This window comes from Cricetulus griseus, chromosome 3 (assembly GCF_003668045.3).
Source record: "Cricetulus griseus strain 17A/GY chromosome 3, alternate assembly CriGri-PICRH-1.0, whole genome shotgun sequence".
Lineage (NCBI taxonomy): Eukaryota > Metazoa > Chordata > Mammalia > Rodentia > Cricetidae > Cricetulus > Cricetulus griseus.
Window position 1 is genome coordinate 257,518,424 of NC_048596.1, and position 288,358 is coordinate 257,806,781.

Below are 288,358 nucleotides of genomic sequence, written 5' to 3' on the forward strand. Positions count from 1 at the left end.
GTGAGTTCGAGGCCAGCCTGGTCTCCAGAGCGAGTGCCAGGATAGGCTCCAAAGCTACCCAGAGAAACCCTGTCTCTGAAAAACCAAAAAAAAAAAAAAAAAGAAAAGAAAAAAAAAGAAAAAAGAAAACTATACTATGTCCATCTAGGTCTTCAGAATACAATGCTTACAGAACAGAAAAGTTAGAAAAGTTTGTATCTCATGTTTATGTGATGGAAGGACAATTCTATACAAAATTGCCAAAACTAAAAGCCTGTAGCATCTTATTTTTCTGTTCAATTTTTCTCTTACAGTCTATTTTTTATTTTTATTTGCATTGGTGTTTTGTCTGCATGTATGTCTATGTGAGGATGTCAGATCTTGGAGTTCCAGACAGTTGTTAGCTGCCATGCTGGTCCTCTGGAAGAGCAGTCAGTCAGTGCTCCTAACCACTGATCTATCTCTCCAGCTGGAAAAGCAGTCAGTGCTCCTCCTAACCACTGATCTATCTCTCAAGCTAATGATTAAGTTCTTTTTGTTTTTGTTTTTCGAGACAGGATTTGTCTATGTAACAGCCTTGGCTGTCCTGGAACTCAATCTGTAGTCCAGGCTGGCCTCGAACTCACAGAGGCCTGCTTCTGCCTCCCAAGTTCTGGATTAAAGGCGTTTGCTACCACCACCCGGCTCCCAGTGAATTTCTTGTTAAACACACACAGTAACAACCCTTAAGCAAAACTCCAATTAGTAGTATTTTATTAAGATTATCCAAGACAATCAAATAGGCTTTTAAAAGAATTAGCAATCTATTTAATTCTCATTTGGCTAACAATAGCAGTCGTGAGGAATGTAGGGTCCCTGGGGTCAGATATCTGGTCTGCATCATGGTTCTACTACCAGTTATTGCTATTGGGTAGTCAGTAACTAGGCTTCAGCTGTAGAATGGGCACAGTCATAGCACCTACCTAACCAGAGTGTGGAGAGGCTGAAGCAAGATCGCAGCTAGAAGCTGGCCCTTGGACCAGCGCCTGGCACAGCGAGTCCAGTAAGTGGTAGCTGCTATCTTCATGTTGCTCTTTTCCTTTCTCTTCCTTCTCAGCAGAGCTCACAGCCATCACTTCCTCTTCTTCTTTAACCCCTTACTCCCTAGGTCGTCTTGCCTTCTACACTCATCAGCCTGGTTTCCAAGAGCTTGCCTTTTCCCAGTTACTAGCCTTGATGGCTCTGTTTTAGGGCTGGCCACCTTTTCCCTTAGAAGCTGCCACTTCCTTGACTGATCTGCTTCAGAGAAAAAAATGAGAGGGCCCTCTTGTCACTCCCACTTCCTTCTCCTCCTAATTGCAGGCATTTCCCTGGGTTTAGCCTTCTGGCTTCTTATTGTCCATTGTCTCTCCAGGCCTTTAGGCTCGAGCCAGGTCCCCCTCTTCTCCCATGCATATTCCTTCCCAAAATTCATGGCATCAGTGAGCTGACTCCCCATCTCTGTAACAATCAAGGGACCAAAGCTAACAAATTCTACCTCCTCCCCTCTCTTCCCTCCTGTCCTTGCTATTTCTGCCGCATTCCTGCACTGACATTGGCCACTCTAATGCAGCTTTGTGACCTCCCTTCTTTTTATACCTCACTTCTTGGTTAATGCTCTATAGTTTCTTTCACTTTCTCTCTCTCCCATATTCAATCGGTCAGTTTCTCCTTGTTCCAAGGCCTACTTTTTTCTTTTCTTGAGACAGGGTCTTGCTATATATCCCTCCCTTGAATTCACAATCCTCTTGCTGAGGTCTAGGATTCCAGGCATGTGCCGCCATGCCCAGCTTGTGACCTAATGTCACGAATCAGTTCTCTCCCCTCTACCTCAGCAGCAGCACCTGAGTTTTTGCTCTTTCTGAGGCGGACTCTTCTACTAACTCCTAATGAGTCTTCCTGTCTCTTCTTGTCATCTTCCAGACCATTCTCCACAGTACCATGAAGGAAGCTGGCCGCCCTCCTCTGCAAGCTCTTCCTTGGATGAAGTCCAAGTTTGCTTAGTGGATTGCAGAGCCCCCTGGCTACTGCTCTGGCCCCATCTCTTGCTGCCTCCCCCTCCTGCCTCCCAAGCTGCTGTTACTGAGGGAGGTGTTTGCAGTTCAGGGGACTGACCTTGTGCTGTGCCTCTGTGCCCTTGTGCTGGCTGCTCGCAGACTTCTCTGTCTGGTGTGCACTGCCTCCTCCTCTCTGCCTGGGAGACACCTACATGCCTCGTGAGACTCAGTCGGCTGTGCCACCTCATCCAAGCAGCTTTCTCCAGTGTCCACATCCTTTCCTTCATTATCCACTTTGAAGGCATAGCCCCATTTCCCATTTATGTCTACCTGAATCTCAGTGTCACCTACTCTGTTACCTTCTATCTCAAATAGACTCCCGCCTCCAGACCTTCACATTTTTATTATTCTTTTATTTACCTCAGACATAATCTTGGTCCTTAATTTCTTTGCCTCCACTTCCCAATCCCCCTACCTCTACAAGATGTTTTTCTGACAGCTTTTTCTCTAAGAGATCCCCCCTGCTCCCCACCTTGGTTACTCAAGATTTTTCATGGATGATACAGAAAAATTCTATAATCTCACATATTTAACAGTGTCCCATCACCTATTAATTCTTGTCCATGTTTCAATCCATTTATCCATCCTAGAACCTTTGGGAAAAGGCCCATAATTTGCCAGAATACTGCTTTTTATGTTTACTGGTTTTGTTATATATGTTTTATAATGTATATATATGCCTTCAATTGATTGCCCTTTTGGTGTTAATTTTGGCTTTAGGTGTGTGGTGTGTGTGTGTGTGTGTGTGTGTGTGTGTGTGTGTGTGTGTGTGTATGTGTGTTCTGGACATGCTGGTACCCTCAGAAGCCATAAGAAGATATTATTAGATCCCTGGAGCTAGAGTTATAGACAGTTGTGAGCTACCTGATGTGGGTACTTGGAACTGAAATCTGGTCCTTTGGAAGAGCAAAATGGGCTCTTAAACACTAAGCCATCTCTCAATCCTCATATTTTTGTTGTTTTGAGATAGGGTCTATATAGATAGCCCTGGCTAGCTTAGAATTTGTAGTAATACTTCCATCTTTCTCTGTCTTTCCAGTACTGGGATTAAAAGTATCACCATCATGACTGGCCTAATTTGTCAGTTTTATTCCCAATTTCTATCTCTTAACTTGCTGGCAATCTCTGTAGCTAACTTACATTTAGTGTGTGTGTGTGTGTGTGTGTGTGTGTGTGTGTGTGTGTGTACATATGTGCAAGCGTGCATGCATATACTTTGGTGCACAGATGGAAGCCAGAGGACAATATTGTGGGGTGAGTTCTCTCCTTCCACTTTGGGGGTCTGAGAGATTGAACTTAGGTCACCAGGCTGGGCAGCAAATGACTTTTCCTATTTCAAGAGAGGGTTTCTCTGTAGCTTTGGAGCTTGTCCTGGCACTCACTCTGTAGACCAGGCTGGCCTCAAACTCACAGAGATCTGCCTGTCTCTGCCTCCCAAGTGCTGGGACTAAAGGCATGTGTTACCACTACCCGGCTTTTTAATTTACTTTTTAAGCTATTAAAATGACTAATGCTGCAACAGACAACCGTGTACAACTTTGGCTGGACATATATTTTCATTTTTAGTATAGGATTTAGGAGTAGAATCACTGGGTCATATGGTCACTATGCTTAAGGTTTTGAAGGACTGCCAAGTTTTTTGTTTTTTCCAAAATGGCTATATCATTTTCCATTCCTCTAACATCCTTGCCAATATTTACTTTATTGGTTTTTTTGGTGACTGCCATTTTAGTGGCTGTGAAATAGTGAGGTAGCATCTTATCATGGTTTAACAAGATCCTTTTTTTTTTTTTTTGGGTTTTATGAGACAGGGTTTCTCTGTGGCTTTGGAGGCTGTCCTGGAACTAGCTCTTGTAGACCAAGCTGGTCTGGAACTCACAGAGATCTGCCTGCCTCTGCATCCCGAGTGCTGGTATTAAAGGCATGCGCCACCACCATCTGGTCAACATGATTCTTCTTTACTTATTAGGTATTTGGTAAATATTTGTTGTATGAACGATATCAACATTGGAACAAGCCTTTGAACAGGTGCTTTGACTTTCAAGTATATTAATGAGGATGATACAGGGCCCCAGAAGCATTAGGATCTAATTCTTTTTTTCTTTTCTTTCTTTTTTCTTCCTCCTCCCTCCTCCTCCTCCTCCTCCTCTTCCTCCTCCTCCTCCTCCTCCTCCTCCTCCTCCTCCTCCTCCTCTTCTTCTTCTTCTTCTTCTTCTTCTTCTTCTTCTTCATTGTTTTCAAAACAGGATTTCTCCGTGTAACAGCCCTGGCCACCCTGGAACTCTCTCTGGAGACCAGACTGGTCTTGAACTCAAAGAGATCTACCTGCATCTGCCTTCTGAGTGCTAGGATTAAAGGTGTGTGCCTCCATGCCTGGCTAGAATCTAATTCATTTTAGTACTTCATTGTGTTTTATTTTAGCTTGAGATAGGGTCTTACACTATAGCCCAGGCTGACCTGAACACATGGCAATCCTCTAGAGTGCTGGGATTACTGGCATGAACCACCATGCCTCATTAGAATAAAAAAAAAAAATTCAAGGTGACTTTTTTGTTGCCAGAATTATCTTTCTTTGGGGGTGGGGGTCAAGGCAGGGTTTCTCTGTGGCTTTGGAGCCTGTCCTGAAACTAGCTCTTGTAGACCAGGTTCGTCTCGAACTCACAGAGATCTGCCTGCCTCTGCTTCCTGAGCTGGAGCGCTGGGATCAAAGGCGTGAGCCACTACTGCCCAGCTACAAGACTAATTTCTATGATGACTGTGTGAACTATTCTATTTAAAGACCAGCCCATTTCCTCCTCAGCAGACCAGTCCTCAAAACAAGTTTTGATAACAACACTTAGGAGACAGGATGGAGGTGGCTAGAGGCTTAGAAGAGTTGAGTTAACTTGGGGTGTTGGCACATGCCTTTAATCCCAGCACTTGGGAGGCAGAGACAGGTATTATTCTGTGAGTTTGAGGCCAGCCTGGTCTACATAGTGAATTCCAGGACAGCCAGAGCTACATAGTGAGACTGTCTCAAAAAACCAAAACCAAACCAAACCAAACCAAAAACAAACAAAAAGGTAGCATTGCCAGGGCTGGTAGAGCACTTACTTGGAGCGAGCCCATGCTAGCTTTTCATAAATGGGGCATGATGGCACTAGGACCACAAGTTCAAGATCAGCCTCAGTTAGTAACTTCAAGGCTGGCCTGAAGATCTTGTCCAAAAAAAAAAAAAAAAAAAATGCTACTGCTAAAATTTACCAGATAGTTTTGCTCAGTAAACAGTAGACCCTGGGAAACACAACAGGTTCTGAAAACTTACTTTTAATGACTGGAAGTCAAAGAAACAGCCAGCTGAATCAGTTCCCTCCCAGTCTGTGGTTTAGCCTACTTATCTCAAGTCAGGAGTAATGGTCCAACTGTTTTTCTTTGGTTCTAGAGAATTCTATGTTGGCCAGGCTTCATTTGTTCATTTTATCCCCAGACAGACACTTCTGTCTGCAGCCCCTCCAAACTAGGGTACATTTGAAGGAAGACTTCAAATTAAAGTCCATAATGGGCTTTACAACTGTAGGGTGTTGAAGCAGACTATGGGGTGGAGCCAGGGCAAAGGTCATACTAAATAGTGTCTAGCAAGCTTTCTGCATGTATAACATCAACTAAGTAGTCCCCAATGCATAATTCTATAGCCCTGTTTTCCGTGCTTTCACCTTCAGAATTTTGGTGTGTGTATAAAGGTAACTATCATTCTTATCTGTCTGAAGATGTATCCACATGCCGAGAACAAGCCCCTTTTGGAAGCTAAGTAGAAACTGTTTTACTAGCTGGAAACATGTCAGCTGCTTTATGGAGGAAGCACAGCTGAGGCCTGGTTTCTCTGGGTTCTGTGATAACTCGGGCCAAGGCAGTGTGGTGGCTCCAGGAGCCCCGGGGATGGATTGAGGCTCTCAGAAGGACCCGTGCTTTTTCAGAGTTGAAACAGGAGCCCTCTGAAAGAAAGAGATATTGCATGTGGCTTCCCTGACGCCTTGAAGGGAGACGTGGATGACACAGCACCAGCCATTCCGTCGCGGGGTGGGGACAAGGTGGAGGTAGGCGCCATCCTTAGGCCCCTCTCGGGCAGGCAGCCTCCACCGAAGCATCATTTGTTGGCAAAGTGAGAAGGCAAAGTGACAAATGCGTTGGGCCCTTGCGTTTGTCAGAAGAGAAGCACGCTCCAAAGTCGCTGCGCTGGTGGGAAGGACCAACCTGGGAGAGAAACTGCAAGAGGTTGGGGGCGGGGTGAAGCGCCTGCTCTTTAATCTCCGGCCCCATCCTCTACTAGCCCCACCTGGATGCAGGGCGAGGACCACGTACAGAAGGAACTGTGCGGGTGGGGCACTGTTTTCAGATTCGGGGAACCGGAGCCAGATCCGGGGTCTACCTTCAGCACACTACCCTCTCTTGGGCCTCCCAGACGTCCCCCCAAGCTCCTTTCCGCATCTCTGCCTCTCCCCTGATTCTGTTAAAATAGTGAAACAAACCGTGTTGTAAAGTGATGGAAAGCCGCGGGCTGTGAGCCTCAGGCAGTGAGGGGCTGGAGAGGAGGGGGCGCGGTAGCCGGAGATAGTGGTCACCAGTGAGCGCTGGGTGGGTCGGAAATTCGCTCAGCTGCAGTCGCTAAGACCCTTCCCCTCGGGCGGCAGGGCCCGCCCCTGGCCCCCGGCGCCTAGGGAAGGCTTGGGGCAAATTTGGGTCTGCTGTAGGGGGTTTGGTGGGGACTCCACCTCCATCCATCCTGGGATAGTGGCAACTGCGGTTGCCTAGCTAAAACTGGGGCGGGGGTGACGACAGGGACAGCCGGGTACCGCGGTCCTCCCGACTCCCCCAGCTCAAGCCGCCGCGGCTGCTGCGGCAGCTCTGTAACACGTCCCCAGGAGACTCGCAGGAGCAACACGTGATGTGTCTACTTATCAGGGTGAGAGGGGGAGAGCGAGTCTCCGAGCGTGCGGGCGAGGAAGCGGGGCGGGGGGCCGAGGCGGGGGCCGAGAAGACGGCTGGGGCAACGGGGTCGCCAGCTCCTCGCCCACCTCCCTCCCTATGGGAGAAGAGGAGGAGGGGAAGTGACTGCGGAGTTGATGAACTTTGCACATCCAGAAACGCCATTTTGATTCCTTTTCCGGAACAAGTTTGCATCTCTCCTCGTTCTCTCCCCGAAGCCCACCGGTCCCTACCGCATCATGCCTGGGAGCCCAGCACCCTGCCGGGCCGTAAGTACGCATCCCGGGTCCCCGCTTGCGGCACTCGGGTGGCTGTGAGATGTCCCGGTCACTGCCGGAGCGACCTTTTAAAGAACTTTTTGGGGATGGGGAGGGTGAAATGTGCACAGCGCGGTGTACTTTCTAAACTCAGCGTTTGGCAGAAAGGACCCGCACGCCCCACGCCGCGCAGCATGCGCTCGGTTGGGGGTGCGGGGTAGGGGTGGCCGGGATGAGTTGGGCAGCCCTCTCCCCTCGGGCTGCGCGCCCGGCCGCTCCTCCTCCTCCTCCTCCCCTTCCTCCGCTCCTTTCCCCTTCCCGAGCCGCCGGCTCTGCCAACCAGCTCCCTGCGCGAGCCGCCGCAGCGCCCCGCCAGCAGGACCTGATGCGCATCCATATTAGCCGTCCGAGCGCAGGAATCCGGCCCGACCCGCGCCGCCGAGTTTATTTTTAACCAGTACCGCCGGGACTCGGATGGTGCGCGCACCGCGGGCCAGAAACATCTTCCCAGCGCTGCTCTCCATCTTCCGCCCTCTCTCCCCCGACATCCTCCCCCCCATGTGGGAGGGGAAACTTTTCTCCTACATACTTTCTAGTCTCTCTCCGGTCGGGAAGCACGGAGATGACGGAGCCCGCCCGCCGCCGCAAGGTATCCGGGGGTGCCCACCCGGGGTGCAGGCGCGGGGGGCTGCCCGTTCGGGGCTGCTCAGTGGGAGCATCCGCCGCGCCCTGCTCTGCGGACTTTGATCCTCCCGGGCGGACGGCGCCGTCCGGGAGGGGCGGCAGGCAGCCCCGAGCCCTCTGCGGACTCCCGGCTGGTGGCTGCGGGCGACCACCGTCGCTGGGGAGGAGGGGAGGCGGCCACCCGGGCCGGGCCGACACGTATTGTTGGTGACTCTGAGGTTGACTGGGTACGAGTTTTCGGGGAGCCCCCGGCATGGGGCGAGCCTGCATCGCGGAGGGGGGGCTCTCGCCCGGCGCCGTCACGAGCACAGGAAGGAGGCCGGGAGCATCCGAGGCGGGGCCGGCGCCCGCCCCACCGCCCAGCTGTGGAGCGCGCTAGGAAACTTTTGTCCGCCGCCCTCTGGACCAATTTTTCTGGAGTTCTGGGGCTTCGTTTTCTCCTCACATCCCGGCCCGCACCGCCGAGCGAGAAGGGTGGGGGAAGCCGGTGACCGTGGTTGGTGGAGGGGAACCGACGACGGCGACAGGGAACCCCCCCACATCGGGCCCAGCTCCCCGCTCCCCCACCCGGTTCGCGGTCTCTTAGGAAACTGCGACCTTAATGGTTGCTAAGGAGCAGGGGAGGTCCTTCCCGTCGCCGGCCCCCTCCCTGGGAGGCGGGTGTGTTTTCTGTACAGGGCCAGGGTCGCCTCGAGGATGTGACCCGCTCTCTGGCCCAGGGTGAGTGCGGGGCGCAGCGACGGTGCCCGCGGGCAGCGGGCCGAGGTCTAGGGGTGCGGGGACCCCACTGGGCTCGAGCTCGGCCACTTGACAGGCGCCGCGTGCAGCTTGCGTCCCTCGTCCTCGGTGCATCCGTGATGGGTTATAAAAGAGGAGGAAAGTTATTTCTCCTTGCTCAGCAGATTTGCCCTCCCTCGCTCCTTACTGGTTAAGAGATAGAACGTGAGCCCAGATCCGGACGAGCAGTTCACATTCCATTACGAAATTCTACACGGCTTCAGAGCCAACAGCAGCACACATTCGGGGCACTTTGGAGGGGATTTTCTTCTTTGGGGGGATGCTGGTAATGGTGGTGGTGGAGACCGATACAGGGGTGAATTAAAAAACAACCTTTGGGGGATGTTGAAAACGTTGCCTTCAGGTTTTCAGCCCTCGTTCTTGTTTTGGAGCTAAGCATATCCTTGTTAAAGCTTATGGGAAGAAAGTTTGCCTGTTGGATGTTGGAAGTTGGCAAAGTATTTCAGCAAATGATCTCTGCAAAGGCTGACTTGCTGCTTGTGCATCCCCTGGTTGTGAGATTACTTCTTCAGATAATGTGGTGGTCTGTGTCTGAGTGCGAGTGTATTGTGCAATAGTTAATTGGAGTGGAAGGTGGAGAAATGAGAACAGCCAAGAAAAGAATGTGTTGTTTTTTTTCACATCCTCGAAGTTTGATGCTTTCTTGAGTAGGCAGGTATAGTTTCCAAGATAATTTAACCCGGAAGTCTGAGTTGGAGGCTAAAGGCTTGGTTTAAACTCTAAAGAAAATTCTGTACATGCTTTTTAAAGAAGCCATAGTTTTTGTGGAAAGAGTTCAGTATACTCTTCAAACATTACGTGCAAGGGTGGACTCGGTTTAGAGATTTGGAGTTGTTTTTTGTCTTGTTTTGTTTTACCTTTGCCCATTGGGGTATCTCCTGATGGGTCTTGCTTTGATGTATTTGGTTACACTGATGAATTAAACATTGGAATGGCTCTAATCAAGTTTTAAATGTGTGAAAAAAATGCCCTCCCCAATTTTTATAAAAGAAAGGGAGAGAGGAATACTTTGATTTAATTTAACTTCTCCGTTTCAGGTTGGTTAACTTACACTGTCTCAATCTTAACAGTTAAGTATTTTTAAAGTAAGCTAGTAGTTTTTTTCACAGTGTTTGGTTTTTAAGGAAGACTTTATCCTAAGAAATGCTGCTGATGCTCAGTGGTACATGGAATATTATTCTCTTCGTTTCCCTGGATACCGCTTTATTCCTCATCAGAAGCTCAGACAGTACCCTTACTGGGGACGTGATGGGGAGTGTTTGTTTGACTCAGCTGGTACAGGTGGTGTATCCATTCCTAACCATTTACATCATCGAACAAGTGACCTTTGGATGGAAGGGAACTTTATTTTAGATTTCTTCAGGCAGAACTATCCAAGAGAGCTTATTTGCACCCAGTGCAGGTACTTGAGTGTGGAAGGAGGAAAATAAAGCCTAAGTGTGTTAGTCTCATCGGATCAACAGCTGTTTATTGGTTATCTGCCCTAAGTCAGGCACTGGCTAGCAGCTGTTAGCAAACTTCTGTTTTTTACTTTTCTGTTTTGAATTGCTGCGTTGGTTCACTTCCTAGGTCAATTTGGAAGTCTTTCTTGCTATTGTGTGCTCACTTGCTAACATCACTTAACAGCTTCAGCTAAGTACATTTCCTGGTTAATGAAGTTGAAAAATTCTATCCTCTTAGGGTTTTGCATGGCATAGTTAATATAAACTTTTACAAAAATTGGCTAAACAGGCCCTCTAGAAGCAGTGAGAAGTGGGTCCTTTTGATGTTTCTATTCATTATCCTTCTGAAAAGTAGGTGGTGCTTAGAAGGTCATAGGATAAGGGTTGCTAAGCAGCTAAACAGAAGGATGCTAAAATTAACCGAAGCTTTTTTTGAAAGGGAGTCCTTCCCTGTTTTACATTATTTACTAGGTTTAATTAATTTCTGAATCCTCCGTGTTTTTTGACCTAGGAAGGTAGGATGTTAAAGTTGGTTTTTGTTTTTGTTATTTAAATCATCTTTCTTTTGTAAGTGTCTTTAATTGAAGTTCAGTATTCTCTGACCCAGTGCTGTGGTATCAAATGGCAGCTTGTCTGGGATGACTTTCTTGTCTCCTAAGAGGTTGAGCTTCCCTGTTGTTATGTGTGTAGCTTCACCTGCTTTCGAATTAATAACAGATTTTTATGTTTGTTTTGGAAATTCTACCAAATGATGTTTTACCTTTGTATCTTATTAAACCTATTTGCATTCAAAAGATAGAAGTGCAATATAGTTATCAATAGTAACTGCAATATAGTCCCTCCTGATGAAGACACAGAGGGAGCTTTCTTTCCTCCTAGATTAGATGTGGATATGGCTGTTCCTGGGCCATGTTACCCTACTTCTCTGGCTCTGTTTATTCAATCCAGCACATAGATAACCCTGTTAAAAACAATTATTCCAGGCTTAGAATATATTTGGAAGAACTGAGCAGATGTTAGAAGGCAAAAGGTATTGTGGTTTGCATTTTGCCTTTAGTATGTTTCAAGGTTCTTGAAGTTTTTCATGGAGATGAAAGATGCAAGTTGGGTTGAACTGGTGACTGGAAACTATCACTTCTGTTGAGTGGCAGGCCTGCTGCAAAGCCAGAAACTTCCCTGACTCAAGGTTATACGTGTCTTTCTGACCTATCAGACAGGACTTGTTGAGTCATATTTTTTTTTATATTCAGATATAATTGAGAGATTCGCAGATTTTCTCGTGTCTTGTCTCTCAATTTTCAGATTTAGACTGTAATTCCTGGCTAGAAACAACCAAGTCTGTCTCTCAAATGCAGAGGTCAAAGAATGCTTGCCATGCCCAGGGGTGGAGGATAAATCAGAGAGAGGTAAAAAGGTACACCATCTGAACCCAGAGGGAGGCATGAGATGTGCTTTCTGAAATGCATCGCTTGCTTTTAATTTCCCCCACTCCCACATGGCAAGCCGACCAAGGAGAGGAAACCTGTCTGCTGGTGTTTTCTTTACTGCAGAGGTAGAAGAATGAGGAAGGCGGGGAGGAGCTCTTCCTAGTGAGCAGTTAGTCTTGTTGGGCTGTGTCATCAGCCCAGTTTTTCTCAAGGTCTCTCTTGTCACGTTCCTTGGGTGCCCAACATGGTCTGAAGGGCAGCTGAGTGTGCCTGGAGATTTCACCCTGCTTGTTGGTAGTTGAAGGGGGGGACGGGTGGGTAGGGAGGCGGGGACAGGGAGCTGTGATCTGCACACTTCTTTGATGGGCCTGCAGGCTGCAGGTTAGCCGTCTGCCCATCAGTAGAGGTGACTGCTGGTTGGTGAATTGGTGCTTCAGACAAAGCAGTGGGAGAGGGTGGAGACTGTTTGTTCTGTGTGATTCAGGCAACTAATGCTGAGAGAATTTGAAAACCTCCGTAAAGGCCGGGGCCTGGGGACTGGCTGCTACTGCAGCAATTCACCTGAGGGCTCCTTGAGGGCGGTGCAACTCACAGGGTGGAGAAAGAGAACGAAAACCCCCACTGGTTTTGTCAGACAGCCAGACTGAAGAGAAAAAGTCTCAGTGGGGGTAATTAGATAAAGCTTTTAAATGCTCTATTTGTTTTTCCCCTGAGCTTGCTTGGTATTTCATCCCCTTTACCCCCTTTTCCAAGACTGGGAAAGGATTGTTATAAAAGCGTTTGATGGGCTGGTCATTGAATTACTTTTACATTTCCTTTGGGTTGAGGGTGGGAGGAGGTGTAGCTTCTTAGACTAAGTTTCAGCCTCCTTTTGTGAAGACATTTAGCAAAAATTCTAAGTTTAAACTCAGAACAGCACAGATTTACAGCTGGGCCCATCCTGACCTCTGACCTCTGACTGCTGGTTGAAAGCAGCCTGGCCTCAGAGGACTCAGTATTTCATATATACTGTGGATTTCTCTCTGTGTGGTGGTGTTTGAAAATAAGGCCAGGTCCTTTTGGAAGTAATTCTTTGCTTGAATTTGAAGGTGTAAGGGGATTCAAACAAACAACCCCCCCCCCTCCCGGCAGTATTGCTGCCACCAAATGGGATTATACATATCTTTTCAGTAGCTTTTCTACCTCAGGGCATTGTTGGGAGGGTAAAATTAATGTTCCAGAAAGTCAAAATCTGTATATAGAAGAAAGTGGTATATTTTGAGCTCAAGATGCTTTGTGGGTATCCACTCCAGATTTCCTTTCCGGAATTTTTTCAATTCCTTTACCTCTGACTGAATTAACCTAGAAGTATCTCAATTGGGGGTGGGGGACGGCACTGCACACTGCATTTTTTTTTAAATTTTATTTATTTATTTATTTATTTATCTATTTATTTATTTATTTATTTTTGCTTTCAGGGTGGGGAGCAGACACAACTAGCAGATTCTTCTTAAGGGGGTTTGATTAAGGATGGGCTTTAAGAGAAATCCAGGTGTCAACCTTAGGACTTACTCATCAAAGGAATGGTGTCTGGGTATATTTTACTGTGATTGCTCCCCAACCCCATGGGGGGGGCGGTTCTGTTGGCCTTTAAGGAATCGAGATCAGATGCTACTACATCTCCTGCAATGCACTATCGAAGGGCATCCTCCGTCCACTCTCATGCAGTGGAGACGTGATTATTCAGATGTCCAGGGCCAAGGTGGAAAAAGCCTACTTTCCAGCCGCTGGGCTCAGGGTGCAGCTCTACTCTGCTGAGCTGGCTTTGATCCCTGGTACTCCCAAGGAAAAGAGGGGTACAGCAGTCTTGTCTCGAGCAGACTGAATGTGCCCTCCGTATCGCGTGCATTTTGTTGGGAGATGTAAAATTGTATAAAGTAGGTAAGCTCTTTGTCGCTTGCCTGTAAGGGAGCTTGGTTGGCAGGTTCGAAGTTTCACAGACAGTTAGAGGGTGGGGAAAATGTTGAGTGGTGTTAACATTTTTGAAAACTCTGTTAGTAAATAAGTTCCAGAACTCGTCTGCTTCTAAAACAACCTAGACCACTGACAGGAAGCCGCTCTTGTAGGTGCTTAGCTTTCCCATCCCTCTGTCAGGGTCTCCCTCATTTTGTAAGTTATGTGGAATATACGTTTTTTTTTAAGTGTTTGAACTTGCCCTTACTTGCTCGATGCTTTTGAGCACTCATAGTCTCTCTTCATTTTGTTTCTCAAATTTTTGTAAAATTCTTACATAATTATCTATCTATCTGAGCCTGGTCTTTGATCCAGACATCTCTTCTTGAGAGGGGGTGGGTTATCACGTGGCAAGGTGGGATAGGGCGGTAAGAAGAAGAGGGCACAGGGATGGAGGTGGAGAGACAGTTATTGTATGTTCTTGGGACCCGAGAAGGAAATGTCTAACCCTGTCAGGAGAGGGATACAAATACCACCTGCTTTAACCCTGTGGTTGTGCTCCTCTGCTACCATCCTGTGATTTTTCAAACCGGCAGCTGGTAAGGCCTGGAGCAATGGGAGTAAAGGGGCCAGTGTTTGGGAACAGGAAGGACTGATGCTCCTCTGGGCTCCCAGTCTTGTTGTGTGCCTCTGGACCCTAGCATTTCTCTCTCACACCAGTGGACCAGCTGTGCTGAGGGCACGCAGTGCCATAGCTCAGCAGTCACCTTTCAGCCCCTTACCTAAGAAAGGGAAGGGACTGTTGCCTCCAGTGTTGGGGTGTTTTCCTGCCCTCTAATCTCACCTATGAACGGGCAACTCCCAGTGCTTCTTTTTTACAACTTTGCCCAAGCTGGAACCTTCAGGCACCTCACCCTGCAGGTACTTATAAAAATGAAAGTCATCTATCTCCCTCCCTTCCAGAAAGGGATCTGAAGTATAAGGTGTACCCAGGCAGCCAGGCCAGGCTGTCTACCTCGCTGTCTTCCGTCCCCGCTTTGGGCAGAACCCCTCCGGGTGTTGCAAATGTCTCTTTAAGTTAATTTCCTGTCACCAGTTCCTCTGCTCTGCAGTTCACCCTGCATTGTCCACAGAGTGGTGTGTATTGTCCGTTTCAAAACAGCCCTCGGCTGCTTGTGTCTACAGGAGGAAAGCCAGGGGCCTCCGCAGGGCCCACAGGGCCCTCCATCAGCAGCCTCCACATGCAGGCTCTAGCCTGAGCTCCTGCGCGTTTCCCTGCACCACTGCCATTCTGAGTAATTGTCTATACTTTCAAATGGGCTCTTCTTCCTGCTGCGTCCCCAGCTCTTCTCCAGCTAGTATTCTTTCTTACCTTTCCCCCCCCCCCAAACCCTGTTTTCTAGGGACTGTTTTGTTCTCCTTACAGAACAGCCCTCCCAACAATGTTTTCCCACCTCAGGAGCCTTTTTTTGTTTTTTTCTTTTCCATCCCTAGTATCTAGCCTGATTGCTTAGCTGGTGCTCATGCCTTAGCATGTGCTGGGTTCTGATACAAAAACCAATATGTTTTGGAGAAGAGCCACATGTAATTTGGAGCTGAGGTCTAAATAGTGCTACAAACGCAGCAAAGGAAACAGGCATACACATTTTCCTGCACACCCATCATGCCAAGGTCTGGTTCTAGGTGCACATTGGTGGGAAATTTTGAAGTCCTAAAATAAAAGTTGGCTCAGTTTCATTAAAAAAAAAAAAAAAAAAAAAAGCAGAGAGAGACTTTGAATGCTTGGGTGCTCTAAAAGCTGTCACACTGGGGCCTTTACTAATTATAACCACTTTTCATGGCTCTTGGTTTGAAGTTTACATTAAATAGGAGAGATGGGCACCCAGATCAAAGACCAGATCATTTCAGAGCTCCAACGAGTGGGCCCATTTTCTTTGCTTAGTTAGAGTTTTGCTTCATTAGTGGTATGAGTTAATAGGAGTGTTGGTCTGTGTATAATTCAACTTCTTCCCCCCTCCCATTGCTGCTTGGATTTAAAACAAAACACCAAACCAGAAACATACAGGATGTGGATCTTCCTTTACTCCTCTTTCATTCATTCGTGTGTGGGGGTGTGTGTGTACATGCACATACTTGGTAGATATTAGTTATAGGTCATAGGAATGAAGACTTGTCATTGTTTTAGGGCACCCTCCTTTACGCTGACTGAAACTGCTATGGAACAAAATGCTTCTGAATACACAAAATCATCTCAGTCTTAACCTTCTCAAAAAGATACACACTTTTTATAGCGATGAGATGATTCTGGGGAACTGGAGTAGGGATTTCAAAACACAGCATAACAGCTCAGTTTGTAGAGCACTTGCTTAGCATCCAGGAAGCCCTGGATTCTTACCCAGAACTTAGAAAAGGGAGAGGGTCGGAAGTTCAAGGTCATCCTCAGCTATATAGTTTGTGGCAAGCCTGGAGTGTGTGAGACCCAGTTTCAAGAAAAAACAAATCATAATATAAAACCATGTGCCTAGGTTTCCTTGCTAAATAATCAGAGGGAGAGAGGCGAGAGAACACCACCACCAAAGAGCCAAACATTAAAGAACAGAAATTTACAGCATCCTTTCTAAGGATGAAGTTATTAGTACTGCCCAGTATGTGCAAGGGCATGGTTGTCCCTCTTAAATGCCTACCTGCTAGCTGTAGGTCACACTAAGATTTGGCAGATGCAGTCAGCTGTGCTAACTTTTCATTTTAATTATAACCGAGTTTCTTTTTGATGGAGAAAGTAAAATTTTTGTTTTTTGAGACAGGGTCTCTCTACGTAGCCCTGACTGTCCTGGAACTTTCTGTGTAGACCAGGCTGGCCTCAAACTCACAGAGGTCCGTCTGTTTCTCTGCTTAGGAGTACTGGGATTAGAAAGCAAAATTTATTTATTTATTTTTGATACAGGGTTTCTATCTGTGTATCCTTGACTGTTCTGGAACTCACTCTGTAGACCAGACTGGCCTCAACTCAGGAATCTACTTGCCTCTGCTTCTACTGGGATTAAAGGCATGCACTAGCTGCCCAGGACGTGCAAGGACTTTATGGCTAGAGTGACAAGTAGGAAGCAGCTGGAGCATCTTGCCTGAGGTGAATAAAACCTATTAGGCCCGGGAGTGGCATTTTGAAATTAGCCTTTTGAGGGCCACGCCTACCCACAGTAGAGAGGCAGACAGACAGGAGGAAGCTTCTGGTTTCTCCTTGGGTCTGCAAGATCAGTTAGAAAGCTAGTTTCTGAAAACTCTTGGTGGACTTGGTGTGACATAAAGGTAGGATGGTCACTGAAGCCTATCGAGTTGGGTTGCTTCTGTCATTGGCATTTCTAATTTTTCTAAGGTTGGAAGGTGGGACTAAGCAAAACTTATAAGGTTTTTGTTTTATTAATCTTTTAAAAATCAATTTTTTTTTTTACATTTTCTCTACCTTTACTGTTTATTTTGTTAAAGAATAATGATGAGAGGGAGGATGTTAGGTAGACTCTTAGTTGGAGCAGTTGAGTGACTTTCTTCTTTCTTCTACCTCTCTTTTTAGTTTCCTAATTCTAAAGGGAACAGGAACTTTGTTGTCCATGGTCTGAGCTTTTGAATTGTATTCAGATGAGATGTACACATAAAGTTGTTATCATTAGTATTGGGTTTTTGATTGATTGTTGAGTCAGGGTTTCTCAACGTAGCTTTGGAGCCTGTCCTGGAACTCACTCTGTAGAGCAGGCTGGTCTTAAACTCTGCCTCTGCCTCCCGGAGTGCTGGGATTAAAGGCGTGTGCCACCACCGCCCCGCTGTTACTGTTTTAAATTACATTTATTTGTGAGCATGAGACTTCATGCTACAGTGCAGGTGTGAAGGTCAGAGGACAGTTTGGGAATCTAGTCTCTCTTGAAATGATGTGGAGCCCTAGGATTGAACTCAGCTTGTTAGGCTTGGTGGCAAGCACCTTCGTCTCACCTGCCCTGTGCACTCAAGTCTTCAAAGCTGGTAAGTTTTCATTCATTCTAGTTTTACTATGTTTGGTTTATGAGCAAAGGGCTCATGGGAAGAGGCTTTCAGTAAGGCCCAAGCTAGGACTCTTCAAGATTTCTCAGTTCCAGGCTCTTTTCTTTTTCTTTCTTTTCCTTTTTTTTTTGGGGGGGGGGTTTCGAGATAGGGTTTCTCTGTGGCTTTGGAGACTGGCCTAGAACTAGCTCTTGTAGACCAGGCTGGTCTCGAACTCACAGAGATCCACCTGCCTCTGCCTCCCGAGTGCCTGGGACTAAAGGTGTGTGCCACCACCACCACCTGGCTCCGAGCTCTTTTCATGACCTGATTTTCTAACTTAGTTCTTCATTGGAAGCACATGAAGGCCCCCAGTAGTCACCTGATGCCCTCACTGTCTTCGATAGTTTCATCAATATTTTATTTGACAGTAAACTTGTGTGTCTTCTGTGTGTGTACTGGGCTCTCCCTTAGATCCTTGGGTGCCAAAGACAAAGATTGAACCTCAGAATTCCACAAGGGAGGAGGAAATTGTCCCTGTAGAGTGGTTGTCTGTCTGGTATCAGTACCCTTGGTGATGGCAGACTCACTACCCACTGCCCAGGCATCCTCCAGGACTCTACTGTGCTAACTTTGCTTCCCAGCTGACAGAAATCTTTTTGGAACTAGGCAGAATGTTTTCTGCTGAGTTGCTACACACCGGAGGCTGGCATGCAGGCGTGTTCCCTGTGCTCTTGCCATGAAGAGAATCAGGGCTATTCGACTCTCAGAAAGTTCCATGTCATTCCAGGACTGAGCAAGCAGCAAGTAGCCAGTCATGTCCTAGTGAGTGAGGACTGTTGCTTCCAGGGGAAGAGGGTGTATGTACATCGAAACAAGGCCAGCCTTGTTGGATGATAGCTTAGGAGAAGCCTGGTTGGGGGCTGGGGGGTGGGAGGGTGGTGGTGGTGGTGGTGGTGGTGTAAAACTGGATTTCAAATAATACATTTTGAAATTTAAAATTGGAAAATTTAGATTCTTTTGTGTAAACAGTTGAGGGACCTTCACCTCACTATGACCTTAACATGTGTGGGTTTGGGCATCTAAGTTAGTTGTAGATGTCCCTCACTAAGTGGTTGCTTTTTAATGAATGTCTGCCATTGGTGTCAAAAGTTCATTCAGGATCCAGGTTTTGGTGACAAACATGTGAACCCAATTTTGAACAGTCCACCCCTTGCCACTTATTTTGGTCCTCTAACAGACTGGTGGGGGGTGGGGGCAACTAGCATGTCTGAGGTATTTGTGTATGTCTTGTTTTCTCTTAGGCCATCTGCTGCCTAAGGATGAAATGAAAACTTTTAAAGGAAAACCGCTGAGACTGATGAAATAATGAGGTGAAAGCTTTAAAATTGCAGCAAAATTCAGAAGTTCCTCATGAGGTTGTCTCTGTCCTTTGTGAACCCAAGCTACTCTTATCTTACCTGAATGTGTTACTGAGATATTTGCAAGCCTGGCTGGTATGGTAGGACACGCCTTTTAGCCAAACACTCAGAATGCAGAGGCAGGTGGATCTCTCAAGTTCAAGGCCAGCCTGGTCTACATAGAGAATTCCAGATCAGGCATTGTCTCAAACAAAACAAAACAAATCAAAAACAAAAAACCCCAAACCAAATAAACAAAAAAACTAGGTGGTGGTACACACCTTTAATCCTATCATTCTAGAGGCAGAGGCCGGTGGATCTCTGAGTTCTAGGCTGGCCTGGTCTGAAGGTAAGTTCCAGGACAGGCTCCAAAGCTATAGAGAAACCCTGTCTTAAAAAAAAAAAGGTGCAACAAGAAGACTTGTACTTTTTCCTCAGAAAAGTGATATTGAGGTGCAGTTTGGTACCATGTGACAGGAAGAATTCCCTCTTGCTTCTTGGTTTTGGAGTGCTGAAGAATGGAGCACTGTATGTGCCAGGCAAGCCCTCTGCCACTAAGCCCCATCTCTGGCCCACTTCGCTTTTATTTTAAATGAGTCAAAAACAGATTGATTTTAGAAAAAGCTCATTTGAAATACATGCTTTACTGTGGTTCCATAAGGCAGGAGGCCCATTTCAATGTTAATTCAGCATTGATTTTTTTTTAACATAGCATACCTTAGTATATTCTTCATAGTGTGTTTCAAACATTGGGAATTACAACCAGTTTTCTCTGATAGCTTTGTACAATTTGAGACAGTTTCTCTGTGTAGCTTTGGAGCCTATCCTGGCACTCTGTAGACAAGGCTGCCCTTGAACTCACAGAGATACGCCTGCCTCTGCCTCCAGAGAGCTTAGATTAAAGTGCTGGGATTAAAGGCGTATGCCACCACTGCCCAGCTTTAATTCTTATTTTATTCTCTTAAGTCCTGTCATTTCATTACCATTTTCAATGAAAATTGGCAAGAAAGTATTTTTGGTTTCAAAATAAGTCATAGTATGTTCATTATATAAAACTGTGGGTTTTGAGATGCTAAGTCATTTTCTTTGCAGGAGTAATTTGAATGATTAAAATGATTAATAAATAACAAGGACAGACAATCAGTACACACTTTTTCTTTTTTGAAGTGGTGCAGCTGTGGGTGAATAATGGTGTTAAGCACATTGTGACTGTCACTGTGAGAGTAGATGGTTTGTGATCACATGACTGTCATTTTGTATCCAAGAAGAGGAGGGGATGTTATATGTATGTTGGGGGTGGGGGGGTGAGCATTGGTTAGCACTGGCCAGGTTCTTATATTCAAAAGCAGCTTCAAGGATGATGGGTGATAAAGCAGCATCGAGGATAATGATGAGGTACGGAGGCTCAATGGGTAAAGTTGCTGGCTAAGAAGCCTGATGACCTGAGTTTGATTGCTGGAAGCAACATGGTGGCAGGAGATGACTGACTCCTGCAAGTTGTTCTGGCCTTCACACACAAACTGTGGCCAGCGTGTACCCAGACGTATACACATACCCACATATAATAAGTCAGTAAAATGCAACTTTATAAAGCTAAGGTGCACTTGATTGTTGTGGGAATGCTGTTTGGGCTGGCTTGTCTCAGGAAGGCTGACAGATACCTGCTATAGTATAGTGTGTCTCGTTTTTGATGCAGAAGGATGAATATAGGAGAGCAGTCTTTTGAGGACGTGGGGGGAGTTCTCTACATGTTGGCTGGTCTGTACCTCCTGACCCTTCTGCTTCTGCCTCTGCTTCAGAGTTCTAGGGTAACACCTGTAAACCACCACACCCAACTAGAAATCTACTCTTAAACAGGAGACACTAACACATGGGTTCTACCACGCATGACTCTGTCTGGAGTACCTTAGAGACGCTCTGCTGCAGGGTCTTGAGAAACCAACCCACTGTTTTTGTTGTAATCTCTTGGATTTTTGTTGTTGGTTTTGGTTGAGATAGAGTTTTCCTGTAGCTATCTCTATAGACCCATGCTGGCCTTATATTCAAAGATCCGCCTGTCTCTTCATCCCAAATGCTGGGATTAAAGACTGGGACTAGAAGCATGCACCATGGTGCCATGTTCTATAATCACTGGTTATTTTCTTTCTTTTTCACTTTGGATTTTCAAGACAGGGCTTCTCTGTGTAGTGCTGGTTGTCTTAGGACTCTGTAGACCAGGCTGGCTTCAAACGTAGATTTACCTACCTCTGCCTCCCAAGTGCTGGGACTAAGAGAATTTGATCTGAACTGGTATTTCGGTGATCCTCAGAGCTCAGTAATCTGCAGTGTGAAGTAGGGACAACTGAATTGATATAATAAACCTTCATATAAATATAAATCTTCAGATTTGCCTAGGTCAGATGAGATAGAGTCAGTTTCTTTGTTGATTTTCTTGTTCTTTGATTTTGAATCCTTGTTGTAGCCCAGGCTGACCTGGGATTCTTGATCTTCCAGCCTTAGCCCCCAAGTGCTGGGATGAGAGGCATGAATTGCCTTGTTGAGCTGTTTTGCTTCATAAACAGGAGGCATGTGGGTTGGAGTATAGTCAGAGAACATCCCATCTTCCTCAGTGCTTTGGGGATGGGGCTCACCATAGTGCTTTCTTCTCTACAGGGGGCCTGGACAAGTTGGAGAACTGGGTGGGCCTGGATTGCTGTGAGCCCTCAGAGCTTTGCCCTCTGCATCCGGTTGCATCGTGAAGGAGGACTGTTTTGAAACAACAGAATTTTAGTTTTCCGTGCTCAATTATCACTGGCCTGCCTGTTTTCTCTGTTGTTAGTCATTGTGATTTTGCTCATGGCAGTTTGATAATTTTAGCAGAAGTCCAGTGAGAAGCAAATTGGATTAGGAGAAATTTGTGCTCTTTGTTTCTCAACTGTGGGTTGTCCCAGACAGTATGCCTGTGTTGGTCACCCTGCCTTGACACCTAGCCCAGGTACTAGGCTCTGGGAAGGCAAAGACACCCGTATGGTTCCTGGCTTAAACTTCCTTAGCACTTGGCAACTGACAAGAGATGCAAGTGGGAAGTGGCTGGGGAAAGAGGAAGTGAGGGCTTGGCCATGAAGGGCTTACCATGTGGAGAAAGAGGTGGGGAAGGAAAAACAAGATGTACTTCTCGGCTGAAAGAGCCGTGCACACACTGAAGCAGGAAAATGTGAAACTGATCTGGGGACAGAATGAGACAGTTGGAGATGACTGGAGGGTAGGGTAGATGGAGATGGGAGAGATACTGACTGGTACTTGGTTTTGCAGGCTGCCATAGGCTTCAGTTGACTTTCAGGTAAAGTCCTGGTGGGACCAACTTGTGCTTGGGAGAATGCTGTCAAACCTAGAGCAGTGGTTCTGAACGTGTGGGTCGTGACTCTGGTGGGGGGGCCTGTGTGTCATACAACTCTTTCATGGGGATAACATCAGATACCCTGTGTATCAGATATTTACATTATGATTCGTCACAGTAGCAAAATTTCAAGGAAATAATTTTATGCTTGGGGGTCACCACAACATGAGGAACTGTATAAATTAAAGCATTAGGAAGGTTGAGAACATCTGCCCAAGAGGAAAATTAAGCAAGAGAGATGGCACCATGTTCAGCAAAGTGCAGTGCAAACTGGAAATTTGGTATCCTCTTTTATGTAACCGGGCTGGCTTGCAGCTCACTATGTACTAGACTAGCATGGACCTTGCAGCAAGCCTCCTGCCTCTGTCTCCTGAATACTAGGATTGCAGGTATATACCACCATCTTGCCAAATACTGTTAAGTGATAACTGAGGGGCTTGGATGTATGGCTTATCAGTAGGGTGTTTGCCCTAGGTTTGCTCCCTAGCATTGCAAAGGTGGGAAAAAGATCATTGAAAGGTGGGAAAATTTGTTTGCAGCGAATAGAATCCAATCAGACACTGTTTAAACTTCCTTTATTGTGTTTTGCTAATTGGCACTTGTAAGTTCATTGGAGAGCAGAAGTCTTTAAAAGGACAGAGACTCAAACCACCCCAGTGCTACCAAGGGGTGTGCCGGGGGTTGTGGGTTAGTATTAAGCATTTGCACAAGACTCTGGACATTTGCCAACACACACACACACACACACACACACACACACACACACACACTCACACACACACACAGACACACACACACACACACACACACACACACACACACACACACACACACACACACACACACACGCAAAGGAGGTGACTACTAGGAGTCCAACATGGACCATTTATGTATTGTGATACCTGGTCTGTCAGTCCTCATGGAGGAGTGCCAGCTGTGAATAAGTGAGCAGAAGCTGTAGGGGCTAAAAGCCTCAGGTGGAAAGAATCTGTTTGTGAAACAGGTGCCCCTCAGACGCTCCAGGCCTTCACTGTGTGTAGATGAGGCAGCTAGGGAAGGGGGCTATACCCAGGGCTTTACAGTCTGGGGGTGGGTGTGAAAGATGTCAGATAGCAGTCTCCACAGACAATTAGTGGCTTAATAATTACTGTAGACACAGTGTTCCCTTAGACTCTGGAGTTTTCAGAGCCCTCTGTCCTCTGGGGAGGAAATACTAATTTTTTTTTATAGGCCTGACTTTATACATTTTCTAAGCCTATATGCAACAGACTAAAGGAGTGGCCTGAGAGGATTGGGGAAAATGTGTGTAGGCCTCTCTAAGTTTTGGTGGGTGAGACAGCACACAAAGCTTTTCTTCACTAAAAACTGATTGATATATTTTGATTTTCCGTGTCACTGTCAACCTTTTATTGCTTAGTTTTGTTTTTAACAGTGGAGCTATAAGCGTGCAGGGGGAAGTGAGTTCCTTTTAAGCTGAAGCCGGGTTTTGGGGAACAAGGATAGGGGAAGGCATCTGAAAGTGCCGCTCAAGGTTCCTTTTGTATGTGTGACCAGTGGGGCAAGGTGGTTGGGGGAGGAACCATGGCACCATTTACCACCCATATACAGTGTTCATCACTATCTGGCAGGATGTAGCTGCTTTTCTCTCCCTTTTATTTAACAAAAAACATTGCTTTTATGTTAATGTGTATGACTGTTTTGCCTACATACATGTTTGTATAGTATGTGCTTGCCTGGTACAAATGAAGGTCAGAGGAGGTTATTGCATATTCTGGAACTGGAGTTAGCAAGGACGTGTGTGAGCCACCATGTGGATGTATAGGAACTCTCAGCTCTTAACCACTGAGCCATCTCTCTAGCCCCCTTTCCTTTTACAGGAGGGAAACTGGGGGTTGGAGACATTAGTGTTTCTAACATCATGCAGCTAGTGGTAGATTTTTCAGGAAGCTTTATGGTCCATTTCCATAGTCTTAAGAATAATTCCCCCTCCCCGCCTCTATTCTGTTGTTTTGGAGTTTCACACGTGCTAGGTGTGCCCTCTTTTGATGAGTTACACCCCCAGTCATTTTCTCTGTGGATGATCTCTGTACACCCTTGGTCCCTGCAGCGTCCTACTACTTAACTCAATTCATGTGTCTTGATGATTGCTTGATGAGAGCATTACATACAATTTGATTGCCTTCACCTCTACTTGAAATAGCCTTAATTGAGCAGCTCTAGTGTCTAGGGCATTTGGTTTGGTTTTGGCAGGTGAAACATGGTGGTTTTTGCCTTGGGGGAGTTTATGTTGTGAAAGGAATCCACAATGCTATGGACCCCGAGCCAAGTTCCCATGGGAAGGCCAGGGTTTGGGAAGGCTCTCTGCATTGGGTCTGCACTTCCAGGAAAAGCACAAGCAGGGGCTGAGGTCCCAGCAAGAGAGGGCAGGTTGGTTTGTAAGTCCAGGGTATAATTTGCTGTTGAAGACAATGTACTGGAAGATAACAACAGGGTTTTTGGGTTGCTTAGAGCCCAGGTCAGATAGGGCAGAAGTTGACCTTTCTAGCTCCTGGTCATAGGAACCCTAGGATTTGAGCAGTTTGTCCTACTGGGGCCTTGGCGACATCCTTAAGAGGGAGAATGTGGTTTGAACATTGGTGTTTTGCTGTGACCACTGTGACCTAAAGCAGAGAATACATCCCAGGGCATCTGGTACAGGATGCACTAAACTGAGCGCTTAAGATTTGTTAATTGCTTTGAGACAGCACACTGATGTGCACACACAAGGAAGTCTTTTCTTTCAGTGTAGACTTGCTGAAAAGCTGAATCGCATTGTGGCTTAACACTGGACTTCATAGCTCCCCATTCAGGTGAGCCACCTTTGAGAGGTGTGAGCAAGGTGTGACTGGGTAGCAGGCAGCTAACTGGGTTCAAGTTAGGCCTCTACCTGGCAGGCTTGGGCTCATTCCCCTTTGGTCCGGGAAGCTCTTTTAGGGTACTTTGTGTTTATAATGTTGGCAGTTGAGCATGCCTATCAGGAAAGCTTTCCTGCACATGTAGTTGGTCAGAACACCAGGTCTTGCTACCGTGGACCTGCCCAGCTTCTCAGTTTTGCTCTCAGGGCACCTGAGCCTATCTCCTGACTTTTTCTCCATTCTGGCATTGGGGCTGCTGCCGCCTTGTCTCTATCCACAAGGAGAAAAGGACCCAGGCCTTCCTTACCTGCCCTCAGCGGGGCAAGGCAAGTCTGGATTTATAGCTTTTTACTGATAATAACCCCCAAATCATTTTGATCCTCTACAGCTAACTGGCCTTCCTCTAGAAACCTGCAAAGCAGTGGTAAATCCCTTTGCACTGCATTGCTTTGGGCTCCTCAGCCTCTGGTAAAGCTGGAAGTGCCTGAAAGAAAGGCAGCCAGAGCCAGGGCCCACATAATCCACACGCTCTGGACGTCACCCCGGGTGACTCAGATTCAGTTGCATTTGCCGGTTTCACAACCACCTGCATTTGATCTCCCTCCGGCAAACTCTCTGCCTGGCTCCTGGTACTAGGAGAGCATAGTGCTCTTCCAGGGATGGCTTTTCTTCCCAGCTTTTTTTTTTTTTTTTTTTTTTTTTTTTTTTTTTAAAGAAGCAGATGTTTCAAGTGTTGAACAAGTTCTGTGCGTTTTCCCTGCTGTCCTCCTAACAATGCTGGCAAGTGTGTATACTTACTGTTTCAGAGATTTGGAAGATAGGACCTGAGGAGACCGTCCTAGTCATCATTGTAATGTCCATCTCATTTCATCTTTGCATCCACCTAATGAGGTCATTGTTACTTCCGTCTTACACATAAAGAAGCTGGGCCTAGGGAGATGTGGCTGCTTTGTCTAGGGTTACTCCAGCTAGTAAGTTGAGATTCAAACCCTGGGTTAGGGTCCCACAGCACTCGATCTTAGTCCTTGCTCTTTTGCAGTTTGTTTTATTAAGTAAAATTGTTTTGTCCTTTGGGACTGACATAGCATATTCCATTGGGTTCATTTTTTTATTTGTTTGGATCTTTCTTCCAACTGTAAAAGGCCAAAGAAAACCAGCTAATGTATATCAAGTGTCCAGTAGGTATCAGACAGACACTTACTTATTTTTTCTAAAAGGGAGTGAAATCAGGTTTCTTCATACTGGAGTGTTGAGCTCCGTGAGGCCTTTTGGTCCTTTTTAAACTTTCTTCTTGTTGTTATTGTTGTTGTGTACTAAGTGCCTAGTGCATCACTGAATGCTCTCTCAGTCAATGGTCACTGAACACAGACGGGGATGAATAAGGCAGGGTGACTTGACCTGTTTGACAGGTGTAGGCACGGGACTGATTCAGGTGTGCAGCTCACCGACATGATCAGAAACGGCCTTTGCGTTTCACACTGCAGGTTTTTGTTTTGTTTTTGTTTATAAAAAGCAGATCCTTTTTACACGTGTAAGCTGAGAGTAATCAGATCTATGCTGTGGGATTACAGAGCATGATATAAAACACTATAAATACCCAATTCCAGCACCATATAAACAGTGGATAAACTGAGCTGTATTTGTTGGTTGGCATGTGTCTTCGTTTTGGGCAGGATTATCCCACACATTAGCACAGCTGGAAATGTGCGAGTCAGTGGAATGCTTGGGAGCATGTTTAAATCTAACATCGCTGCTTCTGCTTTTCAAGTCAAGTAAGTAGTAAAATTGGTGAAGTCACTTCAGCTGTACTTGGACGAATAGTTAGGAAGGTCAGGATCTCGTTAATCCCTTTTCTTATCTTTGTTTACAACCATTGTGCTTAAAAACATATCCATGGTTTGCTTATTCCCTTACACCCTAACTAGCCAATGAGGAAAATAAAGCCCGCTGAAGTTGTGCAGCTGTGGACCATTGGTCTTCCATGTTAGATTTCCTTAGACATCCACAGGCCCTGTCTAGCAAGGAGATCCAGCGTTAGTCTTGGCTTTCCAGAGCTCACGGTGGAGCCACAGTTGCTTATGTTATGGTGTTAACAAGCAATTTATATCAAATCTGCCACCAGCTGGTAAATCAGAATCACACTATGATTGTAAAAATGTTTGTATTCATGGTAGACAATGAGGCATTTGAAGAAAAAAGTGATTTGTCACACCTTTCAGAGTTACAAAGAAAATAGCCCTAAGGAGTTAAAATTTCCTTTTTCCTATGATATTTCAAAGCATTTTTTTGTTTTGTTTTGTTTTTTTTCGAGACAGGGTGTCTCTGTGGCATTGGAGGCTGTCCTGGTACTAGCTCTTGTAGACCAGGCTGGTCTCGAACTCACAGAGATCCGCCTGCCTCTGCCTCCTGAGTGCCTGGGATTAAAGGCGTGCACCACCACTGCCCGGCGATGTTATTTATTTTTATTTTATGTATATGACTGTTGTGTTTGCCCATGTCTGTACCACATGCATGCCCAGGGCAAAAGGAGGTCAGAAGAGGTCAGAAGATTCCCTGCAACTGGAGTTATGGATGGTTGTGAGCTACCATGTGGGTACTAGGAACTGAACCTGGGTCCTCTGCAAGAACAAGTGTTAACTGCTGAACCATCTCTCTAACCCCCCTATTAGGTCTTAAAATCATTTTCCCTCATGTAATTCATATTCACCAAGGAAAATGAATCAAAAGAATAATGTGAATTGGAAAGAAAGGAGTAGTATTCCTGCAAATCTGAAAAGATCCTTACTGATACTTTATGTCTTTTTAGATGGCTTGGGGGGGGGAGTGTCTCAGGCCAGACTGGTCTTAGACTCCCAGAATTGCAGACATGCACCACCATGCAGGTGGGCATGCGCTGTGTCCAGGATTGAATTCAGGGCTTCATGCATGCTAGCCGAGCCCTCTAATCAGTGAGCCACTCCTCCAGGTCTGGAAGACTTCTTTCTACCATAAACACAGTATGAAGGTATGATTCATTTGTGGATGAGAAACTTTTTTTTTTCTTTTCAATTTTTTGAGATATGGTTTCTCTGTAGCTTTAGAGCCTGTTCTGGAACTGGCTATGTAGACTAGGCTGGCCTCAGTCACAGGGATCTTCCTGCCTCTGCCTCCAGAATGCTGGGATTAAAGGGGTGCACCACCACTGCCCAGCTGAGATACTCATTTTTATACATTCTTTAAGTTATACTACGTCTTCAAATTTAAGAATTTATGACAAATCCTTTCTGATACAGTCAACATGGCAGAACAGTCACATTGTTTTGAGACAATCTGGAGAATCAGGCCATAGACAAATATTTAAATTAGTTCCCACTCCCTAGGTTCTCATTAAGGGGAGAAAAGATGTTTTCTCATTTATTGTATTTTTTTAACATTTATTTATTTTATGTGATGTTTTGGTTGCATGTATGTCTGTGTGAGGGTGTTGGACTGGAGTTACAGACAGATGTTAGCTGCCTCATGGATCCTGGGAATTGAACCTGGGTCCTCTGGAAGAACAGCCAGTGCTCTTAACCCCTGAGCCGTCTCTCCAGGCCCTGTGTTTTCTCTTTTAAATGAAGCCAGTCTAGGATTAAGTTTTTTAACTTTTTGTGTGTAGCGTGAGATCTGTCATCCTAGCATCCCAAACACGCTGGAGTCAACAGAGCAAAACAAATTGAGCAGTTCAAAAAGTCCCTCCAAAGGGCCAGACTGCAAACTGGAGTTGTAGCAAGGCCCTGGACTTGAGCTTTCAAACAAGACCAAAAAAAAAAAAAACAAAAAAAAAAACAAAAAAAAACAAAAAAAGCAAAACAAAACCCTTTTAAAATTTAGAATAAAGAATGGAGTTAGGGGAGTGAAAAAGAGGGGCTAGGCTCTTTGGGGTCTTAGAAATGGGGTCTCACATTTAGGAGCAAAGTTCTTTTTTGTCAATCTATATAGTACTATGCATATGACATGTCATTTACCAGTGGTTCTGTTTCTGTTGAGATGCATTGTTTTAATCAGTCATGATATTTAGGCAGTCTTTCATAATCTTTTCAAATATACGGACTATTATTACTTACATATATATATATGCATATATATATATATATATATACATATATATATATATATTCACACATATTTATAGGGCTAGGCCTTGAATCTAGGGCCTCACACTTGCTAAACACAGGCTGTCATGAAACCATACTCCCCAACCTTATGGATCACTCTCTCCCTTTTTAATTAACATATAAAACAATGGGGTTCATTGTAAAATTTTCATACATGCTTTGTGCTGATTCCTCTCTCTGAATCTCTTAATGTAAAAAGATAAAATAAGATTCAAGATGGATATGGTGATACACACTTGTAATCCCAAGGCCAAGGAAGAAGGACCTAACTGAGCCTTAGGGTAGGCTGACCTATAAAGGGATAATTTCCTCAAAAAAAAAAAAAAAAAAAAAAAAAAAAAAAAACCCGGGCTGGGTGTGGTAACCTGTGACTTTAATCCTAATATAGAAGGCAGTGGCAGACTATGAGGCCAGCCTAGTCTACTTAGAGAGTTCCAGGCTAGAGATTTATATAATGAGAACCCATCATAAATCTTCAAGACTAAGTATTTATATTTTTAGAATATGTTGGATTCTGTAATGACAAAAAGGTCATAATAGCATGTTAGTGGCATTTATTATCATTAATTATAGCAGAGTCTTCATATACTTGCAAAGTAATAGTACTTACATGTAAGTGTACTTGGCTAGTGGGTAACTTGCTGAAGAGATAATTTAATAGGTTCCGTGAAACAGAGGCTCCTGCTCCAGAGACAGTTCCTGTGTGTGAATCACTCTGAAGGTCTAATGTCAGGAAAATAATACTTAGCTCAGTTTTGAACTGTAAATGGAATCCCTTGCCTCGGTTCAGGAATGGCTGCCGAGTCCTGATGGAGTTAGGACCATTCTTTGACAAGGTAGGAAGATGTGTTCTGTTCCCACTGGTCCAGCAGTAGAGCTTTATTCCCCCAACAGTTTCCAGTGCAGCCCTTTGATTGACATTCATTTTAGAGCAAAGAATTGAGTTTGGGGAGTGAATTCAATCTGCCAGATTGTGTGAGCATCCCTGCCTACCTCTTGCTATGATTCCTTCAAAAGGCCCTTTAATTGTCTACTGTGATCTGTTAGGAGCCCTTAACCCAAACCCAGTCTTAATTATGGTTAGTCTTAGTTTTTTTCATCTCTAAAATGGCAGACTTGTGCCATATTCTTAGGTGACAAAGGATGCCCTTAGGCAGTTTTTTGTTGGGGGGGGGGTTGTTTTGTTTTGTTTTCTTAGCGTGCGTGCAAACAGAGAACCTTTGTGAGGAGAAGGTATTGTCTTTTCACTAAAGGAAAAGTACCATAAATCTAGGGAAATTCTAAACATCTTGGAAGCCGCTTTAAGGTGGAGCAACAGCAAAAGACCATCCAGTGGAAGGAGAACTTCCTCAGAAACCTTATCTCCATTTCCTCTGGTTGTGTTTTCTTCTTTTTAAAACGGGATGCCTCCTGTCATCACCACTGACTTCAGACAACAAAGTTACTGCACTGTTGAACTCGCCAAGATGCAGGCAGAGGTGGCAAGCATCTCACTGAAATGGCCCTTGTTATCTGTAGGAAGACCATTCCACCGCTCCCATTCCGTCATTCCTCATTTTCTAAGAGCCTGGGCCAGCAGCAGGTATTCTGTTTACATTTTAGGCGGGTCTGTATGTGCTCCAAAAAACATTTAATGTGTCTCTATTTCAAGCTTTTATAGCAACTTTCCAAGTTGCTCACGGAACTTTAGGCAGCAGCTTAGCAGAGACTGAGCAGACGGTGAGGGCTTATCGACAGCCTGAGAACGCACAGGGGTCGGGAAGCCAGTAACCCTAACTAGTCTGTAAATGCTCAAACACAAGCAGGGATAATTTGAGGAAGTGGATCTTGGGAGGGAGATTGTAGGTGACCAGACGGTCAGCCAGTCCTCAGTTGAAGAACTTGTGGCTGTCTGTACCGTGTACCTTAGCTTGGTAAACTCAGCTGTGAGGCAGGTTCCTCTGCCTTGACCAGATGCCGTGGTTACTCTTGGTACACGGTGACCTCTTGAAGGTCTCAGGGGGAAACTCTCTAAACTGAGTTTAAGAATTCCAAAGCCTTTTAACCAGCTCGATTCTGTCAGAGGTTGGAGTTGGAGTTGGAAGGTGCCTCCGCCAGCACTTTTCTCCCTTGCCTTTGTAAATGTTAATAATTAGGATTTTTTTTAAAAAAAGATAGAAATGAGTTGTGATTGATAACTTAGCATTTTGGTTTGTATTGCCTCAGAATTTTTCATCTTAGTAGCTTACTTTGGGTCCCAGTGATTAAGCAGTATGGAGATAATTAGAAATAAGCACACTCTTTGTAAAAGAAACTATTTGAGAAAGGAGTTATAAAAGTATGTATATATGTAAAAAACAGCTTAGGAGTACAATCTTTTTTTCCTGAGCAGACCTACCTTCTTGAAAAGAAAGTTGATTTTTTTTTTTTAGGTGTAACAGACCATAAAGTAAATACACCTCTAAAGACATAAATCTACAAACAAAGCACAAATATCTTTATTTAAAATGGATTAAGTTCTAAAGCCTAATGTTTTTCGAGTGTTGTCTTATCAGATGGCTTACAAAAGCCTGTCACTAATCATATGTGCTGCCCTCGGAATTTCATTAAGAAATAGGCACAGTCACAGATTCTTATATGTGGCAGCAGTGAAACAGAAACTAGATACAAATACCGAGGAAGGTGAAAAGATGAGGTTGTCACACACCTGGCTGCTTCCCTTCCCTTCCTTTTCCAACTCTGCCTGGTTTCGATATTCTTCTAGAAGATGGAGGAAGCTCTGCCCTTAGGGTCATCATCCTGGATCCGGGGATGGGAGTGGCCGGGCACTTCCAGTCCTTCCTCAAAAGCCCAAAGCTGACTCTTCACTTTACAAGCTGTCAGGAGGTGGGCAGTTCTGTCCCCAGGCTTTCCCAGAAAGGCCTGGGAGGAGCAGGGAGGAACAGGGAGAATGTTCGGCTCTCTTGGACACTTCCTCCCCACTCCTGAGGTGCTGGGAGGAGGTAGTAGGGAGTTGGAATCCAGGGATCAGGGCTGGAGGGGCTGAAAGCTGTCACTTCCATTGTGTGCACTGGCCAGGCTACTGCGGTCTTGTACTCTTCATATTTGGGTGTCCTGGGGATGCATCTGGTGAGTTTGCTTGCTGTAGGCACACACACACACACACACACACACACACACACACACACACACACACACACACACACACACACACACACACACACACACGTTTAGATGTTGAATACACAAGCAAATAAAACTAAGAAGCCAAATGCTGAGGGGTTTGTTATTTCTCCAAAGAATTGAAACTGGCTTTTCTGGCCCAACGGTGGAGTTGCTTGCTCAAATTACTTCAGGTAGTCATTGTTTAGGTCACTAAAAATGACTTGGAAAGGTGCAGTATTGAAATGAGGCTTGGAAGGCTCCCCTTGTGCTTTGCTTTTTTTGCAATTCTGGAAGGAGGGGATGGGAGAAGTCACTTGGCCCTGACCTGACTCCTCTTCCTCTCTCTGTCCGAAGATGCAGACACTGTGTTCAGAGTAGCTGCCTGGTGCTCATTGCTGTGGCCGCATCTTCAAGCATTTTTCAGTTTTCGGTATCATCACATCCAGGGTTCCTATTTGTTCTCAAGGACACCCGGTCTAACTGTCAACACCCCCCCCCCATTGTGCCTCCTCACTTGTGCCCAGTTCAGGAGGTTGATAATGTTAACTGATATGCTGTCACTGTAAAAAAAAAAAAAAAAAAAAAAAAAAAAAAACTAGACTTTTACACACACACACACACACACACACACACACACACACACACACACACACACACGTCAGATAGCGTTAGAATGCTATTGTACATTTCTATTCAAGGATGTTAAAGACCCAAATCTTTGAGGGGGGAAAAAAATGGAAAGAAAAAAGGCTGGCACTTTATCCAGTTTAAAGCTGCATGTTGGTCCATGTTAGGCATTTGTCCCTTAGTCTTGAGGTGATAGAAAATGCCAGTTACTGTGGTATTTAACTGACACCAAACTGCTGTCCAAATACTTCAGTTAGACCTAGGCTTCTTTCTTAATTGGTGGAAAGGAAAGCACACCCAGAAAAAGAAGGAAACTGTTACTTTCATTGGACACTTAAGTTTTTCATGCTGAAGGATCTAAAGAACACACGTGTGTTTCTTTTTAATTAAGTGCCCCTTTGTGCTTTTTAAAAGCCGAAGCCATCAGAATCTCCCAATTTGAACTGTTCAAAATGATTCATTTATGTAAAGCTTCAGCAAATGAAAGTTTGGTACTTGTCACCCAAGGGTCGAAAAGTAGTTCTTGCTATCTGAAGTCCACATAAATTTGTGAATTCTTTGCTGCTATTTTTAAGAATTGTTTTGGAAATTGAGGGTTTTTGTTGTTGTCATTTTAAGGTTTTTATAATAAGATTTATCAGTACCAGAAATTGCATAAGCTAGTTAAGGCAACAAGCAAAATACACACAACACACACACACACACACACACACACACACACACACACGTATATATTAGAAATGAATATAGCTGCATATTAGAAGACTAATGTGATGCCTTGGTAGGAATAATTAGATGAAACATGCTTCTTTTTTCTTCAAATTTCCTTGCTTTCTAGAGAACAATCATCAATAAAAAGAATGTGCTTTATATTTTTTCATAGATATCTAAAACAATTCGAAAAATATTTTCTTAAAAAAACTTTAAATCTCACTTTGTATGATGTCTAGCCAAAGGCTCTCATGTTAAAACATACCTCAGTGTTAGTAATGAACTGCTTTCTGGTGCGTTGAATGAATTTAATATGTTAATACTCCTGTAAGGCCCAGAATTGCTTGGCTGCCCCTTGCCCTGCCTGCCTGGTACAGGCTGAAAAGGTACCATTGTTTGTTCTGCAAACACTGGGTGATGTTTGTTTCCAAGGTGACTGATTCTATTGGGCACTTTAAGCAAGGGGGATGGGAAAGAGAGAAAGTTAGCTTTAAACACCTGAGAGCATCCTATTAGTGACACAGCCTATATATGTTGGATGTGTGTATGTTGAAAATTTATGTTAATTGAGGTTATTTGAAGAAAAAAGGGATAAATAATGTAGAAATGAGAAATAGTGTCAATTACTAGCAAGTTCTGATTTAATTCAATATATATTAAATGATAGAATTAAATCTACTTAGGCTGAAGTAAACCGTTTACATTGGAAAATTAAAGAGTTAAGGGAAAGATATTTTAGATGATAACTGTTGAGAAATATTAGCCTTTTTTCTTTCAGTTATAATAACTTATTTACAAAAGCTATTCAGATAAATATTTGTCAATATAATTAAAGTTGGCTATTGATTAAAGTATATGGGTCTTCAAAAAATGACAAGATATGAAATATAAATTTGTTTCAGTTTTGAGTTAAGTTGTTTTTCTGACAACTGTGTAAGATCATTGAGGGGTATTTCTTCCAGAAAACTTCCAGAGACAAGAAAATAGATCAAAAAGCATCTTTTCATGGGTGGTATATATTGACATAATTTGTTAAATTTGGAACATTTGCATTTTATCATTGGGAATTTTCAGGTTCAAGCTAGAGAATATCCTCTTTACCCCCCACCCCCCTCCATTACATGGATGCGGTTAACAGAACTTTGCTTTTTCACTCCTATCTGGCTTAGTACAGTTCATGCGCAGGTTTCAGTAAACATTAACTACTTTTATCAGGGCTTGCAGTGTGCTGAATGGTTAGTAAAGAGAGTGTACTGCAAGAGACAGATGAAAATGAGAGTCCAAGGTCAGATGGCTGTTGAATTTTTTTTTTTTAATTATTGAAAATTTAGGGGAAAAACAAGCCTTTATGAGGCCTACTGTCAAGATATTCTGCCTGACATTTTATGTGTTGAGGCTAACTAACACAGGGATGCTGTGAGCGGCAGGGCACGCTGACTTTAGGACTTTCATTTTCCTCTCGTGAAAAAGCATCCTCCAAGGATAAAAGGTTCTCGAGGCCTCAGCGAGAAGAAATGAGTGTAACACTCAATGTCACAGGGATTCCCCTTATTCCTTTCTAAAAGATGATTCGTGTTTGCCTTCTGATCACCATTCGTATTTTCTAGAGTCAGTACAGTAACTCAAAATGCTAGAATTCAATATTGCCAAATATAGAATAAACACCCAAGTTTCACTATCGTGTAATATTCCAGAACTTTGGCTGTCATTTTCGAAAATAAGAACGTGGTTCTTGCGGGGGTTTTGTTTTGTTTTGTTTTTCCGAAAAGGATAAACTTTCAACACGGATAACGAAGCCGTCCGCTTCCAGCCCCTCAGACTCGGGGGATTTAAAGCGCCCACAGCGGTCGCCGGGTCCCCAGTGGCATCGCTGTTTGCCCCGAGGTCGGTCGGGTCTGGGAATGCTCCGACGACGGTGGCGGCAGCCTTGAGTTAAAGTTGTTGAAGAAGCTCGAAGCCCTCGGTGTAAGCTTTATAAGTGCATGGTCTGTCCTTGGCAGGACCTGGTCAGCACGCCGGGTGACCCGCGGGGCATCGTCTCCCGCTGGGTTCGGCTCGCCTTCCCAGAGAAGGGCGTGAGGGGGACGGAGGTGGGCGGCCATTATGAAGGCGGGCGTCGGCGTCGGCGCGGACCGGTGGCGGGCGCGGTGTGAGGTACGAGCCCCTCCCTCCCCTCCCGGAGCCGCCGAGGTCGGCCCTCTAGGGCTTGTGGTGACCTCCTCAGCTGAGGAACTGGCCGTGCTTGTCCAGACTCCGCGGGATCTGCACGACGCCCGCCGCAACTCCGCTGAGTGCTGGGCGCTCCGCGAGGGGGCCGCGGAGCCGTCAGTCAGGCCAGCAGCGCCGCTGATTGGCTGACGCGCCGGTGGGGGGCAGGCCTGGGCGCTGGCATCCCTGACGGGACCTTGAAGCTCTGATCTCACCCTCTCAGGATCTCTTCAGGCTCTCTTCTCTCCCTCACCGCAGCCTCCGACTGGAGCAGCAGCCTAGTGGCAACCAGAGGTCCTCAGAGCCCGATGCGCCACGACGCCTTCAAAAGAATTCTCTCAGGGAGAGCTTAGAAAATGTGGGTGTTCTGAGCAAGACCCTCTTCCTCTTTACGCCTTCTTCCTTCTGGGTAGTTCGAGGGCCTCTAGCTCGTGGCCACGTTTACAGTTTCGGAAGTTTTCAGAGGCCTGCGCTGGTCTGCTCGCATAATGTATTTCCCCCTCAGAACAAGTCCCCTTAAGGATCTGGGGTTTCCCCCTGGATGGCTGTGGCTCTCAGGAGGGTGGCGCTGGGCCTGCCTCTGCAGAAATGGACCCGCAGGAGGCCCCGTGGAGCAGGAAGTCAGGGACTTCCATGTGGGGACAGCCCCAGAGTGGCAGCAGCCAGGTGGCTGAGTCTGCGAACGGAGCCCTAACCCAGCTCAGCGTGGCCTTTCCGAATTCCTGGTCTGAGGGGACAGGGGGCTTCTCCAAAACGACGCTTATTTGGAGACTAGAGGAAGCGGCCCAGAATAGTGTCGAGCCAGGCCTTGGGCTCTGCATCCTTCATGGGGAGTCCACATGCTAGTCACTCTTCCGAAAGTGGGGCGCCCTTGTCTCATCTGAGTGGTGTTTCAAGTTTCTCTTCTGAGGACCAGTTATAAGAAAGAGCCCGTGTAGCTGTGGGGAGGGTTTCTTGATGTTCTGTACTTGTCCATCACTGGAGGGGACACTGTTGCCACTGCTACTGACGGCCAGAGGTCACTTGCTATGGAGCGGGCTTGTTGAGTGTGCTCTATTTTACTATAGGACAGTCTACAGGGTCAGCTTTGAAGCTCCCAGGAAGGTACTCTAGTAACCTTACACTCATGCAGCGCGAGATGTAGCCAGGGGCCCTGATGCAGCCTCAGAGAAGCAGCCCTCTCTTACAATGCACTGTAGTGGCCTAGATCATTTCGTTGCCTTGCAGTGTGATGGTTAGACTTAGGGATTTGTCTCCTTTTTACTTTACTGTTCTTGGTGATCGGCTCCAGAAGATTCTGACTGAGCTAGTTTAGGTCAAGGCTAGAAGCAGGTAATTTGGTGCATTTGTGAAGAGGTGGACGTGGTGGCATACACCTTTATTCTAAAAGCATCTCTGAGTTTAAGCTAGGCAGAGCTGCTACATAGATCCCAACACACACACACACACACACACACACACACACACACACACACACACACACACACACATCCAGTGAGATAAAATGGGATTTCTTTTTTCTTCTTTTTTACATGTGTTGATCATGTGGATCATAGGAGCGCTTCCAAGAGTCGGTTCTCCGTGGATTCTGGGGATCGAACTCAGGTCTTTAAGCCTGTAGCAGACACCTTTACCTCCCAAGCCAATCTCACAAGCCCAGCGACTAGATTAAAATCAAACAAAAACTGATGAAAGTGTTAATTGGTAAGTCCTGAATTGTCCTAGCTGCTGCTTGCTATTAAACAGGGTACTGTGACACCTGTGCTAGAACCACTATGGCCCTCAGCACTGGCAGGTGTAAATGCCACTAATTAATTTTTTAAGAACTCGGAGCTCTGACAGAATTATCAGGGATGCTGAATAGCAGATACCAGATGTTTCTTTTGTTAAATTCGTGGATAAGTAGTGTTTCATGTAATCAGACTATGGGTGTTTAAACTCTTGGTCTGATGTTTTGGGGCTTGGAGTATTGAATTTTTTCTGTAAGGAGGGAAGAAGAGGGGGTACATTCTGGTTCCTAACGTGCCTTCCCCTCTCAGTGTTATCTTAGGTGGAGGTGTTGACTCAATTATCACTAGGCCCAGGTCCTGGTAGAAGAGGGTTAAATGGTACTTGGGAGCCTCTTTATCTGAACCGTTTTGCCACAGCTGAAGTTGACCGCCTGTGCCTCTAACTGAATTCAGTCCTTTTTCACTGGGGGACAACAGTACAGTCAGCAGCTCATCGCGTCGAGCAGACTTTACAAGCCTCTGAACAGCTTGGCTTTTTTGCAGTTCATGAATGCACCATTTGTTGTTTTGAGCACAACTGTTAGATACAACTGGTCTTGCAGCCCACTCTGCTTGTGACCAGTGAGCATCAGCCTAGATGTATTCCTCCCCCAATCCTTGACTTTTTTTTTTTTTTTTCAGGGACCAAGTTTTTGCTTTAAATGCTCCTATTTTGTCCACACTAGAATTTCTTTGACCCAATTTACATTTTTCAAATATGTAATTTTCAGAAATAAGGTTTTAATTTGCTAAAACTGGTCTGAGAATTCTGAATAAATATTACAGTTGATTAAAGAAGGATTTTTGTGGCATTTGCACACATGCCTTTTTGTAAGTCACAAAACTTGTGACTTTGAAATTGAATTTTAAATTGGTTTGAAGTTATCTTTATATGTCATCTCTTCATCAAATATTGCCTCCAATTCATTAGATTTTAACTGCTTTCATAGCAAAAAGTAAATGAGGTGATGTATTATTTAATTTGATTTAACCATTTTATAATGTATACATATATCGAAACAATGTATATATACTATATGTGTATATATACTATATGTGCATATATACTATATGTGTATACTATATGTATACTATATGTGTATATATACTATAAATATAAATATAAATAAATACAGCCACGCCCCCAGTGCTAGTTGGTGCTAGGCAGTGACTACCACTGAGTTGTATGTCTAGCCTGACAATTTTTTTTGTTTGTTTTTTTTTTTGTTTTTTTCCAGACAGGGTTTCTCTGTGTGGCTTTGGAGGCTGTCCTGGCACTCGCTCTGGAGACCAGGCTGGCCTCGAACTCACAGAGATCCACCTGCCTCTGTCTCCAGAGTGCTGGGATTAAAGGCGTGTGCCACCAACGCCCGGCAAACCTGACAAATATTTTCAACCACATCATACTAAACTAAAATTTATTAATTAAAAAATAATTTAAGAGAAGCTGTCAATTAAACTGCAATATGGTATTCTAAAGTATTTCTGGATAACTTGATCGTTCTTTTCTTGAAACAGGACTCCACAATGATAATATTCATATTAGGATTTTCACTTTCTACTCAGATGCACATATTTGGCTCTGATTAGTTGCAGCAGGTGTTTACATTGAAATTATTCCTTCTTTATAGTTTAAGGTATTTTAGCTAGAGAGTATTAACTAACATCCCTTTCTGCTGTGCTTTTAATTGTCCACATTGATTGTTCCAACTGCTGTTGGATCTCGATGAGCCAAGGAGATGGATTTCTGTTAAAAACATCCTGTAACAACTGATTCCACGTGCCTTGATATCCTAGAGCTTCTAAAAATGATGCTGTCAGATTGCTGCAAATGAAGAAGCCTTCTTTGTGTAGTTGAATCTTTGATCTGTTTTGGTTTAGTTTGGTTTTGAGACCAGGGTCTCATTGGATAGCCTTGGCTGGCCTGGGACTTGCTTTATAGACTAGATTGGCCTTAAGCACATACAGGAAATAAGAACAGTGGTGGGAGAGCTTTCTCACTTCACTGTTCTTTTGTGAAGATGTCTCCTAAGCAAGCTCATGTTTAAGGGTTCTCAACAGCAGCTTTCCTGGCCTGCTGTGTGTCTTCAACTTTTAAAGCATGTTTTACATATGCATCATCCCGTGTTTCCATGCTTGGTTTTGATCTGCCCCTTTAAAGTTGAAGTTGCAGATAGTTCTCCCTTTACAATAGTTTGTGTGCTTAATTATGTGTGTTGTTTGAAATGGCAACTAAAACACTGCCAGAATTACCAGCAGGTAGAAACTGCTTTTCCTGTGTCAGAACAGCCAGAGTGGCTTAGTGGATGCTTCTGTTGCTAAGCAGGTAGGTTTCTGGTCTGGAGGCTACCCATTAACCCTGTAAGTGCCTAACGGTAAGCCAAGAAGATAGAGAAAAATAGCCGGTGCTTTCTCCAGCATCCTATCTGAAAGCTTGAAAAGTGGACATAGGAGCTTAAGTCTGATTTACTCATTCGGAGGAGAAGGAGGGGAGCTGGAAAGATGGTGAGGACACCAAATTAGTGTTTACACTGGGATGAAGGCTCCCTCCATCTAGCAGTTGATAGTGAAGATCTCAACAATATGGTCAAAATTACGGTTGGATTCTAGAGAGGAATGGGTTTAGCTCTTCTCTTTGGTATTTTTCTCTGTAAGCCTACCTTTAATTGCCCACATGGCTGTGAGGAGACGAGAAGGAAGAAAGGGTTGCTGTTTGCATCCATTTGCCAGAAAGGAGTTAACAGAACATACCACAAAACAGGTTGGGCAAGACTGTTAAAGTCAGTGATGAAGCCTGCCTCCCCCTCTTCTCTTCTTCCTCTCTCCTCTTCTTCCTTCTCCTTGACTTACCACATTGAAGACTTTCGAACATCTTTCAGTTCTTGCCTACACCCCCACTCCACCACCCCAATTCACTGTCTGGCTTCCCCTCTCCTAGTCAGAACACTTGATGTGAATAAAATACTTTGTGCAGATGAGGAGCTTGTCTGCGACAGGCAGGCTGCCTGGCCAGCTGTTTCTCAAGCAGCAGCCGATAGTGCCCTCTGTCATGTAACATAGGCCCTATTCAGCGGCAGCATTCTTGAGTATGCATTTATGCCTCTGTGGGACTGTGGAGGGTACAGCTTGGGAGGGCGGGGAATGTGGAGGCAGGATGAAGAAGGAAGTGTGAGCATTCGCACGGACTTAGAGCAATGAGCCACACAAATGCCACTAAGTCAGGAGACATTACTGTTTGAAGCATGTGCGGTTAGCTTGGGATCTAGGATGCAGGAGAACTGGGTTCCTTGCAGGCCAGTTTGTGTCTGATATAAGTTCTACGTGGTGTTTGCATCCATTCATCCCATAAACATACCATATATAGTCATGCTTGAGCTCACCATAACATCACAAGGGAAGCACTCCTAACTCACGGTTCCTTTCCTGCTCAGAAGCAGACTCACAGAGGCTATTTCTGGTGTGTTGTGGTCTGCTGTCTTTGGGGAGGGGGAGAAAAGAGGTTATTGCTTTCCATATTTACCCTGTTTCTAATGTTTCTAATTCTTGTTTGCCTGGCACTCTGGAAGTTAAACGAATTTTACTGTCATGGGACTTCTCTGAGTGCATCTTAAAAGAAAAAGGATAAAGAAAAGCCTGTTTTCCTTAGTGTCTTTAACATCACATACGTTTTGTTTTATGGACCCTGATCTCCCACTGTTCTGAGAGCATCTTTTCGTGATGTTAGGGTAAGCCATACCTTGTAACTTGTAGTATTTATTGGTGGCCATGGAGAAGTTTTCCTTCTGTTTACTTTTTCAACCTTCCCTGAACTGACCAGATTATTTACCACGTGTCACCTTAAGGTGTTCAGGGCAGGGCAGGCAGCTTCTGTGGAACTGGTGGCAGCATTCGAACTTGGCAGAGCTGGATCCAGCTGAGTTGAGGAGGTGGCAATGAGAATTTTAAAAATGCAGTCCCTTTGTCCTATACCTGGAATACCATATGTCAGCTTGGAGTGAGCAGCAGGGCATTTGTAGTTCAGATAAGAGGTCCATGTGCACACCGCCCCCACCCCACACACCTTACATTGCCACTCTCTAGAGTGCATTCTTCTCAGGACACATGTAAATAACTTGAGGGAAAAGACAGTTTGCCAGGCTGGGACTTTGAATACTAAGAGAAAAGATGGAAGCTTTTGTTTTCTTTCATTAACCTCATCAGGTTATATCTTAGAATTTTTATCTCACTGTGTGACAGTTAATTGTCCCATCCTTCCTCTTTCCTAGGCTGGTAAGCCCTGTGCATCTTTCAAGCCCCACTAAGAAGTTCTTAATAAGGTAGAACAAAGTTAGCATATTTTATTAACTTCATTTCCTTAACTTACATAATGTGTTTTTCCAAGTAATGCATCTTGACTAGTAAGTTAAAGTTTCTTCAAAAGCATGAATAAGTTCATATTGAGAGAAAAAGAAAAGTGCTGAGCACTTCAGAGGCAGGTAGAGCTCTGTGAGTTCAAAGTCAGGCTGGAGAGACCCTGTTTTAAACAAAAAACCAAACAAATGTCTGAAGAGGTGGCTCAGCAGTCAAGAGCACTGGCCACACTGCAGAGGACGTAGATTCGATTCCCAGCACCAGTGTGGCAGCTGAGAACGGTCTGTACCTCTACCTCCAGGAGATCTTGTGCCCTCTTCTGGCTTCTTTGTATTCTTCATGCCCATGGTACACAGACACACACCAAAGAAAAACAAAACAAATTAAAAAAAATAATCATAACACTTTCACAGGCATTGGTGGCACACGCTTTTAATCCCAGTACTCAGGAGGAAGAGGCAGGCAGATCTCTGTGAGTTTGAGGCCAGCCTGGTCTACAGAAAGAGTTCCAAGACAGGTTCCAAAGCCACAGAGAAACCCTGTCTCAAAAACAAAAACAAACAAACAAAAACCAAAAACAAGACACCAAAAAAAGCAAAACACTTTTAAGTGATATGTACTTGTTTCTAGATTATTAGAATAATTACTAATAACTATTAGCAATTTCCAGCCATTATGTAATGTTTAGAAAAAAAAGACACTTGAGTACTTCCAGATGACCTGGTATCACCATGGAGACAGCCATCTATTGGTTAGTATGCTGTTGACTCACATGTACTGCATCACTTATGTGGAGGTCACTTATTTGGCAATCTCAGGCACAGAATGAATGAGAGCTAATGGGGTGATTTATATAAAATAAAGTTTTCAAAAGCCACACAAGTTGAATCCTGGCAATAACAACCCTAACCTTGATTTGTGTGATGTGCTAGTGTTATTTATTTTATTTTTTTGAGACAAGGTTTCTCTTTATAGTCCTGGCTGACCTGAAACTCACTCTGTAGACCAGGCTGGCCTCAAACTCAGAAATCAACCTGCCTCTACATCACGAGTGATGGGATTAAAGGTGTGTACTACCACCACTTAGCTTTGTGTAGATTTTTAATGTGAATTGTCTTTTTATATATATTAGATGCCATTGATTTTATTATTTTCTAAAAAGAGATGCCTCTACACCAGAAAAGTCTTAGGTACCCTGAAAGACACTCTCTGTAGAAAAGGGATCTTGGACTTGAGCTGTGTGTTGTTTAAGATTTATTTTATTATTATGTAGATTTGTGTGGATATGTGCATGTAAGTGCAGGTGCCTGAAGAGGGTGTCAGAGACCCTGGAGCTGGGGTTACAGGTAGTTGTCAGCTACCCAATGTGGATGCTGAGAGCAAAACTCAAAAGTCCTTTGCAAGAGCAGCAAGCTGTTTCCCTGGGCTATATTTTTTTCATTTTATTATTTCTCTGTTTTCGTGTGTGTGTGTGTGTGTGTGTGTGTGTGTGTGTGTGTGTGTGTGTGTGTGTGTGTTGTGTTTTTGTTGTCACTGTTGTTTGTTTTTTAAGAGATGTGGCCCTACTTTGTAGCCCACGCTGACTTTAAACTAACTCCTGTTATTTTGCTTCAGTCTTCCATGTGTCAGGATAGGTTTGTAGCTGTGTTACCACTCTAATAATCAGACTTGTGGATACATTTGAATACGTTACTTACACGGATATAAGGATGGTATAAACTTGTTAGTCTCCTTTTCAGATAAGCCCTTGATGTTTTTCATAAGCAAAATTGTTTGTTTGAAAATTTAATTAGAGTTAAAATTGGGTCCCTCCAGTATCTAGGGAAACTTTGACTCCAGGTAGAAAGTATTCTCTTACATAATAGTCATTTTTCACACTGTTAGGCAGGGGAAACACATTTGAATTACATATAACAAATAGGAATTAGTTGTTTGTATGTTAGCTGCTCAAAGCAGCTGGAAAAGTAATTAAAAGCTAGGACTTCCCAAGAAGAGCAAGTGGCAGGTTTGGGGGCTGGCCCTTTGAAGTGGGGATAGCACAGAGGGTATGTGCAGAAAGGGTGTTGCTGAGGGGTGGGAATAGTTTGTCTTTGAAATTTGGGGCAACCAGTAGAAGTGACCTGTAGCAGGATGTGATGGCTACTCCATTTGTGATGATGCCTTGTCATATCCGTTGGGTAGGTGGAGCCTCAGGGATGACTGTTAGAGTGGAGTTGTAGAACTGGAGGTGCAGGTCGGGAAGTGTCCAGGCATGGAATGGAGTAGCCTCTGGCTGCCTGGAGAACAGCCCTGTGAATCATAGGCATAGAGAACTTTGTTCCGTTGGAGCTGATGGGTAGAGAGCAGGCAGGAGTGTGCTCCCAGTTCACCCTCTGATGTCCCTGCAGAGTTGTGAAGACACCGCAGAAATCTCTGGGCTGTTAGTAGCCCCTCAGTCTGCCATCCACTGTTTAAAAGCTCTGTCCTCTTTATAAATCTCCCCTCCCCCAATCCAATTTAAGCTAGATGTCACCAATCAGCCTTAAAGCTGGCTAAAATTGCTCTTACAGATATCAAGTTAGTTATCAAGAGGGGGGAGGAGACAGGAAAAAAAATCGATTAATTCATTAAGGTTGTTGGAGGATTAAAATGTTACTTGATTGCTGGTCTTATCCTGGATTTGGAGATTTCAAGGAAAAGTGGACAATGCCAGCTTTTGTCCAAGGATTCCAGCAGTCACATGATCTGTATAGCCAATTCCAGGAGCAAAATGCTGGCATCCTCTGTGCCTTTGTCCACTTAGAGGAGGAACTGTTAAGAGGAAAGGATGTTCTGGCTTGGGAATCATTTAGCTGAGAACCCAGCTTGGTTCTGGCCTTAATTTTATACAAAGATTGACACATCCCAAAGCCATGAGACATGAGTGGGCTACAATATTTGGGTGTAAATTGGAGTTTTAGGAGGAGGCAACAGCAGGGAGACCAGTAGAGGCAGTCATTTCTAGTCCCCTGTTGCACCTAGTAGAAGTGGCTCAGCCAGGTTGGGGCCAGGGCAAAGTGATCATCTTGATAAACTATCTCAAATAATTTATAAATATGGGCAATTTATCCAAGTCTGAATCTGTAAACCTCTAAGCGTAAGTAAGTGAGAATTTGGGTTATATAGAGGGTACCTGATGGGATACCATGTATAAACTTCCAGGAATTTACTTACTGCTAGATGCTCTCATGATGGGCATTCGTGTAGGAGAAATAAAGTGATCAAGTTAGACCAGAAGAACCATGTAATAATGCTTTATATGTTTTTTTTTCTCAATGTTGGAGCCCCATGTCTCTTTCACAAATGAGCACGCAGGGACTCTGGTTGAATAAAACAGTATGAGTGTTATAAAGTCACTTGGCTGAGTAGTAAACTTTGGGAATGGCTAGCAAGATATGATGCTGTTTCCTTTAGTTAATAGCACACAATTCCTGCTTTTTTTTTTTAAGTGGTCTAGGAGAATCTGCCATGTTATTTTCTTATAAAAAGTGAAGAAATGATCCTGCTTCAGGATTCAATGAAGATATATTGATCTTCATAATATAAGAAGAATGTCACTGGCTTTTTTTGGGGGGGATAGGGAAGTGGGGTAGTTAAAAAGCTAGGTTTTCAGGGCTGGGAATATAGTTTAGTGGTAGAGAGCTTGCCTAACAAGTGTGAGAACCTAGTTTTGATCTCCAGCATGGATGGGCATCTGGAGAGGGCATCTTGCTGTGTCACTCGGGCTCCTCCCAAACTCAGTGGCTCAAACTGTCTTCTCAAAAGTGTACACCACTGCACCCAACCTAATTTTCATTATCTCATTAATTAATCAATTAATTAAATGTGTGAGTGTTTTGTCTCTCTGTATGTCTGCATGCCATAAGAGGGCATCAGATCCCATTATAGATGGTTGTGAGCCACATGTGGTTGCTGGGAATTGAACTCCAGAACCACCTAACCACTGAGCCACTTCTCCAGGCCCCACTTTCATTATTTTTTTAAGTGTCTTTTTTTTGTGGCTTACAAAGGACATGGAATAAAAAGTTAAAAAGACTCATAATGAATAATCTATTAAGTTGTTGAAAAACTACAAAAATATTAGGGAAATGCGATATTCAGCCTTTAAATTATTTTTAATTCTGATTTTCCAGCTGAGTTATAATGTGTGACCAAGTGTATTACATGAGTGTTGACCTTTTTTAGGGGGAGCTACATGAATGTACCTAAAAAGATGGAATTTGACACACCTAGACAATGTGTTCAAGGAGCCTTGACACAGCAAGTTTCCTTAATCTTAGATGTTGAGCTTTGGCAGTGCTAAGAGGGGAACAGGGAGCCTGAGCTCCTTAAAAAAAAAAAAAAAAAAAAAAAAAAAAAGCCGTTAAAATGTGTGTGTGTGTGTGTTCTTTTGTTCTATATAGAATGATGGTGTGTCCTAGTAGGAAATCCTGCCTCCTTTGAAATGAGTTTCAGACTAGGCTCCAGGGATAGACTGGAAGGCCATGCATGATTCTGTTGAATATAATTTCTTTATTGTTTCTTTCTAATTATTTTAAGTTTGTGAATTTCATTTTCTAGTTAAACCTGGCATTGTGCCTGTAATCATAGCACTTTGGGAAACTGAGGCAGCAAGATTGAGATTTTTGAGGCCATCCTGGGCAACTTAGTGAGATCCTGTCCTATTCTTCAGAAAGAGATTCCCCCTTCTATTTGGGCAAAATAAGTTGTTGGCTCACACACAAATAAAATGGAAGCTTTGTGCTCTTGGTCTTCCCAGAGAAACAGAATGAAAGTCAAATTCCAGTAAGGAGAGGTAAATAAAGTCACCCTTCTCACCCTTCTCTGTCTATAGGCAGAAGCTTCTGAGATTTCTTGCCAAGGATACTAAAATTTAGTAATCTCTATTTGTAGTATCTAATACAGTTCTTATGTGACTTCACTCATGATTCAGTGTAGCATAGCACTCAGCACACAGCAGATCCCAGTTTTGCTTTAGACACTTCTGAGTTTGGGGATGTGGGAAGATAAAAGACTGTAGGAGACATAGGTAGAGGTCTTCTGTGTATGCTCCGTCTAACCAAACTCTTGTTCCAAATCCTCCAGTGTGTTTACTTTTCACCTTGGAAATACTTGTTAGCATATTTAGTTTTCTCTCTGACAATTGTTTCCTGAGCATCCTGCATCGAGGGATTTTTTATAATTGACTAGAAACAGACCTCAAAAGGGAAGACAAAAAAATATTATTGTAGATAAAAGTTAATGAGGATAGGGCATGTTATAAGGCATTCTGGCTTATTAAGAATAGCCCACTCAACCTCATACACATGTGTGTTTGATAGGATATGATGTGGGTATTTTTGTCACAAAAATGATAAGCATTGTTTGTTTCTGGTTAGTTGGTCAGCCGTGCAGTTGGTTGGTTGGTTGGTTGGTTGGTTGGTTGGTTGGTTGGTTGGTTGGTTGAGACAGGCAGGATATCATGGTTGTAGCCCTGGCTGGTCTGGAACTCACTATTTAAACCAGGCTGGCATGGAACTCAATTCACCTGTCTCTGCATTCTGAGTGTTAGAATTAAAGGTGTATGCAGCCATGCCCAGCACTTATAGACACTGGTTAATTAAAGCTCTATTGAATTGAGGTATCAAATAAGCCTTGAGGTCAAAAACATTTAACTCATGCTTTACTTGTTAACAAGTTAGAACCCATTAGTCTAGCTCCATCCCAAGGATCCAGGCTGAAGTAGTCATATGACCATGTTGGCATTATACATGCTTAAAGGTGGCAGCAAGAAGAAAGAGCTAGCAGGTCATATAGGCAGCTTTTAAAAGCTGCAGTCTGTAATAATATGCATCACTTGTCTTCACAGCCTATTGGCCCTAACTAGCAATGTGACCTGCCTGAACACAAAGGTAGTTATTCTCTAACAAGTGAGTCCCATTCTTTGTTTCCTTTATCATTTCATCTCCTGACTTTGAACATAAATAAATGAAGACTTAGGCCTAAAGCCTAAACATGAGCTAACTGTTCGCTTCACATTGATTCTGGTTCCCCAAATAAGCAGCATTGTGTCACCTAGGAACCTGTTGGCACCAAAGATGAAGTGTCTTTTAGGTTCAGAAACTGGAGGGCTGTGTTCCATGATAGAGGGTTTGCTTTTATGTGCTAGGACCCTAGGTTCTTTGATTGATAATTAGCACCATAAGCAAAAGAAGAAACTGCAGTGGGGCCCTGGAAAGTGTTATACTGAATTTTTGAGCTTTGATAAAGATTAAGAATGACTTAAGTTTTAGTACCAGTTGGATTTATGATTGAGGAATTAAGCCTAAAGTACTGATAAGCTCTTACTAGTGTGAATGTACAGGAAACATACGAATCACAAATATGATAACAGCAAGTGTCAGAGGGATTGTACTGTGTGTCCCAGTCACTAAGCACCTAACAAATACACTTTTGTTGTCCACACCAACCATATCATGTAGCTATTGTTACTGTCTTTTACCTTCGGGAACTGAGGCACAGAGGGTGCTGTCACAAGGCCTAGATGCAAGTGATAAATGCAAGAATTGATTCCAGGCTCAGTGAATGGCATCTGAATCTCCTCCATATCCACAGTGTGTGGGCTTGCTGATCTTTAGGATGACAGTTTACCAGTCCCTATCATAAGTTTTTACTTTTTCTTGAAGACAGTCTGAGAAATAGCAGGAAGTGTGGTGTGACAGCGACAGTTCTCATTTTAAGTTAAGCCCCCTTACCACAAGCTTCATTCGTTGGTGGTTTACATGTGTGGTGGGCTACTGATGGTGTTGGCCAATCATGGAGGTGCATGGCTAGACTGCAGTTGCTCAGGCATTTAAAACTGAACAGTAAACAGAATAAGGTTGTTAGGAGTAGAACCAAAGAATTAGTGGGAAGTGGTTTCTCAGAGTGAGGTAGTTCAGTCATTGTATTACAAGAACATTTTCTTCAGTTAACCTATGTGCAATCTCTTGGCTTAGGAGGGAGAAGGCCCTGTTCTCATCACCTTCCTTTTGATTCTTCTCTGGTCTTTCATCTCTCTGCCCTCTCTGAGATGCCTGTGTGAAGCTGGATTTCATCAGACAGTTTAAAAGGTTTCTCTTGAGTCTTCAGTGTTAATACAGAAAATGTGGTTTCCCTTCCAAGAGAGGGGGTAAAATGGTTCTCAGCCTTCCACGTGAGAAGACTTGAGGAAGGGGTTGTATGGAGGAGGGGATCTAAGTATTTTAGCCAATGAAAATGTTTCCAAATGACATTATGAACTGCTATTTCCTTACATCCTTTAAAATTTATGACAGGGGCTGGAGAGATTGTTCAGAGTTTAAGACCACTGGCTGCTATTCCAGAGGATCTGGGTCCGATTCCCAGTAACCACTGGGTAGTTCATGACCTTCTGAAACTCCAATTCTAGGAGTTTCTAGATCCAGTGCCACCTTCTGGCCTCCTCAGGCACCAGACATGTACATAGTACACAGCATGCATACTCTATATATATATATATATATATATATATATCATATACATTATCATGTGTACCAAATACATATTGTAAAAGTAAATACATTTTTAAAAATAAAATGGATCAAGTCCATTTTCTTCCAGGCAGGTCTGATATCTCTTGCTGTTAGGTGCCCTTTGCTAGCCCATGCATTTTCTTACCTGCTTTGTCTCTTGTACTCAGCAGAGTGCAGTTGAGATGATTCCTTGGCAACGCTGCAGGGGACAGAGTACTGTCTTTGACTCTGGGTGGAGGGTAAAGACAGCATTGCCTTTTGAAGGTTTCATGTTGGCTGGGAACAACTGCTAAATGGTTGGTATGGTCTGAACATAATATTTCATTCCCAAATTGCTGAAGTTTTTCGTTTCTTCAAGCTAGGCCTCAACTGAGGTTTTAACTTTCAGACTTTTAAATCTAGGACTTTTCTTTGAGAAACAGTTGCTAATCTAGTAATTGAATAGAGATGGGAAATAGCAGAGGTAGTGGGAAGGAGGAGATTATTTGCATAAGTTGTTTTAAAGCTCCATTCATCTACTTCCTTTCCCTTCATCAGCTTAAATGGTTTGGTTTGCTTAGGCACAGCAAGGATGGTGTATATAATTAAAGGAAATCTTGAGTCAACTCTAAACAAAAGAAATAACTAACCTAAAAAAGAACAACTGAATTCACACTGATTGACTCACAAATTGGTCCAGGCTTTGCTAACCCTGTGAGAACTGTCCAGATCACGATGCTCTTGGTGAACCTTGTGCTGGGTATAGTGGCCCATGTATTCAATTCCAGCACTCCATGAGGCCTAGACAAGTGGATCTCTTGAGTTTTAGGTCAGCCAGAAGGACATAGTGAGACCCTGTCTTGGGTGAGTGGTCAGCCTGCATTTACACTAAGCCCTGTTTCTGTTGGCGCTGCCAAGTTCAGCCCTGAAAGAAAATGTGAAAGTGATTGGGTTGAGAACTTGGAAGTTGTTTTCTCTTCTCTGGGAGACCTGGTGCCCTTGGTATTTGTAAGTGGAATCTACAAGTTTATATTTAAGAGAACAGCTACATGACTGGATTGGGTATCAGCTGGAAGAAAAGTAACAGGCTTGCCTCTAACTACAGGAGTATAAGGTGCAGTGTTTGAAATAACGCATTTTTTCTTTTTTCTCTGCCATCCATTGGGAGTGGGAATCAGGGTGCCATAGGCTCCCTGAGTAAGGTGAGGGCCTTCCAGAAGTGCCACTTCACTGCCCTTGGGACCATTTGTGTGTATGAGGGGTAGGTAGGTATGCAGGATTTTTTGAGACAGGGTCCTACTTTGTAGCTCTGTCTAACCTGTAACTCAAAATGTAGCCTGAGTGCTGCCAGGATCACAGATTATAGGTGTGCCTGGAAGGTACATGTGTGAAGGTATGTGTTTTGAGGTAGACTTATGTAATCTAGACTGGACTTCCATTCCATGTGGCAGAGAATGACCTTGAAGTTCTCCATCTTACTTCCACCTTGGTAGTACTGAGGTTGTAGACACCTCAGGACCAATGGAGAACACCCTGAGGACATAGACCTGTGAAGACTTAAGCAAAGGGCTCCCCTCTGTTCATCTTCATCCCCCTTGGCTGTTGGGCTGGTGGTAGGCGGTGGAGTGGTCTGTTTATCTCTGACAGCCACTGGGCTGTCTCCTGCCTGCTTTCTGGGTTCCTTTGTTCATTAAACTATCACTTGCCCCATTTTCTTCTTCTGACTCATAGCTAGGACCAACTGCCTGTTTTCTGGAGATTACCATCCAGTCAAATATTTGATTTCCTACTGTGTGCTAAAGAAGATCCTCTCTCCTTGAACCCTCTGGGATTCCACTCCATCACACTCAGAGGAAGGATCCCCTGGTCTTTATGCTTGGGGGTGGGTCTCTTCAGTCCCCTATTTCAAGCTCCCTCCCCTACCACTTCTACACTGTCACCACTATCTGGGCAGGCCTCTTTGCATTGCATCACATCCAGGGTCTCTGGAGTAGAATTTAGCCCAACATTGTCAACCATCTGAAACTTGTTGGTCACCATCCTAATACCTCAGGGCTCTTGCCTGTGGCTGTTCTTGTTTCTCCTGCCTGCCTGCCTGCCTGCCTGCCTGCCTGCCTTCCTGCCTGCCTGCCTTTGAGAGTTGTTCTGGTTTGCCTTCTCTATTCCCTCTATTCCCCATTCTAACCACCTGCCTTCCCCAGTCACCATGTTCAAACAAGTTTCTGAACTCTTACATCATCCTCTCAGACAGAGCCTATACCCTCACTACCCCAAACCCAGCTTTCCCAGTTCCTCATAATTTGCCCCACACATGCTCTGTAATCATCCCTTGCCCTTCAGCTGCACCGGGCGCTTGAGTATCAGCTCCCCCGTAGTTTCTCCACTCCCATACCCTTTCCCGTGTACATACCTGTCTGCTTCTGATAGACTTGAGGACCTGCCTAATTCTGTCACCTGCTTTTTTCTGCCCTCTGGGTGGTAAGGTCATGAGTAGTCCCCCACTCTTGACCTAGTAGTGGATTTTGTGTGTGTAGTTGTGGGTGGATAGGGGGTGACATTTTTATCATAAGAAATATTTACTAGGTATAGTGGTACATTACTTTAATTTCAGTACTAGAGGGGCAGAAGCAAGTGGATCACTATGAGTTCAAGGCTAATCTGGCCTACATAGTAAGTTCCAAGTTAGTCAGGACTATACAGTGGAACCCTATCTCAAAACACATATATCCATATACATAAATACAATATTTGAGGCCTTAGGACTCTTTTATTCCCACATCTTTGGAAGTGAGAGTGCAAGTCCTGTTTGTTGTTCGTAAGGTATTTTCAGGGAGGGGCTGTGAAAAAGATCTCACTGTGTAGCCCTGCCTGGAACTTGGCCCAGTCTGGAACTTATAAACCAGGCTGGCCTTAAACTCGCAGATATCCACCTGCCTCTGCCTCCAAATGTTGGATTAAATGCATGCACCACCATGCCAATTCAAATTTCTTTTTAAAAACCTCTGATAGCTTGAAGCAAGAAAAAAACCCGTTCCTTTTCTTATCTTTAAAGGATGTATGCAAGAAAAAGTACCACGCTAGCTCAGTATTCAGTGCCTACTAATCACAGCCACATTCCCAATCCCACATGATTAGTGTTTGTATAGCTAATATATTCTTTGTCTAGACTGTTTATACATTGCAGTCTAAATGGGACAAGGGACAGCGTTCAGGGCATCTTAGCTTTAATTCATGGCCCCGATGTAAAATGCTTCCTAAAGACCTCCATAACCTTTTGTAGTTACAAAACAATCATGTTTAATAAGGCCACCTTCTAGGCTGCGATGTTAAAGTCTCAGGAGTTGATATGTGGAGGCATATTTAAACATCCGCTGAAGCTCTCTTGCAGCACCTTTAGATGGCCAGTGTATAGACTGACTGTTTTCCTCTAACAATCACCAAACATTCTGGAATCTCAGAATAAATGTGATGTGGACAAACTTGAATAAAGGAAGTGACAGGGCTGGCATTTGCCATTTCCCCCTTCCTTTCCAAGGGGGGGAAAAAGAGCCATATTTGGGAATATCATGCTTCAGGAGATTTTTAGAAATTGATTTGACTAATATGTATTGAGATATTGTCATGTATTCCTATGGTAGTTAATTAAATTCTACACGTCATCTCTTCACAAGAAAAGTGTAGGTTAGAAGTTCTGTTGTTACCACTGTTGTTACTTACTGTCTGGGTTCCTACCCGAAATTTGTGGCAGTAGTTATTAAAAAAAAAAAAAAAAAAAAAAAAAAAAAACCTTAGATGACAGGGGTGTAGATTAGTGGATGGAATCCAGTACCAGTAGATGGAATATAGTTCCAGGTACTGTATTTCATCCCTAGCACAAGGGAGGGGGGAAAAATTAAAAAAAAAAAACCCACAAAACAAAAAGGTGTTGCTATGTCAGCTAGGGTTGACATAGAACTCACTATGTATCCTAGGCTGGATTTGAACTTGGGTTCCTGCTGTCTCAGCATATGCCACCATGTTCCACTGTATATTTTAAATTTTTGTTCTGTTTATTTAATTATTAACTTCTATATTTGTGTATGCATGTCTATGAATATCTCTGTGTATCCTGGGACTTGATCTGCAGACCAGGTTAGCCTTGAACTCAGAGATCTACCTGCCTCTGCCTCCCAAGTGCTAAGATTAAAGTCAAGCACCGCCACACCTGGCATTTTTCCATTTGTTTGTTTAAGAAATTTTAGCTTTGGGCTGGAGAGATTACTCAGAGGTTAAGAGCACAGGCTGTTCTTCCAGAGGTCCTGAGTTCAATTCTCAGCAATCACATGGTGGCTCACAACCTCTCCTGACCTCCAGGGATACATGCAGGCAGAACACGGTATGCATAATAAATATTTTTTTACAAAAAAGGAAGAAAGAAATAAGCTTTATGCGTATGAATGTTTTTGCCTGTATGTGCACCTCATGTATGCCTGTTGTTCTCGGAGGCCAGAAGAGGAGTTGGATCCCTTAGAACTGGAGTTGTCAATGGTTGTGAGACACTATGTGGGTGCTAGGAACTGAACCTCAGTCCTCTACCAGAGCAGCAAGAGATGGTTCTAACAACTGAACCATCTCTTCAGCCCCTAGATAGGGCAACTTTTTTGGTTTTTCAAGACAGGGTTTCTCTGTGGCTTTGGAGGCTGTCCTGGAACTAGCTCTTGTAGACCAGGCTGGTCTCGAACTCACAGAGATCTGCCTGCCTCTGCCTCCCGAGTGCTGGGACTAAAGGCATGTGCCACCACCACCCAGCTTGATAGGACAATTTTTAGAAGTTGCTTCTCAATACCATGTGGGTCCTGGGAATAAAACTAAGGTCTTCTGGCTTGGTAGCAAGTACCTTTACCCACTGAGCCCCATCTCACTAGCCCCCACAATAATTTTAAATACACAGTTAGTAATATGTTATGCTTATTTTAAACTAGCTTCATCAATGCTTAAATTTACCAACTTGCTTTATTGGTTGATTTTTGCTTTTGCGGGCCTGAAGCTTAACTTAAGCCTAGGGCTTCGGGCATGCTTGGCCAACACTCTTAGCACAAAGCTACACCTCCTCTATTCCCAAATTGCATTTAAAAGAGACCTAGATTTAGCAATATTTTCCCAGTGTTTTGGCTGCTTTTTTTGTTTGAGGTAGGACCCAGTTTGAGCATGATCTCTGTCGGTGAGTAGAGTCGTAATGACTCATTTTCCTGCTTAGGAGATGCCCCTATCTTGTTGGTTTCATGGGCTGTTTCTCTCTATACACTGAAACTCATAAATAGTAAGCAAACTAAGTTACTTAGTTTGGACTACCTCCCCCTCCCATACCTTCAGGGAAGGCCATACTAGACTATTTTTATTCCTGCCTCAGGGCTTAAAAACAAAGGGCTATAACATAGTGACCCAAGAATACTAGAGAAAAGTACTATAGACCTGTCCTATCCAGTGCTATTGCCTCTGAGCATAACTAACCATTTAAAGTAGACTCATACAAAACTTTTAAAACTTTAGATAGCTGGCTTAGCAGGCAAAGGAGCCTCTTGCCTGAGGACCCGGGACTTTCTTAATTCTGCTGTTCATAGAAAGTCACATTCCACTGTATGGCCCATACTCCCTCCTGCATGAGGAATCTCCATCTTCTAACTGCTTTGTCATCCACTGTGTTACCTGAAACAGACAGCCCAGGGTCACTTTAAACGTTGCCCTGGCCACTGAGGCCTCTTTTTTTTTTTTTTTTTGAATCCAAAATGTGTTTATTTGGATGGTTCCCACACATCTTGAATCAGGTGCTTTTCAGTGCTGCTTCTTCCTGAAGGAGCATCCTTCTGTCAGCCTTGCTTTTCCACCTATGGGCTGACAGAGGACAGTAGAGCAGCCATCACATAAGACTACCGTTTGTGCATGTCTAAAGACCGTGGTGATTTTATAGCATCCTAGGCACTTCACATCCATAAAGTAGGAATTGGGGCTCTGCACCAGGCACTTTTTCTTGTGTTTCCTCTTTTCCTCTTCTGGAGAGGGATGAAGAAGATCCTTTGTGAGAGGCAGGTTTTCCCTACCAAGGCCTCTTTTCAGTTCTCCCTTTGTGATGCTCCATGCCTCCTCCCAACCAGTACCTCTTCATGTCTGTCCTTTATCATAGTTGCTTTGTAACTGGGGGTATATGTCTCTAGACATCTTTCTTTTTTTTAACTGCTGCCAAAAGTTTTTTAAAATATGGATATGATTAGTTCATCCTAGAGGGAAAAAAAAAGCTAGTCAGTGGGTTTCCACAGTGGCAGGCTAAAGTTCATCCCTTCCCAGATGGAACCTTGACCTCAGAATCATTCTGCCAGCCTCATCTTTGCCATTTCCCCTACTCCACTCTCCCTCTTTTCTCACAATGTGCTGTATGCTCTGGGGACTCCCAGAGGAGGTTTTTTCATAGGTCAGAAACAAAGCAAAAGGTTTGTAGTTAAATGCTGGTGTGGGTGCGGGTGCAGGGGTAGAGGAGTGGTGGTAATTTCTTTTGCCATGTAAGGGCATGAAAAAACAATCACAGTCACCTAATGTCCTTACCTTATATTAAGGAGCTTTTTAACCTTAAAGCAAATGTAATTAAATAAATACAAACAGATCGTGGGCTTCAGCATCTCACCAGAGAAGGCTAAAATGGCAGTGCTTAGGAACTCATGCTTTCTCCACTTGTGTTCTTGTTGCTAACATTTGGCCAAGAGCTGGGTCCTTTCTTCAAGCTGAGGTTTGCCTGTGCCCTACTGCCCTCATGCTCTGTGCCTCTTACCTCTGGTGAGCCCCAGAAAGTGTTTGGCTCATGGTCCACTTTCCCTTGGGTTGGAATTTTACTCTTCGTATCTGCTCTGTCTTCCCATCCTGTGAGCTAGGGGCTTTGTCACTTTGTGGTGCTTCTAGTGTCTGGAGCCTCAGTGGGCTCCAGTGTCTGCACATAGCAGGCTCAGGTTCTCTTCCCACCCAAGGCACAGAAACGGTGCAGTACATCTTCAGCAACGTTTGTTGTCTGATGTGATTGCCAGTACGGTTTGACTGCGAATTTGAGTTAGAACTAGTAATGCATTATTTTTATGATTTCCACATAAGGTAGGTAGAACTAGAATTGCTGGCTTATCTATGTCCCAAATTCTCATTCCATTCAAAATAAGACTTGGCTAGAATTTACAAAAATGTTGTTACCACAGTTAGTAGTCACTTGTATAGGAATCAGAAAGGATTTTTCTTCCCTTAGCCAGATCAGAGAATTATAGATTAACTATAGGGAATTTAAAAAATGGCACATTTAGGATTGTTTTGATTTTATTTTTGCATTTCTTAGTTTACTGTAAATACTGTTTCTGTGAATAGTCAGCCAATTGTGTAGTCAGCCAGACTTAGATTTGGTTTGATTTCCATTAATTGATTAGTTTTATTTTTTTTATTTAAATGTATCATAGTGGTGAGTGAGATCAGAGATTAACCTGAGGGGATCCAGTTCAGGTCAGCAGGCTTGGTGTCTTTGAAGGTTAAGCTGTCTTGACTGCCCTTGGTTTGGTGTTCTGAGAGTGCTAGAATTATAGACATGTGCCACCATACCAGCTATAGTTGTTTTCTTTAAAAAATATTGTCTCATTGGGATAATGCCACAATATGACCAGCTTCTAACATATCGGTGGAAGTGTGCTTACAACTTTAATTCAGTTACGCAACCACTGTTCTCTTGAATTGTATATTGACTTTTGCAGAAGTATGTATAGTTTAGTGGATTGTGGGTTTGCTTTTTTTTTTTTCTCTCTCTCTCTCCAGAATTGTAATGAAGCATCTTTAAGAGCATTGAAGTTTTCTGCAGGTGTACTCAGTGAGTACTGTAGATACCATTGTTTTGTAAGTTTTCTGTTTTCTTTGTCTGTACAGGTTGTTCCTGACTTCATGGCTGGGAGCAAGTTGAGGGTGTTAAAGCTGTTTGCTGGTGGGGTTGAACCAGTTAGCTGGCTCCTGTTCTTTCATGATCTCTGACTGGCCAGGTCCTGTGGCTATGGGATGGAGGCCACATGGATGGCAATTAGGCCATGAATGAAATAGCATAGCTCTCCTGGGGGAGTCTTAAAGAAATACTGTCTGTTCTAGAATGTTGGCATTGAAAGTGGTCCTGGGAACTCAACTTATAATCTAGTTTGTCACTTGTCCCCCTACCCCCTTGTCCCTGGCCTGACTTAACCATCCTTATTGCATGTCTCCTCTCCCACTCAAGTCTCTTGTCTGAAATTATGAGAAGCTAAAGGTATTTAGACAACGAAGTGTCCCTTATTTTTTGATTATGGAGAGAAGAACCTTCATACTCTCAGAAAGGTGACAGCTACCATCTTGGCTTATCATTTTTTAAACCAATTACCATCATGTTCATTTACTGAATGCTAAGAAAAAAGGAACTCTTATCTCATGGTGGTCAGTGGCTGCTGTGCTCTGGGTGAATTCTCTCTGGTGAACCAGTGCATACATAAGTAACAAACACAGCTTTTGATTGGTGCACAAATCTTTGATTGGTGTTACCTAAATCTTGGGCTAAGCAGACAGGAGTGGCTTTGGAGACTAAACCGCAGTAGGCACTCTTTAACAGTTGAGTGGTAGGGCTGGGTGGGCTGATTGACAAGGGATCCAGTGCACTATTGGCCTTTGAGGGTGCACACGAGCATGTGCTTTTGGTTCCAGTGGCTAAAGACTAGTAGCACAGCTCTTCATTTCTGTGCCCATATTGCTCCTGCCAACATGGTGAACGTAACTAAGACCCGCCAGACATTCTGCAAGAAATGTGGTAAGCTCCATCCCCACAAAGTGACACAGTACAAGAAGGGCAGAGATTCTTTGTATGCCCAGGGTAAGTGGCATTATAAAAGGGAACAGAGTGGCTGTGGTGAATGGACTAAGCCTATTTTCTACAAAAAAAAGGCTAAAACTATAAAGATTGTGCTGGGGCTTGAGTGTTTTGAGCCCAACTGCAGATCTAAGAGGATGCTGGCTGTAAGAGATGCAAGCATTTTGAACTGGAAGGTGATAAGAAGAGAAAGGGCCAAGAGATCCAGTTCTAGGCTGATCTTGTTATGAAGACAATAAAACCATGAGCTTTTACTCAACAAACAAGCAAAAAGTAACACATGACCTGTTGTAAGAATAGTATTGTATGTAGGTGGGAATAATGGCTTACACCTGTAATGCCAGTACCCAAAAGGTTGAGACAGGAGGATCATGAATTCAAAGACAACCTGGTTTATACAACAAGATCCTTTCTTTAAAAAAAAAAAAAAAAAAAAAAAAAAAGTAAGCTGTGCTTTATTCTAGCTCTTGTTACAGTTTGTACACCTTGATGGAGATAGCTATTGTGTTTGCTGTAGACACAGAAAATGCATAAGTGACCCAGAAACATGTTCTTTTCTTGGCCATGTCAGGCCTCTCCCACATTGAGGCTCAGGCAGATGAGATAGCTCAGTGGGTAAAGTCACCTGCCACCGAGCCTATTGGCCTGCGTTTTATTCCCAGGACTCACATAGTGGAACCAGAGAATGCAAGATGTCCTCTGACTCCAGACATGTGCCATGGGTAGTATGTGGCATATATGCCCACAAAATAAGTTAAAATGTAAAAACAATTGGAAGTGTGCTAATAGATTGCACTGCAAGTTTGTTGCTGAAGTGGATGTTGGGTAGGTGTTGCTTAGGCATTGCAATAGGCAGGAGAGGCAAGTATTTGAAACAAGTTAAACAGCCCCTCCAGGCTAGTGACAGGAAGTCCAGCCCTTGGCTTTGAGTGGTCAGTAGGAGATAAAAGTATGGACTGTTAGAGGCTTGGTCCCCTCCTATCACTGGATGGTAAACTGTGAAAGGAAGATAAAGAGAGTAGGGATGTTCTTTTTGAACTTCAGGAGAGCACCTTTATCACATGCTTGGTTTATGGTTATATTTCGAACTCTGCTTGAGACGCAGGACTGTGTTCCATAGATGTGAAAGCAATTCCACGTGTTATTGATTGAGAATGTGTAAATCACTTTGTACTTATGTAAATGGACCAAATCTGTGTGCTAGGGAGATTCTGCATGCTCAGTTATCTGTATCTTGGAATTGTCCAGCCACCCAGCCATGTCCCAGATGTCTGGGACCCTCGTGGGTCTGGGGGCAGGGCATGCCTTTCCTTTTAGCTGTGGGTTCAATGTTGGCCAAGTGGTTACTTAGATATGAAAGGGAGTTCAAGGAAGGGACCTGTCTCTCTGGGGTTATCTTCCCCTTCCGTTTTCTTTGTGTGCTTTGTAACACTTGGTGGGAATTCAGTTCTTTGTAAAGGCCCTGTCTGTTTAGGGTGGGGCTTGTAAGATGTGACCCGACATTTGAAAACCTGTGCACGTTCAGGACCTGATAGTGAACCAACCTAAAGCAAATGAACCTATGTACGTTTGTGACAGAGGCTTCTCTCAGAGCTGGTCAGGAGTGGAGAGCAGCCCTTCCCAACAGCAAGACCAAAACCTAATCCTGCCGCCCCACCGCTGGCTGTACAGTTGCCATGAGCTAATCACCCTCCCGGCTGTCAAGGCCAGGGCAGTGAGGACCAGAGCCCCAGACTTCCTTCAGTACTGAAATAATCTCCCCAAGCCTGGATATACACTGGGCTGAACTAGCCTGCTACTACTCAGACTATGCCACGATTTCCTGACACAGGGTCTCTTAGGAAGGACATGTCTTGCACCATAGTAGTCACATTTGACTTAGTTTAAGAAAAGCCATTTGCTTGCCAGTGATTTTTGGTTTGTACTGTGTATAAACACTTATCAGCTACTTATATCTTAGAGTATGTTTGCCTTCACACATGCAGTGGTGAATTCTTTTCTTAGAGGGAAAATTAGGGAGGTGGGGGCAGGAAAGACCATCTGTCCCATTCACTGGGCAGCCCATCAGGTCCCTGGGAGCTGGGGCACGTCACTTCTCCAGCATAGTCATTCTCAGCTGACAGTTGGTAATGTCTGATTGACCACTGTGAAATTCTGACCACAGCTGACCACTTTTCCAGTGGGCAAATGAAAGATGTGAATCTCCCCCTTCCAGTGCCTTCTAGATGCAGCCAGGGGAGGAGCAATTCAAACAGTAGTTTTATCTTCCACAAAATCACTTTGATTTTCCTAGGAGAGTCATCCTGCAACTGCTCTGAATTCTGGGAATGTGCAGCCCCTTCTGCCCCGGGGTTCTTAGCGTGCACTGGGTTCCTCCTTAGGGAAGAGCAGATTCCTGATTCTGTTGTGCCCTTTCCCTAGCATAGCAAAAAAGCCAGCCTGAGACCTCGTGGTTCATGAAAGAGTTGCAGGATATTGCCCAAAACTCTGCAAACTGCTACTGAACTTTACCCCAGCTTTCCCACAAGCTGTAAGTGTAACAGGATACTTAGTTCTATTTCAGAGCGGTGCCCAGAACAGTCAGATCACTGCAGTGCAGTTGCCTGAGTGGACAGGGTAGGTTGCTGGTTGTGAGCAGCACCGAGTTCAGGTGCTGCAGTTGGAAGAGAAGAGATGTGTTGAGGAATACAAGGAAGAAGCAGCCATGGCCCTGTCCTCATGGGTGCCAGGAGTGTGTGCTTCTTTGGTTTAGCAAATGTGGAGCTGAGTTTCAGCAGTGCGCACAGCCAGATGGGTTTTATTTCCTGCTTGCCATGCAGCATGGCGAGAGTAAACAGCTGTTCTGTTCTGCTCTTTTGCTGTCAGTGGGATTGCATTTGTGATAAGCCAACTTACTTATTTTTAATTATCTCATTTATGGACTGAAATGGGATTTTTTTTTTAACTGAAGATCATCAAGTTGGGCTGCTGTCAGAACTTTGCCAATCTAATAAGAGAAGCTGGAAGCAACTCGAGGTAGACTTAGAACCAGGGGGAGAAGGGTGGGGTAACTGGGAATGTTGAGTGAAGAAGCATAGTATCAGCTCAGACTGGGCATGCTGTACTGTTGCTCTGTATTTGATTAAGTCCACTTCACTCTCAAATAGGAGAATGAGCTCAGAAATATGGAACCCGTCAGCCAGAGGAATCATATAATCTAGTCAGACTGATAATTTTTAAAAATTATTTTCTTAATATTTGTGTGTCTAGTTGGTTACCCATTCTATGTGAATATGCCCAGAAGAAGCAGGCTCATGACTGACCTTATTGGGCCTCATTCCATTCAACAGCTATTCTCTTTCAAAGCCCTGGTTTAAGGCTGACAAAATGGCCCAGCAAATAAAGGTGCTTGCCACCAACCATGAAAACCTGAGTTCCATTCCAGGAACTCATTATGAAAGGAGAGCCAACTCCTACAGATTGACCTCTGACCTCCACACAAAATAAATATATGCTTTGTTTGTTTGTTTGTTTTTATTTTGTTTTAAAGCCCAAACCAGAGCAAGCCAGTAAGCAGCATTCCTCCACCTCTCTGCTTCAGTTCCTGCTTTTAGGCTCCTGCCCTGATTTCCCTCTGTGATGAACTGTTAACCAGAACCATAGGGTGAAATAAACACTACCACCCAACAAACAGACAGCCATGTTTTAAAGAACCATGGGTCCCAGCACCATTTCTTTGTGTATTCTTGTCCTGCTGGACCTGTGGGATTTGGAAGAGTATTAAATACATATAAACTGCTTACTGCATTTATGTCTTAGGAAATACCCTTATTTACTGGAAGTATCATACTTGAATACAAGCAGGCTTCTGTTTTCTATGAATTATAGTCTTGTCTTTTCCAGTTAAATTCTACAACCCAGGTATGTTGTAGAAACCCTTCCCTAGGCTTTCCTATACCTGATAAGCTAGAACTGCTCTGGAGGAGGTGGGGTAGAAAGAAGTCAAGCAGAGATAGGTAACAGTGCTTGTCTCTCTCTTGCTCTTCTGTTTACACAGGCATTCCTTGTACCAATGCAGGCCACCTTGCCCTTGTACCCTCTTTCCCTCAGCTATTGGTAAAATAGGAAATGGCACAGGCTTCTGTGAAGCTAGGCAAAAAAGTGATGAAATCCCAGGACCTAGTGGCCAAGCAGAAGAACAGTGTTTAGGAAAAGTCTGACTTGCCTGGGGAGAGGGCCAGGGACAACTTCTTCTCACAGCTTGGTGCCAAGGGCCACCCGTGTTCCCCTCCCAGGGGAGGAGGGTGCTGGGTGACAAATGGCTGCCAGGTGGCAGCTGCATCTTGGCCTTGTGAATTTGGCAGTTGTTAGAGCCTGTCTGTAAGATGTGTTCTCTGGAGAAGAGCTGCCAGGAAAGGAGTCAGCTTCTTCACAGTGCTGTGTGCTTACAGGAAAGTGTGTGATCAGATGGTGCTACCTACCTCCTTCCTCTGAAGAAGAAAGAGATGCAGGGAGAAGAGTGACTATTGGGGTGTCCAGCATCTACTAAACTGCATCTTCCCAGCCATTCACTGTTTGTTTTTAATTTCATCTTTATGGTGCTAGGGTTAGAACCTAGGGGTCTCGTGGATGCTAGACATGCACTGAGGTACCTGAGGAGTGTTATCCAACCGTTCTTCCTCCCATCCTTCCTCTCTCCCCAAGTCCTAAGAAGAGGGGTACCTCAGTAGATCCCGAGCTAATCCTAAGGCTTCACGAGGCCATAGTCACACTCTCTAACTCTGCTCTCTTCTCCTCTCATTTGTTGCACATTTCTTACTGCCCAGGAGGGGAAGAGAAAAAGGCAAAGGGAGGTTGTCCAGGCCCACAGAAATCCTGGCCACAGTCTCAAAGAAACTGAATATTCAAGGAGCAGCAGAGGCTTGAAGAACACCATTTGCTGGCCACCCATGCATTGCAGTCCAGTCCTACACTATCTGAAGTTTATGTCTATTTCTTCTCTAAAAACAAGGCCCTATGTAGATGATTTCCTTTTCCCTTTTCTTATTTTGTTGTGCTGTAGGAAGTAAACTCAAAGTTGGAACTGGGATTCTTAATCTCTGCTTCAGTGCTTTGGTGTTTGTTCAGGGCTTTGATAGGCCAGTGGCTCTCAGAAAGGTTGTTGGTGTAAATCCTTGGGGTTTTGACCTTGTTGTTGACCTTCATGATCTAGTTCTTAGGGTTGAGTAGAGTCCCCTGGAGAACTATGAGGAGATGCTGCTGGGCCTTCCCCAGGGCTGTGAGTTTAAGGTGAAGCGCAGGAATTAAGGAGGTGGCATGCACACTTAGGGGCAAGAAACTGAGTGAAGTGGTAGCCATGGGTACTGGTGGGTGACAAGACCAGAAAGGAAACTTGGGCTCAATATAGAGAGCTTCTGAGTAACAGGTTGAAAAGTGAGCATTTCCTGTAGACCTGAGAGGAAGGAAGTAGAGAAGACAAAGATGAAGGTCGTGCATTTTTCTTTCATCCCTGGATGACCTTTACTTTCACATTTGTCTCTTAAACTCGGTACATTCTCCATCTCTCAGCCACCCATCTTTACTCAGGGGGAAGCAATGCAGAGTTGGCTATAGCACCTCACAGTGCTCAGTCGAGCATGGGCTGGGTGCTGCTCCGTGGTGCTTTAGCCTTCATTTTACTAAAGTCTGTGCCAGTGGGGTGGGGCCTCGTGACTTTCATGGGTTGCCACCCTATCCAAGGCATAGCCTAGCCCCTAAGCCAAGAAACACATCAACTTCCTGGAACTCAGAGAGCCACCATCCCAGCTGTCTCAGCCTTCGGGGCACATACAAGGCCATCCTGGTTAGCTAATACAGGTTTGCCTTGGGCTTGGGGCTGGGCAGGCTTGGACTTGGTGGTTTATCTAGTCAGGTTAGGTTCTGTCCCCAGCTTAGCCCACCCTTTAGATGTTTTTTGTAGTGCTTCAATCATTTTCATATCTGAATTCTACTTTGTATTTTGTTCTGGATTGGCCTGAACTGGTCTTGTCGCCTCTCTCCTCATACATCCCTCACAAACCATCCCAAGTATTTATAGACATTATAGGGTCTCAGACTGTAGCCTTTTCAGTCAAGTATTATAAAGGCCAAGGCCTCTGCCATCATCCTAGGCATCTCACCTTACTCAAACTGGGAGCCTAAGGACAGATTTTAGATTTCATCTTCAAAAGCTGGGGTGCCGCCCTTTGCTTCTAAACCATCCTTTTTATCTTGCATCTCTGGGTTGCTATCTCCCTGGACCTGGAGACAGGTTCCTTAATCTTCTCTTTGTGTCTTTACATAGCATTGTCCCTTATCTGGGGGATGGGAGGTGGGGCTGGCCTTCCCCACCCCTCCTCCCAGAGGCCTCTGCCTTCTCTAAGATATCCTGCCTCTTTGACTTGCACAAGCCTTCTGGGAAGAGAGATCCAGATAGTCAACATCCCCCACCCACCCTCATGCTGTAGCCAGTTCTTGTCACCCTTTCTCTTCTTGGACATAACTAGCTATAACACTCCTTCCACCCTTTTTTTTTTCCTGAAGTGGTAGTGATGGAGGTAAAGGTATATTGAAGTTCCTTTAAAAAGCTGCCTTGTACTTTTCCATCCTCCAAGCTTTATGACTCCCTTAGACCTAGTGGAACTCAAAACAAACAGGGAGGTGGCTCCTGTTATTCAGCTGAATTGTTCTGCATTCTCAGTATCCAAATAGTTTACATCCAAGGTCAGAGGATGCAGTTTTCAGAGTCAAGTCTCAGCTTGACCCTTTGCTTTGAGTGAATCCCTCCCTCCCTCTTCCTGGCAATGGCACAGGAGGAAGAGATGAATCTGAGACCTCAAGAATACTAGGCCAATGCTTTACTGCTAAGCTATGTACTCCAAACATTTTTCTTTTAAAATTTAATGTTTAATTTCTCTGTAGGTAGTGAGAAGTTTAGGTAGATAGGGATGATCTACAAGAATATTTTGTTTGGACATTTCTGAAAACTGAATGGGGTTCTTACTATGCAGCCTAGCTGGGCTGGCCTAGCTCTCTGGACTCACAGAGATCCACCCACGGTTGTGTGTGCTACCAGGTCCAGCCTTTGGTTTGTATTTTTAAAGGATGCTAGGCAAATGCTTTACCAATGAGCTAGGTACTGCAACCCCTTTGCTTTAAGATGGGTCATAAAACAGTAAAACACCCTGATGTCCATGGATAGGCATCTTCTATTATTTATCATATTAATAGTGAACAAAATGTGAAGTGGATGAGTGTTTCTCTAGAAGGATTTGCAATTTTCTTTGCCTTGAGAAGTACTGGGGTTGTGTCTGGTAACTCCAGGCTTGAGGGTCTCCATTGTTCGTTCAGAGAGGTCCCTGAGTTGTTCCTTGTTTTTCAGTACTCTAAACTCCAGACAACATTTTAAAGAGACCAACATTTAAAACAATGTTGAGCGGAATCACTGAAGTGTAAATAGAAAAACTGCTGGGGAATCATGGTGTCAAAACCCCCAGGAAGTGCTTGTGACAGCAAAGGGCGATATAGTGTTCTCATCCACACAGATCAGTCGTGCCCAAGGTGCTTGGGAGCTGTTTGTAGATGACTCCAAGTAAGATGGGAGGTGATAGCTATAGAGATGATAGCTATATGACACACTTATGCAGCTTGTTTCCAGATGCTCTGAAAAAGGATAAAGTAAGAAAATGTGCTGAACAACTGCATCTTGGCCTTCTTGTTTAAACAGGATCTCCCCCAACCCCCCCCCCACACACACACACACTTTGTGGTGCTGGACGTGGAACCTAGAGCCCCTGTGCATGCTAAGCAGATGCTGGCCTACTGAATTATACCCCAGCTTTTATTCTACCTAAGTTTGCACTCTGCTTCAGCTGAGAGATGCTGTGTTGAGAGCAAGAGGCAAGCCAGTTGTAGCTACAGAATGTGCTGCATCCCGTCTTTCTCTGTGTTGAGGAGCAGGCACAATGATCAGATTAGTGCTTTCGGGGCCTCTGGAACCCCAGAGCAGACATTCTTATATTCCTGAAGGGAATGTATAGAAATGTCTTCTGATTTCTGTAGAAAGAGAAAGCCATGCATTTGGCCTTGTTTGAAATATGTTTAAGCATGCATTTTTGCAGTAATCTCTACTTTAAGGTACTGTTAGTTTCATATTTCTTGTTTTCTTCAGATCTCTTTCCTCTCTCTCCTGTTTCCATTAGCACCTAGTGTTGTCTCCCTTTTGTTTTTCATCTACATTGGGGGATCATCGGCATCTATTCAGCCATTTTTGTCTGTCTTTGTGGTGCTGGGATGAAACCCAGGATCTCACACATGCTAAGCAGGTGCTCTACCATTGGGCTGTACTCCTGTCCCAAAACTATTACCATGCCACTAGGATGCTCAAAGCTCCCCCTAAGAGCCAGCAGACTGAGCATTCATTCTCATATCATTGCCTTCAGACTGGAATATATATATAGCATGTACTTTGGTAGAGGTAATGGGGGTCCTGGCTGTTGAAGGCACACTCATGTGCAGCAGCACAAGAGTAGACGGGATCAGCTAACAGTTTGCTTGCAATTGCAGATAGGGGATGGGAATTATCCTCACCATGGTGGCATTGCATAGAGGAAATGATACAGAATTATTCCTTCTTTTAAATCCTTCTAATGTTACCTTCTTGTATTTTTTTTTCAGGTTGTTCCAGCTCTGTGCTCCAGAAGTGGTGGCTTTGAGGTGTGAGCCTGCCCACATTTGGGCCCAGTCTGTGTCAGCTCCTCAGTAGGAAGAAGAAAACAGGTCAGTTACTCTTTAGGCTTCCTTGAGTCAGTAATGGCCAATCTTCTGTTTTCCCCCTCTCCTAGCCTGGCTTTGAATTGTCCTGCTTCTTTTCCAAGTCCGTCTGTCCTGACCTATCCTAGCTTCCTTTCCATACCCGATCTCTTCTCTTCTTCCCAAAGTGTAGAGCAAAATAAGGTTAAAATTGTGACTGCAACTTGCTCGTTCTTCTTGATCTGTTGAGTCTCTGGTGTGGGATGAGGAATCTCAGGATGCCTGGGTTTGCATCACAGGAAGCAAAACTTCAGACACTCCTTCCTCTTTTTTCCTTTTCTCCCCACTCCAAGATACTAGAAGAGGAAAACTGAAACAATCAGCCTGATGCTGCTGGTCAGGCACTTCTGTGACATGGGGTCCCGATCTCTAATTGCAGTTGGAGGTGTTTGTATAAGAAAGGAGCCAGTGATTGTTATTTTAAAGTGTATATGTTGGGGGGTGGGGCCAGAGGACTACCTGTGAGTATCAGTTCACTCCTTTTGTAATGTGGATCTTGAGGGTTAAACTCAGGTTGCCAGGCTTGGCAGCAAGCACCATTACTCATAGAGCCATCATTTTTATTTTTGTTTTAAAATGTAAATGATCTTTGATGCAGCACATAGAAGAAATTGTGTGAGAGGGAGAATTAAAATTATCTAGGTCTGTAACTATGATGTTAAAAAATAAAAACACTGTAAATGGATCTTAAACCACTGAACCATCTTTTAGGCCAGTAGGTAGGAGGATCTTTCCTGATGGCTTAACCTCACGTGGTGGGGGATTTCATCCCCTCAGGTGAAGAAGCACAGGCCTCTCTCTGACCTGGAGCACGTGTTAAGGCATGGGCATTAGCATCCTCTTCGAGGCACAGGGTGTTGGGAGGGGAGGGGGCATATATGGAAAACGCAGTTGTACCTGTGGGTACACACTGGGTGGGAGAATCAAAGAGAAAACTTGATTTTCATAACACGAGTGTCAGCAGGTTTTCATTGGATGGTTATTATTCATTTTTGCTGGGTGGTTACATAGGATCAACTAGAGCTAGCCAACTTGTTTCTGGTTAGATTATCTTGTACCTCTGCTTTATTGTAAAGATAGTTGGGGTTTTTGTTGTTGTTTTATTTGTTTTTTCTCTTAAGGAAGAATAATTAGTGAAATTGTGTTTTGCATCAGTCTTTTCCCTATGCCCTATTCCAGGATCCCATAGGAAAATTCCAGTGTCAGACCCAGTCAAGAATAAACTGGTGTGAAGTTGTACCCTACCTCTGAGGACAGTGTGGTGGAGTTTCTGAATTATCCTCTCAGGAAGGGTTCAGACTCCTTCCCTTTTGCTAACTGCACTCTCATCAGAAATGAGAGGTCCTTTTTAAAGACATACTGCTGTTTACTTAACATTTCAAATACATAAAGGAAGTAAACGAAGGGGCTGTTAGTGCACACATTATACTTGATCCTCAAGGAGGAAATAAATGAAACCAATGTCTTCCTGCCAAGACAGCAGGAAACGTCTGCAAGGGTTTTCATCTTTCCAGGTAGGGAAATGGTGCTAGGTACCATAAGTACTCTTACTGGATGGACAGCCTGTATTTAAATACAGTTTGAAAGAATTTGAGGCCCCCAGTATCTCCCAATATCCAGGACCGTGGCCACACCATCACCATGTGGAGGCGAAAGCTTGATGGAAACAGCAAGAGGCTTTATTGTAGTTGTTTAACAAGCTAACCCCTGTTAGCTTGGGCCTTTCATCTATCCACCATGGCAGGTGGCTAGGAAAGACGGCAAGAAGCCACTGCACAGAGATCTTATAGGGCATCGTAAGGGGAGTATCTAGGGGTACGCACAGGCTCAGGATTGGTGTACCTCCAGGCTTGGAGGGCCTGCCCTGTGTTGATTGGTCAACTGGTGATTATGGCCCATAGGCCCTCCCAGGGTGATTGCTATGCTCTGCATGCCATTGCTGTGCACTTGTCTGTAAAGCATACACAGGTTTTTTGTTTGTTTTGTTTTTTGGTTTTTTTTTTTTTTTTTTTTTTTGTATTTTCGAGACAGGGTTTCTCTGTAGCTTTGGAGCCTCTGTACTCTGGAGACCAGACTGGCCTCAAACTCACAGAGATCTGCCTGCGTTCGCCACCAGCGCCCAGCTCTAGTCATTAATCTTAAACTTTTCTGTACATTAAAAATACAGAGGAGCTGGGATCTCTGAGTTTGAGGCCAGCCTGGTCTACAAGAGCTAGTTACAGGAAAGCCTCCAAAGCCACAGAGAAACCCAGTCTCGATTGGGCGGGTGGGGGGTGGATACTTAAAAGAAAGAAGTGAATTCATTTATGAACCAAATGTACATTTATACATGCTCATTGGTACAGCAGGTACTGATGACATATTTATTAGCAAAGTGTCTGTGTGTGTTATTCTATATATACACTCTTGTCTTCATGTTTTTCCTCAAAAAAATTACCCAAACACTATTTATATTTAATAACTTTAAGTGTCTTCGAGCATGAGGGAAATTTCATGAAAAGGCAGCAGTTTAGGTTTGAGTTTTGATTCTTTCCTTGGTGAGGCAGAGTAGGTCTGCTCACTCCTCCTCTGCCTCCTCTTCCTGCTGCCACTCCTCCTCACTAGATCTCAGTAACCTTCTAAGAGGCCCTGCCTCCAAAGGCCATTAATTACCCTGTAATTTAGAATTAAGTTTCTAATGCAAACTTTTGAGGAGCAGTGCTGGGGATTGAATCCAGAGTCCCACATATGCCAAACAAGTTCCCTTATACTGAGTGGCTCCCATGTTTTAATTTTTTGACATTCAAAGTTCTGTTTCTGAGATACTCTGTTCTTTGGAGCAGGATTTTGAGCTTCATACTACTTTGCTGGTAGAAGCACCACTTTACAAAATTCTGTTCCCAGGCCTTTCCTACTGTGCTGCTATAAAGCTGTACAACTATGCCAGTTGTGGGTAGGGCCTTTGTCATGCACTGTTATAGCCCCTTGAAGTTGAAGGAAGGAATCACAAACTTACTGTTTTTTTTCCAGGCATCTGCTTGGCAACTGAAATGGTTGTCTTGATCTTAGGCTCCTGTTCATTAGGGTACAAACAGTTATCAGAAGCAGGGATTCATCTACTATAGTGGTTTTCAGCCTGTGGGTTGTGATCCCTTTTAGGGTCAGATTACCCATTCACCAGGGTCACATATCCGATACCTTGCTTATCAGTATTTACATTATGATTCATAACAGTAGCAAAATTACAGTTATGAGTAGCAAACAAATAATTTTATGCTTGGGAGTCACCACAACATGAGGAATTATATTAAAGGGTTGAAGCATTAAGAAATCTAGAATATTTTACCAGGTAAAAAATGAGAAGAACCTATCACCCATGTTCTTTTGGTTCAGGAATGAAGTCAATTTTGATGTGGCTTGGGCTATGGATTTCCTTTTGGTCATTCATTTCCTATTACCCAGGTGTCTTCTCCAAGTGGCCTACTATTGTCTAGACTCTGAGCTCTTAGGAAATGAGAAATGAGGTGGATCAAGTGGGAATCTGTGAAGAACTAGGGTACAATATAAAAGAAAAATTTGGAGTGAAAGAGTAGCTGAGAAAGTAAAATATTGGAAAAAGTTCTTGGTTGTTGAGATTGTAGGAGGCAGCATAATAGGGGACATTAGGTTGAAACCCTACATCATACAGTTTTATAAGAAAAAGCTTATTTAGGTCAAGGCATGATGGCACAAACCTTTAATCCCAACACTTGGAGGCAGAGGCAGTAGATCTCCGAGTTCAAGGCCAGCCTGGTCTGCAGAACAAGTTCCAGGACAGCCAGGGCTATTCGGAGAAACCTTGGGGGTGGGGGGCAGGGAGAGAAGAAGAAAGAAAGAAAAAGGAAAAGACTAACAGAGAACTGTCTTTCATTTGTCCTCGTATTTTGTGATCTAAAATCACAGCAAATAAATGTTTCCACATTTTTCTTACTAAGCAAAAAGACTGAATCTGTTTCTTTTTCTTTTTTGAAATAGAGTTTCTTGTGTAGCCAGGCTAGCACTGAATTCAGATTCTCAGACCCTCTGCTTTCTGTGCCTGGAGTCACAGGCATGTACCATTTACTCCCAGCCAGTACTAAGTCATTTTCCTTGATGAATTAACTAATCTAATGCCCCCTGTTTTCCTACCAGTTTAAAGGAGTGGTATCAAGAGAAGAAAAGGACTCAACTGAGTCATTCCCCACTCGGTGGATGACAGCTGTCACAAGGAACCATCACTGGGGACAAAAAATGGAGGTAATTGAGTGGAGGCCCCGCTTTTTCCCATTTTATGAGTTGTAGGTTACTTAATTTTTAAGAAACAGGGTTTTTTTGTTTTTGTTGTTGTTTGTTTTTCGTGACAGGGTTTCTCTGTGGCTTTGGAGGCTGTCCTGGAACTAGATCTTGTAGACCCAGGCTGGTCTCGAACACACAGAGATCCGCCTGCCTCCACCTCCCAAGTGCTGGGATCAAAGGCATGTGGCACCACCGCCCGGCAGAAACAGGTTTTAATCTTAGTTTTAAATTTGTTTATAATTCCAGCAGGATTGGCTTCTAGAATTGACATTCACATACCTTTAAATCACTGTACTGTATTCATGAATTTAGAGGAAACCTTAAGTTTCCTATGGGCTAGTTCTTAAGTCTAGAACATTTAAATAGAAGAAAGCAAGTACAGGGTGGGATGTACTAGCCAAATAGCAGCTCTGTTTTCTCTTGTCAAACTCTGCTCACAAAGATCAGGAAAATTGTGGACTATGGAGATGGCTTACTGATAAACTGCTTGCCCTGATAGTGTGAGGATCAAAGTCTGAATCCCTAACACCCACATTAAAAAGCCAGGTGTGTGTGGTACACCCCCATCCCAGCTCCATCCCCATAATCCCAGTGCTCAGGAGGCAGAAACAGGGTCCCTGGACAAGTGGGATTGATCAGCCAAATCAGCAAATTGTGGGTTCTACAGGAGACACTTCCTCAGTACATAAAGTAGACAGCTATCAAAGAAACCATGCATAGGCATACATGCACCCCCTTTCATTCAAACACAAAACACACCATACAGAAGGAAGGAAGGAAGGAAGGAAGGAAGGAAGGAAGGAAGGAAGGAAAAGAAAGCTGTTTCAGATAACTTGAATTCAGTTGTGGCCACACTAGAAAGGAAGCAGTTTACTATTTTGGAACTGGGTGTGGTAGCTCGTACCTGTAATCTCAGTACTTGAGTTCCTAAAGCAGGAGGATCAGGGAGTTCTGAGTCATCTTGGCTACAGAGAGAGTTTGGATAGCCTGGGCTACATAGCAAGTTCTATCTCAAAAACCAAATAAACAAAAGTCATTTTTCGATCTATTCTGGGTGTCAGCTTGAACTAGGAAGGGATTTGGGGCATCTATATCTACCTCCCTTACTATGATTACCACCATGTGACTGCGACAAGCCTAACGTCTCATGAGAACGTCAGTCATGTCTGTTTTTCAGTTCTATAACAGAGACTTCTTAGAGGTATAAAACCCCATCCCGATGACGTCAAATTCATCCATTGGTTTAGAAGGCTCAGACCTGCCTTCCATCAACACCATGATGTCAGCAGTAATGAGCGTAGCAAATGTCACTGAGAATGGTGGGAGCCCCCAGGGCATCAAGTCCCCCACGAAGCCTCCAGGACCAAATCGGATTGGCAGAAGGAACCAGGTAAGGGTCTGTGGGTTGGGTGGCAGCAACCCATGTTTTCTTCTTGTGAGAATGTAGGGAGAAGTTCCCTAGCTGCCTAAGAGGAAGCACTGGACATATTCTGTATTAAAGATACACCCAAAGACCTCCGTCATTTTTCAGGAGCAGATTTTTTTTTTTAAATGATTTATATCCTTGTATGGAGGAAATTTCTGCCTTTGTGTCTTTCAGAGGAAGCACCATTATTTCTTTCCCTGTGATTTGACTTAAGCACAAGCTTATGTTTAAAGGAATGAACTTGACTGCCTCTGCTATGATGTGGGTTCTTCTCTTTTCACACAGCTGATTAGTTAGTAGCTCCTCTTTTTTTCTTCTTATTCCCAAGTGTTCAGATTAGGTGGTAAATAAGCCTCTGTTTGTTTGTTCAGGGTTCAGCTTTCTAATTTTATAGAGATATGCAATTATGGCTTCAGAGAATCCCGTTTAAGATCCATCGAATGAGAAAAGGTTGTGCTCAGCTCATAGCAGTGCAAGGCCTGAGTTCAATTTGTTTAATCTTCTTGAATTTTCAGTGATCACAGGATCAGGAGAGGTTGGAAAGAGAAATTGCATCAACACAAGTTGGGAGGGATGCTGTTAGAAAAGCCCCAGTCTCCTCTAATAGGAACAAGGTGCTGTCTTTTTCAGCTAATGAACAAATGGCGCACTTTTGAAAAGTTGTTGCTGTATTGTTACCAGCATTTTCCACTCGGTAAATAAGGAGGCAGAGGGCAAATGATTCTCAGTTCATTTCTGAAATCAAATAGTGTTAACTGACTTACTTAGTAGTTTCTTGTCTTATCGTATAGCGTAGTTATACTAACACCTTGTTTGGAGACAAGGCATTCTTAGCTTGTCTGGGAGCCAGGATGGATGAAAAGAGAACAAACCTGTTAGAGCTGTTGTGAATTAATGGCTGTTATTACACAGACTTCTTTCCAAGCACATCCATACTGGATTTTTGACAAATTCTCAGGTAGTGGTAGCAGCCCCGAGTTCCCTGAAGTATGTAAGTCTGCATGCCTCCATTGCTCACCTCAAGCCTGAGGGCTCAGCAGAACTCAGGGATGTTTTAGGTTTGGAGCATTGATAACTCTCTCTCTCTCTTTTCCCTTGCTTTCGTGTGCCTCTCTTCCTGTGGGTGCCTGAGAAAATGCTCAGCCTGAGTACACAAGGAGCGCTAGCCCTGGGAAGAAAAGGTTTAATTTCCACTCATGTGCCTGTCTGTCCATCTCTCCATCTGTCTCTCTGTCAACTCATTTAACAACAGACCCAGCTTCTATTTCTGGCTAGCTACTGTGCCAGGTGTCAAGCATTCAAGGATGACTAAAAAATGAGAGGTCATTGTCTTACTCATCCTACTCTGCTCTACCAAGAATGAATTGACAGGGAAGAGCTTTTCCTTAAATAGCATAGCATGGCATAGCTGCCCCAAGTCCAGGCTCTGGTCCCTTCCCAGTTGTTCAGAGACAGTTAGGATTACTGAAGACACCCACCATTCCTCCCATCTCTGGATACTGAGTAGAGGTGGTTTACCAGGAGTGAGGAAGTCAAATGTGCAGTGTAACTGGGCCACTTGTCATGATTTCTCCTTCAGGGTTTTGATACACTGGCTTTGTTTTTGGAAGGGAGGCTTAAGCCAGAGGTAACACAGCACCCAATTTAAGACAAGAAAATATAGTGGGTGGACAGCTCAGGGAGTGAGGAAGTGCCCTTACCTGACAACTGCATAGGGAGAGTAGAAGAAGGGTGCCTTGGGAAAGGTTGCATCCCTGTGACCCTAGCATTCCAGCAGAGATTAGCCACAGCCGGATGCTGACAAGGGTGCCAGATTGTTTCATTATGGGCTGGTTAGTTATCACATTAGCTGCTAATTTTATCTCTCAGCTCAGGAAGTATGTTTCTTTCACCAGCATGGCTATAATAACTGGGCTCAGACGTCTTTAGTGGGCCTTTTCCACCATCACAGTGCTCTTTCACTATTCTGTTCGCCTTTAAAAATTAGCAAATCTGATTCTATAGACCACCTCCAGTTTTGTGAACTTGCATATGGCCTGCATGGCAGCATTACCAGCTTCAGGCTGGGCAGAGTTTAATGATCAACCCTAGAGTCAATATCAGTCAGCTCTGTGTGCCTCCACACAATGTTCCTGGTGTCTACTTCAAGGTGACCACAAGATGATTTTATTAAAACATGTCTCCTCAAGTGATTGGCCAGTTGGAGGCCTAGGTTTTTTTAAGACAAGGTCTCACTGTGTTGCCCAGACTGGCATGAACATGTGGGCTTAAACAATTCCCCCCCTGTGTCTGGTTGGGTTTAGACTTTTTAAACATGTATTTAGTACACATTAGTACATTTAGTACACAAATGTACACTTTTTGGTGAATCTTTTCAATATAAAAAGTCTACATAGTATTGTCAATCTGATGACTTGACATAAATACCCCAGAGCTTGAATTTCTCTTAAAGTTTTGACCTGGTTGTAAGGCATCTTCTTTGAGAGAACTAGAAGTGTATGGATAACTGGGTGAAGCCACATCTTATTTATTTATCCATCTCTGAGATCTTCAACTTCCTTAGAATTTGAGAGTGAAAAAATGGCCTAGTTCTCCAACCTGCTTTCCCAGGTTTAAAAAAAAAAAAAAAAGCTTAGCTAAGGGAGAAGTTAGCCACAAATAAGACATCATCACACTTTCATTTCACCCATCTGGTTCATGGTACCATTTGTTTTCACAGTCTTTAGGATAACTTTTATGCTCTTCACCTCTCATGAACAACCAAAAGGGTGTTGCTTTTCTGTTTTGTGGGGTCAGAGTTTGTATATTATCATGATTTAGGGTAATGGGCCTCTGAGCAGCTAGTCTGAGTGTTAAGATTGTGTCGATTTCCTAGTTGTCCTTTGTTTGAAGCAAGTTCCTTGTCCCTCTGTACGCTAAAGTTTCCTTTTCCAGAAAATGTGGTCTATAATAAGTATCTATCTCTTAGTGATTGTGGAAGGAATAACCCCAAACCTGATGTTGCCATAAATTCACTGATCTGCCATGTGCTCAATAATTGGTATTAACGGTAAAAAAGCAGAAACTCATTCAAATGTGTGCAAGTGAAAAGAAATCTACACAAAGATATCCAAGACCAGAAAAGGGCGTGGAGGTTGACCAGAGCACCCAGCCACTCTTCTTCTCTTGCCTTTCATTTTATTTAGTGCTAATTTCCACCCAAAATGCTTTCTCCTGGCTGGACTTGCCATAATGTGAACTCTGGATACAACTCTACAGGAATTCCCCATGGACATGCTCATGACCACTTGATTGAGTAATTAGTTGTTCCTAAACCCAAAGTACATTAGAGTCTTCTGAGGAGAATGTAAGATAAACAAATCTCACGTGCCAGGATCCTGAGGAGCTGAGGGTTTTTTTTTTTTTTTTTTTTTTTTGCTTTGTTTTGTTTTGTTTTTTAATCACCTATTGTGGACGTCTTCAGTTTGGGTTGTCATGCTGACTAGTTTTAACAGGGTCAGAATTGTTCTGTTATTTGTGAGCACTACCAAGAGGATGCTATTATTATGGACTGAGCCTTGTTATTCATGTTGAATATTACTGGTGGGCCTCAAAGGACTCCATCCAGGGGTTGGGTGGATTTTTCTGATGAAGATTTCATAACCTCTCTTAAGTTCCTAAGGGGCCTTGAGACCTGGCTGTCTCAGTACATGCAAGGTGGAGGCAAGAGAATCAGGAGTTAAAGAAAGCCTAGGCTATTTTAGGAGTTAGAGGCCAACTTGGGCTACATGAGACAATAACAAACAAGCAAACAACAACAACAACAACAACAAAATAGTACCTTGAGCTTGGGTGTGAGTTGGAGAAATACACCCTGTCCTAGCTGAACTGTAGGTGACATAGTGTTTTTCACTCACTGGGTTAGTGAAGTGATGTGTGATAGACCACTAATAAATTCTGAGAGCCTCCTCTGGGATGAGCACTGTGGCAATGCCTACTCTTTGTCCACCAATTTAACTTTAGCACGGTGTGGCCAATGTTAGTTTTCCCATTTATAAGCAAGGAAACTGAGGACAGATTGGCGAGTGACTTGCACAAACACCTGGACAGGCTCCAGTCTAATGATTGCAGCTGCTTAGACATGGGCTTATTACAAAACAGAAGGTACTAGTTCACCATGATTGGACATTCATGTTCTCTTTTAATCTCTTTAGGAGACGAAAGAGGAGAAGTCTTCTTACAACTGTCCCCTATGTGAAAAGCTTTGCACCACCCAGCACCAGCTGACCATGCATATCCGTCAGGTACTGCTAAGTTTTTGTTTTAAACTATTCTCACTAACAGGACAATTTGATTTATTTTTTTTTTAATAAAGCTTGCCTAAAGATCAGATTTTTTTTTAAGTAGATATTTTTATTGATTTTATTTATTATGTATACAGTCTTCTGCCTGCATGCCAGCAGAGGGCACCAGATCTCATTCAAGGTGGTTGTAAGCCACCATGTGGTTGCCGGGAATTGAACTCATGACCTCTGGAAGAGCAGTCAGTGCTCTTAACCACTGAGCCATCTCTCCAGCCTGACAATTTGATCTTAATTGAATTGTCTAGTAAATTGTAAGCTATGTTTAAAATTTAGTGTTTTAGCAATTTTGGGATCATTGCAAAATAATTTTTTTGTGTAGTTATGTTTCTATCACAGAGTCTAAGGATACATTTTTTCAAAGATAGTGAACATACAGTTTGATTGCTTATAAAACACAGTGTTTTCATTGTTTGTAACAGTATGAGATAAATCTCTTATGATAAAAGATTATAGGTGTCAAGCTGAAGAGGTGGCTCAGCGGTTAAGAGCACTGACTGCTCTTCCAGAGGTCCTGAGTTCAATTCCCGGCAACCACATGATGGCTCACAACCACCTTGAATGAGATCTGGTGCTCTCTGCTGGCATGCAGGCAGAAGACTGTATACATAATAAATAAATAAATCTAAAAAAAAAAAAAAAAAAAAAAAGATTATAAGTGTCACTCAACATCTTCCCTCCCAACCCTCCCTGCCTTTGTTTTGGTTCTCTCTATGTGTGTGGAGGAAGAAGGAAGAACAGATATGGGGATCTTTACATGTAGTCCTAGTCCATGCTGGCTTAAACTCAGTTTGTAGCCCTGGTTATCCTAGAACTCTTAGCAGCCCTCTGCCTTCTTAGTGCTGGGATTACAGGCACCCCCCCATCCCCCACTCCTTAGTATTTCTCACCAGGGTCTTGCTATGTAATTAAGCTGACTGAAGTCCCCAGTCCTCCTGCTCAGCTTGCTTCCCGAGTGCTGGAATACAGATGAGTATCATTGTCCCCATCCCTGCTCTTTGTCGGATACAAATGCACTTCATGCTGCTGAGGATTTCCTAGACTTGGGATCCTTACAATAGGATGTATCCATGTTCCCTTTACGCCATTGCTGACTTATGACAGACTGCTTGTGATAACAGAACAGTGGGAAATGGTGTGTTAAAGTCATAAAAGACTGCTAGATGGTAATGGCACTGAGTTACTAAAGAAACTTGGATCTGGATAGAAATGTTCCTTACCTTATTTCAGAAGACCAGACTACCTCATCCAGGTTCTGTTCTCTGACAACCAGCCTAGGTGGTCAAACTGGAGCAAGGTTTGTGGCTTCCAAGTGTGAAATCCTGTGTATTTCACATATTGGCTGTGTAGTTAAGACTCCTTCCACCCAGAGGAATTAATATATGTGTTCATTTAACCCATAGACCTGCAAAGGCTAGCTCTGTCTCAATTTTTGCAGTAAAACTAGTTTTCAAAACTAGAACATGGGAGTGGAAGATCATACAACAAAATAATTATATGCCTTTGGCCCTTTTAAAACATTTAAGAAGAAACATGGAGTAAAAGTTGAGAAATAGCTGGTTTTTATAGAGCCCCAGATCTGTGTTTCTAATGCCATCTTCTCAAGTGACCATTGCACTGATTGCTTTCTGTAGCACAACACAGACACCGGAGGAACTGACCACTCATGCAGCATCTGTGGGAAGTCTCTGAGCTCTGCCAGCTCCCTGGATCGTCACATGCTGGTGCACTCTGGCGAAAGGCCTTACAAGTGTACAGTGTGTGGTCAGTCTTTCACCACCAATGGCAATATGCACAGGTAGGTGAGATGTCCTTTGCTTTGGTGGCTGACTGCACCATTGAGCCTTTGGTAGACTTGCCTAAAAGCTTCAGAAGTTTTGTTGTTGTTTTGTTATGTTTGTTTTTTTTTCCTGTTTCCCATAGAGAAAAATCTGAGATCATAATAATTTAATTTAATAATTGCCTTTTCAAAGCATCTCAGGGTATCAGTGGTATTAACTAAGCTAAGCCTTTGGCCCTTGGGTTCTTTGTGGTAGAACAGTGTTATTTCTTTGTAAGAGTGTCAGAGATGGGTAGTTTATTGCATACAAAAGCGCCATTTGGAGGAGGATGTGTCATGAATGCAGCCTTCTACTTTAAACAATATCTTCATGTGCCTACCAGATCTCACAAAGGTTTTCCTTAAAACAAACAAAATATGGAGCCTTTGAATAGTTTAGTGGCCTGGTTCTGAGGCTTCAGAAGGAGGATCAAGGGTTGGGGGCATCTGGTAAATGCTAGGAAATGACTTCCTGGAATGATGCTCATTCAGGGGTGAGATAGAGAACAGAGGTGGATATTAAATGCTGAGAGGTAAAGCACTAGGAATATATTTTACGGAGTAGTAGGTAGCATATGCTTCTAAATGTCCTCTCTCTGTCTCTGTCTCTCTCTCTCTCTCTCTCTCTCTCTCTCTCTCTCTCTCTCTCTCTCTCTCTCTCTCTCTCTCTCTCTCAAATGCGAACATTTTAAGAACATTTAGGAATGGAGTTAGGAGAAGAGGCTCACATTCTCATAGAGACATTGACTCACCAGAATCCAGATCTCTTTTGGTGTTTATAAACTTCTGTTCTTTATCTCTCTCTTTGGACATCAGTTTTAAATTGTTGTTTGCTGCTGGGCATTGAATCTAGTCTACTTAATTGGATTACAAGGAGAATTAATTAGAAGGTAGTATGAGTTTAGCAAATAGTTCCAGGCACATGGTAAGCCCTCAATAAATATCTGTTGTTATTATGAGGTATCTAAGTAATTCTGCAACAATTTACAGCTGGTAAATCTCAGTTTAAGTTCCAAGAAGTGAGGTATGCTCCATGTGGCTGTTTTGCCCCTCACTGCTGATGGCTGGTGGTCCTCCATTGTTCATCTCTGATTGATTGTTGTCCCAATCACTTCTGATTTTAAAAATTGAGATCAAGTCTGTGATTAAATTGTAAACATATCAAACATACCTGTTAAAGATACAGCTGCTGTCTTTGACAAGGGCTGTCTCTGGTAGTACATCAGTGAAACTCTGCCTTCCCCAAACACTGTGTTTTATGTCTACCCAAAGAGGGGTGAAACACTATCTTAGGAGTTTCATAGCTTGTTGCACTGGAGTTTACGATCCATTTTGAGTTAATAAGTATGTATAGTATTTTTCTTTTCCTCATTGAATTATCTTGCCACTCTTGTAAAAAATGTATAAATGTAAGGATGTGCTCTTCCTTCTGCTCCATTGGTTGTGTACTTTACCTAAGGCCATTATCACAGTGTGTTGGTTACCCTGACTTTTAGATGAGTCTTCAATAAGGAAGTGCAAGTCCTTCAATTGAAGTCCCTTTCCAAAAAGTATTTTTTTAGGTTGCCTTCTGAGCCCCAGTGTTATAGTCATGCCTGGATTCATTCAAACTTGTTTTGACTAATCTGACTTGTTTCCATTTCAATCTAGATAATTTAGTTTTGTTTGTTTTCTTGTTTTGAGGTATACTTGGGCCCCAGATATGCTAGGCAAGTAGTTTAGGATACATTCAGTCTCTATTCAGTCTCTAAGTCAGTTTTGGTGAATTGCCATTGTTTGGGGGTTTTGGTTTGTTTTAGTTTAGTTAGGTTTTTTTTTTTTTTTCTTTCTACCCTGTACCTAGGGAAGCAATCCACCATTGAGCTAAATTCCAGCCCCATTATTGCCACCTTAACAATATTGAGTGTTTGCATCTAGTGATAGGTTGCTTTCCCATTCGTTTGGTCTATCCGGGTTTCTTTCAGCAGAGTCTCAGGGTTCCCCTCAGATTATTCATTTTTATGCTTTGTTAGATGGCTTTGAGTAGGATTGTTTTCAGTTCAGTAGTTCAGTGCTGGTTTGTAGGTAACAGTTCAAGTTCATGTGATGATCTTGTTTCCTGCAATCTTTCCAAGCTTCTTTCTTTGTTCTTAAGAGTTATTTAGTAGATTACTTATGATTTGCTACTCCCAAAATTATGGCATTTGCAAGAGGTGGCTTTACTCTTCTTTCCATTGTGGATGTCATTGATTTCCTGTCTTATCTCTTGGAATCACCAGACCTTTAGCTAGGACAGTGCTAAATGGGAGTAAAGCATGTGGACATTCTTGTCTTTTTCCTCATTTCAGGAAGAAGGGATTCAGCCCTTCCCCTCTGACTGCAGTGCTTATTGTGGGTTTCTCTTAAATAAAATGCACTAGCTGAAGGATGTTCATCCTATTCCAAGTTTGAGTGTTTTTATAGTGAAAGGGTGTTAGATTTTGTTAATGAATTTTGTCTGCATTTGTGTTTGTTTTCTTTGTTCTTGTTTGTGTTCGTCTATCCTGTCCTGTCCTGTCCTGTCCTAAGGACTACAGATGTGTCTCCCAAATTTCTCCCTTTTGTTGATTTGAGGTCATCACACTACATTTATTTTGTCTTTTCTGCCAAAACTTGTAAAGGGTGGGTTAAAAGAACATTTGATTTTTGCTAATCAATCACAAAGTCATTATCACTGGTTTGTTGGCAAAGCTGTACTTAAAAAAATTATTTAAAAAAATGTGAAAACACTTACAAAAATGTGTCAGAGTGAAGTTAGATTAATTTGCCTGGATGGATCCATTCCAGAATCTGAGACTTCAGTGGTGAGTTGTGAGCTCTCCTAACCTCATACCTGTGCTACATTAATCAGGAGCCAAAACTGTCCTGGGATGTGTGTAGAGGCTCTGATGACCATGGATGGAAAGAAGCAGTCAGTTCTTTCCCTGATTTCCCTGCTGTTGCTTCTGCTTCCTGAGGTCCTTTGGTGTACCTACAAGGGTTGAGTAGCATCCAGGAGCTCCTTTGTGGGGGTCCCAGAGTTGACTGAGGTAGACTGCCAGAGGACCCACACAGTGGCTTCCCTGGACACCCGTGAGCCCCCATCTATGTATCCCAGTTCCATCTTGGTTTTATTTTTTGCTGTAAGACAGGGTCTGGCTATGTCATCAAAGTTAGCCTCAAACTCATTTCTCCTAATGCAGCCTCCCAAGTTATTATGACTGGTCATAACAATGGCCATACGGTCTGATCATCAGTCTCTCTCTTGATAGACACAAATTGCATATAATCTCTGTGGCCTGATTTCCCTTGGAATGGTTTTCTCTATTTCCATTTCTTTCAATCTCAGGTATAGCTTAGCAGACTTAAATGTAGATTTTTATTTCTTTGAGGACTTAATTCCATGAGAAAGCAGGACACAATGTCACTGAGAACCTTCCTTCACTTTCCACTCTGCAGGCTGTCTGTGTGATGTGCCTTCATGTGTACACAGTTCTTAGAGATGAACTCTGGCCTTCCAGTGGTTGCCTTGTGAGACAGGCTTAGGCTCCATTCCAGGATTTTTTTTGTTAACCTTAAGGGGAGAGCATGACAAATCTCAAAACATAAGGTCTAAGGATCCAGGTTCCAGGGTATTCGTAGCTGATACTGAGGTGCCTTTAATGGAATACTTCACTCTTTGGCCACTAGCAGTTTTATGAATGTGTTGGTTATTCTTGTTTTTAAGGCTAGTCAGTCCTTTAACTGTATGATTGTTACATTAGTAAAACAAACACAAGTGAGATAGCATTCTAAACTGTTATGAGTTGACAGTTGCTTCGCAGTATCCATAGAGCATAAAATATAAGAAAATATATTTCTTATATTTTAATTACACTAAGTAAATTTGCATGGTATTTTGTTTTGTGTGTGAATGTGTGTGTGTTCACTCATTCATTCATTCATTCATTCATTCATTCATTCATTCATTCATTCATGTATATTACCCGGGACTCTATACAGTCATCCTCGCTCAGCCTCCAGGTACTAATACATACATGAGCACACCAGGACACCAAGCATAATGTGCTATCTTAAAAGTAAAGTTTGATAGAGTCAAGAAATTTTGAGAAAGTTTAGATAAGAGACATTTTAAAGAATGTACATGGTTCTTGTCCTTCAGTCCTCGTGTTTTTGATATCATATTTTTACATAAGCAAGTAAGTGGAGGCCAGAGATTGTCAGGCATCTTCTTCACTTGCTGTTTACCTCATTTTTTGAAACAGGTCTCATTGAACCTAGACTTCACCAATTAATTCAGCTAGCTGTTTGGCCAGCAGTGAGCTCCAGGGTCTACCTGCCTCTGCTTCCACAGCACTGACACTACAGGTGTCTGCTGCAGGGCCTGACTTTCTCTGTGGCTGCTGGGATCCAAACTCAGGTCCTGATGCTTGTCTAGCAAACTTTATCAACTGAATCTTCTTTCCAGCTCCCTAAAAACTCCTAATCTCAAATCCATAGCTTAATTTATGAGCAGAATGGTAGACGACCATAAAGCACAGAAAATAATTCACAGAAACATCACTGTGGGTCCAGTCACTGACTTTCCCAAACTCTTTGTCAGCTACTCTCATATTGAAAATTTGGATTAAACAGCATGTGCCTTCCAAAACAAACTTAGGAAACCAAGCCAGAACACATCCCCCAGGTTAGGCTAATATAGGAAAAAGGGCGTCAAGCTCTGTAGTTTGCTAGAGTTGTTCCAGAATGCTGTAAGTTGCAGAGTCATGATGAAGTGATACCTTGAAGGAGAAGATGGGGACAGGCCTTATTTGAAATGTCTACAAAAGTGAGTATTCTTTTAAAAAACAAAAACAAAAGCCAGGTGGTGATGGCCATACCTTTAATCCCAGCACTTGTGAGACAGTGGAAGGTGAATCTGTGAGTTCAAGGCCAGCCTGGTCTACAGAGCAAGTTCTAGAGCAGCCAGGGATAATACACAGAGAAACCTTGTCTGGAAAAATAAAAACAAAAAAGCCACCCCCCCAAAAAACAAAACAACAACAACAAAAAAAAAACCTACAGACCATACCTAACTGTCTTTGAAAAAAAAAAAAAAGGAAACTCAATTCCACTTTTTTCATTTCCCAGACTTTAAACTGTAGAGTTGTAGATGCTTATTAGGCTTAAAGACATGCTGAAGACTTTGGCTGGTGCTTTCATGATAGCCTTTCCTCTTTACTCTGTGAGGAGCAGGGATGTGTTCTCATTTTGCCTGTCATAGAAAGGTGAAAAGAGCCGGGTAATAGTGGTGCACACCTTTAATCCCAGCACTCTGGAGGCAGAAGCAGGTGGATCTCTGTGGGTTTGAGGCCAGCCTGGTCTGCAGAGCAAGTTCCAGGACAGGCTCTAAAGCTACACAGAGAAACCCTGTCTCAAAAAAACCAAAACCAAAAATACAAAGAAAGGAAGGCTAAAAAGAAAATCCTGGAGCATTGACTCATTGCTTTCTCATGGACTTTATTGCCTGACCCCAAGGATGCTGCTAGATAGCAGTCTTCAGGAATAGAGGCTTATGTGTGCCTATTATACTCGAAGAAGATCTTAGCTGCGCAGAAATGTGACCTACTCCGTGATAAATGAGACCACAGTGGCTCTGGAGTCAGAATACTATTCTGTGATGTTTGAGCTAAGCCTGCTGCTGGCATGCACAGCTAAACTTGGCTGTCTGGAACAGGTGGTCAGCACTAAACAAGACAAGGAGCAGGGGTGAGGCAGTATCTCCAAGAGGACAGTCATTTCTTTACTCTGTCCCCACAAGTGAAAGAGCCCTGTGAAATTCTCCCATAGTCATACTAAGTTTCTGAGGACTCCTTGTAATGAATCCTGACACTTACTGTTTCTCTAGTGTGGAGGTGACCATGCAAAGGTTCAGACAGTCCCTTCACAAAATCTCTTAATTACCTGACACTCTGCCACCATGTTCCTCTGTGGGAAGGAAGATACCATGCAAGAAATTAGCTCCATGAGAAAAACCTGTGGGGCTTTCCATCAAGGACAAACTGTGAAGTCTTGTTTTTCCTATAAATATCTATCCCCTACCTGTTCTTGTTTACTTGAGATAGGGTCTTACTATGCTACCCAGGCTGGCCCCAAACATCAGTCTGGGCTGTTATCCTCTTGCCTTATCCTCCCATGTAGCTGGAACTATAGACACCTGACCTTGAAATAGTTCTAAAGAAAAGAAAAAGGTTTTAAAAGAAGATACCTATTTTGGGGAAACAAGACAAGTCAAAAGAAGATTTCTTCAGGAACAACTGGAGATCTTAATACCTTTTATTTGGCTTAGAAGACCATATATCATAATTGGGCACAGTGGCATGCACCTCTAATCCTAGCACTGGAGGCTAAGTTGCACACCAGTCTGGGCTATAGAGTAAGACCATGTCTCAAAATAAAACAAAACAGACAAAAAATCATATATAAATATTCTGTTATCTTGCATGTAACACTATAACTGAGATTACCAAAGATTTTGTGTCATTTTAATTATATATGTACCAAAATATTAACAGCACTGAATATATGTTAATGCACACGCACATATGTTGAACATTCAGTGAGTGGTAGTTTTATGGTGATAGTATTAAGTAGGTATCATCAACATATCTAATACTTTATATTAAAGTAAATACACCTGATATAGTTTAGAGGACATGATTCAGTGGCCTGTTGTTTTCTCCTGGACAATGAACATGAACATATATTAACCTGTTCATTACAGGAGAATTCTTAAGTTACAGTTTTTTCCCTAATTACATTATTAAGCTTTCAACAAATAGCTTTCTTACTTGATTAAAACTTTCTTGTTTGATCGTATTTAAGCATTTTTAGCCTTTGTTGACATCTCAGTGGCCAGGTTTAGGACTTGGGTGCTTTCATAAAGGTGACATTGTTCTGGACTGCTTCTGCAGCCTTTGATCAACCTTCCTTCCATTCTGGCTTGCTAGGAAAGGGTTCTCCATGGAATGGCCAGAAGACTCTCCCAGGGTCTGTCTAGGATTTGGAGCTAAGCCTACAGCTTGCATTAGGTGCTTAACAACTGTCCCAATAGACTTTCTCTTAAGATATTGAGCCCAACAGTCTGTTGCATGCCAGATCTGCACACAGATTTACAAACAGGAGAAAACAGACTCTGTGCCCTTTAAAATAGAACAACAGGTTGCATTCTAAGAACCCAAGTCTGATAAGTGTTTTGCAGACAAGTTATGTGTCAGATGCCTGAGTCTCCATTTTTAAAATGTGCAAATCCTCATGGTTATCTGAATACATCTCTTCTGCTTGTTCTGTGATGTTTTTATATTTAGAGTGGGATGTGGATTTGCATTGAGCTATTAGATGATATTCTGTGGCTCTTTTCAATGCTTTTACTTTGCATTTTAGAAATCTGCAAGTAGTAGAACACTACTATTATTCTCTAAGAAAGAGTAGGCGAGAGTGACCTCAATTAATTTTATTATTCAAATAAGATAAAATGCATGAGAAAACATCAAAGCAGAAAGTTAGCTGATGTTGTTTGAATCTCTTGAGTCGCTGTTTAGAAATTGCATTTTTTCCCCTTTCACTTTGGTTTTCTTCTTCTCTAATATACTTTTTAAAGGTTCACTACAGTTTTATTTTTGAGTGAATAATTTAAAAGTGTACTTGTGACTGGTGCTTATTTTTTATTTCTTTCTGAAAGACCAGTTGGCGATCAGGAGGGAAAAAGCTCATAAAACTGTCCATGCACAGGGTGTGGTGAACAGCCGTCAGGCCACCTTCTTGTAGTGTCTTTTCTCAAATTCATGATCTGGTTCACAATCCTTCATCATTTGGCTGTCTAGAAGCTAATATTTTTAACAACCTTTCTTTTCTGGCGGTAGGAATGTTTATTCATCTTCTTTTGGAGATGAAGTAAATAACAAAGTTTTCTCTTGAATGCACACAGTGTGATATTTTTGACATTTTGTTGAAATATTTCAAAAGCTTAGTCATACTAGGTGAAACTAGTGGATGGCATCAAAACCCAGAGCATCATGCTTGCCCATACTTGAACAGATCAGGAGAGCTGAGAACTAGGTCACAGCAAACAAGGGATAGGTATGCTGGGAGCAGGATGAGAAGTGGATGAGAAGTTTATCGTAGTCTCTTCTGCTGTGCCATTGGCCCAATGTTCCAAGGATTTGGCCCAGACCATGGGTGTGTATCCAGTTCAGTTTTATAACAAGAACTTAGCACCATGGAGGAGGATTCTGGCTTCCAACACTAGCTCACAGATGGAGGCCTGCAAGGGTGCTGGCTGCATTTCCAGGACAGCAATTCCTGGGTTTTATACCTCACATTTTTCCACCTTTGTTTAAATATCCAACCTGTTCAACCTGTTTGGGCTGTGCAAGCTGGTGCTAGCAAACACTGAAGCGTGCCCACTCATCAGTGTTTTTCTGATTTGTTAAGAAGGGCAACATCTACTCCCTTCATCCCCTTCGATGAGGAAATGAACAAGAAGCACAGAACCCTTTGCTTGTGTGTTTGTGGCATGGAATCAGCATCTCTCTCTGGTGCCTGTATGCATCAGTGAACTTCTCTTTACCTCTTTCAGTGTGCTGCAAGCCTACATGGGGAACGTATTGGCCTCCAGTGGAGACTTTATATTTTCTCAGATCAGACTGTTTCATAACAGCTCAGAGTATCAGCAGGTCATTCTTACGTTCCTTGCTTATGTAACCCAGCTCACTCAGAGGGCTGTGCCAGCTTTACAGTTGAGAAAACTGAGGGCCAAGATTATAAGCTGCTCTTCTGAGGCTCCCTCCGTCTTCAGGTTGTCGAATTAGAACAGTATGCAGCTCTTCCCTCAGAGCGTGCATTTGATTGTGTCATCTCTGGAAAGCAGAAGCCATCTGTGCCTTACGTCTGTCCCATTTAAGATAAAAGGCAGCTGTGACTGCTGCAGGCCTGGAGAAGGAGCCCCACGGTTTTGGCAGGTGATGATGCTCCAAGCTCATTTGTCATCATCATTCTCCTGATCCAGGTTCCTCCTCCTTTCTCAGTTGGTTCTCACTGGCTCCTAAACAATACAAGATGCCCCCAGGCAGAGAAGGCTTTTCTTTATCACAGTACTGTTTCCCCTCCACCGACAACACTGCTCTCCATTTTTTCTTGTTGGGCATGAGGTGACCATCTTAAAGGGCCCAACCTAAGCATTTCTTGTTCTTGTTGATTCACTGTTGACTTACTATGAAGATGGTTATCTTTTCCTCCTCCACAAAAAGAAGATGAATGAATGATGAGATTCTGCCATCTTCCAGAAACCTAAGAAGAACCTCCTGACAGGATGAAGTGACATGGTCTCAGTGACTTATAGTATTCCATTCTACCCAGCTTGGTTTGACACTCTTATTTTAATCTGCACCGCAGACAGGCTTTATCTGTGGTGAAGCTGGCAATAACTTCCCACAGAGGTAATGACTCTGAGCCAGTGAGGCCACTTTGAGAGTAGTGACTTCACTTGGGGCCCCATCACCTGAGATTGTCATTTTCAAGACAAGATTCCCTATGGGTGTATACTTTGGGTTTGGGGCTATAATGGTAAAGTTAAGGAAAATGAGGCAGTTTAGCTTGGGGAAAGAACTGCCCTGAAATATTTAGGGACTGTTAGCTGTTAGCTTCCTTCTAGTCTGTCTGCATTCATACAGGGAAGATCCCAGCCAGTGATTTCGGTTCTGTGTGAATAAAAGTTCTATTTGACTGGTAGAAAGAGGTCAACACATGCAACCTCTGGCGTCCTTGTTTTTCAAGAATAAGTCATGTTTGTTTGTTTTATTTTTTTGAGGGAAGGTTTATTGTCAGACTTTCTTAGGACCACCAGCCCCCAATAAATGACCCAGGGAATTATTAGTTATGGAAGCTTGACCTTAGCTTAGGCTTGTTCCCAACTAGCTCTTGTAAATTAAATTAACCTGTTTCTATTAATCTTTGTTCTGCCATGTGGCTCTTTACCTTTTCTCTATTCTGTTGTCTGGCTCCCTCCATGTCTTGTTGGCATCTCCTGCAGAGTAACATTCTGTACCTGAGTTCCTCTCTCTCTGCCCGGAAGTCCCGCCTATTCTCTTCTGCCTACCTTTTTGCCATTCAGCTCTTTATTCCATCAATCAGGTACCTTAGGCAAATGAGGCAAAACACAGACACATCTTTATGCATGCAAACAAATATCCCATAACAGTTTATCACCTATACTGGCTATAAAACTCCTGACCTGAGCCTCCCTGGTAGCTAGATAAATAAGCATTGACCCCAACTGAACATGTACTTTTATTAATAAGTATGCACAAATAATCTATATGAAGTATAGTAACTGAGAAATTACTTTAGGAAACAAGTACAGGCAAGGGGAAAAGGGGTATATGGAGCCAGTGGCCTGCCTGTTAGGAAGATGTCTAGAGTAAAGATTAAAGTGATGGGCCTGGGCTGCCTGCCAATCCCCTACCTACTGGATGTGAGTCAAGGAGAGCAAGAGGGAGCTAACTGTAGAAGCCACTAACAGGACCCCTGTTTCTAAGGAGACAGATGATGTCCAGAGGATGCCATCTACTTTTAAAGAAGAAGGGAAAGAAGAAGGATATAAAGGCCTAAGTCCTCTTTCTGTCCCCAAAGGATAGTCCTCATGAGTGTCAAAACTTCAGCTCATTTCATCAGTGAGAACGTATTTATACCAGGACAGGTCTTGTGCAAGACCAAGACAGGAAAGATACAAACTGACTTTTCCAAACTCTGGAAGGTACCTGACACAGGAGACCAGTAATAGTGGTCCAGCCTGCAGGGCTGAGACTCTCAGTTTAGGATTAGAGAGAGGACCTAGATTGACAAAGTAGTACCCGGAAGCATTTGTTAATGAGGAATGTGAAAGTGGTATATGCCTTCTTTGAAGTAAGATTCCCTAACCTAAATGTAAGTGATCTTTATTTTATACTGGCATCATCAGAATGTGCTTTACTTTGGGGACATGTTATCTGAGTATTATGGGGAAAGTGAATCTCAATAAAGTAGTCTGTGATCATGGAGAATGTTTTCTCTACAGGTGCCTCCTGAGCAGGGCAAGTGGGAATAAACTTCAATATTAGGACTAAGGGTTGGGGTTTCATTTTGTTATGGCCTTCCTTGGGCCCCGTTGTCCTGTGAGAGAACATGGGGTCTAACTGGATAGTGGTGGGGTAAGTATACTATGTGTAGGGCATTTGACCCGAGCATCAGAGAAGATTGGGAGCACAGCCAAGACATTCCCACAGAGAGCCTACAGACAAGGTTTTTGCCTCATGGTCTGCTGACTTCTAGACTTTTCTTAAGTGGTTGGGTCAGCACAGTGGCTTACACATCATCAAATATTCCTCCACACCCTGGCATGGCTGGTGTGACCTGTCTTCTGGACCAGCATGACTGAACATGAACAACACCTTCTAGCAAGAAGGTGTCATTGCCCTATCGGGTGGGGCACACCAAGACTGTCTTCCCATTCCTCTTCATCAACTATCTTCTACTGTCTTCATGCTCCATCCCCCTTTTCATTGCACACAACTTGACTGACAATGCAAGCATCACTCATATCATTCTACCCTAAACTCCTTTGCTAGGTATTTGTTACAAAAACAAACACAGATCTTTGTAGAGGCATGCTTTTCTTTGTCAGAAATGTAGGTTGTAAAGCTGTGATGCTTCTTAGATTTATTCACTCCCTCTTGGCTTATCACAAGGCACTGTGTGAAAGGCAAGAAAAGCTAGCACCAAGTAGATGAGGATATATCTATTCCCAGGTTGCCAAAAAACATGTTTGAACCAGTCACCTTCAGTAACGTAGAGCTAGCAATGTAGAGTGTAGTAATGGAGTGACCTTTCTTGTAATGTTATTTGCTCAGAATATCAAACACTTCAACCCCTCCACTAATACATTTATGAGGAAATTACAACTGGAAAGCTAACATACACTGAGAATATCTAGATCTCTCCTGAGCACTACCCTTCCGATATAAATTAGATATGGGAGACTTAATGAATCTTAGTTACCTGGATCAATCCTTAGTTTGGGTCCCATTTAAAAGTATTCAAAAGAATTTCAAGAATGTTACATTCCTAATATACATTAAGAATTTATACCTGGTATATTGAAAGATGGGTCTGAGAGAGGGCTAAGATTTATATTCAGAAACTGTCCACATCCTGGTCTGATGTTCAACCAAAACTGAAGGCAGTGTAAAGAGCTAAGGAATTTGAGTAGGCTCTCATATTATTCACACTTGCATCCTTCATTGTCCCCCCAAGGCCTGGGAAAACCCAGGTGGGTGGACCCTGCCTTAGCCTCCAGTCTGTAGGTCTAGGAGGCAAAGCTTTGTAGTTGTAACAAGTTTCCAGGTGATGCTGATCTGAGGTAAAAGTATTAGAAATCAGTATCTAAGACCCAGATTGCATCACTACTCCAAGGCCACTACAGTCCACAGATTCTTCTTCTTTTTTTTTTTTTTTTTAACTCCTGCTTGCTGCTCAGACCAAGAGAACTAACATTTGATTGCATGCCAAAATCTGATAATTTGCAGGTTACTTAATCTGCTGAAATATCAGCAGAAAGTTCCTGTATTTGAAAATAGAAAAGATGTCAAGAGCTAGTGAAGGGTGCATTTTAGGAATTCAGCTGTGATCCATCTTCCTTGAGTTACTTAAATAAGTTCTTGTACAAACTATAAAAAGTACTGTTTAACATAACAGTGATATCATCATTATTCTTATGGATAGTTCACCTTACTAAATTGATCTTACAATGACCAGAAGGTTTAGCTCATTGACAGTGTTTGCCTAGCATACTCTGGGTTTTATTTTCCTGCATTGTAACCAATCAGTAAAATGAACCTCAAATTTTAGAAAACAAAACAATTACACTTATAGGAGAAAGTCTCGTGTGTGTGTGTGTGTGTGTGTGTGTGTGTGTGTGTGTGTGTGTGTGTGTGTGTGTGTGTGTATTCTACTTACATATTTGTTATATGTACCATATATGTACTTGGTACCCTTGGAAGCCAGAAGACAGCCACAGATCTTCTGAAGTTACTGATGGTTGTGAGTAGCCCTATGGGTGTTGGGAATTGAACCTGGGTCCTCCAAGAGCATTTCTCCAGCCTCCAATAAAGGATGAAGTTTTAAGTTCAAAAATTAGTGATCACCCTTAAATTCAAAATGGCTGTTAAAAAAAAATATTCAGCTAGGGCCCATGAGATGGTTCAGAGGATATAGGTTCTTGTCAACATTTTTGATGGCCTGAGTTCTATTGCCAACACAAACATGGTAGAGAGAGCCGACGCTTGAAAGTTGTCCTCTGAGCTCTACACCAGTGCCAGTGTCACACACATGCCCACACACAATAGATAAATATCTAAAAAAATATCCTTTTAGATACTCATCTAGACTTATCCACAGTTTCTAAAATGCCTGCATTGTCTCTGTTCATCACTGTAAAAGCCCTCCAGGTATTGGAAATGTCGGATGAGTGTGAGAGACCTGGCGCTGTTTTCAAAGCTGTTTGACATCCAAGACAGTTAACCAAACCTGTAGACAGTGCAGAGAGCTAAATAACTTCACTAGGTTTTCGTGGAGAAATTTTCTGATTCTATAAATGCTAACAAAATTGCCAGTTTAGACCACAGTGTGGCAGGATTACTACTGTTAATATATCACATATCCAAAGGAAAATTTTAGAATTTCATGCAATAGCAAAAGTATATATTAACCTTTCTGGAGCAGAAGCACTATTTTGAGCTAGTTAATTAGTTCTCATATCAAATTAACGTACATCTTCAGCATTCATTTGTTGCATGGTTGCCATTAAAATCAACAGCACTATACTCAACCATCAGATGTCAAATGTGTTCACATTACATGTTAGTAATGTCAATTATAGTATTATGAAGCTTGAAGATGGATGCTACAATGATACAATGACTAAATGGTTTCTACATATGCTTTGTTCTTCATTTGTCCATTTGTCCATTCCTTGCTTTGACAGACACTCATTTGTTCCTTCATTCATCCAACTATGTGGTGTGTATTTCTTGTCTGTATGCTATGTGCCTTGGAAACTGTGAAGACCAAGAAAGGACAGGCTCTTAAAGTAGTAGAACTCATTTTTGGTTGTAAGCCAACGGACCAAATTGAGTACATGATATTGTTTTCTGTTGTGTGTTATGAAGGAATCAAAACCCGGTAGTAGGCTTGAATATCTACAGAGGTAGTATGTGGAACCTTAAGGCCTCATAGGAGAATTGCTGAATATCTGAAAACCAGACCTAGGAAGCCCTAGAGTACCACATCCTAGGCAGAAGGTATAGGAAATGCCTGGTACCAAGACAGGAGCTTACTAAGAATTCTGAAGGGAGTATGATACTGTTTGTTTTAGAAACGGCTCTGGTGCTGTGTAGAGAATGAGTAACAGGAAGAGCAAGTGGAAAGATAGTATGGCTAGCACACAATAGTACTGAGACTCTGTAATCTATGATGCAACCATCTCAATTGTAGTGAGACAGCTTGTCCAGGCTCCTTGTGTGTCCGTGTCCATGTCTCTCTATCTCTCTGTGTGTGTGTGTGTGTGTGTGTGTGTGTGTGTGTGTGTAAGAGATGTCAGATGTGGAGGTTAAAGGACAGCTAAGAATGGGTTCTTTCCATCCACTACATGAGTTCCCAGGATCAAACTCCAGTTGTTAGGCTTGGTGACCACATTATTGCCTTTTAAGACATACATCTTCCCAGCATGCTACTACCAGAAGATAGGATGAGACAGAAGAACCTCTAGAAGCTTGCAGGTCAGCTGCTAGCCTGGCAGACACAACAGTGAACAAGAGAGACCTTGTCTTGAGCAAGGTGGAAGGTGAGAACCAATACTCAAGGATGTCTTCTGATTCCATATGCACTGTTAACCCTGCACACGATACTCACATACACACATGTGCAACTATGTACAAGAACTGTAAGTTAGGGTCATGGATATATACTTATTTGAAATTCTGGTTTGTGATACTCAGCTATTTTTTAGAAAGAGGATTATCAGTTTTACTTCTACTAACACTCGATCTGGAAAATGAAAAGATTTCAGTTAAATTGCTCAAGGGAAGATTGGAGAAGGCTTGATGTGTGCTCGGTTGAAGGCATCCTAGTCGTCTTAATTCACAGCAAACTTAGTGGGAATTAGAAATGTGTCAGATAAACTCACTTGCTCAGTAGAACCAAATCAGGCTACTTTTCTTCTGTCATTTTCGAGGGTCAGTGTGTCACAGTCGTGGGCTCTGTACTCCAAGAACATGTTCATTTAAATTTGTATTTGCTGATCCAGTGTGGTGTGGATGTTGGTTAACACATACTCTCAGCTCAGTTAGTGACCTCTATGATTTCTCAGACCTGTATGCAGTGTTGGGGGGCTACAGTGTTTTAATTATGAAGAGAGAACTTGGAAAAATAAGATGCTATAATCCCCCTGAAGAGCTGTCTTGTGGAAAATAGTGGAAACTGTCACTTTGTCACCTCTGAGGACAAGCAGACAAAGGAGAGGAATTTCGGATTGGTGGGGCGAAGACAGTTGTTAGGTCAGCTGCTGAAAAAGAAGCCCTGTGGCTGGGAGCATGCAAGTGAAGGTGGAAGATGTGGCCTCTGCCCTGCTTGGGAGGAGAGAGACTTCATGTGCTGTGTGGGCGGCCGGGTACCATCTCATCTCAGTGAGCTTGGAGATCGTTGGCCCTCACTGATTTGGGGTGCATGGAAATTATATAAAATCGAGGGAGAGAACAGACTCTCATTTTATGGACAGGAATTAAGAGTTCTATCTTATAAAGCAAAAGATACCCAGCCTACAATCCATAACCCAAACAAGCTAGAACCCTCTTCCAGAAACAGATGGAAATAGATGCAGAAATCCACAACTAACCATTGGGCCACGCTCCTGGAGTACAATTGAAATGAGGGGGGAGTGAAAAATATGAACAAAGGAGTCAAGACCACTGACTTAGGTCTGACAAATGGGGAACCTGCATAAGACTAGACTCCCTTAATATAAGTGACAATGGTGTGACTGAGACAATATATGAGGCCACTGGCAGTGCAAGATCTAACTCTAATGCACAAACTGTCCTAGTGGAGTCCATTCTATATGGAGAGATACCTTGCTCAGCCTAGACACAAGGGGGTGGGGGTGGAGAGGTGCCTTGGTCCTGCCTCAACTAGATGATGGGACAGACTTAGACTTTCTAGAGGAGGCCTTACCCTCTCCGTGGAGTAAATGGGAAGAGGGGAGCAGGAGGAGAGGAGGGAAGGGTGAACTAGGATTGGAATGTAAAAAATAAATTAATAAAATTAAAAAATTAAAAAAAATCATTAAAAAAATGTTCTGTCTTCCCCACCCATCCTTGCTACTATGGCCCTACTCTGACAGGAAGAGGCCATTACTGGCTCATTGAGATGGCTCACCTATGAGCCTTTGGGAGGAAGCTAGAGTTGTCATCCCTGCCTCTGAAGGCTAGGGAAGCAGAGCCAGGTTGAGATTTGGCTAGAACTCTCTGGCTGCTGACTGACTTGAGATTGTGAGTCACCCTGATACTATTGTCATCATGGGGCTAGAAAGAAATATTGGGAATTCCCCATACAGTGGCCAGCAACCAGAGGTTTCACTATAGAAGAAAGCTGTACCTGGGTTTTGAATCTGATGTCCCAGCAGGAATATGAGAGAAGTAGAATGTATTGCATTGTTGGTCCAGTGTTAATGTGCCACAAAACTCCTGCTGTGGTCTGCCGCCTCTGCTCCATGTCCTTAGCACTTCTACAGTCCTTGATCAAGACGAGTTAGGGCATATTCTGTGCCTGACCTCTGGGCCCTTCACTCTCCTCGGTCTCCTGTTGTAACTTGCCAAGAGTTTGATATCTGCTATTTTGCTTGTGCCATAAGAAACCAGTAAGGAAGTTCTCAGGTTCAGGTTATCATCCTGAGTTTCCAGCAGGTGATCCAGAACAGAAGGGACTGCCTGGATTGGCCTTTGGAGGCCGTCTTGCTTAGTAGGAAGAGTATGATGTCAGGTTGCTTATACTGTTGCTCATTCTGACTGGAAGGCCATGGCCTCCCTGCATCTGAACTGTTCCCTGTGCTGAGGACAGTCATCTAAATAATGTTTTCACGGGGCCCTCACTAAATGCTGGTTCCAGACCCTCCTTCCTGTCTGCTATGAAAACAGTTGCTCTCTTAAACTCAAGGGGGAAATAGTACAACATTGCCTTATATATACATGTGTGTTTGTACCATGATTGAGAATATGCAGCCTGAAATGGGCCAGTATTTACAGCTATCATTCTCTAAATTTCTAGTATTTTTACCATCTTGGGTATAGGATTAGCTAATTTAAAATTTATCAAAAGACTAGATAGATACTAATTGATATCCCTTAGAATTTAATTTTTTCAAATCTTAGATGTTTTTTCAAAATTTAACATTTGTGGTGAATCATGCAACAGATATCAAAAAGAAATGTACTAGCTTGCCTTTGTTCACCCATGAATGTTGATATTAAAAGAGATGGTTTAGCCAGGCATAATGGTGCAAAAATCCGGCATAGTGTGCATCTCTATGGTTTCAAGGCTAGCCTAGCTTTCTCATACTTAGCCAACTTCCTTTCAAGAAGGCATCTGAGGAGCATGAGCTAAGCTGCTTTTCACAGTGAGGGGAAAGCACATGAGAAATGTTCTTTTCCCACTCTTAAAAACTTCTTGGAACTGGGCCTAATGGTGTCAGCATAAAATCCCAGCTACTTTAGAAACTGAAGCAGAAGGACCACAAGTTAAAGGACTTGTGAACTGTAGAGTGAAAGACCAGCTGGAGACAGTAGTGAGTCATTGACTCAGAAAGAAACAAATTAAAACAGGTGTGGGTAAAGTTCCACTATAGAGTACTTGCCTACCGTGCAAGAGGCCCTAGCTTCAAACCCAGCACTGTGAAGATAAACTACGAAAACAAATGCTTGTTTGTCATCTGGGTAGAGCTCAGTGGTAGAGAGTTCTTGCCTGGTACTCACAAAGCCCTGGTTCTCTCTTCAGCCCTTGGCAGTGGAGACGAGGAAGGATTAGAACATCTCAAGTAAAATTGCCATTTAAACAACTATTTGTAAGAAACTCCATCTATATAATGATGATAATGATGGTGGTAGTGGTCATTAGCAAATTGAAACTTTTTTTTTTCCTTTGGTTTCTCGAGACAGGGTTTCTCTGTAGCTTTGGAGCCTGTTCTGGCACTTGATCTGGAGACCATGCTGGTCTTGAACTCACAGAGATCCGCCTGCCTCGTGCCTCCCGAGTGCTGGGGTTAAAGGCGTGCGCCACCAACACCCAGCTACAAATTGAAACACTTTTACGTAAAATAAGATTTTCTTTTTCTTTTTGAGATCTAATGCCATTCTTGTCTGTATGTCTTAGGACCATTCCTTAGGAGTTTGCTTTGAAACTTGATAACATAAAGCCACATATATAAATAAGACTCACCTTTTGGAACTGGTACATATTTATTATATGTGATGCTTTCTTGTGTTTGTACCCTAGTTCTGTAGATACCAGAATTGCAGCATATAATGCACTCATTGTACTGTCCAGATGGTTTCATGGTCTTAGTCCACATAGGTCTTGAGCACCCCAGTCATCTGCTCTGTCACTACACTTCCAATTTGACAACCCCAGATGCTTCCACAGGAAGAAAATGACAAATACACCTGATAGGTGGAAGGTGGTTTCTAGGGGTTAGTACAGAATTGGGACTTGGTATATGACTTGGAATAATTTAAGAGCCTGCAAGTTCTATATACTATAGAATCATGTATCCTAAAATAGGCTTTGTGTCCAAGTACAGTGGACTACCTGGTAGTTTGTTTCCATCTTTTTAATACCAGTCAAATTTGTGACTGTCTTCCAACAAGATATTGAGCAATATTTCTGGGCTGTACTTGCAAGATCTTGAAGAGAGATTCAATGAGATGATGAAGTTTTACAAGGATTGAAGGCTCTATAGAAATGATGCCCTTAACTGATAAAGTTTAGGGCTGTGATATTGTTCAGTGAGAGTTCACTTGCCTAGTGTGTACAAGGCTGTGGGTTCAACTCCCAAGACTGGAAAATAATAGTGATAACTGATAAGATATCTCAAGTACCCTGCTTACATATGATATTTTCGAAAAGAAAATGCAGTGGGTCTTGTTGCTGTTGTGTTAGTGGTGGTTGTCAAATCACATTTTCTGTGTGTCTTCCTTCTAGACATATGAAGATCCATGAGAAGGACAGCTGCAGTACTACAGCTGCAGCCCCTCCATCCCCTCTCAAGCGTAGGCGGTTGTCCTCCAAAAGGAAACTGAGTCATGATGCCGAGTCAGAGAGAGAAGACCTAGCACCAGCTAAAAAGGTCCTCTGCGCTTAGTTTATAACACAAATGTACCCTATCGTGTGGCTTTTGGCAGAAGTATCTAATCTTTATAATCTTTATTATCACAGTGTAGAGATGTAGAAGACTTTAATTCTGGGCTTGCTTGTTTTTTTGTTTTTTGTTTTTTGTTTTTTTGGGGTTTTTTTTTGCTTGTTTTTGTTTTTTTTGAGACAGGGTTTCTCTGTGTAGCCTTAGATATCTTGACTATGAATGATTGGCCTTGAACTCAGATCTACTTGTCTCTGCCTCCCAAGTGTGGCCACCAGCGCTCACGCTCTCTCTCTCTCTCTCTCTCTCTCTCTCTCTCTCTCTCTCTCTCTCATTTTAATTCTGGGCTTTTTTGATGTGTGTTCCCCACACTGTTTTTATAAAGTATCTGAGAAACGGCACCTATATGTGTTTTCTCTCTAGAGGCCCCAGGTAGTACATGGATGAAATAAATCAAGAATTTCCAAAGTTGTTCCATGCTTTTTACACTGACTGTGTAGTTGAAGTAGAAGCTTCATCAGCATTGGGGGCTCTTTTGTCCTCACTTCTATTCCTAATGCCTTGCAGATATCATGTGTATCATGTGTCCATAAGTATTTGTTGATTAGATAAGGGGACTGAAGAATATATGGGTGAATTGGGTGGGTATATAGTGGTAGTGCTCACTGAGTGGAGTGGATGGATGGATGGATGGGTGGATGGGTGGATGGATGGATAGGTGGGTGGGTGGGTGGGTAGTCAGTCAAACCTTGGTACTGAGTGAAGAATATACTTTTAGAACTTTCTACACTAAGGTTAGCAAACTTGTGTGGGAGACCACCTTGGTGATGCCACTCTGTGCTTTTCCTAAGATGGTAGAAGATGGGCAGTCAGGTGATTTGGAGAAGATGGCTGATGAAGTCTTTCACTGCCCAGTGTGCTTCAAGGAGTTTGTTTGCAAGTATGGACTGGAGACCCACATGGAGACCCATTCAGATAACCCATTAAGGTGAGAGAAGGGTAGAAATAGATGGTGGTCTGGGAAATTACTTGTTACTGTTTCTTCTGGCATATGACATTCTTATTTCTTGTCACTCCAAACTGGACTCCAGCAATTGAGCTTATTTATGGGGACATTGGGAAGGCACTTAAGAAACACATGGTATGGAGAAAAGGTTGGGTTGAAGATTGTGAGCAAGCATGACTGTAGCCATGGGCTGTTACTGTGTTTACTTTGCTCCTTTGTTCTTAGTGACGTCTCTTGAGTAATCACTGAGTCTTTAGGCATTGGAGAATTTCCTGTCACGGGGTATTTTGTGTAACAGACATACTTTCTTGGCAAAAGGTGTTGCAACCCAAATGATTGTCTGCTGTACATGGATAAATGGTCTAGTCAGGGACAGCCCAGGTGTTTCATGTTCCCAGCACAGCACTGACTTATACCAGGTGCTCAGAATTTAAGCACCAGGTGCTTAAATTGAACGGACCCATAGTGCAGAAACCTGAAGCCTTGTAGGTAAGAAAGAGTTCTTGGGCATACAAGTGGGGGAAAGCTCATTACATAATGCAGGTGTTTGCTACTTGTTCTGCTCCTCTAGCCTCTATGTTAGGTCTTAGCAACCATGTTTCTAATCCTCAGCTTCAAGGGGATAAAAGTACTGATGGTGGTATAGTTTCCAGCAGTGTTGGAGAGAGGAGCACTCCTATCTTTTGTGTAACTTCTCTGGTAACTTTTATCAGCCAAAACAACAACAAAAATCCTATATTTTAGGTGAACAAATAGGTTTAGAAAACTTCCCTTCAGAATTGCTACTATTTATATGTTCCACCTATGTGTTCCATCTATTTTAAGCATTAGGAAGGGCAAAAGGCTACATGGGAGCCTTTGCTCAAGCATATATATATAGCTGAAGTTTCATCTAAGGGCACAGGGCAGGCCCCCGTGTTGTCACATCTTTAGAAGGCATGGGTATCTGTATGCCTGAATTCTCTTATCAGTTTTATGTCAGTTTTTCATTGGAGTGGGAAAAAGAACTTTCTCGGAGAGGTTAAAGTGTGAGGCAGTGAAATGCTGTAAAGTACCTAGATGGAACTTCCCAATTTCAAGACAGTGGCTAAGGGGCTGGCCAGTGTCCAGTGCGATTCTGTCTACATTCTCTGTGAGGAGAAAAGGTCCCACTCTAGAAAGATCCCCAAAGTATCCTGACTGTCCTACAGTCAAGCCTGTCCTGCTCATTCTGTGTGGTTCTCATCAGCTGCCTCTGTATCGGTTTCCCCATTCACATTGAAGTAGGGCTAGATCAATAATGTGTGTGTTTTCTTCCGGTCCTCTCTCATTCTATGTCTCTGAACTTTTACCACTGAGAAATAGCTGTTCTTCTTAACCACTGATTCTAAGAATTTCATGAATATTTTGGTTTTCTTTAGACAAAGTCTCTCTACATATCCTTGGTTGTTGTGGAACTCACCATGTAGGCTGGCCCTGAACTCAGAAATGTACCTTCCTTTGCACCCAGAGTGCATGCGCCACCACACCTGGCCAGGAATTTAACTTCATAGTCTCACTACCCACAGCACCTGCCTTATGTGGAGCTATGGTGAAAATTGAGCATTGAAATGACACACAAGCCTCCCCATGAGAGCAGTTTAAAGACAGGAGAATGGCACATGGGACCCTGCTTCCTCTATTTGGGGGTTCCTGCCAGGCAGCCACAAATTTAATGCTCTTGTGTATTTATTTTATCCTACTCCACATTTTATTTTGTGAACAGCTACTATTTTAGGACCAATCTACTTTTACCTTTCTTGGAAATTCCATCACACAGGGAAGTAACCTGGCTTTCATGAGTGATTTCTAGGCAATGTGAGGCTGCATGACATGGTGTAGCCATGATGAGGCAAGACCAAGTGTCCCTTTCTTAAATGCTTGTCTGGAAAGCCTTCTTCCTCAAGCAAATACAGGTGACAATCACATTAGACATGAATCAATCTGTGGCCAGAACCGTCTTCACCATGGTGCATAGATAGATAGGCTTTGAGGCTGCAGCTCTGTAGTCCTGTACTGTTACCAAAGAAGGTCTCCTTATCTACTTAATGAGGACACCATTTGGTGAGGGGTTGATAGAAAAAGCGTCTTAGCCTTAGCCTTAGCATTGGAGGACTTAGCCCCCTTGAGGCAGCCTTTCATGCCACCAACCCCACAGTGGCTAGCCATGGATGGCTCCTAGGAAGGGGTGGCTTAGTGGCTTGTGTGCCTGGTGAGCGGACTGGCCCCAGCTTCATGGCTCTATCTAGTAACTATTGTGAGGCTGGGTGGGGCTAGCTTTTGAAAACCGAAAAGGGTTGATTATAGAACATAGTTAATTCCTCTTTTCTCTTCTCTGCTCGGCTTCCACATAATAGCCTACTATCAGAGGAAGCCTCGGGGCCAGGCATGGGCCAAGAGGGGCCAAGCTGGGGTGATGCATTATGACAGTAGCTGATGGGAGAGACTGCTTGTTAACTCGGAACTAAAATAGACACCAACTCCATTTTCAAATCCCAAAGGCGGTAGAGTCTCAGTGCTACCAGTTTAGAACCAGAGTCTGTAACTTAAAACAGCTGTTGGTTTCTTTCTTCTGCCCTTGCCCCACTCCCTCCCTGCCTACCAAAGTTGGCAAGGTGCCCATGTTCCTTAATAAAGTGTTGGCAATCCAAACTTGTATATATGCTGAGTCTTTTTCTCCTCCACTCTACTGTGTTTCAAAATAATGAAATCCGGGCATCAGACAAAAGGAAGATACAGAGTCACTGGTAAAGATACTTGTTCTTAAGATCAGGTATTGCTTGTGAGGCCTCTTCTAGCTTCCGGGCAAGGGGTAATAGGGCAGAGAAGAACTGAATAGAGCATGCTGGGCCGTGGCGTTCAGGACTGACGGTGAGGGACCATGCAGAGAGCAGGTGGCTACAGAGGGGAGAATGTGCCTAGCGCTGAATGTCTTGCTTTGTTGTTAGCAGAGCAAAGTGACTACAGGCTGCACTGCTGGGAGTGTAGTGAGCTGGGGCGGTGTGCAGACTAGTGCTGCTTACACAAACAACATGACCCATGTGTCATTTGAAATCTTCTAGTTGCCACACTTTGAAGTGAAAAGTGGTATTAGAGGTACATTTTTACCTTCTCACTATCTTATATTTAGTAATTGAAATCTGTCTGTGTTTGTGTTCAGTCCTAGCCCCTCTTAATGAAAGCAGTCCCATGCCAGGTGCTGACCAGCCCACAGAGCAGGTTAAAGACAAGCCAGGAGGCGGTGAGGCCTTCCCCAAGAGTGGGTGGGCTGTGGAGCTGGATAGTCACCATGTTGATGAAGTAACTGCCAAAAGGAAATTTGGCCCAAGTTATTGTATAATCTTAGGTGGCTTCTTGATTAAAGGGAATTGGGTAATAAGTAATTTTTACATTATTTTAGTTAAAATATATCCAACAAATGACTGGAGTCCTCATTGTGACAATGCAAGGCATTTGACCAATCTTGAAAAACAGGGATGTTTGAAGTGGGACCTGGAGGCTGATCAGAAGGAAGGGGGTGGGGAGAGTAGGCAAGTTCAGGGCCAAGAAAGACACAGTGCTTTCTAAGAGCTTTGGATCTGACATTGGATGTTGTGGCACTCCTTTCATTCCTTCCAGGTTATGGCCATCATTATGGTCATATTATTGATCTTGGGGTAATTGAAAGTTTAAGGCAGTACCCTCAGATCAGTCAGGAAATAGAAAGTGGGAAGCTAGAGGGGTCTTTGGCAAGCATCCAAGGCTCTGAGGGAATTTAAGCACTACCCTGGCCAGAGCAAGCTGTAGGCCAGCAGCCCCTTGCTATGCATCCTGGCTATGGGGCCGCCTGGTGAGACAGACCAGTACATGCTTGTCTTTGTTTCTTGATAGAAGGCCTCACAAGCAATACTGGATCTTAAGAACAAGTATCTTTACTCTAGTGACTTTGTATCTTCACTGCACACCTACCACCTCCAGAGACACCCTGAGACTCTTGGTGTGTCGTTGGCCCAGTATTTTCAACATGCTAAACACAGGGGTGAAGTTCGGTAAATAGAGTCTTAGAGTCTTTTATTAAGACTCCAGCCATCCAAGTATCAGCCAAGTGAGGACAGATACCTGTCAGGGTATGATACTCCCCTGGCCTTGCAGTTAGAGGCTCCTTAGTTGTTTTACCTTTCATAGCCTCCTCACCACCCAAGAGCAGAGCAAAGACCAGGTTCACCTGGCCTCAGAGCTTTTTCCTTCTGTGTCCTCTGAGCCCTTAGGCTACTTCCTGCTTTATGTCATGCTAGCTTCATTGAACAGGCCTAGCTGGGTGCTGGTCTGCAGGAGACAGCCTGAATATGGCAAGGGAAGGTAACCCAGCCAGGGGTCTGTTACAGGCCATCATCGCTCTTTACAACAACTGGGAGAGATTACTGCAGCTGTGGATGTCAGTTCTGTGCCCCAGGATGGGCCAGGGGGGGTGGGCTGAGGGAAGAGGAATGTCTGGGTGGGGTGGGATTGTTTGCGCTTATTCCTTTTGGCCTCTGGAGACAGAACAGGAAAAATGAAGCATGAAATCCTTTTTTAAAAGGAATGCCAGTCTCCATCAAAACTCTTTAATGAGCAAGGAATTGGATGTCTCAGGGAATCGGACTTGCCGAGTGTCACCCTCCCAGCAGGTATTTCTTAGGGGTTCTGCTCACTGCTGGGAGTGGGGAGTTATCTATCAGTGGTCAGGAAAAGTGTCCAGGCATTGAGGATGTGACATGAGTCAAGAAGGAGCTGGGACATCTGCAAATGACTGTCCTCTAAGCAAATGGGGTTGCAGTCAGTGTGGTCCCAGTCTGCTGGCTGGCACCTCTGTGACCTCAGGCAAGTAAAGGCTCAGTTTCTCTATCTGGGAAATAGATAGGATGGTTTGTGAGGATGAAGGAGAATGATCTAGGCCTGGAACTGTAACAAATATTAAATTTTTTGTTCTCCTTAGAACGTGTTGTTTCTTAAAGGTTTTTTATTTATTTTGTGTGTGTACGTTTTTGTGTGGCAATGTCCTTTCATATGTGTAAAAATGGGTATCACATCCAGCTTTTATGGGGTGCTTGGTGAGGTGGGGTGTTCTCTTGTCTGAGCTGTCTCCCCAGCCTGCATGTGTTCTTTTTAGTATTTTAAGCCTTCCAGCGTAACAGTTAACGATTCGGTGTGGTCTTTCTTAACTGTCCCATCCCAGTGACACAGAGGAGTCAAAATTTCAGGGCTTCTTCTCTCAAGTACTGTGGACTTGACAGAGCATAAAAGCATTTGTCCTTTGCTTTTTGTTGTCATAAAAAGCCATTTTTTTCTATTTTTGCTTTTGTAAACACCGAGCAGCTACTTAAATGGGGTTTGAGTCCTGCCTTCTGGGAGTATTATAACCATTATAGACTATCAAATAGGCAAATTTAGAAGCTTGAAGGACATTGATGCCTACAAATAAGAGAGGCCTACATCATTTTTTGTAGCATGTTGGGGAAACCTGAAATTGGTTAAATGGTTAATTTAAAAATTTGCCACTGTAGTCTTTTGACATTATCTTTTTGACAGTAAATTCTTCTAAAGTATATATATATATATATATATATATATATATATATATATATATATATATACTTAAGAGGAGGGATGTGTCCGTCTATCCCTCTGCTACCCCAAGTTCCTTTTATGTTTTTGAGTCAGTATCTCTCTGTGTAACCCTAACTGTCCTGGAACTTGCTATGTAGACCAAACTCGCCTGGAACTTACAGAGATCCACCAGCCACTGCCTCAGGAGTGCTGGGGTTAACAGTGTGGGCTACCACACCCTACTTAATTCTTTTTTTCAGGATTTATTTTCTTTTTTAATGTGTATACACATGAATGTGAGTAGGCAGAAGTCAAGGGTGTTGGCTCCCTGGGGCTGGTCTTATAGGTGGTTGTGGGCTGCCTGGCATGGGTGCTAGGAACCAAACTGGATTCCTCTAAGAACATCACCACCTCTTGACCACTGAGACATATCTGCAGCCTTTCCTGTATTTGGAAGGAGGCATTGTTTTTTGTTGTTTGTTTTGGGTGTTACTGTTCTGTTCTAAGACAGGATCTTGCTCTATAGTCCAGACTGAGTGCTACTGTTACAGGCAGGCAGACTAACAGCCCAGGAGGTGTACTTGCTGGGACTATGAAAGAGTGGAGAGGGAAGGAGACCAAGAGTGGCTAACCTCTTCAGGTTAGGTGTCAACTTTTCTGCTGACTTCAGGATTTCCATCTTGCTCTAGAACATTAAGGTCACCATATGAATAAAATATTACTGTAGCAGATACTGGAAGAGATACATCCTGAAATCACTCAGCTATAACGTTTCACAAAGAAAAGACACCTGGTCCATTTATTTTTTCAAACTGTTTTGGGCTGGATGGTTTAGAACCTGTATGGATATGTACACCATAATAACATCACACTATTCCACTACATTTTTCCTTAGCCTCACTGTTTTGTTTTTGTTTTTGTTTTAAAGTAAATGAAAGAAGGATGCCTTCTTCCCCTTTTTATGGGGATGCTTTCCATCAAAGGAATAGATAGCTCAGTTCCCTTCCTAATTAGGCACGTGGCATACAACAGTTAGCAATTTCATTTGAGACGGCTTGGCTTCCAACTTGATATGTAGCTGGAGCTGGCCTTGAACTCCTGATCCTCCTTCCTTCACCTCCCAAGTGCTCACCACACTCAATTTCAATGCTTTTTAAATCTTTACTTGAACTTTTCCTTTAAGACTGAGTGGGTTTGAGTATGAACAACATTGCTTGTCTCATTACGGTCTCTTAAGAAGTGAAAGAACAAAAACCTCAGCTCAGAGTGTTCCCTTGACCTGGTGGAGTTGGCTGGCCCACTCCTTGCCGTGGTGATTTGAGCAGGTTGAGTGCTAGCTGGCCGGGTTGGGTCCTCCATAGCTTGATGGCCTGAGGTTGGAGTAGATACGAGTCACTGTGGAGCCAAGTACAATTGCAATGAAATCTTCCCAACCTGGCAAAAGTCACAGCTGGAGTGTGACGGCCTTCTGCTTGCTGATATGTGAAAGAGGGATATGGATATAGAGGTTCAGAACTTTTTCCCCTATGACTGGGGATTGGTCCCAGGACTAACATTTGGTAAGCAACTGCCCTACATTCAGCTATGCTCCAGGCCGACAGAATCAATTCTGTGACAGTAATGACAGTGCCTCCCCATGTCTTTGACAACTGAAAAACACATCTCTATGCCCATACTGTGGGTCTCTGTGGTCATAGTTTTCCAGCAACAACCCTGTTGTACCTCTACAACTTCACATACCGACAGGTACAATCAAAACTTATCAATTATCCTGGCCTGCTGCTGGGAGGAGTTTCCAGTCCTTAGGACCCCCACCTTCAGACCTTCCTATCTGTGCTTCACACCTACCCAGAACCCATTGGTGATATTGCAAGTGGTACTAAGGGAGGCTGGGAGAGAAGAGATAAGCGTCAGGCATCTCTCTTCTCTGTTGTTCCAACACCACAGCTCTCCCCTCCTCCCACCATCAAGAACTACTATTGGAGTCCCACCCCTCCTCCCCGTTGAGGTAGAACCCCAGATTCAGTGACTGGGAAAAATGTTGGACTCTGTCCTAACATGCCAAATTCAAATTCTCATCTTCTTAGCTATACTGGCTGATGCAGTGCTAATCCGGGTGCTTTCTAAGTGAGTCAGTACCTGTGTTCTGCCTTGGGGTGCAGAAAGCTCTGTCTGTGAGCACCATGCTCTGACAGTCAATATGTTGAGCATGCCTGTAGAAATGTCAGGCAAATATCTGCTTTTGTATTCACCCCTGTGTTCTATGTGCAATCTCTCCTTAAACTGTCCGATGGCAGTTTTTCCTCTGTGAATCCCCCCTCCCCTCAGGGAGTAACCTATTTCAATATGATTTAGAAAAGATGGTTTTGTTTTTTTAAGGAAGTATAAGTTCTTATAGTTTCTTTGAGTTAAAAAAAAAAATCCACTTTCCCCCAAATACATCTATTTTACTGACAGCAAAGTTGGTTTCCATTTGGAAAAGCTGCCCTCTGTTTCCAACATAGGGCCTTTTCCTTTGCCAGAAAATCAAAAACAGCCAGTCTGGTATATAAAAGTTCTGTCTGGCACGTCGTCAGGGTCTGTTGCAAAATGAAATTCTCCTATAGTTCTCCCTTCACTGTGACTCTTGAGTGTGTTTCTGTCTCTTCTAAATATTTTGCAATCATTGTCTTTATGGGTTCCTGGCAGGGCTGAGATACTGCACAAACCCAGGTTGAGGACAACAGAGTCCTAGAGACCACCCAGCAAATGGCTGTAGCCTTAATGAAGAGTGAGTGATAAACCCAAGCTAGGTTTGTCAATGGCCTGAGAATAACACCAGCTGCAGGCTCTGCCTGCTGCCACAGGCTCCCCAGATTTACAGTGACCTCCCTTGTCCTTCAAGCACTTAGAAACAAGGTTGCAAAGCCATGCTTCACAGTCTGGGGAGGGCTGTTAAACCCTTGTCTCTGATAAAGGCCCTCCTGTTCTAGGTGATGGTTTTCCTCCCCTACTTTATTTAAAGTCTATCAACAGGTGCAAAGTGGGACAAGATTTTCTGAGAGTTCCCCATTCACCCAGCCTCACAATACATTTATGGTTCCAAAGCAGATGTGGCTTTTTGGTTTGGCTTGGTTTAAGTAAGGGGATGTGTTTTGTTTCAGGGGTTATGTGGGGGATTTGGTTATTTGCTTTTTTGTTGTTGGTTTTTTTTCTTCCATTTCAAGCAGCTTGCTTGTGACATACTCTAAATTAGTGGTTCTAAACCATCCTAACGCTGAGACCCTTTAATACAGTATCTCATGTTGTAGTGACCACCAAACATAAGATTATTTCATTGCTACTTCATTACTGTAATTTTGCAACTATTATGAATCATAATGTAAATATTTGATATGCAACCCCAAGGGGGTTGAGACCCACAACCACTCTAAGCCTTTTCAGAAGGGAAGTGAAGGTGCCTAATGTCTTAGCTACTTGGTGTTGCAGGGATCCTTTAAAAAACAAAATCCAGTCGGGTAGTGGTGGCACAGGTGGATCTCTGTGAGTTCCTGGCCAGCCTGGTCTACCTCATGAATTCCAGGACAGTTGAGTCTACACAGAAAACCCCATCTTGACGTGGGTAGGGGAATCCAATACTTGGGATACAAAAGAGGCAGATCCCTGAGAGTTTGAGACTTGCCTGGTCTACATAGAAACTTTTAGCCCACCCTGGACTACACACTTGAGAGTCTTAAGAAGGAAGAATTTCAATATGTGAAATAGGGGTGCTTAGGCTGAATTCCTGTGAAAGTGCAAGTGTGAAAAGTAGATCTTAGACTTGATTGGATGGTTCCAAGCATGCATGTTGGAGAGAATGTTCTCTTCTCAGCTGTGGCCCCAGGGCAAGCAGGCAGGGCCTAAGGAAGTAGATGTGTAGAATAGAGGGTGGGCCAGAGAAAGCACTTATTTTTCCATATGAAACTTTCTCCAAATTAAACCTGCATGCCTGCGCATGTGTTTGCACGTGCATATACACTGGAGCTTTGCTATTAGAGGAGCTAGTTCCTTGCTACCTCTTGATCACATTTCCACCAACTAAAATCAATACATAAACTTTATGTTTCCATTTAAAGCCTGTGTGTCAAATATGTGTTATTGACTCGTTAACATTGAACTCAACAACCAATACCACTGTTACCTGTGCCTGAATGAAGCTTCCCCAATGCCCGTACTCTTCTGTAAGGCCCATCACAGCTTCCTATGCTTAAGACACTAGACAATGCTTCAGAACCACATCTAGGAACCCTTATTTACCAAAATCACCAACAGAAAGCATCAGAACACAAGAAACATGGCACGAAATATTAGAAAGGACATTCACCTATTATTTTAAGAGTGGAACAAGAAGGCCACATGTGATTTCCTCCTATCTCAGCAGGGAATATTTATTATGCAAATTCAAATTTGTCATTGCTTTGTACATATTTGTGAATGAACACAAAAGCTTCACAGGTATCAATTTGGGATTTAATTTCATACGTAAATTTAAAAGTGCAGAACTCCTAAGTAATGAGGATCAATTTTTGGTATTATCACTTATTTATATTTATATGTTACATCTCAAACACAATATTAACGTGTGTATAAATTATTTTTGAGACCCTTTTTACCTGTTAACAAGCCCTTTTGCTAAGTATAAGCCTGCTGGCTTCAAACTAGACAAGTGCTGAGAATAAGTGCTAACCACTCTTACTAACTGTATCTACTGTAATTATGATAAAATGAGCCTAGATATATGTTGTAGGATCTTAGTATCTCAGATAGTGCCCTGCACTAGTAATTATTAATTTAAAATTTTACATATACTATAGAAAATGTAGTAAATTACCGTAAGAAGAATGAGTTAATGAGTTTCTGAATATTGCAAGTGGAGATGCCACAGGAGGTACCAGTGACAGGTGTCCTATTATGCTACCTTCCTTTTTTTTTTTTTTTTTTCACCTTTCAGGAAAGGCACAATGTAGCCCTTGAACTAGCTCTGCTTCATAGAGACCAACACAGTGTCATAGGCTTGAGCCAGCAGCTTGATGCGGTGGATGGAGCAGTCTGAGCAATGGACTTAGTACTTCTTTCTGTTCCCTGTGCCCTCTCCACCCCTTGCAGAAGCTCTCATAGTCTCCCGAGTCAGAAAAGCATGAAAATGAGCCTTTTCACATAACAGGTGCCCTGCCCCACACTCAGCAGCTGCTGGAGGTCATCACTCTTTAGATTTGAAGTGGTAAAACCTCACCTCATTCTTACTAGTTTTTTGAGGTAAAGTAGTTCCCCTTCTTATGCACATGTTAAGAGGCATTTAAAGCATATGCAAAAATTTAACAGCAATTTCATAACAACAAATGTGGTCAGAGGTCAGTTTGCCTAATTCTGATATTGCTCTCATCTTTTTAACCAGAGTAGCGTGAGGAGCTGGGCTGGTAACAAGTTCAGTTGACTTGAACCTAGAAGGCCTAAAAGCTGGAGTCCTGTTTCCAGCCGGTTTTCCTCAGCCTCTGAGGTCAGCATCTCAGAACTAGAACCTGTTTCAGCCGAAAGTAGAACCTGGCCTAAAGTGCCAGTGTCTGTGCTGCTGTCCTACTAAGTGTCCCCTAACCTGTGACTTAGCCCTCTTTGTATTCTGGCAAGGGATGTATCTTGAACAAGTCTCCCCCAGACATGTCCCCTTCTCAAGGTGGAAGCCACACCAGTGGAACCCATGGCCAAAGCATTTCCAGTGATCACATGTGCTGTGGGCTGTCTGTGTCCAACACTTCCGTGACCACAGCTATTGGAAGCTCAGTAGAGTCCCCTCAAAAAGAGCATTGTGTTTCCAGTGGCTGATGGGAATATGTTATTCTAAATCTTGTTTAGGGGATGCTCCCAGATTACCAAGGGAGAGGCAAGAGGTGGGTGTCTGACAAGGCTACATTCTGCTGCAGCTGCTCCAGAGTGATAAGCAGGGCTGCACAGACTCTTCTTCAGCAGCATGAGCTCAGTGGCAACATGGGTGATTTCCTTGTCTTTCTAGAAAAGAATGAATAACAAAAAAAGTTTCCATTGACAAGTATGTAGTGTGAGTGGGAGCGAGTTGCTTTGTCTCTGTAAACAGTGCTAACAAGACCCCCCCCCCAGAGGGTTTATAAGAGTGAGATGTGATTCTACAAATGGAACTTTCTGCCACCATGCAGATGTGCACATCTGCCCTGCCCCCACCAATGAGATCTATGTGAATTGATGAGTTTCCATTTACCACATGGTCACATGACTGTAGTGAGTACAGACTGGGGGATGTTTATAATATCATTATTGTAGCACCTGAAATTTCACTCAGTGAAGATCTAGAGATCGTTGGTACCCATGATCCTGTTGGCCTCCTGCCCACTTCCCAAGCAAGACTTTTGCATTTATTATGAGCTCAGTATATGGTTATTTTTCAGATAGTAGTGGTAGTACTACCAATATATTTATTTTATCTCTGTTAAATGCTAGGAGTGCTGTGTGATTTCACCAATGCCATGTAGACATATGGTATTTGTTTTGAAAAGGGGGTTGGCCTTTGTGTCTCTTTAAGTGTCCATGTACCAACATGCCCAGAAGCATAGGCTTTTTTGTTTTGTTGATTGGGGGGGGGGGGCAATGTCTCACTTTGGTGACTTCAGGATCCCAACTTTTGTGCACAGACTTTGGATAATGGTATCATACATACATCTTGTACCACCTGCAAAGATTTGGTAGCCAGAGTTATTAGAATATATCTTTTGGGGTTTTGTTGTTGTTGTTGTTGTTGTTGTTTTTAAAGATTAAATATTTATTATGTATACAACATTCTGCTTCCATGTATATCTGCACAACACAAGAGGGCACCAGATCTCATAACGATGGTTGTGAGCCACCATGTGGTTGCTGGGAATTGATCTCAGGACCTCTGGAAAAGCAGTCGGTGCTCTTAACCTCTGAGCCATCTCTCCAGCCCCGTTGTTGTTCTGAGACAGGGTTTCTCTGTGTAGCTTTGTAACCTATCCTGGAACTTGCTCTGTAGACCAGGATGGCCTCTTTGCCTCCTGAGTGTTGGGATTAAAGGCATGTGCCACCACCCCCCAGGGGAGGGAGGGAGGGAGGGAGGGAGGAAAAGAGAGAGAGAGAGAGAGAGAGAGAGAGAGAGAGAGAGAGAGAGAGAGAGAGAGTTAACCACCAGCAATTATGCTTTATTTTATTTTATTCAACTAAAATGAAGAGAGAAAGCATATGATAAAACTAACAGGCCAATGGAGACTTTGACTGAGCTGCTTCCTCATGGTTGTCACTCCTTCCTCCTAGATGTGATATTTGCTGTGTAACCTTCCGCACTCATCGGGGGCTACTGCGCCACAATGCACTCGTCCACAAGCAGCTTCCCAGAGATGCCATGGGAAGACCTTTCATCCAGAACAACCCTTCAATTCCTGCTGGCTTCCATGATTTAGGGTTTACTGATTTCTCCTGTAGGAAGTTTCCTCGGATTTCTCAGGTATGCTGATGGACCCACTGTACCTACAGCTACCTCTACAGTCTGCAGCTGTGTGGGGTAGGGTAGCAGTGTTTTCTGTAATGTCCTTTCTCTCACTAAAGTCCAGGATGGCCCATTCTGTCCTCTTTGGGGTTCTTGGGCTTACAACAGGGCTCTGATAGGGGTAGTGAATTTGCAACTTTAAACCTCAAAGCCTGAAAAATGGGCAGAAGGCACCAATGAGCTAGATCCACATAAAAACTCACAGAAAATACAACCTAAGATAAAAGATCATCAATCCCTCTCATCCCAATAAACGTAAGGAGGACAGACTGGCCAGCGTGGATTTTAGTGAGATAAAGGATATTAGAGAAAAAAAAATGAAACATTATACACACACACACACACACACACACACACACACACACACACACACACACACCATTGCAATTGGACTTGCTATCTACAGAGTTCACACTTTGTGAACTGTGCAGTTGAGTGACAATTCTGTGTCGGACTGCTTCCATAGCTGTCCATGGCCACATGTGGTCCACAGGCCAGACTTCTGCTCACTGTCCATCATTTACCTACTTCAGTCTCAGAGTCACACTCAGAAAGGTTGGCTCTCTGTATTAATGGAAAGGGCTGCTGTTATACAACAGACACTTCTCATATCTCCCTTTGGGATCATTTTTTAAATCCTCACCTTTTCTCCCTTGCTTTTGCTGGTGGGTTTCACTTAGGCCTGGTGTGAAACAAACCTACGAAGGTGCATCAGCGAGCAGCACCGGTTCGTGTGTGACACCTGCGACAAGGCATTCCCCATGCTGTCTTCACTCATCCTGCACAGGCAGACCCACATCCCTGCTGATCAGGGCCGGGATAAGCTCCAGACCAAGACCCTGGCTGGCGATACCCAGGACCAAAAGGTCTTCCTGACCTTTCTGGGCCTGCAGCACACCAAAGACATCAGGCCTGCACCTCCTGAGGAGTCCCTGCTAGACGACAACCAAGCAATACAGCTCCAAACACTCAAGTGTCAGCTACCTCAGGACCCTGGATGCACCAATGTACTGAGTCTGTCTCCTTTTGAAGCTGCTTCTTTAGGTGGTTCTCTAACGGTCCTCCCAGCTACCAAGGAGGGCTTGAAACATCTGTCCCTGCAGCCCTTCCAAAAGGGCTTCATCATCCAGCCGGACAGTAGTATTGTGGTTAAGCCTATTTCAGGAGAGTCAGCCATTGAGCTAGCAGATATCCAACAGATTCTAAAGATGGCAGCTTCAGCTCCTCCACAAATCAGTCTTCCGCCACTTTCCAAGGCTCCTGCCACCCCTCTTCAGGCAATTTTCAAACACATGCCTCCTTTGAAGCCAAAGCCTTTGGTCGCACCCCGGACAGTGGTAGCCACATCTACACCCCCACCTCTCATCAATGCACAGCAGGCATCCCCAGGTTGTATCAGCCCTAGCCTTCCTCCTCAATCCCTGAAGTTCCTTAAGGGGTCAGTTGAGGCTGCCTCCAACATTCATCTGCTCCAATCCAAGTCTGGGGTCCAGCCAAACACCACCACACAGCTCTTCCTACAGCAGCCTGGAGTGGAGTTGCCAGGCCAGCCTGAGATGAAGACACAGCTAGAACAGGATAGCATCATTGAGGCCCTGCTGCCCCTAAACATGGAGGCAAAGATCAAGCAGGAGATAACAGAGGGTGACCTCAAGGCCATCATGACAGGCCCCAGTGGCAAAAAGACCCCCGCCATGCGCAAGGTTCTCTACCCCTGCCGCTTTTGTAACCAGGTGTTTGCTTTCTCTGGAGTTCTACGTGCCCATGTTCGCTCCCACCTGGGCATCTCACCCTACCAATGCAACATCTGCGACTATATTGCTGCAGACAAAGCCGCTCTTATCCGCCACCTTCGCACACACAGTGGGGAAAGGCCCTATATCTGCAAGATCTGCCACTACCCATTCACAGTCAAAGCCAACTGTGAGCGGCACCTGCGCAAGAAACACCTCAAGGCCACCCGAAAGGATATTGAAAAGAACATAGAATACGTGAGCAGCAGCGCGGCAGAGCTGGTGGATGCCTTCTGCTCCCCAGAGACGGTGTGCAGGCTGTGTGGTGAGGATCTGAAGCACTACCGTGCACTGCGCATTCACATGCGAACACACTGCAACCGAGGCCTGGGTGGCTGCCACAAAGGCCGCAAACCTTTTGAGTGCAAGGAATGCAACGCCACCTTTGCAGCCAAGCGCAACTGTGTCCATCACATCCTCAAGCAGCACCTGCACGTGCCCGAGCGTGACATTGAGAGCTATGTGCTTGCCACAGATGGTGGCCTTGGCCCCACAGACACACCCACAGAGACCTCTGCCAGAGGAGAAGAGGGGAGCTGCATTGCTTTTGGTGAATGCAAACCCCTCGCCACTTTCCTGGAGCCCCAAAATGGCTTTCTTCACACAAGCCCCAACCAGCCCTTGCCTTCCCACATCTCTGTCAAGTTGGAGCCAGCCAGCAGCTTTGCAGTGGACTTCAACGAACCCCTTGACTTTTCACAGAAGGGCCTGGCACTGGTCCAAGTGAAGCAGGAAAATGTGTCCTCCTTGCTGAACTCTTCCTCCTCTGCCCTCTATGACTGCTCCATGGAGCCCATTGACCTGTCCATCCCCAAGAGCATAAAGAAAGGAGACAAGGACACAGTTGTTCCCAGTGACGCCAAGAAACCAGAACCAGAATCTGGGAAAGCTGAGCAGCTCTCTCCCTGTCCACCACCCTGCCCTACCTTGTCAGTGACTGTGGAGCCCAAAGGGAGCCTGGAAAACCCCACAGGCACTATAGTGGCCGTCTCCACCACTGCCAACCTGGAACCCCACACTCAGCCTCTCCAGGGCTCCGTGCAGCTGGCTGTCCCCATCTATTCTTCAGCTCTCATCAGCAGTCCTCCCCTCCTGGGCAACTCTGCCCTCTTGAACAACCCAGCCTTGCTTCGGCCCTTACGGCCAAAGCCTCCCCTTCTCTTGCCAAAGCCCCCCATGACAGAGGAGCTGCCTCCACTGGCTTCCATTGCCCAGATCATCTCGTCTGTGTCCTCAGCCCCTACTCTGCTGAAAACAAAGGTAGCTGACCCTGGGCCGTCGATCACCAGCAGTAACACTGTGGCCACAGACAGCTTAGGAAGCTCTATCCCCAAAGTTATCACCACCCCCACTGACATCACAAGCCCTAAAGAATCCAGTGAACTACCCCCTACAGCCAGCAGCCCAGAGGAAGCCTTGCCTATTGAGCAAGGGCCATCTGGCTCATCCAGGAAGAGGGGTAGGAAAAGGGGAATGAGAAACCGGCCCCTCACCAACAGTGGTGGTGTGGACCTCGACTCCAGTGGAGAATTTGCTAGCATCGAGAAGATGCTGGCCACCACAGATACCAACAAGTTCAGTCCATTTCTGCAGACTGCAGAAGATGACATTCAGGATGATGTGTCTGGAGCCCCTGCAGACCACCATGGGCCCAGTGATGAGGAGCAGGGTAGCCCTGCAGAAGACAGATTGCTGAGAGCAAAGCGGAACTCCTATGCCAACTGCCTGCAGAAGATCAACTGTCCCCACTGTCCCCGGGTCTTCCCTTGGGCCAGCTCCCTCCAGAGGCACATGCTCACACACACTGGTAAGGCCCTCAAGGCTCACCAAGTGGTGAGCCTTGAAAGAAGAGAGTGAGGGGAAGGGATAGGCCTAAAGTCTGGGGCTCTTTTCTTGTGTTCCAGCCACAGGCTGTTACTTTCCATATAATCTGTGCGCTTGGTCTGAGCCACCGAGGGTTACTGGGAAACAAATTGATCAGACACAGGTGACAGTGGTCATAGTTCTCCTCACATCCTTTGCCTGACAAGTGTCAATATATTCTACTAAGTTAAGTATGGAGGCAATTTCAGGGAAGTGGCACTTTGCGTTAAGGTACTGTAGTGGTAATGAGCTTGGTGCTTTGACATGAGAAATTCCTTCCTGGCATCTTCAGGGCCACTTTTTCATTTTGAACATTCTATGGAGTTCTTTGCCTACCATACATGTAAAAGGAAATCCTGCCAAGTGTTACTTGGCCATTTGTTTTCCCTTCTCTGAAGTAGCTGCACCTCCCCCTATATTTTTTTTATTTTATTTTTCTCCTGTTTTGAATATTTATCATAGATGATTGGTAGTGGCAGTGATTTTTAAGTTATATTTATTGTAAAATGTCAACTGCTGAGAGAAACACTGTCATTATAATTTGAATTTCTAAATAACAGAGCTAAATTACCGAAATGATATCCCAGAAATATGTTTCAGATGCCAGTTTGTATAAGGTGAATTTTAGAAGTCTTAAATACAGCATATTTTTTAAATTCTTTTATGATAGGTACCTTGAATATTTCAGTAACCATATACCTCCTGTCATAATTATATATATATTTTAGTATTATCACAGGGTTTGTATCTTTGGTCATTTGGGCTATGTACATTGAGTTGAGGTCCTTAACCCTTTTGGAGTTGACGATTCAAATACTAAGAGATAAGACTGAAAAAGAAAACCAAAATAGTCTTACTAAATGTATAGTATAGAATTGCTAGGTCATCAGCAAAATTTGAATTTTAGGTCAACAAATAATTTTTGTAATATTAGGGGCAGATAAAAGCATTACTTGTTGATTTGAATGATGTTCAAATTTAACTGGACATCTTGTCATTTCGCTTGCAAACTATAGAAACTCAAGGTAGTTAGGCAGTTTATAACAGTGGATATGAGCTGCATTCTCTTCCAGGTAGAAACACTGTAGGTAGGACTAATAGTGCAGCTGTGCCTTTTGAGATGGTCTGGACCTTGTGATTCCCCCAGCCCCTCCCACATTCTCTTCTCAATGACTGAGACCTCTAGGCTTGGTAGACAGACGTAGCACATTTTTCTGCGGATAGCCCATCTCCCAGAAAACTGACAGTCTTCCTGGTTACTGAAGCATCCACACATTTCTTTTCAATTTGTGCCTGCATCTGTAGATACAAGACACATTCCCACTTGCAAGTTCATTTCTTATGATTTCCTGGGTTTTGATTGCCAGAATTTCTGGTTTAGGTGCATCTGAACCTATTCAATCCCAAGGACCTACATGGTAGATGAAAAGAACCAACTCTGAAAAGTTGTTCTCTGACCTCTATACACACACACACACACACACACACACACACAGAGAGAGAGAGAGGAGAGAGAGAGAGAGAGAGAGAGAGAGAGAGAGAGAGAGAGACGGGGTGGGGACTGAGGGAAGGAGGTGGAGGATAAAATTACTTAAATAAATTCCAGCCAACAGCATTGAGCAAAACCCAATTTCAAGTGTAGTTAAGCTTACTGCCTACATCATGAGAGATGCCTCCTTCCTTCCATCCTATCATCTATCCTAGTGTCTATACTTTGTCTCAACACATTTCTCCAGTTTACCCATGACCTACATCGGAGCAATAAGGCCAAATGCTAAATGTTCAAATAGGGGGCCAGCCAGAACAAACATGGCTTTAGCCCTTTACCCTGCTTAGGTTCCAGGAACTGCATCTGAGAAGGAAGCTGTCATCTTTCATGTCCTCTTGTGTGGTTTCTCCATGCTCAGTTTCCTCCCTCCTCCAACTTTCTGCAAGCCTGTGGCTCACCGATCTTTCTCTGAATGTGTTGTACCTCATGAGACAACGATGCACTGTTCCTGCCAGTTCCCATCTCATCCTGTGACTTTAGGCCACAGCAGGACGGAGTGCCAGCAAACAACCAGTCCCTTTGAGCCTCTGCCCTCTCTCTCTCTTCCTCCTTCCCTTTGCTCTGGTTCCTTGTTCCACAGTGACAGATGAGGATGGTGCAATCTCTGAGAATCCCCTCCAGCTGTAACATCTGGGATTCCCTAGCTCACTCACTCACTTTCTCATGGGTACTTTGAGCTCCTTTGCCAGCTCTGGGCTCTCCCTATCACCTCCTACTCATAGCTGATGGTTAACAAGCACTGGAGTTTGAGTTAGGGAGATGTCTTCACAGTGTAGAAAGCAACTGGAACCAGTTGTACTTGGGTGCCTTTTACTGAGGTTTATTTTAATTTATGGTGGTGTATGTGTGTTTATATGTATAACTGTGCATATGTGTGCAGGTAGGTACCTGTGAAGGCTAGAAGAGGGTGTTGGATCCCCTGGAGTCCAAGTTACAGGTGCTTTAGAGCCATCAGATATAGGTGCCAAAAACTGACCCAGGTCTTCAAGAACACTAAACTGTCGCTCCAGTCCAAGTTTTTACTTTACCACTTTTACTTAAGTAGGAGCTTTGACTGCAAAAGAAGAAGAAAAACCCAGAAGAAAGATGTCTTGGCCCTGGGGGTAGAGCTTCTTTTCTGCAGTCTTGTCTCCATCTGAGTTCTAACCTTGATTCTCTTTGGGGAACATTTGCAGCCCATCTGTCCATTTAGGTCTTAACAAACAAGGTCCCGTTGTCCTCAACAAACTCTTGTTCCTCCTGCCTGGCCTTGTTCCCAGTGCCCTTCAGATAATGCCTCTTCCTTTTCTGACTGTTCTGCATGAATGAATATTGGCTGACTGGCTTTAATGTTCACATTGGGGTGGGGGACATACAGGTCCTGGGTGCAAAGGTAATTCCTTATGTTTCCAGCTGTTCTTAGATGCACTCACACTCTCGTGCACACACACACATGCACACAAACACACACACATACACAATGGTCATTTTAAGTCATGAGTCTAGTCCTCTGGTGATTTACAGATCTACTATAAAATACTGAAGAACCTCACCATTTTTGCTTCTCTGCAAGGTGTGCTGCTATTTTAAAGATAAGGGGATTTTTTTCGGTGAACATATGAGCTTTAAATGACTATATTACTTGTCAATTTGAGGCCCTTCCTGTAATTTAAAGTTTGAGTGCCACCAGACTGTCTTTTAACTGTCATGTATCAACATGACTCTTCATCATGGAATACAGCCTGGCTGTCCAAACCACCTGTAAAGGAAAAACATGTGAAAACTAAAAAGTAAATCACTTAAGAGATAGGAACCTACCATTTCCTTTGAAATCAAGATATGAGCATGGTGGAGCCATGTAATACGCTGGGCATCTTACAAACACTTATAACCCCATCCCCGAGAGATGCCATGCCCTCTTTGGTCTCCCATACATGCACAGACACAAATCAAAAACACCAACAAGTCCCAGTACAATAGCTTCTGACCTTTTCCTTTTTTTAAAGTTCTCCCCACCTTTGGTGCTGGTACTTGAACCAGTGCTTCATTGTGCTGCATAGCTCATGCCTGGCCACTAGCCCCGCCCCCTTGATCTTTTACCTCAGTTCTCCCCCATCTGGCCAAACCTAAGGAAGCTGCCATTTTGCTTTTTTACAAATAGCAAAGGGTATTTTTAATTTTAAAATATATCTTAAATATATTTTATTTATAATTTTAAATATATTTTAAACATTATGTTCAATCGTTAATGATAAGCAAAATAGTCACCTGAAAAATACATAGCCAAGATGTTTCTACAGCTGGTCACTTTATGGCCTTTTCTTTTTAAATGAAGGTGTTTTCTATGCTTTTAGCAGAAAACTACTGTAGACCCATCAGGGGCCTCACCAACCAATTGTAGGATTCTCAACTACTGTGCAAGGGTCCCTTGTTGGTACGTGATGGGATTTTGATGTGGCCCTCCCAGGGTCTCTATGTATGGTTGGATTGATGCAAACATTTATGTCTGCGTTGTTGCCCCCAACCCCAGCCCCATACACCTTTTGTGTGCCTTTCTACTCCACAGAGTAGACATTGCTGGGTAGGGGGGGTCTTTATCTGTTTGTTTGGCTGCTTTTGTGGGTGGATGTTGCTGCTTCTGCTACTGCTTTCTTCAGTGCTGTAGTTCAAGCCCGGAGCCTCATTAGTGCCAGGCAAGAGCTGTGCCCTTGAGCTCCAACCCTGGCCTATCTGCACTGCCAGACCATTCCTAAGGAGGTCTGCAAGCTCAGTGCTCTCAGGAGGGAATAAGTGCCCCTTGTCTTCAGTTATTCCTGGTAACAATCCTGGGTGCATTCTCACAGGCATTCTGGGCTTTCCTTCCCCTGGAAGGAAAGAAACCCTTCTGATTCTTCCCAGAAGCAAGCCCTGGGGGCCTCTACAGCACCCACCCATCTTGCACACTGCACTAGTCCAAGTTTTGCCAATATTAAATTATTAATCTAAAGGGAAGGTCCCTGGTTTGTATTTCCAGGGAGCTGTGTCACATGACCTTTCCTGTCAGTTATTGAAGGTTGCCTACAGGTTCAAGGTTCCAAGATAGCAGTACTAGGCAGTAACTCTATGGTTTTAGTCCATGACACCTTGTCCCAGTGGAGTCAGAGACTGGGACCTTGAATCTGGCAACTGGAACAGGGGCAAAGGGGTGGGGACAAGGCAATGACACCGCGCAATCCAACATTGCCCTCTCTCCTAAAGCTCAATGCTGTTCTCTTTCTCTCCTGCTTCCCATTCTCATTTTCCTGTCTCTCCTTTCTCTTCCTCCTCCGTCCTCCCTTCTCTCTTCCTCTTCTGTCCTCCTCTTGTCTCTTGTCCCTTCCTTCCCCCTTTTCTACTTCCTTCCCCTCCTCCTTCCTTCCCTGCCCTTCTTCCTTCTTTCTTGTTTCCCTCTCTGTTCTTTTTCTCCCTCTTTCTTCTTGACCTCAACCTCTTTTCCCATTCTCCTGGCCTACTTGATCATGCATGCATGCTCTGCCCCTGAGCCCTGGCCCGTTCCCTCCACAGTCAGCCCACACAAACCCAGGATAAGCCACAGGGGAGCTTCCAATGCATTCTGAAGCACGATGTTTGCAGTGCAGATGGAATCAAATGAATAAAGGGGATTCTTGGGGAGGGGGGGAGGGGAGAAGGGCCTCTCCTCCCAGCATGTCTCCCTGTTCCTTCCTAGCGCTAGCATGGGGTCTAGGCCAGGCGCTGGCCTGGCCTTCCCTATGCTTCTGTAGAACAGTACATGTAAGCTGATGTAGACTTGGCCATCCCATACTAAGCAAGAGTAAGAAAATGTGGGAGGCGTGGAATGAATCCTCCTGTCACTTGCTAGTAGGGCCTAGGTGGAGGTCACTGCAGAATTTCCTCTGTGGAAGCCACAGCTATCTTGTCAAGAAGGGGAGAGCTGTCACACTGGATCTAAGACTCACTCTGAAAGTTGCCAGGGGTTCATGATCTCCCCTGGGGAGACTTGTACCTGCTACCCTGTCCCAGCTCACCCCTCACCTTCAGTACTTCCCGCCAGGCTGTAAGGGGATGAATGGTTTTTCTCATGTAGGTATTACTTGCTATGGTTTAAAAACCTTGTAGTGGTATTAACATCTCTTACGACCTTACTATCTTGCTTTCATTGTTTATTTTAGCTACTGGAAGACAACCTCTATTACATGAAGGCAAGGGGAAAATGATTATTTTTGTCTTTTTAAGTATGTTTCTGTTATTTTCTTAAAAGGAAGGGTGGAGGGTGAAGAAATGCCAGCAATCCAAGGAGAGTAGATCAAAAGCAACTTTTCTTTTTCATTGCAGTAGAAAGCCAGATAAATACGTATTTTTTTTTCCTGCTTCAGGTCAGAAACCCTTCCCTTGTCAAAAATGCGATGCCTTCTTTTCTACCAAATCTAACTGTGAACGCCACCAGTTGCGCAAACACGGAGTTACCACCTGCTCCCTGAGAAGAAACGGGCTTATTCCCCCAAAAGAGGGTGATGTTGGATCCCATGATAGCACAGGTAGAGCCTCCAGGTGATGGAGAACCAGAGAGAGGAGGGCGCTCCCCAGAGCTCGGTTAAAGCTGTGTGAGCTGGCCTCAACTTAGGGGCTTTGTGGAGGACTGGAAGCCCAACTAAGCATAAACTGATACCAAGGCCTGTGGAGTTGGGGAAATAGTGTAGTGCCTAGGGGACTTGGGAGCTGCTAAGGGGGAGATCCAGTGCCTTCCTTCCAGAAATTGTGGTTGTTCTGATCCTAGAAGGTGGGATGTGCAAATGTTGTTTACTTTCAGCTCCTGGTGTAAATCCCTGAAGGAAATGCAAAGCTCTGAAGTTTGGGGGACCCAGCTTCTGCAGCCTTCTTGAGCAGCACTTGTCCAGTGAACTCGGTGCTGCAGGAGCTGTGACCCCCTAAGCTTTTAGTTGGGGTGGGGATGGGGGGTCGGTGGGAGCAAAGCAGGGTGTTTCTTTTCAATAACTTTCCCAGTACAAACCTGTCCCTGTTTGAAAAAGCACTCTGCATGTCCTTTCTTTAATCACAACTTTGCTTGACCTGGATCCGGGTATTATTTATTCTCCTGTGCTGATGTGTGCTTCCTCCCTCCAACCCCTACAGAGTAATTAACACCGCCCCATTCCTTTTATGCCACCTTCACCCCTTCAGCTTCTGTATTTACTCATGTCCTCTATCTAATATACTCTATAATCCAACTGCTGAAGTATGCTGCCTCCTACCCACACCCCCAAAACACACCATAAGAAAACCAAGCTGCTGCAGGCCGCCTAGCCGAGCCAGGTAGAAGTGAGGGCACTGCAGATGCAGGCCCAGCTCTGTGGGTGGTAAAAGCTGGCATTTGCCCATTGCTTGAATCAAAGCCACCGATGTGTTTATCTAGGGTTACAGTTGTGTCTATGACTGCCCTTCCTCAGACTCAGGTGGGATAGAGTGCTGGGTAGTGTGGGAGACACCCCAACCCCTGACTCCCTTGTCCTTACCTCAGTGGTGACACATCACAGTGGACTGGATTCAGGGAGAGCTGCCCCCAGTGGGGAAGCCACCTCCACCCTTCCCCCACCTTCACTCAGCCTTGTGCAAGCAATGGAATGCCTTAGGCTTGCTGGGTCTTTCTGCCTGGGTCAGACCCTTTAAGGACAAGAGTGGTCCAGCTGGTTTGCTGGCTCCTCTCCCCCACCCCTGGCTTCCATTTCCACATAGTGCTCCAAGATCTTTGAGTAAAGAAAGGTATCCCGCCATGGTTGACTCCCTGTGAGCCAAGCCCGATCTGCTTCTCAAGCTCCAGGAAGCCCGAGGCACTGCAGCAGCTGTCTTTGCTGCAGACTGTCCTGTTAATGATTAACCATCATTGCCAGGGCACCTATTAGACTGGAACGTTTTCTTACAGCCTACTTTACAGAACACTCCTGTGATTCTTCCCAAACCAGTTCAAGGCAGCTGACCTGGGGGTAGCTTTGGGGTAGGAACCCGTGTCCTCGGAAAAGTCTGTCACTGCATCCTGTTCACACCACAGGATGTTCATTCACAGGAGCTCTGCTCCTTACGCACAGCTCAGTCAGAATTCATGATCTGAGCTTAGCGTTGGCACCAAGTGTTAGCCTGTGCATGTATTTACTTTTTAAGTTTACAATTATAGGTGTTCTTTTTCCAAGGCCCTGTCCCAGAAGTTATATAGATTTTCTTAAAGGGACAAAGCCTCTGGGAAAGGAAGTCACTGAAAGTTGTGAAACTATCCAAAGGGTAAGTGTCTGGTGAGAGAGAGAACAAATTTAGGAGGGAAAGAAAGCAGAAGAGGAGACATGGGAGTTGAGGGATTTGAGAAATTTATAAACTGACTGGACATGATACTAGCTGAGGGGTGGAAGAACACACTTTTAAAAATTCTTTTCCCGTTTTGACCTTGGAGACAGGCTAGCCCAGGCTATCCTCAAACCCAAGGATAACCTTAAACTTCTGGTCCTCCTGCTCCTGTGTCCGAGGGGCTCCTCAGAGTATATCAACACACCCAGTTGGTGTAGTGTTTAGAGGCAAAGCCAAGTCCATCAGCAAGGGTAGGCAAGCACTCTATCGCCTGAACCATATCCTCAGTCCCAGAACAGACTTTGTTTTAAAGAGACAGGAAATGACAAGGAAGTTCCTGAAGTTTTTGAGATTTGGTTTATGTGCATAGATGTAATTCTTTTAAATCCCTAAACGTGTTTTATGATGTCATATGATTTCCAACCGCATGAGGTCTTCCATGAAAATGCACCCCAGATTTCCCCCACACCCATTGCTAAAAATACTTTGATGGGAAACAATTTTCCCTTAAAGGGCTATATTAAATACTCAGTTTTAAACTGAAACTCTTCCCTCTGCTAGGCAGATGTGGCCCACTCTGCTCTTGAGGAATATTGGTAGGTACCTAGACAGGACCTGTTACAATAGAAATTTGAATGTTTTAAAACTATTCCTTAATGGAAAGGCACTTTTACCAACACAGAAGTCCTGTCGTTCACACGCACTGGTACCCAAAAGTGCTCCTCATTCTTGAACACATCAGGCGAAATGCAGGCAAAACCGTCCATCAGGTTGTGTAGGTCAGTTGCCTCTGTCACATTAGCTGAGTGACATTTTATTTCTAGGAAGCAAGAGATCTGTAACTGGAGATGACCAACAGAATCTGCTGCCCTTTAGGAGGAACTGGGCACTCATTGACTACTAGGTTTCCTCCAGCAATTTTCTAAAGTGTCAAGGGCACTAAGTGGGCACTGATGGGGACCAATAAGCTGTGCATCCTTTTAAGATTGCATTACCCATAAGAAGTGATGAGCTCAGCTGCCTCCATTTGCAAGTGGGGCTTTGAGGAGAAGCTGTAATTGGATGAGTCCTTTTCAAGTGGTCTACTTGCTCACTCACCATATGTGAGGATGTTAAGTCTATTGTTCCTGGGAATCATACAAAACCAGGTCACAGGCTACCCTGCTAAAACACTCCCCCTAGTGGAACTTTGGAGTGCAACGAAGCCACTTTTGTTCAAAAGCGGGAACCTCATTGGATAGAGAGAATTTATCCACCCTCAAAACTGGATCATGAATGGGATAATTCAGTCTTAGTGCTTGTACTTGGATTTGGTTTCAGAATTTATTTTTGTTTTTTAAAAGTGGGTTGAGGGTTGTTTGTTTATCATTTTAAATATATTCTCCCCAAAGCAAACAGCCTATGAGATGGGTTAGAAGAATTAACCAGAAAATAACCATATTTTTTAACTGGACTAGGGACATGGCTCATTCCCTAGCACTCATTTAAAAAAAAAAATCTGGTAACATTGGCTTATACCTAAAATCCTTGGATTGTGGTAGCAAGAGGACTCCTGGAGCATGCTGGCCAGCCAGTCTAGCCATTCAACAAGCTTCAGGTTAGTGAGAGGCTCTGTCTCAAAAAAGTAAGATAGAAAGTAATGGAGAAAAAAAGCAGACATTGATAGATCTCTGGTTTCCAAACCCATGTGTAAGAAAACACATGCGTGCACACACCGAATTACTCACAAAGCAAGCGATCAAAGCATTATTTGTTTCTGTTGTACAGTTTAAACCAAATCCATTCCATAGATGCTCTCTGTAATTCCAGAAAATGAGCATAGATGTTTCCTTCAAGTATAGCCTAAGCATCAGTATGTGGCTCAGGTTGCTGTTTCTTATCACAAACTATCTTCATACCATGATTGCTTGTCTAATTCTGAAGTCTCTTGAGATAACTCAAACAGTAACCTCTACCAAGCCCAGTAAGAATGAAACCAATGAATTGATGCAGGTGGAAGCACCCTCACTTGACTGCAGAAGAACTCAAAGCCCCAGGCAGGTATGATTTATAAGTCTGAGGCAGCTCCTCTCCCCAGCCCCAAGACCCGCCTTGATGGCACATGATGGAGCATGTGACACTGAAAAGGAATGAGAGGCATGTGGTGGCCTTCTGGCTTATTCCCGACAGCAAGTGAGAATCTCTCTCAGGTTAGGTGCAAGAATTTCTGCAGCCTCAAGCACTGATCAGAGATACGCCTGTCAGAGGGCGCACCTCTGTATCTGCTGTAAGACCCCAGTTTCCTCTGTGGGTTCAGAGGAAGCACTGAGAACCCATAGTGGTAAATTGGACATTAAGTCTGCAGTTAAACAGCAGTTCTCAGCCAGGTTCCATTTTGCTATTAGAACCATCAAGTCCTTGTGTTCAACCCTAGTAGACGAAAGGTAATTTTCCGGATACTGTTAAATGTGGTTAATTTTTATGTGTTTTTGTTTCTCTCTTTTCTCTTTCTCTATTTTGAGATCCTCTCATACCCAGGCTTGCCTTAAACTCAGGTTGGAGCCCAATCTGGCCTCAGACTCCTACCTATTTTAGTCTCTGAAGGGCTGAGATTTGCAGGTGTGCACCAATGTATCTGGCCATGGTGCCCTCGTGTAAGGTCCCTGATAGCTGGCAGACTTTCCACGTCTGGTTTTGCTGTGGGAGGTAGATAAATGGGAGCAAGAAGTCACTGTCTGCAAGAGACTCATCCTCTAGGTCCCTGTCATCATGCTCACCCACACTCTCACAGCCCCTTAGAGCCATCTGCCATCCTTCCCCACATGTTCTTGACCAGGTTGTATTTAAGGTCCTCTGCATGCATTGTTTACAGGTACAAGAGCATCTTCTCTGGCCTCTACCTGGGGATGTGTCTGTGTACCATATATGCAGAATCCACATGTGGGGTCATTTTCTGTGAACTCCTTGAGAACCACATTTGGAAGATGGGGGGTTGATCTTGTGTATGTTGCATGTCTGTAAAAGCTCTTTGCACTGGAAAGATAACCTTTACAACTTGGCTTCCTCAACCTCCCTAGTGCTGTGAGTCTCTGGAATGCACGCCCTCTCTGTCTGCACTGCCTGAGTCACTCACACCTTCCTTGGGGTGGGGACAGCTGAGTGAACATGGGTGTGACAGTTGATGTCAGGAGTCCTGAGGCACAAGAACCCATCTGCCTAACTGTGGGAATGTGAAGGCTGGTTTGGTCCTTCTTACAACTCCAGGTTTAAAAGTCCTCACTAGGTTTAGTATCCAGGCTGCTGGGGTGGGTCCAGCCAAGTTCCAGTGGAGTCCTTGAAAAAGGCATGCTTGGTGTCACCTCATCTGAACCCCTTCCCTGCTCTGCTTGCCTACACAGACAGCCAGTCAGACACAGACGCATTGACCACACCAGGTGAGGTGCTGGATCTTACAGCACAGGATAAAGAGCAGCTGCCATCAGAGGGAGCCGTGGAGCTCAGCCCAGCCACACAGGACCTCACTGTCAAAGAGGCCAAAGCAGAGGCAGCCCCTCCTGAAAACGAGGAAGAAAAGAGTGCAGAAGAGAAGCCAGAGGAAGAGTGCAGCATAGAAGAGAGTGCCGGCAATACAGATGCCCCGGAAGAGGACACCGCCAGCAACCAGAGCCTGGATCTTGACTTTGCCAGCAAGCTGATGGAATTCAAGCTGGCAGAAAGTGAGGCAGGCACTGTGGACAGCCAAGGCACAGCCCAGCAGGACCAGAAGCATACCTGCAATACCTGTGGAAAAAACTTCAAGTTTCTGGGCACCCTAAGCCGCCACAAGAAGGCACACAGCTGCCAGGAGCCCAAGGAGGAGAAGGAGGCACCTTTGCCGGAGAATGAGAGTGCTAGCAGAGCAACGGAGGGACCCTCCCCTTCCCCTGAACCTGAGGAGAAGCCTGCCGAATCCCCAGCAATAGGTCCAACCCTAGGAACCAGGGAGGCCTCAGTGGAGAAACAGAGTGAAGAAACAGAGGGTCCCTCTGATGGGGAAGGCACAGCTGAGAAGAGGGGCAGCAGTGACAAGACACCAAAGACAGACTCCCCCAAAAGCACGGCCACTAAGGCAGACAAAAGGAAGAAGGTGTGCAGCGTATGCAACAAGCGCTTCTGGTCCTTGCAGGACCTCACCCGGCACATGAGGTCACACACAGGTATGAGGGACCAAAGCCAGCCTTCCAGAAGAGGCCGGGGTCACCTAGTGTGGTCATCCAGTGTCTAACTGGAAGTCAGTTCCAGAGACCATTGAGAAAACCAGCTAGGTGGCAGCGTTGACCTTTGATCTGGAGAAACTGGAGCTCTTCAGGAGCTGTCCCCTTGGCCCTGAGCATGGCACAGACCTTCCACAGGGCAGGAGAGTGGTCCCTCTGCAGTAGGACTTTTTGGAAAGCACTGTTTTCCTCAGCTATCCAACCCCAGTCTTGTCCTCTATAAATAAGGAAGACAGCTGCCCTGTCCACAGGCTTCTAGAACATCCAGTGTAGTTCTCAGACCCTAACAAGGACACAGGGAGATACATGCCAGGAAAGTCGGGTGCTGGTCTGGCCTATGTTGTGAAGACCCCACGTGTCATCCATTAATAGGTGGGTGGGGCTGTTCTTGTCCTGACTTTGTAGCAGTCAACCTGCTGGAACTGTAACAAACTCCTTACTGGCTGCCACATGGGCACATCCTTGTCCCTTGTAGAGCTCAGCCTGTCACCTACAGGGTTAGAGCTGCAATGTTCAAATAAGATCTTGTTATTTTAGCTTTAGCAGAGAGGGAGACCTAGATAGAACCATGAAGCCAAAAGATAGAAACATCCTTCCTTCACCATCCCTCCAAAGAGAGCACCCCAACCCCTTGTCCAGATCTCACTGCCATGGCCCCCTACACACAAGTGACCTTGGCATAGTTACACACAAGTGTGCATGCTGGTACCTTGTTCTGGCCAGAGATGTTCTCAGCTGTGGCAACTTGGTATGTAAACTATCAGTAAAAAGCCCAACTGGACCTCCTTGTGCCTTGATTGAGGGGGTTGTTGCTGGCCTTGTAGAGCCTGGGGGAGGATTATTTAGATTATTTAGTTCTGGATGCTGCATTTGTGTAGAGTGGGGAGCTGGAAACCAGTAGCCTTCATGTTAATGGACATCTCCTTTTCCTTTTCCTGTTGCTCAGGAGAAAGGCCATACAAGTGTCAGACCTGTGAGCGAACCTTCACCTTAAAGCACAGCCTAGTGCGACACCAGCGGATCCACCAGAAAGCCAGGCACAGCAAACACCATGGGAAAGACAGCGACAAGGACGAGCGGGCTGAGGAGGACAGTGAGGATGAGTCCACCCATAGTGCTAACAACCCTGTCTCAGAGAATGAGGCCGACTCAGCTCCTAGCACCAGCAACCATGTGGCCATCACCAGGAGCCGGAAAGAAAACTCGGGGAAGGATTGTAACCAAGAAGAGAAGGCTGCAGCAGAGCAGCCATCTGAGCCCAGCCACAGCACCCCCAAGGAGCAGGTGTCTTCAGGGGAAACAGACCCCCAGAGCCCAGCAGCCCTTGTACAAGACTTGCTGGAGCTGTGCACCAAGAGGCCTGCCCCAATCCTGGCAGCCACCGACAGTGCCTCACAGCTCCTGGGGATGGAATGACAGCTTGCCCCGCCCCTGTCACCACAAAGCTAGCAGAGCCTCCTGATTATAGATTTCACAAGGTTGTCTCAATGTCCTTCAGCTGTCTGGAAAGAGGAAAGAGGGCAAGAGAGACAGGCAGTGCAGCCAACCAGCTCGTGCCATAGCCTTACCCAGTGCGCATGCTCCCGGCCCCAGGACGGCCGGCCCCAGTGCCTTAACTACTTATGGTCCTCCCATGTCATTGTGGGTGTATCCCTGCCCTCAATGGCGTTTTAACAAAACAGTGATTTTTAATGAATTGTTGGGAGACCTCTTCATTTAAGCATTAACATTACCTTTTGTATTGATGTGTTGGAGCTCGTTTTTGTAAACCTGTGATAGTACTGTTTGTTCTGTGAGCTGGAAACAGAAGAAGAAAGCCTAGCCCTGGATCCCTGTAGCCAATAACTGGAAGAAAATGATGTGAATTTCCTGTCCATGACCAGAGGGAAGAGGTGGGAGGCTGATTTCTAAGCTAGACGTTTTTTCTCTGGGTCACCTGGTGGAGGAGCCGTGAGCTGGTCTTTGTTGTTAGTGGATGTGGTTGATGCAGAGTTCCAGTGCGGTGTGAGCCAAAGCCAGGAATGATTCTAGCTTCAACCTCACGGGTCTCCACTCTCTCCATGTTAGAAATGGTTACTGTTCAAATTCTTAATTTACAGAGAAGAATGACCTCCTCAACAGCATAATCTATGGAGGACATGCCTGGATGTCATATATTGATTTTTTTCCCCTTCTCCCCATTTGGTATATTTTATTATTATTAATATTATTATTATTATTATTAGTTCATCAGTTTGCTGGGCTCTACATTCAGCAGAAACAAATGGGCAATATTTGTCCTGGGAGACCTGCACTGCCGCCTGGTCCCCGCATAATGTGTGCCTGAAGCTTTTGTTGGCACACCAGTGATGGCTCTTCTACTGTACTCAGACAAGCCTTTCTTCCATGACTGTAGAAGCCAGCAGGGGCCAGGAGTGGTCCTCCAAGCATGGCTAAGGAGTGGTTCAGCGTGGACGAGGATGCACGTGTGATGGGGGAAACAGGCATCCAAGATTCCGGGCGCACCTGGGGCACCTCAGAGACAGCTTGCAAGGCATCCCAGTCTTCCTGCTGAGCTGCGCTACTGTCATTTGAAAAGCAATGAGATACTACTGCTGGTGATGAACTGAGCTGTGTGTGCAAGGTGTAGACTAGAGAGCTGTCTTCCTGCACCTTCCGAGAGAGCAGCGCTTTTAATTTCCTAACTGGCCAATCCCTTGGTGCACAAAGGCGGGGTTCCTTTCATTCTTGAGTGTCCTATACAGGCAGTAGATGTCCCTCATCAGCAGAATGAAACCGCTCCTACTGTAGCTGGCCTCTGTTCAGCACCCTGTCCTTTAGCTGAGACCCGAGGATGCCTGAGCCACACTGCTACTAGAGCTCCTGTGCTTGTCCCTTGCTGCAGAGCCTTGAGTCCTCCCTGGGGGGTGGGGGGTGGGGGTCTTCCTCTGCGTCACTTCTTCCCCTCCCCCAAGACATGCATACCCTTTTGTCCACCAGTTTCTAGTGGCTAAAATCCAACCACCCTGACTTCAATGGAAGACAGCTATTCTAGAGATAATGAAAAGTGATATATTTGCATATTAAAAAAATGTTGAGTTATATATGATTTTTTAAAACTGTACTAGGGATGTATGAACCAGTTTAAAATTGAGATTTTATTTACTGTAGAGAGAAATCAGAACCAGTGACCCCATGGTCTTCTAAGTTAAAGCCAGCTCCTGCATCCCTTAGTTGTTTTTTTATTATTATTACAACTGTTATTTTCATTGTTATTATTGGGGTTTCTTGTGTTTTGTTTTTCTTTGCAACTCTCCACACTAAACTCATGATCTTGTGGGGAGAAGCCATGACTGAACTCTAGGCTGCGGTAAGATGTAGCAGGGATTGGCTCCCAGCAGCAGCCATAGCCGGGGCTGCAGCTCGCAATAATCACTATTGATTTAAAGCTTTATTTAGTCTGATCTATTCTTCATAGTCAATAAGGTCTTGCCACATTTTATTAGTGAGATTGAGAAATGTACTATTTGTTTGTTGTCCTGCCCGCCTTCCTTCCCACATATTAAACTGTGAAATTTGTGATTTGTTTAAACGCTGGGTGAATCATAGTTTAGTTTGCATGTCCAGCTAATTTGTTTCTATACATTTTGTTTGATTCTCTTTCTCCTCAGGGCTTTTACAAATATATATATATTATATATGTATATATATATATATGGATCGTCTGAAAAATTTTTGAGGTGCAAATTTTTTCTTGTTTTTTTTTTGTTGTTGTTTTGTTTTTGTTTTTGTTTTTCTCTTTAATGGACACAATGCTGAGATTCAATCACTACATAAAATACCTGGCTGTGAAAACAAACAAAAAGACCCCGTGGGGCTGTTCTTCAAGCAGCTCTGGGGAAGGCCCGTGAGACAGACGCTGATTTCAGATACATCATCATCCTACATTCGTCTCTTTCCTCTCTTTCCTCAAGAAGTTGATCCTGATGATTTCAGCCCATGCATTAAACAGGAAACAATAATAACTGTAGAATTCATATTTTTCTAAAGGGAACTTAAAAACTGCTGCTACATGTCATGTACAAAACTGGTTTATGCCACATGAACAGAATCACAAGTTTGGTTTTGGTACTTTTTGTTTCTCTTTGTACTCAGTTGTATAGAACTTCCAAATTCAGAATGAAAAGAAAGCTGTTCTGTATCAAACCATCTAAGCAATAAATGTTATATTTAAAAAATGGCACATGACCAGCCTGTGAGTTAGTTCCTCCAGTCCCATCTCCAAACCTGCAGCCCACACAGGCACCAGGGAGCAGCCAACCAATGATGCCCTGAGAAGCCTGGGTACCCAACCAGGTAGCATCTTTGAAAGAGAGCTGGGGCTGGGGAGATGACACAATCAATAAAGTGCCTGACACAAAAGAGTGGGGGACCTGAGTTCAGAACCCCTGTAAAAGCTGTGAGTAGTAGCTCGAGTCTAACTCCAGCATGGGGGTGGGGAGGCGGGCATGCAAACACAAACAGATACCCGGAACTCCCCCTGGGCAGCTAATCCAGCCAGATTGGTGATCTCATGTTCACTGAGAGGTCCTGTTTCAAGAAATAGTAAGGTAGAGAGTGCTGGCAGGATGGTTCAGTGGCTAGAGGCACCCATAAACCTGACAGCCTGAGACTGGTCCTTAGGACCCACCTAAGAAAGACAGGAGGCCAGGCAGTGGTGGCACATGCCTTTGATACCAGCACTCAGGAGGCAGAGGCAGGTGGATCTCTGTGAGTTTGAGACCAGCCTGGTCTATAAGAGCTAGTTCCAGGACAGCCTCCAAAGCCACAGAGAAACCCTGTCTTTAAAAAAAAAAAAAAAAAGCAAGAAAAACAAAGGACTCTCAGACAAAAGAACAACTGCCGAAAATTACTCAACACATAAATAATTTTTTAAAAAATCAGTAAAGCTTTCACTAATAAAAGGCAGTTGGGGGCTGTAGAGAGATCAGAGTTTAAGAGCATTGGCTGCTCTTCCAGAAGTCCTGAGTTCAGTTCCTGGCTACCACATGTTGGCTCACAACCATCTGTATTGAGATCTGGTGCCCTTGTCTATCATGCAGCATACATTCAGGCAGAACACTGTATATAAATCTTTAAAAAAGAAATAAATAAAAGCTGCAGTTAAAGAGTTTCTGTCTTGACAATGTGGATGGGGGATGTCAGCAGCTGTGGTGAAATTTCATAATGAGGCCAGAAAGAGACACTGCAGGAGCAGCAGCAGAGACAGGTGGCCCCATACAGCCAAGTCTGTTTTCTGTGCACTGGTAACTAATGAGAAAGCCTGGCCTTTTTTCCCTAACTCGGTTGTAAAGGACCAAGTTGACATGATGTGGAGCAGTGTTTCTCAACTTATGGGTCTCAACCCTTTGTGCGGGAGTCAAATGACCCTTTCATGGGGGTCACCTAAGACTATCAGTAAACATATTTACATTACGATTTATGACAGTGCCAAAATTATGGTTATGAAATAGCAATGGAATAATTTCCTGGCTGGGGTCACCACAACATGAGCTGTAAGTGGCAGCATTGGGAAGGCTAAGAATTCTGGTAAGCTGAAATCTTAGTGTTGCAGATTTTAGCAAAACTAGCAAATGGAACAGCAGTCCCAGGGCTTGGAGACAGCTCATCAAACCTATGTGTGTGAGCATCTGTCATTGTGCAGGGCCCTGTATATCTTCACTGGGGAGTAGCCCTCAAAAGGCAACCCCAGAAGAAGCTGATTTGTAGGGTGACTGATTACAGGTTATGATACGAAGTCATTGACTGTCCTATCCTAAGTGCCAGATTATAGCATGGCAGGAGGAATGAGATCCCTCAGCCTGCTCAGTTTCCTCTGTTGGCCCCAACAACTGGCTCTGATGAGATACCAATAAGGATCCTAACATGTCCCACAGGGCTAGATAGATGACTCAGCGGTTAAAATTCTGGTGATGGGGGGCTGGGGGGGGGGGTGGCTGGAGAAATGGCTTGGTAGTTAAGAACACTAGCTGTCTTCCAGAGTTCAATTCCTAGCAACCACATGATGGCTCACAACCATCTGTAATGAGATCTAGTGCCCTCTTCTGGCCAGCAGAGATACATGCAGACAGAACACTGTATATAAATCATCAATCTTTAAAAAAAAAATTCTGGTGATGGTCACAAACACACAGCTTCCCGGCACAGCCCCCAGCCCCTCCAGCTGGGTGGAAGGACACTGCCAACCACTGGTGATCTGTGAGTGTGCTCTCGGTGCCCGCATGAACTGGACTGCAGCTGGTATTCTATTTGCTTTCTGTTGTGACAAACACCATGACTAAAAGCAACTTGGGGAGGACAGGGTTTATTTCATCATAGCACTCTTAGGTCACAGTCCATTATGAAAGGACATTGGAGCAGGAAGTGGGGACTGTGGAGGAATGCTCTTTTCTGACTTGCTCTCCCTGGCTTGTTCAGCCTGCTCCTCCCGATCCCCGCCCACCACCACCACAGGGTTTTACTGTATTGCTTTGAAGCCTGTCCTGGAACTCGCTCTGTAGACCAGGCTGGCCTCGAACTCATAGAGATCCACCTGCTTCTGCCTCCCGAGTGCTGGGATTAAAGGCGTGCGCCACCAACACCCAGCATTCAGCCTGCTTCTTTTACACCCAGAACCACCGGCCTGGGGATGGCACCACCCACAGTGGGCTGGACAGTCTCACATTAATCCAGAAAATGCCCTAACATATCTTCAAGCCGTGTGCTCAGGAGGCAAAGGCAGGACTGGTCTACATAATTATAGACCCTGACTCAACACTAACAAGAAAGGAAGGAAGAACCTACTACACTGAGTACCAGGGCGTCTTTGAGTTCATTCCTCCCCCAGAATCCAGTTAACCTTGACTGTGCACTTACTCAAAGTGTCCCCTCTGGCAGTCACTGCCCAGAAGACACTGACTAGGACACTAAGAGAAGAACCACGTAGAAGAAACCTGCTGTCTTGGCAATTTAAGTTCTAACAGGGAAACTGACAGTAAAGGAAGAAGATGAGGAAGATAAAGATGTGAGTTCAAGAGGAAGAAGGAACCAGGATGGGACAGGGATAGCCAGCCCGGAGAAAGCCACCCAAGCAGATGTCTGCAGAGGGAACAGGAAGGCTTTGGGCCACAGGCCCTGCAGGAAGCTGGTGTGAGATGAGTAGAAGGAACAATGTGTGGAGCTTATAGTAGACTGGGGTAGGTCGGTGGGATTCTGGTTTCATGTTGACACTGGGGTGACAAGGGTGGCCACAGGGAAACCACTAAAATGAGGTCACAGTAGTGCCTTCTCATAGAACTTTGAGAAGAGGCAGGTTTTGTTTGTTTTTAAGACGGGTTCTCACTATGTCTCCCTGGCTAGCCTGAAACTCAGTCTGTAGACCAGACTGGCCTCAAACTCACAGAGATCTGCCTGTCTGTGCCTCCTGAGCACTGGGACTAAAGGAGTGCCCAGCCACAACTGGCAGAGACAGGGCTGGGGATTTCAGTATTATCTCCAGAACCAGATGATAAACCAGATCCAGTGTGAGCGCTACAAGGCAGTGGGGGACAGGCACACTTAGCTAGGGCTTGCTCTGGGGACCAGGAGTTAGCTTTGAAGAGAGGTCTCCCTCCTGACAAATGATCTTGGCAGAAAATGCATTGCACCTAAGATCCAGTTTCCAGGAAGTGGCTGAGGGACATGGGAGATTTGTCGCTCTTCTGGGCTGAGCCCCAAAGCTCCCCAGCCTTCTGCCCACAGGGACTCTTGGGTCTAGCCCATACCTGCATGCCCATCCTTTCCCTATATCCAGACTACTGCCAGGTCAGCTGCCCACCTGTCCTGAAGACCACACACTGACATAGGTTCCAGAACCCCCGGACGATGACCAACTAGTGAGACTGTTCCCTGAGGACACAGTGAGACAGGAAGCACAGTAAGACCTTTGGGGACATCCTGAACAGAAGAGAAAGCCTTAGATCTGAGATCCAGACTTCAGCTCTGGGTAGTTCAGCCTGAGCAGGATATCTTTTCTTTCATCTCTGTTGCTGTGCTATAACAGTGACCAAAGCAATAGGGAGGAATCTTATTTGGCTTACACGTCCAAATCACAGTCCATCCCTAGAGGGAAATCAGAACAGAAGAAAACAAGGAGGTACTCAGCTTTCTCATTTGCTCCAAAGGTCATGCTTAGGTAGCTTTCTTGGTCAATCCAGGACCACCTGCCAAAGGAATGGTGCCACCCCCAGTGGGCTGGGTCCTCCTATATCAATTGTCAGTTAAGACAAGTCCCCACACACATGCCTACAAACCAATCCCATCTGGGCAGTCCTTCACTTGAAACGCCATTCCCTTCTCAGGTGACTCTAGACTGTGTAAAGTCAACAGTTAAAGCTAGCTAGTATAGTGACCATCATGATCTGCTAGATGTGTGTGATGACCCAAATGCCCTCCGTTCACTTTGATGGCCATTACCCAGGACATGGATGAGTGCACGACAGGAGCCAGCCATGAGCACCAACTCCAACATAGTAGCCATCTGTGCGGATTGCCCACACTCGGCCCTCAGTACTCTTGAAATTAGAGTGGTGGCGCACACCTTTAATCTCAGCACAAACTGAGTTCCGGGACAGCCAGGGATACAGAGGAAAACCCTGTCTCAAAAACAACAGCAAAAAGTTGCTAATCCCTGGCTTAATGAGAAGAAACTGACTGGAAGGAAGAACTGTGTCTAGTCAATGGTAGGCCAGTGTCCAACCTGGACTTGGTGAGTTTCAAGGATCGTGCTGGTGTTAGTGAGCTTTCTGAGCTTAGCAGCTTTTAAGAAGAGGTTTATGGGCTGGAGAGATGGCTCAGAGGTTAAGAGCACTGCCTGCTCTTCCAAAGGTTCTGAGTTCAATTCCCAGCAGCCACATGTTGACTTACAACCATTTGTAATGGGATCTGGTGCCCTCTCCTGCCTCTTCTGGCCTGCAGGTATACATGCAGGCAGAACACTGTATACATAATAAATAAATCCTTTTTAGAAAATACAAAAAGAAGAAGAGGAGGTTTATTTGGGTGTATGGGTCCAGAGCTATTGGTCCATAGTTGATTAGCCCTGGTCTTGGTTTGCTTTCTGTTGCTGTGATAAACACCATGGCCAAAAAAAAAGTTGGTAACTATGATTAGCCATCACTGCCCTGGTGCTTTTGGTCCCATGATGAAACACCACCACAGCAGAAGCTTACAAAGTCCCCTGTTCAGTGCTAGCAGCTAGGAAGCAAAGAAAGAGCTGGGAAGAGGCTTGGATTTCTTTCACACTCCCCCTGTACAGCACAACTCCAAAAAGTAACTGCCCTCTACCAGGTCCTACCTATTAAAGATTCTGATCGTGCTGTAGGCTGACAACCAAGCTTTCCAGGCATGGACCTATGAGGGACATTTACCCAAGCCATGGCAAGGTGATCATCGAGTCCCTCTATGTTCTGAGAATTTGAACTCAATCTGGGCAGTCCTGATGCATTTGTCACAGCCTCTCTCCTTCCTGGAATTAGCTTTAAGGGGTAATCTGCACTTGCCACTGGTCAAATGATGGACTAGCGATATTGCTCAATGACGGAGCATTTACCCAGCATCCCCCACATGTGTAAAATAGCACATGTTTTGTATGTAATAAAAATGTATCAAACTCTTACAACCTCACTATTTTTTTTTTTTTTTTTTGATTTTGGTTTTTTTGAAACAGGGTTTCTCCGCGTAGCTCTAGCTTTCCTGGAACTCTCTTTGTAGACCAGACTGGTCTTGAATTTAGAGATCCATCTGCCTCTGCCTCCTATGTTCTGGGATTAAAGGTGTGCACCACCGCTGCCTAGCAAACCTCACTATTTTTAGGTGTACAACTCAAGTGGCATCAAGTCCAAGTTGGCAGAATTTTCTGTCCTACCAGCCAGCTCTCAAATAACAACACAGAGACTTATTATTAATTATAAGTGCTCAGCAAATGGCTTAGGCTTCTTACTAACTAACTCTTACAACTTAAATTAACCCATATTTCTTACCTACGCTCCACCATTTGACTTGGTACCTTTTTCCAACACAGTATGTTCATCTTGCTTCTCTCTTCATCTCCTGGCCACTCTGCCCTCTTCATCCCCACGTTTTCTGTCTGTCCACAAGTCCTGCCTAAACTCTTCCTACCTAGCTATTGACCATTTAGCTCTTTATTAAGCCAATGAGAGCAACACATATTCACGGTGTACAAAGAGACTATTTCATAACAAGTCCACCACATTGTTGTGCACCCATCACCACTGTCCATCCTCCTAGGGCAAAACCCTGCATTCATTAACACTACTTCTCCATTCCCCCCTCTCCCATAACCATCTCCATTCTGCTTCCTCTCTCTCTAAATATGGCTCATTAGGTAACTCACATAAGTGGAAACAGTATATTTCAAAGACACTTTTACTGAGGGCTTGATTTGTGGGAGGTCAGGTGAGAGATATGCCTCTCAGAATTTGTGTCCAGGAAATAGGTGTGGATTAAACAGTGTTAGGTACAGGAATGCCAAGGCTTGGGCCTTCCTGGTGAAGGCAGGCCCAGTTGTCTGTCCCTGCTGGTTAAGGTGGTGTGGGGCTTGATATCAAGGGCCAACTTGACAGGATGTAGAGCCACCTCTGCTTTTCTGTGAGAGGGGTTCTAGATTGCATTGAAGGAGCAAGAAGAACCACCCTAGCTGTGGGCAGCGGTCCCTGTCAGGATAAAAGGGAGAGTAGATAAGCACCACCATTCACCTCTCTCTGCGTCCTGACCATGGCTGCAATGTGACCTGCTCACTGCCTCATGCTTTTATGGGCAGGCTGCCCCTTAAAATGTGAACCAAATCCTGCTCTTGTCAGAACAGGGAGAGCTGTAACTTGTTGTGGAATATTAGTTTAAGATGTGTTGCATTCGTTTACTCTGTGGAACATTTGTTTAATAATGCAAAGATGTGTTGAATTCTTTTATGTGCATTTGTTTAACTCTGTAAAGCTGTGTTACTTTGCCCGCCTAAAACACCTGATTGGTCTAATAAAGAGATGAACAGCCAATAGCTAGGCAGGAAAAAGGATAGGCAGGGCTAGCAGGCAGAGAGAACAAATAGGAAGAAAAATCTAGAAAAAGGAAGGAGGAGTAAGAAAAGGAGAAGGAGAGGAGGACACCAGGGGTCAGCCACTCAACCACACAGCCAGCCGTGGAGTAAGAAGGAAAGAAAGACATACAGAATAAAGAAAGGTAAAAACCCCAGAGGAAAAATGTAGTTAAAGAGAAACGGGATAATTTAAGTTAGAAAAGCTTTGTATTAGTTGTTTTCTGTTGCTGCAATAAAACACCATGACCAAGGCAACTTATGGGGGAAATTTTTGATTTGGGTTTATATGGTTCCAGAGGGTTCATCATGTTGGAGGAGCCTGGCAGCACACAGCAGGCTGAGAGCTCACATCCTGACCACAGCTTGAAGCAGAGAGGATAAACTGCAAGAAAGGAGACACCTTAAACTCTAAAAGCTGGGGCTGGAGAGATGGCTCAGAGGTTAAGAGCACCAACTGCTCTTCCAGGGGTCCTGAGTTCAATTCCCAGCAACCACATGGTGGCTCACAACCATCCGTTATGAGCTCTAGTGCCCTCTTCTGGTTGCAGATATACATGGAAGTAGAATGTTGTATACATAATAAATAAATAAAATTAAAAAAAAAAACTCTCAAAGCTGCCCCAGTGATGTACTTCCTCCAGCAAGGCCACACTCCTAAACCTCCCCACACTGCCATGTGTTCAAAGCTAGAGCCTATGGGGGACATTCCCATTCTAACCACTACAGGGTTCCTACATTTGCCATGCCCAGCAGATGCCTGCCAGTCTCATTGGGTACCAAAAACACTGGCCTCAAGCAACTGGGGCCTCTCCCTTTCTGTGACCAACTTCCAAGGAGGCCAGGAAGCAGGGAGAATGATTGGATTTATTTTAAACCTATAATTGAAGGTTGCATGGCTAAAACAACAAACGGTGTCCTCTAAGCCTTGGTGCCAAAGCCAGCGTCCCAAATAAGGAATGAGCAGTCCCTCCTTTCCCGTTTTACTTTCAGTGAAAGAAATCTGAAGCCAAGTGGGGAAGCAGCCTGCCAGGCTTTGGCTGTGGGCTGTCCTGAGACTTGTCTGCCTCCCTAGGAATTGAAAACATGGTGATAGCTGGGGCTCAGGCTCCCAGATGAGCAGGGTGGGGTGTAGACCTGCTCACAAGCCCTGCTTCCCACAAGGACCTCACCCAGCTTTCTCTCATGAATATTAGACCTACTCTGAAAAAGCAAGGAGTTTCAGGGAAATGGAAAGGGGGAAAAATCAATGAAAACCCAATGCAGCCATGTATGGTGGTTCTCGACTTTAATCGAGGTCAGAGACAGGCAGCTCTCCATGAGTTCAGGACTAGCCTGGTCTACATAGAGAGTTCCAGAACAGCCAGTGCTATATAGAGAGACTGTAACACAAGAAACCATACCCAAACAAATAGAAAAGCTGAATGCAGACATCTTACTTTCTCACCAGTTTGTGTGGTGCTATTTTAAGGTGATACAGCCCCCCATCCCACCCTGCTCCGATGCTTCCCCAGGACTTTGTACATGGTGCCTTTGTGTCTTGCCTTCAACCTCATTCCAATGAGCCAAAAAGGAATAATACCCTTTCCTTTCAGAGCAGGGGTGAAGGGTGAGGTGACCAGCCCAAGTCTGCCCTGCTAGGATGAAAGTGCTCACCAGACTCAATGCTCAGCACATGCGTGGTGTGAGGTGTCCATGGCAGGAGGACCTGTGCCCACCAAAAGGGCAGTGGCTGAAAACAAGGAACTCGTGGCTCCTGTGAACTCTGTGACTTTGGAGACAGGTGTGATGTGGCCCCCACCCTCCAGGTACCCAAGGTCACTGGGGAGGTCCCAGTTCTCTCATTGCATCGCAAGTGACACACATGTGCTGTGTGGCAGTGTTCTGTAGTGATGGCTCATGCCTGCAATGTCAGATGAAACATCCAGAAATGTCTTTTCCCTTCTGTCAGGAGACTCGGGGGACAGAACACACATGTCCAGACACTATAAGAGAATTCCCTAGGTTGCTTATTGGAAAACCCATTTTCAGACTTGCTGATCCAAGATTCCAGGCAAGGGAAAGTAGTCATGAGTTTGGTTAAATTCTCATGGTTCTGGAGCTTGGGAAAGTCTACAAGCCACAACTTCAGAAGCTGAAAACTGTCCAGGAACTCTGTTCCCAAGATATCTCTGAATCGATAGGGATTGTCTCCGGAATTCTAGTGGATAACAACATGAGAAGATGATCAGGTTTCTCTATAAAATGGCATTGTGGGGGCTAGAAAGATTGCTCAGTAGTTAAAAGCCCTTACTAGCTGCTCCTTTAGAGGAGCAGGGGTTGATTCCCAGCATCCACATTCAGTTCAGGGAGTAAGATGTCCTTATCTTGAATCCTCATCTATCTTGGGAAAAAAAAAACAGAAATCTTGGTAGCAAGTTGTTACCTTCTGAGAATGAATACAAAGTAACTTCTGTGGGAGTTGTTGCTTAGTACATTGTTTAAGGACTAATGACAAGAAAGAAAAAGAAATCTGCTGTATCTTCAACATAAACAATACTTTAAAGCATTTTCTTTCCTATTTGCCTCTGGTTACATCTGGGGATGTGGACCACAGAGATTCAGGATGGGTACCTATAGTAGCCCCTCAGGCCCTTTCTTAATTTGTTAAGGTAACATCATGCTAAAGAAAATTTGATGTGAACTTTTGACTTTGGGGCATTGCTGTGTCTGGAATAGCTCTCTGAGTTCTGGGGACAATGCCTCTTCCCAAGCCTGTACAGGTATTCTGTGTGTCAGCAGAGTGGGGTCATCCCACTTCTGGATCAGCTCCTGATCCTTCTGGAAAGAACTTCCAGGCAGTTGTGACTGAATTCAACCTTGGTACTCAGGTAGGAGCCTCCAAAATACCACCATGGTTCTCCCACCTGCCTGGACGCCCTGCTCTTGACGCCCACATGTTCCTCAGACAGAGTTGGTCATGTAATATGTGAGACTTTGCTCAAAATAGTGGGGAAAATTTTTTGCCTTTGTCTGTGTTCTCTAGAGTCCTCATTTTCATGAAGGCACAATCTCAGCTACACAGGGATCTGAGGCAGGAGGATGGCTTCAGCCAAGTTTCGGACCTGTGCAACCCAGCAATACTTCCATCTTAAAACAAAACAGAAACCAGAGTCCTGATTTTCTTAATTTGCTAAGATCACATGCCATGGTGATACTTACAGACATGAGTGGCTCACTTCCAGAATCAACATGGAGCCCAGTCCCAACCCTCCATACCTACATTCACATCCAGACCACCCCGTGAAGGCGGGGCTGGTGGTTGGCATGCTAGGTTTGGGTGGGTCATGAGCAGTCCTGAATCTGCTCAGAAAGCTGGGATCACAAGGGTACTGAAGTTGCAAGCCCTCTACACACACTCCATAGTCCTGCAGAATCCACTTACTAACCCAGTTCAGAGAGAAATCCACTGAGGATTTCAAGATGGTACCTCCAAGCACAGACTCCTACCCAGCCCAGGGCTCTTGGGGCAGCTGTGAGGGTCACATTACGGGAAGCTGGCTCTGTCGTCCACCCAGATGTTCTAAACATCTTTAGCCCTTTCTGGCCTCACTGCTGATAAAGTGACACATTGCTGTCTCTGAGGCCCTCACCCACCCACACTCAGAAAGCGTTCTCTTTCTTTCCACACTGATGGATGGCAGTGGTCCTGTGTTCTGTGCCTGGGCATCAATGCCCGTGGGGACGCTTGTCTTCCCACCTGCTGCTCATTTGCTGTCCCTGAGTTCACATAAGGCTGTGTGAAAGGGCTATCTGGTGTCATAAACAGAATGGTGAGGCTCTGTCGGGCTGGCACTCACAGCTGGGTGTGACCTCTTTGAACTTTGCCACACACAGCCTGTGGCACACCTTGTTCTTAAGCTCTCAGTACTCAAGGAGCCAGGCCAGCAAACAGCTCTCCAATCTCTGCCTTGCCTTGCCCTTGCTCCATGGAATGTTCCAGATCCTTCCTGCTTCCCTCCATCTCCTAGCTCCACATCTCACCCATCTCATTCATATCCTGATTCTTCCCAGTGTTCAAAAAAACAGAGGCAGGTGGGTCTCTGTGAGTTCAAGGGCAGCCTGGTTTGTACAGTGAGTTTGGTGAAACCCTGCTAAACTGAAATTAATCATTTTTGTTTTTAAAAAGTCTTGCATCTCAGGGGTTTGCATTCTACTGGAGAAAAGTTGTAGTAAATCAGCAGTAGCAGCAATAAGGTAGATGGACTTGGTGGCAAGAGCGACAGCAAACAGGCAAACACAAAGCTTTCCTTCTGTGTTTGTTTCTCTGGGCTGCCATCAGAAGGGGCTGCCCAAAGTTAGGGTGAGTCTTCCCACTTCAAACCATCGGATCAAGAAAATCTCTCAAGCTCGGCAGTGGTGGCACAAGCCTTTAATCCCAGCACTTGGCAGATCTCTGTGAGTTCGAGGCCAGCCTGGTGTACAGAACTAGTTCCAGGACAGCTAGGGCTGTTACACAGAGCAACCCTGTCTCAAAAACAAACAAACAGAAAACCCCCAAAAAGAAATTAATCATTTTTGTTTTTAAAAAGTCTTGATTCTGGCCGGACATTGGTGGCATAAGCCTTTAATCCCAACACTCAGCAGAGCCCCAGAAGCTTGTCTTCTAGTTGGTCCTAGGTCCAGTCAAAAGGACAACCAAGATTAACCATTAGCTTGGTTTAGGCAAGAGGGAGTCAGGCTGGAATGGAACAGCATTAAAAGGAGCAAGGGCAAGCTCAAACACATCTCTGCTTGGATGAAAAAAATAAAGATGAAGACCAACTCAACACATCAGTGTTGTAATTTGGAGCCTGGAAGAGATGAGGCCATGATAAGCCAAGGAAACCTACAGAGGACCTGAGTTGATGGATGAGATTGCAGGTTCTGTCTTGTTTGTGGCACCTAAGTGAGCCTTGATTAGCAAGGGAGGAAAATCTGAATCAGGCCAGCTCTAATAGAGATGAGAATGTGTGAGCCTCTGTCATGGGAGTCCATGTGTCAGCCTGTGTCATGGGAGTCCATGTGTCAGCCTGTGTCATGGGAGTCCAGACAGTGACCTTATGTGCAGACAGATCCAGATACTCTGGGGCTAACTCTGGAGCAAGCTCCAGAGCCTAGCTGCCACACTCCTATCCTGTCCTTTCATTCTCCATCAGGTCCCTGGAATGGCATCGATGGTGGCCCCACCAGGTCACTTTGATACTAAGCAAACCAAGAAGCTTGTTCTCTGGAGAGACTAGGAGCTCTTCTTTCTACCCAGTCTGAACCAGGGCCCATATCAGGCCATCAGCCATTCATGTAGTAGATGAGCCAGACATTCCTCAATGCCTGGAAAGACCATAAGAAGGGGCAGAATTGTCACCTCTCCCAGTCCCCAAATTATAACATTGGTATGTTAACTGAGCCTTAATCTTAATTATATTTCTTTCCCCAAGAGATGGTTCCCAGGACTTGGTTTTCAGGAGAGTGGGCCCCAGGATATGTTCCTAGGAAGTGGTCCAAAGGAGGTAGACCCCAAGAGGATGGAAGCCAGGAAGTTGGGAATTGGGCCCCAGGAAGGCCATCTCCAGGAAATAATCCTCAAGAGGAAGTGACCACCCAGAAGGTAGTCCCCAGGAAGGTTATCCTTAGGAGGGTTGTCCCAAGAAAACATGGCAGTGTAACCAGGAGGAGGACAACTGTTCCCAGCAAGTCCTCTAGGTGTCCCACCTGAAGCCTAGGGAACTCCTAAGGGTCACAGCCAGGAGTGAGCCATACAGGAGGTGAAGTAGTTAAAAGTCAAGTGGAAAATGATGGGAAAAAGGTCCTTTCAAAGGCCATGGCTCGGGGCCACCATGATGGCTCAGTGGGTGTGCGGGCACCGGCCATCGAGCTTGACAAGATAGATTGCAGGAATCCACACACTGGAAGGAAACAACAGATTCCCACCAAATCATCCTTTGTCTTCCACACACAAGCTCTGGGATGCAAATTCCTCTAAACATAACATTTTTAAATGTAATCATTTTTTTTTTTTAATAAAGAGGTAAATCCTTCCAGATGGGGAAGGAAACGCTCTACTTTTACTTCTGATTATGGGGAAAGGGTATGAAGTCTCCCCAACATAAGCCTGTCTAAGTACTTCTATCCATTTTGCAAAATTATCACTTCTGGCTGGAGAGATGGCTCAGCCAGTAAAGGTGCTTGCCACCAGGCTAACAAGCTGATGTCTTGTGTTCTGCATGGTGGAGAGAACAGCTCCGGCAGGCTGTCTTCTGACTTCCCTCCACTTGTTTCAAGTGGCACATGCATGCATTCAATACATGTAGACAAAAGAAAGTTAATCGCTCACAAGTTAGTTGCGATTGCACGGGTCTGTAAGCTGAACACTCAGGAGGGTGAAGTAGGGTTGCGAATTTCAGGTCATCCCAGACCACAATAGTGAGACCCCGTCTCAAGACAAAACAAAAAAAGATTGATTACATGCAAGAGTGGTGTGTCATTCTTGTGATTTTTTTCCCCCTAAAATGGAAGTGGGCAATGGGGGAGCCAGCATGACCTGCAGCCTGCTGAGGTGATGGTGGGTACTGGCATTTTCTCTCCGCCATTTTTGCACCCCATCAATAGACCGGTGCAGTTCTCCTCCTGTCCATTAGGAGGTGTGAGACTTCATCACAAGTCAGACGCAGGAGACTGAAGGTACCCAGCAGGCATTCAAGGATCACTGACCAATGGGAATCTGTTTTGTGTCCATAATCTTACCATTTGTTGGGTTCTGAGTTCAAATTTTGGTGTGTGTTTGTTTATTTGCGATGAGTCTTGCTGTGTTGCCTACTTTGGCCTCTAACTCCTGAGTCCAAGCATTATCTGGAACTTCAAATGGTACCATCCTGGCTTCTGTGTTTAATATTTTACTAGCATTAGAAAATGACTCCCCAAGAACCAGCTCAGAATCCAAAAAAATCAGAGGGTTTCCCGTGAACTCAAGAGCTTGGAAGGTGTAAACAAGTTCTTTTGCATCTAAGACAAGGTGGGTCATGAAGTTAGGAAAGGCAGCCTGCTGAGATAGATACCCACCTCCCTAGCAGGTCTTTCAGATTTTTTCTGTTTTTTTTTTCCTCTGTTTGTTTTTTGTTTTCTTTTTCTTTTTTCTTTTTTTTTTTTTTTTTTTCTGATGAGGCAGGGTTTCGCTATATCGACCTGTATAAACAGCTCTGGCTGTCTGGGATCCCTGCCTCTGACGGGATCAAAGGCCTATGCCATCACTGCCTTGGCTTTTCATTTTGTTTTCTTAATGCAGACTCTTGAGCCAGCTCTCTGAAATTCCAGAGTTTGGCTTAGACTGGCGGCATAGGGGCAAGGGCTGTTTCCAGGGTTCACTGGTAGGGTTGGTGATCGTTTGTCTCTGTGTGACTTATGTATGAACAAAGGTGAACCCGTGTCATGGATCAGTTGCAAGGCCGCTGCACCCAGCAAGATTCATAAGTATCGGACTTTCATGTCAATTTATTTCCATCTAATTTGATTCAGAGCAATTCAACTCAGTTCATATCAGCACAGTTCAAGCTCATGGTAAGCATCAACACAGAGAAAACAGCCCCTGAGAGCCAACTAGGGGAAGCTACATTCGCATGAAGTGCTAACTCAGCTTGGGTGCCCAGCTCACCCCCACCGGAGAGCCTGTGGAGTGGGGCGGGGACCACTCAACCCTTTATGAGACCTCGTGTCAGCCCAGCCTGAGGACACTCATCGTTGAACATGACGGTCATGGAAGCTGCTGAGGTATGTCTAATGGAGGAGGTATGCTAGGTTGCTTCACACAGAATCCTCTGTCTCCTGCCATGTTTGTCATGATGGTGTGGGGACATGAAAGCCCACTGACCCAAATGGCTCGAGAGCTTGGCCTGAGGTTTCTCCACTCCTGGCAGGGTGGGCCCCTCCTCTCCTATACACTAGCTGTCAGAGACGCTGGGTTTCCTGGGAGAGACAACACACAGCAGCTGTTGTTCATCAGCCACAAAGCCTATGTGACAGCCATTTCCAGCATAGAGGGCTCGGTTGAACCAACTGGTGTTGTCCTAAATTTCACAAGCAGCAAGCTAGTGCGGAGAAGACATCCAGGGCCCACTGGTCTAGGCAACTTCCTGAAGCAGCTGAGGCAGGTGCATCGTGCACCTGAGGCGATGACTGAGCTGCAGGGTTCCCTCAGTGTGCCTCTTTCTTTCTGCGCCTGAAAGAGAAAAGGGAGAGGGTGACCTAAGAGGCCGCTTGATGTGACCCCAGCCACTGTCCCGGTGTCCAAAGCTTGGGGGATGGGGCAATGAAGCCTAGGGCCATCTTAAAGGTATCTCTATGCTGTTGTGTGGATCCGAACACATCACCCGTCAAAGAGTCAGGGAATCTCCCTGCCATGTTCCTCCTCCTAGGAAGAGTCAAAGAGGAAACTCTAAGTAGGAGTTCAGGGTTAGTAAAATTGGCCCAGGGGATGGGTCCCTCCCAGAAAGAAGGCCAAACAAGCATGCTTCTTCACTGAGATGTAGTCTCTTTCATGCTTCAGGAGGGACCTGGTGTGAAAACAACATTCACCACGCTGCGGAGTAGAGCAGACCTCAGAGGAGTCATCTAGAAATGTGTGGATCTTTGCTCTAGAAACCAAATCAGAACCTTGACCATCCTCATCCCTTCACCCACTCAACACATTTTGAGTGCCTACTGTGTCCCAGACTCCAGACTAGGAGCTGTCGCTGTCACTGTCCTAGGGAGCAAGACATGAATGACCCTCACAGTCAGTGGTGGCATACACGCCCAGAGAACTTGGTGTGAATGAAACCCTGCCCCTGGGATTAGGGAATAGACACCTACTCTCAGTATAAGCAGAGAGGTCAAGAAAGCTCAGCTACAAGGACGTGAGAACCCATGTAATAATGGGTGGACTCAGAGGGACAAGAATGGCAGTTAGCAGAGTGGGCCAAGGCTCTGGCAGGGACATAGGCAGGGACCACCACCACCACCACTGGGGGCGCTGGCATCTGGCATGTACTTTCTAAGCATGCAGGAGCCAGGGGTATCCATGCACACTTGCGTAGGTTGGGCAGCAGGCACTGTGGCTGGCTACATGCACAAGCTCACAGATGAGTGAAGTAAGGCAGGATGAGAAGACTAAACCTTTTAAAATTGGTCATGGTTTGGAGAAAAGTCAAAGTGCTTTTAGTGACAGACACATAATCACTGCTTATAGGAGGGAGAAACAAGGAAGTTACTGTGGACCAGGCATTCGGATCAGCTATTTTTTTTTTTTTTTTGTTCATGCTGCATTTCAAAGTGGAGATAAACTAAAAGATTTAGAAGTCTTCATCGGATTAACCAGTAACTCTAGTTATTATTATCTGTATTTGACAGGTGAAGAACCAGGGGGAGATAATACAGGAAGTTTACCCCTGCAGTAACTGGGTGGGTGGATTCATCCCAGTAGCTGAACCAATGTGCTGCCCTGTCCACCAGTGTATGGAAACAAACTGGTCTGTCCTCATGACGTCACACACATATATAAGACCCCTGTGGCAGGCAAAGCAGAGCAGTGGTCTGCTTCCTTTGCTCAGCTTACTTCTCTTGGGGCAGTCAGTGGTTCTCAACCTTCTTCAAGGTGTGATCCTTTTATACAGTTCCTTGCGTTCTGGTGATCCCCAACCATAAAACTATTTTCGTCGCTACTTCATCGCTGTAATTTTGCTACTGTTATGAATCGTAATGTAAATAGCTGACATGCAGGGTGTCTGTACACAACCCACGGTTGAGAATCACTGTCTTGGGGAGAGAGAGGAGTCTAGAGAGCACATGCAGAATGTGGCTGGTCGCTCCATGGATGGCCTATGGGGCAGGCTGTTGGTTACAGCACTCATCTTCCTACTGACAGACCATTCTGTTAACCATCCAAGAGAACTTCACTGATGTCTTGACAAAGCGGTATTTCCCATTCTGCTGTGACGTGTAATTTGGGGTGGGGCACATCACAGGCATGCTGTGCCAAGGGCCAACTGGAGTAAGTAGTGTATTTAGGAGCGAAGTCTTCCCAGACTTCAGCTTTCAGGCTGGGAGGCCCTGGAAATGGATGGTTGGTTCAATCACTGCCATACCCTCCATGGACAGCAGAGGGCAGCAAAAATACATCTGTGCACACTGGCTTCAAGAGAGTCTAGGCTACCTCCCACGTTGTTTTCTTTTAACTTTTTTATTTTTATTATTTGTGTGTGTGTGTGTGCGTGTGCGTGTGCGTGTGTGTGTGTGTGTTCGTGTGTGTGATGGCGTATATATGATCAGAGGACAACTTTGTGGAGTCAATTCTTTCCACCATATGGGTTCTGGGATGCAACTCTGACTTGGTGGCAAATCCCTTTATTTGCTGAGCCATCTTGCCCGCCCTGCAATGTCTTATCATTTGGAAGCTCTCTGTAGTGGAGGATACCATCTCTTTAAAGTTACAAAGAAACACAAACACCCCCCCCCCACATAAGTGAAAGTAATTATCTCCTATAAGAAACTTTCCTGTACTTTTATTAATGTGTGCATTTTCTGTTTGTTTTTTCCAAGACAAGGTCTGTCTGTGTAGCCCTGGCTGTCCTAGAACTCACAGAGATCTGCTTACCTCTGTCTCCTGAGTGCTGGGATCAAAGGTGTGTGCCGCCACTGCCCTGCTTTATTTATTTATATTAAAACTTAAAGTTTATGGTGTGTGTAGCCACATATGTGGAGGTCAAAGGTCAAACGCTAGGGAGTTGGCTCTCTGCTTCTCCTTTGATTCTGGCTTGGACATCAAGCGCTTTTTTTATTGGCTGAGCCATCTCACCGGCCCTAATTAGGTTTTCTGAAAGAAGGACTCCCCCTGTGACCCACGCTATCCTTCACATACCCAGCAAGTCTCCTGCCTCAGCCTTCTGATTTCTAGGATTTTTACTGTGAGCCATCTGTGACCAGGAGTACTTAGTTTTAAATATTAGTGACACCAGTAGTCTTCCGAGGCAAAACAACAGGTAAGGGGCTAAACTTTGACCGTTTTCCTTGTCCCTCTCCTTCCGCTGCTGTCATGGCTAGTGGGCAGCTTGTGCTGTCTGTGATGTGCTCTGCTTGGCATCGTTTGTAATGCCTGGTCATTATGCACGTCAGACAGTATCAGTTTAGGAACAAGTGTTTTTCATATTGAAGCTACGGCTGTCAAGTTTTCAAGCCTTTTCTAGCGCCACCTGATGGAATTCCACGGGAACCATTTACCGGCAATGACGTAATATTGGCTGCCATTTCCTGAAATGAGCAGCAGTCTACACTCCAGATGCCACCAGCTCTTTGCATAGACTTAAAGGTGCCACAGCTTGCCAGGTTCTGCCTGTGGATGCCAAGCATGGCACACAAACGCCTCCTCTCCCCTTGGGCTTTCAGTAGATGGTGACCAGTTTTGGTTTGGAGGGAACACCCTCAGCATTATGTGGGAGGCAGCACAACTCCGTAACTGCTCGGGATACACACACAAACCAGTGTTTGAATCTCAGTTTTGCAGCTTACTAGTGGATTTTTTTTTTTTTTAAATCAAGTTAACTTGTACTTTTAATTTCCTTATTTGCAAATGGATCAGTGTGGCTGTGTAAAGAATTTCTATCATCAAACACCTGCCATTCCGGTACTATTTGAAGACTCCATCTAGTGGCTTTTTTTGGCTGGGCTGGGTGTGCACTGTAGGGCCCTGTGCATCTGAGGCCCTGAGCTATGTATGTTCCTGGTCCTTGAACAGTCCTGGTCCTAAAGCTCACATTTCATAAGGGTCAAACAACGTAAGGACCAGGGAGTAGGAGGACAAGGACAACAAGGCAAGTTGTTTGATGCACAGTTTGGGGAAGCATCCCGAGGAAAGCTCAGAGTAGTGTGTGCAGGTGGGGGCAGGAAGGATGCGCTCATGGAGACCCTGGAGCCCCCTGCAGGAGACAGTGGAGCACTACATCCCCGAGTGCCTGTGGAAATGCAATCTTCAGATGTTCAGCAGGGCAAAGTCAAGGTGCTTGACTTGGGTGGAAGAAGGTTGAGGCACTGAGGGGGGGAGGGCTGGAGCAGAGAAGGAGAGAATGGGACATTCAAGGATGATGTAAAATCCCTGTAGTAGTTATCCTGACCTTCAAACAGGAAGTGTGATAACAAATTTTAGGCATTGGCTCACTTTTTATTTTTTGGCTACACAAAAGCTATCTGCAACTGCTTTGAGGATCACACTCATCTTTGGAGGCCCAGATAAAGTCAACATTCATATTTATTGCTTTCATTATAAAATATAAGCACTTTACAAACATTTTGAAAAGGAAAAGAATTCCCCACCCTAGCACAAAGACTGCATCAGCATTTTGGTATGTCTCTCCCTAGGTTTAGCATTTAAAGGTTAATCTGAACTTTAATACTGTTCCAAGCATTTAGAGGAAAACATTAAAATACTGGTTCGTGCAGTCCTTGCTTTTTCTGATCTTCAGAGCAAGTTTTTCTTTCTCAGGAGACTGAAAACATGAGTTATAAAGTCAGATTCTCCAAGTTGGCAGCCTGTAGTCAAGTGACCTTCCTGTGAGGAACATACAGCGTGACTGTGCCAAGCAGAGCTTGGAGGGACATCTGGGGGCTACTGTGTCTTTGAACCCTCATGTATCTTTTACGACCATGATAGGCAAAGTCAACAGCCTGGCAGCATGCACGAAGTGTGTGCACACATATGCACGCGTGTGTGAATGCACATGCGTACACAGGAGCATGTGTAGGGCTGTGGCTGGAACCCAGGGCCTCATACACCCTAAACACCTCTCTACTGCTGAGCATCACCCCAAATCATACACCCTAAACACCTCTCTACTGCTGAGCATCACCCTCAGCTCTATTCACACAGGGTCTCATTAAGTTGCCCAGGCTGGCCTTGAAATCACCCCACAGCCCAAGCAGGCCTAGAGGTCATGGTCCTCCGCCTCAGCTGGGACTAAAGACCTGTATCATCAAGCTTGGTATGAAATTCATTGGTAGTCCTCTTAATTCTACAATACTACTTTGTTACCTGGAATGGCAACATTTTTGTATGTAGAGAATATATTAACTTTTAAAAAACAATTCTGGGCAAACAAAATCACGATCAAATTTGCTTTTAGACAGAATCTCAGTACATAGAGCAGGCTGGCCTGAACTCTCAAGGGATCCACCTACCTCTTTCTACCTCCCACGTACTGAGATAAAAGGCATGTGCCACCATGCTCAGACCATTGCTTTTCCTTTTTCTTCTGTTTAGTATTTTAGATATCTTTGCGTACCTCATCTCTCAAGATCAACCAGTGACATGGGCTAGTGCTTGAGAAAGTTTTTATATGGCAGCAATACTTTCCTGATCAGCTGTAATCATGGGTGTACCTTGGAGACAGAGGCAAAGCAGTTCCAGAGCTAGACAGGCACCTTTACGTCTTAGGCTCACCAGACTTAGCAGTCATCTCAACACTCAAGAGGAATGTACATGGAAGCTGCATGGGAATTACTGGTTCATTACCCCCGCTTTCACTGATCAAAGAACACTTAAAGTTTCCCAATCATGAGCTTGCCTGAAGCACTTGGTGGGAAACCACAAGGGGGTAAGCACTAAGTTAAAATAGCAGCTCCATCCCCCGAAGGGGACCGGGAAACAGAAAAAGTGTTGTTTTGAATCAGAGGTTATCTCAGAAAGAACTGAAACCTAAAGTTAATTCACAGCAGAGCTAGGGTTAGCTGTCAATCACTCATTAAGGCTAGATAAGAGGGGAGTCGTGATGCTAAAAAGTGACACAGAGCTGGAGAGAGGTCCATGGAGGAGAGTAAACATGTCACTGGCCCAGAAAGAGACTAATGGGCCACAGGCAGTTAGAAAAGCCCTGAAGGACTGAAATAAGCAACCTCAACAACACAAAACATGAAATGGTGGTGAGAGATGCTCAAGTGCTGAAGCTAGCCATCGTCTAACAGCATGGCCCCAGACGGAAAAGTGGACTTGGGATTGGTGGAGACCAGGGAACCGAATGAAGGTGGCTCTGGCCACGTGATGTGCCACAGGATCCTAGAAGAGCAGGCTTTGCCCAGGCAGAGCTAAGTCAGGAGAAAATTGAAGTATTGAAAGGCCAGCAGCACAGGGGACATTCTGACAAAGGAGAAAAAGCAGATAGACAGTGGAAGCCGGAGTATCTGCAGGACTTATTGCCACTAGAACACAGAAGAGCCTACTGTGTGCATGATGGGCACACATTCATCTGGTACACCTTACACCTTCCTTATACCTCCATCAAGTTCTAGGCAGCAACTGAACACAGAAGAGGGTGTCCCAGACTCCCATAGGCTATGTCGCATGGCTGATGACCATCTTCAAATGAACTCGGAGCAAGTGCTTGATAAATCTGACTTGAACACTTTTATTTATTAGTGCTAAGAACAGAACTCAGGGTCACTCAGGGTCATGTGCACACGAAGTAAGCGCTACACTCTATGTACACCAATCTTCAGTATTTCTCATCCTCTTGTCTAAATGCTTCAGACTGCAGGTGTATGGAGACCAGAGGACAACCTTGGGTGTTATCCTTACCCAAGTCCTCATACCTGCAAGGCCCTTGTCAACTGAGCTATGTTCCCAGTCCGTGTTGCCTTTTTTTCTTGAGACAGGGTCTCACTATGTAGTTCTGGCTAGCCTAGAATTCACTAAGTAGATTAGGCTAACCTCAAACTCAGAGATCCACCAGCCTTCACCCTTGTTGCTTCTTTAGGCACTAACAGGTTTCTACCCAACTGAACTAGGGGCTGTCAATGCACAAATCTTGGGGCTCACAATCTAGCAGAGGGAGATGTGACAATAGGAGGAATAACTGTCACAGGCTCCTACAGAAGTCTGTATAAGGGAAAGCAAAGAACAAAATAGGCATAAATTACCTCTGTGCCTTGAAGACTAAAGACCTATCCTTTGGGTTTTCCAGGAACACCAGATTTTCTTTGCAATGTCTTATTGTGCCTAAAGAAAACCCAAAGTAAATAGAAACTAGATCAGAAGTCTTGAAACCCTAGCCCTGTCCCCACCTGCCTGTATAATACAAGCAGCTATTACATCTCTAACACGAATATGGTTATGTCAGCTAAAAAAATTCAAACAATCCAAACAAATTGTTTTTTGAAACAGGCATTTGCTATGTGGCCAGGCTGAACTTTATGATTCTTCTATTTCTGTCTCCCCAGTGCTGGGATTTCAGGTGTGCACCACCACACAGTGCCAGAAGATGCTTTTAAAGAACCAAAGAAATTCTTTACTAAGGAGACACAAGCAAAGATGCATTCTTGCAGTGCCTATGAAAGTGGCAAGAGTGTTCAATGTGTACATGGTACAAGCTCACGCTGGATATTCAGTACAAAGACTATCTCAACTTTCTAGCTGCTGGATTCTGGAAAATGAGTATTTGTAAGCTGCCCAAATGCTTGGTTTCTATAAAATTTCCATGTTGTCTGGAGTATAGGGAAAGAACACTGAGGTTTTTAAAGATGACATCTCTGAAGTCGTACTTAATATACAGCCTCCGAGTCACTTAAATTCAACGACTTTTTCCATGTACTAAGTGAGAGCAATGCAGCTTCCCCAGTGAGCTGTTGTGAAGGTTCACGAACAAGAGGGCACACAGAATACATCCTCATGACTCATGCTCAACAAATAAGCTTCCCTTCCCACTCCCTTACAAAGGCAACTACAGGGTACCAGCTTATACAGAATTGTACACATTTTGACATCTAGAAAAGACCCCGAGAACTTGAGATAGAATGGTAAGCCTAGGTTTCGTGTAAATGAAAAAGGAAAAAAAAAAACATGCAAATATCAACTAATTTAATGCCCTGAAGCAACTATTGCTTAGCTATCTGCAATAATTGCTAAGCCCTGTTCTCCCTTCTTAGGTAGTACTCTGCACAGAAAATTTTCTCTGGAACAGACTAGCGTAACCACGAAACCCAACATCACACATACACACACACTGCTATCAAGAAATGTGACCTTTAGATTGCTATTCGATAAGCTGAGTAAGGAAGGACTAGTTCTATGGCTATAAATGCCACCCAACACTGTGTAAGTATTTCAACTGTATCTAGAAATAGTCTTAATTTAAGCTAACTTAGAATTTTGGAAATCAAAGAAAAACCAAAGGTCTAGCCTATCAACATCTTGATGAGAGCATATATATATATATATATTGCTCTGAGCTAAATTAAAATTATTTCATACCATACTGTAGGATTTCAAGACCATCCTGAGCAAGGCTGTAAGACCCCATCTAAAAACAAAATTCATGACTCAAATGCACTACCAAGCACATTCCCTTTATACCAAGAGTATGAACACCTGTGTACTACAAAAGATGAATGCAATGTCATCTACTATACCTCCAAAATCTTAGCATGACTTTCCAATGTTGTTTCACCCGCCTCTCTCCCTAACAATTCTAGGCTGATGGAACTGGCCATACCACCTATCAAAGCTCTATTTTCTGTTGTCCCTGCTACTTCTCATTTCTACTTGGCTCTTTCCCCTTAGGCTTTTTACAAAGTCTCATTTCTCCTTGCCAAACTCCTCAGGCAACATTTCAGTGGACACTTTATCAGTCCCAAAGTCCCTTACTACAAAACATGATTCAAATGATGAAGCTATACATCCAGAGTGGGATCATGCTTTATGACAAATTATTCTCAAAGGTCTGGGTCACAGGTTTGATAAACATGATCCATAAATTCATTTAACAGATTTCTGAAACCCACTTGCTCAAAAGATAAATTCTGAAACCAAGGTTGATGATGCAAATGACTATATTGAAACAAACAAACAAACAAACAAAAAAAGCGCTTCATCCAAATATTTACATTTTAAAAAGACATTTAAAAGTAGACTACTTATTAAGTGTGCTTGAACAAACCATGTGTGGAATTGAATTCCATTCATTATGGAGTTAGTTTCTGCTAAATACTTACTGATGCTATAGTAGACGCCTGGCACTTGAAGACTCGAGTTATCAGCTGTCCCTAGTCTCCACTAAAAAGTAATACATTCTACACTCCTGAGGCTCTAATCTGGGCCTCAGAAACAAAGAGCTGGTGTATAAGGCAATTTACTCCGGGATAAGAGCGTGGCAGCTGTAAGTGTGGTTTCTGCAACTGCCAATGTTTCTACCAGGTGTTTAGTCAAACTCTACGGGCCATTTAAAGGTTTTAATTACTTATACCTTACTGTAGCATGTTACAGTAGCTAACAAACTTTGATATTCACAGAAGGTTCTGGAAAATGTTTCTTGAGAATGAGAAGGGTCTCCTATATTACATCGAGTCAAAAACCATACAGTTCCTCAGGCCTCAAAGAACCTTTTCAAAATAAACTCATTATACACCTCAATTAAAAACCCACACACATTATATTACAGGCATAAAAAGTTTACAGTCCAGCAATGCAAATACAGGCAATTTGACATTTCAGCCCCCTTTGCAAAGTGATTAACAATTACAGAAAACCTTCTATGGTTATTGCCTTTGGCTCACATGTTAAACAGCTTACAAGTTGTTTATGTATTTTGTTGTTTTCCTTTAGGTGTGTGGGGAAGGGACTGGATGAAAATGGAAAAAGTCAGGAATAAAACACTACTGAAATTAGCACTTTCTTGTAATACACACAGGGAGAATATGGCTTAAAAAGGAGGGAAGCCTCTTGCCCATTCACACTCAATGTTACTTTAATTTCTAGTAAGTCTGACAATAATGCCAAACTTAATTCACTAGTTCAGGCAAGAATGACTAAAGGGATTGTTAGCAAAACCAACTTAATTTTGGTCCTGAAGTCCTAAGTGCTTAAAGTTTTGGAATTTTTCACACCAACAAAGACAAAAAGTAGGTCAACAATAAAAAAACCCCAAAGATCAGGTTAAAAGATAAACCTCGTAACCTTGAAACTTTCCAATTAATGGTCTTGTAGACTAGGATTAACTAAAATGTATCCCTGCCTCTAAAATTGGATCCCCTTGGTCTGTAGACCAGGATAATTTCTCTTAGGCCGATTCCTAAGAACAAACACTCTGTTAGAGCCAACAACAAACAAGCAAAGAAGCAAAGAAAGGAGGTCAGTCCAGAGCTCTCCCAGATCACACACAACGATAGACAACACAACAGCCCAGTTTGCACAGACAGACTATTTTTTGTTAAAAAACAAAAACAAAAACAAAAAACAGGCGTGGAATTAGGATTTATATACCAGCATCAGTAGAATTGTCAGGTTTTACAATTTTGTTGCTAGAGATTCCAAAGTTCCTTGACTCCATTGGTAAGTTCTTGAAGGTGTGCACACAGTAAACAGCAGCAAGCAGCCAACATGCCTCTGCTGCTCAGACAGCAGCCACTCCTGCTCCTGCCTTTAGAATAGAAGCTGCAGCAGACAGCAAGCAAAAGGCCAGTTTGTGCCATCCGTTTGGATTTGATAGATTCCAAGAAATAAACAAATTGTTTCCTCAAAATAATTCATGGCAGAACATCTAAAACCACACTGGGGACAAGCATTAATTGAGCTTGGGGGCAAAAATCAGAAAATATCACAAGGGAAGCGGCAACAGCGTTTTGCTGAGTATTCTAAAGGCGTGTTTCAGGTAGTTTAACAGTGATTCTGGTAAGACAACTGCTCAGACATTCACACCCACACAGTTTAATGGTTTAAAAAAAAAAAGAAAAAACAAAACAACCAAATTTGTTACTTTAGAAAACCAAATGCAGTGCTTTTTCAGCAATAGTATCGCCACAGACTCTGATTGCTCAGTCCACACCTAAGCAGTAGTTGCCTTCTGTGGTGATATGGCTTCTCTGCACTAATTCCCATCAGGCCGAAACACATTAGGGCAGGGGAAGCACAGACTGAACTGTTGCACACAGAACATTTACTCATCAGATCCCACCGATCTCTTCTGTGCCCGCTTCCTGGGCAGCCTTCTTGGAGAAGCTTTATCTGAAAGAAAGAACAAGGAAGATGCTAACTCAAGAGCGTTTTGCCTTCTTAGATAGCAGTAAACTTAATACAGGTACTCACACACGAATGTGAGAGCACCATCTGGCAACAAATGCCTCTTACCTAGCTGTAGGTTTTTAAACCAAGTTTAAAAATATCCTTCAAGGGTAATACCAATTAAAATAAAATTTTCATACCTAATGTAGAAAATAATCTGACAATGGTAGCTGTACTACTGTAGCCATCATGCACATTCTATAACATGCTTATACAAGCAAAAGTAAGAATTTCAAAATACTATAAAAGACCCAGGCAAGGTGGTCCACATCCCAGCACCTGGGAGATGAAAGCAAGATTAGAAGTTCAAAGCTAGCAAGGGCTACTATGAGATTCTGTTTAAAAAACAAGTACAAGCATTTAGAAGATGTGACATATTTGGAGCATATTTATGTTGGGCACTAATACAAGATTTAGTATTTTTGGATACATAGGTTTTGGCAACTATACAAATTTAACTGGAAGAAGCAAGCAAAGGACACTAGTACTAAAACCACTCCAACACACAGCCTCTCTTTAGAATTTAACAGAAGTACATGTGGTGTTGAGTTTCTCCTATTCTATAAACTAATCTGTAAGTTTCTTTAAAAAAAAAAAAAAAAAAAAAAAGAGGCCCAAGATGGGTACAGTGGTACATACTTCAGTACTGGGGAAGTTGAATTTGAGGCCAGCCTGGACTGTATCTAATAAGGCTGTTTCATAACCAAAAAACAAACAAAACCAAAAAGGCTTGACATATCCTCTCCTAATTTTCTAAGAGCACTCTGTGTACCAAGAATAGCTTACTGTAAAATATGCTATTATTTTCCCCCCAAAAAAGTAAAGAAAATGTATATGGTCTGGTGACATGAGCTAACTGTTGAGGCAGGAAGATCATTTGAAGTCAGGTACAAGTCGAGCTGGGTAATATACAAGATCCTGTCATCCCCCCATCACCACCAAATGATTTCTGTAGATTAAAAAAGTAAAAAACTGGAAAAAGATACTTTCACCAAGGTGTGAGGTTTATTTAGAAGTATTTATAAGATGAAAAAGGATATGCCTAACATCCTTTCTCTTAAAAATTTACCAGCTCAGGATACATTTTATAATAAATGTCTATCAAGAGTATCTGAAGACTAGCGGGAAGGTGGTGCACGCCTCTCATCCCAGCACTCGGGAGGCAGAGACAGGTGGATCTGTGAGTTCCAGAACAACCAGGACTGTCACACGGAAAAACTCTGTCTTGAAAAAACAAAATCAAAACAAACAAATAAAAGTCTATTAAAACTGAAATCTACAAGTCCCATAAACAATGCCTGAAGGAGGATTTTTTTTTTTTTTTGGCCTAAAAATCTCACTTTTAACCAAAGACACATTTTCCTAGTGATGAAAACATTTCAGCTTTTTCCCCAAAGATCAGACTAAGTACTACTTTCTTTCTTAGGTGGCCAATTTCCAAATAATTTCTAAAAATAAGTAAAATAATAAAGCTGAATATTTAATCTCTGAAAATTCAAAAGCAACTGCGGATCTAACATTATCACTGTAAGCAGTTAGTGCTAATAAGGGATTATGAAATCCCAATACCTGCAGCATGGTAATGTGTGAAAGAAAAAGAAAAAGTCCAGGTCTTTTGAGGCATGTTTCAATTCTTGAATGAAATTCCATGAAAGACAGCCAATTCAGCTAGCCTTCACCATGATGACCTGCTTAGGTAGGTTAGGAAGCAGACAGGGAAAGATGCCTGGGAGACAGCACTCTGGAGTCATCTGGTTTTGGGTAAAATAGTTTCAAATACCTTAACAGCAGAAAAAGCATTCTGTTTAAACAAAAAGCAATCACAGATGTGGATTATGATCTTTTCAGCTACCAAAGGAAAAAAATTTACCATTACTTCCCATAAAGGCCTGGGAACAAAACAAAACAAGCAAAGCCTAAGGAAAAAATTTAACTCCAAAGTACTTAAAGTTTGTAGTAGTTTCCCCCAAAATACAGTTCCATTATTAAACTTGCTGTATTCATGCACTATGCAAGAGCTCCAAAAACTGTAGCAAAGACCAATGATGAAATTCATCACCTCACCTCTTCTACTCTGCACTGAAGCAACAGGAAGGAAAAAAGACAGGAAACAGATTAGAAAGAACTCAGATATTTACAAACAGGCTGCATGGTTGAAAGCACTTCTAAATTAAATCATAAAAACACTAGAAACAGAACAAATCTTTAAGTGATTCACTAATCATTATACTAAAGTCTAGACAAGTAATAGCAAAGATAAATGTTAACTAGTATTGATCAAGCATTTTTCTGCTGAATCAAAACTATTTAATTTCCAATCGGAGAAACATTTCTCATGAAGTTTGTAAGGCTACTTACTGATCTGATTCAAAGTTTCCTGAGGAATCCAACTCATGTCAACATCATTTTGACTTGACGTACCCATTTCTACTTTCTGTATGGGTCTCTTTCGCTACAAGAACATAAAAGACATATTTTAAAGGCATTTAAAAGCATTTCACAGCATATTCTAGTTTTAAAAACATTAATCAACATATATAATTTGAGTATCTTAGAAGACAAATTACATTCTTTTCTTGTTTTAAAACATCCTAACATATATCCTATCTGCTAGAAGAATAAAAACATGTCTTCTTAGTGAGTAAATACACTTGCCTCCAAGCCTGATGACCTGCATTTGGCCCCAGGGTCCCAAATGATAGAAGAATCAACTTCTACAAGTTGACGTCTGACTGCCTCACATGTGCCAAAGTGCACATGTGTGAATGCACATGTATACTTGCCCAACCAAAAATAGAGGTAATGGGAAAATGCATTAGAAAAATAAAGCTTGGGGGCTGGAGAGATGGCTCAGAGGTTAAGAACACTGACTGCTCTTCAAGAGGACTTGAGTTCAATTCCCAGCAACCACATGGTGGCTCACAACCATCTATAATGTGACCTGGTGCCCCCTTCTGACCAGCAGGCATACATGTAGGCAGAACACTGTATACATAATAAATAAATCTTAAAAAAAAAAAAAAGAAAGAAAGAAAAATAAATCTTGACTATTTCCAGCGTGTAAAGAGCTTAACTTGTTGTTATACCACTGACAGATGACATAAGAACACTAGTTACCCAATAATTTTCTTTCCATTTGGGAATCAAATAATAAAAATACTCCAATCAATGAAATTCAGGATAATTATTGAAATGTTGTAAGCAATCTTTCATTGGGAGCTAAATGCAATAAAAAATTAGGCACACACACACACACACACACACACACACACACACACACACACACACACCCACACACACACAAAACCCCAAAAAACACACAAAAATCTCACATAGGCTGACAATAATGAATTCATTAAGAGCATGAATTTTCAAGGCACAAGTGGGATGTATGTATATATAACAGGGATAATGTGGGGAGAGGCCTGCCTTAGCAACATAGCAAGTTCAAGGTCACAATAGGCTACATGAGACCCTGTCTCAAAAACAATTCAAAAAACCAAAACAAATGAGGGAAAGACTTTCTCTATAGCTTATCTGCTGCAACACTGGAACATAAAACCGATTTAATTCCATTTTTAGTCTTGCTCTGAAACTTAAAAATCAAAAATCTGTGCAGGAAGCTGCTTAGTCCCAGCACCCAAAAGGCAGAGGCAGGTGAATCTCTTTGGGTCTTCTCTACCTGGTTTACATAGTAAACTCCAGGCCAGCCAGATCTGTATCATAAGACTGTATCAAAATTCTGTGGGGAATCCCAGCACTTGAAGGACATAGGAGGATGATGCCAGGACAGACTGAGCGACACTGGACTTTAAGACCAGCCAGAACTACACAGAAAAACCCTGTCTCAAAAACCAAGGGCTATAGTTAAAGTTCAGTGTAGAATGCTTGCCTGGCAGGTAGAAACTCTGATAATCTATTTTAAACAGTTTTTACGTAGTTTATAAATTTTGAACACATTAAAAAGTAGCCTCTCTCACTAAGAATTCTAACCCAAATAAATTGGTTAATTACAGATAATCCAACCCATCCATGAGATGTATGTATTAGGTGGAAGAAAATCTTTTGAACTCAAGGAAAATTACAGTAAAACAGTAAAGATCACTTAGGAGAGGGTAAATAGCACACTAGCTGGATTTGTGCACACATCTCAACAAATTCAAGTCACGTACCCAAAGTCTCATCTCTAGGTACTGTTTTAAAAAGGTACAACAATGTACCAAGTCTACAAAACTACAGTAAGAACTACAGCATAGTTAGTACTATTGTAACAACTTCTGAGTGTAGTTTTCCATCTGTTCATTCATAATTACCTTTCTAGATTCTAGGAGTTGATGAAGGCCAACAACAACTAGAAGCCCAAGACCAGCAAGGAACATATACATAAAAATTCTGGCACAAAAAAAAAAAAAAAGAAAATATAGCTGGAGTTAATTTATACATACCATACCTATTAAAAACAAAATCCCAACATATGCTACAACACTTTCCAAATAACGTGTAGGAAAAAGAAATACAACATTTTAATTAAAACTTCCTTTTATTTATAGTTAAGAATACTTTGCCAATAAAAAATTCTACTATCTAAAAGGTGTTTTATTTCAAACTCACAGTTTAAGACAATTTCAGCAGTTTTATTCACGTCACATTTATATCCTTTTTCACAACTGGCCTTATAGAACCCTTCAAGTGAGTCACATTTAAGTTCACAAATGATTCTTCACTCAGAAAAAATTTTTTCAAGAAAAAAAACCTAATATGTATAATTATCTTAGAGACATGTTAGATAGATTAAGGCTCAACTAGAGCAGAAAGGAACTTGGAAGACAAAAAGTCAATTACTGCCTTTGTAAAAGCATTTTTTTTTTCAGTTTCAACCATCTTTCCTGACTTGTATTAATAGGCACCAGAAGAAGAAGAAGGAAGAAGGAGGAGAAAGAGGAGGAGGAGGAGGAGGAGGAGGAGGAGGAGGAAGAAGAGGAGGAGGAAAGAAAAAAAAGAAGGAAAAGAAGAAGCAGCAGCAGCAGCAGCAGCAGCAGCAGCAGCAGCACCACCACCACCAGAAGCACATAATGTATGGATTCTGTGGTATTTCACCAGATATGGAAGGACCATTACATTCTGTCCATTTCAAGATAGTCTGCGATCTGAGTACACTGCCTTCCAGCTCAATCTGAGAGTTCCAGATCTACAGGTACAGCTTTACTTACGTTTCTCCATCTAACCCGTCCTCTCTTTCAATAACTGTAACTGTCTGATTGAAGACAGCATCTTGGAAAACATTGCCCTGTTCAAGAAACAGATGTTAAAAATCATGTATGAGTTGTGCTGAAAGAATAAAAACTACAAGTGTTCTCAAAACTTTTACCCTACTAAACTTAACTTTCCCATCATTTAGTCATAAGGGATAACAAAGCCATATGTAATTGCCAATGCCAGGTATGAAACCTTATGATGCCATTTCTCCTATAAAATAAAAATGCCTAGAAACTTGCCAAGACCACCTTCTAATTTCTGCAGGGGGCAGAGAGATGGTGGCTTCAGGAGCCAGGACAGCAGTGAAGGTCATAGAGCACTGGCAGGAGTCAGGCCCATGCTCCAAACTAAAACTGGAATGAAACCAATTCCACTCTAAGGATGGACCAGTGACTTATTTCCAGTTCCAAAGTACTTTTTCCATTATCATCTTAAATTTTTTTTTGAAAATTTAACAAAACTTCAGTTTTCCAATACAGGTGGGTACCAGACACACACAGCTGTTCTGCAAACACAGCTATTTGAAACGGAACCTGAACTCAGTTCAGTCCTACTTGAAAACAAGATGAAATGCCAGACATAAAACGAAACAACTCTTTAGGTATTTAAGTGTCACTGAAGACAGAAGAAGCTTTTCCTCTGTACTAATCACAACGTAGGACCTAGCTGAAGACACGGGTGAAGACAATCACAGGGTGAGGGAAGGTGGAACCCACTCCTCAAAGGAAGCTCTTGGGATAGGGAATGGTATAAACCCAGTCTGGTGTAATAGAGAATGTAAGAACTGTCACTTGGGGTCTACTCCCTGCAGTGGTGGATTCCTCTTAGGCTAAGTGAAACTAACATATAAACCCTGCTGCTAAAACTGTATTTAAAAGTGGGTTGTATTTTACCTATGAGTATACAAAAGAGCAAAACAGTAACAAAGTCTTCGGAAGCATTTAAATGGGCAAAAGGTCTACAACAAAATGGGACAGAACAAACATCTTACTATTCAACAGCATATAAGAGGCAGACTCCCCAGCACACTTACGTGCCCTTGTCAAGATCCAGCTCAAGTCACTTTCCCACACACATGGCAGCACCTACTGGCACACAGCTTAGGTATGCACACTTATCACTATGTTACTGCTTATTTTTGGCCATCTCCCTCATTTAATGTAGTTAGAGACAGACAGGCGGTTCCGTTTGTATTCCTGGTGCCTATTATAGTTTGAACCACCAAATAAGCACTTACACAGACAGAAAACTATTCAACAATGGCCACTTTCCCTGTAGTCTCTAACAAAAACAATATACAACTCATAAGGTCTTACGTTCAAATCTTTGTAGTTCAGATTGATGACCAGACCAAAAGGCCTTCCCCCCATTGGCTCTGCAGGAATGAAGGAATACTCAAAAGTTGCCTGTCTCTGCGGTGGTACTATAGTGTTCAGAGGAAGAGCTGTGAAATTCTGGATGTAAAACTGGTAGTCCTGAGGATAACGAAATGAAGCGTCCAGCGATTCAACAATAAAATCTTCTGTTCCCTTGTTTGTAAAGCCTACCAGGAATTTCACAATGTTGTTTGCTGGAAAATCTAAGACACAAAAATAGAAGGGGTGGGGGGTGGGATCAGAACATATTCAGAGTTTAAAATGAAACACAGACAAGGAGTTGGTTTCAGAATTCTCTTCACCAGGGCACTCTAGTGTGACTGCATACTAACTAGCTTTAATAATCAGAGCTATAGCACAAGCTAAAAATCTTCTATCTATTCTCTGGGATCCCAATTTAGGAGATAAACTGGGCATTGTAATTTCAGCCAAATCACATCTAGATTAAAGGGCTAAGAAAACCGTGGCAGCAAGATTACCATTCACGTTTATATAATTCAGTATGCTACTACAACAATAAATGGGGGGTGGGGAGGAATATATCACACACTCAAATTCCCTTTTCTTAAGTGCTGAGAATAGAACAGGAGCTTTGTACATACTAGGTATGCAAAGAACTACTGAGTACATCTCCAGTAATCAAATCACTTTTTGTATGCATAAAATTGGAATATATAGAAAACAGAGCACTCAATACCAAAACATTGGTGGTTTCTGTTAAGTCTTCCATTATACTGGATGACAGTCTAATGTGTTGAACTCCACCTAGTACAACACAGGCCACAGAACAGACAATCTGGGTCTGAACCTTGTCTCTGCAATGTATTTTATGTTCCGAGTACCACAGAACAAGTTTCTTAACCCCTCTAAACCCAAGACCAACAATAACTACATCCTCAGGGTTTGCTGAGATTAGATAAGCACTGCAAAGTATAAAGAACGATGCTATCCACAAAGCCCTCAATAAATAAATGTAGTCAAGAATTTGAGTAGCCCTAACTGGAAGATTGGAAATGCTCCAAAATCTAAACCTTCGTGGGTCAACAAGATGCTACAAGTGGAAAATCCAAGTCTCCGAGTGATGAGGTGTACACGAAACAAACTCCACCATACAAACAGTTCATTATATATATAAAATATTCTTTAAAAAAAAAAACAAAAACAAAATCCCAAACTACTTCTGGTCTTATGCATTTGGAGCAAGAAATACGCACCCTTAATTTTCTTTTATAAAATTAATGCTATGCTGTAACCAGGGCCTAACTGTAGACATTTAGTATTCTACTGATACTTAAATATTCAAAAAATACCACCAAATTCCAGACAGGCCTGATGATATATGCCTGTAATCCCAACACTTGGGAGGCAGGAGGACCTTGAGTTCAATATCAGCAAAAAAATAAACCCCGTGTGAGTTTGGATGCAGACACAGAGCAGAGAACCACTTGTGGCAATCAGCTCTCCCTTCACTAGCTCAGGAAATGGCCCTCTTGTTTCTGCAATGCTGCCTAATCCAGCTAGCTGCCCCACATCCCCAGTGAACCGCCCTACCTAACTGGCCTTTCCATTCGATTGCTGGCTCTTTAACATGGGTTCCAGGGATTAAACTCAAGCCATCAAAACAAAACGGCATTACTGACACAACCTGGAAAAAGTTTCAAGAATGATACTTATGGGGCTGGTAAGATGGCTGTGTGGTAAAAGTGCTGGCGAGTCTGACTTTGATGCGTTTGATGCCGAGAACCTACAAGAGGAGGACAGGCCTCCTGCAAGTCACCCTCAAGCCTCCAATGCTCCCAGAGGCACATCTATACCACATACACACACAGTTTTTTTAACTTCTAGTAAACCAAATACACTTAGTTTTCCATTTAAATACCAGCATTACAACACACACCAGCATTCATATACGTAAGGTTGGAATTAAACAGACAATTACCTTCTCCTTTTACAAATAAGATAGTTGTGTCTGCACTTGGTGAGGCTTCCGGTTCCCCAGACACATCTTCTTCTTCTTTATCTTCTGCCTAGGGGCAACAACATCAAAAACAGATGCTGTGAAAGAGGTGAGAAAAAGTCACTGAAGTACAGACTTCACTAGACTTGGATAAAATACTGATTTGATGGTACTGGTGGTATGAAAATTTCTTTCTTATTTTTAAGAGGAGAGCACAAACACAGTCCCCCACTATCACAATTTATATAGTGGAGTTTCCTGCACTGAGGAAATCATTGGTCAGCATATCCCAAGTGCAATGGAAGAAAGAGCTCCTAACTGGGAAAGCCACCTCCCGGATCACTGCATCTCTCCTGCCAAGTAAGTATAATGGTGTTATTTTGTTCTATTTCATCAATTAAATAGAACTTCTAGAACAGCTCATGAAAAATGTACACAGTAAGTCACTGGGAATTTGGTAGCTCTACCTCAGGTAAAGACTGAAATTCTGTTTCAATTTCTCACAAGCATCCAGGAAATGCCATCATGGATAGGAGTACAGCCACACTTTGAATTGCAAGGTCCCTAGAACAGAGACTGGCAAGCTAGCTGCTTCTCAGGTAGGACCATAATAAGGTTCCTCTCCTTGTCACTACTCACCTGTGCTGCTGCTGTGTGAAAACAGCCAGACAATAAATGGATGAGCAGAGCGGGATTTGGTCAGTAACCACATTTTACCCAGCCCTATTCTCAAGTACCTTATTAACAGCCCAGAAAGATTTCCTTTCCAATTAACTTTCCTCATGACAACCAGTCAAATATCATTGAAATGGTATGGTAATGGTGGACACACACTCCTCTACAGAGACAGAAGAATACACAAGGCACGATATGACTTTTGAAGGCTGAGAGGCAGGACTGCTTGATTGAGCTTAGACAATACAGTGTCTTCAAATACAAGATGCAAGTAGGTAAATATACCTGAGACTGAAAGGCTAACAAATTCTGTAAGAATAAAGTAACAACGAATACTTGAGGGAAAAGAAAAAGAGAGAGAGAGAGAGAGAGAGAGCAATTAAGATTCGATTAATGAACTTCAGAATAATTAAGGAACTTCAGAATAGAAGAGAAGAATAAGGCAACAGTTCAACCTGCTGGAGCTACATAAAAGCAGACAATCACTTATGATGGAAGGATAGACTAGTAAGCACCAGACTCCATAGTGGGCCTATGAAATTGGAAGTGGTGCTATCCTGCAAAGCGGTGGAAATATCTGTGGAACTCAAGGCAAGGGGCTAGAGAGGAGACCTGAACACCATCAGTAGAAGGCTGCAGTGGTTAAAATCAGGTTTTACCAACATTAGGGAGTAAGCAGAAGAAGGTAGCAGAGAGAATCCAGCAGCAAACAGGCAGGAAAGGAAAAGGGGTGCCACAGAGCCCAACACAATGGGATTCAAAGCGCAAACACCAAATGTTAAAAATGGCCTGAACTATACAACCAGGAAAATGGGCCAGGAATTTAGCAATTAGGTTACTGGTGACCTTAGCAACTTTCAGTACACAAATAGGATGGTTCCTGATGGGTAATGAATAGGAAGCTAAAGAAAGAGGGAAAAGTACAGATTACTCTTTCAGAAAGTACCTGGCACCAGCAAAGGTAAAAGCAAGTAGCAACTGAAGATGGGAAGACAGTCAGTAGATCTGCATGTGTGCAGCTCCAGGCCCGGATGCCAATGAGAAAGACCACAGCCCGAAGTTACAAAGCAAAGTATCCTGTAGCATCATTAGAGTGAGAACACCTCATTGTAGGGAAAAGGCACACAAGTAGAACCCCGATAGTTGACTGTTGAAGGCCCTCATTTTCTGACACCAAAGCCAACACTGCTGCCAGAGGACTGACAAAGGAGTTAAAGCAAGCAATGTTTGGAAGCGTAGCTAGAATCAGAAAAAGCATGTGAAAGGAAGGTAACTAAACTTATGATTTACCACATGTTACAAAGAAATAGAAAGCCCAGTGCCTACTACCTGGTGAAACAGCAGACTCGTCTGTGTATCCCAGACCTCCTCCACAAGCAGAGGAGAGAGCAGGTAGCACAGGTGATCTATTCAAGGCTGTTCCTCTAATGAAACAGGGTGAAGATGCAGAGCTTCTGTGTGTAAGGCTTGGCACAGACCGCCAGTAAATGTCTCTTAAAGGCGGTAGGAACCAGCAAAGCATAAAAATTAGGGGTATTCTATTCAGATGAAACACCATGCCTATACAGCAAAACATTAACTCCCTGCCCTCCCAAAAAAGAGCAAAACATCAGCTTAAGAGGCAGGCATATCCATAAAAATGAAAATAAACTTTATGGAGGAGTGATTACAGTATTCCTGGATAGGAGTAAAATTAGCAGGAAGAATGCTGCAGCAATGACACTAATTTGAACTGGGCATTTTGTTTGTTTGTTTGTAACTGTTGTGTGTATGGGTGTTTTGCCTGCATGTATGTGAATCTGTGGAGCATGTGCATACAGTGCCTATGGGGGCCAGAAGAGGGCATCAGATCCCCTAGAATTGGAATTACAGATGCTTGTGAGCAGCTATGTTGGTGAAGGGAAAAGGAACCCAGGTCCTCTGGAAGAGTAGCCAGTATGCATAACTGCAGAGCCATCTCTCTGCCTCTAAGACAGATATTCTTGTTATCATTATTACAGAGTACAAATTTCAGAGCTAACTTCTAAGAGATATTCATAAGGTTTACTTTATCACCCACTCTTCCTTCATCCCCTGCTCCCAAAACACATGCACATGACCCACAAGAACATTTAAGAAAGCAGAGGAAATACTTCACCTGTTTAGTCTAATACCCAAAACGGAGCCTTGCTACATGGAGAGATGTCCCCACGGGAACCATGGCAGGTTTTTGAATGAAAAGGAGCAAGCACAAAAAAAGAAGACAGACCTAGAAAGCTAAGCACCATATGCTCCAAATGTAACAGCTCAGGGTCTGCTAGGAACACCTGAGCTATACTTTTCCCCTCCTTCCCTCATATACAAATGATCTCGACATGTTCAGGACATCTTTTCTCCTCCCCTACTCCAGAAAATTCTTCTGTTCATTCTCAGTGACTTGCCCTTAGGTCAACTTCAACCCAGGGGAGATGGCTCAGAGGCTTAGAGCACATACTACTTTTGCAGAGGACCCATGTCTAAAACCCACAACTGTCTGTAACTCCAGTTCCAGGGGATCCAATACCCCCGGCCTCCTCAGGCATTTGCACTCACATCCGAGTACCCCCCATACATATCATATACATATCACTTAAAAAATAATTACCAAATTATTATAATGCCTATAGAAAGAATATATTCTTGAGCTCACTATCTAGCTCAGTTGGTAGGTACTTACCCACTATACCTGAAGCCCTGGGTTCAATCCCTGACACCACATAAAACATGGCACCATAGTACATGCCTATGACCCTATCATTTCCTGTACTTGGAAGAGGCAGGACGACCAGAAGTTCAAGGTCATCCCTGGCTACCATGGGTTTAGGATCATCCTGGGCTATATTGAGACTACCTCAAAATCCAGGGGGGACCCATCTTCTAGATGTATCATATACATTCTAGATACAGTATATAGCACTAACCAAATCTGTGGGTTCATCTTCTTCTACTTCAGCTTCATCATCTTCATCTTCAATTATCGAATCTTCCACTGTTTCTTCATCTTCTGTAAGATCTTGAGCCACTGCTAATGACCCTGAAAATAAAATAAAAATGAGCACTTAACTTTTATTAGAGTTTTTGGCTGGGCGGTGGTGGCACATGCCTTTAATCTCAGCACTCAGGAGGCAGAGGCAGGTGGATCTCTGTGAGTTCGAAACCAGACTGTTCTACAAGTGCTAGTTCCAGGACAGCCTCCAAAGCCACAGAGAAACCCTGTCTCGAACCAACCCCGAAAAAAACAAAACAAAACAAAAACTTATTAAAGTTTTTAAACATCAGGTCTAGACAAGAAAATGTTCTAGCCAGGCAGTCGTGGTGCACATCTTTAATCCCAGTACTTAGGAGGCAGAGGCAGGCAGATCTCTGTAAGTTTGAGGCCAGCCTGGTTTACAAAGTGAGTTTCAGGACAGCCAAAAGCTATACAGAGAAACTCTGTCTCAGAAAAAAAAAAAAAAATGTTCTGCCTGTAGTAAATCAGTATCCCTAGCTGAACAACGCCACTAGACAAAAAAATTTATATTATTTTACTAGTAGTCTTAAATACTGCATGTTCATTTTAATGGGGAGTGTTTCTAATATCAAAAGGCACAAAATGGGGCAGGCCAAACTCAGTGGTTTAAGGGCTCTTGCTGCCAAGCCTGACCATGTGAATTTGATCTTAGAATTCACTCTGAAAGATGTCCTCTAGTCTCTGCCTATGCACTGTGTGGTACAAGTACAGACAAATATAGACACACACACACACACACACACACACACACACACACACACACACACACACACACACTAAATGTAATTAAAAAATTTAAAATAGAAGCATCTTCATGGTTATAGTGGCAAAGAAAGAAACTTTTTGCACACGACTTCAAGCGTATTTTCAGATGAATATCAAATATCAAAGAATTTAAAAATAAAAATGAATTATAATCACAATGCCAAAATTATAAATCATAGTTTTATAGACAAAGCTTTTTCAACAGGTCATACTACCTCAATTTCAGGCTAAGCCCTCAAAAGCCCTTCCAAGTTCTAGCAGTTCTTTCCACCACTTCTCAGGAACTGATGATGTGGCAATTCGGTAGGGAAGGAAAATGTGGGAAGAGCTACACGTGCAATACCCAAGAGAAGCATTCTGCCTTTAGGCCCATGCGTTTTTAAGTCTTTTCACTTTCCTGCGTTAAAGCAGTTCACTTATAGTTTATACATCAATTTCCAAAGCCAGAGAAAGAAAGAAAGAAAGAAAGAAAGAAAGAAAGAAAGAAAGAAAGAAAGAAAGAAAGAAAATCCAAGGGGCTACTCAGTTGATGCTCAGTTGTTAGCGTGCATACCTTGCGTGCCTGGCATACTGAAAGCCCTGGGTTCGTCCCCACCACCTCTTTCATGGGGTGTGGTGACAGACACCTGAAACTCAGCACTCCAGAGGTACAGGCACAAGGATCAGAAGTTCAAGGTCGTGCTAGGCCACAGAGATTTCGAAGCCAGCCAGGGCTAACTCCGTGAAACTGTCTCAACATCTGTCCCGTTTCCCCGACCCGGCCCCCAACCAAAATCCCTTAACAGTAACTCAGAAGTCATGCTGGCTACTAAGTAGAAGCCAATCACTTCCTGTTTTCTTGGCTAAACAGCTCCTGAACACCGATCATTACCTTTTATGCCCCGGGCCGCTGAAACCCAGAAAAAGGAAAGGAATTCTGGCGACCGCTCAAACTAACTCATTTCACAAATTGGAAAAAAAAAAAAATCAAAGTTCGTGACGGGCGAGCGGGAAAAGTTCCTACGTTTTTACATTCTGTCAAGTTTTTGCCCCGGGTTCATCAATCGTTGGAATGAATAGATAGATGTATATAAAGCTCGAAGTAACTTTTTCCCCAGCACATTTCCAACCAACAGAAACTGGGAAGGGAGAGGGGAGGGACGAAGAGATGAGAAAAGGAGAAGACAGCCATCCCGGGGTGGGGGGAACTCTTCAGTAGCGGCTGATCAGCAGCAAGAGGCAGGGGCGTTTTTGGACACCGGGCCTCGAGGTCCACACAGACCGCGGTGGGCGAGCGAGGAGAGCGGGCCAAGAGGCTCCACCGCGCCGAGGTGGAGAATCGGCTCTGGGCGAATGAATGGAGGCGCGCCCGCGTGGGGCTAGCGACACGTCAGCGCAGAGCCGGGGGCCGGGGGCCGGGCCGGGGCCGGGGGCCGGGGCGCCGCGAGCGCGGGCACTGAGACCAGGCCGGCCGGACCCGGCGCGGGTCCCGCGGGCCGAGGACTACGGGGCCGTGCTCGCGGAGGGCGCTGAGCCGCGGCGGCTCCTGGGGGGCAGCACGGCCCCGGGGAGTCCGGCCGGGGAAGAGGTCCCGGGCGGCTGCCGTGCCGTCCCCATCCCCCGCGCCCCCCTCACCTCCGGGGCCGCCGCGGAGCAGCACGGCGGCGGGGAAGGCCAGCAGGAACAGCAGCAGCAGCCGGGGAAGGAGTCTCATGGTGCGGCCGGTCAGCGTCCACCGCGCGTCCGCTAGGGCTGTCGGTGGCTCCGGCGGTAATGGCGTTACAATTCATCCGGGCTCCGCGGGAGGGGAGGGGCACGCACGCGCCAGCCGTGGTCCCGCCCAGCGGCCATCGACGTGGCCTCTAGGCGCCCAGGGGCGGGGCCTGGGGCGGGGGGAGGTCCGCGAGATCACGTGGCCGGCGGCAAGGCCTCGGGGCTCCCGCGAGAGCCTCGCGGCCCTACCCCACCCCGCACCCAGAGGTTTAACTCCTTCAGTGGTTGCTTTGAGCCGTAGACCCTCGGTAAGTACCAGCGACGCAAGGGACGGAAACTTTCTGCCTGTGTGGCAGTTGGAAGACAGAAAGGAAGGGCTGTGGGTAACGACAAAAAAAATCCAGGAGTGATGCCTCACGCTGTAACCCCAGCTTTTGTGAGATTGAGGCAGGAGGATTGCGGCGAGTCCTTCAGCCCCCTGGGCTATGTTGTGAGTTCTAGGTGAGTCTGGGCTACAGAGTAAACACCTTGTCACAAAAAACAAAGCAGATAGAAAGGGGAACACGCCGACTGGAAAATCAACCCCCATCCTCTGCAGTAAACAATGCGAGTTCTGGAGTTTTCGCGTGTGTGTGTGCGTGTGTGTGTGTGAGAGCGTTGCAATCGGGAGCCAAGAAATATCACAAAGTGAGTGTTAGCACAGAAGCTTGCAGTACTGCGTGTGTGTGTGTGTGTGTGTGTGTGTGTGTGTGTGTGTGTGTGCGCGAGCGTTGCAGCTCCGATGGAAAAGTGCTCTGACAATCGGGAGCCAAGAAATACCACAAAGTGAGTGTGTTAGCACAGCAGCTTGCAGTACTGCCCCGGGAAAGGTTTCCCCAATGTAACAACTCTGCCGAGGGTTTCCCCGGCGAAGTTGTTACGGTTCTGCTCCGGTACAGTTCTGCTCTGATTTCCAGAGTTTAACAACTTTGCCGCACCAGGGGATGGTTTCTCCGGCGAAAGTGTTACCTGCTTTGCTCTGCTCCCCTCCGCCCCGGGTCCGTACCCAAACCTCATTTAAGAGATTTATTGAGAGGGAAGAACCCAGGAGAGTAGCTGTCTCTGCCAGGGTGGAAATAGCAGCAAACTGAACAGGCACGGGGCTTATATAGGGATTCTTGGGAGCAGAGTTTTCCCAAGATTTCCAGGGTGGGAACTGGTCAGATTTTCAATGCCCTTGTGTTTGGACAAGGTCAGATTGGCTAGATTTCATGCATAGGGATTGGTTGGTTTTGTGCTCAGGTGGTCAGGGGCAGATTTGGCTCTGGTTTCAAGACCAAACCGTGTTCCTTTCAGCCTTTTGGCTCTAGTATCAGGCAGGACTTTTTTTTTTTTTTTTTTCCCCACTGACTCTGGTTCCAGGGTCAGGGTGTTTCTTTGGCTCCGGTTTCAGGGTCAAGCTGTGTTTCTTTGATTCTGGTTAGGGTATGTTTCTTTGGCCCTTTTTCCAGTGTGTGTGTGTGTGTGTGTGTGTGTGTGTTAATGTAATTGTGGGTGCACAGATGCGGAGGCCAGTCAGAGGACAACTGGGAATTAATTCCCTCTTTCCATCATTATGTGGGTCTTGGACTTGAACTGTGATCCTTAGGCTTGTATCACAACCATCTCCCAGGCTCAGTTCTGGTTTTTTGTTTGTTTGTTTGTTTTTTATGTAACTTAAAAATCACCTAGCATTTCTGCTGTTTTCATTCCACAAGATCTTACTTCTGATATATTTATGCCAACTTCAGCTTGCCAGTGTGAAACACATTCAGGAGAACCTCCAGACACAATCTTTTATCAGGGGCTTTCTTAGTTATTTTTCTGTTGCTGTCAAGAGACACCATGACCAACATATAAAAGAGAGCATTTAGTTTGTAGCTTGTTTACAATTTCAGAGGTTGTGTTCATGACTGTCACTTCTGGGAGACTGGGAGCAGTCAGGCTTGTTTGCTAATGCAGTGCCTGAGGGCTTATAGTATTGTGCCAAAAAAGGACCAGGCAGAAAGAGAACTCTAGTGGTGTGGGCTTTTGAAGCCTCAAAGCCCACCCCCAATGACACACCTCCTCCAACAAGGCCACACCTATTCCTTACCAAACAGTTGCACCACCTGGGATGAAGCATTCAAACATATGCACCTATGGAGGCCATTCTCATTCAAACCACTACAGAGGCTAAGCAGCCACCAGGATGTTCAGAGCCTCTGAGCCACATAGGGAATAAATAAACTCCCCTAGGAATTGTTGATGACTGGAGTGGAAGTCACAGCTTACATCTAAACTTATTAACTTCAGCAGGTTCAGGTTGGTTGAAACGTGTGTTGAGAAGAGGTGAGAGAGACTGCCTATAAACTCTGTGAACATATCAAAGGACCAGAAGTGCTCATGCCCTGTAGTCAGACCTGAGAAGGGGAGAGAGTCAGTGAGGGTCCCGGTGCAATAACAGTGCATCCATCTTTAACAGCACCTCAGGGTCATCTCTGAAATAGAAGGTTAAATAGAAGGACATGTTTGTCGAAACAACCCCCCAAATAAACAAAAAACGGAAACTGGTGGTCTGAATAAGAACAAGCTCCACAGGCTCCTATATCTGAATGCTTAGTCATCTAAAAGTGGTGCTGTTGGAGGAGGGTTAAGAGGTATGGCCTTGCATGGCAGGCCCAGTGTTCTCGTTCTCTCTCTCTCCCTCTCTCTCTCCCTGTTTCTCTCCCTCTCTCCCCTCCCTCCCTCTCTCCCTCCCTCCCTCCCTGTTGCCCTCAAACCAGGTTGTAGAACTCTCAGCTCTCTCTCCATCACCATTCTGCCTGTGTACAGCCATGGTCCCTGCCATGATGATAATGGACTAAGCCTCTAAAACTAAGCCAGCCCCCAATTAAATGTTTTCTTTTATAAGAGTTACCCTCTTCATGGGGTCTCTTCACAGCAATAGAACAGTGACTAAGACAACAACTTTCCAACATCAGCAGCTCAGAGCAGGTCTGAACAGTCATGGCACAAAAAAGGGGTTTTTAAGTTTGTTTTTGAGACAGTGTTTCTCTCTGTAGTCCCCAAAACAGGTCTTGAAGTGAGTACTCAGAATAGTCTCTGCCACATCCTATGGCTCTGCTTGGTAGTATCAGTGAATGACGGGCGATGGTGGGAGGCAGAGGCAGGCGGATCTCTGTGAGTTCAAGGCCAGCCTAGTCTACAGAGCTAGTAACAGGATAGCTAGGGCTGTTACACAGAGGAAACCCTGTCTCAAACAAACCAAGAAGTATCAGTGAAGTGTAGGGTTGCTTCTGGAGAGACCCTCTGATGTTTCATGGTACCTTGCAGTAGCTGCTGCAATAATGGCAGCACTGGTGGCTTTGTTTGAGCTTTTTCAGGTAATTAGCTGTGAAATGTGCAGCAGAAACCGGTAATGTGTGTGCTCAGAGGTATGAACTCAGATCTGTGATGAATTCGGGGAGCACAAAAGCATGAAAATGGCTGGGGGTTCGGGTGGGGGTGGGGAGACCAGCATGTTAGTTACATAAAAAGCAGAAGTGAGGTCTGGGCGGTGGTGGTGTATGCTTTTAGTCCCAGCACTTGGAAGGTGGATACAGGAGGATCTCTGTGAGCTCAAGACCAGCCTGGTCTACAAGAGCTAGTTCAGGACAGGCTCCAAAGCCACAGAGAAACCCTGTCTCAAAAAACAAAACAAAACAAAAAAGCAGAGGTGTTTCAGGGATCCTTGAGCCAAGTCAGCTTTTCCTCAGTGCCCACCAGGAAAGTCCCCTGAATTGGTTGTAGTATTTATTAAAGTCCCATCTACTAGTTTATCCTCTCTCATGTCTCCCTGTCCCCTCCCAAACTCTGACCTACCTTGTGGAGGGTGTCTGTTTTCTAGGAAGATGGGACATCCAGGACAATCACATCGATGCAGTTCAGACATCTACCAGTGACTCTCTGCGTTTGGTCATTTGATTTCTTTAGACTATGTGGAAGCAGAAAATCACTTCCTTTGATACTTAAGTTTGCCTTAGCATTGTTCAAATCAATCGTGTGAGCCCTGGGTTTGTTCTCTTCATTCTCCAGGTGACTGCATGTCCTTCACTCGTTGGTTACCTCCTTCACGTAACCTGACCTGCCTTAAAAATACAATCCTTGGGCTGGAGAGATAGCTCAGTGGTTAAGAGAGCTGTTCTCCCAGACACCCCAAGTTTGGTTCCTAGCACTTATAATCACAACCTTCCTGCCTCTCGCTCTCAGGCCTCCCCTGTTCACATCATAGCATTTGCTGTCTTCTTAGACAATCCAGAGCTCTTGGGTCTCCTGCCTGTTAATGCACCCTAACTCAGTGTTAGAAAACAGTCTGACACCAGGGAACTTTGTTGTCTTTTGAGCCAGGACTTTTCTGTGGAGCCCAGGTTGGCCTTAAGCTTTGGACCCTCCTGCCTCGGCTTCCCAGGTGCTAGTCCTACAGGTGCGTGCCCCCAGTGCCCAGCTTGTAAATACTTGTTGAGCCAATGAGATATGGTTTGTTATAGTTACATCTTTCCTCCTCAAATTTTTAATCCACTTGGTGGGGGGGGTCTAATAAAATATCAACCAAAACAGCTGTGTTTATTGTGTATGAACAAATACTTAAGTGTTCTTTCATGTATCAAGGAGCAGAAATCCTCTATTGTATACTCTCATGGGAAACGGGAACAGAGAACAAGGCTGTCCTGGCCAGTGTCTCAATTAGCAGGAGGGCCTCCATTTCTTCCCCAGCCCACACTTCAAAAAGAACATTCTAGCCACTGGATTGACCACAAAACTCACCACTTAACCTGCCTCTGTCCCCTCGGGCTTTGCCCTCCTTTCTCTTACAGTAAAATGTTTATAGGCCAGTCAAAAGCCAGTCATCATTTGTGGTTTGGATCCTGTCACCTGGGTAAAAATGTGATTCTGGAACATCCCCTTTTGCACCAGTGACTGCTTCTCCGCACCACTCCCATCAACACACACCGCCCTCTAATGCCACCCCTCCCCTAGCAGTCTCATTTCCCTAACAGTGAAGCTTCACTCTCACTCTGCAGTCGTCTTCTCAGTATGGTTCATCCAGGCTGGGAATTTCAATTCTCCCCGCCCCCAAACGTGATAAATACAGTGACACTCATGTAAAGCCCCCGCCCCGCCCCAGCACTCAGTTTTCTAGACCTTCACCCTCATCCACCTCTGTGGCTCTGTGGCTCCTCCTCCACAGCATTACTAAATAACAATACTAAGCGTCTGAGAACGGATTCGCCACCTCAGCCACCTCAGAATGTCATCCCTACCCACTTTGGTTCTATTGGAAAGTTGACAGGACACGCCCTTCAGCAGATGGGAAGGAAAGCCCTGGAGAGAGGCTGTGGGGAAAGAGTGGTCAGGGGCTGTTTGGAGGCAAGGGCTAAGGGCAAGAAATCCGGGACAGAACTGGGCCAATGGCAGTGGAGATACGAGGACAAGAATGGGGACAGGCAGACATAGCCTGGGCACACTACAGTGAGCTGCAGGTGAGACTAGGAGAGAGGAGGGGGATGGCAAAGGGCGTAACCTCAGAGAGCACTGCCCTAGAGAAAGGACACAGGGACACTTGCTGTGTCCATGACACTTCAGTTGTCATTGCTGTGATAAAATACCCTGACAAAAGCCCTTGGGAGAGAAAGTTCTAGAGTACAGCCTGTCATTTGGGGGGACTCAGAGACAGCTGATCATATTGCACCCGTAGGCCAGAAACAGCAAACATGCTTATCTCCTTCTCCCCTTTGCATTCAGTCTAGGACCCAGTTCAGGGTGAGTCCCCCCAACTCACTTAACCAACATAATTAGCAAACTGAGTCACAAGCATGCTTACAGGCCAACTAATCTAGATAGTGCCTCATTGAGCCTTCCAGGTGATCCCAGATGCAGCCTAGTGGACAGTGGAGACCCCAGAAAGGCACTGCCTAATTTATACAATTAGGGGTCTCAAGTAAGTCCAGGAGGCTGAGGGCTATCCACTCTTTAAAAAAAAAAAAAAAATAGGTACCACTGCCATGAGGACCAGCCTCCAGCAGCACAGAGCTCAATGGGGATCCAGGGAGTCATTGAACTAGGGCAAGCAGACACATGAGGACTTTTCTGAGGGGCAAAACTTAGTTCTTCATTTTATTATTCCTACTGTTGCTTTTTCTACTCTACTGATGTTTCCCTTCTGTCTGTCTTCTAACTTTCTTTCTATATCTTTCCTGGTGTTTTCCTTCTCTCATTCTTGATGTTTTCTTTCTAGCTGACTTTATTTTTTTCTTTACAGCCTATATACCCCTGCAAAATCTTTCAGGCAATATAAAAATTACAATGTGGTTACATTCTATTTTTCAAGTGAATAATTACAATGAATACAGGTTAAAGTTTTCCATTTCCCTTACATGATTAAACCAAAGTCATCCAAGAACCCACATACATTCATATCTAAGTAACTTGCTATAGATTAACAGAGTGTAAGCAAGCAGGGTATTTTTCTCAGCCAGTTCTTTCACTGGCAGGCTGCATATTGCAGTTACAAAGAAAGATTCAGTCACTTTATTATTTATCCTGAAAGTTAATCTTATAAGGAGTCTTAAAGGAATCACTAACCTAAAGTTTTATATATGAAAATCAACCAGTCCACTCTACTTTAAATCTTTAGGGTGTATACCCACTCATCAACAGTTTGTTTTTTTTTATATCAGGAAGTTGAGAGCAGAAATGGGTACAAGGAATTGATCATCTTTGGTCACCAACCAATCCTAGCAAGGAATGTATGTCAGATAATAATAACTGGACTGCTTTGTTTTTGATCCCTAATCTTAATGATTCCCTCACTCAGCTAAGTGTCCTTTTAAAGCTGTAGGTTATCTTCCTGGGTTTTTCACCTCAAAGCTATTTGACAAAAAACATCATAGTCTAAGCTTGTTATTTTCAAAGCTTTGTTTCCATTATGATGCACTCTGAAACCTGCAAACACATCTCCCAACATTAAGATTAGAAGAACTTAAGCTAGCTGGACTCCTGGGACTCAATTGTTTTTCTTAATCATTAATCTAAGCCACAGTCTGTACGGCTCTTCAGTAGAAACTCATGTGTTCTAGCTGTGTGACACTTCCTTGTTTTATTTTTTTTATCCTCTGAAGCCTCTGCTTTATCAGAGGCAGGGGCAACATTTTATCCTACCTTTACCTATGTTAATTTTTTCCACTAAACTAACCTCTGTCACCATCCTTCACTATTTATTTAAAATGTTCAATCATCAAAATCCTATTTAACACATTATTATATAAAATCATTGTTTCAGTTAAACATTACAGACAGATCAGGAGGAAATCATCTTCATAATAACCCACAGGTACAAATGCCCAATAGAATGGGATATTTCCAAAAGATGATCATACTGCATCAGGGGCAGTAGGGATCTCCCCATGCCCATTCACACTATGCCAGATCCGGGGAAAAATGGCAGCGGCACACATGCAAAGACACAGCAGTGCTGCAGACTGAAGCTAGGGTCTAGTTGTGCCATATGAGAGCTCTACCACTGACTTGTCTGAGACAGGATCTCTCTATAGTTGCCCAGGCAGTCCTTGAACTTGTGATCCTCCTGCCTCAGGCTTCTGAGTATATTTGATTACAAGGCTGTGCCACCAGGCCCTGCCAGATGTGTTCTAAGTTTATCTTAGCTGGTTGGGCATAGTGACGCAGCCTCAAAAAGCATGCTCTCATTTTCATTTACCCTACATACTGGGAATTGATAACCATTCCACGTACACTTTCAAGACCATCTTCATCTCTTGTCACCAGAAGAGTTTGGGGTTCAAACCTGACTTGTGGGTCCAGGATGGTCAGCCATCTCAGACCTCCTTGTGTTTGACATGTTTGGCTTTCTTCTTTCAACATGGGACTACCCAGTAAGGGTTGAGGATCCCGCTCAGGTGCTAGGTTTTCTGTAGTGTCTTCCTGGAACCTTCTCTACAGACCAGGGCTATTTCCCACCAGCTTCTCCCACCAGTTTCTCCCACCAGCTCCTCCAGTGCAGGACCATCACTCTGTGCAGGGATCCTGAACAGTTCATTTCACTTTCTATACACAAGTGCCCTTGTGATCTTTACCTGTTTTTCCTTGCATCCTCAGCATCTCTGGAGCTTGCTATGTGGACCAGGCTGGCTATAAACTCTGCCTCTGTTTCCTGAGTGCTGGGATTAAAGGTGTGCACTATCATGCCTAGCTCCCTGCAACCTGCCTTGTTTTAAAACAGAGCAAACAGAGATTTGTGAAGAGGTGAGAAAGAGCTCCTGGGAGTGGGAAGGTCTCCAAGGGAGCAATGCCCATTTAATGTTTCTTGGAGCCATGTGCCAAGGGAGGTGTGTTTGAGATACCCTGTAGGGAAAAGGATGCCGATGCCTCCCTGGACACACCTTAAGTCAGTGTTTCTGCACAGAGGCCTGCTTTGGACAGCCTGGGCTGGCTTTCTTTCACTAGTTTTATCCCATTGGTGTGAAGATTCCAGACTCAGCTGTCTTTGTAATCGTTACCTTTCCCAGCATGCGAGATCCTAGAGGATCCCTGGAAGCGTGAACTATAAGGGCTGGGTGGCTGCCCAACTTTCACGCTCACTTTACTGAAAGAAGACACACTATGGCTGCAGCTCTCTTAACTGGTCACAAGTTATGTTCAATGTTTTCATATGAGTTTAAAATATTCTGATTTTTTCCTTTTTGCTTTTTTTCTTTAAAATGAATTAGTTGAATTCCTGAGCATGTCAATCCATCTGACCCAGTGCTATCTGGGTCTCCCCTTCAGCTTGCACTTTACCTGTCTGAAGCCCTCCGGGGTCTTAAACCTGTCATCCACCAGCTGTGCCATCTGACCTCCTCCCCAAAGAGAGTAGCTGTCTGAACCACTGTGGGAGGTTCTGGTAGACCACCTGTCTAGCTGTTCCAAGGCTCAAGCAAACACCACATTTTCTGTTTCCAAGTTCTGATAGGACCTGGCTTATAGAGTTCTCCAACAAAGACAGAGTGGTGGTAGCTTGACTTATTCAGCATGTCCTTCAAAATCAGTTACGTGCTCCACACATACTCACCCTTGCACCTAACTGACTAATGGAAGTGTAACACTGACATGGTGAGATGAAATGATTTCCAAATTTCTACCACCAGAGTGTGTTGATCCACAACTACACTTTCAGCCTTGTTTGGAGATTTGACAAAGAGATGGAATGGGGTAAAGGAAAGCCTGGAGGCAGGAAAGCAAGCAGGATATAACATCCATAGGTCACATGTTTGGTGTGCAAACACAGGGACCTCATTCACATTCCCAAAACCCACGTTTAAAAAAAGCCAGGTATGTGCTACATGCTCTAGTCTCAGCACTGTGGAGATGGAGACAGGAGGATTCCTGGGGCTTGCTGGCCAAACAGCCCACTTATTTGGTAAACTCTCCGCCAACAAGAGACTCTGTCCTAAAACAACATGGATGAGTCCTGTGGAGGGACACACACGTTTGCCCTCCACATTAGATATGCAAGCACACACATGCACACATACAAATAAATTCACATAACACTCCAGGCATGAATATTTAATCGTGTATTACTGTCAGTCAATTCACATGGAGAAAGAACATTCTTTATAGCATTCATCAAGATGACTTAACAAGGTCATGGACTTTGAGTGATTTTCTAATCTTGGCCTGTAAGAAAGAAAGAATATGAAGTTAAAATGGGGAGAGAATACTAAAATGGTGAATACAGTAAAAAGAAAAAAATACACAATTACTTTGGCATGCTTGCCTTTCACTTTTAAGAAGTTGTCCTTTAGGATCAAACTATGAGACCTTAAAAAGATGAAGCTTTTCAACACATGGTGTGTGGATCATGCTCAGTGTGGACCACCCTTGATGCATGTGAATAAAATACTGGGCCCAGTCTCATATTTAATAGGATCCTAATTTACTTAGGTCAAGAATCAGCTTTGAAATGAAAACCTACAAAATCTCCTTGCAAGTGATGAACTAGGAGCAAAAATTAGACACCAGTGGGGGTGGAGATGAATCTGACTGGGAGCACTTGCTGCTCTTGCAGAGGATGGAGTTTGGTTCCCAGCACACCTGTCAGGTGGCTCACAACAGCCGGCAACTCCAGGTCCAGGGGGTGCAAAGAATCTGGCCCCTGTGGTCACCTGTACTCACATGTATATACCCACAAAAAGACATATACATACATGAAATAAAAATGTGTTTTAAAAAGTTATATATCTGGGACTGTTTTTCTTTCTTTTTTTTTTTAAAATACCACTGTTTCTATTGCCAGAGACAACTGAACAAATTGGCACGATAATTTTGAGACAATGCAGAGGAAGTCTCAAGCTGTACTGAACTGTGCACGGAGGTCAGAGGTCAATCAAGACTTCAGAGTTCATCATGGCTGAAGCCTAAAGGGCTCTGATGTCATCACACAGATGGACTTAGCAGCTGGAGAGTGCCTTGTGACCTCTTTCCCTTGTTTCAAAGTCAATAAATCCATATCAATAAGCCTCAAATTCAGTGTAAAAATAAGCTATGTGATAAGTAGGCAAATGTCTCAACTGGCAGATGTATATAATTATATGAAAAATATTTTTAAATAATTTCTAGGGGAAAAATTCATAGTATGTTTCTGCAAGTCAAAGAAAATCCATACTATTTTGGAAATCAAAACTCCTGAGCAGAATTAAACTAATGTTTTCAAAGTGATCATATAAAATAACTGATTTTTTTCTAAATTTCCAACTTCAGTCTATTACTGCTGAAGCTAGAACCCAACTCTGTACTTACAGTCAACCTACAAGATTGTGTACATATCCTACAGCACTGGGCTGCGTGACCAGACTCTTCTAAAATGACACATTTTAAGATTTCATGTTAGTGAAGGGAGTCAGTTTATAAACGTGGAGAAAGTGATAAGCACCTCAGCTCATTATCTTGCTTATAGCTTCTACAAGGGCAGGCAACCTGGCTTTCTAATTCAGGCTCTACAGAAACTTTATTGTAACTTGGTAGGTGGAATGTGCCTGTAATCTCAAAACTTGGGAGCATTTGGTGGAAGGATTGTATATTTAATCTGTTCTGCATAGCAAAAAATAGTTCATAAAACCAACCCAGACATAAGACCATCTCAAAATAATATAAAAAAAAAAACCTGTTTTTGACACTAAACTTTGCAGGCTAGCCTCCAAAATTAGATATGTGCCACTTTGTTAGGCCTACAAGAAAACTTTGATCAAGCAACTATTTATACTAGGAAAATATGAAATACTTCATATTTATCTTTTTTATCTTAAATATAAAGGGTAGATAAAAAATAAGGGGTAGATTTTTTAAATGTATAATTTACTATATCTATTTTAAAGACTTTTTTTAAAGGAAGGAAAGCTTACCTTGGCCTTCTGACATTCTCTTTAGGCATTCTAATTATATCTTCCAAATGTCTATTTCTCTCTTCCAAACTGAAGGAAGAAACAATTGAATTTTACCCCAAAATGGAATTTTCAAGGTTAGTGTTTTATAGGTTCTCTGGAGGCTGTATTAGTCACTGTTCTGTTGCTGTGAACACACCATGACCACACAACTCTATTTATAAAGGAAAGCATTTAATCAGGGGCTTTCTTAGACTTTTAGAGGGTTGGGCCATTATCATCAGCAGGCAGGCATGGCTTTGGAGCAGTAGATGAGAGCTTTACATCTGGATCCACAGACAGCAGGCAGAGGGAGACAGACACTGGACCTGGTGTAGGCTTTTGAAGCCTCCAAGCCCACCTCCAGTGACACACTTTCTCCAGAAAGGCCACACCCCCTAATCCTTCTCAAACAGTTCCACTAACTGAGGAACAAGCATTCAAACATGAGGCTACAGGGCCATTCTCATTCAAACCAGCACAGAGACTGTGAGTGTATATACTGCAGGATTATGCACTAAGATTGTTGTCTATAATAAAATTACCCTGTTACAGATTTTATGATCAGATTTTTTCTCATAACTAACATTAAATCCAAAGCTAATCAGACAGCATCTGTCCATCTCACAATTCAGGAAATCTGGGTCTTTTCTTGGCAATTCAGAACACTTGGTCAATTTTTCCCTTTATGGGTTCCAGAGCTAAAGGTAAGAATAGATAATGGCAAATCTATAGCATACCATTTAGATATTTGTTTGCACAGTGGGTCAGTGTACTATAACCCTGGAGTGTGTTAACAGAATTCCTGATCTGAGCTGCTTTACCACAGGGAAATGTTTGGTATGGTCACAGCATTCTGTTGGCCTGTTAGAGATTTTCCTGTTTTCATGCATTTAGAGACGGAGATAGACAGACAGACAGACAGACACACACACAGACACACACACACACACACACACACACACAGAGAGAGAGAGAGAGAGAGAGAGAGAGAGAGAGAGAGAGATTGATCCAAGCAGGAGACATTTAGAATCTCAAATACATGCTTTGGGACACATAGTCAAGACATAAAAAAGTTCAAAACAAACGAGAAAAAGAAGCCAACTTATCTACAAAGGCAAACACAACACATGGAACCTCTCAAAGGAAACCCTAAAATCCAGTAAAGAATGGAATGTTATATTTCAAGACCTAGAAGCAAATAACTTCCAAATAAGATTGTTGTATCCCACAAAATTGTCTTTCAGAATGATAGAGAAATAAGGATAATTCAAGACAAACAATTCAGGGCTACCAAGCCAGCATTATAGAGGACTCTTAAAGGAACCTTGAGTATAGAGGAGAAAAACATGAACCCAGGAGCTCAGGAAAGAATACATTTCTTGAAGAATAGATGAACAAGGGAGAACTAAGAAAAAATACAAAGTACATGATACGATAGACCCACAAACCTCTAATATGAATAGGAGAGAGAGAAAAGAACAAGCACTAATACAATTAACCAGAAAAACAACAAACCAAATTGCAGGAATCAGCACAGAGCTTTCAATAATAACTCTTAAGTGAAAATGGTTTTAACTGTCCAATTAACCAATTAAAAGACACCAACTAAGCCAGGCAGTGGTGGTGCACGCCTTTAATTCAAGCACTCAGAAGGCAGAGACAGGTGGATCTCTGTGAGTTCGAGACCAGCCTGTTCCACAGTGTGAGTTGCAGGGCAGCCAAGGCTGCAGAGAGAGAGATCCTGTTTTGAAAAAACAGAATATAAAACAAAACAACCACCACCAAAAGATTGGACTAAATAGCAAGATCCAAATTTTTTTTATCTCTAGGAAATGTATCTTAATGACAAAAACAGACACAAACTGAAAGTGAAACATGGAAGTCAGTTTGCCAAGTAAATGAAAGCCAAAACTAAGCTGGCAGAGCTCAGGGAACATCAAAGAAGTGATTGTGGGAAGAACACAGGAGGGTCATGAGATGGCTCAGTGGAAGCCTCAACCTGAGTTTGATCCCCAGAACCCACCATGGGAGGAGATAACTGAGTCCTAAAACTTGTCCTCTGACTTCCACACTCACGTGGACTGGCAAACCTGTGCATATGCATGAACACAAATGATCTCGAGTAAACAAAAACCCAAACAAAATGTTAAAGACGTAAAGCAGGTGTAAATACCTGGGTTAGGTCATAATGTAGATCATTTAGTACCATCCTCATTTTGTAGCCTTAGTGCCATCATTTAGGCTATTAGAACACTTTTTTTGTTTTTAATTATTTTTATTTTATGTACATTGTGCATTGCTGTTCTGTCTGAATGTAAGTCTGTGTGAGGGTGTCAAATCCCCTGGAATTACAAATAGTTATGGGCTGTCATGTGGGTGCTGGGAATTGAATCCAGGTCCTTTGAAAGAACAGCCAGTGCTCTTAACCTCTGAGTCATCTCTCCAGCCCTAGAATATTTTCTATTCCTGAGTTTCTTACTCTCTTAACATCATTTTTGGAAAGTAACAAAAACACAGAATGAGCTCTGTATTTACATTGCATCATAGAAACAATTTAAGAGATTGCTTGTATCCCTTCTCCCTATCTCAGATCTGATATAAATCCTGACACCCCAAACTTCCAGCCACCCCTGGCATTTTATGTCCAGATGTTCAAGTTGGATTTGGAATGGGAAAGAGACAGATCAGCTCTAGGCCCTATCTGTTGGTCTTTGTCTTCTGGATTCTTGTCTTCTGCATTCACAATCAACCATGCTAGGACTTGATGGTCTGGCTTGTGGGTTAGGCCCCTCCCTTCTTGGGAAAGGTGTGAAAGGCTTGGCTTGGCTACAGGGCACACTCTAGGTTGTTTCCTGGAAGTTCTGTTGTTTGGGATTCAAAATAACTCTGTTTGTACTGAAGCTCCATCTGTAGGCCAGGTTGGCCTTGAACTCAAAGATCTGCCTAACTCCCAAGTGCTAAGATTAAAAACACACCACCACTCTGGGCTGCAAAATGATTCTTGAAGTGTAAGGTGAGGCAGCCCCACCTGGAAGACGCTGAGTTGGACTTCTGCCACTGGAAGGTCAAGGTGTATTGCAGTAGTGCCAAGGTGAGTTCCTTGAAGCTGGCATGTCTACCCACAGCTGCCCCCACCACAGTGGTAAGGTTTCTCACCTGTGTGGGTTTGCAGGCATGCTTTGAGATGCCCATGCAGCTGTTCTTTCCCGTTGTGTGTTGCTGAGCTGTGGTCCAGCTTCCAACTGGGCCCATAGGAGCCCGCCATACATGCAAGAGGACACTGTCCTGCTTAATTCTGGAACGCAGGGTGGCCTTTGGCAAATCTGATGACCCATTGACTGCCGTGCTTGCTTTCAGCACCAAGTTGCCCATCAGCCCCCCAGGAGCTGCTGTCTGGTGTCCACCAGGTGGGAGGGGCCGGTGAGGGTGGTGCCCACCCGCCCGTCTGCTCGAACCCTGCAGGCATGGGGCACTGCCAGGGTGGTAGCTCCACCTGGAAGCGGAGGATGGAGCCGATGCTGCGGGAACAGTGATTGCCACTGGTTCCTGATGGGATAGCCAGTTGGAGAGAATAAAGCCTTTGAACTTCGGAGTGGGCTGCCTGGTCATCCCGGTAGCTCTGCCATCTCCAACTCTTCCAGTGACTGGCCGGGGAAGGGGGGTGGTGTCCATGGTGGTGGGGAGGACATGGGGCGGCAGCGCCTCACTGGTGGCTAGCAGTGAGGTCACTCAAAGCCCAAGGACAATGAAGATGTTAAAAACTAAGAAACAAAACCTGAAGACCAGAAGTCCCAAACTGCCTGTGGTTCTTTTTCTTTGGATTAAATATAAACTGATGGTGCCTTTTTAAGAAGTTCGTTTTGTATTCCAAAATTCTCAAAAAGGTTGTGAACACTTGAAAACAGCAGCAGGTCAGAAGCCAGGCTGCACTCTTGAACCAGAGGCGTCCTCCATGTGAAATGAGTAATAAAACTGTTTCTTCCAAATCAGGTCTGTCACACCCTAAACACACACCCTTGTTCTCCTATTTCTAAGAGTCAGGGGAAAATATCTCAGAAGCCAGAGAATGAAATCAGTAAATATTCACAAAATTAAAAAAAATAGTTTTATTAACTTACTGTGCAATCTGAGAATGGGAAATCTCAAGTCTTTGGTCAGCACATTTGATAATTTCTTCATATGATGTTACCTTGAGAAGATAAGTATTCTTTTTACAAATACAAGCATTTGCATTTCATTTTGATTACTTTCTCCCTTTTTAAAACCTTTCCAAATGGAAGTTTAATTATTTGATTACAACAAATGAAAATCTTACAACAGACAAAATACCTTTTTCTGTTTTGATTGCAGGAATATGAATAAAGATAGAGTAAGGCCCACTCATCAGGCTAGAAATGTGAGTTCCAGAAACTAGACAGCTCCAGTGAGTGCACTGTCATCTACCTGTCTGCACACAATACCAATGATACAGGGTCAGCTAAGGGTTATAGTCTATCTGGTTAAAGTTAATGCAGCCTTGTTTTGTTTTGTTTTGTTGTTTTTGTAGACAGGGTTTCTCTATGTAACAGCTCTCCTGGAACTCAATGTATAGATCAGGCTGATCTTAAACTCACAGAGATCTGCCTGCCTCTGCCCCCAGAGTACTGGGATTAAAGGCCTGTGTGCACCACCTTCAATTTTAGTACTTGGGAGGGAGGCTGAGGCAGTAGAATGTGAGATTCCAAGGCCAGCCTGGGTTACATATGGAGACACTGTCTCAAAAGACCATTGAGACCAAAGTGGAAACAAAATGTAAAATAAAACACTAAGTTGGCAAGATACTTGAAGGTAAAGTAGCAAAATTAAGACTTTAAAGTGCCTGGAGCAAGGTTCTTGGCCACTTTCCAGCTGTCCTGCTAAATGGGGACATTTAATGTGCATTGCACGGTAAAAGGGACCAGTATAAAGTGGCTTGGCAAACCTCGGATCCTTTTAGATCTGGAGTTCTATTAGCAATGATGTGATGTTTGTGTTAAGTTTTATTGTTGTTTGGTTTGGTTTTTATGCTGAGGATCAAACCCAGGGGAGGTGCTCTACCAATTGGGCCACATCCCCACCAGTTTTTGCTGCCTGGCATCATTGTTTGAAGGTTTTGATTTTTTTTTTTGTTTGTTTTCCTGTAAGAAAACCTGTACCTTATTTATTAAGCTGCCTACATGTCTCCGGTACTTGTCATTCTCTTCGATGAGTCTACTGTAGTGTTCTTCTTTGCTCTCTAGAAGGCCCCCCAACTTTGTGATCTATGGAGAAACATCAGTGAAAATGTAACCTGGAAACCACCATGAAACAAGTGTAAAAATGAAAACAATCAGCTATATTTTAGTCCAATATTCTCTGAAATTGAGTTCTATTAAATTCAGTTAAGACATAGATGAGCTGGGTCTGGGAGTAGATTGCATACAGCACATACAAGCAGGAATTATGATGGACTTTTATTGATTCTGTGATTTTCTACTATGAAATGGCTTTGTAAGTACCCATGCATCTGCTAGGACCTACGGACATGAATCACATCCCGCTTTCATCACTGCCCTCTGAGTAGATAACACATGCAGAGACATGCTTAAGTCCGAGTCAGAGCAGTGAAGTGGTGACGATGCAGGCACAGGTCGGAGACATGCCCTCCCTTGCAAATGATGCTCATGTCTACGTTTCAGCTTAATTCACTTCATGGTCCAGCCTACTGTCCAGAGTTTTGCAAGAATATTATTGAAAATTAAAAATTGTACAGGTAGGCAAATGACTTAGTGGGTAAAGGCACTTGCAGCCACAGCTGATGACGTGAATACTATCCCCCAGACCCATATGGAAAGGGAGAACCCACTCCTGCAAGGTGTCCTCTGACCTCCATGTGTGCTGTGACATGCCAATATGGTTTTACAAATACACACACACACACACACACACACACACACACACACACACACACAAATCAATCAAATGTAATAAAAGCTTTAAATAAAAAAATTATTTTTTCTGAGAGCAGCATTTAGGGTAATCAGGAAAGCTTATTAATATTTATTCTGAAAATTACTTTCATTTTCAAAGCAATTATAGAAGGAAAACTACAGAAAGCTTCCCACTAAATAGCAGTGCTGAGTGACTTTCAGTCTTCTCACATTTTACATGTACGTCTGTATCTGTAGAGGAGGACCCCGTGAAGCAATGGTAAGGCAATATGCTGGGGAAATTGCAACCCTCCGTCCCTCTTCCTTCTGTCTTCGTTCCGGGCATGGGAGAGGAACCAAGGGCCCAGAGTGTGTGAGAAGTGAGCTCTACTTCCAGGCTATTTTATATTTACTTTACTTTTTAATTTTGAGGCAAGGTTTCCGTAAGTTGACCAGGCTGGCTTTGAATTCACTATATAGCTTAAATTAGCCTCAAATTTGAAACCCTCCTTCCCCAGGCTTTGGGGTTCTGGAATTTTAGACATGTATCTCCACTTTCCTTCTCTTTCAAAGGTGGATGGCTATGCAATAAATATAGTGGATAAGTCTGCTTTTAAGTTTTTTAGAAATATAAGGATATGCCTTTAAAAAGAACTGTGGCTGGGCGGTGGTGGTGCACGCCTTTAATCCCAGCACTCGGGAGGCAGAGGCAGGTGGATCTCTGTGAGTTCGAGACCAGCCTGGTCTACAAGAGCTAGTCCCAGGACAGCCTCCAAAGCCACAGAGAAACCCTGTCTCAAAAAACCAAAACCAAACAAACAAACAAACAAAAAAACTGTGATTACTGGGCAGTGGTGGCACATGCCTTTAGTCCCTGCACTCAGGAGACTGAAGCAACCAATCTCTAAGTTCAGTTCCAGGCTAGCCTGGTCTAGGGAGCAAGTTCCAGGGCAACCAAAGCTACACAAAGAAAGAAACCCTGTCTCGAAAAACCAAAAAACAAACAAACAAAAACCAGCTTTGGTTATCACGTGACAGTGATAGATACTTATGCAGCTAAATGAACAGAACAGGAGGCTATTATAGTAAACGAAATTAATCAGACCCAGGAAGATAAACACTGCATATTGTTTGATAGATGCTTTTAAACAGTTGAGGTGAATTCGTAGTAGTGATATCTAGAGGATGGGCAGAATAAAGAAAAACACAGGATGGCAGGGAGTTGGGTAACAGGTATGTCAAACACAGTATTAATAAGATCCAGTGTTCACAGAAATATGTAACATATTCTATAAATAATCACAAGGGAAGTGGCTAAAACTCCAAACACAAAGTTATGGTAAGGAGAAAGAGATTGATTAATATACATTGTGTATGTATATTAAAATATAGTACAGAAAAAGAAAAATATTATACTGTATCAACTCAGTTCTTTTAAATTGTTCTGTAACTGTCTAAACACCAAAAACCTGTTGGCATTTTCTCCTATTTTCCTGCATTCTCCTTATGTGACAGCTGAGGTAAATTAGGAGTTATTTCCAACCATAGTTACTGAATGCAGCTATTATAGCAGAATACACAAAAGCATAAGCGTGCTTTATCCACAATATTTTGGAGAGCTGAGCTATGCATGGCATGTATCTGTAAGTCCAGAACGTCAGAAGCTGAGGTGGGATATTGTGAGATGAAGCTTGGCTTGAACTAGATAGTAAGAACCCATCAAAAAAAAAAAAAAACAAAAAAAAAACAAAGGATGGCTCAGCAGTTAAGAGCACTTTTGCTCTTTTAAAGGACTCAAGTTTGATTCCCAACATCAGGCAGCTCAAACCAACTAGAACTCCAGGTGATCTGACACCCCCTTTTGGCCTCTGAGGGCACCTGCATGGATGTGCATAAACACAAAATAAATAATAACATTTTGAAAAATAAATAAAAATAAAGGGTGGGACATAGATAGTGGTAGAATGCTTGTCTGGCATGAGGTAGGCCTTGGGTTTGATACCTAGTATTAGGGAAAATAAAAGCATGTTTATCTTTTGGCTTCTGCATTTTGAAAGACATAAATCTTACAAATCAAGTTGGACTGTATTTAAATTTTTATAATTATTTTAAAATTTCATTTTTATTTTATGTGTATGGATGTTTGGTCTGCATATGTCTGTATACTGCTTACATACCTGGTACCTGGAGAGGCAAGAAGAGGGCATGGATCTCTTGGAACTTGATTTATAAATAGTTATAAGCTATCTTGTGAGTGTTGGGAATTGGACCTGGGTCCTCTAGAAATACAGCTTAACCACTGAACCATTTTTCCAATTTTAAAACATGGAAATACTTCCATACTTTTTTGATAATACTGCCCCAATGCTGGTATGACTATTTTAATAAGCAATACTTTGAAAGTTCTTAAAATGTAGTAGATGGCACTGGGCATAAAAAGGACCATAAGGCATTGGTCTTTCTTACCAAGAAATCGAGCTCCTCATTTAGATTGTGGTATTTATCCAATTTGACTGCCAGTAACACAGGTGCATCTCTGGTATTCCTGGCTTCTTCTGCATCAAAATCTGTGACCTGAGATTAAATATGTTTGCACATGTTATAGTAGTTACAACTCCTATCATTTTACAGTATCATTTTAACTTGAGAATCAAAGACAGGGGGCTGGAGAGATGGCTCAGTAGTTAAGAGAATTTGCTGGTCTTGCAGAGGTCCAAGGTTCAGTTCCAGCACCACATGGTGGCCTCACAAACATCTGTAATTCCAGTGCCACAGGAGCTGATGTCCTCTTCTGACCTCCTCAGGCACTGCACACACACAGTGCATATACATGCAAGCAAAACCCTTACACATAATTTTTTTGATACTCAAAGTTTGAGGATTGCTTGACATGAACTGAATTCATAGACGTACAGAATTTGCCGGGCGGTGGTGGCACACACCTTTAATTCCAACACTTGAGAGGCAGAAGCAAGTGGATCTCTGTGAGTTCCTGGCCAGCATGGTCTACAGAGTGAGTTCCTGGACAGCCAAGGATAGTTAAGTGCTACAAGAACTTCAGCAAATTTGCCAAGAGAACATAAATATTTGCAGTATATTAGCATGTTGAAGACAAAGCATAACATGATAAACTTACCTCAATAGTGTGATCTTGAAATGCTTTTTCATTAGCAATTAACTCTTTAAGAGTTGCAATTCTGTTTTTATGTCTCAATAACTAGAAAAAAACATTTTATATTTTAGAGGAAAAGAAATAAAATTACCTGCTAGAATATTTGTGACAAATAATGTCATTTAACACACCAACTCCAGTCTTTTATACCTAAATGATGTAATGATTTCACCACTTCCCTAACAAAGAATTCCTACAGCCAGCCTAAGACTGCTATGCTTAGCCAGACTAGCTAACAAGCCACTTAGAGCCCTGAATTGCATGAGCTTTCTATGGCCCTTGCTATGGATGACTCACTAGGTCAAACTGTTGTTCACGGCATGCTGTTTAGACTGAACACTCGCTTGCTTTCTTGTGAGTGGAACTTTGGTACATGATTTCTCCAATAAAAATTCTGTGGCTAAGTGGTTTTCCTGAACTTCCCTGGCACATGACCCCTCACCCTGTGATCACCATGTAGCGCTGGGGAAATGATGTGCAGACACCTGGGAGCCTGCTTCCTTCTGATTCGGCCCCACTGTGCCTTTTCCTGATAAGTAAAAGACATCATAGCTAGGAGTATAGCTGGATACTGACTGAGTCCTGTTCAATCCCTGGAGTTCTTGGGGGAAGGCAAGAACCAACTCCTGAATATTGTCTTCGTACCACCACACATGAGCTGTGGCTCAAGTGACCCCCCCCAACATACACCCATTAGTGAGAACAATAAATTTAGATTTTTGGAAAAGGCAATGGGGAAACTCTAGGTACTTCTGCTCTGACCCTTCTTCCTGATGGAGAAATAAAGGGTTTTGTTTTAAATGTGTCCAAGTGACAAAGTTTGAAGCCACTAAAAGGAATGTCAAAACAAACTCCTCTTTAGGAATCAGAAATGTCATGAGAAAATGAAAAAAAATTAAAAATTTTATTATACTTATTTATTTGGTGGTGTGTGTATATGTGTGTGTGTGTGCGTGTGATGTGTATGTCTGTGGGTGCATGTGTAGCAGCCCTCATGAACAAAATTTTCCAATGTAGCTTTAAGTTGGAAGCAAGTCAAATGTTTGCTAGTGTACCTACTTCTAAGAAGCTTAATAGGCTAGTCTGGTCCCCAAACACTTCTTAAAGCCAAAACTTTTGGAACAACTTTTCTGTGATATTTTAGCTGTTTCTTCCCACTCAACTGAATCAGGTTTTAAAATAAATAATACTGTACCTCTTTATCTAAATCTCTCTTTTTAAGCTGAAAGCTCTTCAGTTTTTGCAGCATTATGTCATTAGCTTTCTTACTTTCTTGGCAATGTTCAGCATCAGGAATGGTGATATCCTAAGGATAATGGTTTGAGAAACTAGATTGAAATTTTTCTCTGAAGCCAAAATGGGGAAAGAAAACCTCCTTTCAGAAGTGGCCCAAAGAGATAACCAGATGCTCTCCATCATCTCACTGGGAGTTAATACGAGAGCCTGCATGTGGATTCATACCTGTACATACATTGCTATTAACAGCGGGGTGTGGGGGCTGGAGAGAGGGCTCAGAGGTTAATAGCACCGGCTGCTCTTCCAGAGGTCCTGAGTTCAATTCCCAGCATCCACATGGTAGCTCACAACCATCTATAATGAGATCTGGTGCCTTCTTCTGGTGTGCAGGAATACATGCAGGTAATACATAAATAAATAAATAAATCGTTTTTTTTTTTTTAAAAAGAGCGGGGTGTAGTGGCACACTACTTTAATCCCAGCATGGGAGGCAGAGGCATGTGAGTTCAAGCCCAGCCTGATCTACAAAGTGAGTTCCAGGACACCTAGGGATACCCAGAGAAACCCCGTCTCAAAAAACAAACAAACACAACACAACAACAAAAAGAGTTGGTAGCATACTTGCTAATCCTCATCTATAATATATGCATATTTACACAGCCTGGCCAGTTTACATATCCAAACTTAAAATAAATCGCTACCTCTGACACTAGAACAGCCAGACAGCCTCAACAATATTGCAAGTAGGTAGTTCAAGAGTAGCCAGGATGAAGATTATTACAGCAAGATAATCTAGAAGTCTAATGTGCAAGGGTTTGTGTTTGAGTTTTGCTGCTTACATGTGAAACTTTGGACAAAGCTCAACTCTTCTAAAGCTTGCTTTGTTTTTCCGAGTTAAAACAAAAGCCTAATAAGATAAATAATGATATACGGTTTGTTCAAGCATGTTAGGGACGGTAAATGTGGGCGCCTCCACAGATAGTCAGGAGGTACTTGCTGCAAGCTTATTATGGGCTTGACTCTGCATTAGATACAGAACAAAGAATATCTAGTGGGTGGGAGATACAGAACAGGCAACCCAGAAGTACCTATTTGGGATGCGGTGGGGTTCACCGAGAGGGCTGATGACACACTGCCATTAAGACACCCAGTACAGAAGCAGCCAACAAATGGGACTGAAAAAGAACAGAAGCCACCAGCCAGGGGAATCTACACAGCTACTGCACATAAGCTACTGTTGAGAGGATGGGATGGAACAGCTAGTAACCAGGACGGGTCTGTACCACATTAACTCAAACCTTTAAAAACACAGTTATGTGTCTGTGGGCCACTGCTTTGAGAGCTGTGATCTGCACACAAAAGGCTTAATGTGCTGTCACTCAACAAATACTAATGATCAACAACATTTAGCTAGATGATACAAAGGTTTTTGTCATATTAAAAACAGCAATGAGAGCTGGGTGTGGTGGTACACACCTTCCTTGTGATTCATTTCACTGACTTTTCAAGAATCAAGAAATGGTTCATGCCATCAGTGGTGGTGCAACCTTTAATCCCAGCACTTGGGAGGCAGAGGCAGGTGGATCTCTGAGTTTGAGGCCAGCCTGGTCTGCAGAGTGAGCTCCAGGACAGCCAGTACTACACAGAGAAACCCTGTCTCAAAAAAAATAATTAAAAACAACAACAACAACAACAACAACAAACAACAAAAAAAAACATGGCAAGGGATGTATTCACATTTCAGCTCAGTACTTAACAATGGAAAAAATGTACAACAGAAGAAAAACCTAATTTGAAAATCTAGGAAGTCTACAGCCTTTCATATCATTTTTGTTAAAAGCAGTTGCTGCCCAGAACAGGACAAGTTATCGTTCCTTATTTAAGGAAACAGGCTGAGAAAGGTCATGTTACTTGGACAAGTCACATAACCAAGACATTGGAGGTCAGGATTTGAACTCATTGATAATTCATTTAAAATTAATCAATCTATCTACCTACCTACCTACCTGTCTACCTACCTATGGATATATGGGTATTTGGGGATATTTTATGGATATGTGGGTGTTTCTATAGCTTGCACATGTGTCTGATGCCCACAGAGGCCATAGAGCAGTTAGAGCCCCTGGAACTGAAATTATAGGCGGTTTTGAGCCTCTGTGTGAATGCTGGGAATCAAACCTGGGTCCTGTGGGAGGGTGGTTCTTAACCCCTGAGCCACCTCTCCAACACTGTTACTTCATTTTTGTTTTTGTTTTTTTCATTCTACTCATGTATACAGTTCTCCCTGCCCCAAACTATTTGTAATTAGGCAAACAACTCATTAATGAGAACAATCATTAAGAACAGACTGGCCAAAATATAAGACAAGTCTCTAGAAGGAAGAAGTACTAGACAGCTAATTAATATCTCTATTCTTTATCCCTTTATCATTGCATCTGACTGTATACAGCTGTGGAAACTGGATGTCAAAGACAAACTATGATGTATCAAGAGAGGGCACTGTGTTTGGAGGTCTGGTTTTGTCTTTTCTTTTTCTGTAACTTAATTCTGAGACCTCTCACAGCCATTCCAACCCCAATGATGGATCTGATTTATTTATTTATTTATTTATTTATTTATTTATTTATTTATATATTCATTCATTCATTCATTTTTACCTGACATGTGAGAAGTCCTATTGTCAGGGCCAAAAGACTGTGAATTCTAGAGGTCAGTGGAGGAGTTCTCTTCATAGCTGGGAGCTCCAGGGTCTCTTTCCAAGGCGAGCAATCCAGGAGCAAATTAGAATGTAGTCCCTGTGGACCCTATGTGCACACAATTCAGATTTGTCACAAAGTCGAAGGACCAATATTAGCTTTTAAACAAAACACTACACTTAAAAGCTCTGAGCAGTGGTTTTTCTGTGGGATGCCTTTATACTCTTACAATTTATTGATTTAAAAAAGCACAATTTTAAAGACAAAAAATATTGAGGATAATATTTTTTATATTATAAATTATAACCAACTTTTTGAGTATTTGCTTAATAATTCATTTGGCTAACAATTTATTATGTCTCAACATAAATAGGCCTTTTACTACTAAAATTGTGTTTTCTAAAATAAAATATTAGTGGAGTCACAGTTTTCTAGTTTTTGCAGTTTTGGGGGGCCAGTTACAGGGTCTTGCTTGTGCTGAGCAGGTATTCCTCCTGTACCTAGCTACAACCCCAGCTCATTTGCAATTATTATTTATTTACTTACTTATTTTTGGTTTTTTGAGACAGGGTTTCTCTGTGTAGCTTTGGAGCCTATCCTGGCATTCGCTCTGTAGACCAGGCTGGCCTCAAACTCACAGAGATCCTCCTGCCTCTGCCTCCTGAGTGCTGGGATCAAAGGCGTGCACCACCAATGCCAGGCCGCAATTAATTTTAATTCTATAGTTGATTTTTTTTCAAGATGGAGTTTCTCTGTATAGCTTCAGAACCTGTCTTGGAACTCACTTTGTAAACCAGGCTGACCTTGAACTCACTGAGATCTGCCTGCCTCTGCTTCTTCAATGCTAGGATTAAAGGTGAACGCCACCAAGGCCCAGCTATTATTTCTATAGTTGAAAAGGCAGCATGGTTCTCATCTTTGACCCACACACCCTGTGGTAGTTTGAATAAGAATGTCCCAAAGGCTCACATATTTGAATGTCACCAGAGAGTGGCACTTTTTGAAAGGATTAGAAGGATTAAGAGGTGTGGCCTTGTTGGAGTAAGTGTGACTTTGTTGGAGGAGTGTGTCACTGGGCTTTGAGGTTTCAAAAGCACATGCCAGGCCCAGAGTCTCTTCTGCTGCCTACAGATCTGCTGTAGCTCCCAGCTACTGCTACAGTGTCTGCCTGCACCTGCTATGCTCCCTGCCATGAGGATTATGGACTAAACCTCTGAAACTAAAAGCAAGTCCCCAGTTAAATGTTTTCTTTTATAAAAGTTGCCTTGATCATGGTATCTCTTCACAGCAATACAATAGGGACTAATATACATCCAATCACCAAGGAGGACTATTACATTAGCACATTCACACAGCTTATATGATACCATACATTTGAGAAATAACAATGGGAAAAGCAATAATGTCTTTTGAGAGAGGTTACCAAAACAAGTATTCCCACATGCAGAGCCAAATTCTTCACCACTTATCTGCCCCTGCCCATTCTTTAAAATTTTAAGACAGTGTTGCCAAGGCTGGCTACGAACTTGGGATCCTTTTGCTTCAGACCCCAAATGTCTGTGATTATAAGCATGTGCATCATACCCAGCAACAATAATGTCTTTTTTTAGATTTTATTTATTTATCATATATACAACATTCTGCTTCCATGTATATCTGCACATCAGAAGAGGGCACCAAATCTCATAACGGATGGTTGTGAGCCACCATGTGGTTGCTGGGAATTGAACTCAGGACCCCTGGAAGAGCAGTCGGTGCTCTTAACCTCTGAGCCATCATCTCTCCAGGCCAACAATAATGTCTTTTGTTCCATGCTATTAGCTTAGTTAAAACATATATAGTATGCTATATAAATTCCAGAGTCTAATCCAATTTTCGAAATGATTTTTCTTTTTAAGAACATTCTTCATATCTGTTAAATGAATAAAAATATTTCTTATTATTTATTACATTTAATTTGTTTTGTGTGTGCAACACATGTGGAGGTCACAGAACAATTTTAGGGAGTCAGGTGAATTCAGGTTTTCAACCTTGATGGCAAGTGCTTTTACCCAGGAAACCATTTCACTCGCCCAAAACCAACCGTATTTCTTTTTTTTTTTTTCAAGACAGGGTTTCTCTGTGGCTTTGGAGGCTGTCCTGGAACTAGCTCTTGTAGACCAGACTGGTCTCGAACTAACCTTATTTCTTAAGCAGTTTGTGTCTTACTATAAAGGCAAGAAATGGTGGCTCACACCTGTAATCCAAGCAACTAGGAGACTAAAACAGGAAGATCATCTAGGTTACATATGCTGAAGTCATCCTAGGTTCCATAATATAAAACGCTGTCTCAAAAAAAAAAAAGGAAGGAAGGAAGGAAGGAAGGAAGGAAAAAGAAAAAGGGAGGGAGGGGAGGAAAAGAGGGAGGAGGAAGGGAGTAGCAGATGCAGATCCAAGGACTGAGGCCATCATAAGCCGTAATTGCACTTGTTTTCCACTGAGAATAGCAAATGCTTCCTGAGGTCCTCATCACAGTGGCTCTGATGCTCTGCCCCAGAAAGTCTATGGGAAGCACTATAAAAGACACTGAGATGCAAGACAGAAGAAATAGTTACACCACACCAACGATGTCTTAATATTACTATAAAAATACTTTTGACTTTCACAGATGCTCTCAGAGCATATTTTGAGAAAATGGACCCAGAATAAAGAAAGCAAAAAGAGGGTGAATCTGGAGATGATAAAGAAATTCTTTAGTTGAGACCAGGAAATTGATATTTAACATGAAAACTAATGAAAAAATCTATGTCACGTTAAAACTCTGTAGTTAAAGCACCTGGAAAGGTAGCTAAGCTCAAGGTTTCTGCTAAGGTCAGTCACTCAGAAGTGTGGCCCCTGGAATAGCATCATATATTCCCCCACTGGGGATCTTGCTAGAAGAGCATGTTTTCAACATAGTCTAACATAGTCTATATGTCAACAAACCCTCCTAGTCATGCTTCAAGTGCCCAAGTTTGAGAATCACTGATCTAGGTGATGATTAGAGAGCTCTTTCGTGTGCGTGTGTGTGTGTATGTGTGTGTTTAAACTAAGATAACAACAGTATTTCCCAAAAATAAAAAATAGATTTACTCTCAAATAACACATAATAATTATGATAATGACTCCATGATACGTTCAAAGCAATATACCAGCTTCATTCAAGTTATTACAACATGGTGGTACATGCCTATAACTATGTGACGTCAGAGGCAGGAGAATCACAGGAAATAGGAGGCCAGCTTGGTCTACATAACAAGACCATCTAAAGCCAACTAATCAGCCAACCATTATATAATGTTTTAAAAGTAAAATAGACTTGTCTTATTTTCTAGCTCAAACTGCCTTGCTTTCTTCAGCTAGTTGTCCCTTGGCATATACCTCCACAGCTGCCAGACCAGCTTTCTTCCTAACCAATCCACTGACAAGATTTTACTTTACCTAGGCAGTGCAGTGGCTCATACCTGTAAATAACACTCAGAGTCCCAGGCATTTGCATCTTGAGTTCAAGGCCAGCCTTGACTGCATAGTTTCAGGCCAGCCTGGGTTGCATATCAAGACCCTGTCATGAACAAATATGCCAATCAAACTAGATTTTAGATTTTACTCTATTAAGATTCATATACTTTAAGGAAGAACTCTATCAGGTGTGCTGTAACTTGTGCAAACTACCCCTTCCTAGATGTGCTTTTAGGTGCTTTGCTAAAGCAAGCAAACAAACAAAAATGCAGTTTTAGAATAACATTAAAAATGCAATTTCTCTAAATGTGTTGGTAAAAGGTTCTAATGCCATTTTCAATACTTCATAATTTTACAAGTAATGTGTACTGCAGTTTTACTTTGTAAGAAAAAAATTTTTATTTAGTTTATTGCTAAATTAGATTTGAAATCACACTTCAAGAATCCTCTGGTAGTCCAAATAAATCAGACATGCAACACGATCCCCAACAACAGCAAAAAAGAAAGAAGGGAAGGAAGGAAGGAAGGAAGGAAGGAAGGAAGGAAAGAAGGAAGGAAGAAAGAAAGAAAGAAAGAAAGAAAGAAAGAAAGAAAGAAAGAAAGTCCTCTTTCAAAGGAATCGTCTAGAGATGATTCTTAGGACTGATCATGGGTACTTATAAAATCCCCAGGTTAATTATCTCCCCTACCAAAATTGTCACAAGAAGCCAGGAATTATTGTTCTTTAAGGCGAGTGCCCAGAAACCAGTAGAAACCTTTCTAAATTTGTGGTACATTTCCCTTTCTGTTTCTCTTTAAAAAAAAAAAAAATTCTCCCTACAAACAAAAAGCTCAGAACTTTCTACAAACTTGAAACTTTGGGGATTGTGTTAGACATTTAGCATCTGCATCAATACCTGGGCGTCACCTGGCTCCATCACTTCTTCCAGCTGCTCCCTTGACTGAATCATGTCAAAGTTAGGGGCACAAGTTTGTGCCTCCCCTTTTGCAGCCTGCTGCTGGAGCTCTGCGTTTTCCTGCTTCAGCTGGTCGACCTGCTGCTGGAGCTTTGTAGTTGTAGCCCTCTCGCTCTCACAGGTGAACAGTAAGCTTTTCACTTGCGCCATCAGCTTCTCAACTTTTGACTTCAATTTTCGTCTTTCTTTCAGGTTCTCCTTTTCCCGCCTCTGGAATTCCTCCTGAAAAGACAGGAACTCTTGTTCCCGGATCTCCTTCTCCCTTTTCAACAAGTCCAAAGCAGAGCTGGTGGCCTCCTCCAGCTCTCCTTTGTGTCGCTGCAGCCTTTGCAGCTCTTCGTCTTTTTTGCTTAAGGTCTTCTCTATCTCCAGGCACTGACTGACTGATCTGTTTTTCTGCTGTATCTCAGCGATGTACCTTTCCTGTAAACGGACATAATGGACCTTGATCTTTTTAACCTGGAGTTGCAAGGTCTCCTTGTCTTTCTTGGATTCCTGAAGGTGCTTTTTGGTGTTGGCTGAAACCTCTTGCAGATCCTGAAATTTCTTGTTGATACTATTCTTCTCTAGGAGTACATTGTATTTGTCATCAATTAGCTCCTCAATGTTCTCCTTTAGTTTGTTTATGATGTCAACCAATACTTGCTGTTTGGTGACCTTCGTCTGTAGTTCTTTAACCCTGTTTTCTAAGTGCAAGTTCCTATCATGGAGGTCTTGGATCTGAATTTCTTGTGTTTTGTTAGTCTGTTTTAATTTCTGCAAGGCTTCATTTAAGGCCATGTCTTCTTCCAGAGGCTCCAAGCTTTCAAAGCATAGCTCCCTATCAGGCATCATGCAGTTGTCCTGAGAGCTACTATTCTTGAAGATGCCCGCTGGAGACCAAGATGAGGTAATGGCTAGGCTGTCTACACCATCTTCTGTGACTTCCTCCTGGTGACTAACAGACATCTCAGAAATCTCCCCAGAATTCTGCATTTCTTTTGAAGAAACTTCAGGCTGAAAATTATAGTAAATAAAATAAATGTGAAAGAACAGACTGCTAAGTATAACTCCCAACACCATGGCAGAGCACAAGCGGTAGGCATATGCTAGACGTATGCATCATATTTACTTAGATAAAAGAAAAATTGTATTTGGACCCTCATAATCTCCTATGATATAAACCCTGGTCACATATAAGGTGCTTTCTTCAGTTTCAAAATCAATTAAACAAATGTATTAATCACCCTATAGACTATAAGGTCTTTGAGTAAAGATTGTTAATAATATCCTATTTAGACCATTACTTCACCCATGTTGACTCCTGTGAACCTTAGAATGGCAGACATACTTCATGATTGACTTTATGCCCACAATACATGTTTGGTGGGCGTGTGTATGAAACAAAAGACTGCATAGTGTTGATATAGAACACTGAAACAAAGCCAGGCATTGGTGGAACACGCCTTTAATCCCAGCACTCGGGAGGCAGAGGCTCATGATCACAGACAGATGAGTAATTAATACATTTTCTTATGAAACTCATGCTGAAAAGTGATTATTTGCACTACTGATGGGTCAGACTCTTCTGCTGAGGCTGTTTAGAGAATGAATACACAGACTTTCTACTGCGGATGTCTTCAGTGCTGTTAGGGTATCACAGGTGACCACAACCAATGAAAACTAAGACAAGTAAGCATTTGCTTGTCCATAGAAGTCCACAAAATAGACAAGTCTTTGGCCTGTTTTGTCATATAATTTAATAAACACCTTTGGCTGGGTGGTGGTGGCAAAGGCAGGTGGATTTCTATGAATTCGAGACCAGCCTGATCTACAAGAGCTAGTTCCAGGACAGCCTCCAAAGCCACAGAGAAACCCTGTCTTGAAAAACCCAAAAATAAATAAATAAATAAATAAATAAATAAATAGATAGATAGATAAATAAACACCTCTGTGCAACCTTTCTTTCTCAACCCTGCCCTCAAGGCCAACTCCGGAGTCTCGGCTAGTTTGGTATAATGCACATAAAAATGGGTCATACTTAAGGCAGCATGTTGAGACTAAGCCATGCAAATATTATTAGGACAGCGAGTGAGTCATAATCCTTAGAGAAATAACACTTTGGTAGAGCTACTCTCTAATTATGGCCCAAATGTATTAGGAAATATTATATCTCATTGTTTAAGATTCCCCCTGGAAGCAGAGTCCCTTGAACTGATCTAATGACTTAATGATATTTGGAAAGTCTCAGAGTCTGTGTTTTTAAACAATAAAAATACCCCTGCATCTGTTAGCATGTCACCGGCTTTAATGACACCACCAATCAATCTTACCTCCTCTGTTTCACCATTAGCTCTAAAGTCAAGCAGGTCTAAGCAGTCCTCATTATCAAATACATCTTCACCACTTGTGCAGACATTTTCTTTACCCAGAAAGCTTTGAGGCTGACTGACGTTCAGGGCGACATCTACAACAGTACTTCTAGCCAGTGACTTTTCCACAAACGTCTGTATCCCTCCTCTGTAGTAGTTTAGTGACAGACCTCTAGGAGATTTCCCGACATGCTCATGAACAAGTTGGTCTTTATTTTCAGAAATGCTAGTTTCCATCGGACTTTCTCCCTTAAGTGAATCTGACTTCTCACTGGCGTCCACTGTGTCATTAGACTCCTGGCTTTGCAACTCTGGCTTCTCCAAGTAAGAAAAGACTTCCCCCATGTCTTGAAATGTTGCCTCATCATTAAATGCTTCTATCCAGTGAAATTTGCAAATGGGTTCAAATTGTCTGAAGGAAGAAACCCTAGTGTTAGCTGGTTGATTCTGTACACACTCCGAGAAATTCCCAAGGTTGGTATCTTATTAGAAAAACAAAGAAGATAATGAGTTACCATAAACTTATGGAAAACTGTTATACTTAAAAATAAATGTTGAAATCTTTTAAGTATTATGTTATTTCAAACAAAACATTTTTTCTTTTTTCTTTTTCGGTTTTTCTAGACAGGGTTTCTCTGTGTGACAGTCCTGGCTGTTCTGGAACTTGCTTTGTAGAGCAGGCTGGCCTCGAACTGTCTGAGATCTGCCTGCCTCTGCCTCCCGAGTGCTGGGATTAAAGGCATGCGCCACCACTGCCTGGCTAGCTTTTTCTTTTTTTATATAGTATCTCACTATTTAGCTTAGGACAACCTCAAACTCATCCTCCGCCTTTACCTCCAAATGCTAGTATTACAGGAGTATGCATGATGCTTAACTTAGGTTTGATCCCTAGCATCCATATGACAGCATACAACTGTCTAGTTCCAGTCCCAAGAGATCAGATGCCCTCTTCTGGCCTCTGAGAGCACTGCACACACCTGAAGTATAGACACATGCAGACAAAACATTCATACACACAAAACAATATATATAATGTATATGTACATGTATATATATATATGTATATATATTCACACATTGAAAAAGGATAGGGTTGCATAGTTGCAAACACCCAACGTGTAATTTTTATAAGTTTATAGTACTGGAGAAGCAGAAGAAGGCAAATCCCCAGAGCTCATTGGCCAGTTGGTCTAGCCAATTGGTTAATTGCTTTACTTTAAACCCTGTCTAAACAAATTAGGTGTGCCAGGTGATGGTAGTTCATGCCTTTAATCCCAGGCTCAGGAAATGGAGGCAGGTGGATCTCTGAGTTCGAGTCCAGCATGGTCTACAGAGCAAGTTCCAGAACAGACTCTAAAAGCTACACAGAGAAATCCTGTCTCGAAAAACCAATAAATAAGTAAAAACAAAAACAAACAAACAACAAAACCAAATTAGGTGCAGAGCAATAGAGGAAGACACCCAAAGTTGACTTCTGGCATACACAGGGATGCAAAAGGGTGTTAAGCACTCACACACACACTAGCTCATAGAGTGTCAGTAAAGGCAACTGTAGAATAAAAGACAGCATAAATGAGTTTTCTTATCCTATCCTGGCACTCGCTCTGGAGACCAGACTGGCCTCAAACTCACAGAAATCCGCCTGCCTCTGCCTCCCGAGTGCTGGGATTAAAGGCATGTGCCACCAATGCCCGTCAGAAAACCAAGTTCTTTTAGGCTGTGTGTAGTGGTGCTGTTAGGTCACCTGGGAGATGGACCTCTGTGCATCTCTCTCTGGGACTGTCTTGATTATGTTCATTGATGAGGACAGACCCATCTTAACTGTAGTGGGACCTTCCCTGAGCAGGGATCTTGGGCTGTTAAGAAGGGTAGAACACCTAGGATAGGTTCCAAAGCTACACAGAGAAATCCTGTCTCGAAACACCAAAAAAAAAAAAAAAAAAAAAAAGGTAGAACAATCTGGGTGGTGGTGGCACTCTCAGGTCCTAAGCACTCAGGAGGCAGAGGTAGGAGGATCTCTGTGAGTTCTAGGCCAGCCTGGTCTACAAAGCAAGTTCCAGGACAGTCAAGGCTACAGAGAGTACTGGGATTAAAGGTGTGTGCCACCACTGCCTAGAGAAAAATAGTATTTTGAAGCCTTGTATTTGGTCTTTAATGAAGTGATCAGGCTCAAATGAAACCAGAAGGTTAATTCCTAATCCAATATGAGGGTCCTTTCAAGAAGAGAAAGGCCCCAGGGACAAAAGGCCATGGTAGAGACAACAGAAGAGTAGCTGTCTTCAGGTGGAGGACAGAGATTAAACCTGTGCTCAGGGCCTCCAGAACAATCAGAAAAACAGCCCCTGCCGCCTATGTAACGCACTCAGCCCCTGTTTACTCATGTCAGCCCTAGAGAACAGACATATACTGTCCGGATTTTCTATGGAGTTATGTGTTGGTTTTCCTGTTGCAATTCTTTATTTTGGGATACCAATTTGCTGCCAATTATACAAATCGCAAATATCTTCTCGAAGTCTGTGGTTTCAGCCTGTGGTTTCTTTCTAACTGGTTGATTATATTTTGATCACATATTAGGTTCTAATATTATCAAATGTAGTAATTATGGTTTGTATTCAAATGTCAAGAAATGTTTCTCTTTTCTATTGTCATAAAGGCACTTAAATTTTGTTTATTTATTGTGTGTATTTGTATGTGTGTGTGTGAGAGAGAGAGGGGGGGGTGCACAAGTGTGCCATGCCATACATAGGAAGGTCAGAGGCCAGCTTTTGTCTCCCATCTCACTGTAGGAGTGCTGGAATTACAGATGTGTACCACAACATCTGGCTTTTTACAATGATTCTGAGGATTGGACTCTGGAGATCAGGTTTGCTCAGTATGCCTTTCCCCACCACATCCTCGGCCCTATATTTTCTCAATGAGTTAAGAACTTTGTAGCTTACTTGTAGATCATTACCCTGTGGAATTAGCTTTTGAATCTGGTGTAAGAGTTTAATATTTTAGAAAACTGTTCTAGCATAACCAGATAGGTGATTGACTCTTACACACCGACTTATAACAAATGCCAAGACCACATTTTTGTTGTCTCTTGAGACAGGGTCTTGTTCTGAAGCCCTTGGTGGCCTGGCAATTGTGTAGCCCAGGTTGTCTTAAACTCTTGATCCTCCTGCCTCACGCTTCCAAGTGCTGGAATATGGGCATAAACCAGGCTCAACTTCTCTCATTTTTAAATGAGAATATGAGGATCCCCTTAGGATAAATGTAATTACACTAGTTCATAGATATGAGAGAACTGGTATGTAACACTTCATCAGTTCTTATGCTCTCCATAACTTTTTCCCATTAAAACCTGGCACACTTTCTGTGAAATTTATTCTTGGGTATTTTATCAGCACTATTACTGATGATAGTAAAAAATAATTTAAAGATTTTATTTATGTTTCATTTATGTGTTATGTGTGTGTGCCTCCATGAGTTTATGTGCATGCAGGTGCCAGTGGATAGCAGCAGAGTGTGTGGGAGCCCCTGGAATGGGAGCCACTGGTATTTATGAGCCCAGATATGTGTGTGCAAGCTGAACCCAAGTCCTCTGCAAGAGCAGTCAGTGCTCTTAACTGCTGAGCTGTCTCCCCAGACCCTAAAAATTTCTTTTGAAAGGAAATTGCTGTTAGTACATTGTAATGCTATTAGTTTTTAAAATATTGACTGATTGGGACTGGAGAGATGGCTCAGTAGTTAAGAGTACTGCCTGCTCTTCCAAAGGTCCTGAGTTCAATTCCCAGCAACCACGTAGTGGCTCATGACCATCTCTGCTGGTCTGCAGGCATACATGCAGGCCGAACACTCTACACATAAAAATAGATAAATCTTTTTATTTATTTATTTCTGCTTCTATGTATATCTGCATACCAGAAGAGGGCACCAGATCTCGTAACAGATGGTTGTGAGCCAGCCACCATGTGGTTGCTGGGAATTGGAACTCAGGACCTCTGGAAGAGCAGTCAGTGCTCTTAACCTCTGAGCCTTCTCTCCAGCACCCCCCCCAAAATAGATAAATCTTAAAATTGACTGATCAATTCTTCTAAACTTTTATGTTGGCTCTAGGAGTTTGTAGGTTATGAATTTCTTACATAGAAAAATCATGTTTACAAATGAACACTTTTTTTTTGTTTGTTTGTTTTTGTTTTGTTTTTTGAGACAGGGTTTCTCTGTGGCTTTGGAGGCTGTCCTGGAACTAGCTCTTGTAGACCAGGCTGGTCTTTTTTTTTTTTTATTAAAGTTTTGTTTTTTTAAATATTTATTTTATGTATACAAGTGCTCTATCTGCATGTGTGCCTGTACACTAGAATAGGGCATCTGACCTCACTAAAGATGGTTGTGCGCCATGTGGTTGCTGGGAATTGAACTCAGGACCTCTGGAAGAGCAGCCAGTGCTCTTAACCTCTGAGCCATCTTTCCAGCCCCAGGCTGGTCTTGAACTCACATAGATCCGCCTGCCTCTGCCTCCCGAGTGCTGGGATTAAAGGCATGCGCCACCACCGCCTGGCTCCAAATGAACACTTCTTATCTTTAACTTAAAAATTATTATTGTATGTGGACATATGCATGAGAAGGCATGTCACAGCAGATGTGTGAAGTCAGTAGACAATTTTGTGGGATTCTCTCCTTTCTCTTTTGTGTGGGCCCTGGGGATTGAACCCAGGTCACCAGGCTTGGATAGCAAGCACCTTTATCTACTGAGCCATTTCATGGGCCCTTGTCTGCCTTTTCTAATCCACTTACAGTTCTTATATCTGTGAATACTAAATTCCACAGTTAGATTTGTCAAATCTTTTAATATTACTATTCTTTATAATTATTAAAACAGATTTCTATATACTATTTGTGCTTGTATTGTTAAGTATGGTCAGTGTGCCTTATGGCTAACTCTTAACTAGCTTTTAATGCAGTATCAATTTAGGCCAAAAATGAGAAATTTTGGTTGTATCAACACACATCTCCTAAAATACTTGTGTGATATTCTAGTGATAGAGATAACTTGAACCACAGTTTGCTGGTTAAAGATATGTGGCCTTGGGCAAATCTGATTCTTAATGTGAAATGGAAATAATAAAAAGTACTCTTATTTCAGAAAAAGAAAACCCTAGCATTACATAGGATAACCCATGGTTTACTTTAATAACATATATAAAGTGTGAGTACCTGGTTATTATTGTTATTATCACAGGACACACAGACACACAGTTTTTCTGGTTTGTATATTGCAGCAAAGGAATACTTACCACCTAGCAAACTGTCTTGGGTGCTATAAATATCTTCAGAGAATGAGTGTGTAGACTCATTTTCCCTTTTTGTTTTCTTTGTTTCATCCTGTATAATAATTTAAAAAAGCATTACTAACACTTTAAGAAAACATAAGCTTCATCTAAAGGAGTACATAATTTACTACATAGTTTTTATGAGAAACTTTTATTTCACAGGCAGAATGTGAATTTTAGTGCATTTTCCACTGCACATTTAGCCTTTGTTAATCACTCAGGAGAGTCACATTAAAAGACAAGCAGCCTGCTGCTCAGTATTTTTTTTTTTTCGAGACAGGGTTTCTCTGTGTAGCTTTGGAGCCTATCCTGGCATTCGCTCTGGAGACCAGGCTGGCCTCAAACTCACAGAGATCCTCCTGTCTCTGCCTCCTGAGTGCTGGGATTAAAGGCATGCGCCATCAAAACCCGGCTCTGGGGCACTTTTAGAGACATGGTTTCACTATATATTAATTTCAGACTTTCTTGAAACTCATTGTGTAGGTCATAGCTTTCAGCCCATGGTCACTCTGCTACCTCTTGCTGTCGAGTGCTGGTATTATATATGTAAACAGCCATGCTCAGCTTGGGTAATTATTCTTTATCTATTACTATCATTTGGGCAAGCTTACAAACATCATGGGGAGTGTGAAGGGCAGAAGACAACTTTGGAAAATCGCTTCTTTCCTTCCACTTTTTGAGTAAGGACCTCTCTTGCCATTTCTGCTAGGGCAAGTACTCCTGGTTGCCCAGTCTGTGAGTTTCTGGGCATTCTCCTGTCTCTTCCTCCCATCTCACAGTAGGGGTGCTGGGTCACAGGTGCATGCTATGCTACCAGAAAACCTGGCTTTTTACCTGGGCTTTGGAGATTGACCTTGGGTCATCAAGCTTGAGTAATGGTACTTTTATCTGCTGAGCCACCTTGCCAGCCTCAGCTCAGATACTTTTTTTAATGTTTATTAAATCTTGTCTAAACAGCACTAGAGTAAGAATTCTTTGTTTTACTTTGCTTTATTTTACATTAAAAATAAAGCAAGAGTTCCAGTAATAAGGTGACACCTGATTCCACTAAATGATTTATAAACACATGTAGGTCTTGTTCTCCAAGTATTCTTTATGTTATACAAAGGATATATTAAATTAGTATTAGAAATAGATAACATAGGGAATATTTGAAATTTTTGAGGAAAACATTTGGCTTTATCATAGAAAAAGTATCACGTATCTCAAATATGTGGATCTAAATGGTGCCCTACTACATAGAAGCAGGCCAGCTTGAGCAATGGAGTGAAAAACCTGTCTCAAAAAGGCAACAAATACGGAGTCTTAAAGAAAATCCTCCTACAGTCACCAACCTCTATTCAGTAATACCTTTTTAGAGTTGCCCCCATACAATAGAAATGGCTACAGCTTAGAGCAGCTTGTTACTGAGACCATTCCTCTTAAGTAGACTTAAAATTACTGAGAACCAAATGGGATCACTGCCATGCCTTCAGACTGTATTTCAGCAGTCCTTTTGGGATACTGATTCTCACAACATTTCATGGATAATTTTGAGCTCTGGTGTTCTCTTGTGTTATTATTCTTTAAAATTTTGTTTCCTCTTAAATTTTATGTGTGTGGGTGTTTTGCCTACCAGAAGGTAGTGTTAGATCCCACAAAACTGGTGTTACAGTTATGAGCAACCATATGGATGCTAGGAATTGAACTAGGGTCCTCTGGAAGAATAGCCATCTCTCTTACCAGCAGAGCCATCTCTCCAGTCCCCACTCCTTTTCTTTGAGGTGGTCTAACATTGTAGCTCTTGCTGGCCTTACATTCACAGACATCCACCTGCCTCTGTCTCCAGAGTGCTAGAGTGAAAGACATGGGCTATCATGCCTAGGTATTTTTATGTTTTTAACTTATGTGTGTAAGTGTGTGTGGGTTTGTCCACATGAGCGCAGTGCCCCAGGAGGCCAGCAGAGGGCTTCTGGATCTGGAGTTACTAGGCCGTTGTGAGCTGCTGGATCAGGACGCTGAGAACAGAACTCAGGTCCAATGCAAGAGCAGTACTCAAAGTCTGAGCCCGTATCTTCAGCCCTCAATGTACCATTCTTAACTAAACATTCATCTTGCTCCTTTGATCCAACAAATAAAATGTTCAGGATACCTCCTTATATAATTTAAATTATTCTTTTTTGTTTTGTTTTGTTTTGTTTTGTGAGACAGGGTTTCTCTGTGTAGCTTTGAAACCTGCCCTGGAACTCACTCTGTAGTACAAGGTGGCCTCAAACTCACAGAGATCTTTCTACCTCTGCCTCCTGGAGTGCTGGGATTAAAAGCTCGAGCCAATGTAGAACTATAGTATCTAGACTATGACAAGTTTTGAAAATAAATAAATAAATAAAAAGCCAAGCGTGGAGGTTCAGGAGACAGAAGCACATGGATTTCTGTAAGTTCCAAGCCTGCATGGACCACATGACTTCCTGCTAGCCAGAACTTCATAGCTATATAGTGAGATCTTGTCTCAAAGGAAAAAAAATAGGAAAGGGAAAAAGAAAGAAAAAGAAGAAAGGAAGAAAAAGAAAGAAAATATGTAAAAGAATGAATCCTGGGAGCTGGAGCTGGTTCTCCAGAGGACCCTGGTTGGTCCCAGCACCCACAGAGTGAATGCCTGTGAGGTGCAGTCCCATGGATCAGCCATCCTCCTCTGGCTTCGGCGGGTACTGTCTGCAGATGGTGCATAGACATACATGCAGGCAAGATACCTTATAATAAAATAAACAATTTTTAAAAATCCTTAGCATCATATAAAGAGACAGTACTAAAAGCCCACTACATAGAAAGAACATGACCATTTTTTTTCTTTCATTTATAAAAGTTTTTTGAAGGGCTGGAAAGATGGCATAGTAACTGGTTAGGAACACTTGCTATTCTTCCAGAAGACCCAAATTCAGTTCCTACTACCCACACTGGGCAACTTACAGTTGCTTGTAACTCTGGGGGATCTGGTGCCCTTTTCTGGCCTCTGTGGAGTTTGCCCTCGCTAACATACACACACACACATAAATAATAAATCTTTAAAAGTGTTTTCTGAGGGGCTGGAGAGATGGCTCAGTGGTTAAGAGCAGTGGCTGCTCTTCCTGAGGACCCGGGTTCTACTCCCAGCACCCACATGGCAGCTCACAACTGTCTGTAACTCCAGTTCCAGGGGATCTGGTACCCTTACACCAACGCACATAAAATAAAGTTAAATAAAGTATTTTTTTTTAAAAAAAGTGTTTTCTGAGACAGGGTTTTGCTATGTAGCCCAGGTTGACCTCAAATTTAGGATGTTCCTGAGCCCACACCCAGGGTGTTAGGATTATAGGTATGTACCACTACTCCTGGCCCATGTTAACACTTCTCCGTTAGCAAATATATATTTTCAGTATATAGGGCTACATCCATAAAATAATTTATCTATTGTATTCCATAAAATAATGATCCCCTTAAAATTTGCTTCTAGTGCATAATTATGGATGATTCTTTTTAAAATTACACTCATTTTTGTGTATATATGACTGTGGACATAATGTGTACTCTGGCACTCATGTGATGGTCAGAGTGTAGCTTGTAAGAGTCAGTTCTCTCCTACTGGTTAGGCCTGGAGGTTGCAGTCAGGTCATAACTCAGGTCATCAGGCTTGGTGGCAAGTGCTTTTGCCTGTTGAGCCATCCTCAATAGCCAATGATGCATAATTCCTTAAGTATTTTATTTGAATAATTTCTAGAGGTAGACTTTTTGTTTTGTTTGTTTTTGTTTTTCAAGACAAGGTTTCTCTGTAGCTTTGGAGCCTGTCTTGGAGCTCATTCTATAGACCAGGCTGGCCTCTAACTCAGAGATCTGCCTGCTAGAGGTAGACTTTTAAATTGCAGTTTATCTTGGATCCCTAAAATTAAACAAGCCCTTTAGGAAGGCTTTGTCAGTTTATATTCTGGACCACATGAGTTTTTCATTGTTTGTCCATTTTTTTTAAAGTCAACTTTTAATATGGTACAACTTAATGCATTCCTACTAACTTCCTACACTCTTGCTAGCAACGACAAAAGTCAACCTTCTTCAAGATCTTGAGACATCAGGATCTCTTTTATTCCATGAGAAAGGGCACTGAGACTTCCCATGAAGATACAGGATGGATGCTGTCGACGTCATACACGACAGCCGCTCATTTGCAGACAGACACCGTGAGGGTGCACTGGAGCAGGAGGCAGGTCCTTGCTCGGGCTCTCATCCTGTTTGTGACGGAGCTGCGGCCTTGGCCCTTAGATGCACACCTGGAACGTCATGAGCAGAAAGGATCTGCTTTAGCGTGGTGTCTGGAAAATTGTACCACCCTTTGCATATACCAAGACTAAGAAAACCAGGCCCTGCATGCCCCTTCCTTCTGTGTCCACTGGAGATCTTTTTACCATCCTCGTAATTTTGAAAAGAAAAATGTTCATATGAGAGCAAGCTGGGTTCTCTCCTCAAACTTCTTACTGTAGAGTGCACTGCACACCTGAGGCAAGTCTGAAGTGATGGAGCTGGCTTCTATACAGAAGGGTGACTGAGTAGGAGACATCTTGAGAAGGACCACTGACATCTATTGTTTCCAACTCTGACATACTTTCTAAATTTTCATGGAAAGCATCCACTTCAAAATGTACAGGAGCTGAAGATAATGACAATAACTTTTCCCTAGCTGGGCAGTGGTGGTGCACACCTTTAGTCCCAGCACTCAGGAGATGGAGGTAGGTGGATCTCTCTGAGTTCGAGGCCAGCCTGCTCTACAAAGCTACACAGAGAAATCCTGTCTCGAAAAACCAACCAACCAAACAAACAAACAAATAAAAAGACAATAACTTTCCTCCTTTTGTGTGCTGTCAGGGATGATGACCAAAATGTTTGAAAGTCCTTACATTTGTAACTGTTGAATGATGGAAGGCCTCTTACAAACAAGCAAACGAAAGAGAAAGACATTTTTAGTGTCAATCAGTATTTGCAAAGACTTTCCTTGCCCCTTTTCACAATAAGAAAGCAGGAAAGGGGGCTGGAGAGATGGCTAAGTAGTAAAGAGCTGGCTGATCTTTCAGAGGACCAAGGTTCCATTCCCAGCACCCACATGGCAGCTTACAACTGTTTGCAATTCCAGTCCTGTGTAGCACAGATTCTGAATGACATTTATAATAAAAACTCAGAGTTAGCTATCATGGTGAAAGCTGAAAGATCAGAGAAGCAAAGCAGCCAGCCACCAATGCTCAGTAAAGGTATGTCACTCCAAGTACTGGGATCACCTCTGTATGAGCTCTGTTTCTCTTTTAGACTGGATGAACTTTGTGTAGCCCAGGGTGGCCTTGAACTAACAGAGATCCACCTGCCTCTGTCTCCCAAGTGCTGGGATTAAAGGTGTGTACCATCATTAATTACCTGGCCTCTATGGTTAACTAGTGTGGCTATCTTTGCACTCCCATCTTCAGGCAAGCTTTATTTGTTAGATCATAAACAAAATATCACCACAGTCCTGCAAGTCTTTTTGGGGCACTGCACGCATGTGGTGCACAGACACACATGCAGGCCAAACTTCCATACACTTAAAATAAGAATTTAAAAGAAAAAAAAACAGTAGAGTTCACTACTCTAGATTTTAAAACATCATTTTCTGATTTGCTATGACAGTAAATAGTGATTTGGCCAAAACAAGCCAATGTGTGTAGCATTTATCCAATAATGACCTACAAAATGAAGGGGTCTGTTATTTCCAAAATACTACCAGAAATTTTTATGTTTTCATCAAATATTTCATTTCTGGCTGATGCCTTCTACTTCATCACACTAAGTCAAATCCAACACTGTACAGTTTTTTCAAACCACACGTGTTCTCTCAAACAACTGGGATACACAGCCTGGTCTGCCTTAAATTCGTGGCAATCCTCCTGCCTCAGCCTTCTGACTGCTGGGATTATGCAGTGTTACAATGACATTCAGCCTCAGTTTCCGCTTGGTTTACTTTCAGCATGTTTTGCAAGAGTGAATAAATGAAAAACTGGAAGTGTCTTAGCTGTCATCACTCATGGCTACTGTCATCAAATCATGCCCATTTTTCCTTCATAAGTACTTGTCCATAATCCATGTTTCAGTCCACCCCGTCTTCACTGACATATATCTGCCAGGAGACAGGATAAGTAGGTCCAACCACAGTCTAAATTCTTCTACTTGTCCTTGAAGGCATTTCATACCCCACACCCACATATTTTACCCAATACTACACTCCCTGTTCTAGCAGATCAGATCCGTTTCCCTACAAAGGGTTGCCTTCTACCGTCCCAGCCACCTCCCCAAGCCTGTGCTTCTTCTAGAATCATTAGTTCGCTTTCTGTCGCTGTGACTAAACACCACAACCAAAAATGACTTGGAAGGGTTTGTTTGGCTCCTAGTGAGGTTCACAGTCCATCACTATGGGAACTCAGCGCAGAAGTGTGAGCAGGAGCAGAGGAGGAACAGGGAGGAGTGCTGCTTACTGTTTTGGTCAGCTGTCTTTTGTTTTTTTTCTTCACAGCCCAGGCCCACCAGCTCAGGGATGGCAAAGACCACAGTGGGTTGGACCCTCCAACACCAAGAATTAAGAAATGCCTCACAGAAATGACCACGTAGCCATTTCTGATGGAGGCAACTCCACAAATGAGGTTTCCTTTTCCCGGATGACTCCAGTTTGTATCAGGCTGACAAAAGCCAGCACAACATCCATCTGGTTTTAAATTTTCTATGGTGTTTAGTTAGTCTTTGCATTTGCTTTCTCATAATTCATCATTATCAGTTTACTGTTTAGTCTTCACTGTTACTCCAAGGGTGTTACTAATTTTCCATTTACATATTATTATTGACTGGCAAGGAGATTATTTACATCTTTCTTTCCTTTTTTTTTTTTCGAGACAGGGTTTCTCTGTGTAGCTTTGGAGCCTATCCTGGCACTCGCTTTGGAGACCAGGCTGGCCTCGAACTCAGAGATCCGCCTGCCTCTGCCTCCATCCCGAGTGCTGGGATTAAAGGCGTGCGCCACCAAAGCCCGGCACACCAATTTTAAAAAAAAAAAAAAAAATGAAAAAAACCAGTTGTCTCATTTGCATCCCAAAACAACGCACCAACGCTTCTAGGGCGCAAAAGTGTGCTCACTTCCATGATCCATAGAGTTTCTGGGACCCAGGCTAAGGATTCCGGGTCTCCTCGGCACGCCAGGACCGCGGGAGGAAGGACACCTTCCAACCGTCCCCGCAGAGGCCGTCTTCCCCTGGCTGTGTCGCCGAGAACTCGAACGTCCCAGTGTGACGTCCTCTGGACCTCACTGGAGTCCGGAGGAAGGAGGCCAAAGGACGCAAGTCTTCAAGAGCAGCCGGGGGATAAGAAGCCTGACTCTGTGAGGCGGGAACACCGCGGCGGAGCAAGAACGAAAGGATGGGGGCAGAACCGACACCACCCGTCCCGTCCCGCCATCAACGCAACACGCCCACTTCACAGCGCGGATTGGCCCTTCCCAGCCACCGTAGCGCGCCAGTTCCGGGCGAGCCTTAGGGCACGGGGCGGAACTGCGGGTGGCACACTTCCGACATTGCTCTTCCGGTCTGTGGGTGGCGTCTTTGCAGAAATCGTGTGTGCTGAATACTCTGCGGCGCCTGGTTGCTGCTTTGGGCCTGGCGGTTGCCCAGCGATTTTTGTGAGACGGAAATCGCGGGGACGCGGTTGGGTTCGCGGTTGGGTGAAAAGCCGTCGCTTCCGCGAGGCCTCACCCCACCTGTCATGGACTGCAGTCGGGATAGGATGGTCGCGGTGGTCCCCGGGCAGTTCGACGACGCGGACTCCTCAGACAGGTAGGCGGCCGGAGACCACACACGGACGGCTCGGACTCCGCGGTCCTCTCGGGGAGCTGACACCTGACTGGTTTGGACTGTGGTTTCCTCGCGGCCTGTCCTGGGCAGGTCGTGAAAGCTGCTGCTCAAGGAGTCTGGGTTCCCAGCATGATTAGCAATTGAGGACAATTGAGAAACGCAGGACTTTCTCCCGCCCCACATACATCCAGCATGTTTTTACTCCCACTGGAGATAGTGGTGAACAAGGCGAACCGAGTCTCTACTGCCTATTTGGAAAGGAGAGCAGATGCCGATAGTTTAAATGGGCGCATTGAGCAGGAAAGAGCCAGATTTAAAAGCTTGGGGGAACGCTCGCCTAACTAGACAGGGCTCTGATTCCGTCTCCAGTACTAAAGCCACAAAAAGTCCAGATTAAATGTCTAGAAGATGCAGGGGAGAAACAACATTTGTGACCAAGTGGACAGGTGAAGGCCCTGTAGTGGATTCTAATTGGCTGAAGTGGCTGAGAGGAGTAAATATCCTGTTACAGGTCTTTTTTCTTACTTTTGATTTTTGATTTTTCGAGACAGGGTTTCTCTGTGTAGCTTTGGAGCCTGCCCTGGCACTCACTCTGGAGACCAGGCGAACTCACAGAGATCCGCCTGCCTCTGCCTTCCGAGTGCTGGGATTAAAGACGTTCGCTACCAACGCAGGTCTTAAAAGGCTAAAGGAAGGCTTTTAGTAGATACAGGGAGTCATTGGATTTATGGATTAAAGGACTGGTCAGTTACGTAGAAGATGTTCTTGGAGAGTAAGAGTGGAACAGAGAACCAATTAAAACACACAAACAGCTGGCACGGTGGTGGCACACACCTTTAATCCCAGCACGGCTGAGGCTGAGGCAGGTGGATCTCTGTGAGTTCGAGGCCAGTCTGGTCTACAGAGTGAGTTCCAGGACAGACTCCAAAGATACACAGAGAAACCCTGTCTCGAAAACCCAAAACAAACAAACCAAGCCAGGTGTAAACATGATGGCTCTATGATCGTGGAATGATGTTGAGACTTTGTGGTTAAATTAGATGGGAGGTCTGATGAAAGCAGTGATGGAAAACTTCCCATTGAGAAGAAAAGACAATTAATATAGTCATTTTGAAACAACAAAGAAATTTGTGTACTTTATGTCATGCAGATGATATTATCAATTAATAGTGGTATTGATAAATATATTGACTATGCTGTGTGCCAAATCTAGTGTTAGGGAAATGTTGGTATTGATAAAAGGGTTGTCTTTTGCTAGGGGAAGTTGATACTAATAATGAGGCAGGTTATTGGTATTACAGTTCAATGGTGAATAGTGCAAAGGAGAAATGAGTAAATAGGAGCATATAGTAAGTTAGTAGAGGATGAGTGGGGATTAGCAAGAGAAACGAGAGAGATCTCCAGTCTTCCGGTTCCAGGTCCTCTCATAGGAATTGTTGCTGAAAAGTAAGTGGGAAGAGGGAACAGGGTGTAATGGTAATGCCAGTGTACTGTTTGCCCACTGTCCCCATGCACACAGGACGCTGTGAGGATAAACCAGTGCTCCTCTCCTGGATGGGATTTTGCCATTGCACCAAAGAGACGTGGCACTCTCAGACCCATTTTTATATATCACACCTGGCCTGGGGTGGAGTTTGCTCATGGCATCTGGTAGGTAGGCAGAGGCTTGCAGCGCTTTCTGTACAAGACATTCTCACCGCAGAGGACTGACCAGTGGAGACTGAGGACACCAGGATTGTTCACATAGTTGTAACTTTAACCTACCACTCTAGGTCATTAGATTTGTAAGTGAGGGAGTAATTTATGTATTATACTTAAATGACGTCCTAGTAAGTAGCAGTTATTTAGCAATTGTCTCTCTTCTTCCTACTCATACCCATAAGCGTTTGAAGTCCTGTGAGCTGTAGCCAATTAATAAATTGGAGTTGATAACTTTATTTACTTATTTAAATACAGGGGCCAGCTGTGGTGGCACAGGCCTTCAGTCCCAGCAGTCTGAAAGCAGAGGCAGCAGATCTCTGTGAATTCAAGGCCAGCCCTATCTACATAGTTCATTTCAGCACAGTCAGAGCCACACAGTGAGACTCTGTCTCTAAAAGGGAAGGAAAGGCTGGGCATTTAGCTCTGTGATAGAGTGCTTGCCTAGAAAGGGTTCAGTCCTCAGAACTGGGGTGGGGGGTGGCTATTTTTATGGTCAGGTGAGGTGACGAACATCTTTAATTCCAGCACCGGGAAGGCAATGGAAGGTGGATCTTTGAGTTCAAGCCCAGGCTGGTCTGCATAGCAAGTTCCAGGCCATGGCTACATGGTGAGACAGACACTGTCTTTAAAAAAAGAAGAAAGGAATGGGCATACCACTTCACCGATTTATTTGCATGTCATCCTTGGTGGAGAACCCATGCTAATGTTGGAATTGTTCCTGTTGTATTATTGTGTGAGGCTGAATCAGGCATTATGTCTTTTTAAGTAGTACATATTATTAGTTGTTTTATATGACTACCAGCCTGTTCTTTGTATGAAAGGTCAAAGCTGGCAACAATGATTGAATTTGGTGGTAGATGTGTTTTGTTTGGGATGCACAAAGTTTTATAAAAAATCGAACCTGGCACCAGTTGTGGTGATACACTCCTTTAATTCCAGCACTCAGGAGGCAGAGACAAGCAGATCTCTGTGAGTCTGAGGCCAGCCTGGTCTACAAAGTGAGTTTCAGGACAGCTGGTCTACACAGAGAAACCCTATCTCACCAAAACAAAAAAGAAAAAAAGTAGATGGAACAGATTGGGAAAGGTAAGGGAATCTTTTTGTTTTTGTTTTTTGATTCAGGGTTTCTCTGTGTAGCCCTGGCTGTCCTGAAGCTTGCTCTGTAGATCAGGCTGGCCTTGAACTCACATAGATCTGCCTGCCTCTGCCTCCCAAGTGCTGGGATCAAAGGTGATCACACCACCACCCAGAAAGTAAGGGAATCTTTAGGATTGTATGTGTGTATGCTTTTTCCCCCTAGAGGATGTATAAACATGCCAGAACATTCTTTTGTCTAGTGAAAGCACAAACGTGAAGTCAATTCAAGCAAAAGACGATATCCTACTTAAAAACCCTCAGAATGATGTGACAGAGGTACAGAGTGAAGGTGAGATTGAGGAGGAAGACAACTATGACTATGACAGTGATTGGTTCTGGGATGATACAACCGGAAAACTCACCAAGAGTTCTACCTGGAATGGAGGCAGTAACCGGCAGGTATGTCCGTGTGTGTGTGTGTGTGTGTGTGTGTGTGTGTGTGTGTGTGTGTGTGTGTGTGTGTGTGTGTGTGTGTTTTGCATGCATGGGGGGGAGGGGTGTCAGGTATCTTCCTCATTAGTTCTCCACTTTATCTTTTCTTTGTGTGTGTGTCTGTGTGCACATGTGTGTTCACAGACCTCTGTGCATATGGGGGGAAGTAGAATGAGTAACAGACCCTGGGAGCTTGAGTTACAGATGTTTTTGGGAACCCCCCCAGCTTCTTAAGTGGGTGCTGAGATCCTATTCCAGTCCTCATATCTGCTGTCCTCATCCAGTCCTCTCTACCTTCTCTTTTGAGGCACAGCATCTCACTGAACCTGAAGTTCACCATGTTGCTAGCCACTGGCCAGTGGCTTCCAGAAAGCCTCCTCTCTCAGCCTCCCTGGTGCTGGAATCATAGATATATGCCACTGAATTTTTTTAAAAATACTACATAGAGCTGATATATATCCCAAGGCCAAAAGTTATTTTAAAAGTTAAAGGGGCTGAAGTTAAAGAGATGGCTTAGTGGTTTAAAGCACTTGTTGCTCTTGCAAAGGACCTGGGTTCAATTCCCACAACCTACATGGCAGCTCACAACCATCAGTAACTCCAGTTCTGGGGGATCCAATGCCGTCTTCTGGTCTCTATGGGCACCAGACACCATGAGATGCATATGCATACATACAGGTGAGACATTCATACATATAAAATTAGATAACTAAATCTAAAAAAATTTACATTAAATTTAATAGAAAATCTTTTTAAGCTTTTTACAAGTAGGACAACCCAGCCTTGAGTTTCATGCTGAGATACAAGAAGACTGGATCAACAATTATTCAGAGCCCTTTTTTTCTATGCTGCAGTCTCTTTGAGTTTTACATATTGTTTCTGCTTCTCCTTGGTGTCATTTAAGGTTGTCCAGAGCACCAATCTAAGTGCTGAGCCTCAGGTTCTCTCTTCCCTTTTCCTTTCTTGAGGTGTCAGGCTTAAAATAATGCTAGAATAAATTTAATGTTAGCCTTAGCTCTGTATTAAATACTTTGAAGGTAAATGAATGTTCTCAAGTATCAAACCTGTAAACCAGTTAAATAACAAAAAATCTAACATAATTCATAATAACAAGATATATTGAAGGGAAGTAAATAACATGTGATCTGTGTTCTAGTCAGTAACCTTCTTCTCTTAGAAACGCCTTTTTTCTCTTTTATTCTTTTTATATGTATGGGTATTTTGTCTGCATAGATATCTGTACACCATGTGCGTGCAGTCCATGAAATGCCTGAGGATCCCCTAAACTGAAGTTATTATGGACGGTTGTGAGCTGCCACATGGGTACTGGAAACTGAACCCATTCTGGAAGAGCAGCCAGTGCTCTTAATTACTGAGCCATCTCTCCAGCCGTAAAAACCTTAAAAAGGAAAAAAAAAGTTTTGTATTGTGCTCCTGCATGTAATGATGCTTTCATAACTAACTGAATGGGGGCAGGGGAGATGGTTCAGCAGGTAAATAAATGTACTTGGTGTCAAGCCTGACAGCCTGAGTTAAATTCCTGGGACCACCAGGGTGGAAGAAGAAAATCACCTCTTAAAAGTTCTCCTCTGACCTCCATATGTGTGGTGCCCCTCTCCCAAAACATTTAAAAAAAAAAAAAAAAAAAAACCTGGGGGAAAAAGAATGTAATTATGAACCTTAGACTTGAATTTACAACTAATCCTTTTTTAAACTAATATCTTTTAGGCAAATCCCCAGACTTCTAACTGCAGTTCAACCAAAATGTCTACTCCAATTGACAAGTCCTTGCGAAAATTTGAAAATAAAATCAATCTAAGTAAGTTTATTTATTTATTTATTTATTTTTGGTTTTTTGAGACAGGGTTTCTCTGTGGCTTTGGAGGGTGTCTTGGAACTAGCTTTTGTAGACCAGGTTGGTCTCAAACTCACAGAGATCAGAGTGCCTCTGACTCCTGAGTGCTGGCATTAAAGGCGTGAACCACCACCAGGCTCTAAGTAAGTTTTTTAAAGATACATTGCCTAGCTGGGCACTGAGTTTGAGACCAGCCTGTGGGGATACATTGTATATGATCTAATAAAGCTTGCCTGGAGATCAGCATGCAAAACTGGCCATAGAAGCTAGGCAGTGGTGGTGCACAGCTTTAATCCCAGGACTCAGGAGACAGAGGCAAATGGATCTCTGTGAGACCAAGACTACTCTAGGCCACATGAGAGTGAATCAGTCTAAAAGAGAAACAGCTCATGCCTTTAATCCCAGCACTAGAGAGGCATCTAAAATAGGAGCAGGGACTCAGATTCTGGTAATTAGTCTCCAGCCACATTGAGTACAGGATCCCTTCCCCAGCCTTGGGAGAGGTAAGAGCTCTCTGATGGCTTGACTGCTTTGCTTTTCTGTCTTCAGCTGAACCCCAATATCTGTCTCTGGGTTTTTATTAATCATGATATACTCACTAAAGAGTGAGCTCCAGGACAGTCAGGGACAGAGAAACCCTCTCTTGAAAAAACAAACAAAAAACATGGCCTAACTGGACTGTGAAGAGATTCTTCCAAATGCTGAAATGTTAGGTGTTTTTGTTGGTTCAAGAAGTAAATGTATTTGACTCAGTGATAGAGCTGAATGAAGAAAAGTAACTTAGTGTTGTTTTAATTCATACTTTCTTAGTTCTCTTCATCTGTTGTGGGAATATGAAGTTTCAGATACTCATTTCAATTCTTATCTGTTCTGCATTGGATTTTGTATTAAAACAGTTAAACGTGCTATTTTGTTTGGTTAGACACTTTATGATGATGTTAATGGTTTAGTTGAAATCCAGTCCTAGTTTGAACTATACTTCTTTAAAAATGGAAGGCTGTCATCTTCTCCTTGCACTGTCTTGACTCTCTAAACTGTAGCTTTAGAGAGTATGCTGCCCATACATATCAAACTAATGTATGTAAGTATTTCACAGTCTTCATGATATACCTCTAACTTGAGTTTGCAGAGTTAAACTTTGAATTCAGACACTTGTGTTATCTATATTGTACAAAATAGTAAGTATCTGAGAATTTAATATGTAGATCCAATGTTTTTGAGTATTCACCTAGAATTTTAGAATTCTGGCTCAAAAATCTTACCTATAGTGCTAAAAGAGCACTATAGGTAAGACAATATCTTAATTTGTTACTTGCCTTATAAGTAAAATTTTAAAACTACAGAAGGGGGAAGTATCCTTTCAGAGACTGTTAGTGTCTTTGTCTTTTGTATTGTTTACATTGTGAGTTTCTGTATTTTTAGATAAACTGAATGTTACTGATTCTGTCATAAATAAAGTCACCGTAAAATCTAGACAAAAAGAAGCAGAATCGTAAGTAATGTTTTCATTATAAAGCGTGGTTGGTGCAGACCAATTTCCTGACTGAGTAGAAGAATTGTTCTGCAAAGGGTGTTTATTAGCGTAGTGTGTGCTTTTGTAAATCTAAATAGTAAATGAATTTCACGTAGTAAAAGTACAGTCATATGGAGTCTATAAAAGTGTTTTCATAAGGATAAGTGTTTGTAGATTCCAGTTTAGACTAAGACCTGGCTGACTTCTCTCTTGTGCTAATAACTGGCATGATCATTGCAATATAGAAAATAACATTAGTCCAGTAGCAGTGTTAAAACTGAACAAGAAAATCATGTTTTAGTGCCATGGTTCATTGCCGTGTCCACAGAGCTGATTGCTTTCTGAGTAACACCTTAGTCACTTGGTATTTCACTGACCTGCCTGTCTTCCTCCTTGTATTTGAACTCTTGTTAGTTTAGGTTAGTGTGTTGGATTGAGTTATCTCATATATGCGCTGAAGCAAATCAAGAGTCTGTCTGCCTTTGAAGATAATTTTGAGATAAAATTCTAAAAAAAAGCAGCATTATAAATAAATGAGCAGTTCTTTACTAGTAGAATCTTTAAAGAGTTAAAGGACAGTATGAACACAATGAGTATTTCCCTTGTCACTGTATTCCAGTTGGTCTTTTATTTAATACCTTAAGAACATAGAAGGACTTTCTCTTACACACACATTCTTATTCCCTCTTCCTCTTTTTCTTTCTTCCCCTCGTTTCCTCCTCTCTCCACGTTCCCTCTCTTCCTTCCCTCTGTATGCATATGTGAAATGTATTATATAATTTACACACACACACACACACACACACACACACACACACACACACAGGTGCGTGTGAGCATGTGCACTCGCACCTCCCTAGTAGGCATATCCAACCTGTGGGCTCATGTGTGAGTGCATGTGACTGAGGATAAGCACCGTGGCCCAACAGAAAATTACAAACTTACTTAAAACATGAGGTTTGTTGTTTCTGTAGTTTCTTGATTGCATGGCTCTCAAGTGAGCGTTGTAGGTTACATGTCCTGGGGAAATACCAAGAGGGGTCCTGGGAGATAGTGGGGCGAGGGAGCAGCAAAAGTGCTTGTCATGCAAGCTCACAACCAGAGTTTGATCCCTGATGGTGGAAGGAGGGAACCAACTCCCAAAACTTGTCTTCTGATCCACATGTGCAGGATGGCAGTCTCTTATCTACACTTTAAACATAAGAATAATAAATGGAAAAAATGAAAACTTTAAAATGAAAAGAAATAAAAGATTGGACATGCCTGCTAAGAATAGACTTGCATGCACGGAGAAATTGAGTTTTACTGAGTGAAGAGTCTATGTCAAATTAGGATGAAAAATCCTTAAGAAAAATTCCTTAAGAATTGTCACAGAGCTGGGTGTTGGTGGCACATGCCTTTAATCCCAGCACTTGGGAGGCAGAGGCAGGCTGATCTCTGAGTTTGAGACCAGCCTGGTCTACAAGAGCTAGTTCCAGGACAGACTCCAAAGCCACAGAGAAACCCTGTCTCGACCCCCCCCTCCCTCCCCCCCCAAAAAAGAATTGTCACTGAATTGTGTACATTTAGAAGTCTCATTCTGGCTTCTTGGTGAGTTTTCAATATCTTTGTTTTTGCTTAGGTATCGAGTTAAAGATAAGGCTGACAGAGCAACTGTAGAACAGGTATGCTTGACATGCTGCATGGTCTTGTGTGAAATTAGCATTCCTTTGTTCTCTGAATTGTGCCTTGTTTTTAGCTTCCTTTTGCTTGGTGTTGATCTCACCTAAAATTGCTCCTGAGTAAACAGTTTGAAGTTCAGTGATTAGCATTTTGCTGTATAATAGGACCACAGTAGGTAAGGTAGAGCCATGGTCCTTGTATACTTGAAGCTACTACTATGCACTGCTTCCCCCTTCTCAGAAGCTGGGAAAGCAGAGATTATAGAGATTATCAGACTAGAGTTTTTTGAAGTCTATTTATTTTCTTTCCCATTAAATAAATTGAATATCTGCCATGAAATAGGTTGAGTACCTACCTGCCATGTACCTGGGTTACATATAGATGAGGGGAAAGGGAAATTTCTAACTAGAGACCTCTTTCTTACATGTGCTTTATTCTTTGGAGCGGGTGGGGTGCTAGCCCCGAATTTCTTACAGGCAGCAGGATGTGATTGAAGTTTGCTGTGTGTGTGTGTGTGTGTGTGTGTGTGTGTGTGTGTGTGTGTGTGTGTGTGTGTGAGAGAGAGAGAGAGAGAGGGGGGGGGGATGCTCTCAGTAGTCCTTGCTGGGCTGAAACTTGCTGTTTAGACCACAGAGATAGGCTTGCCTTTTGTCTCCTGAGTGCTGGGATTAAAGGTGTATATCATCTGATACATATTTTTGATGTGAAGAAAATGATTTTTTAAAAAGGTTTAGGTTATTATTGTTGCTGCCTACTTGGGCTCTCCTCTACCCATATGTATATGAACAATTCCACAATTTGAAATAGCAACTTTGTCACCTATAGTTCTTGACTTAAGATTTAAACACCCCTCTTTCCTGTACCCCCAAGCTGACCTACAGTCTAGAACCAGTTTGTGGAATTGATGAATCATTGGACATGAAAGAGCTTATTTATAATGTTAGCTTATTATTGTATGTTGTACTGGTTAGTTTTTGTTGTTGTTCACTTGCTACAAACTAGAGTCACCTGAGAAAAGGGAACCTCCAGTGAGGAATTGCCTCCATCAGGTTGACTTTGTAGGCAAGTCTGTGTGCCAGCCCACTGGGGATGGTGCCACCTCTGAACACGTAATCCTGAGTTGTGTAAACAAGCAAGCTGAGCAGTCAGCAAGCCAGACAGCAGCTTTCCTCCATGGTTTCTGCCTCAGTTCCTACATTGAGCTCCTGCCCTGACTTTGCTCAGTGGTGGTTTGCTGGAAGTGTAAGATGAGATAAACCTTTTTCTCCCCAAGTTGTTTTGGTCATGGTGTTTATCACAGCAAAAAAACCAAACTAAAACGTGTGTGTATGCATGATGGGGGAGGCAATACCTGTGCAATGGTGCCTGTGTGGAGGTCGTAGGATAACTTCATGGGGTTGGTTCCATCCATCCACCTTTACATGGGTGTGTTTGGGTGGCAAGCACCTCTTTACACTGAGCCATCTTGATCACTCTGGGTATTTACTTTTATTGCCCTGTAATTTATTTTGTCTGTTTTCATGATTGTACTTAAACACAAAGCATTTCTTTTTAGGTTTTGGATCCCAGGACAAGGATGATTTTATTCAAAATGTTGCATAAGGAAGACATAGCAGAAATTCATGGCTGCATTAGCACTGGAAAAGAAGTGAGCTTTTGTTGGGATGGCAGTGTTTTCATGTTAGTTTTCTTATTTCAAATAACAAAGAAAAGTAAGGCACTTTATAATTTGTGCCTTTATAAAGAAAAGAAAGCTGGGCGTTGTGACACACACCTTTAATCTCATTACTCAGGAAGCAGAGGCAGGTATGTCTCTGTGAGTTCCAGGCCAGCATGGTCTACATACCAAATTCCAGGCCAGTTGGATCTACATAGTGAAACCCTGTCTCAAAAAAGAAAGAAGGCTACACACACTGGATAGTTTATTAACAGTGTTTCTAGACATTGTTAATTATGTTGCTTGATAGTTAGTTGATATGAAATTGTATGTACCTTATCCTGATCACTTTATTATATCACTGAGTCTGTGTGCCCAGCAGTGAGCTTCTATTTTCAAATGGTACAGTAGTCCTGAGTCCCAATTTAAAATTACTGTTAATGAATGAGGGTTGTTGATTCACTTCTATGAGCTAGTCTGTCTTGTTCGTTTATTTGTAAGTCTAGAAAAAGGTTGGTGTGACTTTAGAAAAAAAAAAAAAACTGTATTAGTTACTCTTCTCTTGCTATGATAAAATACATAACCAAGAACAGCTTAAGGGAGGAAGTTTATTTTGTTTTAGGGTTCCAGAGGGTTAGAGTCCATAGTGGCAAGCAGCAAACAGGAAGCAGAGAGAGTAAACTAGAAGGGACCCAGGCTGCTAATCGTCAAAGCCTGCCTCCAGCAACTTACTTCCTCCAGCGGTCTTATGCTGCCCTCTTAAAAGTTCCATAAGCGGGGGCTGGAGAGATGGCTCAGAGATTAAGAGCACTGACTGCTCCCAGAGGACCCGAGTTCAATTCACAGCAACCACATGGTGGCTCATAACCATCTGTAATGAGATCTGGTATGCAAGCATGGTATACAGATAACTGTATACATAATAAATAAATAAAGTCTTTTAAAAAAAGTTCCGTACGCTCCACGAACAGCATCACCATTGCAATCAGGTGTTCAGATCCATGAGTCTATGGAGGACATTGTTCATTCAAACTGTCACAATTAGCAACTATTCTGTGGAATTAATTAGATGTAAGAAAATTTTCATTAAAGATAAATGTGTGAAACCAATTCCACTTAAATTGGACTTTTCTATATACATTATGCCTCATGTAACAATAGACTACATTCAGAGAAACAAGTCATTAAGCAGTTTTGTGTAAACCAAGATGTATATGACATCACTATAGGTGATACAATCTTTTTTCTATTTATTTATTTACTTGTTTGTTTGTTTTGCTTTTGGAGACAGGGTTTCTCTGTAGGTTTGGAGACTGTCCTGGAACTTTCTTTGAAGACCAGGCTGGCCTCGAACTCACAGAGATCCTCCTGCCTCTGCCTCCCCAATGCTGGGATTAAAGGTGTGCAGCACCACAACCGGCTTTAGGTTATACAATCTTATGGAACCACTCTGGTATATAGGGCTCATCATTGACCAGAACACAACAGGGTGGCATGTGAATTCCTATGCTTGAGGTGTATTTATTATGATACAATGTTTCATTTTGATTCACACCTTCAAGAGATGACAGCAATGTAGAAGTTGTTTCAGTTCACTTTTAAGGTTAGAACCAACTAGAAAACTGGCATTAGTTATTTAACTAATTAACTAACTAATGCTTCATTTCCTTTGTTTTTGCTTAAAATAGGCTAATGTATACTATGCTACCACAGCCAGTGGAGAAAGCAGAGCAATCAAAATATACAAAACTTCTATTTTGGTATTCAAAGATCGAGATAAGTATGTAACTGGAGAATTTAGGTGAGTCCAGATTCTTGAATTCCTTTTTCAAGTGTTAAAATAGTATAATGCAGTGATTAAAGTAACAAATATTTTCTTACTCTAGATTTCGCCGTGGCTATTGTAAGGGAAACCCTAGAAAAATGGTGAAGACATGGGCAGAAAAGGAAATGAGGAACTTATCCAGGTAACTGGTGGTGTGTGGGTTGGGGGGCGGGGTCACTTTCTTAACTGTGTCTGTCTATCTGTGCCCTGCCCTTTAAAACAGAGGGGGCATCATTATACCATGTAGCTCCATTACATATGCTTAACTAAGTAGAAGAATTTTGCTGAGTCTGAAGCCATGTGAAAACACGTAGAATTTGTTCTGAGGAAGATAAAACTTTTACAGGATTTTAGACAGTAGTACGTGACATGGTGATGATAATGCTGTCATTAAAAAAAAAATTACAGGGGTTTCAGTTAAATTTTGTCAGATCCTTAAGCTCTTTGTCTAATAACTTGCTTTTCTTAGTCTAGTTTGTCATTTTGCTGTATGTACTGTAAAGAAAGGACATGTGCCTAGTTTTCTAGTTTTCTCAAAATTTGTGGAGGTTTCTTTCCCCTTTCCAGTGTCTTTTAACTTTTTATGTGATATCCATAAGTATAATTTGCTATTAAGCCAGTACCATTTGGTTTGGAAATCCTTTGAAATCTTCCTGTGCCCAACTAGCCACTAGGTGTGTGTACAGTGATTTTATTTTTGAGATTAGTAAACTCAAAAGATAGTTGTTGACATAGTTGCTATGTCTTATCAATTCTAAGATTACCCCTCCCCCCCATCCCAGTTTAACACCTCTGGAAGTGGATTGAGTGCCACAGGTTATGGGATTTAATAGTTTATCAATGTTTTGATGTTCTTGGTGTTACATGATAGTGCCTCTTAAAACCACTGGTTTATGAAATAGGAATACAGTTGAGAGGACTTGGTACTGTTTCCTAATAGCAGTATTCATGCCATGGTCTGTAGCTGCTGTAATTTGTTTATATTTCTTTTGACTCTCCAATTGTCCTTTTGTCTACATCATAGGCTAAGAACAGCAAACATACCATGTCCAAAACCAATCAGGTTAAAAAGTCATGTTCTTCTCATGGGCTTCATTGGCAAGGATGACATGTAAGTATGTGGAGATCAGAGAATTTCATGGTGAAACTATTTTGTGTCCTGTGAGCTATGTACTAGATAAGTGTCTCCCCTGGTTCCTTTCCTGCGTCTTTCCTGCTGTGTTAGGGCCTAACTGTTATGATTTACCATTGTGAAGCTTCACCATGCTTCAGAGTAACAAAGTTAGCCTTGATTTTGAGGACTGTTTAATTTATTAAAGTGCTGGAAAGTACCTGTAATCGTCAGCATTTAGGAGTGGCATCTGTTATTCCATAGTCAGTTCACATGACAAATTACAAAAAAGAGGTCCATGTACCCATAGAACGAGGCAAGAAAACTTGATCTTGATAATTTTATTGTTCTTTTTTTACTTGAGGCCTGCACCGCTTTTGAAAAACGTCCAGTTGTCAGAGTCGAAGGCACGGGAGTTGTACCTGCAGGTGATTCAGTACATGAGATCAATGTATCAGGACGCTAGACTTGTCCATGCGGATCTCAGTGAATTCAACATGCTGTGAGTGTGCTTTGTTTCCTGGGAAATTCCCATTAGTTCTGTCCAAATCCATAGTCAGCTGTGTTCTGTTGGCTTCCCCATGATAGGAATTAAGATGTGGTCACTGCCTTCAGTGATGTTAGTCACAGAGGAGACCATTGTGAATGAAAGACTGAGGTTATAGCTTGGTTGGTAGAACGAGTGCCTAGTATGTGTGAGGCTTTGGATTCTGTCTCCAGTACCACAAGGTGTCAGGGGAGGGATGCATTTTTAGCTGACTTAATGGGCTTTGAAATTTTCTCAGTTTTCCATCTTTTTATTAATCAAGATGACCCTTTCTTATCTGCTGTACTCATTTATGAATTACTTAAGGTGGACTTTTTTTTTTTTTTTTTTTTTTCCTGAGACAGGGTTTCTCTGTAGCTTTGGAGCCTGTCCTGGAACTCGCTCTGGAGACCAGGCTGTCCTTGAACTCTCAGAGATCCGCCTGCCTCTACCTCCCAAATGCTGGGATTAAAGGCATATGCCACCACTAACAGGCTAAAGTGGAATTTTTAAGCCAGATATAGGCTTATCTGTAATCGCTGCATTTAGGAAGTGAAGGCAAGAAGATTAAGAGTTTGAGGCTAGCCTGTGCTACATAGAGAGACCCTATTCAAAACAAACAACATAGACACAGAGTGTCTACATAGCTTGGTTGCACTAGAACTCACTTGATCAGGCTGACCTCAAAGAGGTCTACTTGCCTTGCCTCATGAGTGCTGGGATTAAAGGTGTGTGCCACTACACCAGCTAAAAAAAGTGTGAGCCCAGACTTGCCTTCAATTCTGGCCTGGTCCTCCCGTCTTTGCCTCCTTCAGCAAATCCTGCCAGTGTGTGTCACCACCTCCAGCTTCAAAATAGATTAAAAACAAACAAACAAGACTATAGCAGTAACATGTAGCCTCTGTGCTTGTTGTCCACAAGGTACCATGGTGGAGATGTGTACATCATTGATGTCTCTCAGTCTGTGGAGCACGATCACCCACACGCGTTGGAGTTTTTGAGAAAAGACTGTGCTAACGTCAATGGTGAGCAGAGAGTGGCATTTCCTGGCAGCGTCTGTGCATGCATATGTGGAAGGTCTTGTCACTTGGAGTGGGAGTGTCGTCTGGCATTAGAACACTTCGTTTGCCTCTCAAATGGAAGACCTTATATTTGATCCATAGCACTGACCGTGCTACTGGCTGGAGATGCTCCATTTTTATATCTTTTTCTGTTTCCCAGTAGGAGTAGTAAGTATTCTCTTTGTAGAACTGTCATTAAGGTTCTTCTTTCTTGACAGATTTCTTTTTCAAGCATGCTGTGGCTGTCATGACTGTTAGGGAGCTCTTCGAGTTTGTTACGGATCCTTCCATCACTCCTGAGAACATGGATGGTTATCTTGAAAAGGTGAGATGGGCTGAGATGAGGAATAAGTATGACTTGCCTTTGTGTGCACATCTGTGGGACTCGGGTTGCTTAGTGTAATTATTCATTTCCATAACCTCTTAGCACTTCTTATTTCACAGTGAAATTAGAAGTAGCAAAGATGCCAGTAAAGCCAGGTTTCTTGACTTCTCTCAAGATTACAGAGATTATCAACTTCCATGAATGTTTAGTAAGAAAACTGCTAGGGTATGTGGCAAAATATGCATGACATTAAGTACTAAGCCCTAAATGCATTTAAGTTAATGTGCAAGCCATTAGTTTTCTATCTTTAGAATTTATTTTTTTTTTAATCATCAAAGAATGAAACTGTACTTACTAACCCCCACAGTGTTCTGGGAACTACCGTTCTGGTGTCATTCTTGGTACTGCTAATAAGTAAAACCACATACTGTGATTTTTATTTTTTATTTACGTATACATATGTGTGTTTGTGGGACTGTATCCTATGTGTGTAAAGATGCCCAAGGAGGCCAGGAGAAAGTATTAGATCACCTGGTGCTAGACTTGCAGGTGCTTATGAGCCACCTGAAGTGTGTGTTGGGAACCAAACTCAGGTCCTCTGGAAGAGATGCAAGCACTCTTAACTATATTGAGCCATCTCTCAGCTCCTTGTTTGTCCTTTGTAGCTGGCTTACTTTGCTCATCTTGCTCAGTGTTCATCTATGTTCTAGTGTGTGACAGGATTTCCTTTCTTATTTAAGGCTAGATAATAGTCCATTTGTATGGACCATATTTTGTCTATATTCTCATCTGTCAAGTAGACATTTAGGATCTCTTCCTCATGTTTCCGTTTCATGTTTCCCTTTTCCCTAGAGTGTCTTTCCATCTTAGCTTTAGTTCATCTTGCTCTGCCTGGTAAATTTTGAAACTCAGGTCAGAAAACTGTCTCAAGGAAAAATTCAGGAGAAGCACTGTTTGCAGGGGTTTGTTTTCTCTTAAAAAAAGAAAAAAAATTGAGTCAGTGTTTCTTGTATCCCAGGCTGCCTCAAACTGTGTATAACCACAGATGAATGTAAACGTTTGATTCTGCTGCCTCTGCTGAGTTCTGAGATTTTTGTTTTTGTTTTTGTTTTTTGAGACAGGGTTTCTCTGTGGCTTTGGAGGCTGTCCTGGAACTAGCTCTTGTAGACCAGGCTGGTCTCAAACTCACAGAGATCTGCCTGCCTCTGCCTCCCGAGTGCTGGGATTAAAGGCGTGCGCCACCAACATCCGGCTGAGTTCTGAGATTTTAAGTGTGCACCACTACACCTACTTTATGCAGTGTTGGGATCAAACCAAGGGCTTGGTGCATGCTGTGCCAGTATTCTTAACAATTGAGCACATCTCCAGCCATTTATTTGGTTGGTTGGTTTGGTCTCTTTGTGGAGTGTTTGTTTCTTTGAGATAAGGTCTTACTCTGTAGCCCTGGCTGGCCTGACCTTAGCTGTGCACCACCATGTTTGGCAGATTAGGAATCCTTGAGGGACAGAAATTTTATTTGTATATTGTCAGTACCTGATTATATATTAGGTAATTACATGTTGTCTTAGTTAGGGTTTCTATTTTTGTGAAGAGACACCATGATCATGGCAACTAGTCCGTTATCTTCATGGAGGGAAGCATGGATGCACACAGGCAGACATGGTACTAGAGAGGTAACTAAGAGTTCTACATCTGGATTGGCAGGCGGCAGGAAGAGTGACACTGGGCCCGACTTGAGCTTCTGAAACCTGTAAGCAATACAAGCAGAGACACACTTCCTCCAGTAATGCCACACCTACTCCAACAAGATCACATGTCCTAATCCTTTCAAATAATGCCACTCCCTATAAGCTTATAGGGTCCGTTTTTAATTCAAACCACCAATCATGTATTGACTGAGTAACTATCAAAGTATTTTTATTCCTAAACTGTGAGTATTGAGTCTAGTGTCTGTATTTAAAAATAAAACAGAATAAATGTTCCTTCCTTCTCTATATATTTCTAAAAGATATATTTTTATTTTAATTATGTATACATGTGGGTATGTGCATGTGTGTGTAGATGCTTGTATAGGCCAGAGGCATTGGATGCCCCTGTAGCTGGTGTAATAGGCAGTGTTAGCTCCCCAGTGTGGGTATTAGGAATTGAACTCTGGTCCTCTAGAAGTACCGCACATGCTCTTAGTGACTGAGCCACCTCTCTGGCCCTCTCCTTGTATGTATTTTAACTAGATAACTTTTATAAGTCAGAAGAACCCTGTATAGGGTCTTGGTTGCCTCTGTTCCAGTCACTGCCCGAGGGGTTTTCTTGGTGTAGTAGTATTAGTGATTCATTTCACTGACTTTCAAGAATCAGGAAATGGTTCGTGCCATCCGTGGTGGTGCACACCTTTAATGCCAGCACTTCGGGAGTATAGGAGGAAAAAAGAAGGAGAAATGGTTCATTATTGGGTCTCAGTTTTTCTCTGATAAAGATTTTTGCTAATAGCTTAAGTTTTTTAAAAAAGCCTTGTTTCCTAGTTGTCTTGGCCATGATTTGGGTATGGGTGTGAGTGATGCCAATGCTGGGATGTGGTGCTTTGGATAGTCTACGTCATTGTTCCACCACTAAGCTGCACCGCACTGGTGATCTTGAAGAAGGGGACTAAAGATAACTTGAGACTACAAGGGTTTATTGTTTCTTTTTAAATGACTTACAAGTCTTTGGTAGAGAGCCAACCTACATTGTAGAAGCTCACTGCAGGTACTTTGAGAAGTGTGAAGACACCTATTAAGATAAAAAAAAATAATAATAATTCATTACAAAATAGAAAATGTGTCTTTTCTAGGGTGAATGTAAAAATAATTTTTTGCTTTCTCTCAAAGGCCATGGAAATAGCATCCCAAAGGACCAAGGAGGAAAAGACTAGCCAAGATCATGTGGATGAAGAGGTGGGGTTTATTATGATTCCACAGTCTTGGGAATACATGGGGGTTTTGCTGTAGAACTGTGGGGTGTTCCTTCATGTGTTTTGAGACAGGGTCTTTTCAGATAAACCAGACCGTACTAGAACTTGATATTTAGTACAGGCTGGCCTCAAACCCACACTCATTCTGCTTCAGCTGCCTGACTGCCAGGATAACAGGTGTGTGCCACCATTCCCAACTAATTCTTGTGTTACAGGGTTTTCCATGTTTTTATTTTTGTTGGTAAAGCATGAACTTGATTTTATAGGTAGGTAAATGGCATATAATTTACATTCAATTATATTGTTGTATTCAGGAACCTCTTAGCCTATTGTTTAGTAAAATTTTGAAAGAGCTTATGGGGTGTGTGAGTCGAGGAGAAAAGACTATTAATTTGCAAGTATAAATTTTTAAATGACCTATTACTGATTTTATAAATATAACAGACTATATATATTGATAATTTGTTAAAAAAATAAAATCAAACTAGTCCTTTAAGTCAAGACATCTTTATTAAAGTCCAGTAGGCTTATTATACTATATTGATTATTGTTTTAATTGTAGTTTATTCTGCTTAGAAGTTTTGTAGCAGCTGGGTGGTGATGTCCTGTATAGTAAGAATATGTGTGTGTTCAGTTGCTCACAGGCAGGCAATTCTTGCAACTTCATCTTATCCTTCCTCCTTGGAAGATGCTTTTTGAAATTAGGATGTGTGGGAGGAGTGTTATTCTAAGGCTCATCTGGAATACACTCTTTTCTTCCTTAAATCAGTTGTAAAATTTTATTTTTATCTTACCTAATTGTTTTTAGCTTACCACATAGCAGACACAAAACCAATGGGTACAAATGTTGGAGATGATTAATAAAGGTTTCTGCATGATTGATAGAGCTAAGGATACTGAAGGGATGGAAGAGTATAGGAATAACAGTTTAATTTTTGCTTTCCTCTATTAGGTGTTCAAACAAGCATATATTCCCAGAACCTTGAATGAAGTGAAAAATTATGAGAGAGATGTGGATATAATGATGAGGTTGAAGGAAGAAGACATGGCTTTGAATACTCAACAAGATAATGTGAGTAGCTTGGTTTGTCTACAGAGCTACTTCTCACAGAAGAAACTGTCCCGAGCTTACTCCTGGCTTGTGCTAGTGAGGTGGTCAGCTCCATACATGGTAACTGTAAAGGGGACACTTCTGGATTTGGGGGTGGGGGCGCAAGGGTGATGCATTTGCCTGTGTTCAGAGAACTATAATTGGTAAAAAGGCAGATTCACAAAGAAGTCTAGGATAAAAATATTTGTAATAGATTGATAAGCTATGCTTCATTTCCATACACATTTGAAGAGATGTTTAAAATATATTTACATTGTTTTTGATTATGTGTGTATGTATTTGGGAGGTGGTCTGTGCACATGAGTGAATTTGGGTGTCCTTGGAAGCCAGAGGTGTTAGGACCCCTGGAGCTGGAGTGAAGAGAGGTTGCGAGCCTTCCCACACAGATACTGGGAACCAAACTTGGGTCCTCTGCACAAGCAGAACAAGTTCTTAGCCCCTGTGCATCTCTTCAGTCCCCTTGAAATATTTTGTTGTTGTTGTTGTTGGACCCTTGTTGTAACCCTTGAGACTTTGCAGCCATGTAGAAAAACCGTGGCTGTTTATGTAAGTTTTTATATAAAGACAGAAGAAATAAGTCTCCAGATTTTCAATCATGAAGCAAAAGCATTTAAAAATATATTACTGTGTGTGTTAGGTGCGTGCATGAGAGCATGCATGCCATGGTGCCTATAGGAAGGCCAGAGGACAGCTTTATGTGGTCACTTCTCTCCACCCTTGTTTGGCTTCTGAGAATTGTAGCAGGCTTTCATGGCAAATGCCTTTACCTGCTGAGCTAGCTGTCTGGCCTAAACACACTTAAAAAGTTGAACTCTGTGTGTCTGTGTGATTGCATGTCCACATTGTGCATGTGCTCTCATGCCAGAAGAGGCTGCGGGGCCCTTGGAACTTTCTGAGCCATTGAATATAGGTGCTGGGATCTTAACTCTGGTCTTCATGGTCGAGCGTCTTGCACTGTTAATCACTGAGCCATATTTCCAGCCCCTTGAAAGCACTTTTAGTAATAACTACAACTCTTGCCATGCAGACCTACTGATGAGAGTAGAATAGCACTGTTTGTGGAGTGGGTAGCATTTCACTGAAAAAAAGTTCAAAGTTAGTATTTGCTGTCACCTGGTGGGTTGCAGGTGCAACCTGAAAACTATCAGGCTTTGATTGTATTGGGCCTGGGTATGCATACCTGGCGTACAAGAACGGTGCAACCTAGTTTCTGTGTTACTATGTGATAGGTTTTATGTAACTTGAGTTCTAATAGGTCTTAGTAATAAAAGTAGGGAGTCAGATATAGGGGAAAATGCTGAGAGATCAGAGAGAAAAAGGAGCAAGCCAAAGCCGCCTTTCCAGTGGAAAGGAGATGGAATTCCTGTTTCCTCCTGATACATGCCTCTCTGCACCCAGCCATGTCACTTCCTGTCTGTCTGTTAGCTAGTGGCGAGCTCCACCCTCTGATCTTCAGGCTTTATTTGTACAGACAAGATATCACCACAGTTTTGAGTACATTCTCAGAATCATAGGAGGCAGTGTTGTGTCCAGTGTTTAATGGTGTAGTATGTACATATCATTGTTAATTTTTATGTTTATTCTTTTTCTTTTTTGTTACAAGATTCTATACCAGACGGTCACGGGACTAAAAAAAGATTTGTCAGGAGTCCAGAAGGTATGGAGAACATGTGTTACTATTGCTTTACAGCACATTTATTATTCTTGTGTATGTACTCATAAGTGTGCCACATGTATGGTGGGTAGCCAGAAGACTATTTTCGGGAGTTGATGGCTCTCTCCACTTCCCAGGTCTTTGGAATCCAACTTAGATTCTCAGGCTGTCTGATGAGCCATCTTGCCAGCCTGTGGAAACTATGTTTAGAAGGTATAAAACTTACTGTAAAGTAGTATTAGAATTAAATTTGGAAATGAACCTGTTTTTCTGTCCCTGAATTCTTCTGTTAAAAGTGAAATATTTGTCTTTAATCCTGACCTGCTTTGGTTGGGGTATTACTCATAGGCTTACAATCTTTTTGGGAGTTTTTACAATCAGTTTTAAAAAATGTCAGCGCTGGAGAGATGGCTCAGCAGTTGAGAGCTCTTGCTCTTCCAGAGGACCTAGTTCAGTTACCATCACTCACCTGCTTACCTTTAAGAAAAGAAAATGAAAAGTTCAAGATCAGCCTGGACTGTGTAGTGAGATTCTGTTTTGAAAAAGAAAAACAAAGTTAAAGAAATGTGGTAAATTTCAGGGAAAATGAAACTTTGTCTTGGTTGACTGTTCATTTCATTAAATTACTTATTGCTAGTAATGTGGTTTATAGAAAAACAGTTGTGAAGTCACCCAAATAGATTTTCATTATTGTTGTTATCATCATCATCACCATTGTTATTATTACTATTATTTGCCTCTGTATTTCACATCCTTTCCAAATCTGAACTTAGCCATCTGGCTTGCTGAAAGCAGCAGCAGACTTGCATTGTTGATTTAGGTCACCCATATAACCCTGCAGTCAGGCATGTGCCCAGCCTTTAGCAGTGGATCGCATGCGTGCCAGGATAGCTGTGAATGTAGCCCCACACATTAGTAGATGACAGCGTCATGTTGCAGTGTCAAAAGATTGAACACCTTGTGCTAGTTCCTTTATTTACGAATGTTCTTGAGTCCTACCGGAGTGAATGGATGTTGTCCGTCTTTCTCCCTGATGTTGATTCTGCTATTTTGATGTTTCAGTGCGTGACTTCAAAGTGTACCTGGCATACTGATATAAAATGCTGGCAGTAGCATGCTGCCTAACAAATAGATAAGTAACATGGTTCTGTAATAACTTCAAGGTCCCTGCACTCCTAGAAAGTGAAGTTAAGGAAAAGACCTGTTTTGGTTCAGAAGATTCTGGAAGTTCTGAGTGCTCTGACACAGACTCTGAAGAGCAGGAAGACAATGCCGGATGCAAAAAGCACACTGCTGACCCTGACCTTGATAAAAAGGTTAGCCAAGATCTTTATTTCTCTTGAGCGTGGTGGCTCAGAAGCATCAATAATGCCTTTATTAGTGTTTGTTTATCAAAACAGGGTTTCTATGTATAGCCCTGGGTATCCTGGAACTCGAGTCAAATCAGGCTGTCCTCAAACTCAGATATTCACCTGCCTCTGCCTCCCGAGTGCTGGGATTAAAGATGTGGTGCCTTTAATTGTAGTTTCCATAACTAAATATGAACCTTGCTTGTGGAGTAAATTAGAGACTTGGCTGCTATTGGTAGCTTCTTCAGTGTCTCACTGAGGACACTGAGCAAATATTTTTTCTTTCTAGTCTTTATTTCTCTTAAAATATGGAGCTTGTAAACATCAAGTAACATACAGGGATATTGATTTGACTATATGCAGTTTCAGCAAAGTTCAAGGGTCAAGGTGTAGTTCAGTGATAGATGGGCTGGGGTCTGGGTGGGGGCAGAGGGGATGGATGGACAGAAAAATAACCCTCATAGGAAGACAGATACCTATCCTAGCATGTGGGAAACTGAGGTGTGGAGGGGCATGGGTGGCTGCTTCGTCATTTGAGCCTCAGGAGTTTAAGAACAGTCTGGACAGCAAAGTAAGACCCTCCTGAGGGAGGGAAGAAGGCAGGGATATTGGGGTGGAGATGGAAAAGAGTGAGATGGAGGGAGCCTCAAAAAAAAGTTGTTACCCCAAGATTCACCAAACTGTAATTGTTATTTATTTATTTATTTATTTATTTCCGAGACAGGGTTTCTCTGTGGCTTTGGAGGCTGTCCTGGAACTAGCTCTTGTAGTCCAGGCTGGTCTTGAATTCACAGAGATCCACCTGCCTCTGCCTCCCAAGTGCTGGGATTAAAGGTGTGCTTCACCAACGCCTGGCTTGTAATTGTTATTTTTATGCTACATTTACTTTTAACCTGTTAGCATAAGAACCTTAATTTAGTTCTAATAATAGTCTGAATTCTCTGAATGAATGGAATTTGTTGGGGGTGTGTTTGCTCTTTACAGGAAAGAAAAAAGATGGTCAAGGAAGCCCAGAGAGAGAAGAGGAAAAATAAAATCCCTAAACATGTGAAAAAAAGAAAGGAAAAAACAGCAAAGGCCAAAAAAGGCAAATAGAATGAAGAGTTATGTTATGGACATCTCTCAGTTACTTTGAAACCTCAAGTAGAAGTTGTTGCTGAAGGGTGGCTTCTTTACCACATCTGAGTCTTTACCATCTCACTGTTGGGGAAGACTGGGGCATGGTCATGTGATTGCCTCAAAAGCCCAAAGCCCATCATGTCGGGATCCCGTCAGTCCCTGGCTCTGCTTTTAATGGATTTATTAAATAACTATTTTATATATTTGTTTGTTCGTTTTTTCAAGACAGGGTTTCTGTGTAGCTTTGGAGTCAGTCCTAAGACTTGCTCTGTAGACAAGGTTGGACTCAGACTCACAAAGATCTGCCTGCCTCTGCCTGCTGAGTGCTAGGATTAAAGATGCGCACCACAACCACCCATACTATTTTAATGAAGAACTTTGTACATTTTATTTTTATATATTTTCTCCTGTAAACGTTTTCAGAAGCACCATAAGTATTTAAATGTGATGAACATCTACAGCCTTTGTAAAGGTGAGCATAAAGGCACTTGGACAGACTTGGGAATATTTGTTTTCTTTGTACATGCCAAAGACTCATCTGAAATCAACTGATTACGAGTGGCTTATAGCCTTGAGTTCCACTAGAAAGAGAAGTTATCTGGCCTTGGTGTTGCTTTTCACAGTAGCTCTCTGCTCTTACGTGTTCTGGTGCTTTTTGTCATATGATCCCACTTTGTCTTTAATATACCTTTTCTAGCCAGACCTCTCAGCTCATAAGCCATTTCACATCCAGCCATTTGTCATGTTCATTTGCTCATCAAACATTTAGGTGTTTTAGGTAGTGGGAGATAGAGCAGTGAATAAAGCAAAATTACTTTCTTTGAATAGTTTGCTTTTTTTTTTTTTTTTTTTTTTGGTTTTTCGAGACAGGGTTTCTCTGTGTAGCTTTGGAGCGTATCCTGGCACTCGCTCTGGCTACCAGGCTGGCATCGAACTCACAGAGATCCGCCTGCCTCGGCCTCCCAAGTGCTGGGATTAAAGGCATGCACCACCAATACCTGGCGAATAGTTTGCATTCTTATAGGGAAATGAAACATTAAACAAAATAAATGACATTCTTCCAAGAGGTTATACATTATATATATAGTGCTGAATAAAGAGAATGCCTAGGGAGACAGAGGCAGCACAGTGAGATACTTGACAAAATACTCAAAGCTGAGTTGCACTGAGCTTCCTGGCACTACAATGGCTAAATGGAAGAATTCTAAATTCTGGCCAGCCTGGGCTATTTAAACAGATGAGGATCCAAACAACAAAGCCAAGTCAGGTACATCAGAAGGAAGAATACTCCAAGCAAAGCAAACAGCCAGGGGAAAGGCCCTGCAGCAACAGGAGGTCTACAGTGATCAGGGCTGCAGCATCAGAATCAAAGGGTGAGGGGGTCATCTTGAGATCTGACCGTGTACTACCTGTGGAGTTTTTAGCAGAGGAGTGACAGGATCATACTTGTATTTTGGAAGCATCACCCTGGCATCTGGAGAATTGAAGAAGAGGTGGAAGATGATTGGCTGTGCTTGTCAATCCAGGTGAAGGATGCTGGGAGCTTGGCCTAGGATGCTAGAAATGGATGTGTAGTTACCTTAAGGGAACAGATGAGTTAGAACAAAATAGTAAAAGGCGACTTCGGGGGTTTATGACCCAAGACGGCCCTGAGACCATGAGTTACTGTGATGAGAGAGATGTGGGTGGGGTAGGCTTACTGGTAGGATCAATGCACACAGCAGCCCAGGGTTTCTCTGTAGATGCAGCTTCCAGCCACTTATTTGATGGTGGGTTATAGTGGGGAGCAGCTGAACTCTGATCATCTCAGAACATGGTCCTTTCTGCTTTAAAGCTCAAAATGTGAAATGGGATTTTAGTGAAACACCAAAGTAGTCCTTCTAAAACAGCCCACTTTACACAATACTGAGAGCAGACTTACCAGCTCTGTGCACAGTTTAGTTGTCTTCCAGATCTTCTGATTCACTTAGATAAGTTTATGTGGATTTGTATTTTACCTTTAAAAAATGCCTTCTGTTGTCCCAGCCTCATGTGGACTCAAAGCTAAGTCAAAGCATCATTGTGCCTGTTGGTACACGGGGCTATAGCCTAAGTTGATGTCTTGAATCCTAAATGTCCCCCCAAAGGCCATATGTTAAAAAGCTTGGTCCCAAGTTCATAGTGGTATTGCTGAGTAAGGGTAGAACCGGGGAGGGGGCTGAGGTCATTGGGGGTGTTCTTGCTGGAATATTGGATCCTGGTGCTTTCCTTGCTGCCTGGCCATGGTAATACAAGCAGCTTTCCTTTAAAAGACCCCCAGACCCCTAAGGGCCTTAGGATCCCAAGGAGCCCCCAAGACTCAGAAACCAGACCAAGAGCTGCAAAAGCAAGAGGGTTTATGCGCATTCGGGTGTCAGCAATATCGGGGAAGCTGCACACCCCAGCATGGGGTGTAAGCTCCTTATATAGGAAAAACCCTCAGATCAGCATACAGGCAAGGGGTACAAAGCGATTGATTATAAAGTGATTGATTATAAAGTATGATTTTATATTAATGAGGTCACCTAGGTGTGACCTGGTTTTCTACAAAGGAAAAACCATAGAATGTACTCTGGAGAGTCCTTGATTGTCTGCTGGCCGGCGAGGTGTGACCCAAACAGAGTTGTCTTGGCGATCGCCCCCGTCTAAACCATAGGATGTGCCCGGGGCCAACTGCCTTGTAATGGGCCAAGGCCTGTGGGAAACTTTCTCTCTCTGTGAACTAAAATCTTTCACCTTCACCACTGCCTTAGTGTACTGCACAAGTCAGAAGGAATGGTTCTGTTGTTAGTTCCTTTGGTCTTTTTCCTTCATAATCCACCTTTACTACAGGTACTCACTGCGACAGTTGAACTGTTTCTATCTGGCATTTTGCACAGCCACAAAAAACTTGACACATGCCCTCTGCATTATGAAATCCAGACTCCACTTATGGAAGAGGCTAGGGAAAATGTATGTTCAGAAATGCGAATGGCACTTTTGGTTTTACCTAGATCTCCATTTTTAAAACATAGCATTGACCAGTCATGGTGACACTATTTTAATCCCAACACTGGGGTGATCGAGGCCAGTCTGGTGTACATAGCATGTTCAGGCCAGCCAGAGATATGTAGTCACTGACTGAGTGAGGCCTGTCTTACACACTTGGTGTAGTACTGTCTTCTCTGTTCCTGAGCTCCTGCAGACTTTATCATTCTACTCTAAGTTATTTTTCTCTAACTATCAATGACAGTAATTTGCATATTGAATTTACTTACATATATTACCTCAGGCCAGAATGTAAGCACCCGAGGGCTGGGATTTGTCTTTGTTATTTTGTATGCCAGCATTTGTCATGTGCTGAGACTGTCAACTCAGTAGATACTTAAATGATGTTCTGTTAACTAAGCAAAGACGAGGGTATCACACGTGCCTCTTATTCGTAATTGATGTGCTCAGTGTGCACCCCTCAGGCTTGCAATAAGGCCACCCGGCTACCACGGGAAGTACTCAACCTCAGGTTACTTCACTCAATCCCAGTACATACTCTGATGTCTTGGCAGGGAACGTTGCCAAGGTTTTCTGAGGGATGGGCTGCCAGCTCTAGTTTAAGCTCCCTTACTTGTTCTGATATCCTGCTGTGGCACTGGGAAGTCACTTTAGGGAAGAAATCCTCTTGGGTGCTGGGACTTGGACCAAATGATTACAAAAATATCTAAAATTCATTCACTTGTCATGTTTCATGCTGGCTTCTAACTCCCTGAGTAATCAAGGATGGCCTTGACTTCTGATCCTCTTGCCATTGCTTTTTTCCCAACTGTTAGGGTGTGGCACCACACCCTCTTGCTTGCCTCTCTCTATAGAGACTACGAGACCTAGGAGAATGGAGCCCATAAATGAGATAGACTAAAGTCTCGAGCAGTAGCCAACTTTACACTCGAAGGGTTAAGAACTGTCACATGAGTAAAGCTGTCCAATCACAAAAATGTTTCCATAGAGGCATAGAAACAGGTAACAATGGCCAGCTGTGACCAATAATCTGAAACCCACTCTCTTCTATCGGTTACACCTGGGAGGAACACCCAAAACAAGAACAATTCCATGTTTTGAAGAAACTGAGGTCACATGACTCTTGTTTCTTGGGAGTTTTTTCACAAGTGCTCGGAAATCTCACATGACTCCATTCTTGAATCATGTCCTGACATCCTGTTGTATATAGTGTGGGGATTAAGCCCAGGGCTTCCTATGGGCTGTGCAAACACAAACTGACACCACCCCCAGCCTGGAATTATTTTAAAATCTATGAGATTGATGTGATTTTTTGTTTGTTTGTTTTTGTTCCTGAGATGGAGTCTCGCTGTGTTGTCCTGGCTGATCTCAAACTCACAAAGAGCAAATCAATGTTTTTAAAAAGACTGTTTTCACTAAAGGGCCAGGTTGAAATCACGTCTTGTTTATTAGAACTAAAATAAACAGATTTAAAGTGCAGGCTACCATACAGGTCAGGTTTGCTATTACATAAATTAGGCAGCCTTTACTATGCCATTTTGCCATGGGAATGCTGTTAATTGTCCTTCAAGTCATCTTGTTCCACTAGAGGGAGACATGTTCATGAATTCTGATGTTTAACTGGCATGATTGGCAGGCAGCAGATGCACTAAGTGGGAGAGCTGTACTACACAGGGGATACCAAAGTAGCCACGTTCATCTCTTCCCTTAAGACTAACTGGCCCAGTAATGGCACATTTGGTGCTTGGCTTCTAAATTAGGCCCTGTTTAGATCCCCTGACAAATTGCTACTCTGCTAATCAAGAGTTAAGCCAGATGTGGTAAAGCACACCTCAATCTCAGCATTGGGGGACAGAGGCAGGACGGTCCCATGTTGGTGGTTAGCCAAGATCAGACCTTGTCTCAAAACCACAACAGAAGAGGGGTTTTCACTTGGAAATAATGCCTATGCAGTAAGATGTTTAAAGAAACACACCCCTGAAGGGCCATAGACTCACGGGGTAGTGTGCTGTTCAATGCTAATACTTCATCTTGCTGGGCCTCGGTTTCCTTTCTCAGCAATCAAATCAAGACTGAATGGAGAAGGGCCAAGAGGCTGCACTGTTCAGGGGCTGCAGTACACTGGGAGCATAGCTGGTGGAAAAGTCACTTGGAGAACAATGAAGTAATTAACTTGTTAATGTTGAGAACATGTCAAAATGATATTTCTCATATGTTAGGCTGGTATATCTCTATCAACATTGAAATTTCATATATGGGTGTAGGTCGGAAGGCTCAGTGGACAAAAGGGGCTGCTTGGCAAACCTGACTACCTAGTTTAAACCCTGGATCCCACACTGGAAGAAAAAAAACTGACTCTCAATAGTCGCCCTCTGACCTCTACACATGTGCTATGGCATCTGTTCCCCCCACCACACACCATGTGTGTATATATATGTACATATATATATATATTATGTATATGAATGTGTGTATATATATGTACATATATATGTATATATATATGTAATTAAGTAAATTCTGTATGTGGGGATTTTGTATGTACATGAATAGAAAGAAATGGGATTTTCCTCAATCTGTATAAACCAATTCTTTGTACTTTTCAATTTTTTTTATTAAGGAATCAATAAGAATAAAGAATTACTAAGGAATAAAGGTAGCAAAATGGTTAAGTTGCCTTTAATGGCTATTTAAGTACAGGCAGGCTATATGTACTATGTATAAAAGAAAATAGGGCTCCTTAACAAGCAAGACATGAAGTAGGGATTGAGTATCTGTTTTTCTAAAATGCTTGCGACCAGAAAGGTAGGGTTGTTTGATTTTGCACTTTTTTGTGTAGACTTTACTGGTTGAGCATTCTGATTAAAAATTCAAATTTTTTTTTTATCATGTCATTGTTCAAAAACTCAGGTTTTGGAGCATTTCAAATTTGAGAACACTCACTTGTTCTTCATTTCTACTGGAGTACTTTGCTATCCTGTTAATTTGCTCAGATTTGTCTGCCAGCTTGTCTTAGGAAAGATAAGCTGGAAAGATGGCTCAACAAGTATGAGCACTGACTGTTCTTCCAGAAGACCAGGGTTCAATTCCCAGCACCCTCAGGTGTGATGGCTCACAACCGTCTGTAACTAGTTCCAGAGGATCCAGTGCCCTCTTCTGGCCTCCACGGGAACTGCATACATATGGTGTGCAGACCTTCAGACACTCATACACATAAAATAAAATAAAACCTCAAAATAAAAGTTACTAGGAAAAAGAACATGGCTCCAAGCTTCCTTCCACTCTTCCTCCAAGCATGGTGTGTGATAGTATTATAGGTATTTGTACTGGCCTGCTCTTGGAGATCCGACAGGATAGATACACCCTCAGCTGCGGCCACTAAGAGCACCACCTGTGTCTATTCACTATGCCCCCTTTTAAAAGGGAGCTCACCTTCCATCCTCTTTTTTCTCCCCCTCTCTGTTCTCCCCCATCTCTTTCTCTCTGCCACTACTCCTGGTCCCAGAGGCCAGTCTCCCCCCTCCCCTTTCTCCTAATGAAAACCCCTACTTGAACTCTGTTGTATGGCATCTTTATGTCAAGCCACTGTTTTTAAAATTTCAACAGTGTGTCTTTTAAATCTCTTGTTTTAAACAAACAAAAAAAAATCCACAAGAAAATTTTCATTCCATTCACTAAATAAATTCCTATTAACATATTTTTGAGGTTTTCAATTATAAGAGATGCCTCAGAAAATTATACATTTAACATGCAATGGGCACCTCAGCACTGTGCTTGTGAGGTTAGTATACCTGGGTTTTTGCCATTGGGATAATCATGACATCTATTACACGATGGGATTGAATGAGATGTAATACAGGTAACTAAGCACCAGGGAATGTTCATAAAAACAGAAGTGAAGAGTGTGTGGAGATGGCTTAGTGGAAAAACTGATGGCCACACAGGCATGAGGATAGGAATTTGGATTCTCCAGAACCTACACCAATGTCAGGAGGCATGGTGACCCACCTATAACTTCAGGCACGAAAGGAGGAAACTGTTTTACACCAACTTGACACAGCTGAAGTTTTTTGGGAAGAGGGAAATGCCCACTTGGAGAAGGGTTGGCCTGTAGGGCATTTTCTTGGTTGATGATTGATATTAAGGGGCCCAACTCATGGTGGGAGGGACCACCCCTGGGCTGGGGACCCTGAGTTTTTTCTATAAGGAAGCAGGTTGAGAAAGCCATGAGGAACAAGCCAGTGTCGTTCTTCTATGGCCTCTGCTCCAGTTCCTGCCTTGAGTCTTGCCTTGACTTTCTGGATGATGGACTTATAAGCTATAAGAAGTCATTGCTAAAAATGCCCCCCCACTCCACAATTGCAGTGGGAACTCCCAACATTTTGGAGTACTGTCGGATGGTCACCATTAGCAGCAGGTGTGGAGTAGAGCTTACCTGAGCCTACACAAGCTGTGTGTGCTATGGGTGGCAGAGCCAGAGAAGCAAAACCTGCCTAGGTCTTTTGGAGCCTGGAAGGTTGTGAGCAAGTCCCAGATGTCTGACATTGAGCTTTTTACACTGTTGGATTCACGGTTTGCTTTGATCTAATTGTAACTATGTCCTGGCTCCTTGTTTTTGTTTGTTTTGTTTTGTTTTTGTTGTTTTGGGTTTTTTATTTTTCAAGACAAGGTTTCTCTGTGTAGCTTTAGAGTCTGTCCTGGAACTAGCTCTTGTAGACCAGGCTGGTCTCGAACTCACAGAGATCCTCTGCTTGCCAAGTACAGGGAGCTCCTTGTTTTTGAAATAAGTATTAACCTTAAAAAAGAAATAGCCAGCCACAGTCGAGAAACTAGGTATTTTAAAGAGGTTTTGAACTTTGAAAGAAACTTTCAAGAGTGAGTCAAAGAGAATTTTTTTTAAGCTTTATTTATTATGTATACAGTATTCTGTCTGCATGTAAGCCTGTAGGCCAGAAGAGGGAGCCAGATTTCATTACAGATAATTGTGAGCCACCATGTGGTTGCTGGGAATTGAACTCAGGACCTCTGGAAGAACAGCCAGAGGTCTTAACCTCTGAGCCATCTCTCCAGCCCCTCAAAGAGAATGTTTTAAAGAGACTGAGATTTTAAAGTATTTTATTTTAAAAGACTGAATATGTTTTATATTGTGATATTGATATTAATATGTAAAGTCATAGGAATGAACAAGAAAGGGAAGGTTATGACTTAAGTTATAGGTTTGTGTGTCAAGTTGACAAGGGGTCTATTGTACTGGTTGGTTTTTGTCAACTCAAGACATATCCAGGAAGAAGGAATCCTAGAAGAGAAAATAGCTCTGTAAGACTGGCCTGTAGACAAATCTCTGGGAATTTTGCTAATTAGTGATTGATGTGGAAGGCCTAGGCCATGGTGTGGTACCACCCTGGCCAGGAGGCCCTGGGATTTATAAGGAAGGCTGAGCAAACCATGAAGAACATGCCAGTAAGTAGCATTCCTCCATGGCCTTTGCTTCAGTTATTGCCTGTGGTCCTGGTCCTGATTTCCTTCTGTGATGGAATATGCTGTGGAAGTGTATGCTGACATAACCCCTTTCCTCCCCAAGTTGCTTATACTTGTGTTTCATCACAGCAAAGAACCTCTTAACTAAGACAGACAGGGATCCACAGAGCAAGCTGACCAGCTAGCCTAGCAATTACCAGTGAGCTCTGGGTTCAGTTGAGAGACCCTGTCTCAATCAGCAAGGTAGAGGGCAAATGAAGATGACTTCAGCCAGCCCTAGAGCCTCCACACTCTTGCTTACCCCACACATTTGAACACGCATATACACATTCACATCACAACATGGGTCATTCTCATTTACTCCTAATAGGCACACTTTCATATAGAATGAAGGCTAACAGAATCTCCTTAGGCTTGAGAAATGGTGACCACATCAGAATAACATGGTTAAAAGCATGCATCAAGATACTCTAAAATGGGCCTGGAGAGATGGCTCAGTGGTTAAGAGCACTGAGCTCTTCTAAAGGTCATGAGTTCAATTCCCAGCAATCACATGGTGGTTCACAACCATCTGTAATGAGATCTGGTGCCCTCTTCTGGTGAGCAGGCATACATGGAGGCAGAATGTTGCATACATAATAAATAAATAAAATCTTAAGAAAAAAAAGATACTCTAAAACATATAGAATATCCATTTCTGTTGGGTCCCATCCCCCACGGGGTCTCTGTGATCTCTGTGAGTTGCTTGTCAGCCAATAACCACAGGTGCATCCTGTTTTCTAGTCCTGGCTTACAGCCCAGGCCTCGCCCCACTAGCACCAACTACACCTGGGAAAACACGAGCTCTTACACCTGGGGCTTTCCCACTGTGCTGTAAGTGGATATAAGGCTGCTCTCCCCCTGGAATGAAGTCAAACAGACACATATAGCACAAGTGGCCGGACATCTCTGCTTTTAACTAAATCTCCAGGCTTTCTCCCGATACTCGGACTTAGTCGTGGTGGGGATGACACACATGTCCTTTTCAGGCATTAATATTGATGCAGGTAGTAGGTAGCCATGTGGTATAACTGAAAAGTCTTAGTTTTTTTCTCCTTTATTTGTGTGTGGGAACGTATTATGTGCTTATATGGATACGTGGGTAGAGACTGGAGGTCAACATAGGATGTCTTCCTCAATGACCTTTCACCTCATTTTGGAGACATGGTGGTCTCTCATCGAACCCGAAGCTCACCGGTTCTACTAGCCTGGCTGGCCAATGTCTCCTACCCTCCAGGGATTCAACTGTCTCCCATCCCACCAAAACCCTGGCACTGGAGCCACAGGTGCGCGGCCTTACCCGGCTTTTTATGTGATCTCTGGGGATCTGAACTTGGTTGGGTGTTTATGTACTTTACCAGCTGAACCATCTCCAAGATTTTTTTTTTTCCTTTTTGAAGAGATGGTGTTTCACCGTTTCCCAGGCTAGTCCTGAACCCTGAGCTCAAATAATTCTTCCACCTCAAATTCCTAATTAGGTCTAACTATGATGTACGTCTTGGCTTTGTCCAACCAGAGTTACAGGTTTGACTTAAGAAAACCCAACTTCGAGCCAGGTGTGGTGGTGCACACCTTTAATCCCAGCACTCAAGAGGCAGAGGCAGGTGGGTCTTTGTGAGTTCGAGGCCAGCCTGGTCTACAGGCTGAGTTCCAGGACAGCCAGGGCTACACAGAGAGACCCTGTTTTGGAAAAAAAGAAAAAGAAAACCCAAGTTCTACCAAGCTCAGTGGTGCATACCTTTAATCCCAGCACTTGGGAGGCGGAGTGAAGGCTGGGAGGATCTGAGTTTGAGGGCAGTCTGGTCTCCACAGAAAATTGTAGGGCTACATAGAGTGGCCTTGCCTCAGTTTTCTCCCCGCACCAAGTAGAAAACCCAATTTCTAGCATATGATCTGTTCTAGCCTTTTTTGTTGTTGTTTTCAGCATATAACTCTGCCTTTTAAATTTTCTTAAGTGGTTTTTATTAAAGCAACATGTTTAGTACCGTCAAAGAGGAAAGTAATTACTGTAACAGAAACCTAACAAAGTGCCTGGTTGCTATGGCGCATAAGCAATGAGACACCATCTCTCACCTGGTCATGGCTCTTCTCCAAATGACATCAGGTGGTTAAAGCCCATCAGGTAGTGAGAAGGATGAACTCAGCCCTTCAGCTGAAGTGACATCAATGTGAAGGTCAAAGGTGATGCCTGGGAAAGCTCAAGACTTGACACTTGGGAAACACTGCTAAGGTTGATGTGTCTAAAGAAGTCTGGGAATCTGGTGCAATTTCCCCCGTGCAGTGTCGCTTCCAAAATGAAGTGTGAGCTAGGGATGTAGCCGGCGATTTTGCGTAGGGTGCAGGAAACCCTGGGTTTGTTCTCTCACTGGATAAACCAGGCATGGTGGTGTATCCGTGTAGTCCCAGCATTTGGGAGGTGAAAGCAGGAAGATAAAAAGTTTAAAGTCATCCTTGGTTCCATAGAGAGTTCAAGGCTAGACTAGAATGCACGTCTCCCTGACAAAAGTAAATGGCTAAGTGTTCAAGAGCACAATTTGGTACTTAGAGACAGCACTCCTGGGTGGACCTTGGAGGAATTAGGGGGAGAAGTGGACGGTCAGTATTATCAAAATACATTGTATATGTGCTGGATAGTTTTATGTTGACTTGACACAAGCTAAAGTCATCTGAGAGGGGGAAACCCCGAATAAGAAAATGTCCCCATAAGATCGGACTGTAGGCAAGCTATAGGGCATTTTCTTAATTAGTGATTGGTGCGGGAGGGCCTAGCCCACTGTGGGTGGTGCCACCCCTGGGCTGGTGGTCCCGAGTTCTGCAAGAAAGCAGGCTGAGCAAGCCATGTGGAGCAAGCCAGCAAGCAGCACCCTCCATGGCCTCTGCATGGGCTCCTGCCTCCAGATTCCTACCCTGTTTGAGTTCCTGTCCTGAGTTTCTTCTATGATGAACAGTGCTGTGGAAATATAAGTAAAATAAGCCCTTTCTTTCCCTAACTTGCTTTTGAAGCATGGTGTTTCATCACAACAATAGAAACCCTAACTAAGACAGTATACATGTATGAAATTCCCAAAGAATATACATATTGTTTATAATATATTATTATATTATATATTAATTATTTATATATTATATTATCTATAGTTATATAATTAATTATATATATTACATATAATCTCCTTTCCAAGCAAATTGGTCTTTAAGTACTTAGTATAGCCATTGGAAAAGGAATAAAAACCACCACTTCCACCACTTTGCTCCTGGGAATGTTGTTCTCTAGAATGAGGCTTTTCTTTACTGGTTTCCGGTACTGGGGCTTGAACCCAGGACATGCATGGTAGGAAGTGCTCAGCCACTGTATATCCCCACCATTGAGTTTTGAGACACTCTGGCTGTGTAGCGCAGGCCTCAGCCTCCCTGCTGGGATTACAGGTGGGCATCACCACACCCAGCCAAGACTTGTAGTTCCATTAAATGGCTCATTCTCGTTGAGCAAACCTTGACATAGTGAAGGGACGTAGAATGCTGGAGGAGGTGTGGCAGGAAGTGAACAGAGGGTGGAGATGTCCAAAAACCAAAGCTACTGACTCCACAGTTTTCTTTGGGACCAGGCCAGCCCTGGCTTAACACCACAGTAAGCTGGGTCGCTGCCATGCCCTTCTCATCGTGTTAGAAAGTCATTCCCCATTTGGGTCTTGGGACTTACTCATGCTGCTTGGGGGTCCTAATGGGGTTAGAACAGAGACCTGTGGCCTACACCTAGCAGCTCCAGGTGGTCTTGTAACACATGCTCATGCAAAGAATGGGACTATGGGGTAGAGTCAAGCATGTTTAGAGTCCCAGAGTTTCTCTAACTTGAGCTGGTTGCTAATTAGGACCTTGGAGGAGAACAGTGACCTTGTTGTCTGGGGTACTTAGTTTCTTTGCTTCTGTCCCAGCTTCATGGCAGCCTGTGGAGATGTACACAGCTGGAATGAAGGAGAAAACCAGGAGCTTGTCCCTCTGTTGGAAAGCTCAGCTCTCTTAGGGGTCCCCCCTCCCTGTGGTTAGGGTCCCCCCTCCCCTGGGGTTAGGGTCATTTTCCCTATGGTTTCTCTGCTGCCTTTCTATTTTATGAACATCTGTGGTCATCCCTCAGTTCCCATGGGGGGTTTGATTCAGGACTCCATAAGGACACTCAGGTACCTAGATGCCTATATCCCTTCAATAAAATGGTTTAATATTTGCACAGAACCCTCACTTATCTTCCTGTGCACTTTAATCTCTGCATGACTTACAACATCTAAATGCCATGGAAGTATTATGAAAATGTTGTGAGGTTGCTTATTTAGGGAATAATTATAAGAAAAAAGCACATACATATTTGGTGTAGATGAAACCAGGATAGGCCTAACAATAGCACCTACATGAGACACAAGGTAAACGATGCTGAGAGAATGAGGGCTGCAGAGACAGGATCTGAAGATAATGTGAGGCTACAACAGAATGGACCATGTGTCAGTATATTTGTGTACATTCAGCATGGTATTCATAGTGCAGCAAATTCAAATTTTGTTTCTTGGAACTTTCTAGAACCCCCCCCCCCCCCCCCCCCCCCTGCACATGGGCTTTGGGGATTCAACTCAGGCTGTCAGGCTTGGTGGCAAGGGCTTTACCTGATGAATCATCTCACTAGCCCCTTTCTGAATGTTTTTGACCCATGACTACTTGGAGCTACAGATACAAAACTTAGGGGTTTACAAGGCCAACTGTGTGCCTGGGGCAGGAGGAAAGTCTTCAGAAATCTTAAAAATGGGACCCAGCAAAATGGCTCAACACGGGTCATAGAGAGATGGCTCAGCAGACCAATTATTACACTTGCAGAAGATCTAGGTGCATTTGCTTGCACCCACATGGTGGCTCACAACGATCTATAACCCTAGTTCCAGGGAAGCCAACTGGCACACACGGTGAATATGCACATACAGACAAAACATTTATACACATAAATAATTTTTTTTTAAAGATGGATCAGCAGGTAAAGGCACTCGCTACCAAGTCTGATGATCTGAGTTCAATACCCAGTACCCACATGTGGAAGGAGAGAGCCAACTCCCAATTGTCTTCTGACTCCTTCTTGTGTGCCCCAGCTCCACAAATAAAATGTAATTAAAAACATCTAAATGATGGGAAAACATTTTGCAATGAAGGACAAGCCCCTGGGGAGAGGGCAAGTCCAGAAGACACCTGAGCTGATTGTATCTGGAGACTTGAAATTCCAGCAGCTTCTCTGTTGTGGATAAAGGGAGGCTCTACCCTGTTTCAGGGGCCAGTCTCTGACCAAGTCACTTCTGTAGGGGGCACTCCTCCTTTAGGGTGGGCTTTGTGTCAGCCTCTGTTGGTGTCTGAGCAAGCTCAGGAGTTTATTTTCATGACTGTGTTTTGAAGGGGAAAAGAATCAGTAGGCCCATTGAGCAACACTGTTGATGGAGACCAGGTATGGGTGGGGCTTTGAGCCACGTGCTGCTGATGGCAACTGCAATTGTTTGGAAGAGTGGATGGAACACGTGGTTTGGACTAATGAAGGCCACCCAGATCATGAGTTCTGCAGCTTGGAGGACACAGAACTGCCTGTGCTTATGGAAGTTCAGGGTAGAATACACAGCTTCACAGCTTGGGTGGCCCAAGAGGGTAGGTGGGTAGGGAAAAATCTGGAGTTCTTGGGTTTGATAATTTGGTCACTTGAGCTGTGTTCCCTCTTGTCGCATCACCTCTCTAGAGTCAAAAGGGGCAAAAATAAACAGCACTCTCTGCCCCCAACTTTAGCAGAGGGATTCAGCAGCTTAGAGCCAGACCCTATGATTTGTGATGCTTTGTTCAAACAACTAACTCCTAATGGTCCTGACCCTTCATCTCAAAGGCCAGTCTCAGGGCACTGTAAGATTTACCTCTTCAATATAGGGAACTGTCCCCTTGACCTCTGTTCAGATAGGACCTTGATCACATCTCCTGGAGGCAAGACCAGGTAATTTCTATTAGCTCTTAGAAAGGGACCCTGTCTCTCTCAGGGGCCAAATTTCTCTACCCCTCTCCCCATCGCCTCAGAATTTGCCTGCCATGATTGCCTATGTGTCCACAGAGTCTATTTATTAAAACTTTTCTCTAAATTCTGGTTTGGGAAATTCTTCTACCCTACACTTGAGTTGTTTCTGACAGACAAGCTCCTCAATGCAAGGTGGGAAGGTGACTTGTCCAGGCCTCAGCATGATTAGTTCAGTGGAAGAGGCAGAAATGTCCTGTTACCGGCGCTTTGAGTGCCACACAGCATGAGTTTTCTGCTGCCTCATTAGGGTCTCCTGTGACAGGAAACTCTGAGATGAGTGGGACTAGAAAGCCTGTCACCATCCTACTTCAGTGCTGTCTTTCCCCAGAGGGGCCTGTGTTGCCCCAGATCTGGTTCTGGACCAACCTAAAGAGCAGAAAAGCCTCAGTCTCCTTGAGTTGGCTGATATTTTATACAGCCTCCCCCCACACATTTTTTTAAAGGCAGATTCTCTCATGTAGCCTTGGCTGTCACTCTACGTATACCAGGCTGGCCTTGAACTCACAGAGATTTGTCCTCTTGTGCCTCCTGAGTGCTGGGGATTTTTTTTTTTTTCTCAAGACAGGGTTTCACTGTGTAGCTTTGGAGCCTATCCTGGCACTCGCTCTGTAGACCAGGCTGGCCTCGAACTCACAGACATCCCGCCTGTCTCTGCCTCCCAAGTGCTGGGATTAAAGGCGTGCACCACCAAAGCCCAGCTTGGGGATTTTCACTTTTGTTTTTTAAGTAGCAAAAATGAACAGCATAATGAAATGTCATTCATTGATTTCCTTCCATGAGGCTTTCTCCCCACTTTCCAGTGCCAGGTAGTACTGAAGCAGTGGCCTTCTGTGGTCTAGGAAGCCCCCTCCCCCAGGCATTCAAGAGACACTCAATGCCTGGCTGGATTCCTTAGACTTGGAGGTTTGACTTCTGTGGCTGTGGCACAGGGCTAAGCCCAGCTCTAACCTCTTCTCCATCAGCTTGCTATCCTCTTTAGGTAGTAAGTCACTCTTCCCTTGGTTTCAGGGATGCCTGGCATCTCCATTTCTGAGTCCATGAGGACTTTGTAGTACAAACTGTAACCCCCTCAACCCTCCCCCACCCCCGCTTCTTCCAAAGTGACAGCATTTATCTGAGTCCTGTACTGCCACTTTAGTGCTTTACTCATGTCCAACATTTAAGGCTTTATCCCTGATTCTTCCTGTCCTTGTCGGGATCAGTTTTGTGTTTTGCATCTCTGCAGGGCCATTAGGCATGCTTGCTACTTACCTTCATCCAGAGCTGCGTGGTTCAGATGCAAACGCTGCAGAAATGTCTAGAAATATTTTATTTTGTTGGTGAGTGCTCCTAGGAGAAAGAGAATTTCAAAATATAATCAGATAATGTCTAATTCTTTTATCATCTCTGTATTACCTTAGAAACACCGTCAATCAGGCCAAGAAGGCAGGTGATGCTGTTTGCAGTCATCTGTAGCTCTTCTGGTTAGACACCTCTCTCACACACACTGATGAAGCTTTAAGGATCACAGGGATCACTCACCACTCAGGACAATGAAAACCCAGAGTCACTAGAGCACAGGGTTACTTGATTGGGAAAAGGACCAGAAGAATTTTATGATTGACATTGTTTCCAGTTCCCAGCACATGGGGTGGGGCTAGGGTGTAGTTCAGTGGCCTAGCATGTGCTTAGCATGAACAAAGCCCTGGGCCAGTCCCCAGCACTAAGAATAAATAGTTGTGAGCACATGATGATACTAAGAGCCAGAGGAGGTTGTAATTGGCCTGCTGTCTTACAGAAGGTCATCTTCATACACCCCATTCCTTGTTTGACCTCTTGTGCTCCTCTTAGGAGGCCATCATTTTGGGGTCCTAGGAAAAAGAACTCAGAAATAATGGAGTAAGAGCTTATATTTCAGGCAAAATATAGAAAGTTTCTGGGTATTCAGCAATTTTAAAACTTCCAGAAACTATAATTGTTTCTAATTATATTACTCTCTCTCTAAAATTCTGTGAAAATGATTGATTTTTCTTGTTTATCCCTATCCAATTATAACCTCAGTATATATTTATTGAAAGCCCTATAAGAAAAGGTGAAGTAAAACTATTCAAGATGCCTCTTAGGAGGCTTAGCTGAAGAGAAGCATCTTTTTCAAAACACACAATATAGGGCTGTAGCTCAATGGAACAGTGTGTTCACACCTGTGTGAGGCACTACGTCCAACCAGCAGCCGCACTGAAGAAGAAGAGGGTAAAAAAAAGGTGGTGTGGACAAGGTTGCCAAGCTCTAGAGGAGGAGGCCCAAAGAGGAGGGAACTGGCTTCCCCCAAGGGCACCAAACAAGTCAGCAGCAAGACAGGGCATCCAGACATCAGGTTAGTGTCTGCACAGAAGGGAATGAAGCCATTCTGTCTATCCAAAAAGGGGTGTGTGTGCGAGGGCCAAGGTCTTATGGAGAAATTTAAAGAGGAGTCTTCAGGCAAGTGATTTTGAAAATAATGGGGCTAACTGCTTGAGACTCCTTAGAGATCCTGACTCTGCTCATGGGATTTTCCAACTGTCTGCTTGTAAAAAGCCCCCAAGTGTGTGGACTGGGTTTAAAATGACTGTTTCTGGAAGGGCAATTCTGTGGGAGGGATCTCAGGAGAGAGCACTTCAGATTAATGCAGAAACAGCCCTCTAGCCAGACTGCGAAGTTGAATGGGGAGACAGTAGACACGAGGAGATTGTGGGCAGGAAACAAGGTGGAGGCATGAGGGGGAAAGGGTGAGCCTAAGGTTTAACCCTCACTCCCACCCCTCAAAGTGGCTATAAAGAAGCAAGTGGAATCGCTGGGGAGGCTTTATCTCTAGCTCAGATGCAGGGTGAACAGTGGCTCAACATATCTGCTATGAGATAGCAGAGCTTTGGGTTTAGAGAAAGTGTGTGTGGCACTTTGGGCACCACAAACAGACAAGTGTGTAAATGGATATAAAGATGTGAAGACTTAGGGGCTCCTTGGTGGAGGAGAAGGTATTTGACACCAAGAAAACAAGTGACTGACATGGCGGTAGACAGACGAACGCAATGGAGGAGACAGCTGCAAGAGCTAGAGAAAAGATGAGTGGTGAAGTGCTTGCGCAGTGTTATCATCCAGGCACGTCTGGCCCCGCCCCTCGGGAAGACCTGTCTGAGTGCCTGCAAGGCAAGCCCTACCCAGGCTCTGTGATCAGGCACAAAAGGTCCTTTAAAGAGATAGCTCCGCCCTCCCCCCCCCCCCGCGTTTCTCTGAAGAGTCAGGAAGGTCTTTTCTTCTCCCCCCTCTCCCTCCTTCCCTCCCCCTCCCTTCCCTACTGCCTTCCCTTCCCCCAATAAAACTTCCCCTGTAAGCTCTATCTGCGTGGCGTGGTTTGTCCCTCATCCACCGTGGGGCTTCCCGCCAAGGTCCCTCTTGCGCCATGTCGTAACACCTAGTATACCTGAAACTCTGTGTTCCATTCCCAGCACCACAAAAACAAAACAAAGCAAATGAGGAGGAGTAGGAGGAAGAAAGACAGATGGACAGACAGGGAGAAAAGAAATGAAAAGAAAAATGCCAAAACAAAATATTTCCCAAGCATGACCGCACACACCTGTAATTCCATTACTTGAGAAGTGGGAGGCAGGGGGATGGAGATTTTGAGTCCAGCCTGGGCTACCCGAGATCCTGGCAAGAAGGAAAAGGGGCGGGGCGGGGTGGGGTGGGGTGGGGGAGCCTAGTGTCCCTCAGACCCGGAGGAGTGTGGTCAAGCAGGCCCAACAGCCTCCTCTGCAGGCTGCCTCCCATCAAGCCCTGCGTCTTGGGAGCAGGCAGCTTCAGGCCCCAGAAAAAAGGCGAGGAAGAGTCCAACTGTGGGTCTTCCTTAATTGTTTGTAATCTCCTTGTGGATTTCATTGGTGCTCAGCAGCTTTTCCCCCCAGAGACAAAGGCGGGCGGGTGCTCCCGGCTTGGGTGTGGCTCCGGCAGATGTAATTGCTGAGTGAGGCGCATTAGTGTCCCTGAGAGGCAGTTGGAGAAGCCGAGCTGCCTCACCCTTCAGGCAGACGCCAGCTCAGTTCTGCATTTCTTACGCATTTCTTCTGTTTTTTTTTTTTTTTTGCTGCACACGCCCAGTACTCAAAGATCATTCTAGATGCTGAAAAAAAAGAAGATATTTAATAAACAGAAAAAAGTATATATAAAGGGACCCCCCCCCATTCTGTGCTCTCTTCTGCTTGTATTTTCGTTTTCATTGTTAAGAAAGTCAAGGCAGTCAGAGACCCCAATTACCAGACATACTCCATATGTACCCTCCCTCCCCAGCCCGCAAGACTGAATCGTTTTCATCGGAAGAGCTCAGATCTCCTCAGGCACACAATAAATTCCGCTGTCCAGCATTCCTGGGAAGTGGGAGAGTCCCTTGGTGGAGGGCTCTTTTGTGACTACCTTCATTCACACTTAATCACCCAGCAGATATTTGTATTGACTGCCTACTCTGTGCAAACCAGTGCTTATGAAACTCTGCCCTGCCCACAGGAATGGTGTGTCCAGCTCTAGGGCAAGCTGAAGCATGCATGCTCCATTCAAAACACGCTTGTGAGAACAAGGCCGGCACCTTTGTTTGCCAAATGAAAGGCAGAAGAGCTCATGTTCCCCAAGCCTGCTCACCTGGGTCTGTATGACCCGACAAGGCTCTGAGCAGAAGTGGCAGCAGAGGGCTAGTGGCCTGTGCTGGGCTTCAGTCTCACTCCCTAGGAAGCTGGGAGCTCACACCAAGACAGCTGGGACCAGTCTCCTCCTGCCGCTACCCAATACTGGCCCATCTTGTTCCCTGCAGCCCACTCTACTTCAAGCTCCATGTCCTATGAACTACCATCACCAGGTGTGTCACTGTGAAGTTCAGGATCTTGACTCCTGGTGGGGACTCTGTAATTGTCTGCTGAATAAAGGTACTGAGGAGCACTCTGGACAAAGTACGGAGTATGGACCCAGAATGCACTTCGTGTGCCCAGAGAGTAAATAACCGGCCGGGCTGGAATCCGGTGTGTGGGAAGGTCCTGGGAAGACAAACAGGACCCAATCATGGCACATCCTATGACCTTAAAAGTGGACTTTGTCCTGCTGCATCAGGAGACATGGGATGCAGAAGGGGACTGCCAAGGCAGGAAAGCAGAAGGATGAAGGGTACAGGTGGATTAGCTGAAGCAAGGTGAGCCGAGGGGACAGCTCAAATTCGAGCCAGCATCGCCTCACCCAGAGTAGAAATGCAAAAGATGTATCCACAGAAGGTGGTGTATTTGTTCTGTCAAAGGACATTCTGATAAGGAAGGATGAGGACATGCATGATTTAAAAATCCAAGAAAGGGGTGGTATGATTCATATCTATAATCCCAGCATGTGAGAGACTGAGGCAGAAGGATTGCAGCATGTTCAAGACCAGCCAGGGCTACAGTGGAAGAGTTTATCTCAAACAACAACAACAACAACAACAAAACCCAAACCAAACCAAAACCCGAAACTCAAAACAAAAATCAATCAAGAAATTTAAATACAAAATTTAATTAATTAAATACAAAATTAAAATACAAAAATTTAAATGGGCATGATGGTACACACCTTTAGTCCCAGCAGTTGAGAGGCAGAGGCAAGAGGCAGAGCTCTCTGGAGCTCAAGGCCGATCCTATCTATATTATGGACTCCAAGTCAGCCAGGGCTACATCATGAGACCCTCTAACGAATAAATGAAAAAGAAAGAAACCTAAACAAGTTTCATTCGGGCTGTGGCTGGATAGCCTCAGTTTCTGAGCCAGAATTGGTCTGTGCCTCCAACATTTTGGTATCAGGACGCTACTCTGTTCTGTTGGTAAGCCTGCTCTGCAGTGTGGGTGGGATTCTCTCTAGAGATGGAGCAGACAGGCGGAGAAGAGTCGATGTTCTCACTGGGGTGTTGAGGATTTGCTTTAGTTTATAAGCTCCCCAGGAGGACCCATGATGGTGGCACGTGTGCATATATGTACATGCATATTCACCTGTGCACAGGTGTGCACGTGTGTAATTGTGTGCACATAGTACACACATGTGTAAGTGCGTGTGTTTGCATTCATGAACATACATGTGTATGTGTGCAAGTGCATGCATCTGTGTGTACATACATATGCATGCTTGTTTATACGTACATGTGTGCTTGTGTGTTTATGCATGCATTTTTGTGCATGTGTGTGCTTCTCCAAATCTCATTTGGAGCTGAACACTATCCAGCTTCCTGCTGATCTAATCTCTCCTAAGACTATCTCTTTGAGCTCAGTAAGCCTGGATTTGAAAAATACCCCAGTTTTACATTTACCCCAGACGGAGTGGTGGAGGAGGAGCAGACCAGTTTCAACAAACCTCTTGCCTTTCGGGCAAGAGCTAATGGCAAAAATGACTATTCAAGTAAAGCCCGGGTGTGGCAGCTTTTTAATTTTTTCCTTAGTGAATTAATTCAGGAGTGATGATTACTTATCTTGGCGAATGGGAGAAATGAAAAAACTAATTGCAGTAAGCAAGCGAGGAGAGGTGTACTGGGGAGGGGGGAAGAGAGGCCTGTGTGGTTTGGGGAAACCCTTGAGTGTAGTCACAGACTGGGAGCCAAGGGAGCTTGCTTAGTTCTGCAATAGTCTATGTGCTCAGCATTTGTGAGGCCCTGGGTTCTACCCTGAGCACCACCTCGAGTGAGTGAATAGAAAAACAAACCAAAGGAAGGAGAAGAATCAATAAGACGGGAAGGCACCAGGGAGGATGAGTAAGAAGTTCACAGGAAGGAAATAATAACTTAAATGACAAAAATGGATTTAAACTGTGTCTTTAAATATGTACAGATGCCTGTCATGTGACAGACAGCAAATGATGCCTAACCCTTGCTCTGAGTATCCAGACATCTTTTTTTTTTTTCAAATTTTTATTCATTTTACCTACCAACCACAGTTCCTCCTCCCTCCCCTCCTCCCACTCTTCCCTACCTCCCCCCATCAAGACATCTTGAAATGCCCATGAGTTAAAGCCCCTACCCCCTCTCCGGTCTCCTCCTCCTGTCCCTCTCCATCTCACTGTTGTTTTGAGGCAGGCTATTGCTGTGAAGTTCAGGCTAGTCTGGGCACAGGAACCTAGACAACACTCTCCTTCCTGTCTCTCAGGTGCAGGGAATACAGGCTTGTGCCACACACTCAGCCTGGAAATTCTATGTTTCTGAAAAAATATTTCCAATAGTCAAAATGTAGAAATGACCCAAACATCCATCCTGGTTTGTGGAAGAATAATATTTACTGCATGGTTTCATTTTTAGGACATATTCTCAATGGGTCAGACAGTAGATTAGAATGACTGTCAGAGACCAGGACAGGGAGATGGGGGTTTCCCTTTGGGATGATGAGCTGAAGCAAGACAGTGTTGTTGGTATAATGATGTGTAAATGCTAAAAGCAACTGAATTATAGCTTTAGGCTGAATTTTATGTGAATTAATTCAGGAGTGATGATTACTTATCTTGGCGAATGGGAGAAATGAAAAAATTTACAAATTTACAAATTTAAAATGCCTTTCTACTTCATTGCTCAACTGGAGCTTGCTCATTTTGTTTTTATTTTACCTTCTTGGAAATACTATTATAATCAAATGATCAATTCAAAATCCTTTCCATGTCCTACCTAGCTACTCCATGCCTATCTCCAAAAGTAAGGGGTATTACCAGTTTTCCGTGTACATTCACAGTGTTCACAGTTTTTTTGTGAACACAGGCAAATGAATGCACATGTGCAAATATTCTGCTCCCCTTTTAAAGAATAGTGACTTCTACTTGGTTCTGTACTTTGCCGAGCCCCTTACATGATGTACAACTCACATGTCACATAACTGTGTCAGCCAACAGTGGACCCGACAGACATCGGTGGTCTCATCACATTATATCACTGTCAAAGGCATGCCCCCAGTGTGACCTACTTCCTCCTCTAAACACACACACACACACACACACACACACAGAGAGAGAGAGAGAGAGAGAAAGAGAGAGACAGAGACAGAGACAGAGACAGAGACAGAGACAGAGACAGTACAAAGACCACAACTGCTGGTTTTCTGGAAGTAAACAAAGAACTTCGTGGGAGGTTAGGGTCTGACATCAATCATTGCCTGGAGCAAACAGTAAATTCTTTCACAGCCTTGGGTTTTTCCAGTATTAAGGGGCTGGTTTCTCCCAGGGACTGGAGCTAGATCTGGGAACTCCATTGACACAGTTGTGGTCTTTGTTCTGTCTCTGTCTCTGTCTCTGTCTCTGTCTCTGTCTCTCTCTCTCTCTCTCTCTCTCTCTGTGTGTGTGTGTGTGTGTGTGTGTGTGTGTGTGTGTGTGTTTAGAGGAGGAAGTAGGTCACTGGGGGCATGCCTTTGACAGTGATATAATGTGTTCCTTTCTCTGGACCTCACACATGAAGATCCCCATGTATATGCAATATTATTAAATCTGTGTGGGTTTATTAGTCATTAATCCCTAGATCTACCTAAATGCCCTCATGCGGGGTGTGAGGGGGTGGGCAGAAGGGACCTTCCCTTCTTTAAAGATGGAGCCAGCCCATGAGCTATGACCCTGGCAGCCTTCCTTGGTCTGGGGCCTCAGCTGCAGATAAGCAGTCCTAGGATTATGAGTATCAGGCCATAGGAATCAAAACCTAAAAGCCAGGCAGCCATCTGAACAAGCCAGGCAGTTCCAAAAAAATGGTATCTTATAACAGGCCCCCAAAAACAGATGCTCTGGGAATGTAGCTCGGTTGGTAAGTGTTACCCAGCAAATATGAAGCCCTGGATTCAGCACCAGGATTCATAAAACCAGAAATGGTGGCACACACCTGTAATCCCAGCACTTGGGAGGTAGAAATGGGAGAATTAGAAGTTCAAGGACATCCTTAGCTATATAATAGGGAGTTTGAGGCCAGCCTCTGCTACATGAGTCCCTGCCACCAACAACATAAAGAAAACCACAGAGGAAAGGTGAAAAAGTAAATGTTGAAACAGAAAAATTTCCTGTCTTTTGGACAATGTAGAGCACGAACTTGGTAGAGTACTTGCCTAGCCTGTGTGAGGCCCTGGGTTCCTTCCCAGTTATAGAAACATTAACATGTGCATACGTGTGGGGACTCAAACAGGAGCCTGTGCTTCATACATGGAGTCATTCACAACAGTCAAAAGGCGGATGCAGCCTGTGTCTGTGAAAATGATTGGGTAAACCCAATGTGCTATGTATACACATGGGTAAAATATTCAAAATTAAGAGCCAAGCATGGGAGAGGGGAGAATGGAGAGCTATTGCTCAATGTTTCAGTTTCATAAGAAGAAAAATAGTTGAGTGAATGGATAGGGGTGACTGCACTTGATGCCACCCAACTATGTATTTAAAAGTGTTAAAATGGTCTGTTTTATGATACATTTATATTACACACACATAATTTTTGATTTATTCATTTTCTGTTATGTAGTTAATTGTCTTTTCCCGAGTTTATGTCTGTGTACCATGTTCATGCCTTGTGCCTGTAGAGGCCAGAAGAGGGGGTTGGGTATTTTGGAAGTGGAGTTGCATGCAGATGCCAGGAATGGACCCCCAGTCCTCTGCAAGACAGTCAGTGCTCTTAACCTCTGCGCTGTCTCTCTAGCACCTTTAACAGACCAGGGTTTGTTTGTTTGTTTGTTTGTTTTGTTTTTAAAACGGGAAGGAAATCCGGACACATGGAGACCTATGGGGACATCTTGCTAAGTGAAATGCCAGTCACAAAGGACTAGCATGGCATGATTGCCTTTGTTCCCTTGAGAAGGCAGACTCAGAGACAGAAGGCAGAAGGTCCCAGAGGCTGGGGGGAAAGAAAAGGAAGCAAAGTGCTTAATGAGTATGAAGTTTTGGTTTTCTGGGCTGTCAAGATGGTTCAGTGGGATGTTTAAAAAAGGCCACAGCCTCTTAAAAATAGCTTTTGTTTTTCAAAATGAAAAAGTTCTATGGATAGAGGAGAGTGCAACTATACCTAATGCTTTTGAACTATATGTAAAAAAATGATTAAAAGGGTAAAATTTATGTATTAGCACAGTAAAGAACTTACTGCTGGACATGGTCACACATACAGAAGGCTGAGGCAGGAGAATAGAGAGTTTGAGGCCAGCCAGGGTTGCATGGCAAAACCTTGGCACAATAAAAAAATAAAAGAAAGAAGAAAGAGTGAGCAAGAGATAAAAAGCTACAGACTCAGAGAAGAGAGAAGATACTGTTAAATTTCTACATCTCCATCCATGTTTCTTGCATGGAAACAGCAGGTTGATGACCAGAAAATAGACCAACAATTTGCTCACAAAGAAGTTTTATTGTCCATTCCTCATGCAATGTGGGGAGAGACCTTTGTCCTCCACACAGATCCATCCACTCCGGAAGAGAGAGGAAGGTCAATGGGTTTATCATCCTTTGGAATGTAAGCAATGGCTCTGGGTTTATCAGCCTTAGAGGGCGAAGTGAATACAGTGCTGGTGAAAACAGTCATCCTTTATAGCATGTCCACAGCTGTCTCTTCAAAAGGTCCAGAATGTGGTAGAGCAAATACTACGAGCTCCAGGGAGGATGGTTTTCCAATAGTTTGCAGAAAGACAAAAAAAATACATGATGATTTAACTAAAGCAACTTGAAAAGTGGATAAAATGTTATAAATTGGTAATTTGTAAAAGATGACTTTCAAGCATTTGAAGACATTGCTAGGCCTTGTAATAATTAGAGAAAATCAAATGAAGACAGTACTAAACACATACTGAAATGTTTCCCGATATTAAAAATATCCAAAAACTTTATGAAGTAGTGTGTTGTCAGGTTTTAGGATAACAATATGACATAACTGCAAGAAATATCAAAAGTATACCTAAGTCAGCTATAGTGATACACACGTATCTAATTCTAGCACTGGAGGTTGAGGAAGGAAACTGGAGAGTTCCTGGCCAATTTGGGCTACACAGTGAGATCCAGTCTTTCGAATAACAAGCAAATATATACAGACAGAAAATAAATCAGTTTTTGCCGGGGGCCAGGGTGATCAATGGGAGGTGGGCAGGAAGGGTCAGGTGATAGCCAAAAGAAACAGAAACGTCTCAGGATACGGAATTTCCAACTCTGTAAATAGACTTTATAACTTCCTAACGTGGGTAAGACAGAGCCCCTATGCACAGTGACTGTGGTTAATAGGATATATTTATTGTATACTCAAAATTTGCTGAGTAGATATCAAGGTTTTTACATGTTGTTCATATTTGACAGTGTAAATATGGAAAAGTATTTAACATAAAAGAAAAAAGAAGGGATGGGGAAAGCAGAAAGAAAAGGAGAGGGAGGGAGGGAAGGAAGAACGAAGAAGGGTATCTTAGTTGTGGTTTCTATTGCTGTGATAAACACCATGACCAAAAGCAAACTTGGGGAGGAAAGGGTTTATTCGGCTCACACTTCCACATCCTGTTCCATCGTTGAGGGAAGTCAGCCAGAAACTCAAACGTTGCAGGAACCTGGAGGCAGGAGCTGATGGAGAGGCAAGAGCAGCCAGTGCTCTTAACTGCTGAGCCATCTCTCCAGACCCCAATGTAAACAGTTTAGATACCCATGTACAGGACCATGGGTAAGTAAATTATTTTTGTTCACACAATGGAAGTATGAAGCAGTATTTCGACAATGATGCATCTCTCTCTCTCTCTCTCTCTCTCTCTCTCTCTCTCTCTCTCTCTCTCTCTCTCTCCCTCTCTCTCTCTCTTCCTCCCTCCCTTCCTGCCTGCCTCCCTCCATCCACACACACAGAGTCTTGCCTGAAACTCACCATGTAGTCCTGGGTGGTCTTGAACTCATGATCCTTCCGCCTCAGCCTTCCAAGTGCTAGGATTTCAGCGGCGCACCACAATGCCCAGCCATGTAGAATTCTGCAGCATGGGAAATACCCAGACCTCGAAATGCTCTTTTATTATTCAGGAATTGTGCCCCAAGAGCTACCAGCTCTTAGTTTCTAGGGTGACAGACCAGGAGATTTTAATGAGATGGCCTAGATGACCTGATAGTCCAGAGGAAAGCCCCCAGGGCCAGTTATCAGCGCTGCCATGACAACCACAGGACACAGGATTAACCCAGTGGAGTTGAAAGGTAAGGCCAGACATTGATAATGGAATGTTGCAAAATTTCACTTAGGTGCCTGGAATATAAATTTCAAATACATTGAATGACTAAGAAAAAAGGTATTTTTTTTTTACCTGCAAAATGACCTCTTATTAATTTTATTCTTTTTTCAGTCTTTGCTTTGGAATGTTGCTTAGCAAACAACTATCCTCATACTACTCTTTAAAGGGACACGTCTATACTATGTTTAGTACAATCAGAGGTGATATTGGCTCCTTTGGCTTGCATAGACCCTAAAACTGTCTTTCCTACCTCCTTACCGCACTGTGACGTCCCAACGTCAGAGTGGTTTGCAGATCAAAAGCCAAGAGTCAGAATAATTCAAGGCTCAGATTAATTAAGTACCCAGAGAACTGGAGGTAAGAGAATAATGGGTCAGTTCCTGCTGTCATTTTTCTAGGAGGGTATTGTCTACAAGGGCTTGCCCAGTATAGCTCCTCGCTGCTAATAATGTGTTCCATTGGCTGGCAACAGCCCCCCTAGTTTTTATTAGAGACATAGAATCTTGCACCCCACTCAGCTGTATTGGACCAGAGTCTCCTGCTTACCATGACCCTCCAGTGATTTTCAGGCACATGGTTCGCCTATGTATTTATGTGTTTATTTGAGGCAGGATCTCACTGTGTAGCCCAAACTGATTTCAAATTCATTATAAAGCCCAGGCTGGACTTGAACTCAAGATCCTTTTGCTTCTGCCTCCCAAGTACTAGGGTTACAGGTGTGTGCTCCCATGCCAGCTGCATGCACATGTATGTTTAAGAATCACAGAGTCACATAACCCAAGTTAGCACATTGTCTTCCAAACTGCTGCTGGTGTAGTGAGAAAAAAGGAAGATCAGATTCTCCAGAGAGCTTAGAAAGGGAAGTAAGTCTTTCTGAAAGCCAGGTAAAGGTGATAATAGAAGTACCTGGCTCTGTGGAAGTAAGAGGCTCACATGTGCAGATTATATTGGGTACAAAATTGTTATTCTGTCTTCCCTCATTCATTGAAAACACGGAGTGGATCCTGAAAAATAGCAGGAAGAATAGGAGTGAAACGTTTAAATAAATAACATTGGAACTGACACTGAAGCTCGGTGGTCAAACAAGTGCTTAGCATACACAAGGTCCTGATTGTATGCCATCATCACGTACACACACACACACACACAGAGAGAGAGAGAGAGAGAGAGAGAGAGAGAGAGAGAGAGAGAGAGAGAGAGAGGAGGGAGGGAGGGAGGGAGGGAGAGGAGGAGAGAGAGAGAGAGAGAGAGAGAGAGAGAGAGAGAGGGAGGGAGGGAGGGAGGGAGAGAGAGATTGAGGGAGAAATCATATTTTCATATTTCAGTTTCTTCGGCTTGGAAATTCCTATGTCATTTCGAGAGAGTGCCGGAGGGTCATACCAAGGGTGTGATTGTAAAGGGCTCTGGGGTCCTCATATGGAAGATGCAGTCCAGGTTTGTGAGTCATTATGGCCAGGTGAAGGCCAGGTGGTCTCTTGCTTTGCAGCTTCCTTGCACTTTGAGCATAATATGGTCACTTTCCCCCAGCTCCTGACTTCTAGGGAGGAGAGGAGAGGATGGCTCAGGGGCAGGGTTAAGCAGTGAGGCAAACCTGAGAGCTGGTGACTCAGAGGAAGTATCATGGTGGCTGGCAGATCCTTTATCACCAGGGCCTGTCTGCCCACTCATGGCTGAAGAGAGCTTGAGTTTCTCATACTGTTGCTGTGATGTGAGAAGGGGTACGTATCCAAGTTCCCCAGCCTTTCTGTGGGAACAGCAACTACCAAATGATGTCATTAAGTAGCTGGGTGGCTGTTACCCTTGTGACTTGTGACAACACACAGCAATGGAGGCAAGGGCATGGCTGACTCACCAAGTGATTTCTAGACACAAGCATGAAATAAACATCTATGAATGACTCTTGAAGACTCCCACAGAGGCTGTAGTTCTAGCAGCAGCTCCAGAGTGCAACAGGTCACCCTGTACCAGGCTTACAGATGTGCAAAACACATAAGCCAGAACTCCCGAATGTCAAGAGAGAGAGATAGAGAGATTCTTCACATTGTATTTACATTGTATAAGATACCGTTGGCCCTTGGAGGTGTCCAGTACATCATTATTATCTGTAGCCACCCTACTGTGTAAGAGCTCAGCATGCTGTCTTTATCCTGTTATTGCAATTTAATAGCCATGTTTGTCTTAATATCCTGTATTCTCTTCCATAGGCAGAATCTAGATTTAAGTATACATACAACCCCAAAGTCAAAGTGAAACATATGGGAAGAGGAAGTAGTCTCAGGTGGAGGGACTGGGGGTAATGTGGCTAGAAAGACAAAAATATTAAGTGTTTTCCATATGAGGATTTAAACACAAGTGTTTATATACATGGAAGCAGAATGTGGACCAGTTAGAAGGAGGGAAGGAATCAGAGAGAGGAGAAATATGGGGGGAGTGGCAAATCTGATTCATGTATTAAAAATGTCATAATGGAACCTATTATTTTATATGCCAATTAAAAGATAATTTTAAAAAATTAGGGGCTGGATAGCCGGGTTGGTAAAGTGCTTGTTGTACAAACTTGAGGACCTGAATTCAGGTCTCCAGCACTCACAGAAGCACCAGGCATGGTAGTACATGCCTCCAGCCTTAGTGCTGGAGTGCTGGATGTGTGCGTGTTGGGCACAGGCAGGTAATTCCGGGACTTCTGGGCAATTTGTCTAGCTGAAACATGAGCTCCAGCTTCAGTGAGAGACCCTATCTCAATAATTAACCTGGGGGGAATATTCATCCAACTATGACACACACACGTGCACACATGCATCTGTACACACATGTACATATAATCCTCTACACACATGCACATACAAGAATACACAAAGGCACCCAGTACTTTTTTACTACTAGCTTATGTCCTCAAAGTTCACTTGTGCCTAAGCTTAGGTCAGAATTTTCTAAGTACGTAAGGTCAAGTCGCTCTATATCCCATTGTGCTTATGTGCCACAGGTCATTTGTACGTTCATCTGTCCATGGACACTTGGCAGGTTTCAGTTGGGCTACTATGGTTGTATGTTACCAAAGATACAGGAATACAGATACTGTCAAGTTTCTGCTTTCAACATTTAAGGTTTAGGCAGATGAGAGGAGATGTGTTTAGAGGGTTAAGGACCAATGATTCAGGGCAGGGACATAGCTCAGTGACAGGATAGTGTGATTTTCTGTAATGTGTGTGAGACCCTAGGTTCAAGCCCTGGTACTAAATAAAGAAAAGAAAAAGAGGGTTGGGGAAGACAAGTGCTAGTGATTCTGACTAGCAGGGGCTTCTCCAGGCCACTGATCACATTCTTGGTGGTTTCTCTTCTTAATCCAGAACTCTGAGCATATGCCCCAAGTGGAAGCAAGATAATTATTCACTATTATTTACTATCTCCTGAAACGTGAACATGAAGAGATGCCTGCTGTTGAACTGACTGTCCAGGTAGTGAGATGTCTCTGTCAATTCTAAAGTTTAGATATTATCCTTCTGTGGTCTTTGATGGAGTTGAAGACAGTTATGGTTGTAGTTTTCTTCAGTTATTATAAAAGATGAGTTACCCTTTTTATTTAGACAGAAAAGAGGAGATGATAGGGAATGTACTTCTATGTATGTTCATCTTATTGATTGTTGAATAAAGTACATTGGCCACTGAGGCAGAAGGTTAGGCAGGACTAGGAGTCGAGGAGGATTCTGGGCAATGTAGTAAAGAAGTCTTGCGATCCAGGCAGGAACTGACATAGCAGGCAGACTCATATATAAGCAAGGACAAGAAGGAAGTCGTTCTTTTTCTCTTGATCTTCCTCCTGGTATCTACTCTGGAGTCACCAAGTGATCTGCCTGCAAGAGAGGGTGCCAGTGGGAGGCGTCCTCGATAAGATAAGTCTTATATATAGATTTATGATAATTAAGACTGAGCTAGCAGATGAGAAATCCTAGTCATTGGCCAAGCAGCATTTGTACCTAATATAAGTCTCTGTGTGTTACTTGGGACCTTAAAATGGCAGCGGGACTCGGGTGGCTTTGGAGTAAAGACTTATCGTAACATTGGACAACTCACATGTTTTGAAATTTCCGATTTTTAAAAAGGCAGAATAAAGCTAGATTAAAACACAAAGTATCAAGCACAGTAAGAAATGCGTTTTAACCACTCTTTCTTGTTTTTGTTGTATGCCATGCAGTGAAAAACTAGTCACATGGAGTTTTCCCTTTGTAATTCGTGTTCCCAAGAATCAAAGGGTTTCTTTCAGTCTCTCTGCTGCTGCTAAAACAGAATGCAGCAGACTGGGCAGGCTCTGAACACTAGAAGTTTATTTAGCTCCAAGTTTTAGAGGACTAGAAGACTAGGAAGTTCAAGATTGGAACCATCTTAGATGGCATCAGGTATTGAGACCTGAAAGGAGAGAGAGAGGTGAATTTGAGTCAAGAGTTCTTTGTATTAGGGACCCATTTCTAAAACAAAGTCATGAACCCATCCAAGGGACAGAGCTTTTGTGACCTGATCACCTCTTCAGGGTTCTACCTCCTGTCATCATAGCAATTAAGGTTTGGTTTGTCAAGACAGGGTTTCTCTGTGTGGTCCTGACTGTCCTAGAACCTGCTCTGCAGACCAGGTTGGTCTCTGCAGTGCTGGGATTAAAGTCATGTGCCACCACCATCCCAGCGAATTGAGTCTTAATAGCTCTGAGAGGGACAGTGTAATTGTGTAAAGTGACTTGCCCATGTTTGTACAGCTTTTTTTTTTTTTTTTTTTTTTTTTGCTTATGTATTTTAAGAACAGGGTCTCACTCTGTAGTTCTGGCTGATCCAGAACTTGCTCTGTAGGCCATGCTGGCTTTGAATTCACAGAGATCTGCCTGCCTCTGCTTCCCAAGCACCAGGATTAAAGGTGTGGACTACCACACCCTGCTGTATTTTGTCTTCACAAACTTGAAATTCTTAAGCAGAACATAGAGTATGGGAGCTAATGAATATTGAGTTTAATCTCTTAATTGTGGTGTCTCTGTTGATGTAAAGAATGTGATTTAATGCCTCTGCTAAGGACCCTGGCATACTCTAAAATAAAGTATTCCTATTAACCAAAATAGAGATTTGAAAGTTTAATTTGTTTGACAAGAGGAAAGGTAATCTTGTAACAAACCACAGTCCTCCTTTCTTTCTCTCTCCCTACCACCCCACCACCTCTCACACAGTGTTGCTATATAGCCCTAGCTAGACTGACACGTAATGTGTAGTACAGCAGCCCTCAAACTCATGGCAATCCTCCTGCCTCAGCATCGAAAGTGTTGAGATTAAAGGTCTATCTTGCCCAATAATGTTCTATGTGTTTGTAAGAGCATAATTTGAAATACTCATTTGGCTGTATATCCTTGGTTTAGAATATACTTTCCTTTCATTGTTCTCCTGGAAAGGATTTACTTTTCTTTGCAGTAAATCCTTAAGCAGAAGCAGGAACGTGGGTTCCTACAGGAAGTGGTGCAGGCAGCCACCTGAATTAGCTGCACTCCACACCTATTCCTGAATTGCAAGAAAGAACACCATCCTGACACTTGGAAGCCACCCAGAAGACAGGCACAGACCCTACTTCTCCTGGCGTGCCCATTTCCTTAGGTATACCAGCGTCCTGGAAAGAGTCATTCATTGTAGCTGGCAGCCTGGGAGGTGTCCTGCTCAGGCAGGCTTGGTCCTGATAGGTGATGTCCCGGCTGCTGGGACAGACAAGTACTTAGGACTAGGTGTGTGGAACACCACAGCACACTGCTGAGCCAGGGTTTTAGACAGAGACCAGGTGGTGAAAAGCTCTGGGAAGGGCTTGTTCTCCTTGTCACATCTTCACTTCAAAAGAAACAAATGGCCGATCGTAGCTACACCCAAGACAAGAGTTCAGGGGGGCAACACTCAAATACTCCATATTCTATTGTAGTATTTGTATGAAACAAAAATCTGAGTCCAGAGCCCATCTGGAGAAGGGCATGCAGGTTCAATGCCTGTAATCTCAGCATGGCAGAGGCCTAGGCAGGAGGATTGGCCCAGGTTTGAAGATGGCCAGAGCAATACTGACATCCTGTCTCAAAAAAAAAAAAAAATTAAAATAGAGAAGGAAACAAATGAAAAAAAAAAAAAACAAAAAACAAAACTACCCACACCCAAAACCTTGGTCCCTCTGGGGCCAACTTCATTCACTTTTTTCCTCTCTGATGAGTATGCCTATGCTTGTGAGGGCATGGACTTTCTTCTGAGGAAAGCAGAGCCTGGTAAGTCTGGTAACACAGAGAAAAATTTTGGCTAAGGTGTCCAAAACAGGAGACAAGTCTATGCAAGGTGTTTGGCCCAAATTTAGGCTCAGACTCTGAGTGTTTAAGCAAAGAGCTATTTAGTGAGGATTTCGTGGGAGAATGTCAGGCATCTTTGCTGGTCATACATGCAAGGGCTTACTTCTGGCTGGCCTCTTCTATCCCACTGTTCTATGTGGCTGTGCCCGTGGCAAAACAAGATTGTCTGGATTACTTCAGCTTTAGAGTAAGTTTTAAAATCAGGCAGTAGAGCCTACGTCACCCCCCTTTTCAAAATTGTTTGACTTGTCTTTGTTTTTTTTTCTCCCTTCTATAACCTTTAAAATCAGCTTAATGAATTCAATGTTTCAAAAAGTCTGTTAAGATTTCTGACTCAGCGGGTAAGAACGCTTGCTTGCTCTGCAAGCATAAGGACCTGTGCTCACATACCCAGCTCACATGTAAAAAGCTGGGTATTGCTATGCATGCCTGTAACACTAGTAGGAGGGCAGGCAGAGACACGGAGATCCTAAGAACTTGCTGAACAAAACAGCGACCTTCCAGTTTAATGAGGAACCCTGTCTCAAGATTAAAAGGTGGAAAGAGATAGAGGAGGAGGCCTAATGTCCTACTCAGGCCTCTGTACTTACGTGCAAGGGTTCATGAACCTGCGTGTTCATGTAACACACACACACACACACACACACACACACACACACACACACACACACACACACACACACACACCAGACACAGGCTTCTGGGTAAAATGCTGTGCTGGTTAGTCACCTGGGAAGAGGCAACCTCAACTGAGAAAAATGTCTCATTCTGATTGACCTGTAGTCGGGGAGAGGGGGAATTTTCTCGATTAATAATTGATAAAGGAGGGACTAGCCCACTGTGGGTGGCCATGGGGAGCTATCCAGTAAGCTGCTGTGCTGGCTAGTTTTATGCCAACTTGATATGCTACTGTCATCTGAGAGGAGGGAAACCTCAATTAAGGGACCGCCTCCATAAGATCAAGCTGTAGGCAAGCCTGTAGGTCATTTTCTTAATTAATGATTGATGAGGAAGGGCTCAACCCATTATGGGTGGTGCCATCGCTAGGCTGGGTGGTCCTGGCTTCTATAAGAAAGCAGGTTGAGCAAGCTGTGAAGAGCAAGCCAGTAAGCAGCTCCCCTCCATGGCCTCTGCATCAGGTTCCTGCCCTATTTGAGTTCCTGGCCTGACTTCCTGCAGTAATGAACAGTGATACGGAAGTGTAAGCAGAATAAACCCTTTTCTCCTCAAGTTGCTTTGTTCATGAACTACGACACTGAGGCTGCTGGTGAAGCCAAGGGCTTCCACTCCCCACTCCTCAGCATCCCCAACCTCTGCAGCAAGCTAAGCCGAGAGCCAGTAAGAGAGCACCAAAGAGGGAAATTAGAATTATGCTGTGCAGCCCAGCACAGGTGTGCAGAAAAATTACTTCAAGTTTAATTGATTCCAGCCAGAGTGAATCATGTAACAGAGAATTCAAAAGTGTGTGATTTACAAGTATGTGGGGTGGTGAATGAGAGATGTACCCCTTAAACTCATGTATTTGAACCCTTGGTCCCAAGGATGTGGGGAGGCATGTCACAGGGTAGACTTCCAGGGTTTATAGCACGCCCCCCCACCCCCGCCTATTTCTTGTTCTCTGTCTGCTTCCTGTGTGTGGATGAAAATGTGACCAGCCAGTGATCAGCACCTCCTCGCCCCCCCCCCAAAATCCCTTCTCAAGTTGCTTTTGTTTATGGTATTTTATCACAGCAACAGAAAAATAACTAATATAGTATGTTCAAAGAAAGCAAGAAAGAAGATAAATCCCACATTAACACATAAAAAACGCAGCTGAATGAAATAAGGAAGTCATACACCCTAGAAGGAAATCTTCAATTATTTTTTAATATTTATTAATTCTTTAGATTTGTTTTATTTTTTTATTGTTTAAAGATTTGCTCATATATATGGATGCTCTGTCTGCACGTACAGCTGCACACCAGAAGAGGGCGTTGGAATGGTTGTGAGCCACCATGGGAGTGATGGGAATTGAATTTGGGACCTCAGGAAGAGCAACCAGTGTTTTTAACCACTGAGCCTCCTCTCCAGCTCCAAGATTTATTTTAGTGTTAGGTGTGAGTGTGTGCGTGTGTATGTGTATGTGTATGTAATGGTGTACACGTGAATGCAGGCGCCTTAGGAAGCCACAAGAGGGTGCATCAGATCCCTTGAAACCAGCATTATGGGTGATTGTAAGCTGCCTGAGCTGAGTCCTGGGCCCTGAACTTGGGTCCTCTGTAAGAGCAGCAAATGCTCTAACCTTGGAGCCATATCTCCAGCCCCCAGGGAATAGTTTTTGTTTTTGTTTTTAAATCACCATAATCAAGACCCTTCCTCCTTTCCTCACTGGCTGAGTGATCACGAGTACAGTAATATATATTTCACCTAGTTCTTATCGTCCCTTCTGTCTGCTTGAGTATGTATTTTCTCAACTAATGGTATGCATTGGTCTGTTTCTATGTTTATATCCTGTTTATTCTAAAGCTTATCGGACACATGGCCTTGCCACATCTGCAGACCATTAGGTGAGCTTGGCTGTTAGTAATTTTACTCTAAACTTTCTGCCAGACAAGCGCACTCTACCACCTGAACTATATCCTGAGCATTCTGGAATTTTTAAGTAAAGAAAAGAATCCATCCCCCACCCCACCCTCCCCCCCACGGTGCTGGAGATTGGACCTAGGCTTTCAAAACACTCCCAGCCCTAAAATCAGTTTTGGACTGTTCACTGTTAATATATTGAAAAACAGTTGTTATGTATTAGCTTTATGTCCCATGATCATGCTGATCAAGTTTGATAATTCTAGGAATTTTAGATGTATTCTTTAGGGTTATTCATCTGCAGGATCATGTTGTCTCTGGGTACCGTTTTTTTTTTCCCCTTCCAAATCTATATTCTTTTGATTTATTTTCCTTGCATTGCTTCCAAGATGAGGGCTTCTAGTGATGTGTTGAGCACAGAGAACAGATATGATTGGCTAATTCAGTCTGAGAAAACGTTAAGCATTTCAACATCTTATTTACATTTATGTGCTTTCATTTGTTAACATGTTAAACAGTTTTAGATTTGTTTATTTTATATGCATGAGTGTTTTGTCCAAATGTGTGCATGCACACATGGAACATGAGGGTTGGAGAGGGAGTCAGAGCCCCTGGAGCTAGAATTACAGACGGTGTGAGCCACACTGTGGGTGCTGGGGACTGAGCTGAGTCCTTTGCAGGAGCAACAAGTGCTCTTAAGTGCTGAGCCAGTGTTCTAGCACCTTGCATAGTTTTAAATACCAGTTCTCACTATCTTGCCAAGACAGATCTTAAACTTGTGGAAGACTCAATTTTTCTTCTGGCCTCAGTCTCCCATGTAGCTGGAACTGTAGGAATGTGTCATCATGCTCAGTTTTATTTTATTTTATTTTTATTTTATTTTAGAGACAGGGTTTTATTCATCTCAGGCTGACCTTGAACTCATTATGTATCCTGAGGATGACTTTCAACTTCTGATCCTTCTGCTTCTACCTCGAAGGTACTGAGCTTACAGGTATGAACTTCCATGTCTGGCATGGGTCTTATTTCTTAAAGTCTTTTAACTTTACTTCTTCTCTTGGAAAGAACTGCTTTCACTAGGTTGTATTTTACAGTTATGTGCGATACCAGTTTTTGTTTTTGTGCCTGGAATAATATCACTACCCCTTTTAGTTTCATGTCTTGTGTGTGTGAGTGTGTATGAGTGTATGAGTATGAGAGACACACACACACACAGAGAGAGAGAGAGAGAGAGGGACAGAGGCCCACTGAGTTTTATCAGGGTTGCTTACATGGGCACAAGTCAGGGGCTATTTACTCAAACATGGGCAAACTTATGAATGGCTATACCACTGAAAGAAATAACTTCCCCTCCCACAACAGTCATTAAGTGCCTTAGTAGAATGAGGCTTCATGAGCTCATCCCCCATCTGTGATAGAAAATTGGTAAGTTCCATCTTGTTCAAGTGACCACAGCTGCTCTGAGGTTATCTGTACAATGGCCATGCCGTATCTAGAAAACACCATTTCACAGCACTCCTCTCCATCCCCTGGCTCTTATAATCTTTCACCCATTATCTGAGGTGTTGCCCGAGCATTGGAGGGGGTGATATAAATGTCCAGTTTAGGGCTGAGTGCTCAATAGGCACTTATTCTTCACACTTTGACCAGTTAGGAGTATCCGCATCAGCTGTCACTGTGGGTAACAAGTAGAAGCTTCTCCGATCAAGGCTGAGAATAGCACTAGTTTATGGGTACAAACATAAATACTTAAAAGGCAGCTGGACACCGTGTCTATTTAGCAAAACAATGGTAGCAGGTTCCCCCTTAGGATCAGTGACCTTCCTATCCATGAGCTTTCAGTACCAGACATGAATTCTCTCCTGTGAAGCAGACCTCCAACCAAGCAGAAGGGGGTTGGCACTATTGCACCAGTAGGTAGGCACATCTTCTGTGGCAGGTTGGTATTGTAGTTTATATAGTTCATAACCAGGTAAGACTATTAATGGCTTTCCTCCCCCAGGAGCTTGTATAGCACCTTCCAGCATTAGGAAAGCTAGCCAGCAAGGAGAAAGTGTCCACGGCAGTTCTACCTCAATTTCTCTCTGTCTTGCCACTGTAGGTACTTGGGTCTTACCTCTGGTTATGGTGGGTAACCAAGAGCAATGGCAATGGTCTGTGTGGTTTTGGTAGTCTTCGGGGCTTCCCTGACCAATAACCCATAAGGAGTTATCACACACCTGACACTGGTTTTCATTTAATGACCCATGACTTCTGGAACGGCTTTATCTGCCCATATAGAGAACTTCTATTCAAACTCTTCTTTATAATTATGTCTTTAAAAAGCTAGCTTGCAAAGTAGTAGTTTGCCATATGGCACACATCTTTAGTTTCTGTTAATCACCCTACCTTTGTCTTCTCCATCTTCATACCCCACCCCCACTCAAACATTTACACACCCACCTTCCCTTTCCTCCCCTCCTCCTCTCCCCACCTTGCCTTTCTCTTCTTCCTCTCCTCCCTCTCTCCTCCCTGCCCCTCCCTCTCTCTCCTTTTCTCTTCCTTATTGTGACTCAAACCCAAGACTTCACCTATGCTGAACACATCCCAGAAGGAAATTAAAGAACCACGGTTTCTCTGAGATACATTCCTGCTATGGTGCTGCCTTATCACAGGCCCAAAGCAGTAAGACCAACCAGTCACAAGCTGAAACTTCCAAAATGGTGTGCCAATTATACCTTTTCCTTTTATAAATTGATTAGCTTAGGTGTTTGCTATAGTAACAGAACACTGACCGACACATGGGTTAGCAATGTTGACCTGGCAGGAATGCTGGGAGGATTCAGTGAAAACATACTGAAAGTAGGCATTGTTATCGAACTCGGGGGACACAACCTGTACCCCCCAAATCAGGTCTGGCTGCCCATCTTCAGTAGGCCTACCCAAAGAGGAAAGAAGAAAGAAAAGGTTTGTTCAATGTGGCTACTTTTGGTAGAAGGACAGAGAGATCCAGTAAATTCCCCCAAATGCCTCTTCTAGATCCTGAAATGTTCTTAAAGCTTAAATAGAAGACCAAGGATATCCACATCTAAGCAGACCCGGTGAAGGTGTGGTCCAGCCCACAGCTGGCCCATCATTGTTAGGGTTGACAACAAGTTATTATAACTCTGGGAAATAGCTTTCTGGGAGACAAGTTCCTCTCTGGTTGGGACTTTCCCTTCTCACAGCAGGAGGTTTCTGAGGGGAATCCCCACTTCTTTGGGGTTCATTATCTCAATTGTCTGATAGTCACACTTATCTCCTTAGGAGAGTGTCACTTCTCTAAGGCCATTAGAGCATCACAGAGCTGGAAAAGGCCCCCTTCCCAGTCACACACTGATAACTTACTAAAATTGTATTTACTTTGCAAAAAGAATGTAATTTGTTGGATACCCAAATGTTTTCTCTCTCCCCTCCCCCTCTTTTCAGTCTCACTATATAGCCCTGGCTGTCCTGGAAGTCACTATATAGACCAGGTTGGCCTTAAACTCACTGAAATCCTCCTGCCTCTGCTTCCTGAGTACTGGGATCAAAGGTATACATGCCAGTCCAGGGTCTTACTAGCTAACTCATGGCAGTCAGGTTGGTCTTGGACTCCTAGTCACCCCCCCCCCCCATCAGCCTCCAAGGGCTAGAATTACAGTTATGTACCACCATCTTCTGCTGTCATGTCTTGAAGCAAAGGGATGACTAAGCTTTTGGAGTTAGGAGGGAGAGAAAATGGGGCATAAGAGGCAGAGTCCTCACATGATCTGTGATTAACTCCATGCTGTTTTATGTGGAATCATCACTTGGGGCTTGAAACATGAAAGACTGTTGAAGAGATATTAGATCAAGGGCAATGGAGACAGCCGGGTGTGGAAGGAGAATTGCTGGCAGTGGCCATTCCTAAAAAAGGGAAACTCTGTCCTGTGTAGGTCCTAGACTTGTGACCTCAGTAACTCTATCAGGGGCTTCCAATGTGGCTCAGTGATAGAGTTTTGCCCACCATTCCCAGTGCTCTGGGTTCTATCCACCCCCCCCCCCCCCCCGCCACACACACACACACATCTTAGTTACTTTTCTATTGCTGTGAAGCGACACCCTAACAAGACTTATAAAATTATTGGGGCTCATGGTTCCAGAGGGTAAGAGCTTAAGGCCATCATGGTGGGGGGACATGGCAGCAGGCAGGCAGGGATGGTGCTGGAGCCGTAGCTGAGAGCTTACACCTGATCCGTAGGCAAGAGGCAAACACGGAGCTAACTGGAGTGTCGTGGAATTTGGAGATCTCCAAGCTCACCCCTAGTGACACACTTCCTCCAACAAGGACACCCCTCCTATTCCTTAGTGAACATGGGCCTGTGGGGGCGATCCCTACTCCCATACCTCACTCCTGAGTCACTTCTCCAGCCGCCTTCTTCCCCCTCTTCAGAGTCTATCTGCGGCACCCCTACTCAGCCCCCGTACTTTCTCAGCAGTGCTTCTGACTTTGTCCCCACAGACTCTTCTGGAGTCTGGATGCCCGAAGACCCATGACAAAGCCTTGGTTGTCACTCATTACCCATCAGGGAACAACCACTATGGTATCCACTGCTAATTGCCACATGCTAAATGCTCTATTTGACTGTAATAAGTGGGTCATTTTTGAAAAGTGGAGTGAGAGGTGTCGAGGGTGACTATTTTCATGCCAGTGGCTTTCTGGTTGAGCTTTCAGACTCTTGGTTCTGTGGCCTCTGAGACCGTTCACTTTTCCTTCATCAGATTTACAATCCAGTAATGCAGTTTAGGGTGCATATTTTAAGGTGAAGGGAACTAACTGTGCAGTGGCTTCCCCAGTCCCTGGCAGATGGGGGCAAACTGCACAAGTCCTATAATACATTTAATCATCAGGTCCTAGGCTCCTGGTTTCACTTCTCACCAATTGCCCTCTCCTCCCATGGCAATATTCACCTAGAAGTCGTCACTCCAAGCTCCCCAAACAGCCAAATCTCTTCTTGTAGTTTAGCCCATTCCTGGAGTGTTTGCTCTGACTTTGTAGCTAAAAAGCCCCCCACTTTATTGTCAGGTGAGAATCATTGATACCTTCCTGAAAACAGTCCTGGTCACTCTTCTGTGTTCACCCAGGACCTTTCCCGCCTCCTGGGGAGCCTCCCTATCCCCACCCATTGCCTACCCCACTCATTTCTGTCTGTACCCCTTGCTTACCAGGGAGTCTCCAGACTATCCTGTGAGTGCCGGGGGCTGACACTGGAATGTCTTCTCTTATTTATTTATTTATTTATTTATTTATTTATTTATTTAATAGTTTTTAATCTGGTGTGCGAGTGTACTGGTGCTGAGGCATGTGTGTAGAGGCCAGAGGCCAGTTTTCCAGAATCTCCTTCCCCCTGGTGAGGCAGGGCTTTTTGTTTCTGCCAACAGCTGACTGTGAGCTTCTGGGGGATTCTGGAATTCTCTCTCTTGTCTCTACCTCCCACCTCAAGGCAGGAGTGCTTTTTAAAACAAAGTAAGGAACAAAAACAAAAATTCAATAACAACTTTATACCTGCATCCTGGGAATTGAACTCAGGCTGTCAGGCTTGCAAATGCTTTTACCTACCAAGCTACATCACTCACAGCCTCTCTACCTTAGTTTTTTAAGACAGGATCTCTCAATGAAGCAAGAGCTTGCCATTTTAGTTGGTCTAGTTGACCAACAAGTCCATAGGACCTGCCTGTCTCCACCTGAGTTGCAGGCACGTGCTTTTACAGGCCTGGCTTTTATGTGGCTGTCGGGGATCCTAACTCAAGTCCTCATGTTGTGCAAGCACTTTGCCCACTGAGCACCTCCCCAGCCCTCTCTCTATTGTTTTCACTTGTATTTCACACACCACAATTATCCTTTGTTCCTGTTGCATTCATGAACTTTTTTTTTAAATTTTGCATAAGAAGGAAAAAATTAACAAGGGGAATTTCTGAGCTTGTCATATACCAACAGGCTAGCAATCTACTTATAGAATTCTCCTCATCTTAGTAATTGGTTAGGCTGAAAATTACACTCCCAGAAAACTGGGACACTCCCATTTTGGGGAGACACTCCCAGAAAAGCTAATAAATTTTCTCAAAGTCTTTGTTTATCTGTGTGATGGCACGGTGCCACAAAATAAATAATTATACATGTGAAATATATAATTTGCTATATAATTAAAGTTGGGATGCTAATTGAATCTACTTCCCCTCAGGCACTGTCTCCTAGCAATGAGTATTTGGGACCAGCTGTGTGGGGTAGCTGCAAAATGCAACTGAGAACAAAGGAACCAAAAGAGAACTAAATGATGGCACTGTCTTGTCAAATCCACCCAAAGTTGCTATACAGAAGTGCCATTTAACGGCCCTCTCTTGACTTCTAGGCAATAGTCACGCCACACCCTTTTAGCTTTGCTTTTGGAGAAGCTCCTTTCATTTAGGAGGTTTAAATATTTGAGGACCTGGCCAGGTGGCAATCCCTTTGCTCATCAGTTTAACAATGGCTATCCAGGGAAGTCCTGATCCAGTGGAAGGCTTGCAATCACCCAAGCAAAGCTGCAGAGATGTTTGAAGAGAGCAGAGGTTAATAAGAAACCCATGCTTTCTAAAACTTGAACTCCTCCACCCCACTGCCTCTACCTCCCAAGTGCTTGGATTGCAGGTGTGCGCCACCACGCCCTGCTTGCCTATTCTACAAATTGTGTTATGTATCCTCTCGTTGAGCAACTGCAGTTCTTTAGATATTCTGGGTATTAAATCATCATCAGATATGTGCTCTGCAAATCATCCTCCCATTGTATAGACTCCCTTTTCACTTTCTTGGTGATGTCCTTCGATGTACACAAGTTTTAAGTTCTGAGGTCCATTTTATTATTGTCTTAGATGCCCATGTTTTGCGTCACGTCCAAGACTCCCCCATCACATCCAAGGTTGTGTCTGACTCTTGTGTTTTCTTCTGGGTTTTACTGTTTTAATGCTTTTATTTAGGTCATTGATCTGTCAGAGTTATTAAGTTTTGCACATGGTAAAAGATAGGGGTCCCTGTATATGGAAATCCCGTTTTCCTAGAACAATGTTGAAGAGACTGCTCTTTCCCTCATTGGATGAACTTGCTCCCCTTGTTGAAAGCATTTGATGAGAGCATGGTTTTATTTCTAGGGTCTTCTAGTCCATTGGTCTATGTGTCTATACTAGTGCCAGATCCTCACCGTTTGGGATGTTTTGAGGCTTATTTATACATACATGTATGTATCTGTGTAGGGGCGTGTGCTCATGAGTAAGTATCTGTGGAAGCTGGAGGCCAGAAAAATGTGCCAGATCACCTGGAGTTGGAGTTACTGGCAGTGCTGAGCAGCCCATGTGGGTGCTGGGAATCAAACCCAGGTCCATTGGATAAGCAGCAAGTGAGCTTAACCTCTGAGCCATCTCTCTAGCACAGTTTAGACTAGCAAGTTTAGTTTTGCAGTAGGTTTTGAAATTGAAATATGTAAGTCCTTTAGTTTTCTCTTTCTCACTGTACTGATGTCTCTCTGAGAATCTTTGCAATTCCAAAGGGAACTGAGAGGGTTGTTTGTTTTTTTTTTTTTTCACTTTTACAATAGCTTCCTCTTTCTTCCTCAGGGATGTGAAGACTCCTCTACCTGCATCTCCTGCCCATGAAATTCCTCTGGGAAGCCTATGACTTTTGTGCGTGGGGCTAAACTTTCTTGAGCTGTGTTAGGAGAGAGCAGGTGAGACTGGGTTTGAGGGTCATTTCTTTCTTTAAGTGTGTGTGTGTGTGTGTGTGTGTGTGTGTGTGTGTGTGTGTGTGTGTGAGAGAGAGAGAGAGAGAGAGAGAGAGAGAGAGAGAGAGAGAGAGAGAGAGAAAGAGAGAGAGAGAGAGAGAGAGAGATATTTATGGGGGAGTTTGTATGGTAGATATCTGTACCAGGGGGGTGCTGTATCACTAAACATAATGGCACTGCCATGTGGGAACAGCATCATCAAGGGCCTCGTGGAGAAACAGTACATAACCGAGGAAGGTGACAAGAGAAGACATTCTAGTGGTTCAAAGGGTGTGATAAAGAGAGAGGACAGCAACCGGGCAGTGTTGGTGCACACCTTTCATCCCAGCACTTTGGAGGCAGAGGTAGGGGGATCTCTGTAAGTTCGAGGCCAGCCTGGTTTACAAAGTGAGTTCCAGGACAGCCAGGATTGTTACACAGGGAAACCTGTCTTTAAAAACAATAGAGGGATGATGACAGCAAAATCCAAGACTTGGTGCAAGTGAGCAGAATACCTCTGTGTAGTTTCTAGAATCTCAGTCTCAATTTAACCAATCCAGTCCTGCTGGAGAAGAGAGGCCCCAGCTGCAGAGCCAGGGTGGAGCCTGGTATAGAAAACTATGACTCAAAAGGGGTTGTATGAATAGTTGGTGCTGCAGAATTTATAGGCTCATCTCATAGTGCTCTGTTAGCCACAGCCTTTCCAGTTTCCAGAGGACCCATTGTTCCCCAGGGGAAGGCGGAATGTGGCCCTCACCACACATCAGCAGGTGCAGGAACTGGGAACAAGCGTCAGGCACACCCGAGTCTCCAGCTTTTGTTCTGGAGCCACCACCCTAGCCAAGGCCCTCATCACTCCACACTGACTTGATTGAAATAGCCTCTCGTCTGACCTCCCTGCCCTTGGGCTTACCTCTGCCCTAAACCACAGGGCAATCCACGACATCCTAAAGCACCCACAACAATGTCAACACCATGTCGTCCATTACTCCAGAATGCTGTTCAGCTTGGATCCAGGACCTCTCTCTCTAGAGCAATCTCAAGGGTTTCCATGGTTCTCCCCAACCCTTCCACTCTTCACAGCGCTGGGGCTTGAACCCAGGGCCTTCTGTTGAAGTTTCCCAGGAAAAGGCTCTGCCACCAAGCTTATCCCCAGCCCCGAGTTTGCCCATTCTAAGCATTCCACAGCCTCCCCTACTGCACCAGCAAACAAAGCAATCCCATTTGTTTTGTTCACTTAGCTTCTTAGCAATTTTCTAACCTTCTAATGTTTCTTGGACATTAGATATTACTGTTAGACTGAATGGCGTCCTGCCTCAAATTCCTGTTGGAGACCTAACTTCAGTTCTTCAGAATGTGACTGTGTTTGGAATAGGGCCTTCTAGAGGTAATTAACCTAAAATGATGTCATCCTCATGGACCCTTTCTGATGTGACTGGCCTTTATAAAAAGAGATTATGTCACAGGCATACACAGAGGGTGACCGTGTAGGACCCAGGGAGGAGACGCTTATCTTTGAGACAAAATAAGAGGCCTCTTGAGAAATCAGCCCTTCTAGCATCCAGGACTGAGAGAAGATGATTATCTGTGGTTCGAGCCCCCAGTGTAGTATTTTGTTGTGGTAACCCTGGCAAACCTACCTTACAGTGGCATTTATAAAAAAAAGATATATTTTGCAATCAAACTTCTAATTTTAAATTTCATTTTTTATTTTTGGTTCTGGTGAATTGAGCTCAGAGCCTCATGCAAGCTGGGTATACCTGTTCTACTATTAACCCATGCCCCTGGCTTCAACAACTGAAGTTTTAAATCTAGCAATGTTCATACATATCTTTCATGTTGGGATATGTGCTATCTACTAAATTCCTTTTGACATGTGCATTGATGTTCTTCCATCTATTTTTCAGTGTGTATGTGTATTTATGGTGTGTGTGCATGTGTGTGTGTGTTTGTATAAATGTGTTTGCATGTGCATGAATGCACTAGGAGGTCAGAATTTGATGACAAGCATCTTCCTTGTTTGCTCTTCACCTTGTATGTTGAGGCAGATTTCACCTTGTTTCCATTTTCCAATTGTTGGGATTATAGGCAGGCTGCTATAATGCCTGCACATGCCTACAGTACATTTTTTAAAAAGATTTATTTATTTATTATGTATACAGTGTTCTGTCTGCCTGCACGACAGAAGAGGGCACCGGATCTCATTACAGTTGGTTGTGAGCCACCATGTGGTTGCTGGGAATTGAACTTAGGACCTCTGGAAGAGCAGCCAGTGCTCTTAACCTCTGAGACATCTCTCCAGCCCCCTACACTACATTTATATGGGTTCTGGGGATCTGAATTCTGATGTTCACATCTGTGAGGCAGGTACCCTATCCACTGAGGTATATTCCCCATCCCCAACAGCAAGCTTTGTTGTTGAACTATCTTTGGATCACCAGCCCCAAATAATGACATGGAACTTAATATTAATTATGAAAGCTTGGCCATTTGCTTAGGCTTTTTTCCAACTAGCTCTTACAACTTAATTAACCCATATTTTAGTCTACATTCTTTTTGTTTGTTTGTTTTTTGTTTTTTGTTTTTCGAGACAGGGTTTCTCTGTGTAGCTTTGGAGCCTATCCTGGCACTCGCTCTGGAGACCAGGCTGACCTCGAACTCACAGAGATCTGCCTGCCTCTGCCTCCCGAGTGCTGGGATTAAAGGCGTGTACCACCAACGCCCGGCATTTAATATACATTCTACCATGTGGCTCAGTACCTCTCCTCAGTACAGCATGTATGACTTGCTCTATGTCTGCTGGCAAAATCAGAGCACCTAGATTCCACATTCTCCTCTCTCTTCCCTGAAATCCTGCCCACCCTTTCCTGCCTAGCTATTGGCCATTCAGCTCTTTATTAAACCAATCAAAAGGTGCCTTAGAGAAAGGCATATCTTCACAGTGTACAAAAAGATTATCCCACAACACTTTCTCCATCTTTTAAACAGAAAAATGCCCCAAATGTCAATTTTATTAAATTATAGAGACTATACAATGAGTACATGCTGTATTTAAAGATCAACATTACCTTCAGAACACAAAGATGGGTTAAAGCACAGCTTTCTATAGAAAGGACTACGCATGCCACCTTAGATAAAAAACAAAGGCCAAAGAATTTCTTGATGTTCTGAAAGCTGTTCCAGGGGTATGCTCAGCTCAGGATGAGTCCATACCCCAGGTTTATTCCCATTATGTTGCAGTGCTACTGACATGGGGAGACCATGAATGTCTTCCCTGATTCCACTCCATTAGCTCATGCATCCATCAGTCACTTTCTAGCAATAAGGAGTCAAAGAATGTGAAAGTAAGCATGATGCTGGAGATAACTGGTCTATACCCTCATCTTTTTTGTTGTTGTTTTCTTTTGAGACAGAGTCTTATTATGTAGCCCTGGCTGGCTTTATGTCCCCAGTCCTGCCTCAGTCTCCTGTGTGCCAAGATTGCAGGCTTATGTCACCATGTCTAGCTTGCTTTCTCTTTATAGAGCACCTAGATTCCACATTCTCCTCTCTCTTCCCTGAAATCCTGCCCACCCTTTCCTGCCTAGCTATTGGCCATTCAGCTCTTTATTAAACCAATCAAAAGGTGCCTTAGAGAAATCTAGCTAAGGACCAGAATTTTTTGTCCTAAGAATGAAATCATGCAATGCATGACCCTCTGTAGCTCCACCCCCAACATTCCACATCCGTCTTTTTAGAAATCATGCCTGTCTTTTAAAAGCAGACATTTAATTGAATCCATCTCCTGCACTGGTTGCTGCAAGAGCTTTCTTTTCAGGCCCCCACATCTCACCAAAGCCTCAAGGCTCCAATGCTGACTTAGGCCTGGTAGCTTCTGTTGCTTCCTTCAGTCACTGTGGTCTTCCTATTCTTTCCTTTTCTCTGTTTTTA

General features: G+C 43.5%; 5 protein-coding genes, 2 long non-coding RNA genes and 1 other non-coding gene across 17 annotated transcripts; 2 read left to right on the forward strand and 6 right to left on the reverse strand.

The window, feature by feature from the left end:
* The first annotated feature begins 7,052 nt into the window (after positions 1-7,052).
* Rreb1 (ras responsive element binding protein 1) lies at positions 7,053-132,825 on the forward strand. Of its 7 annotated transcripts, XM_027410369.2 has the most exons (14): positions 36,148-36,418; positions 37,617-37,764; positions 67,239-67,340; positions 71,523-71,627; positions 72,844-73,056; positions 77,286-77,375; positions 79,067-79,230; positions 98,569-98,713; positions 99,574-99,710; positions 112,626-112,815; positions 113,538-116,457; positions 122,415-122,576; positions 127,749-128,546; positions 129,550-132,825. In XM_027410369.2, the coding sequence occupies exons 5-14, from the start codon at positions 72,886-72,888 to the stop codon at positions 130,017-130,019; spliced, it is 5,247 nt and encodes a 1,748-aa protein (XP_027266170.1). In that variant the 5' UTR covers positions 36,148-36,418; positions 37,617-37,764; positions 67,239-67,340; positions 71,523-71,627; positions 72,844-72,885; the 3' UTR covers positions 130,020-132,825. The 7 variants fall into 7 exon arrangements, with proteins under 7 accessions (XP_027266173.1, XP_027266171.1, XP_027266172.1 ...); XM_027410372.2 differs by lacking the exons at positions 36,148-36,418; positions 37,617-37,764 and adding an exon at positions 7,053-7,289; XM_027410370.2 differs by lacking the exons at positions 36,148-36,418; positions 37,617-37,764 and adding an exon at positions 7,053-7,285.
* Positions 29,812-32,495, reverse strand: LOC118238611. The gene is made up of 3 exons (XR_004769386.1): positions 32,057-32,495; positions 29,981-30,093; positions 29,812-29,884 (listed from the first exon to the last, which is right to left on the reverse strand). It is a non-coding gene; the product is annotated as an uncharacterized LOC118238611 (long non-coding RNA).
* Positions 55,499-55,753, reverse strand: LOC103163097 (40S ribosomal protein S27-like). Its single transcript, XM_035442924.1, has one exon. The coding sequence runs from the start codon at positions 55,655-55,657 to the stop codon at positions 55,499-55,501; it is 159 nt and encodes a 52-aa protein (XP_035298815.1). The 5' UTR covers positions 55,658-55,753.
* Positions 132,826-151,981: 19,156 nt separating the features above from the next.
* Positions 151,982-173,624, reverse strand: Ssr1 (signal sequence receptor subunit 1). The gene is made up of 8 exons (XM_027410381.2): positions 173,466-173,624; positions 170,998-171,110; positions 167,366-167,453; positions 165,367-165,629; positions 164,005-164,081; positions 163,108-163,186; positions 161,153-161,246; positions 151,982-158,737 (listed from the first exon to the last, which is right to left on the reverse strand). The coding sequence occupies exons 1-8, from the start codon at positions 173,542-173,544 to the stop codon at positions 158,670-158,672; spliced, it is 861 nt and encodes a 286-aa protein (XP_027266182.1). The 5' UTR covers positions 173,545-173,624; the 3' UTR covers positions 151,982-158,669.
* LOC113835109 lies at positions 167,587-167,751 on the reverse strand. Its single transcript, XR_003484363.1, has one exon. It is a non-coding gene; the product is annotated as a U1 spliceosomal RNA (small nuclear RNA).
* A 114-nt stretch (positions 173,625-173,738) lies between the features above and the next one.
* Positions 173,739-241,179, forward strand: Riok1 (RIO kinase 1). Of its 3 annotated transcripts, none has more exons than XM_027410379.2 (17): positions 173,739-173,851; positions 221,030-221,228; positions 222,990-223,080; positions 224,539-224,608; positions 226,251-226,293; positions 227,847-227,939; positions 229,637-229,749; positions 229,835-229,915; positions 230,798-230,884; positions 231,249-231,386; positions 232,332-232,435; positions 232,690-232,796; positions 235,661-235,726; positions 236,696-236,815; positions 238,458-238,511; positions 239,672-239,824; positions 240,842-241,179. In XM_027410379.2, exons 3-17 carry the CDS (start codon positions 223,026-223,028, stop codon positions 240,950-240,952), a joined length of 1,395 nt encoding a protein of 464 aa, XP_027266180.1. In that variant the 5' UTR covers positions 173,739-173,851; positions 221,030-221,228; positions 222,990-223,025; the 3' UTR covers positions 240,953-241,179. The 3 variants fall into 3 exon arrangements, with proteins under 3 accessions (XP_027266180.1, XP_027266179.1, XP_027266181.1); XM_027410378.2 differs by lacking the exon at positions 173,739-173,851 and adding an exon at positions 217,744-217,973; XM_027410380.2 differs by lacking the exon at positions 173,739-173,851 and adding an exon at positions 220,654-220,778.
* Cage1 (cancer antigen 1) lies at positions 183,137-215,480 on the reverse strand. The gene is given in 13 exon segments (XM_035442925.1): positions 183,137-183,254; positions 184,979-185,047; positions 189,118-189,188; positions 190,174-190,278; positions 193,393-193,500; positions 194,063-194,143; positions 195,294-195,404; positions 197,992-198,138; positions 202,404-203,459; positions 204,776-205,296; positions 210,094-210,181; positions 214,631-214,679; positions 214,681-215,480. Coding segments are annotated over 13 exon segments (2,547 nt in total). The 5' UTR covers positions 214,737-215,480; the 3' UTR covers positions 183,137-183,169.
* Positions 241,180-265,937: 24,758 nt separating the features above from the next.
* Positions 265,938-269,546, reverse strand: LOC118238474. 2 transcript variants are annotated; one of them, XR_004768905.1, is made up of 4 exons: positions 269,346-269,546; positions 268,661-268,758; positions 267,403-267,502; positions 265,938-266,160 (listed from the first exon to the last, which is right to left on the reverse strand). It is a non-coding gene; the product is annotated as an uncharacterized LOC118238474 (long non-coding RNA). The 2 variants fall into 2 exon arrangements; XR_004768904.1 differs by having other exon boundaries at positions 267,403-267,585.
* Positions 269,547-288,358: the final 18,812 nt, after the last annotated feature.

Coding starts and splice junctions, on each gene's coding strand:
- LOC103163097 (XM_035442924.1), bottom strand. CDS start 55,657: ATGGATGTGAAGTGCCTAGGATGCTATAAAATCACCACGGTCTTTAGA.
- Rreb1 (XM_027410372.2), top strand. CDS start 72,886: ATGACGTCAAATTCATCCATTGGTTTAGAAGGCTCAGACCTGCCTTCC. Junction 77,376..79,066: donor TGACCATGCATATCCGTCAG/GTACTGCTAAGT, acceptor TGCTTTCTGTAG/CACAACACAGACACCGGAGG. Junction 112,816..113,537: donor AGTTTCCTCGGATTTCTCAG/GTATGCTGATGG, acceptor GGTTTCACTTAG/GCCTGGTGTGAAACAAACCT.
- Ssr1 (XM_027410381.2), bottom strand. CDS start 173,544: ATGAGACTCCTTCCCCGGCTGCTGCTGCTGTTCCTGCTGGCCTTCCCC. Junction 165,630..167,365: donor CTTATTTGTAAAAGGAGAAG/GTAATTGTCTGT, acceptor TTTGTGTCTTAG/ATTTTCCAGCAAACAACATT. Junction 163,187..164,004: donor GACGGGTTAGATGGAGAAAC/GTAAGTAAAGCT, acceptor TTTTTGTGCCAG/AATTTTTATGTATATGTTCC.
- Riok1 (XM_027410378.2), top strand. CDS start 217,903: ATGGACTGCAGTCGGGATAGGATGGTCGCGGTGGTCCCCGGGCAGTTC. Junction 235,727..236,695: donor AAGATCATGTGGATGAAGAG/GTGGGGTTTATT, acceptor TTCCTCTATTAG/GTGTTCAAACAAGCATATAT. Junction 239,825..240,841: donor ACCCTGACCTTGATAAAAAG/GTTAGCCAAGAT, acceptor TGCTCTTTACAG/GAAAGAAAAAAGATGGTCAA.